The 247,853-nt window shown below is 36.4% G+C and overlaps 1 protein-coding gene across 8 annotated transcripts; it reads left to right on the forward strand.

Moving 5' to 3' along the window:
• Positions 1-83,267: 83,267 nt before the first annotated feature.
• On the forward strand, positions 83,268-229,745 carry NOX4 (NADPH oxidase 4). 8 transcript variants are annotated; one of them, XM_017649759.3, is made up of 18 exons: positions 83,268-83,329; positions 84,501-84,596; positions 106,744-106,854; positions 108,459-108,543; positions 111,576-111,673; positions 114,968-114,995; positions 119,848-119,920; positions 124,082-124,162; positions 139,697-139,913; positions 141,805-141,969; positions 142,103-142,165; positions 158,930-158,990; positions 185,715-185,796; positions 202,582-202,701; positions 204,699-204,807; positions 209,852-209,920; positions 211,323-211,423; positions 222,846-229,745. In XM_017649759.3, exons 2-18 carry the CDS (start codon positions 84,588-84,590, stop codon positions 222,964-222,966), a joined length of 1,593 nt encoding a protein of 530 aa, XP_017505248.3. In that variant the 5' UTR covers positions 83,268-83,329; positions 84,501-84,587; the 3' UTR covers positions 222,967-229,745. The 8 variants fall into 8 exon arrangements, with proteins under 8 accessions (XP_017505248.3, XP_073072007.1, XP_017505242.3 ...); XM_017649752.3 differs by lacking the exon at positions 83,268-83,329 and adding an exon at positions 83,366-83,855; XM_017649758.3 differs by lacking the exon at positions 83,268-83,329 and adding an exon at positions 83,837-83,855 and having other exon boundaries at positions 106,748-106,854.
• Positions 229,746-247,853: the final 18,108 nt, after the last annotated feature.

Genomic DNA, 247,853 nt, shown 5'->3' on the forward strand with positions numbered 1-247,853 from the left:
ATTCTCCCATACTGTAGGGTTCCTTTTTGTTCTATTGATGGTGTCTTTTCAGCTTAATATAGTCCCACTTGTTCATTTTTGCTGTTGTTTTCCTTGCCCAGGGAGATATGTTCAAGAAGAGGTCACTCATGTTTATGTCTGAAAGGTTTTTGCCTATGTTTTTTTCTAAGAGTTTTATGTTTTCATGACTTACATTTAGGTCTTTGATCCATTTTGAATTTACTTTTGTGTATGGGGTTAGACAATGGTCCAGTTTCATTCTCCTACATGTAGCTGTCCAGTTTTGCCAGCACCATCTGTTGAAGAGACTGTCATTTTGCCATTGTATGTCCATGGCTCCTTTATCAAATATTAATTGACCATATATGTTTGGGTTAATGTCTGGAGTCTCTAATCTGTTCCACTGGTCTGTGGCTCTGTTCTTGTGCCAGTACCAAATTATCTTGATTACTATGGCTTTGTAGTAGAGCTTGAAGTTGGGGAGTGAGATCCCCCCTACTCTATTCTTCTTTCTCAGGATTGCTTTGGCTATTCGGGGTCTTTGGTGTTTCCATATGAATTTTTGAATTATTTGTTCCAGTTCATTGAAGAATGTTGCTGGTAATTTGAGAGGGATTGCATCAAATCTGTATATTGCTTTGGGCAGGATGGCCAATTTGATGATATTAATTCTTCCTAGCCATGAGCATGGGATGAGTTTCCATTTGTTAGTGTCCCCTATAATTTCTCTTAAGAGTGACTTGTAGTTTTCAGGGTATAGGTCTTTCACTTCTTTGGTTAGGTTTATTCCTAGGTATTTTATTCTTTTTGATTCAATTGTGAATGGAATTATTTTCCTGATTTCTCTTTCTATTGGTTCATTGTTAGTGTATAGGAAAGCTACAGATTTCTGTGTGTTAATTTTGTATCCTGCAACTTTGCTGTATTCCGATATCAGTTCTAGTAGTTTTGGAGTGGAGTCCTTAGGGACTTTTATGTACAATATCATGTCATCTGCAAATAGTGACAGTTTAACTTCTTCTTTACCAATCTGGACTCCTTGTATTTCTTTGTTTTGTCTGATTGCCGTGGCTAGGACCTCCAGTACTATGTTAAATAACAGTGGGGAGAGTGGGCATCCCTGTCTAGTTCCCGATCTCAGAGGAAAAGCTCTCAGCTTCTTGCTGTTCAGTATAATCTTGGCTGTGGGTTTATGATATATAGCCTTTATTATGTTGAGGAACTTGCCCTCTATTCTCATTTTGCTGAGAGTTTTTATCATGAATGGATGTTGAATTTTGTCAAAAGCTTTTTCAGCATCTATGGAGATGATCATGTGGTTTTTGTCTTTCTTTTTGTTGATGTGGTGGATGATGTTGATGGATTTTTGAATGTTGTACCATCCTTGCATCCCTACTTGGTCATGGTGCATGATCCTTTTAATATACTTTTGAATTAGGTTTGCTAATATTTTATTGAGTATTTTTGCATCTACATTCATCAGGGATATTGGTCTGTAATTTTCTTTTTTGGTGGAGTCTTTGGCTGGTTTTGGTATTAGGGTGATGTTGGCTTCATAGAATGAGTTTGGGAGTATTCCCTCCTCTTCTATTTTTTGGAACACCTTAAGGAGAATGGGTATTATGTCTTCTCTGTGTGTCTGATAAAATTCCGAGGTAAATCCATCCGGCCCGGGGGTTTTGTTCTTGGGTAGTTTTTTGATTACCATTTCAATTTCTTTGCTCGTAATTGGTTTGTTTAACTTTTGTGTTTCTTCCTTGGTCAGTCTTGGAAGGTTGTATTTTTCTAGGAAGTTGTCCATTTCTTCTAGGTTTTCCAGCTTGTTGGCATATAGGTTTTCATAGTAGTCTTTAATAATTCTTTGTATTTCTGTGGAGTCTGTCGTGATTTTTCCATTCTCATTTCTGATTCTGTTGATTTGTGTTGATTCTCTTTTTCTCTTAATAAGTTTGGCTAGAGGCTTATCTATTTTGTTTATTTTCTCAAAGAACCAGCTCTTGGTTTCGTTGATTTTTGCTATTGTTTTATTCTTCTCAGTTTTGTTTATTTCTTCTCTGATCTTTATTAGGTCCCTCCTTCTGCTGACTTTAGGCCTCATTTGTTCTTCTTTTTCCAGTTTTGATAATTGTGACATTAGACTATTCATTTGGGATTGTTCTTCCTTCTTCAAGTGTGCCTGGATCGCTATATACTTTCCTCTTAAGACTGCTTTCGCTGCATCCCACAGAAGTTGGGGCTTTGTGTTGTTGTTGTCATTTGTTTCTATATATTCCTTGATCTCTATTTTGATTTGTTCATTGATCCATTGATTATTTAGTAGCATGTTGTTAAGCCTCCATGTGTTTGTGAGCCTTTTTGTTTTCTTTGTAGAATTTATTTCTACTTTTATACCTTTGTGGTCTGAAAAATTGGTTGGTAGAATTTCAATATTTTGGAGTTTACTGAGGCTCTTTTTGTGAGCTAGTATGTGGTCTATTCTGGAGAATGTTCCATGTGCACTTGAGAAGAATGTATATCCTGTTGCTTTTGGATGTAGAGTTCTATAGATGTCTATTAGATCCATCTGTTCTAGGGTGTTGTTCAGTGCCTCTGTGTCCTTACTTATTTTCTGCCCGGTGGATCTATCCTTTGGGGTGAGTGGTGTGTTGAAGTCTCCTAAAATGAATGCACTGCAGTCTATTTCCCTCTTTAGTTCTGTTAGTATTTGCTTCACATATGCTGGTGTTCCTGTATTGGGTGCATATATATTTAGAATAGTTATATTCTCTTGTTGGACTGAGCCCTTTATCATTATGTAGTGTCCTTCTTTATCTCTTGTTACTTTCTTTGTTTTGAAGTCTATTTTGTCTGATATTAGTACTGCAACCCCTGCTTTCTTCTCACTGTTGTTTGCCTGAAATATGTTTTTCCTTCCCTTGACTTTTAGTCTATGCTTATCTTTGGGTTTAAGGTGAGTTTCTTGTAAGCAGCATATAGATGGGTCTTGCTTTTTTATCCATTCTATTACTCTGTGTCTTTTGATTGGTGCATTAAGTCCATTTACATTTAGGGTGACTATTGAGAGATATGTACTTGTGGCCATTGCAGGCTTTAGATTCGTGGTTACCAAAGGTTCAAGGTTAGCCTCTTTAGTTCTTACTGCCTAACTTAGCTCGCTTATTGAGCTGTTATATACACTGTCTGGAGATTCTTTTCTGCTCTCCCTTCTTCTTCCTCCTCCATTCTTCATATATTGTGTGTTTTGTTCTGTGCTCTTTTTAGGAGTACTCCCATCTAGAGCAGTCCCTGAAAGATGCCCTGTAGAGGTGGTTTGTGGGAGGCAAATTCCCTCAGTTTTTGCTTGTCTGGGAATTGTTTAATCCCACCATCATATTTAAATGATAGTCATGCTGGATACAGTATCCTTGGTTCAAGGCCCTTCTGTTTCATTTCATTGAATGTATCATGCCATTCTCTTCTGGCCTGTAGGGTTTCTGTCGAGAAGTCTGATGATAGCCTGATGGGTTTTCCTTTATAGGTGATCTTTTTCTTTCTAGCTTCCTTTAAAACTCTTTCCTTGTCCTTGATCTTTGCCATTTCAATTATTATGTGTCTTGGTGTTGTCCTCCTTGGATCCTTTCTATTGGGGGTTCTTTGTATTTCCGTGGTCTGTTCGGTTATTTCCTCCCCCAGTTTGGGGAAGTTTTCAGCAATTATTTGTTCAAAGACACTTTCTATCCCTTTTCCTCTCTCTTCTTCTGGTACCCCTATAATATGGATATTGTTCCTTTTGGATTGGTCACACAGTTCTCTTAATATTGTTTCATTCCTGGAGATCCTTTTATCTCTCTGTATGTCAGCTTCTATGCATTCCTGTTCTCTGGTTTCTATTCCTTCAATGGCCTCTTGCATCTTATCCATTCTGCTTATAAATCCTTCCAGAGTTTGTTTCACTTCTGTAATCTTCTTCCTGGCATCTGTGATCTCTCTCCGGACTTCATCCCGTTGCTCTTGCATTTTTCTCTCCATCTCCATCAGCATGTTTATGATTTTTATTTTGAATTCTTTTTCAGGAAGACTGGTTAGGTCTGTCTCCTTCTCTGGTGTCTCTCTGATCTTGGTTTGCCTGTAATTTTGTCTTTTCATGGTGATAGGAATACTTTGTAGAGCTGGGACTAGTGACGGCTGGAAGAACTTCCCTTGTTGGTTTGTGGCCTTCCTCTCCTGGGAGAACAGCGACCTCTAGTGGCTTTTGCTGGGCACCTGCACACAGACAGGGCTTCTGCTTCCTCCCCGGCTGCTATGGAGTTTATCTCCGCTGTTTTGGTGGTTGTGGCCTGGCTAGGGTGCTGCTCCAAAATGGTGGATCCCCTTTGGATGGGGAGTGGCCAGGAGGCTACTTATCTTGGTAAGGGGCCTCCGTGTTCCCTGTTGCCCAAAGGGTTAGAGTGCCCAGAGATCCCCAGGTTCCCTACCTCTGGACTAAGTGTCCTGCCCTGCCCCTTTAATATTTCCAAAAAGCACTTGCAAAAAAAAAAAAATTTAAATAAATAATTAAAAAAAACAAAAACTGCTTGCTTTTCTTTGTCCTCAGGCGCCGGCCTCAGGCATCCGCTTACCGGTCTTGCCGCCCTGTTTCCCTAGTATTGGGGTCCCTGTCCCTTTAAGACTTCCAAAAAGCACTCGCGAAAAAAAAAACAAAAAACGGCCATTCGCTTTTGTTTGTTCTCCGGCGCCGGCCTCCGGTACCCGCTCACCATTCTTGCTGCCCTGTTTCCCTAGTATCCAGGGCCCCGTGCATGCACTGTGTCTGTGCTCTGGTGCAGATGGCTGGGGCTGGGTGTTCAGCAGTCCTGGGCTCCCTCTCCCTCCCATTCAGACCTCTCTCCTCCCGCTGGGAGCTGGGGGGAGGAGCACTCAGGTCCTGCGGTTCTGGGGCTTGTATCTTACCCCCTCTGCGAGGGCTTGGTTCTCGCAGGTATGGATGTGGTCTGGATGTTGTCCCATGTCCTCTGGTCTCTCTTCTAGGAAGAGTTGTGTTTGTTATATTTTCATAGATATATGTGGTTTTGGGAGATTTCCGCTGCTCCACTCATGCTGCCATCTTCGCTCCCTAAGGGATGATTTATGAACAACTATGCCAACACGTTTCAGAATTTAGATGAAATGGACAAATTCTTTTAAAAGATACAGAATTCCAACTTACACAAGAGAATAAAATGGGAAAATCCTCATGGTTCTATATTTATTAAAGCTATCAGATCCATAATTAACCTTCCCACATCTCAGTGCACGGAAAAACTGAAAATGGAACAGAAGAAAGAGTTCAGAAATATAATGTTACCTGATTTCTGAAATAAGTAACATTGCATTGCAATGGGGAAAGATGGTCTTTAACATAAATGGTGCTGAATCAATTGGATAGCCGTTTGGATAAAATATATTTATCTTGGTCCTATCTCATACCACATGCAAAAATTATTACCAGGTAGATCGAAGATCTAAATGTGAAAGTAAACCATGTATTTTCTTAAGGAAAACATAGGAGAACACCTTATTGACTTTGTTTTTAAAGATATTTGTTTTTTTATTAAAGTGTTAGTCATAAAAGGAAAAATAATAAAGTAGACTCTATTAAAACAGAACTACTGTTAGCAAAAATATACATCAGGATACTGAAAAAGCAGCCCATAGAGTGGGAGACTAATTACTTAAATAAAGAATACATTAGGAATTCCTAAGATCAACTAGAGAAAGACAGCCGAACAGAAAACAGGCAGAAGACTAACACAAACATTTTACAAAAGAGGAGATTGTTACAGTCGGAATGTTTGTGTCCCTCCAGAATTCATGTTGAAATGCTTTGTGTGATGATATTATGAGATGGGGCATTTGGGAGGCAACTGGGTCATAAGACTGGATCCCTCATGAATGAATGGGATCAGTGCCTTTATAAAACAGATCCCTCAGAGTCTCTTTACATGGCCCTTCTGCCATGTAAAGAAACAAACCTAGAATAGAGACCTTGCCTGATCTTTTTGGCACCCTGATCTTGGACTTCCCATGTCCAGAATTGTGAGAAATAAATTTCTGTTGTTTGTAAGCTGTGCAGTCTTTGGTATTTTGTTATAGCTGCCTGAGCAAACTAAGATCCAAATGACAATTAAAAATATGAAGAGACGCATAATCTCCTTAGTTACCATGGAAATGCAAATTCAAACCACCATAAGAATGGCAATGTACAGCTACATATAAAAATATGGATTCATCTCCTGAACATAACAAGCAAAGATGCCAGGCATTAAAGTATAAAATCTATGAGATAATTGTACAGGATATAAAAAATCTAATCTATGGTGTTACAGTTCAGGATAGAGATGAACTCTCCATCCTCTCTAGTAAGAGATACTGACTAGAGGAAGCTTTGAGCTATAAATATTGAGCTGAACTTTTTGTACTTGTATACTTTTTTCAGACTTTATATTTTTTAAGAATAGTTTTAGGTTCACAGCAAAATTAAGAGGAAGGTACAGGGACTTCCCATATACCTTCTGCCCTCACATACACATTGCCTCTCTCACTATCAACATCTCCCACCAGAGTGGTAGACCTGCTACAACTGATGAACCTACATTGACATCCTGTAATCATTCAGAGTTCACAGTTTACATTATGGCTCACTCTTGGGGGTGTACTTTCTATGGGTTTGGACAAATGCATAATGACATAACCATCATTGTAGTATTATATGGAGTATTTTACTGCCCTCAAAGTCCTCTGTACTTCACCTATTGGTCCCTCATTTGCTTTCTTCGCCAAATCCTGGCAACCATTGATTTTATTACTGTCTCCATAGCTTCGCCTTTTCAAGAATGTTATATAGTTGCAATCATGCAGTATGTAACCTTTTCAGATTGACTTTTTTACACTTAGTAATATGCACTTAAGTTTTTTCTTAAATGTCTTTTCTTGGCTTGATAATTTCTTTTTAGTACCAACATTCCATGGCCTCTACTACAGTTTACTTATACATTCACCTACTGAAGGAAATCTTGGTTCCTTCCAAGTTTTGGCAGATATGAATATAGTGGCTATAAGCATCCATGCACAGGTTTTTGTGTACACATAAAATTTCATTTCTTTTTGTTGAATAACAAGGAACATGAGTGCTGGATCTTATGGGTAAGAGCATGTTTAATTTTATAAGAAACCTCCGAAGTGTTTTCCGGAGTGACTGTACCATTTTGCATTCCTACTGGCAATGAATGAGAGTTCCTGTTGCTTTACATCAGCATTTGGTATTATCAGTTCCAGATTTTGGCCATTCTGAAAAGTGTGTAGTGGTCATTTTAATTTATATTTCCTTGATGACATATGGTTTGGAGCATCTGTTCATATAATTATTGGGCATCTGCATATCTTTTTTGTGAGTTATCTGTTAAAGTTTTGGCCCATGTCTTATTCAGGTTATTTGTTTCTTATTGTTGAGTGTTAAGAGTTCCTTATATATTTTGGATAGCAGTCCTTTATCAAATGTGTCTTTTGCAAATATTTTCTCCCTGTCTGTGGCTCGTCCTCTCATTATTTTTTTGACATCTTTTTCAGGGCAAAAGCTTTTCATTTTAATGCAGTCGAGCTTATCAATTCTTTCTTTCATGGATCTTGCGTTTGCATTGTATCTTAAAAGTCATCACCATATCTAAGGTCATATAGATATTCTCCTATGGTATTTTCTAGGAGTTTCATTTATTGCTGTTTTTTTTTAATTTATTGCTCTTACTCTTTTTCTTATTTTTGTCTTCACTCTTTTCTGCTTCTGTGGCTTTTATTCAACATTTCAAGTGATTTCATTTTCTGTTTTTCTTAGTTTATCGGTTATACTTTAAAAAAAATTGTTCTAGAGTTTGCAATATACATTTATAATGAACCTAACTTCACTTTCAAATAACACTATACTACTTCACAGATAGTTTGAATACCTTATAATAACAAAATAATCCCAACTCTTCCCTCCTGTCCTTCGCATAATTGCTGTCCTGTAGTTTACTTACACACTAGTGTTAGCATATGTATAATAAACATCAGCATACATAACTGAACATGTTGCTATTATTATTTTGAACAAACTGTTAGAAAATTAAGAATAAGAAAAAGATTTTCTTTTACTTTCACTTAATTCTCTCTCTCTTTTTATTTTTATTTTTGGTGCTTTTCTTTTCTTTATGTGGATCTGAGTTTCTGACCTGTATAATATTTTCCTTTTCTTGAAAGAACGTCTTTCAGTATTTCTTGCAGGCACGTTTACTGGCGAAAAGTTCCCTCAATTTTTGCCTGAGAAAGTTTTTATTTCTCCTCCACTTTTGAAGGATAATTATACAGAGTACAAAATTTTATCTTGGTGGCTCTTTTTTCTTAACAGTTTAAGTTTTCCACTCCATTCTTTTCTTGCTTGTATGGGCTCTGAGGCAAGTCAGATGTACTTCTTATCTTTGTTCCTCTGTAAGTAAGGTGTTTTATCCCTCTGGCTTCTTTCAGGGCTTTTTATTTTTCTTTGATTTTTTTTAGTTTGAAAGTGATATGCCTGCGTGTAGATTTGGGGCATTTATCCTGCTTGTTCTTCTCTGAGCTCCTGGAACTCTGCTTTGGTCTCACATCGATTGTGAGAAGTTCTCAGTCATTGTTTCAACTATTTCTTCTCTCCTCCCTTTCTTCTCCTTGTATATCCTATGCCTTTTGAGACAGTTGTCCCACTGTCCTCAGATATTCTGAGTTTTTTTTCTCAGTTTTTGTTCTCTCTGTTTTTTTCTTTGCAGGTTTCTCCTGAGATATCCTTAAGCTCAGAGATTCTTTCTCAGCCACGTCCAGTTTACTAGTAAGCCCATCAATAGCATTCTTCATTTCTGTTGCATGTTTTACATTTCTAGCTTTTCATTTTGGTTCTTTCTTCAGAATCCCATCTCTTCACTTACATTGGCCATTTGCTCTTGCATGTTGTCTACTTAATCCACTGGAGCCCTTAGCATATTAATAACAGTCATTTAAAATTATTGATCTGATAATTCCACCATCCTTGCCATGTCTGGTCTGATGTTTGCTTTGTCTCTTCAAATTGTGGTTTTCATCTTTTAATATGCCTTGTAATTTTTCCTTGATAGTTGGAAATGATCTAGTGAGTAAAAGGAACTGCTGCGAGTAGGGGTGTTTAGTAATATGGCAGTGTGGTGTGTGTTGCGGGGGAAGCTATGTCTCAGTCTTCTAGGGAGTCTATGCTGTACACTTCATAGGTGTTTCTCATTTTTTTCTCCCCTCTTTGATGGAACAAGATGACTAAAGTGGAGTGGAATGGATCTTTCCCTTCCTCAGATTAGTTAGGCTCTGATAATACCCCCAGCAGGTTAAGATCTGGTTAATTAGTTTTTCCTGAGAGCAGGACTTGTTAAGATCAGAGTGCTCTGGTATACTTCAAAATAGTTCCTTTTGTCCTCCTCCTGTTAGAAACACAAATGGACTTTATCCCCCAATATTTACTGTGGGATTCTGGCAGAACTGCTGCACAGAAATCTCACAGTATTGTATCCCTGCCTCCGTGAGTGGTCCCCTAGGGTTTTTAACTCTCAGAGTTGTCCTCACTAAGCCCCAAGCAATTCATTAGATACAGTTCAGATTTTCCTCTTCCAGCATTGGTTCCTGCATGGTTTCTGCTGCTGAGTCTCCTCCATTAAGCCATTACTCCCTGTATTGGCCTGTGTCTCTGCAATCCTAAACATGCCTGAATCCTAACCTCCCTAACAGATCTATGAAACTGAATAAAGGAAACCTCAGTTGAGAGGCCAGAAGAGGGAGCTCTCATGCCATACCATTCATGGCAGCCCTTTGCAGACCCAGCAGGGAGGGACATACCTTGAATTCCTAACAGGAAGAAGCTTACTTTACTACCCTGGCAGGAAGAAGAAAGATTTTCTCTTTGCCCAGCAACAACCCATCCAATGAGAGACTGTTATAACTCAGCCAATGAAAAGCCGTTATACTTCAAACTCCTTTTGTAAAAGAGCACTCCTCTCCCTTGTCCTCCAGACTTGCCAAAATTGCGAGTTTGTCCTAAATTGCAATTCTTCCATTCCTGAGTAAGCCCATTTTGCTAGTAAATCATATATGGAGAAAATGATTGATAAAGTTCAATAATCATTTATGAGAAAGTACTCTTAGCTAAGTAGGAATAGATGGAAACTTTCTTATTCTACTAAGAGCTTTTTAGCAAAAAGCTTATATCAAATGTTATGAAATGTTGAAATATTTTCCACTGAGATATAAGGAACACACAACAAATGCCCATTATTATTCATTTTTCTTCCAAATTGTACTATACATCCCAGTCAAAACTGTAAGGCAAGAAAAAATGTTGTAAGGATTGGAAAGGAATAACTAAAGCCCTCATTATTGTGGATGATATGATTGCATGTGTAGAATATCCAGTAACTATATAGGTTGTAATTATCAGCATTATTAAGTTAGCAAGGATGATAGTACAAGGTAATATACCAAAATTGGCTTTATTTCTACAAGTCTGAAATTCACAACTAAAACTAAAAGTTTAAAAGATAATATCCTTCCGCAGATGGAAAATTTGCATATAAGTGGAGAGATGGAAACATAGCAATTGGAAGAACCTAACAAGATTGGACTGCAATCCTGAGTGGACTGCCTGGGAGACATTTTCATAGTATATGATGATAGACTGGAGAGTTATTAATGGCTGAATGGAATTCCAATAATATGCCACTATCTTTAGTTCTTTATGATTATTTTGGCAAAAGAGATTGTGTCAAAAGACCAAGGGGTAGACTGTGATACTGTGATATATGATAAGAAATATATATATTTGGTATTCATCCACATTTTTGACACAGAGCTCTAAAAACCCTTGGAATTTTCCAAGTAATAAGAGTGACAAAGGTATCCTTTGTTATGTGAATGAGGTGACTTTGGGACCAAACCTATGGATGGGAGCTGGTTGCCAACTGTATGATTAGAGGGTTGATTGAAACTTTCATTCCCACGCTTCCCCACCCCACCATTCCAGACTTCCAGCGTCTGGAGGTTGTGTCAATCAGCAACGGCCAATGATTTAATCAATTGTGCCTATCTAATAAGACCTCCATAAGCACCCAAAAGGACAGGATTTGGAGAGCTTCTAGGTTGATGAACATGTGGAGATGTAGGGAGTGTGACACATCTCAGGGGGGGCTTGGAAGCTCCAGACCCTTTCCACATACCTTCCATCTCTTTCTTTGGCTGTTCCTGAGTTATGTATATATCCTTTTATAATAAACTGTCTTATTATAAAATCTACTGTATCCATAAATATATTACAAGTAAAGATTGATAAAATCAGGCAATTGTCAAGAGGTCATTTATTACCAAATCTTTGGTATCAGAGCAGGGAATGAACAACCAATTCAATGCAACATTTTTGCAACCAGTAAGATCACTATCACAGTTCTTTTCAGAAGATTAAATGTCCTGCATGCTACCACTCCAGATTGCTCATTTCTATATGTGATGAATTCCTAGGACAGTATAGACAGTGGTGGAATCAGGGAGAGGTTGGAGAGAGAGAAATTATTAGTGAGGCTATTTTAATGATCTAGATATGATGTCAGTAACATCATAACCTCCTGAATGTGGCTACTGATAATGAAAAAGGAGAAGAGGAGGGGATGGGAGAGAAGAGGAAAAAATGGTAGTTACAAGTTTCATTAGAGTTTCATGATTTCATTTGTATGTGGAATCTAAAAATATAAAACAAACAAAAGAAATAGGCTCAAAAACACAGAGAATAGACTGGTAGTTGCTATAGGGGAGGGGGGCATGGGGATCAGTGAAATAGAAAAATTTCAAAGAATTTTTCATTAGGATGTATTGATGGATTTTGGTGAGTGTTTGAGTGGGTAGAGAAGGAGAAGCCTGGGGAAGAGGAGCAGACTGCCTACAACAGCCTTTCATTACTCCAAGGTCTTGTTTGGACTACTGGAGACAACTTTCTGAGTTCTCTGTCTTGGCCTAGGGAGTTTTACTTTCTACGTCCTACGTGAAAGCTGTGGAATTCAGGCATGAGAAGGTTTTCCCTAGGGTTCTCATTCTTTCCTTTGACTTTCTCCCTTCTGCCAAACCATCATTCTGTTTTCTCATTTTTCAGTTATTTGTCCCACATGCACTTATTTCTGATTGCTACTGTTCTCATCAGACTTTTCAAAGAGGGATATTTACCATTAATCTAACCTTAAGAGTATTTAGCATGCACCAAGTAAACACAGGTGCCTATTAATTAATGCCTTGGGTGAGGGTGTGCTAATGCCCAGAGGAACTCAGTTCAGACACATTCACCCGATTGCCATTTCTCTAACAGAACAGGCACTGCCTCAGTTCAGAGCATTTGTACTTGTTCCCTCTGCCTGGAATGTTCTTCCCACAAACATGTACGTGGCTCATTCCTTGATGCTCTCCAAAATCACCTTCTTCTAACCACTGTGTAAAATAGCAACGGCCACTGCTCACAGTCCTACCACTCCCAGTCCTGCTCTGTCTCCACTTATTACCATCTGACATTGTGTATACTTGTTTATCTGTTTATAATCAGTCTCTCCCATTCGAAGGTAAGTTCCACAAGGACAGGGACTTCAGTTTGTTCAAAGCTAGCTAGCTAATGGGTGGAGGAGTAGTTTTCTGGCAAAATATGACTTACCGTATTTCGACAGAATCCATGCTTCCCGGCTGTTTACCTGCTGGTTTGCACTCTGCCTGCCTTGTCCATTTGCTTTCTTCTACCTTCTGCTCATGTACTGAAGAAGTGGAAGACAGCATTGTATCTTTGCTTATTGATTAAATGTGTTTTAATCATTTATGAAACGGTCCTAAATGTATTGAGAGTAGGCTAGTACAGACTTTGAGAGAGAGAGAAAGTGTTTTCATTTCCTAGGGTTACTGTAAGAGTACCACAAACTGTGTGGCTTAAAACAAAAGACATTTATTGCCTCACAGTTCTGGAGGATAGAAATCAAATGTCTAAAATCAAGGTATTGGGAGGACAGTGCCCTCTCTGAAACTGCAGGAGAGAAAATCCTTACTTATCTCTTTCTAGCTTCTGGTGGTGGCTTTCAATCCTTAGCATTCCTTAGCTTGCGACTCTACCACCCCAGTCTTTGTCTCTGTCATCATATAGCATTCTCCCTGTGTGCCTTTGTCTTCATGTGGCTGTCTTCTCTGTCTGTGACTGTCAATTTCCCTTATCTTGAAGGGATACCACTCATATTGAATTAGGACCCAATCTAATGACATTTTCTTAATTTGATTACATGCAAAGACCCTACTTCAAATAAGGTCATATTCACAGATACCATTGCTTGAGACTTCATCATACCTTTTGAAGGGACACATTTCAACCTATACTGGGGTGGGGGGACCATCTGCATGGTAGGATTGCTAATAACAGGTTTAATGTGTCAAGCTCTTTCTCAATTCAGGGATTTCCCGTATGTTGTCTCCTTTGTTTGCATTACTTTCATGCCCACGGTTTGCTCATGTTCCAGTAGTATCTTCACACCAGCTGATGAGAGCCAATTGTTAAATTTTCAAGGGGCGTTTCCTAGAAATAGTAATTATTAAAAATTATATAGACTTACAATTAAATTTAAAACAGGTAACACATTCTCAAAACGGATAATTTCCTTGTTATTTTGCTGCATTTGACAAGTATTTATCTGTGTCCTTTAGCTTATTTACTTCTGTTATATCTGCAGAGTGGAAATACAAAATAATGGTGTTTAGGTCTCTTCCTAAGTCTTTGTTCAGTAACATCAACTTGATAGTTGAAATCAGCCCGAGTGGGAGTATTTATACCACAGAAAGCCATTAACACTACAAATCAGGGTTTTTCTTCCATGGATACCCAACTGTTAAACACTTACCAGACATCACTGGTTAAGTCCTGTGCTTCCCTTGGGCCTCATCTTCATTTCCTCAGACTGGATTCCCGTAGTACTCATTGAAGTTGGACTCCTTCCTTCCATTATTCCCTCTTTCTCCTGATTCCTTCTTCTATTTCTCATAGGACTGATGCTTTGTGATTGTGTATGTGATAAATACCTAGTGAGAAGTTCCGAGAATGCAGTAAATTCATTCTAATCATAGAATCTGGAAATTGAAGAAAGGACTGCAAATTAGTCTATGGCATCACAATCTACTCTCTATGTGGCCTAGAAAATCCTTGTGACCTCAATCTGAAGAACTACATGGCTGAAGATGTGCTAACCAAAGGCATTAGAACAATAAGTGCCTCTTTAACATACCTGAGGTGCTCTAGGCTAATATTAAACCTAGTGATAACGTAGGGACAGAAGAGGAAGTAGAATTATTGCAGGTTCTAGGCTACAGCTAAGCACCTAAGTGTAGGCAGTATCACCTTTAGTTAGGAAGCAATTCATCCTAACCCACGACAGTTACCAAACGGCCAGACTCAAGATGCATGGTAGAAGGGGAGGAGCAGGGGTCTTGAAAGTAGAATCATTATGGTATTAAAATCAACTCTGCATTTGCTAAGTGACCTTCAACATTTACTTAATCTCTTCCGTTTGTTTTCCTTATCTCTTAAATTGGGGTAACAGGACAAACTTCATGGAGTGGCAGAGCCACTGCTAACCTTTAAGGAAGTTTTGTGTGAGTTAGTAAAGGGCACCTACCCTAAGCTGATATAATTCCTCTAGTTAATGGCTTGGCAACAAAGTGGCCCTTTTGTGTAAAGAAAAAGAGACCTCTTCCTTCTGGTGGTCATAGGGTGCAAGAATACCACCCCCAAGTACACGAGCAAACTACACAACCATTCATTTTAGTCCTGCAGGTTGAGGTAAGATTAAACAAGATCATACATTAAAACCGAGCTCTGAAACAGAAAGTTGTCACAAATGGCAATTCCCATCCCTAGAAATTCCTCCTCCCTTTTGTCCCTCCCATGCCATTAGCAAGTAGGATTTCCTTGCCCATAGGACAGAAAAGTTGGCTCTTTTCTACCATGAGAGTCTTCTCACTTCGGAGCCAGAATTGGATATTGACAGTCGTGTACCCTGCTCTCACATAGGACCTCCCATGTGATTGCTCCTAAAGTGTCCCTTCCTTTCAGGGGTATCCTGGATAGATGCCCACAGAAGGTGGGTCAAGGAGCATGAAATATAGCTTCCTTTCTACATGTGCCAATATCCCTGGTCAGTTTCAGATGAAACAAACAAACCACGTAAAACCTGTTTTTTCTTATTCCTTAAATTATGTCAGTACTTGGCAGTTGTTTATGTTTAAAGAGTCAACAGAAGGCAAGCTAGGGACCAGGCAACATGATAAGTGTTTAAAGAACGTGATTTACTACTCAGCGATGTGCCAGTGAGATGCAGCATGAATTAAAAACAAGAAGTCTTCCCAGAGAAAAGATTTCTTTAGAGATATAATTAACTGACTGAGCTTGAGTCTCTCCTTTCCCAGAGAAGCAGTTGTCAGTAAAGTGCTTCCAACGTTACCCTGGCTGTAATTATTATTCAAGTTCATGCTGCCAAGTCATCTTCGCCTAAGAATTCTAGCTTTCACCTCCAAAAAATTCATAGGCTAGGGCTAGGCTGTTGTATTGCCACACACCTTGAGATTTGTCCTAAGAATTAGGAAGCAAATGTAGCCAGAAATTATTTTAAACATTTGTCTGCAGAAATGAATTTTTCCTGCATCTGTCATATTGGCTCAGGGTTCTTTTTCCAATATAATCTTTGTTAGCAGCATGAAAACTGTTAAATGTTCAGGCATAAGCCAGTCATTACTCCATATCTGAACTCTGGAGAGCTACTGGTTGTCATGGTAATGCAACTGTACATGTGAAGTTAGCATTGGCAACCTCCTATTTTCATTAAAATATCATGCACATTTACATGAACTCCTGCCCAGAGCATTGTGACTGGGCTTGATTCTCCTTTCCACTCCCACTGTCTCCTCAAAGTGCCAAAGGATTTCATATTTGAGAGCCTAGCTTATTAGAGTTCACTGCATTTGTTGATCTGTCTCAGATGGAAATTGAGCTGTATTCAAAGCTCAACATATATGAATAGAGAGCTGACTATATATATATCTGTCATTCTTCCTCTGAACCCATTTTTTTTTTCTGGTAAATGATTTTAATTAGTTACTTTGTCTTGCCTCCCCCCTTCCTAGGTTATCCTTCAAAAACTTCACCCTGGGCTTGTAATGTTGCTAAGATGTAGGTTTCTTTTCTTTCTCCCACGGCCTCCTCCCCTTGCTCCACCAATCAATGCCTTCTTTCCAGGACCTCCACTGTATTGTTTTGGATGAGAGTTATGTCACACATTTAATTATTTTGTTTACTCAGTTGATAAATGTTTTTTGCATGTTTACTGTATAGTAGGCTACGTACTGTGTCCCAGGTACTCAAGGGCAATAATTATTTGATAAGAGATTAAAGCTTTTGATGATTATCCTGCCCTTGATTAAGTAGTCTGTGTATGTGAGGGATGGCAGCTACTTTCACAAAGGTTTGTAGCACATGAACTGTTTGTTGAGTCCCACATTATTAAATAATGAGTTGACTTTTTGTCTCCATGTCATTATTTAGACCTATTTTGGATGAGCTAACGGCTTGAAAAAATGAACCAACCACTAGGAAGTGTTAGAGCAGTAGTAACGTGATAATATGCAGAACATAATGGCTATGAAATATACGTATTAACTCCTTCCCTCTAGTTATACACACACACACACACACACACACACACACACACACACACTCACACACACGTTGAAGCTAAGAAACAAGAGTCGTGATCAGAAATGAGGAGTCGCATTCTGGAGAATCTTACAGAAGTCCCATGAGATGTACTTTTACTTACACCTGTGTTCATCTGGCTCCTTAACTTGGTGTGTCTTTCCCACCTCAAATTCTCACCGAATGTCTAGAGAACACCTTGTTTTTTAAAATTCTTCTCTTCTTTGAAGTGTTTATAACAATAACAGAAAATAAAATACTCAGAAGTAATACTGAAAACACTTCTTTTTGAACTCTGGAGGTAACATCCAGCACATACACATGCACACACATGTGTGCAGGAGATGCACTGGGGTGGAAAGTGTATTTACTGTCTGTTAAAAACCAGTTTGAAATGTAGCATTATGTAATACATGTAGGCATTTCACATGACACTAACACATAGGAAGGGAAAATTTACTATAAGATTTGCCACAAAACTCAGGACAGGAGAGTTTATTTTTTTAATTGATGTATAGTTGATATACAATATTATATTGGTTTCAAGTATACGGCATAGTGATTCAACAGTTATCTACATTATTAAATGCTCACACTAACTAGTGTAGTTATTATCTGTCAACATAGAAAGATGTTACAGAATTATTGATGTTCTCTATGCTGTACCGTCATTCCCTTGGCTAATTTATATTATGAATGAGATTTTGTGCCTATCACTCACCCACTTCAGCCCCTCCCCCTGGGTAATCACCAGTCAATTCTCAGAAGACAAGAGCTTCAAGGGCAGGCTGATTAATGGTTGTGAAATGTAACAGAGAACAAAAGATGAAATCTGAGAGAAGTTTATTGTTTTGGAAATAATTAACTTGTAGAAAATCAAAGGTGATTTACAAAACATGACTTAGTTCAAAAATACTTATTGCTAATAATGTATACAGTAACAGTGCTTTATAAAATGCTTAAATGAGAGTAAAGGATATAAAGAAAACTATACATGGAAAGAAACAGACAAGACGGTGTAATTTCTGCATAGAAATTACGCTATATAGTGAATACCATAGCAGCTCCATTCTTTTAAGTTTGTTCTTTAAAGGGAGGTAAAATAGTCACTATACAGATAGATAGATAGAGACATAGATGACATAGAATTTTCTTGTTCTTGAAAATTTTCAGTAAAAAAAAAACAGATTTGGTGCTTGGGACACATGACAACTTCATGAGACGCTTTTTTTCTGTCTGATAAGGGAAGATACTTTTGTTGAATTCTTAGTGGGGTGGTGGAGTCTAGAGATAAGCTTTATGGTTTGTCCAGCTTGTGTCCACAGACTGCAAACACAACAGTGACTTCCAGTTGGTGGTGTGAAAAGAAAGAAATACTCTTCTCTAGTGCAGATACCCTTCCACCCAACTTTTCATAAAAATACCGTATTTTGGTTTTGGTTCTTAAAGTGTTCAAGTAATTATCCCCAAGTGGCTAGAAAGGGTGACATGGAAGGAGAAACAGAATAATTGGGACCGGTGGACAGAGAGGAAGTTGATGAGTTCATTCCTTTTGACACCATCAGAGAGAAGACCTCACTGTGAGGATCCCGGAGAGCCTTCCTCATATTTTAAGTTTTCTGATCCTCCTCTATACCCTCTAGACCTTGACTGTTTTTTCTTTATCAAATTCCATCTCTTTCCATATTCTCTAGAATCTGTCATCCTTTCCTACAAAAATCATCTCTATCTGTCTCTTCTACTGTCCTGAAAAATTACCAGATTCAGAGGTTAAATTTCCAAGACTTTTTTCTGTTTAGTTACTTTTGTTCTGGAGAAGAGTGGCTTTGTCTCTTAGTCCCTAGCTCCCCCACTTCTGTCCTAAGAGAGTAGAGGGTGCTGAGAAAGGCCATATATTCTTGGCCCCTTACATGAAGGGGTGCAGAGAAATACCGAAATCTTTTGCTACATACTATAGTTTGTACTTCCCATCTGTGAGTCTCAACCACAGCTGTATTAATAATTACCTAGGAAGCTTTAAATAGTACAAACTATTTAAAGATGCCTAAGCCTATCTCCAACCAATTAATTAGAGTCCCTGAACATGGGTCCCAAATATCATTTGTTTGATCATTTTGTTTTTAAGCTGCTCAAGTGATTCTAATGTGTGGCCAAGTTTGGCAATCATTCTCCTAGACAGTACTTCTCACCTTTACTGTGCACGTGAGCCACCTGCAGACATGTGAAAATACAGATCTTAAACCTATGTCTGGAGTGGGATCTGAGATTGTGCTTTTCTAACAAGTGTCCAAGAGATGTCATTGCTGTTGGTTCAGAGACCACAGTCTGAACAGCAAGGCACTAGGATAAAATTAATCACATCTCAGCACTTGTCTTCTAAAACATGTCCTTCCCTACTCAAGCTCCATGCAAGAGTTCTTATTCTATGAGCATGCTCGGATTTTATATACTGAAAAAATGAATGCTGGAAAATGAAGAGCATCTCACCATGTCAGAAAATTCACCTCAGCTCACCACTCCTGCTTTTTAGAGCTCCTCCAGATAACTAAGCTCAGTAAACTAAATTAACAGTGTTTATTGCACCCCTGTGGCTCTATGATATTATGCAGAGCATTAGGCACTCCTTGTGTGCGTTCTACAGATGCAGAAACAGATCTTGTGGAGTCTTGGATTAGGACTGGGGAAACTGAATTCTAGCCTCAGCTCTGCTGAGTGACCCTAATGGGGTATTTGGTCTTTCTAAGCTTCCAATATTTTCCTAATTTCCCATTATGTTTTCCCTAAGAGCACAGAGGGGTACCAAACCCACCCTAATGGATCCAAGGAAAGCCTTAAAGAAGATGATTCTTTAGAGGAGATGAACCATAAAGTTGAGTAAGAGGTAACCAGATGAGGAGTCAGCCAGGGAAGCAAGAGGACAGAATAAAAAAATAAGTAAAGGTAAAGAGACAAGAGAAAAGATACCACAAGTCCTGTGAGTAGTTTGGTTCAGCCAGACTGTAGGGGACATTTAGGGAAGGGATGGGACACGAGGCTGGAGAGAGGAAGGCCAGCCCATTAAGTGATGACACTGTTCATCATCAGTTACACACGTGTCAGACACTTTGCTATATGCTTGATAAATGTTATTTCATTTAATCCTCAAATTCCACAGAGGCAGTTTCTGAAAAAAAAAATTTATGAAATAGCTTAGAAACCATAAGGAAATGAAAAAATTATGAACTTGACTCAGGTCTGATTGCCAATATAATGGTAGAGCCTCTGCAGGCTCAAATCCATGCTCCTAACTTGAATGGAGAGTTAAAGACAAATTTTAAACACAGAAAAAAGAATATATATGTTTTTTCATTTCAGAATGACTGTCCCGGCATTGCAAAGGGATTGGACAAGCAAAAATGAAGGCTTGGAGACCAGTTAGGATTCCTCCTTCATTAGCTGCTGTAATCTCATGGGTTTGTCAATATCATTTGAGAACTGAGAATGTGTCCCATTTTCCTCTTGATTCTCAGCCCTTAACACAGTGCCTAAAATATAGTAGATATTGAGAGAATAAGTGATTATTTTTATAACTATGTAAAAGAGAAATTCTGAATGCCTAAACTAAAGCAATGTCAGTGGAACAGCTTCAAGAACTAGTTGAATAAATTTCTACCAGGCAAATAAATTAATGTTACTTCTAGCAGCCAAAATATTTGAAATTCAGAGGGCCTTTCTAATATTTTTAATTCAAGGAACAAACACTAATGATGGATATATCACATACCACTGAAAGGGGAATAGTGGGGTACATGTGCCTGTAGGTGCTGTTTAAAACATTCTATGTAGACAGCCTCTTCCTCCTGGTCAGAAAGGTGGGGTTTAGATTAAGAAATGTGATGTAAAGCTCTGATTCTCAAGTCAGAAGACTGGTTTCAAGTCTCTTTTTTTGCAGAAGTAGGTATATGACATTGGTTAAATTGGAGCCTCTGGTATCTCATCCTAATGTTAAAGTAATGTTGCAGGTAAATAATGAAATAATACTGAGAACAGTCCTTTTAAAACAGCATTTTTGCTATTCAAATTTGAGTATTAATTAGGTTGTTTCTAGTGCAAGGGCTGCAATCCCTCAACCATATTGATAATTGTCTTAACATTTAAGTCTGATTTATTGTCATCTGAAAATTTCCCTAGTGTGATAATATTAATACTGATATTGGGGGCTATTAAAGCTGAATATAGTTCTATTATAAAAGCCACTGGAAAATTATTGATACACTTTGTGTATTTGAAATTTTCTATAATGAGTTTTTATTTTTTTTTACAACATAGAGCTGGAATTGTTATTTTCAAAGCTTCCACAATTTTATTTGCCAATGATTTTTATTTAGGAGTCATGTTAGAGAAGAGGTTCATAAATTTAGAAAAAGAAAAGACATTTTTAGTGTTTTAATAAATAGACTGCCAAATTTAGATTCTGAACACTGTTTTTCAAAGGCTTCCACTGGACAGAGCAGCCTCGTTTCCATCATGGTAGTTCCAGCAGGAAGATATACACAGAATTAAATACAGAGCACCTGATGTGAAAACTTTTGGCTGAAAAATCATTTGGAACAGTATTTGTTGTGCAATAACTGTCATGTTATGTAGGGACAGAAACAGGATGAAAATGAAAGTTATTTTGATTTCTTTCTATTTAGATTGTAGACCACAGCAGCAAGAGCACAAATCACCGGCTAATCTAAATATAAAAGTTCAAGAGACTTTGCTAAATAAATATCCTGTTGCTCAGAACACACCATGCACCTGGACTGAGTGGGGCTGTACCAAATCTTACTGAGTAGTTCAGTAAATTCAGTAATTAGTGGGTCATGGGGTATATGTTTTCTTTTTTGGCAAATTTCAGAGCATCATAAAATGATGCGTTAAAAGAGTGTAAGGGCAGCATGCTTTGAATAAGGTCGATATGAATTCAAATTCAGTTTTCTAAATTTGTAGCTGAATGACCTAAGGCAAATTGCTGACCCAGTTTCAGTTCCACGTTGTCTACTGAAGGGTAGTTATACATTCCTTGCGGCATTGTTGTAAGGATTAAGAAAGCATGTGAAAGTAAAGAATCCCTTTCTCTAAATACACATTTAGGTGTTCAGTACACATTTCCTCAATGCAGGAATCCCAGACAGATGGCCATCAAGACTCAATTTGAATATTGTGAATACACTAAGATGCAAGGCTACCTACTCCCATTTTTAAGCACTTCCTTTACTTTATGCTTTGCTATAGTTTTGTTAAAGTGCTCTGACCCTTTGACCCACCTGCTATTTTTCAGTTCTTCACTTACCTGATTTTGCATGTAAGAAATTATTTTCATTCTATTCTGGAAGAAAAAAAGCTGAAAATGTTATTCCCTCCTTTCACAGAGTGTACAGTGTAGGTGAGAAGGCCAGGCAGTAAATTAATACACAAAATGGGAACAGATCAGGAAGATGTGATGTAAGCTAGAGGGCCAGTAATAACCTTCTGAAGAAAAGAAAATTTAATCAGAGACCTAAAAGAAGAATGGTTTAACAAATATTTGTTGAAATGCGCTGAGGCAAGTTCAACCAAATCACTGTCTATACCTGGGCCTGAAATTTTAGAGACAGAATCCTTAATATTATGAAAGCATAAGCAGTACTGAGAAAATGGCCTCTATGATTTCTTTTTTATTTTCAAAGTAATGTCTGTATATTTTGAAAATGAGAGCATAGAATTACATAAAATGAAAAAGAATAGGTCCCCTTTCCCCTTTCCTTTCCAGCCTCACTCACTGGAGGCAATTATTTTTAAGCATTTCAATTTTATTTCTCCTAGTGGTCATCTCCATTATTTTTAACAAGTATTTACAATTCAATTGCTTTATCTATTAACTTGAGCTAATATCTATTTTACTTTGCACAATGAAAAGTGAAGCATTAACTGACTTACCATTTACCATCCTACCATTGCCAATTTTTTATAATTCTTACTATATATCATCATTCCTTAAATATTTATATAAATTTATAAAATGCACTGAATTCTGTCTTTTCTTCAGTTCTTTTTCCAGGTTTATTGAGGTTAAAATTGACAAGTAAAAATTGAACATATTTAAGTTGTGCAGCTTGAGTTTTGATAAACATATATGTATTGTGTATCATCACAAACAAGCTAACACATCAATCACCTCACATACATAGGTATCACTTTCTTGTCTTTCCTTTTGTGGTGAAAACACTTAAGATCTACCCTCTAGCAAATTTCAAATTACAGTATTGTGTACTGTATAAGTATACTCACATTGCTCTACATTAGATCTCCAAAACTTACTCAGCTCACAAAACTGATACTTGAACCTTTTGACCAACAGCTCCCCATTTTCCCCTCCCCCAGTTCCTGTTAAGCTACCATTCTATCTCTACTTCTATGAGTTTGACTATTTTAGATTTTATTTATATGAGAGATCATACAGTATTGTCTTCAAGTGTCTAGTTTATTTCATTTAGCATAATGTCCTGCAATTTCACCCATGTTGTCACAAATGGCAGGCTTTCCTTCCTTTATAAGGCTGATAATATTGCATTATGTGATATCTGTGTGTGTGTGTTAATATAAACCATATATATATATATATATATATATATATATATATATATATATATATATATTACATATGTAGTACAGTTTCTTTATCCATTTATCCATCAATGGATATTTAGGTAGTTTTCTTATTTTGATTATTGTGAATAAGTGTTGCAATGAACATGAGAGTGTATATATCTCTTTGAGATATTGTTTTCATTTACTTTATATATATACCCAGAAGTGGGATTTCTGGATCATAAGGTACTTCTATTTTTAATTTTTTGTGGAACTACCATACTCTTTTCCAAAATGGCTATACCAGCTTATACTCCCACTGACAGTGTACAAGGACTCCCTTTTCCACATTCTTACCAATATTTGTTATCTCTTGTCTTTGATAACAGCCATTCTGATTGATGTGAGGTGATATCTCATTGTGGTTTTGATTTGCAGGTGCTTGATGATTACTGTTGGTGAGCACCTTTACATATACCTGGTGGTCCTTTGGATTTCTTTGGGAAAATGTCTATTTGGGTCTTGTGCCCTTTTTTTTTTTATCAGGTTAATGGTGTTTTGTCTATTGCATTTTATGAACTCCTCATGTATTTTAGACATTAATCCCTTATATATATGGTTTGCAAATATTTTTCTTATTCTGTAGTCTGCTCTTTCACCCTGCTTATTGTTTACTGTGCAGAAGTGTTACAGTTTGATGAAATCCCGCTTGTCTGATTTGTTTTTGGTGTCATATCCAGAAAGTCACCACCCAGACCAGTTTCAAGAACTTTTTTCCCTTTGTTTTCTCCTAAGAGTTGTACAGGCCTTATGTTTATAAGTCTTTAATCCATTTTGAGTTGATACTAACTTATTAATAGTTAATAATAATAATGATACTTTCATTATTCTGCATATGAATAACCACTTTACTATTTATTGAAGAGACTATCCTTTCCCCATTGTGGGTTCTTGATTCCATTGTCAAAGATCAGTTGACCATAGATTAGTGAATTTATTTACAGTTCTCCATTTATAGGTTACTTTATTTATTCTTATTCTTATTTATAGGCTCTCTATTCCAGTGGTCTATGAAGCTGTTTTCTTGCCAGTCCGATACTGTTTTAATTACTGTAGCTTTGTAGTACATTTTGAAAACAGGGGAAGCATGATGACTCTAGCCTTGAATTTTGGTTCCATATGAATTTTAGGATTAGTTTTTCTACTTCTGTAAAGAACACCATTGGGATTTTGATAGAGATTGCATTGAATCTATAGGTCGCTTTGGGTAGTATGAACATTTTAATATTAGTTCTTCCAGTTCATGAATACAGAATATCTTTCCATTAATCTGCCCCTTCTTTGATTTCCTTAGTCATTGTTTTAAAATTTTCAGTATACAAGTCTTTCACATCTGGTTTATTCCTTTGTATTGTATTCTTTTTTGTTGCTATTGTGAATGAGATTATTAATTTCTTGTTTGGATAGTTTGTTGTTTGTGTATAGAAACATGACATATTTTTGTATGCTGATTTTGGTTTTTCCATCTTCACTGAATTTATTTATTATTTCTAATTTTTTGTAAGTCTTCAGGTTTTTCTCCATACATGATCATGTCATCTACAAATAGAGACAATTTAAATAGTTTCATTTCATCTTGGTTTGGGTGCCATTTCTTTTTCTTGTCTAATTGCTTTGGCTAGGACTTCCAATATTATGTTGGACATAAGTGGCAAGAGTAGATAGTTTTGTCTTGTACCAGATTTTAGAGGGAAAGTTTTCAGTTTTTCACTGTTGAGTATGATGTTAGCTGTAAGTTTTCCTATATGACCTTTGTTGTGTTAAGGTAATTTCCTTCTATACCCATTCTGTTGAGAGCTTTTGTCATGAAAAAAACATTCAGTTTTGTCAAATATTTTTTCTGCATTTACAGACAAAATTTTTTTCTCTTCTCTTCTGTTAATATGATGTATCACATTGATTTACACGTTGAACCATTCTTATATCCCAGGGATAAATTCCACTTGGTCATTATTAAAGTTAATATATCAACTTAATGGGTTAAGGGAGGCCCAGGTAGCTGGTAATACAATATTTCTGGGTGTGTCTGCGAGAGTATTTCTGGAAGAGATTAGCATTTGAAAGCTCTCCCTCACTGATGTGTGTGGGTATTATCCAATCCCTTGATGACCTTAGTAGAAAAAAAACATAGAAGGGTGAATTTGTTCTCTTTGCTTAAACTAGGACATCTATCTTCTCTAGCACTTGGAAACTGGCCCTCCTAGTTTTGGGACCTTTGGACTGGGACCAGGACTTACAGCATTGGTTCCCATTTTTCAGGCTTATGGACTTGGACTGGATTACATAAAGCTTTCAAATGGCAGATTGTGAGACTTCTTGACCTCCACAGTTGCATGTGCCAATTCCCATAATAAATCTCCTCTCACGTGGCTATATATCCTATTGGCTCTGTTGCTGTGGAGAACGCTGATTAATGTAGTCGTGGTATATGATCCTTACAATGGGTTGTTGAATTTGGTTTGCTAATAGTTTATTAAGACCTATCTTCTATGAATTGTAGGCAGTATTTCTCAACTTCCTGTTATTTAAGATAAAAATATTAGCATGTCTCTAATTCTGTCGTTTTTTTCTTCCTCCTTTCTTTCTCAAAATTTCTGTCAGAAATATATATTGTTTCACCATTTTGAGGGGTGAAGGGGTTGAAATATTTATAAAAGTAATTGGTTCAGGAAAGTTACCATGGAAAGAAGATTAAATAGGGATTGGGGTCAGAGCTAGGGATGAAAAAACATACATGCCACTGGCCTTCTCTATGTGATATGTGCTTGGATATAGATTCAGCTTCCAGGATTAAGAATTTACCTAAGAATAGAAGAGTCAGGATAGAAGAAATGAAAGTGTGATAGAATTTTTTTTCCGATTTTGATAGTATAGGTAAATCTCTAAGTAACATTATTGGATCTAAAAGTAGGCAGATTGATCTTAAAGGGAGGGGGTGTCTGTACTTTTCTGTAAACTTACAGTTCATAATTACAGTTACTTATGATAAACTGGAGGAGAAAAAAGGAAATATGCATGTTTTTAGCATAATTCTTTATAAGCATTGTATAATAACAATTCAAGGATACCTTTTCCCTGAAAATCCATATATGCTTTTAAAATTAAAGCATCATATTACATGTTTTAATGCCCAATATGAAAAAGTGAAGTAATATATTCAGTAGGTCATAATGGTTGCATAACATCATTTTAGAGCATTATAAAAATAAAGCAATTCCCAGTTTTGATTAAGGACGTTGGCTGACATTTTACTTTCAACATGTTACATTTTGTCTTTATATTTTTAAACAATGGCAAAAATTCAGAATATGAAGAGCCAAGCTGTTCTTGTTGGCTCTGGAGGTGCCATGCATTTTTGGTTTTCAGTCAAATATTTGACACCAGTTCAGCTTACTTTTAGATTGATAATTTCGGAAGCGGGCATACTCTCATTTCTGTAGTTCAGATGTACATATCTGTGTTCTCCAGGAACTAAGTCATTGTTTCCAGAACGGAGATTCACACAACTCCCCCTTCTCCTTAAAAGTGATCAAGGTATGGAAGAGGAGGCAGGCTTTTAAGTCAGACAGTCTGGATTTGAGTTCTGGCTTCGTAAATTTTAAATATTAGGCAATTGATTACACTCTCCCAGTCTTATTTCCTCGAGTGGAAAATGGAGATGGTAATACCCATCCTATGCTAATACAGGATCTAACCATAATCATAGTCATAATCACAATAATAATGGAGAGGTAAAAAGTAGTAGGTGTTGTAGGAATAGTGGCAGTCGTAGAACTAGTGCTAGTACAACTAGAAATAATGTTATTAGTATTTACAGTAACAGGTATTGAATTGTGTTTGATGTACCAGGTACTATTTGAAGTATCAGAACATCTGAATCAATTGAATCCTTGCAGCGATCCTACAACCCCCTACCTTCAGGTGTCTGAAGTGGGAGTGGGAAAAGGAGGCAGGGGAGGGAGATCACATATTACTATGAAACTTCAGAGGATGAGAAGGTCCAGATCAAGAAAGATTGCTGAGAACATCGGACTTCAGTGAGTGAGTGACTGGATTCCTTCACATGTGATTAAGTTGGAAAGGAACATGATTAGAAAGATAACCCTAGGAGCAGCTTGAAGGTGGCAGGGTTTAGTAAAGTTTTCCAGATAAAAGAAATACAGGTATGAAGTAAGAGATGTGAAGTGTGGCTTCTCACTTAGTACTTCTGTCTTTGGAAATTTGTCTTCCTGCATAACTGGAATAAATATGCTCTTCTTTTAATATAGATTTTTCAGTGGTGTTCTTAGAAAAAAATTCACCTGTAATGTATATAGTATGATATAGTTTGGTTATAATAATTTTATGTTGCTGTTTTCTACTTTCTCAATGTTGTTAAAAATCACTAATTTAGATTTTATTTAAATACTGTACAATTTAGTTAAAAGCTTGTTTTAATTCTACCTTAAACATCTCTGTATCTTCAGGTATTGTTAGCACAGTGCCTACTTGTAGAGGGTGAGAGAGAGATAGTAAAAGAGATAGTAAAAAGATCACCTCTTACTTCTTCAGCGGATGAGCTAATGATGCTTATTGGACAATTATTTGGTCTTATGTGCCACTGACAAAATTAGTCAGAACCCCCCTGGGAGAAGTCACTTATGTATCTCTTGACTCAAACATTTAAGTGAAAGGCAGTTGAAAAGCAAATGGTCAAATATCTAAAACCCCAAATGGGGTAGGATAACTGCTTACAATAAAATTTAAGAAGACTACTATGAACATAATTGTTTGTAAAATCCATATTCATAAAAAATGGCTGGGAGGCAGTAGAAAAATACTAACATTTCTTCTATTAGAATGCTGAGCTTGAATAATTCTCTTTTTGCTCTTTTTTTCCTGCATTGTGTGTATATTACTATAATAGAAATGTAGCAGTTGTAAAAATTTTTAAATTCTAGAACTGCAAAGATAGATCAAGCTCTTGTAAAGAGGCTCTACTTTAAGTCGCTTTTCAGTTTTATGAAATTAGACTCCAAATTCACAATATTTGAGTTGGGAAGGAATTAAAATCCAAGATTTTAGAGGCTTCCCTCTCATAATTGATAATGATCATCTACTTCTACGCATAAGCAGTCATAATGTAAACAGCCCTTTGTTCGTAATATACTGGTCTGAACAGTAGAGCCAAAAAGGATAGAAACATATTGCAAAGAAAATCCATTAAGGGCAAACTTGCCACAGCACAATGCCCCAAATGCCCATTAGCTCAGGTGTGTTTCCAGACAAAATTCCTGGGCCCCCAATCTAATGGGTAAAAATATTCAAGAAAGCAGAATCTGACAAACCTTTGAGACCATTCTCAGCCATGTTCCTTTTCTAACACACAGGACTCTAAATCAGAGAACTGGATCTAGCCCCAGGGAGAAAGCTCTGGAAAGGGCTGTAGAGAGAAACCTGAGACAAGTCCTCTGGGATGGGATATAGAACAAAGCAAGATCCTATGGGAAATTTGGCTATTGTGAGGATGACCCACAGCAACTATAGTGTGTGTGTGTGTGTGTGTGTGTGTTTGTTGAAGGGGAGGGACTGTGGAAAGGGAAGACTGGCAGAGCAGAGAGAAGGATCAAGGTTGTGCCAGTACAGCTAAAGAGGAATTAGGAGACACTATATCAGAAAAACAAGGTCTATGCTTATGGCCAGAACAAAAGTCATTTTTCGGAATGTCTCAGAAAGAGTCTTCCTGTGTAATCTAATCACATACCAGTGTCATGAGAGTAGGCCTGACTGATGTGTCCTTGGAGAATTAGGAAAAGGATAAAAACAGAAGGTGAGGCTTGGATTATGTGGAAAAGTGGAATTAAAGCTGCCTTTTCTGTAATGACATCACTCTATTTGTCCTCCCAGCATAGCTGAACAGCTACAGATAAGGTAGACGCTGTGAGATGAGCTTGGTGACACAATCAGACATTGTGATGGGGGCTTGTGTTGGGGGAAGAAGGGTGTGGATAGTAGTGAGAAAAAGCAACCTGGGGTGGATCAAAAGGAAGGAGTTAGGATAAACTGGGTAGAACCAACCATCTTTACAGCGAACAATAGTCAGGACTCTGTGCAGGGGAGTAGCTGCTGAATCTGGTTCTTGGAAACTAAGTTAGTCAATGTAATTAACATTAGTTGTCACAAAAGAACTCCCAGATCTTACCTACTTGACAGAAAAGGATTTTTTCTCACTCATAATGGGTTGGAAGCAGATCCAATAGCTTCTTCAGCAGCCTTTCTCCAAACAGTGACTCAGAGAACGTGTCAGGGTAGTGTCTTCTGAACCTCTAGTCTGAGTTAGATCTCCCTCTGTTGTGTCACTTGCACATAGAGGCTTCCCTCTCTTATTATACCCAGCCTGTGCTGTTGTATAGCTGTGAGGTTGCTCGCATTAGACTGTGGACCCTTAAAGGCAGCAGCTCTATTTTTGTTTGTGTCCCAAGTAGTGAAAAATGTCTGAGGCATGAAGGGAAGGAAAGGAGGGAGGGAAGGAGGGAAGAATGTTTTAATGAAAGATTTTACAGAAAGCAAATTTAAGGAATTCAAGTACATGGCATATCTCTCATTGGCAATAGAATAATAAGGTCAGAATCATGGCAAGTAAATTTTAAAAATACCATTTAAGTGCCTACTGTATGTCAGACACCACGTTAACCACTTTACATAGTGTGTTTCTAATTCATACAACCGTAATTTGAGATACATAGTATTATCTCCATGTTTAAGAATCTAGGATTTAGTGAAAATAAATATTTTCCCAAGATCACTCTCATAGCAAGCATCTGGGATTTAGATCCAAGTCTGTTTAATCCTGTGTTTGTATGGGTCTTAATGGTGATTCATTCACATTACCGGTCTAGATGTTTTAAAATCCCTGTAGCCTAGAAAGAGGTTTAGTCCTCAGCGTGTGAGTGAAGCCAAATGTGTGGTCTCAGGGTCTCAGAGAGAGAGATGCAGAGTTAGAGATCTACCCAGATCTTTGTAAAAAGAGACACAAGTCCCTAGGGTCAATTTCATCTTTGAGGCCAGTGAAAATGTTGCCTGTTTATCCCCTTGATGAAAATCAACTGTAGCTTATTTGGTGTTAAAATTCTTGGACTGCAAGTAAAGAAAGCCAGCTGCAGCTAACTTAAGCAAAACAGGACAACAAATTCTAATGGAACAAGGGAATGCCATGGAACCCGATGGGAAGAATGCAGCTGGGCCACTGGAAGACAGGAATTGGGTCATGGGAACAGGAACTATTGAGAGCCTGGGCAGAAACATCTCAATCTCACCTCTGTTTTTCTTTGTATAGATGTTTCTTCTCTTTTTCTACAGTTTGGTGTCCTCAGTTCCCCAGTCTACAAAGCCATACAGTTGCTCTTAATTTTGCTTATTTGTCATTAATTTCAAAAAGCCAGAGAAGGGACTCCAATTAACGCAGCTTGTATCAGGTACCTAGTCCTGGACTAGTAAACTCTGGCCAGGAAGGGAAGCAGTGGAGTACATGAAGCAGTGAAGTAAGTCAGTCTAAGAAAAGTATTTCTAGAAGATCCATCACAGACAGACATACTAAACATACCAAAGAACGTATGTGTTGTGGAGGGAGTAAGGGGAAGGCAATTAAGGGGTCTTTGTGAAGTAGATAAGACACTCTGAAAGGAGTCCGCTGCATTGGCCATATCTAGAGCTGTTAGCTGAAAAGAATATGGGATTTGGAGTCAAGCTGATCAGGATTTCAATATTATCTCATTGACCCATGTAAACTTGCAGAGATCATTTTACCTCTATTTAAAATAAATGTGAGTTTAATTTTTATAATATTGGGGTTATAATTCTTACTCTTCATAATTACTGTGATGCTTGACAATATGTAAAATAACTAGCATACAGTGGGTGCTAAAAACTACTTGCCATTATTAGTTCTCATGAATTTTCATTTCTTTTGTGTGTTCCATCTATGCGAAAGTGAGCTCCTTCCTCCAGAAAAATGTATAGCTTTTATAATAACTTCAAAATCCAGTGAAATGGGAGCCATTGTGCTATGAATATTATCTATGAAGTTTCCTTCATCGTGTCCCATCTTTGTACGTTGTGTCTAATTTTATAAACAACTCTGATTTACTTTCCAGTCTTGGATACAGTTACCAGTGAAAGCTTTCCCGTGCGTCACTGAAAAAAATGAAAACATTAAACTGTCTGGAGACAGGATTTTAGAGTTTGTATATTCCCTCCGGTCATAGTTTATCTTCTTTCAAGTGATCTGTGGTTGATATTTTGTTGTCTGTTCTTTTGATAGTTTCTTCAAGAATCTTGAGTTTCTACACATCTCAAGAAACACCCTGGAATTAAAATGAAATAAAGTATCCTAACATCATATTTGTGGCTTTTTAACAAATAACTCTTGGTTTCAGGACTGTCTAGGATCTGTTCCCAGGTATTTCACCTGCTTAAATGTTTTCTAATATAATTGTTTATTAGGTATATTGAAGGTCTGTATAGTCAGATGTCCTTTCCCTGATTTCCCCAGTGTGTTCTTTTCTTTGCCTATTCTTGCACCAACACTCTGGTTTTAGTTAACTCCATTATGGTTGTAAATTGAATATATTTGTTTTCCTGTTCCTGCCTTAAAGCCAGCCTCATCACAGAGTCATGTTAAAAGTAAACACAAACCTACCTCCAAAAACCCTTGAAGAGGAATGTAAATCTTCACTGAGGGTCTCCTTAGGACACCAAGAAGGGGATTAGATGGTACACCAAGCACAAAACTTTCTGAATCCTATTTGCTCATTGTCATTACCCTTCAAAAGCCAGCCTCATTACAGATGCACACATGTCTTCCTCTTTTTTTTTACTTTCTCACTGAATCTCTCTATACTTACTGGGGTTTAGCTTCTTCAATCTGTATCGTCATCTTCTTCCTGCTCACAAAACATAAGTTATCTTTGCCAGAAGCCATGTTTTATAGAAAGGGAGGGAGAAGGGGACCATGCTAATTATAGTTTAATATCTTTGTGCTATCACATAGTAATAGCCAGAATAGTTCAAAGCATATATATTTTTTCAATAGCATTGAGATAAAAATATCAATCTCTCAAGCTTATATACATACATAGGGAGAGGAGACCAAAGTTCATGGGAACATGCTCAGTGTTACATAAATAGGAAGTAGCAAGATAGGATTCCAACTCAAGTCTCTGTGATCAAAACTCCATGTTCTTAGTTGCTACATATAGTTTATCACTTTGTAAGCTTTGGTGTAATGTTTTCTCATACTCTCATTCCAATATGAAAAGGCATAGAAAATATTTATTGTCTTTCAACTTCACTCAAGCAATCCCTGTAAGGAAGAAATTTTCTTTCCCAAAACTCCTTGATAAATTTTCGGGGCATCAGGAGAGCCGAAGTGCTCAGTTGGCTGCAACTGAGGCTTCCAAGAGGAAGAAATATATTGTGTGCCAAATACTTCTATTTGGAAAGATTTTCACACACCAGTTTCTGGCTCCATGCATTTCAAACCTTTTCTCCACTATGCACATTCCTACCAAAGTTAGAGTAAAATCACACCATAAGATACTCTTTTCGCTGTACCTTCAGATCACAAAGTTGGCTATATTGGCACAGTGAGCAGAGGGTTATTCCTACAACAGGATTGCTTACAATAAAGTAACTGTAAGTGAAAGAGAACTACAAAAGCATTTACCATTAAACTCAAATCAAATAAAACCTCAGCTCAGTGTTGCCTTAATCATTCCTGAAATCATCGGACATCACATCTCTATGACAAAGGAGAATATAAGTTGTATCACATGAGTGTTAATACAACTTAATATTGCATATTTTTAGAAGTATGTGAATCCTTAATAAAATTTATCAATTGACTCAAACAATGTATAAAAAAATCTATGATATCATGAACCAGTGTGATTTATATCAGAAATGCAAGATTGGCTTAGCATCCAAAACCAATGTAATTCACAATGTTATAACAATATAACGAAGAAAAATAATGTGATCATCTCAATAGATGCAGAGAAAATATCTGACAAAACTCAATATCCCTTCATTATAAAAAACTATTTAGAAAATTATGACTAAAGAATAACTTTTTGCCTGGGTAAAATATATCTTTAAAAACTCTAGCACTATTATCCCACTCAGTGGTAAAACAGAATGCTTTCTTCCCAAGGCAAGAGATAAGGTAGGATGTCCTCTTTCACAAGTTCTATTGAACATTTTACTGGAGGTCTTAACCAGTGTAATAAAGCAAGAAAAATAAATAACAGGTATACCAAATGGAAAAACAAAACTGTTTTACATACAAGTGATACAATCATCTATGTAGAAAATCCTAAAACATCTAAAAACAACAACAAAATTAATAAGTGAGTTTATTAAAGCCAAGATATAAGGTCAATATATAAAAATCAATAAAATTTCTATAAAATAACAATTGGAAAGCAAAAGAAAAAATACAATTTGTTTTAAATATCATCAAAAATGTGAACTACTTAGGGTTAAATTAACATAATATGTGAAAGACCTATACAATGAAAACTACACAACATTGCAAAAAAATGTAATAAGAAGTAAGAAAAAGAGATATAGAACATTTGCTCATTGGAAGACTGGAGCCTTCCTAAATGTTGATTTTGTCCAGACTGATCTAATGGTTCAACTAGATCCCAATGAAATTTGTAGCAAATTTTAGAGAAGTTGACAAGCTAAATGTTGATTCTGTCCAGACTGATCTAATGGTTCAACTAGATCCCAATGAAATTTGTAGCAAATTTTAGAGAAGTTGACAAGCAGATTCTAAAATTTATATAGAAATTCAAATGATGCATATTAGCAAAAGCAATTTAAAGAGTAAAAACAAAGTTGAAGGACATATAAACTTGATTTTAAGGCTTACAAAGCTATATTAATCGAGACAATGTGATATTGGCATTAAGATCAGTGGAAAAGAATGGAAGTATCCAAAATAGACCAACATATATATATGGTAAATTTTAGACAAAGATGCCAATGTAATTGCATGGGAAAAGAATCTTTTAAACAAGTGGTGCTAGAATCACTATTATTTTTGTGGGGCAAAAATAAGCATCAATCTTAACCATATACCATATGAAAAGATTAAATTGGAATGGATTATAGACATGGACATAAAATCTGAAATACAACATATATAGAAGAAAATGTAAAAGAAATCCTTGAGCACTTATAGTAGGTAAATATTATCTAGCACACAAAAGTTTGAACTCCTCAAAACTGATAAATTGAATTTTAATAAAATGAAAACTTTTGCTCTTCAAAAGACACCATTAAGAAAATGAAAAGTATAAATTATGAGAAAATATTTACAAAACATATCTGACAAAGGACTTATATCCATAATACCTGAAGAAGTCTTACACCACATTAAGAATTCAAATACCCCAATGCAAAAATGAACAAAATATTTGAAGAGATGCTTTACAAAAGAATATAAACAAACAGCTAATAAGCATATGAAAAGTACTCAATTTCAGGGAAATGCAAATTAGAATGAAAATGAGATACCTTACACATCAATTAGGATGGCTAAAAATATCTTAATCCCACTTTCAAATATTTGCAGGATATAGAGCAACTAAAGCTCTTAATGCAGTGCTAGTGAAAATGTAAAATCGTGCAACCACTTTGGAAAATGGTATGACAGTTTTATTTCAAGTACTGTTAATAAGAAAACATTAAGAACTTGGACCTACTTGATGTGCATAGGAACTAGGTATTAAACAATGATCTCCTTTGTGGTAAGGTAAACAAATTTTCAGCAACACTTGTTTTTTTACTGACCTTATTGAGGTAGAATTTAAAAGAATAAACAGCATCTATTTAAAGTATTACAATAAATTTTTGGCAGATGTATACACTGTAATCCACCACAGGCATGAAATACAGAGATTCTGCATAAGTTCCGTTGGCCCTTTTATAGTCGATTTTCCCACTACCTCTGGTCCCAGATGACTACTGGTCTATTTTTTCTATTTTTATTTTTTAATAAGGTATGATTGATATACATTCTTAGGAAGGTTTCACATGAAAAAACAATGTGGTTACTACATTTACCCATATTATCAAGTCCCTACCCATACCCCAATGACATCAGAGCAGCAAGATGAGAGATCCACTATGTGCCTTTTCTATGCTACACTGTTATCCCCATGATCCCCCACACCATGTGTACTAAACAGAATGCCCCTCAGTACGCTTCTCCCCCACTCCCCATCCACCTTCCCACACCCCTCCCCTTTGGTAACCACTAGTTCGTTCTTGGAGTCTCTGAGTCTGCTGCTATTTTGTTCCTTCACTTTTGCTTCATTGTTATACTCCACAAATGAGGGAGATCATTTGGCATTTGTCTTTCTCTGCCTGTCTAATTTCACTGAGCATAATGTTCTCCAGCTCCATCTATGTTGTTGCAAATGATAGGATTTGTTTCTTTCTTATGGCTGAATAGTATTCTATTGTGTATATGTACAACCTCTTCTTTATCCATTCATCTACTGATGGACACTTAGGTTGCTTCCATATCTTGGCTATTGTAAAAAGTGCTGGGATAAACATAGGGGTGCATATGTCTTTTTGAATCTGAGAAGTTGTATTCTTTGAGTAAATTCCAAGGAGTGGAATTCCTGGGTCAAATGGTACTTCTATTTTTAGTTTTTTGAGGAACCTCCATATCGCTTTCCACAATGGTTGAACTAGATTACACTCCCACCAGCAGTGCAGGAAGGTTCACGTTTCTCAGCATCCTTGCCAGCTTTTGTTGTTCTGAGTCTTTTCAATGCTGGCCATCCTTACTGGTGTGACGTGTTATCTCATTGTGGTTTTAATTTGCATGTCCCTGATGATTAGTGATGTGGAGCATCTTTTCATGTGTCAGTTGGCCATCTGAATTTCAGAATCTTTGGAGAACTGTCTCTTCATATCCTCTGCCCATTTGTTAATTGGGTTATTTGCTTTTTGGGTGTTGAGGCATGTAACTTCTTTATATATTTTGGATGTTACCCCTTGTCGGATATGTCATTTACAAATATATTCTCCTGTACTGTAGTATGCCTTTTTGTTCTGTTAATGGTGATCTTTGCCATACAAAAACTTTTTACTTTGATGTAATCGCATGAGTTCATTTTTGCTTTTCTTTCCCTTGCTTTAGGAGATGCGTTCAGGAAGAAGTTGCTCATGCTTATATTCAGGAGATGTTTGCCCGTGTTGTCTTCTAAGAGTTTTATGGTTTCATGACTTATATTCAAGTGTTTAATCCATTTTGAGTTTCCTTTTGTGTATGGGGTTAAACAATAACCCAGTTTCATTTTCTTGCATGTAACTGTGCAGTTTTCCCAACACCAGCTGTTGAAGAGGCCGTCATTTCCCCATTGTATATCCATGGTTCCTTTATTTTATATTAATTGACCATATATGGTTGGGTTTATATCAGGGCTCTCTAGTCTTTTCCGTTGGTCTATGGGTCTGTTCTTGTGCCAGTACCAAATTGTCTTGATTACTGTGGCTTTGTAGTAGAGCTTGAAGTTGGGGAGTGTAATGCCCCCAGCTTTATTCTTCCTTCTCAGAATTGCTTTGGCTATTCAAAGTCTTTTGTGGTTCCATATGAATTTTAGAATGATTTTCTCTAGTTGATTGAAGAATGCTCTTGGTATTTTGATAGGAATTACATTGAATCTATAGATTGCTTTAGGCAGGATGGCCATTTTGACAATATTAATTCTTCCTATCCATGAACATGGGATGAGTTTCCATTTATTGGTGTCTTCTTTAATTTCTCTTAAGAGTGTCTTCTTGTTTTCAGGGTGTAGGTCTTTCACTTCCTTGTTTAGGTTTATTCCTAGGTATTTTATTCTTTTTGAAGCAACTGTGAATGGAATTGTTTTCCTGATTTCTCTCTCTGCTAGTTCATTGTTAGTGTATAGGAATGCCACAGATTTCTGTGTATTAATTTTGTATCCTGCAACTTTGCTAAATTCAGATGTTAGATCTAGTAGTTTTGGAATGGATTCTTTAGGGTTTTTCATGTACAATATCATGACATCTTCAAACAGAGACACTTTAACTTCTTCCTTGCCAATATGTTTGCCCTTTATTTCTTTGTGTTGTCTGATTGCTGTGGCTAGGACCTCCAGTACTATGATGAGTAGAAGTGGGGAAAGTGGGCATCCTTGTCTTGTTCCCGATCTTAAAGGAGAAGCTTTCAGCTTCTAGCTGTTAAGTATGATGTTGGCTGTGGGTTTGTCATATATGGCCTTTATTATGTTGAGGTACTTGCCCTCTATACCCATTTTGTTGAGAGTTTTTATCATGAATGGATGTTGAATTTTGTCAAATGTTTTTTCAGCATCTATGGAGATGATCATGTAGTTTTTGTCCTTCTTTTTGTTAATGTGGATAATATTGATGGATTTTTTAATGTTGTACCCTCCTTGCATCCCTAGAATAAATCTGACTTGATCATGATGAATGATCTTTTTGATGCATTTTTGAATTTGGTTTGCTAATATTTTGTTGAGTATTTTTGCATCTATGTTCATCAGGGATATTGTTCTGTCATTTTCTTTTTTTGTGGTATCTTTGCCTGGTTTTGGTATTAGAGTGATGCTGGCCTCATATAATGAATTTGGAAGTATTCCCTCTTCTTCTACTCTTTGGAAAACTTTGAGGAGGATGGGTATTAGGTCTTCACTAATGTTTGATAAAATTCAGTGGTGAAGCCATCTGGTCCAGGAGTTTTGTTCTTAGGTAGGTTTTTGATTACCAATTTTATTTCATTGCTGGTAATTGGTTTGTTCAGATTTTCTGTTTTTTCCTTGGTCCGTCCTGGAAGGTTGTATTTTTCTAGAAAGTTGTCCATTTCTTCTAGGTTATCCAGTTTGTTGGCATATTATTTTTCATAGTATTCTCTAATAATTCTTTGTATTTCTGTGGTGTCCATAGTGATTTTTCCTTTCTCATTTCTGATTCTGTTTATGTGTGTAGAGCCTCTTTTTTTCTTGATAAGTCTGACTAGGGGGTTATCTATTTTGTTTATTTTTTCAAAGAACCAGCTCTTGCTTTTATTGACTCTTTCTATTGTTTTATTCTTCTCAGTTTTATATATTTCTTCTCAAATCTTTATGTCCCTCCTTCTATTGACTTGGGCCTCATTTGTTCTTCTTTTTCTAGTTTCATTAATTGTGAGTTTAGACTGCTTATGTGGGATTGTTCTTCTTTCCTGAGATAGGCTGATATTGCAATATACTTTCCTCTTAGCACAGCCTTGGCTGCATCCCACAGATTTTATGGTGTTGAATTATTGTTGTCATTTTTTTCCCTATATTGCTTGATTTCTGTTTTTATTTGGTAATTGATCCATTGGTTATTTAGGAGCATGTTGTGAAGCCTCCATATATTTGTGGGATTTTTCATTTTCTTTTTGTAATTTATTTCTAGTTTTATATCTTTGTTGTCTGAGAGTCTGGTTGGTACAATTTCAATCTTTTTGAATTTACTGAGGCTCTTTTTGTGGCCTAATATATAATCTATTCTTGAAGATGTTCCATGTGCACTTGAGAAGAATGTGTATTCTGCTTCTTTTGGGTGTAAAGTTCTGTGGATGTCTGTTAGGTCCATCTGTTCTAATGTGTTTTTACATGCCTCTGTGTCCTTTTCTGTCTGGTTGGTCTGTCCTTCAGAGTGGGTGGAGTGTTAAAGTCTCCTAGAATGAATGCATTGCATTTTATTTCCCCCTTTAATTCAGTTAGTATTTGTTTCACATATGTAGGTGTTCCTATGTTGGGAGCATAGACATTTATAATTATATATTCTTGTTGGATTAACCACTTTATTATTATGTAATATCCTTTTTTGTCTTTTGTGATTTTCTTTGTTTTGAAGTCTATTTTGTCTGATACTAGTGCAGCTCTAGCTTTTTTCTCTCTATTAATTGCATGCAATATCTTTTTCCATCCCTTCACTTTTAGTCTGTGTATGTCTTTGGATTTAAAGTGAGTCTTTTGTAGGCAGCATACAGATGGGTCTTGTTTTTTTATCCATTCAGTGACTCTATGTCTTTTGATTGGTGCATTCAGTCCATTTACATTTAGGGTGACTATTGAAAGATATGTACTTATTGACATTGCAGACTTTAGATTCGTGGTTTCCAAAGGTTCAAGGTTAACTTCCTTACTATCTAAGAGTCTAACGTAACTCACTTAATATGCTATTACAAACACAATCTAAGGGTTATTTAGTTTTTCTCCTCCTTTTTCTTCCTCCTCCATTCTTTATATATTAGGTATCATATTCTCTACTCTTTGTCTATCCCTTAATTGACTTTGGGGTTAGTTATTACCTCCTCAAAGACACTTTCTATCCCTTTCTCTCTCTCTTCTTCTTCTGGTACCCCTATAATGTGACTGTTGTTCTGTTAGGATTGGTTACACAGTTCTCTCAATATTCTCTCATTCTTAGAGATCCTTTTTTCTCTCTGTGCCTCACCTTGTTTGTATTCCTCTTCTCTAGTTTCTATTTCATTTATCTTCTCCTCCACTGTATCTAATCTGCTTTTAATACCCTCCTTTGTGCTCTTCAATGATTGGATCTCCAACCAGAGTTCATTCCTGAGTTCTTGAATATCTTTCCATACCTCCATTGGCATGTTAATGATTTTTATTTCAAACTGCCTTTCAGGAAGAGTCATGGGGTCCATGTCATCTTTCTCAGAGGTTATATTAATTTTACTCTCTACCAGTTTCCTTCGGCATTTCATATTTGTGTATGGCGCCCTCTAGTGTCCAGAGGCTCTACTCTCTGGAGCAGCTTAGCCTCTGAAGCAATGTTGGGGGTCTCAGGGGAGTAGTATTGGTGCCTGGGGGAAGGAAAGAGCTGTTTCCTGCTTTCTGGCTGCTATGCCTGTCTCCACTGCCTGAACCAGTGGGCTGAGCACTCAGGTATAAGCTTTTGTCCCAGAGCAGCTGGATATGGATCCCTGCTTTCCACAAGTGGCTGGAATCTCAGTCTCTCCAGGAATTCTGCCTGTCTTAGCTTTCCAACCCCATAATCACAAGAGTATCATGAAAGCACCATGAAATGTAGGTTTGTGCTCCCAGAGCAGATCTCCAGAGTTAGGTATTCAGCAGTCCCAGGCCTCGACTCCCTCCCCGCTCCATTTCTCTTCCTCCTGCCCAGTGAGCTGGGGTGGGGGAAGGGCTTTGGTCCCACCTGGCCACAGCTTTGGTATGTTACCCTGTTCCATGAGGTCTGCTCTTTTCTCCAGGTGTATGCAGTCTGGTGCTGGCCTCTTTCCTGTTGCTCTCTCAGGATTAGGTGTATTAATTATATTTTCCTGTTATATGAGGTTTTAGAAGGAAGCCTCTGTCTCACCTCTCACACTGCCATCTTTACTGGTCTATTTTTTATCACTGTGGATTAGCTAGCATTTTCTAAATTTTTATGAAAATGAAATCACACTGTATATATTCATTTGTGTCTACTTTCTTCTGTTAGTACAGTGATTTTAAGATTCATCCATGTTGGGTTATATTGATATGTTCTTCATTTATTATTGATGAGTAGGTTTCTCTTGTATTGGTATATCATACTTTGTTTATCCCTTCATTCATTGATGGACACTTAGGTTGTTTCTAATTTGGGGCTATTGTGAGTAAAGCTGCTAAAACATCCATGTGCAAGTGTTTATTGTAGACATATGTTTTCATTTCTCTTAGTTAAATACCTACAAGTGGAATATCTGATGAGAGGCTCTCTTGATTTTAACCTCTGTAGAGGGAAAATGATAAATGAGGGTGCTCAAAGACTGAACATTTAAATCACAGAGCCTGGTTTGGTATTCTCTGTGAAAACAAAATATTGTCATTGAGAGTGCCTGTTTTAATCCATCTGTTTGAGTGCTATCCTTTTACTCTTGGACTACTTTGCTTTTCTATATCCTCATTTATGTCTCTTCCTCATTGTTTTCTTGTTGTTTTTAACCCACCGCTGTAGTTATCAATATGCCTGCTGAGAGTTCTTTAGTTTCTCACCTATTGGGTCTGATCTGTTATTCTGGGCAATCCAGACAGCTAATTTTGTTTAGCTTGTTATAAGTGATGTTAATATAGAGACATAAAAATATGAGTGAGGCCCTCCTGTTACCCAAGGGCATGAATTCTAGAGAAATCTAGCTTAACATTTTGAAGGACTTTGATTCCTTCCTATTTTCTGGATAGCCATGGTTCTGAGAAATACCATGATACACTGTGAATAAACTATGAATAGGTTTGCTTTCTTTAGACATTTTTGCTATATTCAAGAAAATTATGAGTTTACTTTTACTTTGTGGAAAACCATTCAAAAATCCTTGAATCAATTTCTTAAGTATTTTTTTAATGTAAATTGTTTATTTATTTATTTTTTTTGAGAGGGCATCTCTCATATTTATTGATCAAATGGTTGTTAACAACAATAAAATTCTGTATAGGGGACTCGATGCTCAATGTATAATCATTAATCCACCCCAAGCCTAATTCTCATCAGTCTCCAATCTTCTGAAGCATAACAAACAAGTTCCTATATGGTGAACAAGTTCTTACATGGTGAACAGTACAAGGGCAGTAATCACAGAAACTTTCAGTTTTGATCACATACTATGAACTATAAACAATCAGGTCAAATATGAATATTCGTTTGATTTTTATACTTGATTTATATGTGAATCCCACATTTCTCCCTTATTATTATTATTATTATTTTTAATAAAATGCTAAAGTGGTAGGTAGATGCAAGATAAAGGTAGAAAACATAGTTTAGTGTTGTCAGAGAGCAAATGTGGATGATCAGGTGTGTCCCTGTAGACTAAATGTTAATCCAAGCTAGACAAGGGCAATAAAACATCCACAGATGCAGAAGATTTCTCTCAAATCAGGGGGGGTGAGGTTCTAAGCCTCACCTCTGTTGATCCCCAATTTCTCACCTGATGGCCCCCCTGCGACTGTGCCTGTCTTAGGTTGTTCCTCCCTTGAGGAATCTTACCCATCTCTGGCTAACCAGTCATCTTCCGGGGCCATACAGGGAAATGTAAAGTTGGTAAGTGAGAGAGAAGCCATATTGTTTGAAAAGGTTAGCTTTTTACTTCTTTGCAGATTTATGTCCTGTGGCTTTTATGCCCAGTATTTGTCTTGAGGTATCTTTACCACTTGGAAGAATTATGATATTTGGTAAATTCGATATGAGGCACAAATTCTATTTAAGGGTTGTAAATAGGAAGGAAGAAGAAAAGCTATAGGAGTAGCAGACAGAAGATAACATGGGAAGATTGATTATTTCTTTGACATATCTTCTTGTAGAGTAACTTATGCATGTATAGGTTTTAAACTACTAATTAAATTGCATACACACATTAACATAATAGGAATACAGTTACATAAACAAAGCAGACCTATAATTACCAGCCATCTCCCGTGAAACCAAGAAAACCAGTTAGGCACTCTAGGCACTTGTGAAAACTTATCTATGATATGGTGGATATTGTCCAACTGAACTTGAACAGTCTGAGAGAAATCAGACAAATTAAAACAACCCATTCCTGGGAACTGTTCACATCCCATATGTTCTATTAACAGTAGATAGTCTGTAGTCAGAAGATTTTGGAGCGCTATAACTTGCACTTCTCCTAATTCTTGGTTGTGTTCCAACAGTATAGATCCAGTCAAATTTGTTTGTTTTACTGTATGCACAGGCCAGCTTAGATATCTCCTTCTTCATTCCAATGGCAATTCCAGGAACCAGTGGGATGAATGCAGCTACAACTGCAGCGTCACCTGGATCTTTGTTGAGGTTTTTTGATGATCATCTTCTGGTATGACTCTTTCAGAGAGTGCTGATGTTGGAAGTTCTTCTTCATATCGTATCTTAGTTCATTTTCTGGGTAGCCAAATTAGGCTTTGATCCTCTGTATAAACACAAACAGACCCTTTGCCCACACTTTGATATGCCCTTTATAACATTGTGTAGAACTCATTGGAGGTCACCACATAGGAACTGCTTTTTTTTTTTTAAGAGAAAGAAATTTTATCAGAAAAATGTACCTCCATAGTCGATCATCTGACACCCTTTAAGTGATCAAAATTAAGGTTATTTAAAGCATGCATTAATTGTTGATTTACAGTTATTTTAATCCTATCAAGGAATAATCCCCCTTTTCTTTCTTTCTTTTTTTTTGTTATCATTAATCTACACTTACATGAAGAATATTATGTTTACTAGGCTCTCCCCTATACCAGTCCCCCCTATAAACCACTTTACAGTCACTGTCCATCAGCATAGCAAAATGTTGTAGAATCACTACTTGTCTTCTCTGTGTTGTACAGCCCTCCCCTTTCTCTTTCCCCCCATGCATGCTAATCTTAATACCACCCTTCTTCTTCCCCCCCCATCCCTCCCTTCCCACCCATCCTCCCCAGTCCCTTTCCCTTTGGTACCTGTTAGTCCATTCTTGGGTTCTGTGATTCTGCTGCTGTTTTGCTTCTTCAGTTTTTCCTTTGTTCTTATACTCCACAGATGAGTGAAATCATTTGGTATTTCTCTTTCTCTGCTTGGCTTACTTCACTGAGCATAATACCCTCCAGCTCCATCCATGTTGCTGCAAATGGTAGGATTTGCCCTCTTCTTATGGCTGAGTAGTATTCCATTGTGTATATGTACCACATCTTCTTTATCCATTCATCTACCGATGGACATTTAGGTTGCTTCCAATTCTTGGCTATTGTAAATAGTGCTGCAGTAAATATAGGGGTGCATCTGTCTTTCTCAAACTTGATTGCTGCATTCTTAGGGTAAATTCCTAGGAGTGGAATTCCTGGGTCAAATGGTAAGTCTGTTTTGAGCATTTTGATGAACCTCCATGCTACTTTCCACAATGGTTGAACTAATTTACATTCCCACCAGCAGTGTAGGAGGGTTCCCCTTTTTTCACAGCCTCACCAACATTTGTTGTTGTTTGTCTTTTGGATGGCAGCCATCCTTACTGGTGTGAGGTGATATCTCATTGTAGCTTTAATTTGCATTTCTCTGATAATTAGCGATGTGGAGCATCTTTTCATGTGTCTCTTGGCCATCTGTATTTCTTTTTTGGAGAACTGTCTGTTCAGTTCCTCTGCCCATTTTTTAATTGGGTTATTTGTTTTTTGTTTGTTGAGGCATGTGAGCTCTTTATATATTTTGGACGTCAAGCCTTTATCGGATCTGTCATTTACAAATATATTCTCCCATACCGTAGGGTTCCTTTTTGTTCTATTGATGGTGTCTTTTGCTGTACAGAAGCTTTTCAGCTTAATATAGTCCCACTTGTTCATTTTTGCTGTTGTTTTCCTTGACCAGGGAGATATGTTCAAGAAGAGGTCACTCATGTTTATGTCTAAAAGGTTTTTGCCTATGTTTTTTTCTAAGAGTTTTATGGTTTCATGACTTACATTCAGGTCTTTGATCCATTTTGAATTTACTTTTGTGTATGGGGTTAGACAATGGTCCAGTTTCATTCTCCTACATGTAGCTGTCCAGTTTTGCCAGTACCATCTGTTGAAGAGACTGTCATTTCCCCATTGTATGTCCATGGCTCCTTTATCAAATATTAATTGACCATATATGTTTGGGTTAATTTCTGGAGTCTCTAATCTGTTCCACTGGTCTGTGGCTCTGTTCTTGTGCCAGTACCAAATTGTCTTGATTACTGTGGCTTTGTAGTAGAGCTTGAAGTTGGGAGTGAGATCCCCCCTACTTTATTCTTCTTTCTCAGGATTGCTTTGGCTATTCGGGGTCTTTGGTGTTTCCATATGAATTTTTGAATTATTTGTTCCAGTTCATTGAAGAATGTTGCTGGTAATTTGATAGGTATTGCATCAAATCTGTATATTGCTTTTGGCAGGATGGCCATTTTGATGATATTAATTCTTCCTAGCCATGAGCATGGGATGAGTTTCCATTTGTTAGTGTCCCCTTTAATTTGTCTTAAGAGTGACTTGTAGTTTTCACGGTATAGGTCTTTCAGTTCTTTGGTTAGGTTTATTCCTAGGTATTTTATTCTTTTTGATTCAATTGTGAATGGAATTGTTTTCCTGATTTCTCTTTCTATTGGTTCATTGTTAGTGTATAGGAAAGCTACAGATTTCTGTGTGTTAATTTTGTATCTTCTTAAGTATTTTTAATGATCCTCATTCAAAGGTCTAAAAATGGGAATCATTTTTCAGTGTTTTTCAACATCTTCATTTCACATTTTATTTACAAAATTTGAACGATTTTTTTTTTTTACTTCCGGAATGTGTGTTTGTATTTGCTGATGGGGTGAGGGAATGTGTGTTTTGAAATATTATTCCTAAATATTTTGTTTTGGTGGGGTCATGTAATGAAATGTTACTAAGTGATGGAAGTTTGGAGGAATTGTTAGTATGTTTCTTTTAAAATAAGTAAATATTTATCAAGCACTGACATGACAGTAGAAGTTTCACATGTAGCAACGGGGAAAATAAGTTTTTTTTACCAATTTTTTCTCATTTCCTCAGGGCACTAAGTGTAGTGTATGTCTTTTTGTCTGCTCAGTAAACTCTATTAGAGAGCTACCCTTCTCTCATTCCTTCCCAGTTCTAAAGAGGTCATCTGTCAGGTGTAAGGTCTGCTCTCTGGCTGCAAAGTATACTCAGGCCCCGCCAAGCATCATAACCCACTTTACACTTCATGGTGTTTGGTCTGAGTAATGAATAAAGAAATGGTACAGTCCTCATATCTGATATACGAATTAACATTCAGATAAAGACGGAGATGATTTCTTTTCTGCACTGTGAAGCTTTAAAGATGCTGGCATAGGGATGTCTGTAGCATAAAAGAATTAGGTTACGACTCATACAGGAAGTGAGATAATAAAACCAAGAGAGAGAGTGAGAGAGCCTTGATAATATCATTTCTCTCTTAATATAAATGCATCTGATACTTGAAAGACACACTCTTGAACTACTCACATATGTAAGGCATCCTAGTCCTGTGCTCTGCTTCAGGATTAGGTAAATGATATTGTTGACTGCTCTCTAGCTATAGAAACTTTGGCTTAATAAATCTCTTCTTTCTGGAATGTGTTCCCTTGTCCTTTGAATGCCAAGTGATATGACAGTTACCTTGAAGATGTCCTTGATTTCTTAGTTCGAAGAAATTTCCACATTTATATATACAGGCCACTCTTTTATGTCACTTTTTCCTTTTTATGCAATATTTCATTTTCCTACATTATATCTTCTGTTTAAAACCATAATCACTTTGAAATCAGGGATTGTTTGGTTGTATCTGCAAATCTCCCTATAATACATAGTACAGTTTCTTGTAGGTAGGTATCTGCCTTGAAAAGCTTTTCTCTAACTTCCTGAAAACTAGGTGAAGTGATTTTCTTCTTTGCCTTCGCATGTGTTCAAATCACATCATTCCTCATGTCATTCAGAATTTTTCTTTGGCCTCTTTCCTTTATTTCTTTATAATTTAATTGAAGAAGATTTGAAATGTGGTGATTACCATTTTGTACCCACAACCTAACACAGCACCTAGGAACATAACAGAAGACATTTAGTAAATATTTATAGAATTAATGATTAAATGTAATGCAATGTAATCCTATGTAAGACTTTTTAAGATGTAAGGTACTCTTTACCATCTGATAATTTTAAAATTTATTCCAATACTCATCTTTTCAGTAAAGTTTTATATCATGATCAGAGGTGGATCTGTAAGTGAAAAATTATTTGAATGACAGATCAGAAAATTATAAAAAGTAGATTATATCTTAGGTGTCACTTTCTTGAGTCTCCTTAGTTAGTCAGTGAAAACACTGAAGCCCTGCAGTTTAGTGAAATAGTCCATGGCACACTGTTGAGTAAGGACAGGACTAATTTCCTTTTCCATTGCTTGCTCTGTTGTAACACGTAGCTTTTCATTTAGTATTGGATTATCCAATTTGGCCAAAGTAGGGCGAAGTAATTCCAGATTTTTTTTTCCCAGTGGGAGGGGTGCTGCTATGCACTCATGTCTCAGTTACCAAAATGTCAAAAGGATCGGTTTATCCCAGACCAAGATGCCTTTGATACACTCTTGCAGGAAACACTATGATGACTTCTGCAGATACATATTTTTCATATATATGTATATATATGGATTATTGAGATTAAATCTCAAAATAATAATGTTGTTTTAGTTTGAGGAGCTACTAGTTCTGATTATATTGTCCTCTGATTTTACTGTTTTCATCATAAGCAAATAGCGTTTTTGCATCCCACTCATCTTCCACCAACTTTCTGTAGTCTTAAGAACTTTGATAATTGAATTCTTGCGATCATTTTTATAGTTGTCCAGAAAACATTTCCAGATTTTACTGGTATGAATTATAGCCTGTTCCTGGTAAGGCACAATGAGTTTGTTCTTGCTAACTGCTTCTCTCTTCCAGAAAAGGTTTGCTTTGTTTTTTTCTTCTTATTTCCATTCTTTGCTAATTCCTAACTGCAAATTCCTAAGTCACAACTTCTGTGTCCATTTTTCTTTTTCAAAGTCTAAAAAAAAAAATCCTGCCTCTATTTAGCCAGTTCATATAATCTTTATTGCTCTAGGAATTATCTTTTACAATTTGTTTTAAAAAATTGGATTTGTATTTCCAATGAGATTTAAAGTCAAAAGTTTCTATGACATTGATGTTTCTTGGAATTGCTTTATTGAAGCTAGAGATACTTTTTTTTTTGAGAGGGCATCTCTCATATTTATTGATCAAATGGTTATTAACAACAATAAAATTTTAACTTTGAGCTTTACATGTAGTCTGTCAGGGATTTTATTTTATTTACTCAGACAACATATATTAAACACCTAGTATGTTCCGTACACTGTGCTGGGTACTGGTCATACAGTAGTGCACAAAACAAACATTGAACTAATTATAACGGAGATAGCACTAACAAAGAGTACAGATGCTTTTGAAGCACATAAAAGGGGTACTGGAAGGAATATTTGGTCATGTAATGTTTAGCCAGACATCAGCACATTGAAAAGTAGTCAACGGATGACAAAAACTTGAGAAACACCTGGAGTTACACTTAGCAAATATATAAAGTTTACAAATTGGACCAAATAATATAAATAATTACTTAAATTCCTAGAAGACATTACAAAGACAGAAGCCAGTGGAGTTTATTATAGAAAAACTGCAGCTGAAAAGGTTAAGAGATGTTAAGTTTTCTGGCAGCTAGCACTCCCCAACACCCACTATGGGTCAGGTTAGGGCAGCAGAAACTGGCTGCCTAACTGGCTCAAGGTACCAAAAAATAGTGCTCATTACTGGAATAAAGCTGGAGAAAAGCTGACAGAATATCAGCAGTGAAATCCCAAACTCTGACTGTAAACTGCCCAAATACCAGGTTGATAGCTAGGCTTCACATATAAGGGAGACCCCAGGGGTACAGGCAAAAATACAGTCGGAGATCAGACAGGGATCTATATATAAAAGGCAAAGCTAAGATCAGGTGAGATCTGTGTTTGCTACCTTTGAAGCTGAGTGCATTCTCAATTGTGTGTAGTTAAAAAAGCTGAAGTTTTATTTTCTTGATGTATTAGAGGAAGAACCGGAGGTTGACAAAGCAGCTAAAAACTAGAGAGGAATCTAGAAACAGGGAAACCACAGTTTGACTATGGTATACCCAGGAGTACCACGTGTGTTCATTGTGTTTAGGCTTGTTAAGTGTCTTAGATTTGTAATTCTCATTGATCTATATTCAATTTTACTGATTTTTTCTTCTCTTAATTTCTTTAAAAGACATTTAGTTATTTAAAGCTAAAATCACAACATTGTATTTGGCGGTTTATAATGTACATAGATGTAATACATATAGCACACAGATACCATGTAGCAACTCAGGTCTAAAGAAATTAATAAAGAGCATTAGAGATGGTAAATATGAAAGATATAGTAAACAGAAGGGAACTATCATTAGAGAAATGAAAACAAAACAAACATAAAGCCAACGTAAATTCTTGAGAGGAAACTAAGTTTACTAGATGAACTCAGCAGTGGAGTGGATAGCAGATGATAGAATCAGTGTAGAAATGTTTTTCAAGAGATTTGGGATATTTTCAACCAATTTTTCTGTAGTAGTCTATGAAATGCCCCCATGTATATGTGGTCCCAATTGATTTTCAACAAATAATAACTTCTAAGCAAAAGATGCTTGAATAACACAATTCTACATATAAGAAAATGAACACCTGTCATTACCTGCCACATACAAAAATTCATTTGCCATAAATAACAGACCTAAGAGCAAATGTGAAATTATAAACCTTCTAGAACAAAACACAGAAGAAAAACCTTGAAGGCCTGGAATAGGCAGATTTCTTAAATAGAACATTAAAAATAAAAAAACTTTAAATATATTAATAATCTTTATAAAAATTCAGCATGTTTTATAAAGACACCTTTAGGAAAATGAAACAGCAAGCCATAGAATGGGAGAAAAATATTAAACTCATGTAAAAAAGAGCTTGATCCCAAATATATAAAGTACTCTTACACCACAGTAATATTAAGGAAAAAAATAAAGAAAATAACTTGAATGGACACTTTAAGAAAGAAGATACGTGAATGATATGGGCGGGCAATAAGCATGTGAGAAAACATTCAGCATTATATCCATGATTAGAACTGCTACAAAAAAAGACTGACAATAAAAAGTGTTAGCATAGTTGTAGAGCCACTGGAACTTTCATACACTAATGGTGAATATTTAAAATGGTATGATGATTTTGGAATAAAATTTATCATTTTTTTGTTGAAGTAAACCTCCATATACTATATGACCCCACTTATTATATTTCTGGGTATTTATCTAAGATAATCGAAGATAAATGTTCACACAAAGATTCTCCTAGCAGTTGTATTCATTCTAGCCAAAACTTAGAAGCAAACCAGATATCCATTAACAGGTAATGGATGAAAAATATGTTATACTATACCATGGAATATTACTCATCAATGAAAACAAATGAATTATTGATACATGAAAGAGCACTGATGAATCTCAAAAATTTTATGCTGGTCTAAAGAATAAGAGCAATAGAAAACGTGTTGGATGATTAAATGTTTATAACACCCCACAACAGGCAAAACTAACATACAGATTTATCCAAGAAATGCAAGTTTGTTTTATCATACAAAGTCAGTCTGTATAATACATCACACTGATAGAATAAACAAAACACGCCACATGGCACATCATATTAGACACAGAAAGAGCATTTGACAAAGCCCAATACCCCACGATGAGAAAATAAACACAAAGCAAAGCAAAAAAAATAATCTATCAACAGTTTAGGAATTAAGGGAACTGCCTTAGGTTGACTAAGGGCACCTAAAAACAAACCCACCTATGAAGCTAACGTCATATGAAACACTGAATGTTCTCTGCCTAACATCAGGACGATGACAGGTTGTCTGATCGAGCCACTTTTAATAAACATTCTATTACAGTATCTAGTCATGGAAATAAGGAAATGAAATGAAAGGCACACAAATTGTAAAGGGAGAAGGAAAACTATCCCTGTTTTGCAGATGACATGATCATATATAGAAAATCTTAGGGATATCCTAAGGAATCCACCTTAAAAACTATTAGTGCTAATAAAGAGTTCAAGAATTGTGCAGGATAAAATATCATTATACAGATATCAATTAAAATTCCATATAGTAAAAATGAACGATCTGAAAATAAAATGAGTAAAACTCCACTTACTAGTTTCATAAAGATAAAATACTTAGAAATAAATTTTACAAAGGAAGTGCAACACTTGTGCACTGGATATAATTAAACATTGTTGAAATGAAAGAAAACCTAAATAAATGAAAAGACATTCCATGCTCATGCATCAAAAGAATATATTGTTAAGATTTCAATACTCTCCATATTGGTTTTCAAGTTTAATGTTCTCTCCATCAAAATTCCAATTAGCTTTTTTTAAAGAAACTGACAAGCTAATAGTAAAATTCATATAACAATGGAAGGGACCTAGAATAGTCAAGACAGTTTTGGAAAAGAGCCAAACTGGGGGACTCACATATCCTGAATTCAAATCAAGATATGTGGTACTGCCATATGGATAGACATATAGATAAATGGACTGGAACTGATAGTCCAGAAATAAACTTATGGGAAATTGATTTCAACAAGTGTGCCAAGGAAAATTAATAGGGACAGAATGTTCTTTTCAACAAATGGTGTGAAGATGCTGGATATCCACAGGCAAAAGAATAAAGTTGATCCTTTTGTTTACACCATACACAAAATTTAACTCAAATGTATCATAGAACTAAATCTAAGAGTTGATATTATAAAATTCTTAGAAAAAGCAAGTGTAAATCTCCATGACCTTAACTTCAACAATGTATCATTGATACAAATATCAAAAGCACAAGTGGCAAAAATACATACATACATAAACATACATATATACATGTATTAAAATTTTTTAAATTTTAAATGTGCTATTAAAATTTTTAAATGTGCTAAAACCAGTCCCTTTATTAGCACTAAGAAAGTGAAAAGACAGCACACAGAAAATATTAGAAAATCATACATCTGATAAGGGACTGATACCCAGAAAATATAAAGAACTTTTATAACTCAATAATAAAAAGACAACAAATTCAATTAAAATTGGGCAAAAGTTTTGAATAGACATTTTTCCAAAGATGATATACAAATGATAAAGAATCACAGGAAAAGGTACTAAACATTAGGCAAATGCAAATGAGATATCACTTCCCATTCAGTAGTATGCCTGTAATAAAGAAGACATAACAATGTGCTGTCAAGGATGCTGAAAAATTGGAATCTTCTCACCTTGCTGGTGGGTATGCAAAGTGGTGTAGTGACTTTGGAAAATAGTTGAATGGATAATGTTAAATGTAGAGTTACTATATGACCCAGCAATTCCACTTTTGACTTATCGTTAATTTGGGGAATTTCACAATCGTTAATACTTCAAATTGTTCTATTCTTTTCTCTCTTTTTCTCCTTCCTGTGTTCACATTACATATATGTTACACACTTGTAATTGTTCTTCAGGTCTTGGATAACTAGTTCTCTTTTTCACTTTTTTTTGTATTTGGTAGTCTCTATTGACATTTCTTTAAGCTCACTGATTCACTCTTTGATCATGTCCAGTTTATTGATAAACTCATCAAAGGCATTCTTCAGTTTTATTACAGTGTGTTTGATTACTAGCATTTCCTTTTGATACTTTCTTAGAGTTTCTGTCCTTCTGCTTACTTTGCTCATCTGTTGTTGATGTTGTCTACTTTATCCACTAGAGCCCTTTGTATTTAATCATAGTTGTTTTAATTTCCTAATCTGATAATTCCAATATCCTTGCTTTATCTGAGTCTTGTTCTGATGCTTGCTCTGTCTCTTTAAATTGTGTTTTTTGTCTGTTATTATGCTTTGTAATATTTTTTTTGAAAGCCAAATATAATGTATTGGGTAAAAGGAACTGAGTCAAGTAACCTTTAACATGCTTATCTAGCTAAAGGATTAGATGATGTTTACTGTTTGCTGTAGCTGTAGGTGTCTATATCAGAGGCTAAAATTTTCACAGGTGTCCTTGTTATTATCTCTGGGTTTCCCTAGAGACTTAGTAAATAAAAGCTGAGACATGCAGTTCTTCCACTTGCATTCCCTGACATGATACAGGAGCTCTGTTGTGGTAAATTGTTGGGGGTGGGTAAGCATTCCCTAGCCTGTGATTGGCTCTCAGTCTTCCAGGGAGCCTGTGCCCCTGGGCTTTTCAGACAAGTGCTCCTCAGTCCTCCTCACACTTAGTTGAGACAGAAAGGACTAGAGTTGGGTATTTGCCTTCCCCATGTGGAAGGGCATTGCCGGAGACTCATTCATTCCCTTCCCTTCAGGTCTGTCAGTCTCTGGTAAAATCCCAGTTGGTGGGGCTCTGGCAAACGTTTTTTTTTTTTTTTTGAGGGCAGATCTTGTTAAGAACAGAATTCTCTGGGAGTAGTTCAGAAGTGTACTTTTCCCCTTCCCTTGCTGGGAACATGAGGGGATTTTCCATGGTCTTCATTGTAAGACTTTGGCAGGGCTTCTGGAGGTAAAATTGACAGAAGTGTGGGTGCCACCTTTAAGACTAGGCTATCTTCAATTTCAAACTTGTCCATGCCAGCCTCTGGCAATTCACTGATTACAGTTCAGGCTTACCTACCCTGATGCTTAGAGATTTCAGCTCATGGTATTCTGCTCCACTAAATTGTGGTTCTCTGTGTCTATTTGTCTGTATCTCCAGTTTTGGAGGCTTGGTTTGTCATGTGACCTCAGTTCTCCATGAATCCAAAAAAGTTGTTGATTTTCAGTTTGTTCGGCTCTTTTCTTGTTGTGTGGATGGAAATGATGACTTTCAAACTTTACATGCTGGACTGGAAACCACAAGTCCCACTCTTGTGTGGGAAACACACTAAGGGTGTATACCCTTAGAGAAACAAAACATGCCTACACAAAAATTTACACATTAATTTTTTTATTAAGGTATCATTGATATACACTCTTATGAAGGTTTCACAAGAAAAACAATGTGGTTATTACATTCACCCTTATTATCAAGTACTCCCCATACCCCATTGCAGTCACTGTCCATCAGTGTAGTAAGATGCAACAGAGTCCCTATTTGTCTTCTCTGAGCTGCACTGTCTTCCCCTTGACCCCACAAACACCATGTGCACCAGTCATGATACCCTACAATCCCCTTCATCCTCCCTCCCCACCTGCCTTCCCCCACCCCTCTCCCACTCCTCCCCTTTGGTAACCACTAGTCCCTTCTTGGAGTCTATAGCTATTTTGAGTCTGCTGCTATTTTGTTCCTTCAGTTTTGCTTTGTTGTTATACTCCATAAATGAGGGAAATCATTTGGTATTTGTCTTCCTATGCCTGGCTTATTTCACTGAGCATAATACCCTCTAGGTCCATCCATGTTGTTGCAAATGGTAGAGTTTGTTTCTTTCTTATGGCTGAATAGTATTCCATTGTGTATATGTACCACATCTTCTTTATCCATTCATCTACTGATGGACACTTAGGTTGCTTCCATATCTTGGCTATTGTAAAAAGTGCTGCAATAAATATGGGGGTACATACGTGTTTTTGAATCTGAGAACTTGTATTCTTCGGGTAAATTCCTGGGAGTGGAATTCCCATGTCAAACGGTATTTCTATTTTTAGTTTTTTGAGGAACCTCCATATTGCTTTCTGCAATGGTTGAACTAGTTTACATTCCTACCAGCAGTATAGGAGGGTTCCCCTTTCTCTGCATCCTCAGCAGCATTTGTTGTTTCTGGTCTTTTCGATGTTGGCCATCCTAACTTTTATGAGGTGATGTCTCATTGTGGTTTTTATTTGCATTTCCCTGATGATTAGTGATATGGAGCATCTTTTCATGTGCCTGTTGGCCATCTGAATTTCTTGTTAGGAGAAGTGTCTGTTACATTAATGTTTATAACAGCATTATTCATAATAGTCAAAAAGTGAAAACAATTTAAATGTCCAATAACTATTGAATGAATAAATAAAATGTGGTATATGTATACAGCAGATATTTGGCAATACAAAGGAACTGATATGTGCTACAGCATAGATGAATTTTCATTCATGTTAAGTTAAAGGAGCCTATCCCAAAAGACCATATATTATATGATTCCATTTAGATGAAATGTGCAGAGTAGGCAAAAAGCAATCTAGTGTTTGTCTAGGATTACGACTAGGGAGGCTACAGGGAAAGTGCAAATGGGGAGTAATAGCTTAAGGGTAAGAGGTATGTTTTTGGAGTAATTAAAATGTCCTAAAATTAGAAAATGGAGAGTGTGGCACAACTCTTTGAGCAAACTAATAGACACTGAATTGTATATATTAAATAGCTGGATTTTATGGTGTGTGAATTATATCCAGTAAAGATGTAAAACTTGAAAAGTAAAAACAAAAAACACACAAAAAACCTTAATGATTCCTGCAGCCAGTAGTAAAGGGAGGATTGACTGCAAAGAGAGGTGAGAAGACTTATGAGGGTACTATAAATATCCTAGAACTATTATCATGGAAATATCTTAACTGTGGTGGTTTTGGCTCCATGGGTATATATATTATCAAAACTTACCTAACTGTAGTATTAAAATAGATCCAGTTTATGAAACGTAAATTATATGCCAATAAATTTAATTTTTAAAAAGTCATGCATAGCAGGAAAGAAAAATTGAATATGTTGACAGACATGGATTTTATATCATGGCATATTTATTCAGTGATCTTATGCAGATTACTTATCCATCCTGGGCTTGTTTTCTCCTCTGTAAAATGGGAATAGTATATACATCACAGATTTATTCTGATGAGTCATTAAAATAGAACTTTAAAAGTGCCTTTTTTATTTTATGCCAGGGACTTATTAATTGCATTTTTTCCCCAAAAGGTCAATTTTTATTTCAGGACAATTGATTTTTAACCAGTGTCCAAGTAATGCATAAGTTAAGATCTTTAATCAGAGGTTCTATATATGCTGATGAATGTTCAGTAGACTTATTGTGGTGGTCATTTTGCAATATATACAAATATTGAATCATATTGTACACCTGAAACTAATATAATATGTCAGTATATTTCAATTAAAGGAAATCAGGGGTTCTAACTTAAAATGAAGTGCTTTACTGAGCAAAAACACATAGGATTTCCTAGCCTACCTTCATAAATCTCATATTCTTCATAAAATATGTAATTGAGTTGTTGAAGCCTTAAACGTGACTTTAGTATCAAGACATTTTTCTATTTCCCATATGACTAATGAATTTCTTAGTGAAAGCAATGATACTGAAACTTAACAGCCACGTTTGAATAGCACTAATATAAGTTGTTATATTGAAGGATTCATAAATGCTCTAGCTCCTTAGATAGTGAAAGGAGAGAAATGCCCTGCTGGTATCTTTACAGGTGATAAATATGGGATACCGTGTATATCTTGTATATCACCAAGACAGCAGCCTGTACTTTGGGATCAGTTATTTGCATATACCGTAGAGACTACTGCAAGGTTCTAGGGTTTCTTGAACTAACTCTCTGAAAATTAGTTTCTGAGATCCAAATGACCTGCAAATAATCAATATCACCTAAGGGCAGGTAATGTTACCTGTCGCTCTCCTTAGACTTTACTGAAGGAGTTCCTAACTTTTTTGAGTTAGAAACTGACATAAGGAAACTACGGGCTCTTTCCCTGGTAAAAAGTTATTTAGACACACTTGAAATTTTTGCTTTACAATTTCAAGAAGTTAATAGACTTTATGAAGCTAATCCATGCCCCACCAGATTAAGAAATGCTGTCATAAAGACAGTTGAGCATCATTTTCTCCAAAGATAGCCTTTATTTGAAGAAAATTTCTGCTCTGCATTCTTAAATCTATCAGCAGATAAATACATAATAATCCAGAGACAAATAGGGATTTTTAATGTCTGAGACAATTTCCTTAGTAGGCTACTTTTTTTTTTGATTCAGCTGACTGCATTGCAAAAATTGTGTTGCTTGTGTTTGAAAAAATTGTAAAGAGATATCTTAATTTCTGTGGCATGTCATTTTTAAATCCCACTGGTTAGAGAGTTTTTCATTATTTTCAATTTTTGTTTTGTGTTTGTTTCCCAATGAGATTTAAAGTCAAGTTTTCTAGGGGACCCAGTGAGTTAAGACAAAACTGTGTTGGAATTCCTGCCATGAGTGTGAAAATATTATAACAATATATTTATAAAAATTAAAAAATATTTCACAAGTATTCCTCCAAAGATTTCAATTAAATAATTCACTTAGTCAAGGTATTTTCAGTCCTGAATGTTCTGACCTCTGTGCTCAATACTGGCCATGCAGTGGTGCACAAGTCAGGATAGAAGCGTACTGTGAGGGTACTTAAATACCTGTGGTGCTTCTATATAAGTGGGATGAATGGGAAAGAATCACAGGATGATTTAGAAGCTCATGACAGACTAGAGAAGGATTCATTGGTTAAGGGGTGTTTAACCTGAGATTAAGATGAACATATAGGTTCAAACAAGAGGAAACAATGCAATATGTAAGGCAATCTTAAAACATATCAGAAAACATTTTTTAGAAGGGCTCTGTTGAGCTCAGGGTCAAGTTCAGCAGTAGACACACCTACTAATTACATCTGTCATTGTCAAATAGAGAAGATTGGTGGCCTGGTCAAAAGGTGTTCTTTTAATATGTTCTGAGTTCAGTAACCTATGAAGATATTAAGAGAAATAGGGTCTGTTTGAAAACAAGTCAGAGGTATGTATGGATCCCATGGGAAATCTGGAAAGTGATTCTTCTGTTTAGAAACTTTTACTTTGCCCAGGTAAATGCAAGCCTTGGAAATAGTTTAAGTAGTTCCAAATCTTTAACTGTGCTCCAAAGAAGCAACTTTAGGAAGGTTCTATGCCAGTTTCAGAAGTTGGCCAAATTCAGGATTGAGAGAGGATTTGAACTGTCTTCTGATACACAGGATTCTATCATTGTCATCAGAATATCTGTTTGCAATTAGACAACCCAAAAAGGACTAGCCTTAAACAATAACCCTGATGAAATTTATATGAGAAAACCCTTTCCCAATACTCTGCACTAAGAAGCTAAGAGAACTCCAAAAAGGCAGTGGTTACATTGCTGTGTACTAACATAATGCAAATCATTATTTCTAGAAAAAAATGGTGCCATGTCAAATAATCCAAAAATGTTTATCTGGGACCATGGAAGCCATAGCAGGATTGTGGTAAAATTAGAAGAGACTTCACTTGCCTTTAGATACTGAACTGTGTGGACTACAAAAGCAAAGAGAGGCAATTATTAGTAGATTTGTTTTAGGAATGAACAAAGTTTAAATCCTGCAGTAGAATTTTTACAAATGAAGCATTTCCTAGGTCCATCCCAGTGTTTCTCAAGTAATATGCATATGGAGCATGTCAGCTGTGTGCATTTTACTGCTAAAATGGAAAAATGATCCTTTTCCAGAAAAATTGATCAAATTTTAAATTTATACAAAGTTCTTTTTTTTTCCATTTTCTATGAATTTTTCTTAAACCATTAGTGTCTGCCATTATATATCAACACTGTACTCAAGTATAAAATGATATCTGATTCAGTACAAAATTACATGATTAACTAGTAATTAAAAAATATAATCTTTTATGTTCTTTTTCAAGACATACTATGACCTGGGGGCAGTCTCCCATCTGCACATGATCTCAGGGATATGGAGGAAGATTTTGTAGCCTTTGACATTTTTGCCTAGAGTTAATTCCTATGTTCAGCTTAGGAAAATAGAAGCTACATTCTGGGATATTTTATGTCCCTAAACAACAAATACAGCTTTTTTTGTTCTGCAAGGTTTATAAGGAATTTTCTTGCTTTCTTCCTAATAAATAGCTCACACTGTCCCTTTGTATAAAATCTGAAGGAGGAGGGTGCCTCCTAGGTAGGCCTGAAGGTGTGATCACTTAGGCAAGCCTGGCCATCTCAGTGCATTGAATAGTATAGCCTTGTCATGCCTTCTGATTAAAATTTCTGAACTGTGTGGACTACAAAAGGAAAGGGAGGCAATTATTAGTAGATTTGTTTCAGGAATGAACGAAGTTTAAATCCTGCAGTAGATTTGTAAGTAAATCCAAGATCAAATTTCTTCAAGAGCCCAGCAGCTTCCTAGGGAGAAAGCCGGAAGCTGTCTGTTTACCCACTCTGTGGGTTCTAGTCATCTCCATAGCAGGAGGTTGTATATATTTCTACAACCACCCCTGACTCCCAGGTTATCTCATTGACTCGTGAGGCCTCCAAGGCATAAAAGAGGGTAGAGAAGTGTGAGTTGACCTTGTACATCTTCACACAGAGTGACATCAGAGAAGCTGTTGGTCAAAATTGGGAACCACGGATGCACCCATGGTTCAGATCTCTCTCCAGCTCCTGAATGACAGTGTGCCCTTGGGCAGGTCGCTAGTTTCACCAAGTTAAAATGGCCCACTCTCTGTCCCCCTTCTCCATGGTTCTTTTTTCTGGTGTTTTCAAGACTGGCTGTGACTCATACATTGTTTTTTCAGAGAAGTTGTAGAATTCAGTTTAAATTCAGCAACAAAGTTCTGGAGGTCGTGATGGCTGCATCAGATCAGTTTGCATATTCTTTACTGAATCATTATGTGTTATTGTACCATTGTTATTCATTTCCCTAGTGTGTAACTTCTCCCTAGACTCCTACCTTTATTTCCACCTAATGCAATTTGGGTGTCCTAGGTAGGCAGGGCCAGCACTAGTAGAAAAGATTTGTCTGCTATGTAATTCTAGACAATTTTTGCCCCTACAAGTATAAATGGCAGTTGAGGCTGGGCAAGGTAGGCAGCCCAAACTGGCCCCTAACCGTATATGACATTGCCCTGTTGTTCCTATGAAGTAAATTTTTATTTCAGATTGAGACTGTTTCCAATTAACTGTGCTAGTTAGTGTGTAAGAGACAGTATCTGTTATATTAGTAATCAAGATATACTGTCTTTGTACTTCCACTATCTTTTGGCCACGTAATTCAGTTGGAAGAAAGAAATTAGGTTTGCTCAGAATGATTTATTCTTCACAAATATGTTCTGCTTGTTGTTTCTCATTCTGTTTCATTTTCTGAGGGACAAAATCATGACACTTATTTTTTTAAAAAGCAGTATGAGAGACATATTTTCATAAAGTCCTCAGTGACATCATGATCTGAATTTAGATTGGAACTGTGCTTCCTGAATAATAGGAAAATACTACTACTTTTTTCCTCTGTGCTGGATTTTTCTGTCTGGGAGTCTGTGTAGTAGAGTGGAGACCCTATGGAGTTATACAATCCTGGGTTTAAATAATAACTGTTACTTTGTTGCTTTGTGAATTTGGCAGGTGGCTTAATATGGCACAGGCTCAGTTTGTCAGTCTGTAAAATGGAGTTATTAATAGCTGCCTTACAGAATGCTGTGAGCATTAGATAAAACAGCATCTATAACAGGCCAGGCATGGTGCCTGGTAGATTGTTGATATTCGTTTCCTGTCCTCTGTGACTTCACCCTTGTAAACCTTCCCAAAGAAATGTCCCTATTTGGGCAATCTCTAGTCAAGTCTGAGAGTATGGGAATCTATGTCATGTCATTTGTCACATGATTATGTCTTTTTTCAGTGGTCACAATCTAGCACAGTCCTGAACTTATTACAAATATCATAAATTTTTTTTTATGTAACTGCCTCTATTTTCTCAACATGAGTAATCTTAGAGAGGCTAAAGAGAAAAAAATAGTTTGGTGGTGCTGGTGATTAAAGTTACCATTGAGTGTATTGGCAAGAGCTGTGAACAAAGAATACACTGGTGCCTGAGCTGTCTGCCCAGAGTCTAGCCAGAGAGCAGCACCTTACAGAGAGCTGGCACCCATATGCAGGACTCCTCACATCCACAGCACAGGCATACCAACCGTGGGACCTTGGACAAGTCACTTTTGAGCCTAGCTTGTTCTACACAATGAAGGTTTGGGTTTGGTGGCCCATGGAAGATTCTTACATCTAACTGTATCCTGGGGCTTGGGGAAGGTTAATTTGTATACCTTGCATTATACCATTTTTAAAAGCATGCTTATTTGATCTTCCTGGGTTTACATATTCAAAATGAATGGGTGCTTAGTATAAAAATAAATCTCCTTCTGTATAAACATTGAAGGCTGATACAGGTTTGAATTCATTTAAATGAGAGAGAATCCTTAACTATTTGGATTTTGTTTCCAAATTATTTAGATTCTTTGACCTTTGAATTAAACTGTAAGTTCCCTAAGAAATCATTTTGTTTTTAAAGTCCCATCACTACTATCCTGATAGGGAAAAATAATTCCCTCTAGAAGTTTACTGCTACTGAACCCTGTATGAATTATCTAATATTTACTGTGTGCAGAGTACTCAGCTGAGCACTGCAGAAAGTAAGAACAAACATAACTGCCTTAAAGTAGAATATTACACAAGAAACATTCTAAAGTGAGGGAATGTCATCCATTGAGGGTACTGAATTACAGCTTCGGATAGATTTGAAGAGGCCTTTTAACAGAAGGTCACTTGTATACCTATACATATACATACATCTTTAATCTTCCTGTAATACATATATAGTATATACATATTCTTTCATTATTTAGTATATGTATTATATATGTATTATTATATGTTATATGAATCTGAAGTACCACATATATATTATATATATACTACATATATATATATATACACAAACATATACATACAATTTTGAGTTGATATAACAATATAAGCTGTGCAAACTGCAGTTATTCAAAAGGTACAATTTGATAAATTTTAACATAATGTTTACATCCATGAAACCATCACCGCAATCAGGATAATAAATACATCCATCACTGCCAAAGGATCCCTTGATATCCTTTGTAATCCCTCCTTCGCACCTCTCCCTATTCCATCCCATCCTATTCAACTAAGGCTTGAAGTTAGATAGCATTTGTTCTCCAACTTTGTTCTTCTCCATCAATATTGTGTTGGCTATTTTGGGTCTTTTGCTCCACAAAGACTTTAAAAGCAGTTTGTAGATATCCACAAAATAACTTGCTGGGATTTTGATTGGGATTGCCTTGAATGGATTAAATTGGGAAGGACTGACTTCTTGACAATACTGAGACTTCCTGTCCATGAACTTGCAATATCTCTCCATTTATTTAGTTCTGTGATTTCTTTCATCGGTTTTGTAGTTTTCCTCATGTGTTTTGTAGTTTTCAATGAATACATCTGACACTCTCTTCATAGATTTACCACCAAGTACTATATATTTTTTGTTATTTTATTGATGCTATTATAAGTGATTGTATCCTAATTTCAATTTCTGATTGTTTGTTGTTAGCTCATAATGATACAGTTTATTTTTTCCTTGCTCTTTTCTCCTGCAACTTTGCCCAACTTCCTTATTAATTTTAGCAGTTTTTTGTTTCATAGATTCCACTGGGTTTTCAACTTAGATACCCATGTCATCTGTGAATTGAAATCATTTATCTCTTCCTTCCAACTGGTTGCAATTTTTTGTCCTTATTGTATTGATTAGACTCTTAAACCATTGCAATGTTGAACCGAAGTAGTAAGACAGAAGGTTCTACTAATGCCAGTGTCTTGTTCCTGATCTTACGATGAAAACAACTTTTCACCATTAAATGTGATGTTTGTTATAGGCTTGGTATAGATGTTTTTTTATCCAGTTGAGGGAGTTACCTTCAATTCCTAGTTTCCTCAGAGTGTTTATCAGATATGTATGTATGATGTTGTTAAATCCTTTTTCTGTATTTGATATTGAGATTATCATAATTTTTTCTGTTCTAGTTTTTTATGACGATGAATATACTTACTGAGTTTTAAGTGTTAAACAAACCTCAGGTACAGGTTATTTAATAATGTAAAGAGGTTAATTCATCAAGAAGACATACACATCCTGAACATCTTAATCCTAATAATGGAGCTCGAAATATGTGAAGAAAAACTGATTCAATTATAAAAACAAACAGGCACATCCACTGTTATAGTTAGAGGTTTCAATACCCCTCTCTCAATAACTAATAGAATATGTAGACAGAAAATTAAATCTGACAATGTGGAATATTTAACCAACATTATTAACCAATTTGACCCAATTGGTATCTACTGAAGACCCCATCCAACAATCGAATATATATTTCATTTACATGCACATGGGGATCTAATAAAATAGATCATATTTATGGCCAGAAAACAATTAACAATAAATTTGAAAGGATTCAAGTCATACAAAAACCTTTAATCTAACCACAAAGGAGTTGAGATTTAAAAGACCAGAAAGTTCTTTAGGAACTCCCCAAATATTAGAAACTAAACAATATACTTCAAAATAACCCTGGCAATATGCTTTGCTATGAAATCTGCTTAGTCTGATATTAAATAGCCACTCCAGCTTTCTATTTTTCAATGTCATAATTGTTTATCTTTATATATGTTTTTAAAAATATTTTACTTTCAACATATTCATGTCTGTACTTAAAATGTGTTCCTTTTAAGTGGTTTACATACCTGTTTTTTTGCTTTGTTTTGTGGGTGGGGGTGAAGATTGCTTTATCCAGACAATCTCAGGCTTTTAATTGGTATAGTGAGATCATCTTAATTTACTGTGATTAATTTTGTTTTGTATTTATTCCATCTTTTCTTTGTCCAATTTTTTTGTCCTTTTATGTATTATTTTGGATTCACTGAATGTTTTTAATAATTTATGTTAATTTGTTAGCCTAAATCCTTATTATGTTATTTTAGTGGTTATTTAGAACTTATGGTTTACATCATTCCCTTTCCACAATCTACTTTTGATTTTACACCACTAAACATATTATGTGGGAATCCTACAAAGGGTATTTCCTTTTCTCCCCATGTCCAGCCTTCAGCTGCTATTGTATCAGACATTTTAGTTTTTACATATGTTACAAGTGCCACACTGCATTGTTAATATTTTTGTTCAAATTGTCAATTTATCCTTTAAAGAGTTTTAAATAATATGAAAAGATCTTATATACTTAGCCACAGTGAATGATCTACAGTGATTGCTATTCTTTTGTATAAGTTTATATTTCCATTTGGTATCATTTTCCTTCTGCCTGAAGGACTCTGTTAACATTTATTATACTGTGGGTCTGCTGGGGATAAATTATTTCAGCTGTTGTGTCTCTGAGAAGTATTTATCTCACTCCCTTATGAAAGCTTCATTTACTATGTATAGACTTGCATACCTGGATATTTTATATTAGATACTAGACATTCTAAGTTACCTTATTTGATGTTCGGTAGTTTTGTATTCCTGTAAATATTTTTGAGGGTTTTCTTCTGGGGCACAGTTAAGTTACATGGAAAATATGTTCCTTTTGTATATTGGTTTTAAGTTTTGTTTTGTGTACCCAAACAGCATTTAATCTAAGGCTAATTTTTCTCCACAACTGACATATGACCCTCCTGAACACTCCTCTGAATATCCTGTCAATTATATATTTTCCTAACTGAATGGTGGGAAGAAGCACTATTTTGGCACTGCTTGACCACTCACTGGGTTTTGTTCCCTCTTACCTTTTTTGGGTAATCCTTTCTCCATTTTCAGGTAGTTTTTTTCACATGCATACACTGATAAATACTCAAGGGGGTCTCAGAAAAATCTCTGTAATTCTCTCTGCATCTCCTTTTCTGTGGGAAAACCCTTGGGCTCCCAGACTCCCAGCTGATCCTGTCAATTGAGGAAATCCATGGGGCTCCAACTTGTCCCCACTCCCCACACCTCAATCTGGTAGTTCTCTGAAGGGAGTAGCTGGAGGAATTATAGGACTCATCTTACATTATTTCCCGCTTTTAGGGTTCAGTGTCCTTCCTTACCTCTTGTCCAACATCTTGAAAGCCATGGTATCATACAGTTTGTTTTTTAGTTGACTCAGGAGGAATACTAAATCTCTATTTCACCATTTTGGTTAGAAGAAAAAGTCCAAATAGTTGTATTTCAACATTTTTATGTTAATTACAAATAGAATCCCTATTTTGTAGAACTGCTATCAGTCAAGTTTTTATTGCACTAGTACAGTTTCAGGATGTTTGTGTTACCCTCACATTACACTTCGACCAAATAACACACCGTGCTGACTTCCTTTCGCCTCTCTCCGGTTGTGTCCTTACCAGTTGCACTCTAGCCACATGAGCAGCTAAATCTCAGAAACCACTCCCAGGCTGCGCTCTTTTCCTGGAATATCCTGAACCCAAATTTTCATCTAACTAAATTCTGCTCCTCTGAATATCAGGTTCTCAGAAAGGCCTTTTCTGGTCCCTAATTTCCCATTCATTATTCCCATGTTTTCCTCTGTCAAGTGTTTTACTTTTTATTATGATTTATGCCATTTCTAATTTTACATTTACTTGTTTGTTCACTCATTTAATGACTATGTCTCATTTGAGTTGAATCTCTATATAACCAGTGATTTTGTGTGTCTTTCCGCCACATAGGCCTAATTATCTCAATGTATTTTGTGTCTAGCAGAGAAAACAGACACTAACAATGACTGCCTCTAAAAGTGCTGTGAAGGAAAAAAATTAAAATGATATGAGTTTATAATGAAGGGACCTAATCCCTTGTTAAATTTTTCTAAGACTAACGTAGTAGTGAATTTGAGATCTAGCAGATAATTAACAGTGAGCAAAGAGGGATTAAGGAAAGGAAAAAGGATTCCTATACTTGGCCTGGGGAAAAGATGTTTGGTACTGAGGCTAGTTAAGGACAGAAGGAATAGTAATAAGTCTTGTAGCTACCTTGACATGTTTGAACCGTTGCTGGGTCAAAGAGGAATTAGTCAAAATCTCCATTGCTTTGGAGTTCAGAGGTAAAACAAAGGATTTCAAATGATAATCAAAGTCAGGGAATTTTGACAGAATATCAGGAAGATCTTTCTAACATCTGGAACTGTCTGAAAACCAAGGCTCTTTAAAATGCAACAAATTCTCCGAAATTGGAGGGGCTCAAAGATTGAATGAACATTGCCTGAAGAAATAAATGAGGATCTTTCTCATTAGCTCAAAATGTAATATTTTGTTCACAAGTACCCTGACATATAATCAATGCTGAGACTTAGTCTGGCAATTGAATTTTTCATTCATTTATTCAGCAATTATGTGATGAATACTTACTGTACACCAAATTATTCTACACACTAAGTGAAGAGAGGAGCTTAAAATAGTCCTGGTTGCTATCCTTAAGCTTGAAATCTAGGAAGTATCAGTCCAGATACAGCAGCTAGCTTCCATATTCAATATTCCTCATTTGAGAACTGAGAACTCTTCTGAAACATCTTTGTGTTCCTCTGTGTGGCTAGTACAGAGAATGCATTTCATTCATTTTCAAATGAAAGAAATGAATTTCATTCATTCTTGAATGAAAGAAACAGTTTAGGTACGGATGCTGGATTTCAATATCTCCAACATGTTGTCCCTCCGTCTGGCACTTTTCCTTACGCCTCCTCCTTGTACCTTGCTAAATGGAACTTATCTTGTAAGACTCAGCGCAGGGATCTCCTGCATTAGAAAGTTTTCTCTGAAGAACTGTTACTACTCCTAGAAGACAGCTTAGGGTCTCCACTTCACTGGTCGTGCTGGCCCAAGACTAATGGGCATCCTGGGCAGGATGATTTGGCATCATTTCAAACTAAATTCGTTAAATTTTTGTTAAACTTTTACTTAAGGATAGGAAAGACTGAGGCAAGGGTAGAGAAAGAAGACCCTTCTTATGTCCAGCAACATTTTTCTCCCTTTCATTGCCACTAACCCCAATGATGGCCACAAATCGTGTATTTACACTACTCAGAATTGCTCCAATTAGAAAAGCTCTGATTTTGTAATCCCTGACCACAACCTCCATTGTTTTGGAGACCAGCTTTTGAATTATTGATATTAAACCTTTTCTGTCATCCAGAATTCTATAGCATCTATGAATCATTAAAACTATTTTCTCTTTACCCGTCATCTTCCTCTTCTTTACTTCTTACATGTCTAGCATACATCCTGTAGTCTGCTGTTTTGAGCACTTTTTGTCATCTCTCTGTTTCCTTGCCCCTTTGTTCAGTAAAGCATGGCACTTGAGGAAATACAACATTCTCCCCGGGTTTCTGGCTCCACACTCTTGAAATTCACTTAAAATACACAGTGAAGCAGAGAGGCTGTTCTGTGATTCATGACTACTCATTTTAACTGTCTCAGTAGGGCCCGGCAAGTATTCCTGTTTCTCTAGTTAGATGTCTTTTCTACTGTCTAAAACTGCTATTTTAAACCTCCACTCTCTTCAATTTTCTGATCTCTTGCCTCAGTTCCAGCAATTTCAGCAGGTGAAACTTTTTCTATTTTGCAGAAAAAAACAGAAACCCTCATAGGGAGACCACTTCAACTTCCTGTTTCCAAACTTACCAATCCTGTACCCTCGCCATCTTTTCTCCTTTCCTTCTGTTAAAGGATATGTCCTTCCTCTGGTTAAACTAGATATGTTGTGGATTTCATCCTGTTCTATCTTTTTAGGCAAACTTTCTTTCAACTATCCCTTTATATGTTCTGTTTTTTAAAAATATTATTTACCTTTCCATTGGGTCCTTTCATCAACCCTTAAACATATTCTCTCATCATTAAATAAAAAGAATTCCTGTATTTTCTCACCTCTTTCAGGTACTGTCTAATCTGTCTTCATCCCTCTTATCACCAAACACCTGAAAGAGTACCAATCGTCATTTCTTATCTCTATTGATTTCATAGTAAACTCACATTTGATTTCTACACTCAGTCAAAACTACTAATGTTAAATTCTCCCATGACTCTTGTCTCAGTCATACCGGCAGATACTTTCTGTCCTCATTTTTACTCTTCAGTACTTTGCATAGCGGATCATATTCTGTTTCCCCAAGTACCATCTTGGCTTCTCAAGGCTAAGTGCTTCTATCCCAACTCCACCTCCACCAGATTCTTCTTTCTTTGATCAACTCTCAGTTTCCTTGGTTTTTCTTCCTCTTTTCTGTGAGTGTTGTATGCCACATATCCTCAGTGTTGTGTCCTGGGCCTTTCCCCATTCTTCCCCGCACCCCCCTTCTCTCCTCTTGTCTCTCTTTCCTTTTTATTCTTTCTACCTTGACAACTTAATCCACTTTCATCACTTGAAATATCATGCATATTAACAACTTCTAACTTATATATATATGACATATATTATGTATCGCAAATATCTCTCTTAAAATTTAGGTCCCTGTGTCCAAATGCTATTCAACATTCTCTTTGGGTGTTGCAAAGGCAGGGCAAACTCATTATTCCAAATCGAAATCATCATTCTCCCCTTCTCCGAAGTGATCATTCCTCTGGTGTAAACCAGCTTAGAATATGTTACCCACATCTGCTAGCTGTGGAAGCCTGAGAATGTGGAACGACCTTTGAAATCCTTCACTTCTTCAACACCAATATCCACATTAATCACAATGTCGGTGGATTCTAGTGTCTAAATGCATAAAAAATCTATCCACTTATTTCCATGTTAACTGTAAGAACCCTGTTCAAATCATCATCATCTTTCATCTAGCTGCTACAATATCCTCTGATCTGGTTTCCTCCTACCCACAATTGCCACCTACAATGGTCTTCATGTATAGAGTGATGTTTTAAAAGCAAAACTGATCACATTGCATCCCTACTTAAAACTCTTCTATCCCTTCCCATATATCTTTGTGAAGAATTCAAAATTCATAATATGGTTATCTTTAAGGCTCCAAATGCGCTGATCTTGCTTACCTCTCCAACTTCATGTTTTCAGGACTTTTCTCCCTCATTCTGTGCTCAGGCAACACCAGCTTCCTTTCAACAGCTAAAATGGGCCAGGAACTCTTCCACCAAGGGGAATTTGCTCATGCTATTTCCTCCGCCTGGACTTCCTTTCTGCTCCCTCCTTTCATTGCTTGGCTCTTGTCCTTCAGGTCTCATCTTAAACGTGTCTTAGAGAAGGTTCCATAGCATTCTAGACTAGAATAGGTTTGTTTTTATCACACAGTATTGTCTACCTTTCCGGGTAGCACATCCCACAAATGCAATTATTTAGTATTATAATTATTAATATAGTCCCCGACTTTCCACTTGACTGTAAGTTCCAGAACCACAGGGGTCATGTCTATCATGATCATTTATCTTCAGCTTTAATTTCAAGTGGTGCCTTCCTCAATTAATGTATGTTGGATTAATTTTTAATGTTACGGATGGATTGGAAAATTTATAGAATCACAGAACTCCAGAACTGGGAAATACCTTAGTATTCATCTAACCCATTCTGCTACTCTTATAAGTTAAGAATTTGAAGCTAAAAAAGGTTAAATTACTTGTCCAAAGTAAAAAAATAAAATTGACTGGTGATCCAGGATTCGGTGGAAACCAGCTCTTCTAACTCCAAATTCTTTGCTCTGTCCAATGTATCAGTTTGCCTACCTAACAGAGCATTTTCAGTTTCACAATCTGACTTTTTACTTACTGAGAAAAACAATATGTATCCAGTACTAATGAGCTTGAAGGAGGAAATGATCAACTGGAAAATGAATATCATTTTTTCCTTCCATTGTGTTATATTCTGCGGCCCAGTTATATTACTCCAGTGTTCTCCACACATATTCCTAATTTATAGTCTGTTGGAGACCAAATTAATGAGTATTATTGCCACTCAGATAATTATCTCAAATAGAATTGGATGGTTTTCTTGTTTAAATTAAGTTTGTGTGGAAGAGGTTATTTGAGGACTTATTTTTGTGTGATCTCATAATATTTTGGAATACTGCACTGTAGTATGGAACTTGCCACTGAACACTTGGCTGTGGGGCCATATAAACATACAAAGGAAGTTTTAAATTTTCTGCTAACAAGTACTTCTCCACACACAACAAACACTTTATCTACTGCTGTTTTAAATGTTTAGTTAAAATAAATGATTAGAATTTTCTAGGACAAATAAAAAAGGTCAAGAGCATTTTTCATTTAGGTAGGACAGATATGATGAGTAGTAATTCAGTTAAAATCTCGATAAAAAGGTCCAAGGCTACACACTAGGGAAACAACTACAATAAACAGATAAAGGAGGCAGAATTCACGTTCATTTAAAACGCTGCTTGAATCATTTATTCAAACTTTGCTATTGTCATTATGTTCATTATTTAACTAATTAATGAAAAGAAATATGCATCAATTAACATGTTAGGAAAAGGATAAGTATGAAGATTAAGATACAATCCCTTATCAGGAATTTAAAATGTAATGAAAACATTTAAAATGTTAATATGACTGTGTTTCTCAGTATCAAAAATTTTCCTCCATTATCTATCAATATTTTTATCACTCAGTTGTAATATGGAGGATATAGACTAAGCTACTGTAACAGAAGAACTCCAAAAATACAGTGAATTCATCAAGATGGTAGGTTTTTCTCTCTCTTTCTTATAGGAGTCCAGCCAGTCCTGACTAGCAAAGATTTTACTCCAGGAGATCATTCAGAGAACCAGCTTCTCCTATTTTATTGCTTAACTATACCTTAGAGTGGAGTGTGATCCTCATTCTTCTGGTAAAAGAGTTCAGCAGCCCATCTTTGTTCTGGTGCCATGAAAGAGGAAAGGGAGAGGAAATGAAATGTAAGCAATTTTAATGAATATGATTAGAAGGTTTAACACATTCTTTCTACTTAGTAATCATCTAATAAAAAGGACTTGTCCATAGCTTAGTCAGCACTCTCTTACCTTAATGGTACATTAGGAAATATAGTTCTATGCTGATGAAACTCTGGGGATTCTGTTATAAAGTGGACTAGGGGAGAATGAATATACATGGACAACTGGCATTCTCTGTCACCGTTTTCCCTTTTAGCCACCCAGGAATCTCATCTAATCTTTTTAGCCACACCCTCATCTTTCCTCACAAATACACTCAAACCTTCTTCAAGGGAGCCCACCTAAAATCCTGTCCAGTAATCCGATCCTAGCAACTGAAAATCCAGGACCAGAGTAGAATACGGTCTTTTCTATCAGGTCTGGAAGTGGTTCCTTATGATCTGATAACCCATCAACTGAACAAAAGTTGTATGTCTTCCCTTAACTCCAATATGCAAAGGTAGGGCAGGAAAGGTGCATCGCCCACAATGTGATATCCTGAGAAGGACACGATATTACCTATGGAAGATTCCAGTTAAGAATATATGTAACAGAATAATATTCAGCCATAAAAAGGAATGAAATTGTGATGTTACACTACAACATGGGTGAATGTTGAAGACATGTCAAGTGAAATAAGCCTCATATGAGGTGCCTAGAATAGTCAAGTTCATAGAGAAAATGTAAATGGTGGTTGCTGGGGGCGAGGAAGAGGGGGGAAAGGGTGACTTATTATTTAACAGGCACAGAATTTCAGTTTGAGAAGATGAAAAATCTCTGTAGATGGATGGTTGTGATGGTTGCGCAATAATGTGAGTGTATTTAATGCACTGAACTGCATTACCATTACCATTACTACTTAAAAATAGTTAAAATGGTAAATTTTATGTTGTATGTATTTTGCCACAATAAAACTTTAAAAAATTAAAAATTAAAAAAATAAAGAAAAACACCCTTTTACATACCCTTTCCGATGATAAAGAATGGAAAGTTCACAGTACTTTTTTGATCCATAGCCAATGTTAAATTCTCCTGGGTAAGCATTGTGAAAGCTTCCTGCTGGTAAAGTAAGGTTCATCCTTACTACTCTAGGGGGCTGAGTATTGTGTTAGAATTTTAACAGTCATAGGCTCTTGTATACCAGATTTGTGATTTCTTTGGTAATTAGATTTCCTCAAAACCTTAGTAGGCTTTTTGTCTGTTTGCTTCTAATCTCTTCCATGTGGAGTAGCCACACTCAAAGACCTCTTTTGGACAAATTTCTGTAGAACTAATAGATGCTCATCTTTAATTGATGGTTTTCTCTGCTCATTTCTCTTTCTTTTAATGATTGTTAGCTACCTTGATGACATCTGAAATGAAAGTCTTGGGGAGTTGGTTGGGAAGTCAAGAATCTTCAACTGTTCTTTGCCCCTGGGCTAGTTCTGATGGCAACATAATATAATGCTTTTTGGGGGAAGAGATGCTTCTTGACTTTTCCAAGGTCGCAAAAAATTGCATTTTAGTCCATTAGATTGCATTTCACTCTTTCATTAATAGAGCTATATTCCCTTGCATTTCTATTTACAAAGGGCTGTTTCTTGTGTAACTTTATCTCATGTCTCTTGTAGAATTTTCCTAAAAATTCTAAGTAGCAGCCAACATACACCAAAAATATGACTTTTTTAGTATATTACCCTAGAACTACAACTTGGTAGTAATGTGGTCTGTTCCCAGGTTAGTGTATATTTTAGAGCAGTGTAACAAGGGGCATCTTTTTTTCTAGCCTGAACATGGTTCCTTCTACCTGCTATACAAGTTGCTAACCTAATGCCATATATCTTGATTTTTATGATGATTCCATCCCATTTTCAGGAGCTAATTTCTGTACTAGTAGAGTACAAGCTAAGCAGATGTAACTGAAAATATGGTGCTTCAAATAGAGCAGAATTTTTATTTCTTTCTCTCACAACAGTCAAGAAGTGAACCATATTGGTGGGGCGGGGGGTAGTTATGACTCACCCACAAATTTATCCAGATTGTTAATATCTTATTTCTTCACTATCATGCAAAGTTTTGTCCTTACCTTCATTTTCAAAGCATATTTCCAGCTTGCAGGGAAAGGGGAAAACAGAAAGTGGAGTGCAAGCAATTTCCTTTGTAGTGGGGATATACACATTCCTTCTGCTCACATTGCTTTTGTAGAAACATAGACAATGCCTACTGCAAACTGCAAGAGAGGCTAAGATGTGGAATCACTAGCTGGGCAGCTATGACTCAGCTGAAATTCAGGGTGATTTATTGCTACAATGAAGAAGAGGAGAATAGAGGAAGATTGGTAGACTCTGCCATTCTAGTAAAATCCACTGACATGGAAACATTTGGATAGCCAATAATCACACCACAGTGTCATAACTGAGCATATGTGAATTTGAACTAGGGACTGTGAAAGATCAGGAAAAGCATAGTGCTGCTTCTGACAGGAGTGTGATTCAAAAGAAGGTCCAGATAAAGAACCGATGGAACTTGGAGAAAAGGGAAAGAGGAATTAAGGATGCAAAACTTCCCTTTTAATCTTAAATTTCAACTGTAGAACATTAATCTGGAGCTCTAAGATATAAGATCATTCTGCTTTTTAACACTTGGTTCCACACAATACTTTTCTAAGATATTGATGACTTGTTATCAGCTAGGCTATACATACCTGCAAATGTGCATACAGACATTGAACTTGCTCTGTCGATATAAGTAAGGGTGAGTCAATATGTGACGATAAGAATAAAAACAAAAAATACTTTGAAATTTCCAGTCTCAAATTCTTTGAGAGTAGGTAAGAAACTTGTCTGAAGGTTAAATTCTGGGGAAAATTGTTCTTAGGACAAGGGAGATAAAAACAAAAGTCAATTTTTTTTATGTTCCCATATTTGCTTTCCATAAATTTTAACCTAAAACCTTTGCTACACTCTGGGTAAGTAGAATAAGACTTGGTGAGTGCTGATTTTCCATTTAAAAAATAACCTCAACTGTTATTGCATGCTAGACTGGCATTCATTCATTCACTTATTCATTCATTCAGCATATTTTGAAAATATATATATATAAGTATACACTTACTATGTGCCAAGCTTTAGGTAACAAAGAAAAATTTCTTGTCTTCAAAGTTGAGAAACAACCTAGAAAACACATCAACAGATGGAGCCTGATAAGGTCTCTGAAAGAGGGCTGCACTCCGTAGACACACTCACATAGAAGAGGTTCCTGATCCAGCCGGGAGGAATCCCCTCTAAGGGGAAAGAATACTTGTCTTGAATTTGGAGACTTAGTGAGTGTCACTAGGTGGGGTGTGCCAGGAAGCGAGAATAGCATGCAATCATGGATAAAGGTATGAGAAAATAGGAAATCCTTGGTAAAGAGAAATTATTAATGAAGTACAGAATATCATGGAAGCATAGAAAAAGAAATATCAGTATGTAAATATTACTGGAAGAGAATTTGGTAATCTATTCTTTTCCTGGCTCTCATTTCTTTAAATCAAAATAATTACTGAGGACCTACGTTCCAAACCCTATATTTGGCTCTGGGAAATAAGAATGAGTGAAAACAGACATGTACTTGGCTTCAAAGAGTTCATATTTTATGACAGACATAGACCATCAAATAAGCTCGTGAATGAATACCTAATACAAGCTATCAGGCTGTGCAAAGACCACGTGATATGAGGATGGTTGGTGAATTAAAAGAGCTGAGAAAAGGGCTTCAGCTTCCTCTCTAATAAATTAAATGGAAGGTATGATGCTCTCCACTGCTTTTTCCTTTTCTGACATTTTTATTACTTAAGACTCAAATAATTTAACATGGATTCCAACAGTTACGGCTTAGGGTTTTTATGACATGTCCAGAAACTGAAGTGAAACTAGGGAAGAAGTCCAATTTTATTTCCTCCATATTCCAAAGCTGTTTGAGGATGCGACCAGAAACATGGAAGCAGGTGTTAAGAATATTTTTCGGCCCCCTGGGATGCTTCTATTTAAAACCTTAATAAACTGACACAAACATCCAGGAATTATTCTGTTAATAGCTGAATTCAGGAAATGCCATACAATAAAAAGGACAAATAGTATCATAAACAATAGACATGACAATCTTTTGAGAAATGTACAGTACAGAGGCCCACTGGTAAATCCCTACACACCTCAGATGATTGGGGAGAATTGCCAACCTCACCTCCATTTGGAGTCTGAAGTGTTACAGCTCAGAACATGTGGAAGTCCTAGTTCGGAAATACGGCATGGAGGAAGGCGTAGGGTATTGGCTCTGGGAACCTACTGCTTAACGCCTTGGTGACCATCATATTGTGATTTATAATGACAAATCAAAAACTCTAGAAATCAAGAGATCTCTGAAATAAAAAGGTTCACTGAGCCATTACAAATGTTAGCCAGGAAAATGACAGAGTCCTAAGACAGAAAGTTTCTGCTTCACTAGCAGCAAATCCAGTTAACAGAAACAACTTGTCTGCCAGGCTCGAGAAACAGGGTCTGTTTATAAGGGGTCCCCAGGACAGAAAGTTGTTTCAATTCATGTTGGCTATAGAAAAGGAAGGTGGGCTAATGTGAAGTGGGGAAAGCCCAGGGGCAGGTGGTTAGCCCATAGGGAAGGCTCGTGGATTGGTTGTTGGTGATGGTCAGGGGCTGTTCATGTACAAGAGGGATGCTGTGGTTTGGGGGACCTTCTAGATAATTGTTGAAAAGAGTTCATCCACGAACATGGAGTTTCTGGTTAGCTAGAGCCCAAGGCTATAGACTTAAGACCTTTCCTTTTCTCTCTTCTCCTTTCTCTGGCCCTTATGTCACTTGACTTTAAGACATCTCAGAATGTTTCCTTATCAATAGTAAGAAATACATATTTGGTGTTTATCCCTGTCTGTGGCACAGAGCTCCTAAAACCCTTGCATTTCCTAAGTGAAGAGAGAGATGAAAGTGTTTTTTGCTTTGTGAACCAGTTTTGTTACCCACCTATGGATCGGGGCTGGTGGTGACAAGTGGAGTCAACCATGTGATTAGAGGGTTGGGACTTTCAACAGACATCTGCCCCAACCCCGCCTCTGGGGAGAGGAGGAGAAAGGAGCTGGAGGTTAATTAATCACCAAAGGCTAATGAGCTAATCAATCATGCCTTTGTAACCAAGTCTCCATAAACACTCAAAAGGATGGGTTTGTAGAGTTTCCCCATTGGTGAAGATATAGAAGTCCTGGGAGAATGGGTCCTCAGAGAGTGCACGGAAGCTCTGTGCCCTGTCCCCATACCTTGTCTTCTGTATCTCTTCCATCTGACTATTCTTGAGCTATATTTTTTTAATGATAAACTGGTGATCTAGTAAGTAAAATGTTTCTCTGAGTTCTCTGAACTGTTCTAGCAAATTAATTGAACCCAAGGAGGGGTACTTGGGAACCTCTGATCTATAGCCAGCAGTTTAGAAGTACAGGTAACAGCCTGAGCTTCTCACTGGCATCTGAAGTGGGGGGAAGGGGAACAGTCTTGTAGGACTGAACCTTAACCTGTCAAATCTAATACTATCTCCAGATAGATAGTGTCAGAATTGAGCTGAATTATAGGATGCCTGACGGTCTTCCTGAGAATGGCTTTTGGTGTGGGGAAACCCCGCACTTCCTGACCTCCCCATACACTTTGGAATTGGGTTCAGGAACCTAAGAAAGTGAACTTGGGCAAGTAAGTTGTTCGAGTGTTCAAGTGCCTCAGTTTTCTCATGTATAAAACTAGGAGATTAGAAAGGCTCTGTACATTTTATAGGAGAGAGATGAGAAACAAATAATGCAAAATAATCAGAAGAGAAGGAGAAAGAGGGAGGAGAGTGAAAATGTAATGAATTTCTGTGGAAGCTGACAGTGTTCAGTATTTCTTATCTTTTTTTGTAAAAATGAATTTTCAACGAATATGACAGTATATGGTATTTTTGTTAATTTTTCATTTTAAAAATTGTCTTTCCTCACAGTGAAATTTGAATAGTCTGTTGTTTTCCATTTGTTTTTTTTTCTTTTTGAAGTTTTATGGTCTATGACATCCAAAAGTTTAGAAAGGTGTTCTGTGTAGGACAATGTCAAACAGAAGTTCATTTTTGTTTTTTCACTCAACAAACTTTTATTGAGCATCTTCAGACCTGCATTCTTAAATTGCCTTCACATTTGGAAGCCTAGTTTTCCATCAAAGATTTTGCTTCTTGAGGGTTTAAGAACTTCTCCAGCTTCTTCAGTAATTTTCAAGGGGCTGACCTAGCTGTTTGAGTGCCTGGTAGACATTCCAAAATGACTGAATCAGATGATGGTCTACACTTGTTTTTGTATAAAATTGACAGTGAGTCATTGTCTGGAACTTGTCCCCAGCCTTGTGAATCTTAAGGCTTTGGGCCATTTCTCACTGGTTTCCTGGGGGACTCTTTCTTGCCAAGGGTCTCAGGCACATGGCACAGTTTCCTTTCTCTTTAATGTCGCTGTCAGTTCCTCAAACAGGCTTCTCTGCCCACTCTTCTGGTTACACTGCACCATGGGACAGATTTTCTACTTTCCTCTTTTCTGTTCATAAGAAAAACATGAAGGCTCTTTTCATTTTGAGTTTAATGCTAATCATTCCTGATAATAAAATATGGGATAACAAATATAGTAAGCTCAATCAAATCACAAAGGTTAAGAAATCATTTCTTGGCTTCTATGCTTACCAGGAGTCATAACCTGTTTATTTCTTTTTCTTTTTTCTAAATTAAAGTATCATTGATGTACAATCTTATGATGGTTTCACATAAACAACACAGTGGTTTCAACATTCACTCGTATTGTCAAGTCCTCACCCCATCTATTGTGGTCACTGCCTATCAGTGTATTAAGATGTTAGAGAGTCATTAATTGTCTTCTCCGTGCTGTACTGCCTTCCCTGTGACCTACCTGTATTGTAATTGTGAATTATAGTGCCCCTTAATCCCCTTCTCCCACCCCACCGAACCTCCCACACCCCCTTTGGTAACCACCAGACCCTTCTTGGTGTCTGTGAGTCTATTGCTATCTTGTACCTTCAGTTCTTCTCCACCTTCACACTCCACAAATGAGTGAAATCATTTGGTATTTGTCTTTCTCCACCTCACTTATTTCACTGAGCATAATACCCTCTAGCTCCATCCATGTTGTTGCAAATGGTAGGATTTCTTTTTATGGTAGAATATTATTCCATTGTATATATGTACCACCTCTTCTGTATCCATTCATCTGTTGATGGATACTTAGGTTGCTTCCATATCTTGGCTATTGTAAACAGTACAGTGATAAACATAGGGATAGGGGTGCATATGTCTTTTTGAATCAGGGATTTTGTTTTCTTAAGATAAATACCAAGAGTAGAATTACTGGGTCAAATGGTATTTCTATTTTTAGTTTTTTGAAGAACCACCATACTGCTTCCCACAGTGGCTGCACTAATTTGCAGTCCCACCAACAGTGTAGGAGGGTTCCTATTTCTCCACACCCTCACCAGCATTTGTTATTTCTTGTCTTTTGGATAGTGGCCATTCTGACTGGTGTGAGGTGATATCTCATTGTGGCTTTAATTTGCATTTCCCTGATGATTAGTGATGTGGAGCATCTTTTCATGTGCCTCTTGGCCATTTGTCTTTCTTCTTTGGAGAAGTGTCTGCTCAGATCCTCTGTCCATTTTGTGATCGGGTTATTTGTTTTTTGGGTGTTAAGGCATATGTGTTCTTTATATATTTGGGATGTCAACCCCTTATTTGATGAGTTATTTATGAATATATTCTCCTATACTATAGGATGCCTTTTTGTTCTGCTCATGGTGTCCTTTGCTATAAAGGACATTTTTTATTTTGTTTCCATTGCCTGAGGGGATGTGTTCAGGAAAAAGTTGTTCATATTTATATTCAAGAGGTTTTTGGCTGTTTTTCCTCTAAGAGTTAGTTTTATGGTTCGATGACTTACATTCAGATCTTTGATCCATTTTGAGTTTACTTTTGTGTGTGTAGTTAGACAATAATCCAGCTTCATTCTCTTACATGTAGTTGTCCAGGGTGATTTGACATATGCACAGACAGAAGAGAAGGCAATATGACCACAGAGGCAGAGACTGGGGTGATGCTACCACCAGCCAAGGTATGGCAACACATACCAGGACTGGGCTGAGGCAAAGAGCAGGTTCTCCCTTAGTTCTTGGGAAGGAGTGTGGTCCTGTCAACACTTTGATTTTGATGCAGTGGTCTGATAGCAGACTTCTGCCTCTAGAACTATGAGAGAATAAATTTCTGTGTTTTTAAGCCACTCTATGATTGTTTCTGCAGCTCCAGGAAGCTAATGTAAGTGCCCACTTGTTTCAACTGCATAGTCTGTATCTGTGGGTTAGGTGACACCCATATCGAAGGGTCTTTGTCCTATTTGTCCCTTTCTGGCAGTTAATTACCAAGCAGAACAGAACTTTTCTTACATTAGTAGAAACTTTACTTGAGACACTGGAATTTTAGAGAGGTACAGAAAGAAAAATAATACACTTAACTACTGTTGATTCATTTAGTAAACATTCTGTAAGTGCCTGCTATGTATCAATCTTTGTCCTAAGTCCTGGACTAAAACTGAATAAGACAGGATAAGACAGAATTCTTGTGCTCAAGGAGGTCAGTTGATGAGGGGAATATGACACACAAACATACAATTAAACTAATATGTGGAAAATACACTACTGGTTGTGTGCGAGGGGAATTAGGAACACACTGATGAATGCACAGACCACAAGATGAGCCTGGGAGCGTGGAGACAGGCAGGCTAGGAAAAGCTTCATGGCAGAGGTGTGCCTCTGAGCTGACACATAAAGGTATTTTGAAGTCCAGAGTAATACAGCAGGCCAAAAGGGTAATCTTTAATCAGTTTTTCTCCCATGGATTTCATAGTTTGAAGGACACTGTCTACCAAAAAAGAAAGCTTCTGTGTTTGTTAAGTCATAACTAATAGATCAAAAACATCTGTAACTGCCAAACAGAATGTATAACCAGCATAGGATGATTACTACAATCTTGCCAGTATTTCAGTCAAAAGCAAAGGTGTTTTGTCATTTTTTTTTTCCTGTGAAGTCTTCCTGGCCAAAGTGTGATTTTTTTTTTCTCATTATGATTTTGGGAATACTGACATAGCTGCAGAACTCTCTCCTTATTACTTTCAAGGACAGCCTTTCCTATCTTGGGAATAACAGTAACTACTTGTACTAAACAATCTGGCTTAGAGAGAATTGAAAAGAACGTCATTCATGAGAGTTCTCCTGTAACAGGGCAATGTCTGTGCCCCTGGGGATAGCTGGCAGTACTGTTTCCTTGTAAGGCAACATCAACAGTCGTATCCTGGGCCCCTTTCAGAGAGCTCCTGCAGAATAATAGTGATAAATATAATACTCAGTTTGTATAGCAATCTATCATTTTACAAAAGGATTTCACAGAAGTATCTGATTGTGGGTTATTTGAACCATGAGCAAATCCTGTCTTGCCATCTCAGGCAAGTTTCTCTTATTTTTAAATTTTTTTCATCTTCATGGCAATGCTCTTACTCTTCCAGTTAACATAATTCTTTTCCAGCCCTATTGAGATGTAATAATTGACATATAACATTGTGAAAGTGTAAAGTGTACAACACGTTGATTTGATACTTGCAGACTGAAAAATGATTGCTATCCTAGTTTTAGCTAACACCTCCATCACCTCACATAGTTACCATTTCCTTTTAGTGGCAAGGAAATTTAAGATCTACTCTTTTACCAACTTTCAATTATGAGGTCAGCATTCACCATGTTGTATGTTAGCTCTCTGGAACTTATTTATCTTCTAACTGGATGTCTCTACCTTTCAATCAATAGCTGCCCATTTTCCTTACCCCCTGAGGCAAATTTCTTAATCTCTTTTAGCTTCAGTTTCCGAGTCTATAAAGATAGGGTGCTGAGATCCATGTGAGAGCTATTCTAGAAATTAAGTGAGATTTTTGTATATGAAGTGCCAAGGACAATAGCTGACTCTTAGTAGGTACAAAGTAAGAGGTGGAGCCATTAATTTTGTCTTATTTTATTCTCTGAAAGTAGATGAACTTTAAAAAATTGTCTCTAGCCATCGAAATACTGAAAAGACAACCTATAGAATGAGAAAAATGTTTGCAAACCATGTATCTGATAAGGAGTTAACATTCACTATATATAAAGAACTCATATAAGTCAATAGCAAAAAAAACCAAAGAGCCCAATTAAACAATGGGCAAAGGATCTAAATACACATGCAAAACGCCAACAGGTACATGAGAAGATGGTCAGTATCACTCGTCATCAGGGAAATAGGAATTAAAACCACCCTGAGATATCACCTCATGCCTGTCAGAATGGCCATCACCAAAAAAGAAAGGAGTATAACAAATGCTAGCAAGGATGTGGAGAAGAGGGAGCCCTTATGCAGTGTTGGTAGGGTTGTAAATTGGTGCAGCCCCTATGGAAAGCAGCATGGAGGATCTTCAAAAAATTAAAAATAGAAGTACTATATGATCCAGCAATTTCATTTCTGGGACTATATCCAAAGAAAATGAAAACACTAACTTGAAAAGTTATTTGCACTCCATGTGCATAGCAACACGTTTATTACAGCAAAGACTTGAAAAAATGTGTCTGTTAGTGGAAGAATGGATAAAGGAAATGTCGCATGTATGTGCAATGGAACATTATTCAGCCATTAAAAAAAAGGAAATCCTACCATTTGGGACAACATGGATGGACCTCAAAGGCATTACACCAAGTGAAGTAAGTCAGACGGAGAAAGACAAATAATGTATGATGTCACTTACATGTGGACTCTAAAACTAACAAACAAAAACTCAAGAGGAAGAGACAATTTTGTGGTTATCAGACGTAGGGTGTGGGGCAGGGAGGGAACTGGAGGAAGGTGGTCAAAACGTAGAAACTTCCATTAAAAAACAGAAGAAAGTAGTAGCAGTATCATGTAACATGATGACTATAGCTAACACTGCTGTAGGACACATAGGAAAATTGTTAAGAGAATAAATCCTAAAAGTTTTCATCATAAGAACACTTTTTACCTTTGTCTTTTTTGCTTTTTATTGTATTTCTATAAGATTTCATCATAAGAACACTTTTTACCTTTGTCTTTTTTGCTTTTTATTGTATTTCTATAAGAAGCTGGATGTTGGCTGAACCTATTGTGTTAATCATTTGACAATATATATAAATCAAACCATTATGTTGCACATCTCAAACTTATGCAGTGATGTATGTCAATTATTTCTCAAAAAAACTGGAAAAAGAGAAGAACTGAGTTGATTAAGCAAAAAAAAAAAATTGTCTCTTATTCTACTGTTCTTTAGTTGCTTCACTCCTCTCAACTCATGACAAGAACCAATCCATTTTGCCAGACCATCCCCACTTCCCATCTATGAAATTATGGCCCTAGGAAAGTTACTTGGTCTAATTTGAGGAGTACCAATGTGTCCCAGCATTTAACTTTCCTTCAGTGATGTCACTCCATGTGCTCTTTTTTCTGGTCGTTTAGCATGGTCAGTAAGAACAGGATGTTATTGGTAAATAGTATGTTTCCTGACTCCTGAAAGATTTGAGGCAGTTTTCAGGATTTGATCATGCATGTACCAGGAAAGTTGTGTATCAAAAAGAGATGGCAGACTATTAGAGAACTTTGTGAAATGCAACTGGGACTTGATATAGATTAATTCAAATTCTGCAGTCTTTTATCAGTTGGTGAAATTAATTGAGAAAAGTACTTTACATATAGTAAGGGAAGTATTTTATGAAATTTTTGTTTTGATTACATATGGCATGCATTGTTATTTCATTAAAAAAATGTTTTCTGTTAAAAAGGGGTTGAAACTCATGCAATTAGGCCACTAGTAGTTGACTTTTTCTGTCACTTGTGAAAATTGGCAAGATTTCTGATTTAACAAAACTTTGTACTTATTTTGCATGAGACAATCTTTTTTGTGAATGACTTTTTTTTCCTCTTCCCTAATACCAATACACTGCAGTGGAGGACAGGTAGTTGTGTGTCAGTCAATCCCATAGTCCTCTTCACCCTTCACCAGCCCCTGGCACAAGCTTGAGAGGATTCCTATTACTAAACAGATTCAGATACTAGGTAATAAAATGCACATTTCTAAAGTGAATCGGAGCTTCCTTAAAGCCCCTGAGAATTACGTCAGCTTTAACCATTAAACCCCCTGGGTTCTATTCACTTAGAATTTTCTTCAAAGCTTTGCATCCCTGTGGGCTGAGGGAGGGATGAGACCAGAGAAGGGGGAGGTCGAGGGAGGTGCCCTTAGGTAAGAGCTGTTGTTTGGGGGTGGGATGAGTTGCTGAGCACGGGCGGGAGAAGGGGGACGGGAGTCCAGGAAAGGCTATTTCCGGCTCAGATTTCGTTACCAAGGCTCTTTGAGTTGAACTTCTTGGGGAAACCCACCAGTCCCGAAGACCTCGGGGTGTGTGTGTGTACGAGGGGCGGGAGAGTGCCCACTTGGGCGGGAGGGTGCCCACTTGGGTCTGAGTGTCGCTCTCCGCATCCCTGCGGGTCTCGCAGAGCGGGGCAGGCCGGGCAGAGGCGGCGAGGACGCCTCCCGGGTACCCCCCCACCGGGACCCCCTGCACCGCGGGCACCGCAGCCGCAGGCTCGCCCGAGACAAAGGGCGGGCGCGGCGGGCGGACTCTTGAGCCCGGCGGCGGGGCGGGGAGCGCGGGGCCGGGGCCGGGGCCGCGGCGCGCTGCAGCCCGGCTCCGGGGCGCAGACCCGCCCGCGCTGGCTGGGCGCCGGCCCCCGGGCTGCCACTCAGCCTCTGACCGTCGGCCCACCCCCGGCCCCCCCGCAGGCGGCGCGACGGTGACCGCAGCCCGGCCGCCGGCGCTCCTCGTCGGGCCGGCGGGCGCAGAGCGCACGGCGGCGGGGCGGGCGGCATGGCCGTGTCCTGGAGGAGCTGGCTGGCCAACGAAGGGGTTAAGCACCTCTGCCTGGTAGGACGGCGGGCGAGGCTCTCCCGGCGGTTTGTCTGTCGTGCCGCGATTTTGATTCATTCTCTGAGCGTGCGCGGGTGGGAAGTTGGGAGTGGAAGTTTTGCCTCTCAATTCAGACATTCTCAACTAACAAAACTTTGCGCTGTTAATACGTGGGGACAATAACGACCCTCTTCCCCAAATGCATGGGAACCCTCCTACCCACCGACGGCAGAGCGGATGTGGAGGAAGGGAGAGATCAGTTTCAGGGAGCACAGCTTTTCCTTAACCCTTTACACATCTTATCCCTTCTGCTCTTTTCCCACATTGCTTGTGTTTGATGTATTTTAACATACAACTCTTGGACTTGGTGAGGCCACTAATTTCTCAGTCTCATTTTGTACTTAAGGGGTACATCTGCAGATCGTTTAAGAGACCTGTTTGCAACCCAAATGTCTAATGTCAGGTGCAGGAACTGAGTGAGGCCAGATTTGTTTTCCTCTGTCTGGTTGGTGTTCAGCTTTCTGGTTAATTGCAAATGCTTTCTGCAATTACTATTTGGAGCTCCATTGAAAGTATTGTATCCACCAATGTACCTGAGGTTTCCATTCACCAGGTAATGTTTATTTTTAATTTTTGTTGTCTCTCTCCCTTTGTATGAATTAGTTTATCTGGCTCTCACTGAATGTCCTGCTTTTCTGGAAAACCTTCCTGCTGTATAACCAAGGGCCAGAGTATCACTACCTCCACCAGATGCTGGGGGTAAGTGGGACTCGGGTGACCTGGTGGAATGGGTTTAATGTGGGCAGACATTGCTACAGGGTTTGGTCAGTTTCAACAGTCATTAAAGAAACATCGGTTGTTCACTTCAAAAGCATTTCTTGTTCTCTGAGGCGCTCAGATTTCCCTGACTTAGCAGTTACACTTGTCCAGGTGAAAGTGATTGACTCTCTTAAAAACCAGATAGTTTCCTAACCACGAAAGGAATGAAAGTGCCAGACTAGGCTAGCAGCGGCTGAAAAATGTTGCAACATCTTGCCAGCCGCAAAGTGCTCTGAAGGATCTGCTCCCCCAGGACCAACCAATACCAGGCTTTTAGTTTTCACTAATCAAGACTTCAGCCTGCCTGTAAGCTTATCCAGACTGCACTATTTCCTTTTACTGCTGGTTCTCAGAGTATGTGTTTAATGCAGTAATTCACGTCTGGGTATTTCTGATTGCTTGCCCTGAGGGTACTGGCTTATTAGGGTTCCTGTATTCTCGTCTAATATTAGAAAGATATTGTGCAAAATTTTGGTCTGATTCGTTTCATGTTGATATTGTTTTTTTCTCTATTCTTTAATGTGTCTGATCTCATTCTTCCTCTCTATCCCCTTCCTACTTGACTCCCTAACAAAAGACCGGCACTGAGGACATCTTACTTTGTATAAGGAGATAGCATTTTCTAAGCAACAAACAAAAAGTTTAGAACATAATGAAAAAAATCTCAGGGCACCTGAAAAAGCAGATTTTGTCATTCCTTTTCACTGAGGGAGAAAATACATTCTAAATAGGAGATGCATTGTTTTCTTTTTCCTGGTTTAATGGCTATGTGAAATAATGGTTAGATCAAAGGAATTCAGTGGAACCAGCCTCCCATTTCCTGCTTTTACATTTACAGATCTTCACATATCTTTAAACTTGGTACACATTAAAACTGCAATAAATTGAGCCTAAATTAATTAATTGGTATTTTATTGTATTCAATAAAGTCCTATTTTTTCATTATCGGTTACACAATTGGTATTTTTAAAGCTTAACACCTATTCTTTAAAGAACTTATTTTTTTAGGCTGTTGAAGGTTCACAATAAAACTGAGGATAAGGTACAGATATTTCTCATATGCCCTCCTACCCCCACATATGAACAGCCTTCCTCATTATCAACATCCTCCAGAGTGACATTTATTACAATTGATGAACCTACTCTGACACATCATAATCACCCAACAGCTTTATTTTTAACTAATGGGCAGAGAAAAATAGTCTCAAAGAGTAAACTCATTTTACTGGTAACTCTTAAATCTGAACATTTCTTTCTTTCTTTCACCCAACCAACCTGACATCTAACCATTCAGCAAACGTCTTGAAACCTATGCTTTTCAAAGGGGCACACAGAGAGCAAGACCTTGCTTGCCCCTGTACTCAGATTGCTTACAATCTAATGGAAAATCCAACAGGTAAATGCTATAACACTTCAGTAAACAAGTTAAGAAAAATTCTCTCTAGTAAAAACACATGAAAGTCTGCTGGTCTCTCATTTTCATTTTGTTTCCTAGAAATTCTCCCTTAGGGGTGAATTAGTGAACATAAAGTTTTTCAGTGGGAGATACAGCTGTCCTATCGTAAAGCTTGATGAACAGATTGGAGAAAACTCTTGAGAGTTACAGTGGTAAATTTTGCCATCAAAAATGGTAAATTCTGTTCAGGAGGCATGTGCATTAATATAAAATCTAAGAATAGACAACTTGGAAATCCACAACTGAACTTTGGATTTCAGCTGTATAACATAGTATGGGCTCAAATAATACCTAATTTTGATAGAAACCACGTTAATTTTTAGGAGTCTGTATGCTGTGTAGCAACTTAAGATTTATTTTAGTGACAAGTCAGATATGATGAAGAGTATATATATACACACATATTCACACACGTGAAACCCAACTAATTTAAGAATTAAATATGTTCTGCCTCTCTCGACCATCATCCCATGTTAGTGCTTTTGTTTGAATAATATGACTGGCTAGTGAGGTTCAAAGGTGAGGCCTACAGAACAGCTGGCAAAAAGTAGGGACTCAATAAATATTGATCAAATGAATAAAGAAAAAAATAATGAAAGAACTAAATGGAAGACTAAGAGTAAACAAAATGCAAAGAAGTAGATTGAAGAAGAGAAAGGTTGTAGAGTTGCCATGGAAATGTAAGAATGATTATAGGGAGTGGACCCATAATTTACTCCAGTCAAGAGTCAACATTTTATGAAGAGTCACCTTGGAGAGAAAGGTTCTTCTTCCTGGTTTCATGCTGAAAGATGAAAGATGGCTTCCACACTTTTCACTTTTCAGTAATCACCTATATGAAATTTCTAGTCATTAATTTATATCATTCTGCAATAGATATTTCAGACTATATTTTTGGTGCCAAAGGACCTCTACCTATAGTTCTACTACTTGCTTTATGAAGAAGTATTTCTTTTTATTTGTCTTTGGGATAGCTTTTCTAATCTTTTGGTGATTGGAATTTTGTTTCATAGTATAAGAATTTGTAGACATTCTACAAACTGCAAAGAAATATAGTATGACAATGGTATGTAATTCATTTTAAAATTAATTTTGTTCCCATATTTTACATGTTTAATAACTATATATTACTAACTTAATGCCTTTGAGCTATGCATCTTAGAGCCTACCAAACACACAAACATGGTTCTATCATGATACAAAAGCCTGGAAAGGACACATTTTTGATAATTTGATATTATAAGTCTCTTTAAGGTGAATTTTGGGTTCATACAAATCATGATGGTATTTCTCGGAATGAATTTGGTCACTACCACTTTAAAACGCAAATGAAGAGAATGACAATTTGATAATAGCATTGAGTAGAAAGGTTGATAATAGCATTGAGTAGAAAGGTTGCTTTACTCATCTTTAGAAGTAGCGTAATAACAAAGTTGCACTAATACTATGGAAAGGAAGGGTTCCCAGAATACAGCCCATCTGCAGGAGGACACAGACATTGAGAAGCAGTTAATTCTTAACAGTTGGATATCTCTGCTTTCTATTGAAAAACAACTATTTATTCAACTCTTATACTTTTAATATACCAGGAACTTCATAAATTTATTTTGTTTAAGCCAGGAAACTATTGTTCCCATTTTACACATGGGGCAATATAGGCTGGCGAAGCTGAGTGACATGCTCGAGTCCCTTTGGGTGGTTGGTGTCAGAGGTAGGATGTGGATGCAGTTCTGGCTGTACTTTTTGCTTTTTCTCCATACTGCCAAATTTTCTAAACCACTTCCCTTCACTAACTCATCTCAGATACTTATGCCACTGGTTAGTATTACTATTGATCAGTGCTGCCCACTAGAAATATAATGCGAGTCATCTGTAATTTAAATTTTCCCAGTAGTACATTAACATTTTTAAAAATTACCTTTAATAATATGTTTTATTTAAGATAGTATATCCAAAGTATTATAATGGGTTGAAGTATTCAACGTATGATCAATATTTTTAAAATCATTCATGAGAAATTGTATATTATTTTTTGCCAGTATTACATATCACAATTCACTGAGTAAATTTTCATCAGAAATACCTGACCTATGTTTAGATGTCATAAAATTTTGCAGGTGAACAAGTGGATCACAAACCCAAGTTGTCTAAGACATATTTAAAGATTTTCCAATAACATAAATGTCAGCTTTTAAATTTAAATTTGAATTCATGAAATTAATAAACCTAAAAATTCAGTTCCTTGGTGACCCTCGACACATTTCACTAGTTCGATATTGAATGGGCAGTTGTGGGTTCTAATTATTGGCGTGTAACTATAAAAATATCTCTGACTTCTCCCAAATCAATGATGAGAATTTAATTTTTTTCATTGTTTCATGATTATTATTGAGATCTGAGCCTTCTGGTGGCTCTTCCTTTGAGGAAGAGGTAAAAGTCAAAGTATTTGTTCTAGGAACTAGAACATCTGTTTTTATTTCTAGTAGGCTAGGTGACTGTTATCAGACCAAAATGAATGATTTAAAAAATTGCATAAGAACTGACAGGGAAAAGAAGATCTTAATAGATCTTGATAGAAGATAAAATAATGTTGAGATTATTTTGTCTTAGTAGGAGTTTTCATCCTGATCGTTCTTTCCCAGCCTGGTCTTATCCAGACCTGGAGGCAACCCGGTCACGGCTGGTTTATGCCTGAGTTAATGTGCTGATCAGACTCTGCACTTTCTAGGAGATGTTTAATTATGACAGGCTGTGCGTTTGGGAGTCTTAAAATTAGCTAAGAGGAAAAAAAAATCTTTGGAGGGAAGCCAAAGCAAGCACACAAACAAACAATCAAGCCAGATAATACCATCCTCCACCTTCCCATAGGAACCTTTTAAATAAAGAACTCCGCTGATTTCTGAAGATGAAATCCATTTTCGATTTATTTTCAGATGTAGCTTGTACTTTATAATAGAAAGTATTAATGTGTTATGACTGACCCTGCTAAAGATTTTTTGAAATGTTGGGGCAATTTAACTTATAATATTGTCTTTAGAATCCCTCATATGCAAGTTCACCTATATCTCAGTTGTATTTCTGTTGTTTTAATAATTACGTGGCATAATTTAATTGAGGAGAAAATTTTAATTTGAGAAGAAATGTGTTTTATGGCACCAGATTCAATGTGAATTGGTTTTATATCCCCTCTCCCTAAGTAACATTTGCATATATATGGGTTACTTAGTTTCAACCTAGCTACTGTTGTGGTGTGGTGATGAGAATTTAATTTTTTTTCATTGTTTCATGATTATTATTGAGATCTGTTTCCTGGTCATAACAGGTCTTCTTTTTGTCTTCTTTAAACCTCTTACTGAGATACCTATGTTTACTGCAAGAAAGCTGTGAGAATAGAGCTTTTTCTATCCTCACAGTAATGATCTTTCTTTGGTCAATCATTATCTGTTAAGTGATTTAGAAACATTAACTGATTTACCCTTTCAAGAGTCCTGGGAGTTATGTTGTAATTAACATTTTTCAGAGACAGAAATCTGATGTCATATGAATTTCTGAAGGTTCGAGATTGGAGTCTGTGGATAAGTAGACCTAGGATTTTAAGTCAGTACTGGTTTCACTTCTTGGGTAGGCAGCTTTAATTCTGCTGAGAAGGAATATGTGCCGCCTGTTGATTTAAAAAAAAAAAAAGAGATTGGTCATTAATTCTTTCCTTTTATTGCACAGATTATAGAAGTTATATAGATTTGCCCAGGTGAGCATTGTGGTTTCAATTCAGGGCATACTTTTAACTGAGGTTTTTTTTGTTTGTTCGTTTTTATTCTTATCATTCTGAACACATGAGTTACAGAACTTTTTTATTCTTATCATTTTTTGAAACCAAAGCAAACACACAAACAGAACTTTTTTATTCTTATCATTTTTGAAACCAAAGCAAACACACAAACAGAACTTTTTTATTCTTATCATTTTGAAAACATGAGTTACAGAACTTTGATGTGATCATTATATCCTTAAACTATGTATGATAGAGACTCAGAGAATTTTAGACTTGGAAGCCAGCTTTAGTATCTTAGAGTTCTTCCTCATTTTCCCAAATAGAAAAATGAAGTTGAAGTGATTTTCTCACTAACACCCACTAAATTAGTGGCTTGAGTCACAATCCTGGTCGGTTGGTCCTCTTTCAGTTAAGTATTCAGCCTGTCAGAATGAAAAATTGTGCACATATGCAGGAACATAAACATAAACTGCACAGTGTACAGACCGCTAGCTTTTCATCTTTATGAAATGATATGTAAAGATGTTTAGCAATTTAAGAGTTAAAGAAAATTATTGACTTATCCACAAGATAACATATTTTAGCATTACAGTTGTTTTAGATTTGTCATAGACAAGTTGTTAAGGAATTATGAGACTTTTATTTAAATTATTTCAGATTCCACAATATTTATCGAACTTCTGACACTCAAATGTTTAACCTCTTTGTCATGTACAGCTAAATGCCCATTGTGTAATTCTCTTTTATCAATACCATCCAAAACAGCATAGAATTGGAAGGTGGTATTAATTTCAGAGATTTGTAAATGTACTTCCTTCATTCTGTTACTAATTATAATAATAATAATATCAATAACAGATTACATTCTTCATTGAGGACTGATGAGGTGCCAGGTTTCAGTCTAAGAGTTTTTCATGGTTTAATTTCATCTTTTCATCCCTCCTGTGGGATAGATATCTTTAATTTTTTAGCTAAAAGATGAGTTAGAGAACTTTGGTAATTTGCTAGTGCATAACAGAGGCAGCCCCAGGTGTCCTGGTTTTAGAATGTGTATTCTTAACCATTGTGCTCTTCTGCCTCTATGAATTGCCATTTTTGTAGACCAAAAATAATAAAATATCTGCCATTTCATATGGTTCAATCTAATAACAACTGTTACCATTTATCAATCACATAGTGTGTACTGTACCAGACAAAGTTCTTTCCTCTTTCCTTTTTAAAATTTCATTTAATCTTTACACTTAATTAAATCCTTGTAACAACCCTGGAAGATAGAAGTGTCACCTTTTTTTTACAGGATTGGGATACTGAGATTCTGAGTGGTTAGGTAGCTTTCCCAAGTCACCCAGCTAACAACTGGAGAAGCCCATTTTGAGCCCATATCTGTCAGATACTGAAGACCATGCTCTTGATCACTCCTGGGAGGTTCTGAAATAGACTGAGTTAGAATCTGGAATTTCTTACTTTTATCTGGGGCTCATATGCATCCTACCACAGTGGTTCTGGGGTAAGACTGTATGTTTGTATGTTTTGCTATCAATAAATACTTCATTGGAAATAAAGGTAAGAATATGGTTTATGGGTTATTCTTAAACCTGAGGTGGACTGGTACACCTCATCCCGATACCTACTGCTGCAGGCTTCCATGACAAAGTGCCGCAGACTGGATGGCTTCAACAACAGGAATTTATTTCCTCATATTTCTGGATGTTGTATGCTGTACGCCCTCCCCTGGGAATCACCCAGCCTGAGGGAGAGGTGCCTATAAAACTGCAGAATATTATAGGGACCTTAGAGATGTTTCTAGTTCATTTATCTCATCTGATAGGTGAACTTACTAGGTAGTTAAATATCTTTTTTATTGACGCAGTGTCAGGCTGAATGGTGGGTGGTAGGTCTTCTGTGTCTAGTTAGTGTTTCTAGTTCATTATGCCAACCACTGTGTTGATCATAAAATTGGTTTTAAAAGTGCCCACATAATTCTGGGCAGAACATGAAAGAACCTTAATTCCTTATTGAAAAGATGGGCTTTGGAGCTATATGGATATGATTTTGAATCGTAGCTCAGGCATTTATCTCCCTTTATGATTTTGGCAGATAACTCTCCAAGTCTAAATTGAACTCATCTATAAAGTAAGGCTTTAACCTTCCTCTTAGGTTAGTTGTGAATATTAAATGAGAAAATGCAGGTGAAATGTTTAGTATGTGGTGTATATACACTCAGCAAATGATAGCTATTACTGTAATCATTAGTGGCATTATTTAGTATTAATAGTATTAATGCTATTAATACTAAATAGTAATATTAAAAGTATTTGTTTATAAATAAAAATATTAAGAGGAATTCAGAAATATATAAAGATGAAAGGACCTTGCTGAGCATACAGCAGAGGCCCATCCTTTCCCGTCATTGGCCTCTGGCTGCCTCCCTAATCGCTCTGGACATAGGAAGGCTATCTGCTGCTTTTTGTAATTGGCACAAAATTTGAGGCATCTTGGCTATGATTGTTGTGTAGAATTTCAGCTTGGAGTAGACAACATTTCATTCAAAAAAGCATTTATTAAATCACTGAATCTTGCGTCTTCAACAGATAAACAAGGGCAATAATGCCTATGTCAGAAAATTATTGTGTATTGTGAACCTTAAAGAAAATTAAAAGAAAAAAATGCTAGGGTCAACATTCATTGAAATGTTCTCATGTGTGGACATTGTATAAAGTTCTTTATATGTCCCATGTCAGGGTCTTCACTTCTCTGTAAGGTAGACACATTGCATAAGAGGAAGCTAAAGCATAGACATTATAAATAACTTGCTTATGGAATTAAGTATGTACTTAAAACCTATTATATACTAAGTAGTCAAATTGCCAGTTTCTTGCTTTCCTTCCCTTTTCTCTCGTTTGTCATGGCCACATAACAGTAATTCCCCTAACTGTTCTAATAAAATGCGATGAACCTAACCTACTTCTCTCAGAGTGTTGTGCTTGGGATCAGATGTCTTAGTAGACAGGGAGGTACTTCAAAAAATTGAAAGCATCAGCAGTGTGGAAAATGGTTAACATACTGTTTCTGTCTCTTGTCATTCCTCCCAGCTTTTAAGGTTCCTGCCATGGTACCTTGACAGAGTTTCTCTAGGAGTTGTAAGGGACAGTTTGGAGAAAGGAATGAAAGAAGGTTTTGTCTTCATGAGAGAAAAGCGGCAGATGGCCTTTAATATCCAGTATGTTTACAAGTGTTGACTGTTGAAGTAGGGTCTTCAAAGTCTGTGACATGTAGTTAAGGATTAGTTCACTCAGCATAACCTAAGGATGAGACCTTAGTAAAAGAACACACTATCTACATGGGAAGTGAGCCTACCTCACTTCTTAGTATCCACAACTTAATATAACCTTGTGATATGATAATATCAAACAATGTGATAAAAATCTTTTGAAAAGTAGTTTCTTTTAAGTTCTGGCAAAGGGACTAAAAGAAAAAATAGGTTAAGGAGAAGATGGACTTTGCATGATCAATAGAATTTGTTTACATTTTTTAGGAATTAGAAAATTGAATTTGACAATGATTCCTGTCTATGGAGGAATGAACCAAATACAAGTTCTATAGGGAAAAAATGACATACTTCAATGTTTTTTGTGGATTTAGAAATTGTTAAAGGTCTTTAGACATATACCAGGAGGTCAGGTCATATGTAGTTTAAGACAAGAAGAGATGAGTGATGTACACAAAGTGAAAGCATTTTATACAACAGAGATTTAAACAAACAAAAAATGGCACTTCAACATGAAGATCAATTTAAGAAATGATCTATGGTGAATGACTTTCTGATCATATTCCTTTTTCCTGTGATAGGATTACCAAATACTGATCTCAAATTGCAAGTTTGTTTGATGTAATCTTAGGAAGCTCAGGTCGGTTGGAAGGATCTCTACTGCGAGTGATCTAAACAAGTGTCTTTTACCCCCATGCTGTACTTTTAATTCTCTTTGTTGACTTCCTTTTCTCCCAATATAGTCTCTCTTTTGTGGCTTCCAGTTAACATCTTCTGAGTAACTCCCTGTCACCCCACCTTATAGGGGAACATGGATTTCCAGGCTAGTGAGAGTGCTCTAACCAGAGAGAGTTGTGGAACAAAAACATAAGAATTGCCTCTTGAGAATACTGATGAAACAGGGTGATGGGAATGTTCATACCTCTCACTAATTTTCCTTGGCCAAGTTACTCCTAGAAGTTACTTTGGGTCTTTGAGTTTTGTTGAGCCTCTTGGTTTGAAATCATGGGCTCAAAAGCACGCTTGTAAAGTACTTTGAGGTATGTGAGTAAAGGTAAAGAATATGTTTTCCTTTTCTTTCTTTTTTCCCATAGCTCAGAATATCTACAGAGGAAACTAAGCAAATGTCATCAGTGGTCTATACGGATGGATTCCAATTGGGGGAAAAAAAATGACTCACGTTAAACAACAAGAATGTAGAGCTTCAATATGAATGTTCTCCCACTTGAGAAGTGGCATTTGCTGTTGCACATTGTCTGTAATACACGTGTCACCTCCCATGGAATTTTTCTGTGGGGTTGGGGTTGGCCTGGACTATGTAGAACCCATCATCGAACTATTCAGCTATTTTGATCTTTTCTATTTTTTAAAACATAAGAAAAGTGAAAGAATGAGTCAAATGAAGATCTTGGAAGCATTCTAGATTCGTAATAGATCTGAAAGGTTTACTTAATATTGGTCTACCTGTAGAAAGCCAGTCTTAGACTTGTGCTGGTTTTAAAGCTTGAGCATATCATTCTTAAAGAAGGAAATATATTTTGTTCAACCCATACAGTTTAGATATATGAAATTTAATTTGTTAAAGTCTTGTATGAAATTCACTCTAATTCTTGTTAAAACCAAGTAGCTGCTATTGCCTTTTCCTAAGCATGGAGCAACTATGAGTATAACTTTCAAATACAATAATACCTGTGAAAATTTATAATGTAATGAAATGTGATAAAAATAGAACATAGATTCTGTGGACAAATGACCTACATTGAATTCTTGACTTTACCTCTTACCAAATGAATCTTTAAATAGTTTACTGAAATCTTCAAAGCCTTTGTTACCTCAATTCTAAATGGAGAATTATTTTATTAAATGGAACTACATGAAAATTCCAGTATTGAAACATTTTGACTTACAAAATTTTGCAGGGTTTAACCTAATACCTCTGTTACAGGATTTTTTCTTTTGAGGAAAGGATTAAGTGAGATGAGGAAGAAATGTATATGAAGCCCTCAAAAAGTGTGACTTCCCTTTCTAATGGCAGGTTGTTGTAGGCAAATTCATGAGGATACTAGAGTTGTTTCAGCAAACATTTTGAAGTTGAGAATGTTTGATGTTGAAATCTATTTGTAAGGTGTTGCTAATGACCGTAAAAATTTCCAGGAACTAAGAGATGTTAACTCCCAATTTTGTGCATTGCAAAATTTCTGAGGCATTTTAAGGGATTTTTTGTAAATAACAGTATACCTTTTTTTCTTCATTATAGTTTTGAAAAATTTTAAGCTCATGAATGCTTTTGAGTTAGCAGTGGTTTTCAAATTTTAGCTCCAAATTTCTTGGCTGTTTTTAAACTTCCTGTCAAACCAGAAATTGAGGGACATATGAAGAGAACTATTTTAGGACATAAACAGTGAATCCTCTCTAAAAAAACAAACGATTTAAAGAACTATGTTTTTATAATGTCAGGTAGAGAGTATTTAAACACATACCTGACATGTTTTTATAATGTCAGGTACAGAGTATTGAAACAGTGTACTATCTTCATGGGTCTGTGCAAGGCCGCTTTTTGCTTTCTTCGCCATTCATTCATTTATTAATTCATTCTTTAATCATTACCCATTCTCCAGTCTCTCTTCCCTCCCTACAGTAGCAAACTTCCTAATGTGCTGATGTGTGTCCTTCTGTTGGTGTTCTATGTGAATGTTTCTTTTAATTTACAAAAAAGGTATTGTGTATAGGACTGATTTTGTTTCTTGTTTTCATCTGGTATTATCTTTTCCAAGTTATCCATGCGATTCTGTTTTTTTTTTTTTTTTGGGTCCTTTGCTTCTCACAACTGCATAGTTGAATCTGCCACATTTTACTTACCCATCTCCCAGAAATGGACACTTAGATCCTGCTGCTTCAAAGGGCATCGTAATGAAAACAAAGCATATTGTGATAGCATAAATATTATATAGTCACTTGCTGACTTTATTATTTAGGGACTTTCTCTACTAAATGAAAGAGAACTAATTAATTCATATTGTAACAAAGTATAGGATTTTTGTATTTACTTGTTATCATGGTTTTTTAGATTAACATTGAAGGTGATGATGTCACACATGAAACAATTATTTAAAAAATCAAGACATTTGATGATAATAACTAGTTTTCAGTGAGTAATCTAAAAGTTCTTGGGTGACCAAAGGGATTAATGCAGAAAGAACTGTATTATTTAATTTCTCTGTTTACCTGGCTTCTTTCTTATGCATTGCCCTTAATATAACCATTTAAATGAAAAATAACCACACAGTTATAGTAAAAGCAACATCAATAATAAATATAACATCACATTTGGAAATAAAAGAACTGGAATAAATATGGGACAGAACATTAGAAGGATAGGTGGATAGAGTGAAATGGATTTTTAAAAAGGCAGATAAACCAAGTGTCGCAGCAACCATCGCCCTAACTTCTGAGCTGTGAAGGGTGATAGATGGCTTGTACCAACCCAAAGACCAATCAGGGTTAGGGAGGTGTGAGATGCAAGGTGAAAGGAGGCTTGTTTTTTGCTTTTTAAGATTACAAACCCTAGAAACTCTTTGCTAAGTGTCTTAACAGCACATAAGCTAACCAAGGTGTAAGATGGTATGGTAGTGATCACAAAGGAACCACGGGTTGGATGCTTTTTCATGTTTGGGCTGCACTGAAGTCATCGTAGTGTTAAGCAATCCGAAACTTTGTCTCTTACACCCTCCCTTACCTCCTATTACCTCAGTAGTTCTTCATTATGTTCCCTGGAACCCCTTTGTTCCTTGACAGCTGCCATGTCACTCACCACAAGTTCCCCTCTCCCCTGCTTCTTTGCTTTCCTATCCTGTCCTGTTGATTTTGTGCCTTTAGTGAGTATCTTCCCATTTCTCAAAGGCTAGAAGAGAAGATGCAAGCAGCTTCATGTCCTGAAAGCTTCCATATTAAGCCATGGGAATAATTCGCAAGATAATTTTGAAAGTTTACCCTGTATTTTCCATCATGAAAATAATATATACAATTAGGGAAACAAATTGAAAATGCAGAAAGTAGAAGTGAAACGAAGTTTGCCACTCATTTTCATTAGAGATAATATTACTCCTTGGATTGTACTTTTAAGACTTTATTTTCTTTAGAAAGTATTTTTCTTATGACTTTCATGTTTATTAAATATTTTTCACATTTACTATGGAAAATGGAGGAAGGTACCAAAAAAAAAAGTCATTTATATCTCAGTGCCTATCCATAATCATTGTTAACATTTTGGTTTATTTCATAAATAAAAGTTTTGTTTTTAATAATGTGAACATTCAGAAAGCAGCTTTGTGTTCTCCTTTTAGCATGATACATTAAGTATTAATTAGGTTTATTCCTATTATCACAAATTGTTAAATGTACATTATTAGACATACATTATTTATTTTTATTATTTCACTGAATAAATGAAAACACAACTAACTTAAACATTCCCATATTTTTGGACTTCAGTGGCTTCTGTTAGTTCACTTGCCTAGAAAATGCTGTGAAAAACATCATTGGGAAGAATATACCCTCTGTTATTACAATTATGTCCTTTGGATATGTTATTAGAATTTCAAAGTATATTACCCATTTAATTCCATTTATTGTGATTTTTTAATGTTATTTACCCATTTAGTGCTTGGTACTTAATTGTTAAAATATATTAACATTTCAAAAGAAACACATGCTTCTGTATAATGAATACTGATGAAACAACAGAAAAAATTAGAAACTCCCCTTCTACGAGGTAACCACCTGTATCTGTACAATCTGTTCAATGTCTATATGTATAGGTACACATATATGTACATGCATATTATTAATTCAGTACTAGGTCATGGATATTCTTACTTCATTTCCACACTTCATTTCTGTAGTGCGTTTTCCATTTCTCTACTGTTGGCCATTTTAGTTGTATCCTTTTTTGTTTTGGTATCACAGATCATTCTGCAGTGAGTATCCTTGGAGAAATTTACATGTGCTCTTGGATATGTATTTCTGTATGCTACTTTATTTTCTCAAGACAGTCCAAAATGTGGTATTTTGGTCTTTTTCAGTATAAGTTTTTTAGAAAAGAAAGATTAAATTGGATTTACATTTTCTCTCTTATACCCATATGTCATCTTTTTACATTAGATTTATTCTACTAGCAGATGAGCTAGTTGGGCCACTGTGTGTTGTTAAATTCTGTGAACTAAGTTTGCTGGAGGGTCTAATGCTTAAGTGTGTGTGTATCAGGACGTTTAGGTAAATAGTCTGTGCCAAACAACCCATTCATCCCATCCATCCTCTGAGTATGTACTCTGTTAGGTATATTGCCCACTTTAATGCCTCCAGAGTATTTTCTCTTAAAATGGATAGCTTCTTGGAGACAGCATCTCTTTTTTTTTTTCCAAAGGTAGACTGGAAGAAAGTCAATTTGACTCAAAGTTGAAAGGTATCATTAAAAGACATGCTGAGTTAGCTAAGATTGCTAGTATTTTGAGGACAAAGACAGAACTTAAGGGCAATTTTACAGATTGAGTTAAGAAGGATTATTAATGAACAGGACTGAGTTCAGGAAGAGTAGATATGCTTAAAGAAGATATGTTTAAGTAAGATATGCTTGACAGACAGAGGAATCTTAATATTGAATATCGTATGTTCAATATAAAAGTTTTAATAAATGTCATTACAGATAGTCTGATTAAAATTCTAAGTGAGGGGACCATGCTATGAGTATTGCTACTTTTCAAAAATTATTAAAAATTACTCCAAGTGCTCAGGCCACTGGTCTATTTATTTTGGCCTCTAAATTTTAGGAGGAATGTTGATATATTAAAGATGGCTTAAAGATAAGAAAGAATGATGCGAGGTTTTGGAATGATCATTATATGAAGAGTACCTGAGAGATGACTAAGTACTCAGTAATTGTGATCAGATGTGCTGGGCCTGTGATGTAGGGGAAACAAGGCCTGTCTTAGCTTTCTAGCCAACCATGCTTTGCAAAATACATTCCTCAGTGCCTTTCCCTGTGTGTGGATCATTTCTGTAGGAGGGGAAGAATATCACAATGATGTAAAGTCAATTGCTCTGGGACTCTTGGGCCCCTTGCTGTTTTGCTTTAGAAAGGGGTAGCGGGTAAGGGATGGGCATGAATATCTGCAGGAATGTGATAGGTAAATTTTTAAAAATCCACGTTAATAATGTTTGTCAACTCAAGAGGTCAAACTATTTTCACTTAATGTACTTTCATATTTTAGAACAGCTCTCTGAGGAAAAGTGGAGGAAATTTTTATTTAACAATTCTTCAGTTCTAGACTTTGGAGATAGGTGACTTTGGGAGAGGTCACAGGTATTAGCAGTGATAGAAATGTCATACCTTTTAATCTGGCACCCTGTTCGCTAGATAGCATTGCCTGTAGAAACCAACAAATGTGTTCATATGCAATTCTGAATCCCATTTAAGTTGAATTTTAACTTGTCCAGACAGACACACTGTCTAGAAGTGAATCTTTTCTGCTCTCTGAGCTTTTGGCACAGGAAAGACAAGGTGGACAAAGTTAAGACATACCCGGCATGTTACAATCTTCCTTTCTTCTTTCTCTCTGTAATAGCTACGCTTCTTTCTACTCCTAATAGACTTGTAAGGAAAGACTACATACTGAAAATGGAAGAAAGTTCATTTGTGGAAGGACAGAATGAAAGGTATTGACATATAAAAGAAAAGGTTTGAGTTCAGCCCAAGGTAATGTGGATATAAAGTCAGGATGGACTTTCTACTTTTGGTGGCCTTTAGTTATATGGCAAAAAATTTTTCTCCCAGCATCTTTAGAACCAATAGCTTCTTTCAGTGACAGGGTTTAAAAAAAAAAGTTTATAGGTGGGAAGAGAAGTCAACTTGAGTCAAAAATTACATCATAGTTAAAAGTCTCCTGGTCAGTTAGTTGACAGAAACCAACTAGGATCATTTGGAATGGATTACTTTATTACGGCATGAAGGAACATTCATGAGCTTTTGGATATACCCTGAGATTACTGAACTGGTAGTTTATTTTGGGATTTTTAAGAAAGAAATAATTACTCCAATTATTATTAACTGCTTTCTGGTTGCTTATGACATTATTGTTTCCATATGAAACCTTATCAAAATAGTTAGGTAATTCACTGTTGAATGAATCCTTCATTGAAATATCATAGTTTAATTCTTAAGTGCAGTCTTGTTCCCATGGAATGTCCATTGTATTCTAAATTCATATCCCTATTATAATATATGAATAGTACAAACTAAACATTTCAATTATGGCTGCAGACTTGACTTAAAGGTATAGGAGAAATGAATCTTTCTGATTTCCTGCCATGGCCCTTTTTGTTTACTATAAAGACCATAAAAAATGCCTACCATTGAATTGGGAAATCATATAGTCTGTGGGGTTGTCTCTTTTTGTTCATGTATCTGTCTCATGATTCCTTTTCTGTGGCTTTCATTGCTAAGAGCATTATTTTTCCCAAGGAATATTTTTCAAAATAATTTTCTTTATTAACAACCATGTATTTTTGAGGTCCCCAAGGGTAAAAGGCAGTTTATGCTTTTCCACTGGCAGTGCCACTTGTTAGCTTTTTGGGGGAGGCAACGAGGTAAACAGGTGAACCATTACAACACAGTGTGCTAAGTGATCTAAAAGAAGTATGTTGAAAGACAAAAAAGAGGCATTGAGCACAACGCTCCAGATTTTTCAGACTACTTGCAAAAGGGGAAAATCTGCAGGTGTAAGTGAGGGAATGGGAAGAGATGTCTGGGACCTTGTAAGGCCTACGGAGAAAATGATCCCTGGGCTGACACTGAAGAATGGTAAGAGAGTTCATCTGGGAGTTAACATGGAGGTTGGAAGTGGGGGAATGCCATCACAAATCGAAAGAATGGCAACAGAATGAACTATTAACTATAGTTACAGGGAATGGAGATATTGCGGTAAAACTTAGAATAGCTAATGCATCCGGGAACTGAACTGAGCCAAATAATATAAAAGCATAGCCAAGTGGCCTTATAGTATTATCAATTTGTCATATTTACAGACTTCTAATATAAGTTGGGACAAAATGTAGACTGGACTGGATGGCCTGTACAGTCTTGTCAAAGAGCTACAGTGATTCTAAGGTTTTCTTTGAACTGGGTGTTGCTCAGTTCCATAGGGTAAATTCCTGTCTCTAGTTTGGTGGGGAATGGGGAAGTGGACCTGAGTTGATATCCTTGGGCAACAAGGTATGATGGAAAGAACATGCTCTGTGTTTTGATCCTGGGTATGAACAAGATTTCTTGGGTAATCATTTTTGGTTTTGATTATTTTTTTGATGCCTAAAATGAGGACATTGAAGGATCATCTCTGAGGTGCATTCATTCATTCATCCACTATGTGTTGAACACCTACCAGTTACCTAGAACTTTCTTTGAAGTCTTTAGTACAGTTGAGTGGGGTAAAGCTCAACTCCCATAACTACACAGAATATCACCCTCTAGAGCTGTGAGTGGGAAGGCAGACTAAGGAAGAGTGATTTCTAAGAAGCTGGGCTGTATGAGCATTTAAATTCTGAAACTAGATCAGGTTTATGGATAGCCAGGGAGCAGGAAAAGGATAATAGCTTCTCTTGACTTTTTACTAAATGTGAGGCACTGCCTTAAATATTATATATGCTCATTTAATACTCAGAAAAACTCTATGCAGTAGATGTATTATTTTCATTTTATAGATGAAGACAAATGAAAAAGAGAAGGTAAGAAAATTACCTAAGGTCATCCACCTAAGTAAAGGAGATTCAGACTTAGAATTGTCTGATTTCCAACTGTATTCTGAAACAGTGATTACCGACTGTTTGCGCCCCACTCCAGGCCTAAGGCATCAGAATCTCAGGAAGTGCAACAGAGATGTGTTTACTTTTTAAATAATCCATCAAGTGAGTTCAGTCTGCAATCACAAGAGGGAAGTCTTGTGTAAAGATTGACACAAAATGGCAGGAAACCTACTGGTTGGATCAAAGGATAAGCAACTGAAAGAGTAAGACAGTATTATGTTTTGCAAAGAGTACTGGACATGGCACCTGAATGCACATCCCTGTCCCGGGGAGTGAAGTGTTGTAGCGGAGGGACAGAGAGCAGGCCGGGAGGCCGGGGTGCTTGTCCCTGCTTCTTCACAAACTGGCCGTGTAAGTAGAGGCAAAAAGAAGGATGGGCTGGCAGCCTTGTAAAGCCCAGTGGAAGAGCTACAGTTCTGTGATTATCTAACATGTAAGAATTAGGTGTTCTTCCCTTCTATATATAAGGTGTTCAAATCCCTTCTATATATAAGACTCAGATATAATTATTGTAAAGTGTAGTCCTTGTTGTAAACAAAATTTTTGTGATGATTAACTACACAAAGTAATTGCCAAAATTACTCCCTTCCAATCTGTTCTGCACACTTCATTCAACATAATCACTACTAAATATGAATGTCTTCATACCACCTCCCTGCTTTACACCACTAACACTGCATTTAGGGTACAGACACAGATTCTCAGCATGACCTACAAAGTCCAGCAGTGTCTACCCATATCTGCTTCTCCAGTTTTATGTTGTATCATCCTGCATTTCCAGTCCAGCCACAGCAGCCTACTATTAATTTCTCATATATGCACCATGCTTCCATTTGCCACCCAGAAGTTCTCAGGCTGTTTTTCCATGTGTAGATGTCCTTCTCATACCTGGATGATTTTTGCCACCTTCCAGATCTTGGTTCATTCTCACTTAATCCAGGAAACCTCCCTGACTTTCTTATTCAGATCTTCTTTCCTGTTATACATGCTCATGCCCTGTATTTCTCATTCATGGCATTGATCATTGTTACCATTTACATTTGATTATGTAGCCGTTTGATTAGTATGTGTTTCCCCTACTGAAATATAAACCTCCTAAGGAAAAAGGCATTTTCTGTTTTTAGTTCACTACTGAACGCCTAGTGCCTTGTGATATGTGCATATCACAATAAATGTATTGATGAATAATGTAAGAGGAAGGGATTACACTTTCTACGGAAGTACAGAAGAGAATATTTACAGAAAGGATGTGATACAGTGACCTTATGGCAATAAGTTAATTTTAAATAGGGCTTGCATTTTTTAGACCTGTTTTACTTTTTCACAAAAGTCCTATGAGCTAGGATTATTACATTGTACCATATCGTATTAACTTTACAGATAAGAAAATTTTATTTCTCTCAGCTTTACAGAGAAGGACTGATAACTAGATCAAAATGAAGAGCTGTTAAGTAGCAGATTTAAGATAAGAGACCACGTATTTGCGATTTTAGGAAAATAGCCATGTAGTTGTTCTACCCAGATGTTACATTCTTTTATAACTTGCTTCAAATGGCATATTGTCTACAGAGCTGTCTTAATTTTTGTATAGGACTGAACTTATAGTTCAGGCTGCTATTAACGAAGTCCCATAGACTATGTGGCTTAAACAACAAACATCTCTCAGTTCTGGAGGCTCAGAAATCCAAGATTAAAGTGCCAGCAGATTTTCTTGTTTGCGTATGGCCACCACCTTGCTGGTCCCTTACAGGGGCACAGATACCATAGTGGGGGCTCTATGCCCGAGCTCTTACCTAAACTTACTTACCTCCCAAAGGCTCCACCTTCAAATATATTAGGTTTCAACATATGAATTTTGGGGGAGGCACAAGCATTGAGTCCATAGCAAGGACTAAGCTAAGCTATGTTGTATTTATAGATACTCACCTAATATATACTGATAGTGAAAAGTCTCTTGTGGAAGTCTCAGTTGTATTTTAGAGACCTTGATAGGTAGAATTTGAAATGTGAAAGTAACACTGCCATCTAGTGACAACGAACCTGAATGAAACTTGAAATCTAAGGTTAAGCCCCTGGGAATGGGAAAAGAAGTTATTCAGAGAGTGGGCCAGGTACCTAACTTGGGGCAGCCATTTCTTCTTGTGAATATTTGGGGTAGCTGATTCTTATGAAGGTGATGAATTAATGATGACTAAGCTACATGCTCTTAGCTGTAGAATACTACCCATGTAGTCAGTAGATCAAGTGGTCTCCTATGATTGTGCCTCTTGTCTGGTATCTATCTCCATTTTCCTTAGGACTGAGGAGTTTAATACTCTGATAACCTAATAAAAAGGAATTTTCACCTTAGTTTAAAGAACTAAGTATATTCAGGAATAAACATATATGAGGAAATAAATCCTTGGTAAAATTTCAAATTAAAATTTGCAGCATTGTAAGAAGTGGAATGCCAAAATCAACCCCATCTACCCCAAGGGGACACTTACAGCCACTTTGAATTAAATGACCCTGTGATTAAAGAAAACTGAGAAGTGAAACACTTCTAGACTTATAACAAAGGGTTGGAAAATGAAAAGTATAAGAATTTCTTTTAAAGCATTGAACCACAGGGAAATTTGGAAAATGTATCTGTATTTCTTAATTTGTATCCCTGAATTTATATGATAGATTTTAGCTGGTATATTTTAGTGAATTATTATCCTGGTACATTAAAATTGTAAACTGAGCTAAAATTTTCTTATCATGTGCTGATGCCAGATCAAAAGAGGTGACAACTACTCTGCCTCTCTGGAGGTCTGAACAACAAAAACACTGTCACTACGAAATGATAATAATATTGCTGATTGAGGTGAAAAAATTGTTTTTAACATTTTTTTTTAGATAGTCCTGAGAGGACTATTTCCATTTTATGACGGATTGTTTGTCCACTTACTGGTATATTCATTGAACTATATCCCTAAGGTGTTCTAACTCATTGTGTAGAAATAGCCGAACTGGAAAAATTAATTGCTTTTTATACAAGGCATGAAAATTATTGCCTTTATGACATAACTTATTATCCTGTCTCCTCTTAAGGAACAATATTTCATGTGCTGACAATAAACACTGTGTAACAGAGTTGCTATTTTGCCAAGAGTTAAATTGGAAATCTCAAGGGCATGAATGATTTTATAAGAAAAACATGTAACTTACACATAATTCTTTTTTTTTAAATTTTTTATTAAGGTACGATTGATATACACCCTTATGAAGGTTTCACATGAATAAACAATATGGTTACTACATTTACCCATATTATCAAGTCCCCACCCATACCCCAATGCAGTCACTGTTCATCAGTGCAGCAAGATGCCGCAGATTCCCTATGTGCCTTCTCTGTGCTACTCTGTTCTCCCCGTGATCCCCCACACCATGTGTACTAAACATAATACCCCTCAGTCCCCTTCTCCCTCCCTCCCCACCCACCCTCCCACACCCCTCCCCTTTGGTAACTACTGTTCATTCTTGGAGTCTCTGAGTCTGCTGCCATTTTGTTCCTTCAGTTTTGCTTCATTTGGCACTTACGTTCTCCACCTGGCTTATTTCACTGAGCATAATGTCCTCCAGCTCCATCCATGTTGTTGCAAATGGTAGGATTTGTTTCTTTCTTATGGCTGAATAGTATTCCATGTGTATATGTACCACCTCTTCTTTATCCATTCATCTACTGATGGACACTTAGGTTGCTTCCATATCTTGGCTATTGTAAAAAGTGCTGCAATAAACATAGGGGTGCATATGTCTTTTCAAATCTGAGAAGTTGTATTCTTTGGGTAAATTCCAAAGATTGAGATTCCTTTGTCAAATGGTATTTCTATTTTTAGTTTTTTGAGGAACCTCCATATTGCTTTCTACAATGGTTGAACTAGCTTACATTCCCACTAGCAGACTTACACATAATTCTTAATCAATATCCTGAAAATATAGTTTTATGTTTATTTCAGGACAAGAGTAGAGATCTGACCTCACCTCTTGTTTTCATGTGATATACTGTTCTTATGAAGAGTATGGATAGCTCCAGACAATATCCAATGACAGACTAGCAAGAGTTTGATTTAAAGTTAGTTGCCAAAAAGTATTGCATCAATACTGAAGAGGACTGATTCTTTGGAAAATATGATTAGCTTTATAGGATGACAGCTGATCTGAGATCTCTCCTACCTTTGAGTCCGGGAAGAACTCCAGAAGAGCAATGCATATGATAAAACCCAAAAGATAGAGTTAGTATGGAGGAGAGCTTGAAAGCAGATGGTGGCATAGAAGGGAGTGTGCGGAGGCTCTGAATATTCTAGAGAGAACACATATGAAAAGGCTTTGTTTGGTGTTCTTTGTACCTAATCTGTGAACAAAGGATTCAGCACAGCAGTGTCCAGGAGCAGAAGAGACTGAGGCTCCCTAGGGTTCTTAACACCCAGAGTAGGAGAATGGGTGCAGAACCAGAAACTGACCCGGAAGAATGTGCTCAGGTGATCAGAACACAGGTAGAAACAGAGGAGCCAAGTTTTATGGCAGTGCAGAGCGGAAAGAGACCTGTTTCTCTTCGGGGCTTTCAGGGAGAGGAAAGTGGAGGGCTGATCAGGACTCTTGAAGGACTTGGCCTTTGCCATAACCATTCACAGTGGAGCAGGGTGAGGTCTTCAGCATGTTTCAGTTTACTTGTGTCCTTGACTGCGTTTTGACGCTTGCCTTATTTGTTCAGCTAGGATTGTGTCTAAGCAGAGCCTCCGCATCTGTTCTTAACCTCAACTGCAGTCTCATCCTTTTACCCATGTGCCGGACACTCCTGGCTTACCTTCGAGGATCCCAGAAGGTAAGAAAAAAAAAATCCTGATGTAAAAACCAAATGTACCCGTGGCATGTTAGTCCTACTTAGGTTCGATGGTCTTTCCTTGAGAGTGAGTTCTTCAAAGGTGATAGTAAAGACCACTTCACCTGTCAGGATGACCAGTGAGCAGCTCTGCCACACGAGATAAGGGCAGCGGATAATAGAAATAGTTACTAATAGTGGCATCAGGCACTGTGCGTAGCTTTTCGCATATGTAATTGTGCATCCTCAGAATGATGCCACAGCTGTTGCCGAGGAACAACCGGAGGCACGGAGAGTAGAAGTAATTTGACCAAAATCATGAGACTCGTGAGTGGCAGAGCTAAGATCAGCCCCAGTTCTGAGCTCTTTCCACTATGCCGTGCCTCAGAGAGATCTTGTATATTCATTTCGTTAAGGCCAGGTGAGAACACTAGAGCCCTGTAGAGTCTGAGCAAGATGGGGGATGACTACTGGTGTTGGCGGCAGTTTATGGCCTCTTAAAACACACACCTGTTTAGAGCTGTGTAATAGGCTTGGAAAACATATCTTGATTAAGATGCAATGCCATGTGTGATATTTTGTGTTGTGAAAGGAGGATGTAAGAAAACAGGAAAGCACTTTGAAAGGAAAAACTCAAGTGGGTTCTTTTGTCTCTGATTATCTTGTCTGTGTGTGTGTGTGTGTGTGTGTGTGTGTGTGTGTGTGTGTGTGTGTATGTTCATTCACTTTGTTCCCCATTCCTTTGCTGGATCAGTACTGATATTTTAAAAGGAGTGGTTAACATGTGCCCACTTTGGTGTGAAGTTCCTGAGCGTGAATTTACTGCGGCAAAACTCAACTTTTACACATGATTATATTTGGGAACTTTTTACTTTGATGCAGTAATTTGTGGAAATAACACTTTCTCTAGATTGCCCACTGTTGCAAAATGCTGGGGTTTGATCCCTGTGGCTGGCCATTGGCTTGGCATGAAGAAAATGAAGAAAATGGCAGGAAATGAAAAGTGTCCACTTAAGTCTCTCAGTATTTAATAGGTCTTAAAGAATTGTCCCCTAGTGTGAAACAGGTATTCAAAAGTGCTTGCCATTTTATTTTTCTGTAAGATCCAGCAGGCGTTTAAAACCATAGATGAAAATTGCTTCACTTAAAAATAATCTTAACTTTCAACTATAAAGAAGTCATTTATATTTTAAAATTTAAACATTCCAGAAATATGGAAAGTAATCAGTGAAGGTTTTCCCTAATATTACTCTGCCAGAACAATCATTCATTACAGTTAGGGTGAATGCCAGCAAATAAGTTAACATACAATCACATTAATTTATAAAAAATAAGATCATAGTGTAGTTTATGTGTTATGACTTCTTTACTGAACAGTAGTTCTCGCTCATCTTTCCATTTTAATAATAAGACTTCTCACATTCTCTTTGAAGGTTTGAATGTTCCATTGCCTAGATATATTATAATTCATCTTACCAATTTTTAATTCATAGGCCACTGCCACATTTCCAGAACTTTGATACTATAAACAATGCTATAGTGAAAAACTTGGCACATATATTTTATTTGCTGTGTCGTTTTCACTGTATGAAATGATTTTTATTTAGGTTCCAAGCAGGAGAACGAGAAGATTGTTGGATAAAAGCAGGACATTCCATATAACCTGCGGTGTTACGATTTGTATTTTCTCAGGTGAGGAAACTAAAAGATGTTAAAATTATGTTAGAATAACACATTTTATGAGTGGTGTTTTTTATTGTTCTAAAATTATTTACTGTCACCAACTGGTGATTTTTCTTAATTTTCTTTTCTATGTTTAAAGAGAGCTATCTAGTGGTGCTACAGAAAATGGATGTGTATATATATTTTACATTATAATATGCAGAGGTTGGCCCTCCAGCTGGGAATGATTGCTTCCTAAAAGTAAATAATTTCATTCAGAAAGATTGGAAGAAGGAGACTAAAAGTTTTTAATCTCTAAAAACAGTGATATGGTAGGAGTTTAAATGCATGAAAATTAGAATGTGAAATGTACACTCATGGAATGTGAGTTCATCCAAAATGAAATTTGATAAATAAGCATGCATTCCAGAGGGTTTGCATTAACACTTGGGTAGAAGAGCAAATGTTAAATATTTGTAGAAATTTATCCTGCTCTATTTCAAAGTCAAAACATCAAGTGTGAATCTTTGGAGTTGTTTTGAGTCATTTTAGAATAAATTTTTATCCTAAGCATTTATATGATCCTTTTCAAATTTTTGGAGCAGAAAGTAGTAAACCCTGATAGGTACATAAACCTGGGGACTTAACTCTGCAGGATCTGTACCCAGTCGCCTTTCTGCCTTACTGTGTGGTGTAACTTCTGATCTACCATTTGTTGTTTTAACTGTGAAATGGATTGACATATCTCACAGTTTTAAGACTAAAATGAGAACATGCATATGAAGTTCTTAGGATAAAATTATTGTAATTTATAATCTCAGGGTTTAATGATATCAGATGCATAGCACCAGACTTTTCCTCTGGTCATTATTGGAAAAGGCAGAGCCGTTTCAATATAGGGACATTGGGTTTGGACCCTTGTGTATGGCCGTTTTGAATTTGGAGTGTTTTGACACAGCTTTTACCAAGAAATCACTAAACTTTCCTCTTTTTTAAAGACTGCCAAGTAGTATTGAAATAGGTGTCTTCACTGTTTGATCCCTAAACATCTTCCCTCTGATAGGTCCCAGGTTGGAGGTGAGAGGTAGGGGTGAGGCTCAGGGGTGGGATTAGGATTCCAGGACAGCTCAGGGTGAGAGAAGGAGTGAGAATCTGGGATGAGATGAGGACAAGGGTGTGGTAAGGATTAGGGTTGCTTTAGAGCCAGAGAGAGGGCAAGGTCAGAAATGGAGGAGGATCAGGACCCGGCACATTCATAACCCAATTTGTTCTAAACTGAAGTTGTGTCCAAATATTCTGGCTTAACTGGGGAAAGACCAAGAGGCTGAAATACTATAGAGGAATGCCATGAATGAGTGTGTGTTCCAGGTTTACATCCTGGCATTCCCTAGTGCTCTGACTTTAACTTTCCTAACCTTAGTTTATTTTCTGTAAAATAGGGATGATTCTTCCTACTTCATTGTTTTGTTGTTAGAATTAAAGAAGAAAATCCTTGCCAAGTACCATGGTATAGTTTTCTCCCTTTGACCTAAAATTGTAAGCCCTGAGGTCTTTTTGACCTAAAAGGCCTTTTAAAGAAGGTGAATGTATCCCTGAAAGATGTGTCTCAGACAGCTGTTACCTGGGACTTTTTATCCGAATTCAGAAAGAATGCTGATTCCTCTAAGGATGCCTTGCACTTTTGAGCCATAAAGCATGTGGTTAACATATAAACCTTTAATTTACAATGAAGAGTGTTTTTATTATAGATTTCAGAAGTGATGGTGCTATAGGATGCAGGGAGTCTTGCTTAAATAATGTTTTACACTTGTACAGTAGTTGCTTCCCACCTAGACACCCTTTGGTTTCTTTGGAAACCTGTTCTTGCTTGCTAGTTAACCTGCTTCCAGCAACATGTCCACTTTTAATGAGACCCTTTCCCCTCTTCTAATTTGATCCCTGGCAGGACCTTATAAATCCTTTAAATAACTTTTAGATTAGGTAGCATTCTGCTCCTTCTCTCTCACTTTCATTTGTCTTTGTGAGTAATTCAGAAACTCTCAGCTACCTACATCTCATATCCTAGATGGGAGCAGGTGGTAGAGTTTTCTAGTTTCCAGGCCATGTCTTCTCTTGAAGCACTACACTCCGTGTTTTGGTGTAAACTGTAATGGTTTATGAAGCAATTCCAGGTCACTTGTCTATGTGTTATTTCTGCCATCACGATAGTAGAGAAAAGTAAACTGAGGCATTGGTAGGCAAGCAATGTGGCTAAGAAAACACATTTTCCAATTAATTGTCTATTCTTTTCAGTACATTATAATGTGCTGTTAATTCAAACCTTACTTCCCCTACAAGAATGGGTTGGGAAGGGAAGAGGGCATTGTAGTCCAGTGCAGAAGGTCATTTGCTCCCTCTTTGTCCAACCTGCAAGAGATAATTTTCTTTTGCCCAGCCATGCCAAAATGAACGCCATCTTCAACTTTCTAGTAATTTCCTAACACTGAGCTCTGACTCAGTTGAACACTCTGTTTACTGTGCCACTGTACATAGATTATTAAATGTAATTATTATTCCCCTTAGTTTTTTGTCCCATGATGTGGTAAATTTTACCATTGGGTTTAGGACATTATGGTTTGAATTTATGGATTGTGAAAAAATTTCAGTGGTGAAAACCTATTTTAGATTGAGAGGCAGTGAAATATCCAAGATACACAACAGGTTGGGAGCTATGGGAGAGGTGAAAGATGTGGTATCTAAAATACCCAGGAGCGGCTTAAATAGACAAGTGCCCATATTCCTATACACTTGTGTGTGCAAGCATGTGGGGTTTTAACCCCAACTTACTAGGGTTATTTTATTCCAGTCTTTGAAAATTTAGTTTCTTTACAGGATTTCTAATATTAAAACTGTCTATAATGAAGTTTTTTTTTTAGTGTTTTTAAAACTTTCCCTTTCAATGTCTTATTGCTTGTATAGCTGTCAAAGTGTGACCCTGTATTTACTTAGGGAGAGGAAATGACTCCTCTCCATAGAGCATGTCTGAAAAATCCCGCTGATCTGCTCCTGGGGTGATTCTGTAGGTGTGCACGTGGCCGCCCATCTGGTGAATGCCCTCAACTTCTCAGTGAACTACAATGAGGATTTCGTTGAACTGAATGCAGCCAGATACCGAGATGAGGTGGGTGGTCTCTGTCTTCTCATTTTCCTGTCACTTGTCCTGAGATGACTAATGAAGGGCTGTGATTTTCACAGAAAATTTGTACCTTGCTGCTCCTTTTGAGTGCTTTTAAAATACAGTTGTCAAGTTGAATTTTATTCCTTTTCAATAGAAAATATAGGTAATTATTATTTCACAGTCTCTCCTGCTGAAAATAGGAGTTCAGAGAATATCTGATTTTCATATCCTGCAATGTTCAGATAGTTGCCACTCAGGCCTGCCTTCTGCCTCCCAATGGCTTTTGTTGAATTTCTGCCATGCAGTGGCGACTGGGGACAGTGCCATTATGGTAAAAATCGTCTAAAAAGTTAGATGCTGTGCTTGGCGGGAAAGGGCAGAAAAGCAGGTTGATTATTTGAGGATCCTGGATAATCAGTTTATTTGACTTATAAAACATTACTGAATTTTAATGGTTCATTCTTTTTTGTTTTGTTGTAGTTTAATCCTTGAAATAGGTGAGCTTGAACTGAATTCTGTAGTAGGCAATACCTGGTTTAGGGGTGCTTTTCTTCACAAAAGCTGCCTGTGAAATGAAACAGGTGTGGGGTTCTGGGCCAGAGCCTGAAGAACAGAAACTGTACAATGCGGGGCAGATCTCTGTGGCTCGGTCCTTTCCTCCTGTCCTCAGGCAGCCTTTGCTTCACACCAAGACCGCATCAGAACTGAACCGCTCAGCATCTCGTTTGATCAGACCCCACCCTGTTCTACTAAATGCGGTAGTGACTTGCTAAGATTGTTCCGCATTTTCCCCAACTCCATTTTCTCTTCCACCTATCACGAGAATTATCTACATTAATTCTGGGTTCACATGTTTGACCTCCCTCTCAAAACAAAACAAAGGAAAAGGTAACAGCAAAAATAGAAACAAATTACAAAATTAAAATAGCAAACAGCCTTTGATGAGTATTTTGACTATACTAATATTAAAAAAAATTTCTTAAATCCACCAGTGTGATTTAATCAGTCTGGGTTGGGTGGGGAGGTGAGACACTGGTATTTTTAAAAAGCTTTCCAGGTAATTATAGCATGTACCCAGCATTAAGAACCACTGAAAAGTCCACCTTCTTGGCATACCAATGGAAACTCCTCATATGGAATTGTTTCAGACTTCTCTATTTTCCCACACTTTCCCCATTCCTCTGTAGGAAAAAATGGAATTATTTGTTTCCTATTCCTGCCATGCAGAGTCCGTTTTCATTTTTTTCTTCTTTGCTTCTCTCCTTTGTTTTATAGTTCATATGCCTTTAATACTTTTGCTTAATATTCCTATATTTTTAGTCATTTTAGGGTACTTGATTATTTCATTTCCTTCTGTGAGGGATATGCTGAAAGTTTGTAAAATATATGCAAATATTTAAAAACTCTCAAGTAGATGAAGATTAAAAGTAAAGCTTCTCCAAAATTAGCCACAGTTAACAATCTTATGTTTTCTGATAAGATATTTGAGTGGTGTTTTATGATACATATTCCTTAGCAGTTTACATGTTTCCATAAATATATGTATTGGGGCTGGCTGTATCAGAAAGTATAGGTCTGTCTATCCTCTTCATATTAACGTGCTATAATTCACTTTCAGTCTTTCCCTTATTCACAGTTGTTTAGGTTGATTCCAAGGTTTCTTATGAGACACACTCCAATAAATTAATGTTTTTGTACACTTGTACTAATCACAGAAGTAGAATTTTGGTTTTGAAGAAATGCACATTATTAGTTTTGATGGACATTGACAAATAGTCTTCCAAAAAAGCCTTCACCAGTTGACACACTAAACTTCTCAGAATGCTTATTCATACTTCCTTTTTTTTTTTTCCAATCTGATGGATGAAAAACGGGTAACTCGTTTTTTAGTTTATATTTCCCATTTCTTTCATTCCTTACTTTTCCCCTCAACCTTTTCTTTCTTTTAATAAATATTTTTGAGCACTACCAAGTACCAGGCACTGTGCTAGGTAAAAATGAAAACCCATGTGGACACACACACATATTGCATACATAAACAAATATATTATCCTGTGAATTCTCTTTGAAGAAGATGGGTTTGTTTCGAGCCCCTAATTGTGCTTGCTTTATGCTTGCACTCCACTTTCTCCGGATGACCAATGACCCATGGTCAGCTTGTGATGGCTGCATGTTCTTGATGGCCTAGGTGAATCTGCCTCATCTGTCATCTGTGAAACTCTCTCTTACTTTCATATTCCATCTTCATTTCCTGGCAATAGTAATTATTCCAACTTCTGAGTTTCCATAGCTCTTTATTCCTATTTCCGGTATGACCACTTTGTTCAGCCCATCTTCTATTTTTACTAGTTGTTTATGTATAAGGTTGTGCTAGGTTACTACTTAGCCACGTTTCTAATAGCAAGGATAGAAGTCATTTGACCTGAGTTGGGTAGGAAACTGTTCCTGGGCAAGTGGTCCTTATTCAAGGCTCCCTAAATGATATCCCACTTTATATATAGCTTGGCCTGACCCGAGATTCAATGGAGTCACGAGGAAAAGAAATAAAAAGTTGTGCAATACTGAGCACCATTAGGATGAAAAATAAACCCACAAATCTATTGGGGAATGATCTAAGTTTTCCAGAAGGAAGGGAGTTGACTAAGGCTCATTACACCATGAGAGATGAAAATAGAGGAAATAATACACTAACAGCATTAATGTTTTATATTTCTGAGTAAAAGGGACCTATCTTCCTTTGAGTATTGAAGGATGTTACTTCACAGTATTTGACTCACTACTTTCACAGTATTTAAAACACTGTAAGCTCTCAATTCATATTCTTTGCACTGAATTTACAGTGTACAAACCCTCCTCCATATTTTATCATTGTTTTTTTTCACTGTCTTGACATCTTCTTGGTGCAGTTTGGCATTTGTAGTAGACAAAGTATATATTGATATTTCTATGTTATAGCCAAAGGTACTGAGTCTCAAAATGGTCAAAGGGTGGGTTTCAGGCCACTGCCACTAGCTTGTAATTAGCCACTTGGATGAGAGAGTATGCTTATGACTCCTTACTCTGTTCTCCTTCTTTCTCAGATGGATAGACTTCTCTAAGGTGGATTTTGCTTGTTATAATTCCCTTTAGTGTCATGAAAACCTTATGAAACTTAAGTGAGTTTCTCTTATTTCCCCTGGGAGAACAGTATCTTCAATGCCTAATACATGGATATCCTACCCAGCAGACTCCTTGTAGAATTTTATATTCTCCATGTTTCCCTCTTCAGTCAAAAAGATTTTTTTTCTTTTTTCTCAGGATCCTAGAAAACTTCTCTTCACCACTGGTAAGTTGTTATTCATTGTGCTTTCTAAGGATGCAAGAATATCTGATGAAAATAAGCATCATCAAATGACACATTGATTAGATATATGTTAAGATAACACATGTGGAAAATTTGCATATCAGAATAAATATTAGGAGTTTAAACACAAGGTGCAATGAAAATAGAGTTGGACAAGGCAAACAGTTGGGGCTGGAATGAAGAGTAAACGTAGGTAAGTGTGTTTGCACTTTGTGTGCTCTTCCGATGAAAACAGTATAATGCTGGCAGCTTATGAGGATCTGCTTTGTGCCACTGCTGTGTCAAGTACTACTGGAGATAACACCCATGGAGTAGATTCCTGCCTCAAAGTTTTAAAGAAACACCATGTACTCTGAGTATGTACTTCTAATTCTAATGTCATTTGGTAGGATATTATTGGCATAAAACCAATACATAAAAATGGAGAAACGGTCATGAAAATCAGTCACTTTTCTTGAAATGTATCTTTTTTCATTTGTAATTTACTTTCCCTTCTCAAGCCTATTGTCCGTGGAATCTCAGGGCAGACTATTAATTTGTCAAAGCACCTTTGAACATCTTGAAATTTTGCCCTAATGTTAGTATAATTCTTACTAAAATTCTTCTCTTTCTCAACCTTACATTTATAATGATGAAGGCATAAAACTGTATTTGGGGAATTTTTAGCACATATTTCAGGGGTAAGGATGACTGGGTAGTTGAGATGATCTATCTTAAAGGTTTGGCTGTAACACCTGATAAGGATCAGAATTAAATGTGGGACTGAGGCATAGCCTTATCAAATGTATTTTTTCTTTTCGATCAATTTTATGATGAAAAACAACAATGATTCTGGTGGTTTCCCCTTCCTTGTCACAATTCTGTATTTAGATTTATAAAAAAAAATTTTCTGCATGTAGTTGTATGATATTTATGATATTTATTACTTGCAGTATTTCACAGCTTTCTTTTCAGAACATATTTTAGTTTTGTGTACAGCTTTGCTCATTGGAAACATGTTGTTATTTAAGCCTTAAGAATTGGATGAGAAATAGAAGGGAGAAAAAGCAGAAAAACAAAATCTTATGTATGAATCAATCTATTTTTTGATTCATGTGAATTAATTTAAAAGACATAATCAAGAGCATTGTTTTCATAGTATTTTCTATTTTATGAATATTTATATTTGAAGCCTTGGAATAGCTGAAGCCTTGGAATATTTGAAATCATTTAAAAAGTTTAGCTTACAAAGATATAAAAAGATTTCTTATATGACAGAGATATTACAGTTGACCCTTGAACAGTGCAGAAGTTAGGGACACAACCCTAGGAAGTTGAAAATCCATGTATAACTTTTGACTCCCACAAAACTTAACTACTAAGAGCCTACTGTTGGCCAGAAGCCTTACTAATAACATAAACAGTTGATTAACACATAATTTATGTATTGTGCTCTTACAATAAAGTAAGCTAGAGCAAAGAAAATGCATCTTTTAAATTGTCACAAATCTCCAAAAAATTTTCCAGTATATTTATTGGAATAAATCTGTGTATAAGTGGACCCATCAGTTCAAATCCATTTTCCAAGGGTCAACTTGTACTTTCAGAAATTTTGTATAATTAATAGTTTTATATAAGCAAGTAATCTGTCGACCTAGCATGAAACTTCATCCCCCTATGTTCTTTCTCAGAGGTTTCCAAGAGTGGTGTTGGACCAAGTAAAGACCCCCAAATTTCCTGTCTTTATCCTAGAAAGTTCCTGGGGTGAGAGACCTGACAATGTGTTTTATTAACCTTCCCATGTACCTCAGGAGCTTCTGTTTTATCCTTACCAAGCATCTCATTACACTTTTGTAATTCACTTCACCTATCTTTTGCCTACTCTCAGAGCCTACGCTTATTTCCACCTGGTCAACTCCTGTTCATCCTCTGAGTCTCAGCTGACATGCCCCATTATTTACAAATTCCTCCCTAATTCCAGAAGCAGAGCTGGTCACTTCTTGGCTTGGGTTCCTAAAGATACATCATTCTGTCAATACAGACAACTTCCGTTTCCTCAAATCAGCATGTCAGTATCATTTGGGTGGCCCAGTCTACATTGTTTCATGAAATGAATTCTGTGCTGACCAGCAGGGACTACCCGATTTCCAGGTTTTCACCTGGACATGGTATCCCTTAAATATGAGTCTAGAGCTCCTAGGGCATCTGACTTCCCCCACTGAGTAGTAGCAGATGAGAAAACCCAACAGAATCTAAGGAGGGTAAAGGGATGAGTGACACTTTTTTACAAATAGACTGAACCTAGGTTTGTATTACTTATACATCTCTGACTGAAGATATTTCATACCTGTCTTTGAATGTCACCAGGCAGAGTGCCTAGGAAAAGTTAAGCTCCTGATGAAGGAATGTGTGCATGTTTTTAGGTGTTCTAATCATAAAGAATATTTTTTATTCATTGTTTATTTCTTGTATTTTAGTTTGTTTAGTGTTATGTAGGGTTTTCCCTTTCTCTGTCTAAGTTTTCCATGTAACCTAAGACTGAGAAATGAAGATTATCTTACAGAAAATGAAGCCAGTTGCCATACAAGTGATGTAAAATATGGCAGTTAGACTCACTAAATACGAAATATTAAAAACATTCCAGTTAATAATTTACAGAACAAAATAAGTTTAAGAGATGGAATTATTCATTTATTTAAAAATGTTTACTACATATTTCCAAATTTGGTAGTGCCTTCTACGATGAGAATAAAATGCACAATCTGTGATTTCATCTAGAAAAACATTCATAAACAAATACAGTTATGTTTCCAGTTATGTTGGAAACAACAGGATAATGAATCCAAGATGGTGTATTTCTGACCACATCTGGGTATGAAAACAGTCTCTCAGTTTCATCTAGAAATGGCAGTATAGTGCAGTCACTCATTTTAAAGGCTATGTTTGTGAATCTAATATGCACAGATAAAAAGCAGTAAGAATAAACATGTAAGCATGTCTTTTCCTAAGGAAACATGCATAGGTTTTGTTTGATACCGTGTAAGACTCCAAAACTTCACAGTGCCGTGTATATCACTTTGCCTCATGAATTTAGACTAGCCCAATAATTGCCAACCTGTCCTTCCTGACTCTTGGAATATGTGTGCTTATAGAGGCTAACACAGTAGGACTTAGCTTAGCTGTCCGTTAAGGCTAGGTTAGCATGCCCTTTGATGTACCTTGAAAACATTCAATGCTTAGCTGTCTTTTAGCTCTTAATGCCCTGTATTTCAATTGCCTGCTTATCCTGTCTGTCTCCCACATTGGCCTGCTATTTCTTTTAGAGCAGGACTCATTTTTTTATTGCACTCAGCAGTACACCAAAGATGCCCAGAAAATATTTTCTGAAGAAATAAAATCCATTTGTTTAACTCTATTACTTGATGCAGAGTTCTTCTCTACAACATCCAGAGAATTGGTTAGCCAGGCCCTTTGCTTAATTCCAGTGACAGAAAAATCATAGCTTCTTAAGGTATCCCCCAACCCTTTTTTTTTGGAACACTCTAATAATTTTTTTCCTTTTCTTGCTAATTATCAGTAAGTTTTCCTTTTCACTGATCTGACATCTATTACTTTGTAAATAAAACTCTGATGTTTTTATATTTCTGGGAGGTAGAAAGGAAATTAGTTATTTGAATAAAAAAGATAACGTTATAAATCTGAAAACACATTTAAAAGCATTGAATTAATTCTCCTTAATTTAGAGATGAAGTTGAGTGACACTGGGCTTTGGCCTACGGGACATCAATTTATTAATGTAATTCTAGAATATACAGACCACTGGTCAGGTTGTCTAGGATTTCTGCCTCGTCCTCAAATGACTGGCATCAACTCTTTGCTCTCCCTGCCCCCACAGTCTTTCCAATATGTTTTCATGTTCTGCTCCAAAAGAAGTTCTGTAACTTAATGTTTAAAAAAAGTATATGTTCAAATTTAAACTTGTTTCTTGACTTTAGTACTTCTCTGAAACTTTAATACACTAATGTGTCCTGTGCTTTTCCAAGGAAAGATTATAGCATTTTGTGGTGATATATATGGTGATTGAAATTAATATCTCAAGGAATTCATGTTTTTTTTTTTTTGGAAATGTGCCTCTATTCTACATATACTAAATTAATGTTCACATTTTGGAAATTATGCCTCTATTCTAAATACACTCAGTTTTCTCAGGCGTCCTTCTCATGAAGTGATTTGCAAGCATTCCATAACTAATTTTGGCATGTTTAGAAGCACATAGGAAACCTCGTATATAGACAGAGACACACTAGACATTAATGAAACCCCAGTAAAATTATTGGAAAGGGCTCACCAACCACAAATTTCACTTTATGGAGCCATTTATTATTCTAGACAGTGAAGCCCAAGATAAATTATTTAAAATTGAAATCGAAGGAGCTACTAGTTCTATAAAAGGGGGGAGGAAAGAGTGAGGGAGCTGTAGGATTATGGGGAAGAAAACCAAAATAGTAAGGGTGCCGAATATCAACCCTGTCCCATTATATTCATTATGAACATTCGGCGTAGTATGTGCCTGTACAAGCATGTACATAGTCACCCTTCTGAGTGGATTATTTGAAAAGACAAAAATGAACCCTTCTGTTAAGAGTAGAAAAGATTCTGCTTTGTCTTAAGTACTTTGAAACTGTGGGCTGATTAAAAAAAGCCTTTTCTGAGAAGGAAAATGTACAAGGAGCTGTGCGCTTTGACTCGGGCTCCCCACAGAGCCGCACAGCGCTTTGAATTGTAAGGTCATGATTTTTTGTACTCTTCTCTCAGTGTGACCTAAGTTGAAATGTACTTGCGCACATTTTTATAGTTCCTGGCGTGACGGGGGTCGGCATGGTGCTGGTGTTGTTCCTGATGGCTACAGCCTCTACATACGCCATCCGGTGAGTGTCGAAGTCATTATTTCCACGTTCACTGGTCACATTATTTAGACATCTTCAGATTATCTTCATTGTCGTATGTAGGAAACAGTCTTGACCAACCAGGATGCTTAACCAAGGCACTATTCTGGGTAACTGAGAATGAAGCAGAGACGTATCTGTATATTATTTTCTGTTCTTGAAAAGATCTTTGTTGTAGTCAAATAATATTCTGGATTGATAGGAATCTGTATGAAGACTCGATGACTAAGGAAATTCGAATTCTTCAGGGTCACCCTGCTGAAGAATAGTGTATCTCTATGGGACATGGGATCACATCCAATGTGGATGCCCAGGAATATACCATCTAAAATTATTTTATAACTCATTTCCTGGTGTGAGGTTGTTTTGCTGTCATTAATGTAGTATTCCAAACAAAGGTTTGGAAACGTGGTTAATTGACACCTGCTAAAGTAATCAGAAATATCTGTACTCACACTTAGTCTCCTGGTTAAGAGATTTTGAGCAGCGGCAGATATCCAATTTCACGCCCATTCTCACGTGTTCTTTCTAGTGGATAGGTTCTGTTTTTCACAGTGTTTTACAGTGTCTTTTGTTTCTGGTCAGACTTTTTGGTTAAGAAAGCAAGAAGAAGAAACAATATATCATCTTCAAAAATCCTGATTCTGCCTGTTGAGATGTGAAATTTAATGGAGATATATGCATGCACACACACACTTTGAAAATAATTGTGCGAATACATATTCAAATGAGTCTATCCTTACACCTCTGAACACATCTGTACATACATGCACACTCCCCAAAACCTCACAACTAAGCCCATTGCTCAGAGACCAACACTGAAACTTTCTGGTGCTTACAGATGTGACCCTTCTTGCCCTTTGCTTACTCGTTCCCTATTCTCTGTGTCCACCAGAATCACTCTATTTATCTCCCTTTCCCACTCCTGCCCTCTCTCTCTCTCCCTCTCTCTCTCTCTTCATGTATATATGTATTTTACAAACAGAGTCATATTATACATACTATTCTAAATCTGTTTTTTACTTAAATCTGCCCTATGAACATTTTTCCACATTAATAAATATTTCTTTATCATTCTCTTTGCTGATGGCACAGCGTATCACAAAATAAATATGTTACTTTCTCAGGGCCCTACTGTGGGATGTCTTAGGTTGATTTCATTTTATCAGTATTTTAATTTGAAAACAAACACTCCCATCCATATGTCTTTGCACACTTTTTCCCTTATGTCCTAAGGAAAAATATCTAGATGTAGAATGGCTGGAACCAATGGTAACCACACTGTCCATAAGAATTGAAAATCACCTTACTGAAAGGCAAATCTTTGACCTTAGTGTATGAATGTGCCAATTTTGTGGGGATAAATTTTATTTGAGTTAGGTAATGCATTCATAAAAAAACTTAATTTGTTCAATTTGAAGAGTTCTTGAAGGAAAATTAGGGCATCTGAAATATTTATTTACAAGATTGAAGATTATAAATGTTCTACATTAAAAAAAATCTTTGAGAAATAGTTTTATAACATGGAACATAAAGATCAGCTTTTGTTCTCAACTGAGCCATTGTACAATTTAGTGAACATCTCTCAAGCTTCAGTTTTTCTCAATTGTTTAAAGGAAGTTATAAAAACCAAATTTGCTTTCCTCCAAGTTTCATTGTGAGAATCATGGAATTCTTAAATGGATCATGGAGATAATTTTTTTCTACCCTTTCTCTTTGGCAGTGAGGAAATAAAGTATTAGAGAAATTAAGTGAGTAAACATGATGCCAATGTTTGACTTGTGGTAGTTGACTATATAGACTAGTAATTTACCAGTGGTTCAGTATGGGTCAGTCTATTAACAAATGACAGGAATACAAACCTATTTTCATCTGAATAGGTTTTAAAATGGCAGCTATTGAATCTGAACTCTAATGCTGCATTAAAAGAATCAAAGTAGGAATTAATTTCTTTCATAGAATTAAAAAATGTAAATCCAGAACTGAAATCATACTTACAATTGAAACATGAGATACATTCCTAAGAAAGTTATAAGAAACCAAAGTGATATATTTAATTCTACCATTGTTTACACATGGTCAGAAATGAAAAAGAATGGGACAACATTTATCATTATTTCCAGAATGATATAATTGTCTAGCTAGGAAATCCAAGGGAATTATAGAAAACATTAGTGTTATACCAAATAAAAGAGTTAAAATAGGTAAATGAGTACAAAACAGATATTAAAAAATAGCTCTCTAATATAATCACTATTATCAGTTAGAAAGTTGAATAAAATAAAAAGATACCACTCACCATTGCAGGAAACTCATAAAATATTTAGGAATAAACAAGAAACTAGGTGAAAGCTATAGTGAAAAAAACAGATCTTCAGTGAAGAAAGTAAGTAGAAACTGGAATAAAGGCTGTCTACTGCAAAGATGGAGTTCTTCCTCATCATTTTATAGGTTTATTGCAATTCCAGTCAACATCCCAAGATAGCTTATTTTGTTTGTGTTTTGAATTTAGCAAAGTGATTCTCAATTTCATCTGAGGGAACGTCCAGGTTCCAAAAGTGGAGTAAACGGGAGAACATGGCTCACTGAACATTAAAATGATTGAGCTTCAGTAACTTAAAACAGGATAGGACTGACTTGCAGAAATGACCAAGACATTGAACCCAATGACAGAGTTGATAGAAAGCCCTGTAAGAGACGTTATTGTATGTAAGACCCTGTTAAGTAATGAAGGTGTCATTACAAACTTATAAGGACACTAAGGCTTCAGTGGATGAAATTCTAGATAAATTAAAAAGTTAACTTTAAAAAAATTTCTACCAATAAATATTTAGAAGAAACTCTAAGAGGATATTTATCAGATCTCATAATGGACAAGAGAAAATACAGGAAATATTTGACAGTCTAAAAATATGAAACACGAAACTTATGCATGTCAGTATACATTATAAAAATTGAAAAGTAACTATGTTATTGGGAAAATTATTATAATTGTATGGAACTAGTACATTCTTAAATTTTGATTACAGACAAGAGAACTATGTCATAGAAATGGGTAATTATTATGAACAGATAAGTCACAAAAGAATTAAAAATAAAAAATTAAAAGAATTAAACAATGAAATAATACCCAATCCCACATATACAAATATAATGAAAACTTATGAAGAGGAGTCTGGGTTTGTGAAACAGGCATTCCTGCTCTGTGGTTGGGTTTGTAATTGATAAACATGTTTTCAGAGAGCAATGGGTAGTGTGTATCAAAAGCATTACAAACGTATGCCCTTTGATATAATAATTCCACATACAGGAATTTACATTTAAAAAGAATAAGATATGTGCAAAACCTCGTGTGTTACAAGGATCTTCAATGATCTTGTTTATAACAACAAAAACTGAATGGAGTACATGTGAATTCACTGGCTGTTACTTACCAAGGATTCTGAAAGTTCTATGGGTCCTATCAGAATCTTCTAAGAAGGTTTTACAAATACCTGCCCTCCACTTCCAAGATTCTCTTGTATTAATATCCATCCAGATAGGTGAAATAAAGTAACTGTTAGTCTTTTTTACTTTTCACAAACATTCTGTAGGGTGTGCTTATCATAACCCTTCCTATTCAGACTCTTTGTCCTCCCCCAGGACAATAACACTAAGATGTTCTTTTAAGTTATATACTGTCTAGGTCAGAATTTAGAACTTTAATGAGCATTTACTTAACTTTTCTCAGTTGTAGTTTCCTTTGAACTACTCTCAAAATATATTGGTATAGGGCTGTTAGTTGTTTTAGAAATCATTTGAAAATTGAGAATGTTGATAAAAAGCACAGCAAATGTAGATATTCTCAGACTATTGCCTGCTCCTTAGCCTTCCATCATAATAGTTTTAAAATAAACACCTTTGAGGTATTTAATTCTTTCCATGTATCTTTATTTAAAATGAAGGAACCTTTAAAATGATAAAGTGTTACTTATGATTTGGGTCAGTTCTCTCTGCATGGTATGCTCATACTTTTATATTAACAGATAAATCTCACATGAACTCATACTTTAACTTCTGTGACATATACTTGAAATGATGCATGATCTTTTTAGTGAGATGGAATGTAGACTGGCATTGAAACCAAGTTATTTGTTTTTTCAGAGTTTCTAACTATGACATCTTCTGGTATACTCATAATCTCTTCTTTGTCTTCTACATGCTGCTGATGTTGCATGTTTCAGGGTAAGTTTTAAAAACACATTTTTAAAACCATGTGTGACTGAAAATGGGGCAAGGAGAGATAAATCAATAGGCATTTTCGTAGGAAGTGATACATTTATTTGGTTCCTTGTAGTTGACAGTAGTATCAAGAATGGAAGAAATGGTTCTGTCTTTAGCATAGCATGTTTTAGGAAGCTAATATAAAAATATATTAAAATTGAAAGACAGAGTTACTTCTCCCCCAGTGTTTTAGCTTTTAAAGCCCCCTATAGATATATCCTGATAATCTCTGAAAAAAGTAAGAAGTGAAGAACTTCAGGAAGATTTTTTAGTGTTTGTATTCCTTATGTCTTGCTGCAGCAGAATTAGTAACAATGGAATAAACAGTTTTTAATTTTAAAATGGCCTCAAAGTAATAATAACTGCAGAGAAAGCCAAATTTATAATGACCATAGATAAGGATCTGTCAAAAACATCAGAAAATCACAAGAGGAAAAAAAGAAAGCATCCAAGCTTATTGCAAAGAATATACCCAAAATATTCTGGAAGGATGTAAGCCCAAGCAGTGTACTCAAAAGTATGGTGGCTAAAATAATCCACTAGGTTAGAGGAAGGAAATAATATGTTTTTGCATATGCATACATTTGCATAATCCCTGGAGTGGACTGATGGTTTTGTCTTGACACTCACAGTAAGGTGATACAAGAGGCCATTGTCTGGCATCAGGATTCAGCAGAAGGGTGCAGGACAGGGAACATAAAATGTCAATAGGATAATGTCAGGTGCTTTGTCACTGTGAGTCCCTCTAGTTGTTCAGGAACCATTTCCATCCCCTCTCCCTTCCCTTCCTTCTAGTAACTCAGTTTTAAAATGAGGAAACTGTATGGTGGGCATGGATCTCCTTGCCTTGGGTGAGGCTCATGTTCCACAGGAAGCACTAACTTGGTAACAGCCCAGGTCTCCTCAAGGGATGTCCTCAGCACAAGGGAAGCTGAAGTCTGTGAGTCTTAAAATGATGTTATAGTTTACTCATAGTCCTCCCGGTTCAGATGCCTTCCACCAATAATAAACATTGTTGCCTGGTAACACAGCTGGCATTCCCAAAATGTTTCCAGGGAAACAGGAATTGGAAAAAGGTTCAGACCTGCTGTGAGTACTTTCCTCAGAATGTTTTATAATGTACTTTTTCAGTACGGTAGGTCATATACATAAATTACATATTTATTTCAGGGTACATGTTCTAAATGTTGGGTTTTTTTTCCCCTTGATTTTGGAGACCTCTGGTCTAGACAGCAGAATTATATGGTTCTCTGTCTCATATGTCCTTGTTCAATTTGTTATGTACCATCGTTCTAGAACATATGGTTATAGAGCATCAGAAACATGGCCACACACTATAATCCCAACTTCCAGCTGCCATTCCTGCCACACGGGAAAGAGGGCCAGGGTCAGTGAAAACTGTGAGTTCTGTTTCTTTTCCTTCTGTGGGGGTAACACATTCTGTGGAGCATTAGGACACCAAGAAAGCCCTTTGTAGAGAAAATCTGTTTTACTTCTATTCCTTAAATGACTGTTTTGCCTGTCCAGGGCTGTTATAAAATGGATTATGAGTAAGCAGATGCTACTTATGATAATAACAGTAATTTAAAACAATTACTTAATGCTTACTATGTGCCAAGTATAAATTCAAAATGATTTAGATGTTTTATGTCATTAAAGGATCACAATTTTATAAAGATAATAAGCTAAATTCCCTTTACAGATGGGAAAACTGAGGTTTAGAGAAAGTAAGTAACTTGCTAAAGTTTACTTAACTGATGGATCCTGGATTCAAATCCAGGAATTTTGATTCAAAAGCTTCCATTTTTTAGCACAAGCCTCTATTACTTTGGAGAGCTCTCTACTTCTGTTCATTTGGTCTTAAGATTTCTTTAGAAGATTAATGTCTTTATTTGTGTGTGATTCTGATCTCTCTGTCTTTCTTCCTCTCATCCATCTATCTATAACAAATAAGAGAAAAAGACAATCATTTGTTAGTATAATTAATTATGCATTCTTTTGCCTTTATCTTCTTTTAAATTAAAACTGAAAGAATGTTTCTTTTTAATTCAAAATAGTCATTTTTTTTAAAGGTTCAGAAGTTCAAACAGACTTCTTAAGCTTAAAGAGGATTATATGAGTTTTCTCTATCATTTTCTTTCTGAAATTAAAAGGCATATTAAAATTTTTATTTTTCTTCTGTAGAACAAAAGTCTTGTAAAGAGGAAGTGACTTTAATTTATACAAAGAAATAACAAAAGGCATCTACGGGATGAATTATATATAATCGATCTATTAAACCAAATGAATTAGTAGTTCTTTATGTATTTTCAGTAGAAGTGAGGAAAACAATTACTCTAATACTGAAATAAATGTCATGCAACAAATACACAACACTATAAGCATTCTATAATATACTTTATCTATGAAGTTTAACTTTTAAATTGAAATACAACTGACAAATAAAGATACGTATATTTAAAGCATACAATATGATGATATATGTATACGTTGTGAAGTGATTACCACAATCATGTGAATTGACACAACCCTCACTTCACATAGTTACCTTTTTTTTTTCCTGGTGAGAATGTTTAAGATCTACTCTCAGCAAAATTTGGATATGAAATACGGTGTTATTAACTGTATTACTCTGCTGTTCATTAGTTCTTCAGAATTTATTCATCTTAGAACTAAGAGTTTATAACCCTGTGAACTCTGTATAATCCTTGGTTAGAAACCCTGTAAGTTTATAACCCTTTAATTTTGGATGAAGCTACATAGATTGTGCTTCTAGTGCAGGAAAATTACTACTTATACATTTTACAGCTTTCTCAAAATGTTCTTTTTTATTGCTAAAGGATCTGTCTAGAAGCAAATGTGTTGAAATTATTATCATTTGTGCCAACATTGAGAACTTCGAAATATCTTTACTTGTGAAATACCTTGTTAATTTCATTCTCTACTTTTTGGTTATACAAGTACAGTGCAGTTATTCAAAACATGTTTCTTGGGTTGGTAATGACAGTTCTGTTAAACAGTGTGCTTGAAGTTTGAACCGAATATCACTATTTGCCAGATATTTATTCTCTCTCCATCAATGTGCTAAGTACTGTAGTAATGTATAGAAGAACAATATACTACATGATCTTTACTCTTCCAGCATTAATAATTAGTTTGGAAAATAAAATAAAAAATCAGTTGAAAGCACTAGAGATAATTTTAGATTGCATATTTTTGAAGCATAAACATCTTTCATTTTTAAGAATTCTAGTAGTTCAGAGGTTGGAAAGATCAATGGGGCTAGAAATTTTAGAAAACTTTAGGCTTCAAGGATGAAGCCATTAGACATTGTTGACTGGTTTCTCTAACTAAGCTGTAAGAGGAGCAATTACGTCATATGATTTTCTAAGGTCATTTTATTTTCTTAGAATCTCAAATTTTAAAGACAGCTCAAAAGATATATTGACCAAGACTCTTTGAGTCCCCCCCCACCCACAATCTAATTTTTCTTCTATCCAGCGATCTAAAAGCGTATGACTCTGGAGACTATGGAAATTAAGTTCTTCTCCTTCTCTAAATTTTGTTCATCTGTTCCTTGCATGGTGATATTTCAAGATTCATCATCAGTCCAAACTTTCTCCTTTGAATAGTGATGGTTAATATTCATTGAGTACTTATCTTACTACCTTACTAATGTTTGAGCTCATTAAACCCTCCCAACAACTCTGGTGAGTTTGTGGTTGTTATTATTCCTGTTGTGCAGGGGAGAGAATAGGGGCAGTGAGAGGTGAAGTAATTTGCTTAAAAGTAGAAGAATTTGGGTTTGAAACCATGTACCACATTCCTAACCCCTAAATTATATTGGCTGCAGTCTGGCATGGCTCCCATGTATCCCTTCTAAAGCCAGAGACCAAACTAAATGCAGACCTCGTGGCATATGTGATCCAACCTTGGCAAAGTGGAAGTCTTACCTTCTTTACTCCAAATATTGCAATCAGTATTATGTAGGATCTCATTATCTTATTCCATAATTATCTATGCCCTTAGCTTAATCTAATTTTCATTCCTATTACCTATGTCTTTGATAGTTTTTCATTATTTATTGGCTAATCTATTGCATGACACTCTGAAAAACATGTTTCATATATCCTAAACTCAGATGTTTCTCTTCAGTGTTCAAATGGACCTCTAAAATACATTATTTTTTCTTTCCAAGAGGTCAGTACAGCATGGAAATTAAGAGCTACACACTTAATTGCTGTATAACCTTGCCAGATAATCTGTCCTTTTCCCCCTTATCTGTTAGATGGGATTAATGACATTACCTACATCATAGGGTTGTCCCAGGTGTAAATAAATGAATGCAGCAAGGTAGGCAGAATATAGACATATGTAACAAATGTTTGTAGGAAAAAATATAAACTTGTATCAACACTAATAGCTGTGTAAGGAAGAAATGATGCCTCTAACTGAAGAATCAGGTTTTTTTTTAACAAAGATGTAGCACTTTTGAAAAGCCCAGATTTTCCTATCCATAAAAGAATTTGATGAACATAGAAAGAAAACTGCTTAGCAGATTAAAAGAATATTCCTTGAAAGGGCAACAATTTTTATAGCATTGTTAGGTCTCAAAAATTGAGTGGATTTTAACAATTAAGATTTATCTTGGAACTTGCAAGACAAGCTTCTCCAGAGGAATTTTTTCTTCTAATTTTTAATACATCTTTCTAGGCAGCTGCTATTTGTGTGCTATACTAAAGATATTTCAATTCAGAAGACATTTGGGGAAAAAAAGCCCAAAGTGTTTCATCTTTCCAGACATGAATATAACTGGGCATTTCTTTCTTCATTTTCATTTGAATAACTCATCGGGAGGAGATACACACTGCCATTTTCACTTACTGATAAAAGGGATATCGGAGGGAAAGCAATGATGAATGTCACAGAGCCTCTGCCAACAGCCTCGCCCTATTCCTTTGAAAGGCATGTGAAGGGAATGCCTGTAAATGAGATTTGGCACCCCAGCCTCTCAATCTTACCATATTCAACACTTCACTGGCTTTAGCTCAGGAGCGTTTGTGGGCAATAATTGTATTTTTTTTAATTTAGATGAGACAGGCATTATCATGTGACCATTGTGAAAAAAGAGAAGGGAAAGGTCCTCCTCAAATGTATGTACGGCAATGAGAACCAATTAATAGTGTAAACAATTTCTTGTGCCAGCTCTGCTGAACTTAGACCTTATTTTATGATATAAATGATACCTGGATTATTCTTTTAAACAGAGCTCTTTGCCATTTGGGTCTACATACTCACAAGAGCTCATTGTAGAACATGATTTATATTCAGCTTGAATCATTTTTTTCTAGGGGAGGTAAAAGGAATGGTTTTCTATGTGATGTTTCTAAGAACATTTATTCCTTCAACCAGAGGAACACAGTGAGCAGCCTTTGGCAACAATGGTATTAACGAACCCGAGGCACTATCAGCTTCACAGGAGTTTAGGCTCAAGAAGTGAACCAGGGTTAGACAACTATTTATGAAGTTAGGTTTACTGTAGTGGCTTATCATCCCTTTATTATGTCCTTAGGAGGAGGAAATTAAGGAGCTACTATGGGGGGTTGGAGGTATTTATGCAGTAAGCTTAAATGTTAAAAGGTGCTGATTTCCAAGTATCTTCTCCTTTAGAAGCCACTTGCCCTCTGGGTCTCTTCATCCACATTGCCGTGGCAGGAGGAGACGCTCCTGTGGTCCCACTGGGAAGAGACACCTGCTCTTCTTAGAACATCAAATGGGAACTTGGTGAAGTCCAGGGAAAGGAAAGCCCAGGGGTTGTATGTTAAACCAATTCTGTTCTAGCCCTGAAAGAGAAAACTTTATTTCCCTCTACTTGGTTTCCCTTGCCTTGCCTCTAAATTTGAAGTGGTTATGTAATTTGTTGTCCAACCGTAACTTCTGAAAGTGAAATGGGATGCTATTAATAATTAAGCAATGGCTATGGATAAACCAGGATATATGGTTACTGTACCTATTCCCAGGCGTAGGGGAAAGTTCTATGGATGCCACTGGACTGCTTTTCAGGTAGGTTTTGAGTCAGAATCACAAAAGGAGACCTTACTTTAAATAGGGCTCCATGGGCATTTGTGAGTTCAGAACGTTAAAATAATAGACATGGTAGATTCGCCTGGCTTTGTCCCAATTTTGAAGTTATAATAGGAATTTTTCTACCAAAAATTACTTTCTACCAAAAAATTTTCTACCAAAGTGATCATGGCTAAATCTTTCCATATTACCCATCACTCTTACAAATGACCTGTTCTGAATACTTTGTAGATGCTTAATTTCTGATGGGTCTGACATAATTATTGTAAATTTGATGCTAGTTATTTTTACCACAAATCCTACTTCCCCTTCAATAGAGTTGTCAACTTGGATTCATAATCTCTAGGAATCATTGAATGGGAGCAGGGGATCCATGAATTCCTGAAGGCAAACATAGACACACGTAACATACATATATATATATATATATATATGTATATATATATATATATATATAAAATGCATAATATACACACGTGCATTTATGGCTTTAGGCAATGTCTATATATTTTTTTCTCTAGATTGCAAGAGTGTATATGGCCCAAAAGAATTTAAAAATACTGAACTGAATGAAGCCTCTGAAAGCTACATTTTTACTAGAGAGCTATAATATTACATTTACATGTTTTATATCTATTGCTTAAGTTTTATCCAGTTAAAAATAATGGATTAAGGGAGGCGAATAAGAACCAGTGGGGCATTTTATGTCTCACCTGAAAGGAGAACTTACCTAGCACATATAGTTATGGGCCTGTCCATTTCATTATCATTTGAGAGGATAATAATGATACTATTCATAATAATTTCCAAGGTTTAGATAATAGTGATGTGACAAGTCTGTTTTTAGCACTATGCATACACACAGATAAAGAGACTTTTAAAAAAATATAGGACCCTCTGAGGTAAGTACTATTATTGTTCTCATTTTACAGATGCAAAAATGAGACACAAAAGGATACATTAAGTGACTGTCCAAAGCCACCTAGCTTTCCTGAAAGGACTGGGGATTGAATCAACAGTCTGAACCCTGAATCTATGCATTTAATTCCTACCCTCTTCTTGAATCATTGAATTATTTATTCATGGTTTGGAAGATACCCTTGCTTACAAATGAAATAGATTCACATCATGTGAAGATCTTGGATATCTTTCCAGTTTCTCTATTTAAGTTGGTGAGTGTGTTTGTGTATATGCTTGTGTGTTTTGAGTAAGGAATTCAATTTTCTTATAAGGTCCATGGATTCCAAAGTTTTTAAGATGAAATTTAGTCCCCCCAGAAAACAGAGTACAAAGAAAATACCTTCTTTTTGGTACTGCTTTATAAATATCTCTTAAAAATATACCACCTTTTTATGGCACTTAAAACTTTATAATAAATCTAATAATAAAATAATATGTGTGTGTACTTTAACCTCTGAAATTTTTCCATGCAACTTGAAAAATAAGAATGAAAAAAGCTAGACTCTAGACTAGAGCCAATAAAAATACACTGGAAGAGATAGTCTTATCAAGAGTCTTATTGCCACACGGTGTCCTTGTACCACTTCCTGTAGCCAACATTGTGTTTACATCAGTAAAAAGGAGAAAGTCAGTTTATAGCTGAAGTTGTAGGTGACTTATAGAAAATTCCCGTGTTCTCTCCTGCCTCCCCCCATTATGGACCTGCAAGTTCCTGTATGAGAAAGAAAATACAACCGAGAGACAAATCCTGGGTAAACTGCAGTATCTTTAAGGGTAGGAATGTCTCTTATCCATCTGGAGCAATGGGATTCCTTTCCCAAGTCATCACTCACTATTTGCTGGATTAAGTTCAATTGTATTCATTGGCTTTTCACTAGGAATGTGTTGTCCTTCAGGCCCTTCCAGTTTTCTTTAATTATCAAAGCATTGACGCCAACGATAAACAAATGATCTGTGCATTTGTTTAAATATACCTGGGATTCCCATCTTGGGACTGCCAATTACGGTTAATGTTCCCTAGGTCCTAAGTTGTTATGGTAGCTAGAACATCAATTCCAGGGTCAGATGAGTTAGCTTTTAAGTCTTGACTATTTGGGCTGCATTGTAGACTGGCACATTTTTGTGGGGGATTTTTTTGGCTGGAAATTCTTTGGATCACAGGAAGAAAAATTTTCATCTTTCTGTTTGTTTTCTTTCACTCCTTTTATTTTTTTAATTTCTTATTTCAATAGATAGGGTGGATGAAATTCCTGAGGAGTTAAGTTTTTCTTAGGTGGAAACCAAATCCCCTTCATACCGTGTTTACATATTTTCATATGTTAATAAATACAATGTTCTATACAACTGTGACTTTTAAGACATGTATTTTTTGCCACTTCTCAATTCCCATTCACGGGTTGGTTTTCCTTTTTATGTAAAAAATGATTTCTTCATATAATAATTCTGGACAAAGTTCTTAATGATTTATTTACCTTTGCTGTTCTTTTATCCTGAAAGCCAGGATAAAAGTGGGGATGGGAATCGAGGTAGTATTTTCTCTCATGTATTATTTTCTCCTGTAAGGATACCACGTGTAGAGATAGATAGATGGATACCAAGCATTTTCATGTACATCAATTCCTTTATGTTATAAGCTACATTTATTAATGAATTTTTAATCTACCAAACTGTGAGCTGACCTCTTTCCCACTTTGTGGATATAAATAGTGAGTTTCAGACCAAATACTTTTTCACATAATTTTAACCTCAGTTTTTCTCCTGGGGCCTAAATTATAATAACAAGTGGTTCTGGCTAGAGGTACAGGGTGAGAAAGTTCAGGCAGAAGGAAAAGAAACAAGAGTACATTTATTTTAAGACTGTTTCAGTAGATCAGTGTTTTTCTGAAATGTAAAGTAATTCTTTTATCCCCCACTGCCCTTCTAGTAAAGCCTGAAAACAGAGGAAATACTAAGAGACAGTATGAAATACTAAGAAATATGGATGCTTATGTATTTTTATCTTCTTGAGAGGTACAAGTCCTTTCCCTTATATACCTGTGAAGTAGAGCAAGACAGGTATTATCTCACTTTTTCAGCCGAGTAAACAGTAAAATGGTGTCTTTTAACTTCACACACTTAGGGAAGGTTTGCGTCTTGATCCAATGTCTTTAGAGTCCAGTATTTAGTTTTGCCACCTGCATGGTGTCTGTGGCAGGATACTTAATTTGCGGGGCCCACTGTAGAATGAAAATGCGGGGGTCCCTTGATCAAACATTATTAAGCATTTCAAGGTGGTGACCACAGAGCATTGAAGCAATCACAGTGCCTTTCTAAGCGCATGGTCCTGTGGGGCTGCACATGTCACCCACCCATGATGCTGGTCCTGTTGTGTTGCCCAGTTTTGTACCTTGGGCAGTACCACCAGCAAGAGGTAGATGCAGTGCGTGCTTCAGCCAAGCTGCAGGATGCCAGTACCCTCAGGTATCGGTATTAAGAGCCGAGGGAAGAAAGGGGCAGAGGTAAAATCCTGGCCAGACCAGACAACGTGGGGATGAGAGTATAGCTTTGGTTGGATGGGTACCCAGATACTTAGGGTTTCCCTGAGGCACCCTGGATCTGTAGCTTGAGAAAGCACTAAAGATGTGGCTAACAGGTAGGCTTGACCCTCTTGATAACATCCCTGTTTAAGTTAGAACTGTCTCAGAGTCAGGGCAGCGCTGAGATCTCAAGTTGGACTTCGCAGTACTCATGGGGAAAGAGGGATTATGAAAGTTGCAGACTGACTTAATGGTATTTCCTGCACAAGGAAATGGACACACATGGTTTATTTTGCTAAATGCCATCTGCTAAAATTTAAGCATCTTTTTTGAAGTTGGAATATGAATTTGAACTTCTGTGTCTGTGAAAACCAGATAACTCCTCAATCATGTGTTTCAACAACAACCATAACAAAAAGTTGCTTGTACACTTCCAGTCCTTCACTCACTCATTCAATAAATATTTATTGAACACTGGCTATACATTGCAGGCACTGTTCTAAGCACCCAAAAAAACAGGAGAGGCAGTAGACAAACCCTGGACCTTAAGTGTGTATATTCTAGTGGATTTTACCGAGGCTAGTGAATGCCGGTGGGTTTTAAAACATTGGATTTGGGTGTATTTTCTTAAGCTCTCTGTCTTTGTACTTGAAGCAAACTAAAAAGAACTGCCAGAAACAAATTGTTATATTTCTTCTGAAAAGAAATGAAACATTCTGTGTGTCATAGAATAATAGGAAAAAAAGTAGTTTTCTCATGGGACAAGGATTTCTTTCTCTCCATTTTGAATAGGATTAATATCACCACAAACATAAAGATCACATAAATAATGTTGCATTTGTTAGAAATTTTTAGCATGCATTTGCAGCAGGGGTGATTCTTTGATTCTCTTTTTTGGCAGGCATGGTATTTTGTAATATTTAACTTCTGCCATAAATTTTTTGTGCGTGCTTGTGCTTTCTGTGTTATAACCTAGTAAGATGTATTCTGTGTGTGTTATTTTCCATGACTTTGCCATAGCCAGGCAGTTAAAAAATGATGTGACTATAATGCCTCTAGGAGATAAAAAGGAAAATGAGGAACACACCTATTTTTTGAAATATGGTTGAGTGTGTGTTGAACACACATCTTGAAATCCTTACGAGTGCAAAAGCAGTAGTATCCACAACCATGTATTTTGATCCACCACAAAATCCTTGATTTCTCATAGAAGAAAAACAGTAGATACTCCAAAGAGACCTCAAATCTCTTCTTTGGAACATAATACAATACAACTATAAAACATTGGTAATAAGCATTCCAATTCCCAGACAGTCTGTGTGCCTTCTTCTGCTGCCCCCTACTATATTCTGGTCTTAAATTGACAAAACTCTCTGTTTACCATTACTAACCTCTTTTTCCCTTCCTGGTTTTTGCTTTCAAATTATTTATCATTTAATTATGAGAGATACAGCCATGCATCCAAGAATGTTCTGTTTATTTTAGCTTTCAGATGCACTTGCTGTTTTCAAACAAATTATGTGGCTGTTACTTGCCTTTAAAATCAATCCACTACAAGTGCATTGAAGAAGCTATGCAAGAAACTTGCTGAGGGTCTGACAGGGTTTGGCAGTGAGAATGGACATGTGGGGGATGTACAAATGCATAAGACATAAATTCTTCCACTGATTTGGGGGAAAAAATCACGAGCCTTTGTTTGTCCTGCTCCCTCATACTAGAATGCCATTCTCCTAGTCTTTATTGGAATCTCCACGTTGCTTCCTCCATGAAGCCCTTCCCAGAATTTCATAAAGCTCACCATCTCTATATACTCTCAAGAGGTCATTGTACATCCATGTACTTCCTCTTTCTGCTTTCATGTGCGATAATAGCCATTATAGTTGTGCTGTGGCTATTCAATTTGAATGAATTAAAAATATATAATATGAAAAATTGCACTAGCCACATTTCACTTGCGGAATAGCCACACGTAGGTCGTGGTTTTTATGTTGGATCACACAGGTTTAGACCCTTTCTACCATCGCAGAAAATTCTGTTGGAGAGCAGTGTACTAAATTGTAAGCTTTTTGAAGGCAGTGGCCTTATTTAAATTAATACAGTTCAGAACTTAATAGAATAATAAATGCGAAATAGGCATATCTTGGGGGTGATACGATGCAAGAAGGAAGATCAGGATTGGTCGGTGCACAGAACTACATGTTACTTAAAGCTCTGACGTACTTGGAAAGATTGCATTTGTCAATCTTCTCAAAACCATGTATATCATGTCTGCTGAAATAAATATAGGTAGCAGAGATTCAAGTAATTGTAAACACATGAAAACCATAAATAATATACAGCTAAATTTTAACTAATGTGGTCACAGTGAAGTACATGGGTTAAAGAGATGATATCTGGTGTTTATCTATCAATTCAAGGAGCCAAAATATCTAGTCTACCTTCCTATTCAAAATTCTTCAAAATGAAATTATTTTAATGGTCTTGAAACATAATTTTTTAAAAACTTTATATTCTGGGAATGCATATTCTAAGAATTCTGAGAAATTCTATGCTAGTAAAGAAATTAACACTTGTATTTTTTACTGGTGAAATAAAAAAGTAAGTTACTTTTACAATGAAAAAGAAAGTTACTGCATTTAATTGAACTGGAAAAATAACAAAATCATTGGTTTGGTAGAAATATACTATCTCCTTTTCCAGTTCTATAACCAAATAGACTCATACATTTTTGTTCAATGCCTACATTGGTCTTTAATGTCAAGATAATGTCCCTACGCAGAAGGGGGATTCTGCAGGGTGAGTGGACCTGGTACAGGGGAGAGGAGTATGGCCTTTGGCCTCTGACTTAGCCACTGACTGACAGGGAGGTCTTGGGTAGATTACTTAACAGCTCTGACTGTTTTCAGTCATTTTATGATGGGACCACTGATTGTTACCACAAATTTGTCAGGAAGTTTCTGGAAATTGGCATAGAAACATCAAGCACTTGTCTGGCATGCCTAATACCTGTCTTTCCAATACTGAATTCAAAATCTGCCTTTGTCCTTCCGTGGGAACCCACTAGTATCTACACCACCAAATTCAGCTCAATAACCTGAGATTCTGTACTTGATTTTTTTTTTTTGATGAGTGATACTTTTTCTTGTTCTTGTCTGTCCATACATCTTATATCCTTTCTTTCTTATCCATGTTTCTTTAATGGCAACAATTACAAACTGAGACAAAGAAAAGAACATTTTAATGGGATTTTAAAGACAGAGGTAGCCTATGCCATTTAGCTTGAGAGTAGTTTAAAATAACATAAAGCTGTCAAAATTAAAAGGCACTTTAGAATATTATGTGCCACTTTATATACCAAGAATGGCAACACTGTTCATTTGACTGAGCTGGCTGGAAGATTTGTCCTGCGTAAGTAACAACTTACCATTCAAAGGAACATTAGCACATGGGGTGGGGTCCACCTACACACTGTTACGACTTTGGAGAAGGAATAAATCACAATCCTTTGTCTGAAAAGCCCCCCTGCCAACAGAACACACACGCACACATTTTGAACCTCTTTCTTTGATGCCTTCTCCTTTAACCAGCTGATTTGCTTTGCATGATACAGGTTTTTGGTGTGAGGGAGATGTGGTTTCTGAATCAAATGCCTTGACTACTACTTAGTTAATCTCTTTCCTAAACAAAGCTTTAAGTTTCTCATCTTTGTAAAGGAGATAAACACCCTTATCTTGTGTGATTATTTTGTTTTCATGTTTGAGAAATAGATGTTTAAACAATTCCTGACATGCTTTCTCAATAAATATCTCCTTTCTTACCTTTTTCTTAGGTATTTTGTGAGGACCCAGTGAATTAACCTGCTATATAGTGAGAGATAAGAATATAGAATTTGAGTCAGAACTGGTTTCAAATCTTGGCTGTGCCACTTATCGGCTGTGTGATACTGAGTGTTATGTAATGAATTAAAATGATTTCTTAATTTGTAAAATGGGAATAGTAATTCCTATTTCATGCAGTTGTGGTGAGGATAATGTAATATGTGTATCACTTGCTCTGTATTAGACCTGGTGTCTACCAGGCATTATTAAAACGCTGTTCCAATTAACAGGGGTCTGGCTTATGTTCAGCTTCTACGAAGATTTCTTCTAAACTAGATTTTAAGTTTCTGGAGAGTGAAGGGCCACATTTTACTCCTTTTCTGAACTCTGTCAAACCTCCTAAAGTAGTGCCAAGTGCGTTAAGTCAACATTTGTTAGGATTATAGCCAGTAGAATAAATACCTGAGATTCTTTGGACTACCTACCTGTCAGCCACCACTCTGAGATGATCAACAGGAGCAACTTGTAATGGAAGCTGAATCAAATTAATGGGGTTTCCAAGTATAATGCTACAACAGTTGTATTATATGAGTAGAGCTTTATGAAGGATTATGTAGTTGGCTCACATTTCTATAATATACACTAATTTATTCTGTACCTAGGCTGTAATCTATACTGCATTACTTTAAAAAATGTGTGTGGCCTACCATGGGTGTTATGCAATACAGCCCACTGTTCAGATGCTCTTGACAGGTGCTATATGCTTTCTAATGACTTCATGATGATTAATTATAAAGAAAAAATCAAAATAAAAAAAAGAGAGAAGGAATTGAATGTAGAAGGGGAAAAAGGAAAACCATCATGTTGAATAGATGGCAAATTCCACCACATACTGCCTTGGCCAGGCTTTTCCAGACTTACACATATTATATTTATTTAGTATCATTATTCATGTTACATTTTGTCATTTTAAAATAGTATCTTTATAAAATCATTATAGAATCATACAGCTGGGATGTACTTAAATATATACCTCTTTAATGTACTAAAATTAAGTATTTGGGAGCATACAGGGTAATTTAAAAACACACTCTTAGACAACCAGGAAAAATAATTTTAGAAACCAAAATTTTATTATTTTTAAAGTTAAAACACACTGAAAATTTTTTCAAATGCTTTTCCAAATCTTACTTTTTTCTTCAAGATTTGCTTATTTAGCCGTGATTGTTGTGATATTCTTTACAATCTTATCATTTGGTGCATTATCCCCATGAGGTAGATCTTACTTAACTTGTCATTGATAAATAATACACGACACAGAAATTTTGATGGTTTATTTTAGAATGTCATGAAATATGAAAGAATTAGAATGGGCTATTAGGGTTTTAGGCACTCCGTCCAGAGTAATTATTTTGAGTTCTTTATTTATTTATTTGAGTAATTTGAGTAAATATTTGAGTAATTTTTGAGTAAATATTGAGTAAATATTTGAGTAAATATTGAGTAAATATTGAATATTTGAGTAAATATTTATTTGAGTAATTATTTATGTGGTCTTGTTAATGGAGAAATTGGAAAGTAAATAGGTGTAAGCTCTAATTGCCTGTATATTAATTATTTTTATACCATGGGAGGTGCAAGCTTCTAGTTCCTATTGTTATGTTTGTATATTTCTCTGTAAATCAGAAAGGCCAATTTTATCCATTCTTAGACAAATCAAATGTGATCCCTATTCTTTTTAGTTTGTGTTTGAAGATAGAGCAAAACTAATCATCATTATAGTGTTTATTGAAGTGAAAACTTGCATATGTTTGTGTGAATGGCTAATAGACTCTAAAGGCTATAAAATTCAAGAATATTTGGAAAGATGGTTATGTGTCTCCTCTACAGTGTATTTGTGACATTTGTTTGGGAGGTTAAAAATTCTGATTTGGTCTCATAGTAAAGAATTTATTAAAAATTTTAAGATTTCTCAATTGCTCCTAAGTAAGATATATGAGGGACACTCTTCAGATAAATGCTGTGTAACGTTAACAAGAAAAAAAGGTTATCTTCTTATATTGGGCCCCTGAATTTCAATCTCTTTTTCATCTTTTTTTTTCTTAATTTAATTTTAGGGGGCTGCTGAAGTATCAGACTAATTTAGATACCCATCCTCCTGGCTGCATCCATCTTAATGGAACCAACCGCAAGAATATTTACTTACCAGGGTATCTCCCAGAACATTTTCATGCATCTTTTCCCGGAGGACTTTCAAGACCAGAGGAGCTTACCCAGAACACATTTGTGCAGATCTGTATGGAAGAGCCAAGGTTTCAAGCTAATTTTCCACAGGTCAGATTAAATCTTTGTCCTTGATGGTCTCTGCAAAGTCCATGTTCCCATAACTACTGATCAGCATTGCATTTAAACATGTTTTTGCAGGTATAGAAAACAATTATTCTTGTAGAATAGAACATTTCAGGATGTTTGAACAGCAAGTTAGTGCTTTTTACTCCAGTATAGCCTACTGATAGTTCAAGGAGAAAGACCTATGATATTACAGAAATAGAAAATTGCTGCTTAACTGGCTGTATAGTATTTGCATATCCATGGAAAAAAATAGGTTGAATAATAAAAACAAAGGTGAAAGACCTAATCCTAATCCTAATTTTGATTATAGTATATATAATATTATCATACAATATTATATATACTATAAATAATACATTATGAAATCAATTTATTTAATGCTTAATATGGATGCTAGGCACTGTGCTAAAATGCCCTGTAAGTATAATTCTTTCCGTACTCACAATAGGTCTTTGAAGCAGTTACTGTCATCCTGAGTTTCTGATGAGGAAAATGTGGCTTAAATACATAAAATACCTTAAGCAAACTCTACAGACTAACGTGTGGCAGAAGTAGTGTAAAACCAGGTCTTAGACCAAAATGCTTACTCTTGGAAAACATCTTTCTTAAAAAACTCAGTGAGTAGTTTGATAAGGGCCCTAAAGGTTCCACCTGGCTCTGGCAGCAGCCCTCAGGGGAATCACACCCTTTGCCTACATCGAGCGAAAGTAGGGGAAAATGATATCAAATGTCTTTTTTAAAAAAAGAAGGGTCAAAAGGTAGAATCTGTCGATGACTTCGGATTGAGTGTGCCAGTCTTGTGGTCATTATTCCTAATAATAATGCTCTGGAGTTCTGTTAGACTTGACAGTTTTCAGAACATTCCTGGGCTCCCTACAAATGCTGTGTGTTAGGCAGAGCAGGTATTGTGATTTTTACTGATGTGCAACCTGATGCTCGAACAGTCAGAGACTGTCTCAAAGTTGCAAGCCTCTGCACTGCGCAGCTTGTTCTGTGATGACTTTGCACAGTATGGGGCTTACTCCATACAGCAACAGGCATGATCTGTCTGTATGGAAGGAGAAAGGTCTGGAATAACTGTGTAAATAAAGCTTTAAAAAGTGACCATTAAAATAAGTCTGGGTTGGCAGCCTCCAAGTGATGAAAAAGAAATAGCATGCTATTGCAGGAGGGTTGGCCACAAAGGCTTCTGCCCTTCTGAGAGTATGCTGTTGTCCTTAGGCGCACATGCAAAACTGCCATGCTTTTCATTTTCTAAATACTATCTTCTGTACACATTATATTTATTATGTAAACATAAGCAAAAGTAAAAGTGGTATGCTATAAACATGCTTACTATAACCCATATTTCAAAAATACACATGTATATATTTTATATCATGTATACATTATGTATATGTACACTCTCTGTATATATTATATGTATTAAAATGTGTAGGATTTTCTCTTTCTAACAAATATTGGACTTGCACATTTTCTTTTAAAACCATCTTCTGATTTATTAGAACTTTTAACTTCCCTTTCTTTTATCTTTGTATGAAGATATTGTGTAAATGCACTACCTATTATGTGCACAGAAAAATACATGAAACAATGTAATGCTTACCTGTTAATGGTGGCTGTATCTAGAGCAATGGTTTGAGGCTAGGGTCTTGACATTACTTTCACTTTTAATTTTACACTTTAGTCGTGTCTGAATAACTTGCAGTGAGCATGTCACTTTTGATTCATTTTGTTTTATGTTTTATATTTTAAAATGAAGATTAAATATTACTACTGTAATGTACCACAGTAAAATCAGCAATTGGGCAGGATATAAAGATTCCTACAATTCAAGTATTTCTTAAAGTGTGTTTCAAAAATTCTCTATTAGACTTGGCTTTGGATATCTGGACCTTTGTGCCTGTATTGTGCCGAAAGACTTTACAGGTGTATCCGGAGCAACAAGCCAGTCACCATCATCTCGGTCATAAGTCATCCCTCAGATGTCATGGAAATCCAAATGGTCAAAGACAATTTTAAAGCAAGACCTGGCCAGGTGAGTCAGTATTTAGTAACTTTTAAAATACTCTTTATCCTTATATAATTTTTGAAAATTAGCAGAAGTACCATCATTGGAATACTTGAACTTCTTTCTTGGTCACTTAAAAATTATGTTTGTTGCTTTTTAGTATATTATTCTACATTGTCCCAGTGTGTCTGCATTAGAAAATCATCCGTTTACCCTCACAATGGTAAGAAATTTAATTTTTGATTAAAAAAACTGTTATAATGAAAAACATCTTTTTCTTTTTTATATGTGTACTCCACCTCATTCTAAAAATCTTTTAAGGCTGTCACAATACCCTAAATGTTTAAGTAAGGCCTTTTTTCCTACAAGAAATATCATTATCTGTTCAGAAACTTTGTAACTGTTACGTATTATTTTCTGACTCTTTATAATTCAGGAAGTAATATGTTTAAAACGTAGTAAAGCTTGTTGATTCAAAATGCAGAAAATTTCCTAGGTGTTTGCAAATTTACTTTTTTCAAGTGGGTACCAAAATATAATATGTGCATTGATTTCTTTAGAGAGATAGGATTTTAGGGAAAAGAGGGTACTATGAGTTGAGGTGGAAGCATAAAAGAAAAAATCCAGGCAGCATTTAGAAAAGAAAAAGTCCAGTGTAATTGGTGTCCAGGATGTATATGAGGAACAGAAAGGAAAACAAAATTGGAAAATTAAAATAGAATAAAAAATGGTGGTGTGGCAGGGGAGGGTGGAGATCTGACTTAATTAATGGCATCACCAAATATTTTTAGTCTACAGCACATTATTTAACATTATTTAACTTTTTTTTCTTTATGGAAATAGCATGAGCCTATTATAAAAAAGTAAATAGTTCGAAGTATAGAAGGTAAGATAGGAACTTTTCTTTATTTCCCCTACTTCCTAATCTTTTTCTTCAGAGTTTGACATCTATTTGTCCAGAAATTTTCCTACATATTTGGCATATATAGGGCTATTTGACATTTGTTTGCTCGATCATTTGTTTTATAAGTTGCTCTTTTCACTCAACAGTATGTCTTGGACTATGTTCCATGTTACTGTATGTGTATATATGTCTCATTCCTTTTAATGACTGCATAATATTCACAGTAGGAAAGTACTGTAATTTCCTTAATATCCTCCATTGACGATGGAGATTAAGATTTTATTGAGTTTCTAAGAGAGGTAACTGAGAAGAAGAACCACATATCTAAATAGATGCCTAAGATATGCAAATGAAATTGAACAAAATATGGTAGGGAATGACGAAAAATAAGTGGTGTCAAAGTGCTGAAATGTAGGGACGGAGTTGTCCTGGGAATGGGAACCACTTTCCAGGTTTGATGTATTCATAAAGTTGATAATTTGGAAACCTTGGTCAAGTCACTTCCTTTTTTTTGTGCCTTTGTTTTCCCAAGGTAATATTGTGATAAAAACAATGCCTATTCATAGATGTGTTATGAGTTTAAATGAACTACTACAAGTAAAGCATGTAGAACAAAGGTTGGAATGTGAAAAGTGTCAGGTACATGTAAATATATGTCAGCAATGGTTACAATTTTTGTTATCTTTGTGAGCTTGCCACTTGAAATATGCATTTTTTAAATGTGATGGCAGAAAAAAATCTATATTTAAGGGATAAAAGGCAGAAACCAGCTTCAGTTGCTCCAAACTTTGCATTCTGTTTTTGTTTGTGAATGATTAAGGAAAGGTATTTTGGCATTTAGTGAAGTGACTAACAGCACTTCATCTCATCAAGAAAGATGGCAAGTGGGCTACCTTAGGGAGGAAAGTACGTTATACTTGTTTCTCCAGTAGAAGGATGAGTGTTGTCCAGACACCCTGTCACCTGGCACTGGGTAGGTGATGATCAGAGTGAAAGGGGAGCTGTGTTCTCATGAGGAATAGTGAAAACTTGATGGTCTTCATGGGATATAAACCCGGGATCTCAGTCTTTGGACCCAGCTGTCATCGGGAGCTAAGTACCCATGTCATGCCCTTTGTTCCTCTAGGATATGCACACCCTACAAGGTGTTTTAATAAGACTGCCCTTGTTCTGTGAGAACAGCAGGATGCTTGGCAGGTATATCTGATTAACAGACCTTTGTGTGCAACATTTCTGCTGAATCACGAAGCCATGATTGAAGCCACTACAGTCAGAAGCACTGAGCTTAGTTCTCCGAGTTGTCAGACATGTTTCCATTTCTCTGAACCCATACATTCCACAAACATAAAGTTGGTAACGTGAAGAGAAGGGGAAGAATGGAAAAGGGAGAAAATACACAAGTACAATGTTCTTCATTTAAATGGTTTAAGAAGTTTGCCTGATCTTGAGGTCGTACAGAATTTACTTCAGAAATTAACCTTCCTTTGTGTTTCATACTTTATTTTTTTTCCAGCTTTACAGAGGTATAATTGAAAAATAAAGCTGTATGTATTTAAGGTGTATAACATGAGACTTTATTTCAAAAATCATTTTATCACCACAGCATGAAACAGAGAATATACATTAAGAAAGGAACGTAGTTGCTGAATGTCAAATACAAAGAAGACACAGGTTTGTTTGTTTTTTACATAAGTGTTTTCCAACATACACAAAAGTAGGGAAAATAGTATAGTTGACCCTTGAACAATGCCGGGCTTAGGGTCACTGGTGCTTCTACACAGCTAAAAGTCCAAGTACAACTTTGGCTCTCTGGAAATTTACCAATAGATAACTGTTGACAGGAAGCCTTAGTAATAACAGAAACAGTTGATCAACAAGTATTTTGTGTCATATATATTATATACTGTATTCTTACACCAAAGTAAGCTAGAGTAAATGTTTTTTAAAATTGTCACAAATCACAATAACTTCTCTGGTATATTTATTGATTTTGGGTGGGACCATGCAATTCAAATGCGTATTGTTCAAGGGTCAACTGGATAATGAAGCCCTATATACTCATCACACAGAGAGAAAATCCAAGAACTGTTCACTTATAGTACATACAGAGTAGAGACTTCTAGATCTAATCTTTTTCAGTTGTCCCAGGACCCTTTCCCAGGGAAAAAGGAGAAATGCAGACAAGAGTGGTGTGTAGGACCTAATGGCTTTAAGGCCTCATGTCGCCTGACCTACTTTCCAGAAGATGTCTGGCTGTAGCTGTGGTAGCCTTGGAGATAGCTTGAGGCACAGATGGGAGGAAGGGAAAGGGGAGCAGGGAGTGCAGGGAACAGACAGAAGAAAAGGAACTGGGAGTAGGAGAGAAAGAGTTGAGAAAAGGGAAACAGATTATAGTCATGTAAATGAGAGTGAGTATTCGCACAAAAGGCAAGCAAGTTAGAAGTCAGTCCCAGCTCTGTCACTTGCTAGTTCTGTGCTGGGGTCTATCTTTGGGCCTCTCTGTAAACCCGAGTTCCATCATCTGCAGAATAGCCCTAGCAGTGCCATCTGGAAGGGATATTGTCAATGTCAGCTTAGTGAAATAATGTGTGTCAAACCTCTGGCACGTGATTGGTGGCCAGTGTTCAGTAACTATACTTTTATTACTCTTGAAAACAACTTCAAGATATTTGCCTTTAATTTGGATTATTGTCTTCCCTTCTGCAGTTAGGTTTTTTGAGAAGCAGGTACGGGACATTGAACATGTGGTTTTTCAACCTGAAAATGAGAAGCTGTGGGGATCTCACAGTAGTCTCAGTCATTTGAAAATCTGTCATGTAGATGGAAGATTAGATATTTTTCCTTTGGGATCCGATGGTGCAGAAGTAAGATTAATAGGTAAAAAGTTCTAGAAAAACAAGTTTTGATTCAATATAATACCAATATTTCTAACAATGAGACCAGTACAGAAACTTAGGAAACTATCACACAGGAATGTCTGGGTATTTGTACTAGTTCAGGACTTTCCAACCTTGGCATCATTCACATATTGGGTCAAATAATCCCGTGGTGTGGCATGCTGTCCTGTGCATTACAGGGTGTTTAGCAGCACTGCTAACCTCTGCCCACTAGATCCAATAGACCCCTGACTTATGACAAGAACAGCGTCTCCAGGCATTGCCAGGAGGGGCAGAATCACTAACAGTTGAGAACCACTGTGCTAGATCTGTAGTTGCCCAACATAGGCTAAAGTGCTCAAAGGCCCCAGAATGTTCTCCTAGGAGCCACTAAAAAAAGGGAGGATTAAGGAAGTAGTAGAGAAAATGAGAGGTCAGAGCTCCTAGCTTGTGTTCTGGGAACTCTAGTTTCACTTCAGTGAGAACAGCTCAAGAAAAACTGGTCTGCAGATGAGTACTCTGCATAAGTACTCAGACGAGCATTTTTCACCTAAAAATATTTTTTGTTTACTTAACTAGTATCCTTTCTGGAATTGCATAAGGATGATTGTGGCTACTATGAGTTTTTGAATGCTGTCATGCATTGTAGACCTTTCAAAGAGACTTTGATTAATTTCCAAACTCATGGTTTTCCACATTTGCTGCCGTGAACTCCTGAATAAGTGTTTGGAATCAAAAGTAAAGATAGGAGAGCAGTGTAAAGGGAAAAACAAGTTAATCAAGAGTTAAAATGATATAAGAATATTCTCAGGTACTTGACATTTTGTCATGTGAAGGAAAGATTGTTACTTTTTTTTCCTATGGAGTCCTAAGGGGTGAGAACAGAAACCATAGCACATTATCCTTAGAGGGCAAATGTTGGTTCAGGGATGACTTTGGGAAGCAGGCTGTGTTTGGCTGGGTGGGGGAGGCACTGCAGAGCATGTCGTCACCTCAGTGAAGCTCTGTTAGGTGCACAGCGCTCCTGACTCCCCTTAGGAGCAGCCTGCTGCAGCGAGGCCCCCCACCCGGAGCCCTGACCCCAGAGGGGCCCCAAGAGTCCTCAGCACAAAGGCTCTGTGTCCAGTACTGTCATTTCAGAAGATTCGACTTCAGGGGTGTGTCAGATGGAGGCAAAGAGATTGCATGACTGAAGTTTTATAGTCATCATAGTTTTTCTTCTTTGTTACTTTTCTCAATTAAGAAAAATTTTGCCCTATTTCTCCTGCTTCTCCATGCTACTACTGCTCCAGTTCTCTTAAAGGGATATGGTCCTCTGAAAATTCTCTGAGAATAAAAAATAGGAAAGAAAAGACATTTTTTGTGTGACCTAAAATAGCTTGGAAAATCCTGCTTGATATACATCACTTTTAGAAAGTCACAGTTCCTGTTGACATATTAATAATTTTGAGAAGTTCTTTAATAAACAATTCCATTAAATTGTATTCACCCATTTGCTTAACATTTTCTTTTTTCCTGACTTTTGGGTCATTGCATAAACTAGTCCCTTCACCCTGGGAACCAGTCTCTGCCTCTTCCACTTACTCCTACTCCAAGCATTTTCTCTGCTTGGGCAACTCTGCACATCTTTGACTTATCATCTTAATGTCACTTCCTCTGAGACTCCCTCACTAACTTTCCATAGTAGGTTAAATTTCTTGACCTTTTTTTCTTATTAGCACCTGTGTACTCTCTTCAGCACCAGCATCATTAGATTATTTGTTTAATGTCTGTCCTCTTCCTAGAATCAAAGCCCCAGGAGCTCGTTCAGAGATGCAATGCATTCCCAGCACAGTGTCCGGTGCACAGAGTGACCCAATATGTATCTGTTGAAACAATGAAAAACTCCTTATATAAAATTAGCGTTTGGATCCCAGCCTGGGAAATACTTTATAGATTCTCCTTTCCCCCCTTCTTTCTCTAGCACACTCTCACTTGGAAGGTGAAGCTGGGAGAAAGAAACTGTTAGAGGCACCAAGGAGAAAAGGGAAATGCAGATGGCTGAAGCGGCTCTCAGTCAAAGAGTAGGCTTGCCAGTTGGGTGCTGAGTCTAATCTTAAAGGTTATGGTGGCGATTTCTCTTTCATTGAGATGAGGAAGGGGAACTGTACGTATGGCAGAGGTGGTTGGGGAAGAACCACCAAAGACCAGGGGAAAGAATTTATGGATAACAGCTAGTCAGACACAGCAGGTCATTCTCCACCTCCTATTATCCCGCATTCTCAGGGCTAACAACATAAGATGACTTGTTCCTAGTTTCTGTCTGCTTATCTGACAAATGCTATCACTATTTCTTAGGTTTGCCTAGTAACCTATAAATTGAAAAGAGGTTTGATTTTGCAAGCTTAGGTTTTGTATTCAAATTCATCCATATTTTAAACATCATTTTTTGCATTTACATGTCATAGATATTTTAAATTGTAACAATAGTTGGCATCCAAAAGAAGTTTTAGGACAAAGGAAATTCTTTCCGTCAGGCCATCTGTGTACCCTGTACTATGTGTAGGCTCAGGAAATGGTTTGTAGCCTTCTCACATTTGGGGAAGATGGCTGGCTGGCTCACTCCTACTCCCCCAAGGGCAGTTTCTATTTTCATAAGAGGGAAAAGAGACAAATCTTTCTGCTACCTAGGAATGAATTTGACAAGAGAAAATATTTCTACGCTAAATTTTGCATTATGCTATTATGCTAATTCATTGTCTTTTCCTGCCATTTCTTTCTTTGTGTCCAATTACTTCTGTCTGGCACTTACATGTAAAATGCATGCTTCTCAAACATTTTCACTGCTTATTTCCCATAAAGTTCCCTTTGAAATAAAGCAAAACAGCAATTTCCCATATGCTGATTCCCACTAAAAAGTAACACATGTTTTTACACACCCCATCTTTATCAAGGATAATCATCCCTACGAAATGCCCAAGAAGTTCTTCCTTAAACTTTGAAAATTTCATTATTTAATAATTACTATATTTCTGTGAGACATGCATAGTTTACTCTATATGACGCCGAAATAATGTGGCTCAGAGAGATTAAGTAACCTGTCCAAAGTCACTCAGCTAGTTAGTGGTACAGATGAGATGCAGACATGTCTGACTGAAGGATATGTTTTGAGCTATTCTGCACTTTCTCCTGCCTCATCATCCCATAGATGATCAGGGCACCCCCATTTCTGAAACTCCTGTTGCATTTGGATATCCTTCTTGTTGGAGTCAAACAACAAAAAAATAATTACCACTTAGGAGAGATGTTTACTGATACTATAAAATGTATTTTCAAGGGAAATAATGCAGTTGAAATTCTGGATGTCCATACGACTCTGCTCTTCTAATACTGTTGAGAGTTGAAAGTCATATTCCCCTGCTAGGTATAATCTCATACTTATTTTCACGTACTGTGCCAATGCAAGGGGAAAAAATCAAATCAATAAAATATATAACAATTACAATTTCAGTAGTTTGAATTTCATCTCATTTTTAAAAACAGAGATTAAGCATTTAAAACTGACAATTCAAAAAATGAGTACAGAACATAAGGCAGAGAATCACCATAGTATTTTTCACAATTTCAGTCAATGTAAAGCTAAGTTTTGAGGGATGGCTTAAATAAGAATCCAAAGGTTGGAATTCTAATCACTTAAAGTGTTTCAATATTTCTTATACTTGACATTGACTCTCCTACATAAGGAAGACATGCTAATCTGGTGGGCTTTCTCAGGGAGTTGTGATTATTTTCTGTGAGTGCTGCTTAGGGCAGAACCATCAGGCACATGTTTGCTGACAGGACTGATGGAGATCAGAGGGCTTTATGCAGTGGTACACCAGGGATTTTGGAATCCTACAGCCTGGAGTGGAAGTCTCGATCCTCCACTTGGTACTATGTGACCTTGGGCGAGACAAGTGACACACTTACCTTGGGTTTACTTCTTTATTAAATGTGGATGATAATAGTAACTTCTCTATATTACTCTAAATACTAATTAGAAAAGTATAATCAAGTGCTAACCATGATGCTTGGCATATAGTAAGTTCTAAGTAAATTGGAAGTTGTTACGGTTGTTTCAAAGAATGACTGGAGAACCAAGACAGGGTTAAACTGATTTTTTTCTTTTCCTCATCATGAGCATAACTAGGCTCTGGCCACAGACTGGTTTAAAAACACTCACCTGGGGGGACCACTGATTTGCTTCTTCTGGTTTACTGGCCTCAGGAGAAATGTTTTAGGTTGGGTTTCCTGGGAAACAGTCTTGGAGGCAGGGAGATTTGCAAGCAGCCTGTGCAGAGCAACACCTGGTAAGGAGTAAGGCACTAAAACGCAAGTCAGACGTTGAACTGTGATCAGAGCTCACAGAGGCCCCAGAAGTTCTGACGGGAGCTCTAAAGGTAAAATGAAAATTCAGAATTGTCCTATACTAAGGCTGTCTTGCCAATGGGTTTCAGCCCCGGGCAAGTTTGCTATGGATTCAGTGTGACCAAAGAAATTGACAGCAAAACGTTTTTTGGGGTGAAAGGGTTGATTACCCGGCTTGTTCTCCCGGCAGTACGTCCAGCACTAGCGTCTCTGCCTCCACCCAGAGCAATGGGCCGAGCTCTCTATATAGCGCAATAATAGCTTATCGCCTACAGGTGTGGAAGCGGCAGCCGAGCAACAGGCCAGTCACATCATCAGGTGGTTTAAGTTCAGTGAGGATCCTGGCCATAGGGACTCTCATTTTATCCACAAAGGCCAAACCTTGTTTTCTCCCATTGACCAGTCAGTGGAATTGGTCTGTCTCCAGGGAGAGGCCCTTAGACATCGGTGGGAAAGCTTTCTTCAGTGGATCCTCTAATTCCTGGGGGAAGGGTACCCTCTCAGCAGTGAGTTCCAAGCAGGAAACACTAAACAACAGCTCTGAGATTTAGGAATTAGTATTTGATCCTGAAAGTTGGGAGGAGAGGGGGAAGGAACATGACAAGTGACATTTAAATAAATGTAGGTAAGTTTTATATCTGTACACTAAAAAATATATAAAATAGCATATTAATATATACCTTTAATGAGAAAATTCTGGTTTTTAAAACTTGAAATTAAATATGAGGCACATATAGATAAACTATAAGCTATCAAAAGTCGTTGAACTTGAAAAATTTGTAGTCCGAACACAAACTGTATTTCCCTTTGGTTGTTGTTTGGGGAGGGGAGGAGATATCTAAAGCATGGATTCTTTAGGTGACCATATTTTAAGTAACATATTTGATGACAAAGTTGGGTCCAAAATGAAATTTTCTAATTCTGTTCCCTCTTTGGACCTTTGTTGGCTTAAAATGTAGGCAGACTTTTACATTTTGTTCTTCAACATATAGTGGGATCTCTAATGCTCTGGAATTACCAAAGTTTGGATTTTCTACCAAAACAAATATTCCGTTAAGGTATGTTGTCACCTAATTTAAATATGTAAATCAGATTTTAAAAAAACTTAGGAGAGCTTGAAAACTGCTTACCATGAAATGTTGCATCTCTTAGAATATAACTGAGGTAGACATTAATCATGTTCATTAATATATTTCATGAATTCTCAACTACAGAACTAGCACATAATCTGCTTTTTTATGGAAATAATTGACTGAAGCTTGCATGACTACCTCTATTTCCTTCCATTATTATTTTTATCCAGAAACACATATGTGCTTTCCTAACATCTGTGTTCTAAGTTGTGTGATTCACTATTTTTAAGCTTGGATAACCTGATTTCACATATTTTTCCATGAGTCAGAGGCAAGTCTAGCTGTTAGTTCATTATTGTCTGTGCTTTCACATAGCAGGCCTGCACTGGCCATCATTTTCCTGCTTTGTGTTTTTAATCTCTAAACTAGTCACTTTAATAGTCTTTCCAGTTTTCAGTGAAAACCAGACAAGAAAGGCCATGCATCTCTTAAATATTGGTGACATTTTTTTGGTAATTATTATTTTTTTAATTCCATGGGTTTAAATACAACCAGGAAGTCTGCATCAGCTGTTTTGATCTTGGGTCTTGATCTCATCTATGTAATTCTTAAAAATTGCCTTTCTCTAGGGTTTCACTAATCTTTTTCTTGGACAGCTTAGATACTCAGCTGGGATAGATGATAGATTAACAAGGCAACACTGTGTTTTAACCATAGATCAGACACAGTGGGAGAAATTGCCCCAGAAGTTCACTCATATTCGTGAAACAAACAGGATATCAGAATTCTCTGAAAATTAAATATCTAACTGCTCTAGTTTGGCTTTTTTCCAAGAGAAAAGAAAATATTCCTTTAGTGCCTAATGAGAGTCTGCATGATAAATATGAACTTAAATAGGTCAGTGTATTCAGAGAAAACCAACTGTTTAATATTAAACTTGATTTATTCAAGCAGTATTTTTGGATACCTCTTTTTAGCCAAGTACCAATGAGAAAATGATGAATAAAAGCTCCTTTCTCGACTCACATCTCCTTCTAGCTAGTACCCCATTTCTCAGTTCTTCAATTTCTTTCCTCTCATTCTTTCTTAAGCCCACTGGTTTTGTGCCCATAGCACCCTACTAAAATATTTCCATGGTCAGCTATGACCACGTTATTGCTGAATCCAATGGTCACTTCCCAGCCTTCAACAGAATTGACCTGTCATCAGAATTTGACCATTTACTTTATTGAAACACTTTTTTCATTTTGCTTCCAGGACATCCATTTACCTTGTTTTTCTCCTAATTTTTACTGTCTTTTTTTTTGCCATTCCTTGTCATGCCCATGGCCTCCAAATATCAGAACATTCCAGTGTCCATTCTTTAAGCCCCCTTTCCTCTCTAGCTAAACTCATTTTTTCTGGAGATCTCATCTAACCTTATTGATGCATCTATATATTATCATCTCCCAAATTTATATTTCCTGCCCAGCCTCCAACTCTAAAATTCAGGCTCATATATCTAATTGTCTACCAGAAACTTGTATGTGGGTATCTAAAGGACATCTTAAATGAACATGTCTAAAACTGAACTCATCTTCAACCTTCCAAAGCTATTCCACCCACAGCTTCCCCACTTCAGTTTATGCCAAGTCCATCTTCCAAGCTTCTCAGGCTAAAAACCTGGACATCATTCTTGATTTGTGTCATTTACAAGAAAAATGTAGTCAGTAAAATGTCCACAGATTTTCTTGGCTCTACATTCAAAATATGTCCCTTGTTTCCACAGCCGCCACCCTGGTCCAATCCACTACCATCTGGACAGCTTCCTGACTGGCCTCTCTCTGTCTGCCCTTGTTCACCTACTGTTGAATCATAACAAGCAGCCCGAGTGACTATTTTAAAATGAAAATTAGATCATGTCCTTTTCTCTGTTCACAAACCAGGCAGTTTTCATCCTAAGTCATACTTGATGTATTGATCTACATCTGTGTAAGGTGTGTATGTGTGAGTGTGTGTGTATGTGTGTGCACGTGTGCATGGAAGAGAGGAGGGCAGTGTGGCTCTAGGGAAAAGGAAGGGTGGCAGGAGATAGTGTCAGAGAAGTTATGAGGACTCAGATTATGTGGGTTTTATAGGGCACTGCAAGGGTTTTACTTTGAGTGAGGAGGGAACCACTGGAGGGTTCTGAGTAGAGGGATGACATATTCTGGTGTACTTTTTAACAGGATCACCCTGACCGTGGTGTTCAGATGAGAGGAAGGCAAGTGAGAGAAGCAACAGCAGTACAGTTAGGAGGCCGCTGCGGTCACCCAGCCAACATACGGTGACGGCTCCGAGTGGGGCGGTGACAGTGCAGCTGCTGAGAAGCTGTCAGAATCTCAGTATACTTGAAGTTAGAGTTAGCAGGCTTTCTTGATAGATTGGGTATGGAAGGTGAAGGAAATAGTCAAGGTTGTCTTCCAGGTTTTTGGTCTGAGCAACTAGGGCTGGGCTACCCGAGACAGGGAAGGCTGTGGTGAGCACAGTTTCTGATGAAAATTTGCAGAGCTCAGTTTTGGAAGGTTAGTGTGAGCTGGCACTCAGTACGCTTTCATTAAATAACCCGCTGAAAGCATGAATGGCATCTCAGCCCTGCTTTCCACTGTAGCGGTTATTCCTCCATCTGGAGCCCTTTCTGTCCCGCCGCTGCTTGTCTTTGGGTTTGAAGGGGAGAGTTATCTTAACCATAAGCCCAACCCCCATTTCCTCCTGTTGCCTCTGAGACCTGAGCTTCCCCAGCTCTGTGAGGGAAAGAAGGACTGGCTCCTCAAGGTGATCCCGTGGGATATCAGCTTCCTATATATACTTTTCTGTGAGTTCCCAAACCACTGTGTCATCTGCATTTTATCTTTCCAAAATTTGTTGGCACCCCTCCATTGTTGTTATTGCTCCCCATGCTATTGTTGGTGTTTTGCTTTGTATTTATATATCACTAAACGATCATTTTAGTATCTTGTGTTTTTGAGGGAGTTAAGATAAATGCACACATGCCACAGTTGGTAAAAATCCCATTTACATACTCTTCCAGACTCTTTCTGTTTAAGACTGAGTCTGTTCTTTTCATGCTAATCTACAAGTAAGCACTTATTTTTTTTCCCTTCAAATAAACAAGAAAACGTTAAAATGTTGTATTTGTCAAGATTTGTCAAAACAGTGTTGTATTAATCATGGTGGATTCTGTTCCCCTGTCTCATTATCTCCTCCTACTTTGAGAACAATTCTCACTTGTAAAATTATATGACCGCTTAGTTAAAGTCTCTGCAACACTGTGGATACTCAAGAAATATTTGTTGAATGTATGAATACACTGTAGAAAAGTTGCATATTGTTGAAGTCCTTACTCATTCTCAGGTTAATTCTCCAGTATTTTATTAAACTGATATTTGAATGTATGTCTCCTATGGATAAGATGCTATGGAATATACAGTAATGCTTTAGAAATAGTTCCTTATCTCAAGACACTTACAGTATATTAATACAGAAAAAAATACATAAAAAGAGAAAGACTGCTCAAGTAACTTGGGTGTTCAGAGAAGTGAGGAATTTTCATGGCAAGGAAAATCAGGATTTCTTTATGAAAATGGTGGTGTTTGAGATAGGCCTTAATGAGCTGCTAGGGTTTAGTATGAGAAATGGAAATGAAGTCATTCTAAATGAGTTGACTAGTAAGTGAGGAAATGAATGGACAGGAAAATGTGTTAGTTGATCTATGTTGGTTTAGCTGGAGCGAAATCAAAGAGGGGAAGAGGTGAATCAAAGAGGAACATGGAAGATAAACTTGGGATGAATTTGTGACAGATGTGGTTGACCATGGACTGTAGGGAAGAATGTGGGTGTTTTTCCTTAGGAGGACACAAAAAGTTAATAACAGATTGAAGTAATCAGGCATTTTCTTTAGTTACATTATTTTAAAGGACTTGAAAATTGATTGAATGCTTATAGGAAGAGATACACCTGATATTACTCTAAGATTTGTGCCTCTGTTTTGTAAGGACATAGGTTCCATGTCCAGACATAGAAGGAGAAGATAATTTGGAAGTAAGATAACAGCAATTTTAGATATATTACACTTAGAGTGAATTTTAGGTGGAAATGTACAGCAAGCATAGAAACTGTGAAACTAGAGCTTCAGAAAAATGGGTTAAAATGAAAGACCTGACCAACATGATTAAAGAAAATCATATTCTGTGATCATTTTATCTGGTTTAACAAATCTGTTGCATTGAACATTTAGTATTTAATATGGTAACATCCATTTTAGAATCACTTTTATTTATTATTGCAAGGCTCTTGATTTAAAAACAAATGCACTGCAGCTTTTTAATTTCTTTTCCATGTTGAATAAATCATTGTACAATGACATCATTTTTACATTTAGTTCTCAAATGAAAGATGATTGTGTAATATCTATTTATATTTTTGTGGGACTGTTATAAAATCCTAAGTCATTTGAGCACATTAAGAACTCAATGCTATATTGAACAAAAATTTGAAAGAAAAAGTTTTCTTTCTTCAGGGTATAAAAATACACATTCCTCCAGATCTGTTGTTACAAATTCTATCACTTTATTTTCTTATCCTTAAACTAGGTGATGTGTATTCTGGTACATATATTATGGCCAACATGAGACAAGCACTATTCTCTTCACCTAGGAAAGTTAAGTGAGACTAAAATAAGCTCAGAAATTAAATTAAACTCTAAGAACATTTAAAATGATAAACATTACAAAGGCTAACAATAAGTTAAAAAAAACAGATGTGTATGAAGTGAGTTCTCATTTTCTCTATGATTTTACTTCCCAGAAGTTAATATTCCTAATAATTATATTATGTGTTCTCAACTTATTTCTATGTGTAGAAAAAATATTTATATCAGGTTTTATTTTAATAATGTGCACTTAACTGCATTTATTATCCTGCACCTTTTTAACTGAAAGATTGTCATAAACATATTTACTTGTTAATGTTCTAGGAGAAACAAAATAACCAGAGATATCAATACTCTCTTATTTCTTCCCTTTGGGAAATTTTCTAAAAACTGTTAAAAAGATAGTGAGAAAACATTAAAGGATTGCTATGCTGTATTTTAAGCCATATTAGTGAATCTGAACATCATTTGTGCAAAGCTACTAATATGTGGTTCTAAGCTCTTTATTATCATTTCAAACCATTCGGGCATTCTTTGTCATTCTAGGCAGTATGATTGAGCAAAGACTATGCTAAATTCTGTCTTCTTAATTCCTGCCAGTTGGAGGAAGTATCAGTAATTTATAAAGGCATCATGCCCAAGATTTCAAGAGAAACAATGTTGTGTTTTATCTATCGAAAACTAGATCAGCCTGGATAGCTACCCTGACACTTCTGGCCAACTCTTACAAGAGGCAGGTTTATAGGCCTCTACTAGGCCTGAGGGGATGTTAAAAATTGTATGTGATGATCTTTTACAATGTCTTCATTGAAACAATAGAATAGAGATATGAATATTTTGCAAAATACATGCTTTCCTTTAGAATATATAGTGAGATTAAATAAAGCCAGATGCCAGATGCCAGATGCACACGCAGACATGCCAAGACTAACCTTTTTATTCCCTTTTCTCTTACCTTCTTGGCTTAGATTTTTTTTTTTATATATATAACCTAAGATTTAATTCACAATGAGAGAAACATCAAGCGACATGTGGACAATCAGATCGGCAGGTTGGAACTCTTGCGATTCTTCCTTTCTGCAGGCTACAATTTTTACTGCATAGAGGCTCTGGACAGCGTTAAGAAGTATGAAGTAAAAATAGTGGGTGGTTTTTGAAGATCCCATCATCTATTTGGAGATTTGCTAATGGCACACCTGATTGTTCTCAGAGTTTTTAAAATCCAGAGTGTAAATGAAACAAATAGTAGAGTCACAATTATGAATAATATTTTAATTGCCTAAGTGATACTTAAATATCATTTTAATAAGATTTTGATTTATTTTGCTATTTTATACTACTCTTAGCAGTAATAATTGTACTAGAAACACTGATTGCAGAATAGTTTGGAAATTCTGTGTCACATTTTTTTCCCAGTCCTGAACATATCTTAGATCATGTGCTTTGTAGTTTATTTATGATTTTTCATGAACAAATGATTAGCATCTACCTTTTTATTTAGTGGGTTTCACTGATTTCTACCTTTTTTCTTGACTGATGAATAGTTTACATATCTTCATGGCATTTCGTCTTCCTTTACTTTCAGCCATTATAGCATCCCCATGTGAACTACATTAATGGGTCAACACAGTGAGCTCAAGGATCTTAGATTTGCTTTAATGGAGTCCATTGTCCATCACAGGACCCTCAAAATCACTACCATTTTCTTTTACCTGTGCTTTAACTTTAAGCCCATATTTCCATTTCCCCTTAATTCATATTGTTCTACATTGTTTCTAAGAGTCCTCAACAAATACTGTTTTCTCTCCTACTCCATTTGATTTTGCATGCAACCCTTACCCATTTTACATGTCTTTGCTTTAGTGGAGACAGTGACTTGCCATAGTCAGGAACTGGGAAGTCAAATAGACCTGGATCCAAACTCTGTCTTGTCTTTTTACTCATATGATCTTTGGCAAGTTAATAGTCTTAAGTCTCAGTTGCTCAGTTTCCTTAATAGAAAAGACAGCTCTCCAAGGTTTTTGTGAGATGTTCGAAATGAAGCCTTTGGTGCTGCTGTTGGGACAAGGTACTCAAAGAAAGCTTGGTAGTCACAGGCAGATGATCCTTTTTCCATACTCTTCAGCTAGAGGTATTTTCAGAATTCAGAATTTCATGGGTTTTAAAAGGTTTGTATATCCCATATATTATGTAAGGTCTCTAGCAGGGTATGAGGGAACTTTCTTAAACAAATTGGTATTTCTGAAGGAAAATACATTTTTATACAGAAGTATTAGCCTCCCATCCTTACTCTTCCATCAATTCAGGTCAGACAGTACCACCAAATGAGTTATGAGAAAACTTATTTTTCAGTATGTGTGTATTTTGGAATTATGGGTAAGAGGTTGGATTTCTGGAAAATAAAAGATTTTATATGTTTTTATTGTGACCTAAAAATTATCCCCTCAATTTTACTATGTGGCTGTTTTCTGCATTTCCTAAGGTGGGACCATAGATACTTTTTTGTCCCCAAGTACCACAACTCACTCCCTGCCCCAGACACCCTTGCCATTTCATCCTGCATTTCTCTGAGACCAGGAGACGGAGTGAATGAGAGCTCTTTCAGGAGATGTTTCTTTGTTGGATGTGGAAAACTCTGGTCACATTGAGAATTACTTTTTTTTTCTCCCCATAATTTGTTAGGATGTGAAGTGCGTAATATCTGGAAGGAAAAACACACTGAAAGAATTAGGCTCCATTTCTTCCTCTGTTAAAAGTTGTGTCCTCTTAAATATTTTAACTCAAAAGATATGCAAGCAAGGCTTATTAGGTGTATGTAGTATACTAGCAGTTTTAGACTGTGTAATACATTGTTTTATATAAATGCTTATGGGTTTTTAGAGAATGTCTATTATCTTATTGATTGGTTGACACTGCTTTTTCTTCCACTTAAGACCTATTCAGTTTTTTAGTTTTTTCCTTCTTATTTTCCATTGATTTGGAGGGATTTGCTATGAGAATGAAAACTAATTGAATGGTTGTCTGGTAATATGTAATTATTATTCAGAATTGATTCCAGTATTTATTTATTGTTTTTTAGTGTCCTACTGAAACCAAAGCAACATTTGGGGTCCATCTTAAAATAGTAGGCGATTGGACAGGTATGTAGAACATGGAGTTTTAAATACATAGAGTGAAAATAATGGGTCATAAAATAATTTGAATATGTTTAATAGTAGAACTACTCACATGTATAGAAATGTGTATATATTCTCGAGTTATTATTTTGTTTTATTTCTTTGTACAGTTTGACATCAATGTTTTCTTCTTTTAAGATGCATTTTTGATATATTTACAAAGACCAGATGGTTCTCTATATTATGCTATGTAACCTGCTTTTTATATTTCATAGTATATTATCAAAGAATTTCCATGCCAATAGTATATATTTATTGTATTATTTTAAATATTTACATGTAACCCCATTATGTAGATTCCTAGCCATTGGTTAACTAATATATATTCTACTGTATTTAACCATTAAAAAAAAAGATGCATTTTTAGAATTCAAATACCTTGGATATCAAGAATTGTTTACAATGTGCTTGCAAGTTGTAGGTTTCTGTCTACTTGTTAGATGTACTGGCATAGTGGGAAAACCAAAATACGCTTTTTAGAATACATGATTTTTAAATTAGTGGTTGGTTTTACTGTCAAAGTAATTGACACCTGGAATTGAGATCTTACAAAATCTTTGAGTTCTTGCATGACCTATCATGCAGTTATTACCTGTATACATAGCAAATCTACAACATCTTTTGAATGGTGGTCCATTTTAATAACAGGTCTATTGCTAATATTTCACTTATTTATTCAATAAATATTTTTTAATTATTTGAGCGATGCATTAAGAGCTCTGAGTAAATAAAAGAAACATTACTCAGTTTTATATTCCCTTGACATAACAAATATTATTAAGCTTTTTGGCCAGTTGTTTAGGTTCATTACTCAAAGGAAAGGATTCAGGTATAAATATGAATGCAAATGTAAATAAAAATATATTTTAACTTAGTACCAAAGTAACAGTTGGTTTGTGAAAACTATAGGGAACCAGAAAAAAGGAGATTCAATGTAATCTAGGGCTATAAGGGAGGCTTCATAGAGAAGAAAGAATTTGGGATGAATCTTGAAAATCAGGCAGATGATTAAATGAAATTCATATCACTGTCAAAAACTATGGAAGGTAACAATTATACCACATTTTAGAAAGGGGTATCAGTCAACCTAGCAAAAGCAGAGATTTTGTTCTGGGGAGTAGTATGGAAAGGCCATTTAGTTTCATCTTGATGGAGATCTTGAATGCCTTGACAAGGTATTGGAGTAACTTAGAGATATTAAGGAACATTCTAAAGATTTAGAACATCATAATGAAAACAGTGCTGATAACTTGCTAGTTGGATGGTTAGAGTCAAGGAAAGAGTTGTTAGTACAGGAATGCAGAGGAGTCAGTAGAGGACTGGAGATGGAAACTGAGCACTAGAAGGACTGGATCTGCAAGGACAGGTCGAGAAGGTGGCATTGGAAAAGGGGAATGAATTTCTGTAAAAACCAGGAAAGGACAAGATATTGTGTAATAAGAAAGGAATATTTTAGGAACAAGGAGAGTTGAAAGAGCTTGTATCAAACAGTTCAAAAATTTTTTATCTATAGAAAGGGCGGTCAGCTTAGAATTGAGATTCAAAGAAAATGGAGAAAATATTCAACATAGGATTTAATGGGCCAACAATGAAATTAATCAAAAGATCTGTGAGCAGTAATGACCTATTTGGAATCATGAAGTTCAGGCTTAAATAGGTATTGTTCATCTGATAGCATTCAAAAGAGATGGTCATAGTCCATTGTTAGAAAAACACTGGTGTAGTATGAAAATAGTAATTTTCACAATAAGCCCACAACTAGTTGATATAATCACAATCATTGTGGACTGTCTGGCAAATAAAGAATGGATGAAGTTCTTCTCTGGGTAAGAATCCCCATATAGTAAGAATTAACTTTAGTAATGAATGGTAGTTGATAGAATTCTGTATCAGAAGGAAAACAAGCACAACGAAGATATAATTTAATTCATCAGGGTAAGCAGAAACTTTGTGATGGACTATTACTAGCTATTGTAGCTGAGTTTCTTCATAAAGTTGTTTTCTATTGTCAGGAGCTCATTAAAATAAATAATTATCTCATTGTTTATTTCAGTCTTCTCTATTAGGAACACTTAATAGTTTTACTTTTATCCTACTTTTTATCTACTATGCCACTGAGGGAGAAACAAGATCCATTCTATTCAAAGACTTCAATTCTAGTTAGATGCTTTTCAATTAATAGACCTTCCTGGTTGTTGACTTTAAATATTTGTGAATTTGGAAAAAGCATTCATGAATAAAACCCCTAAATAATTCTTTTACTGTAGTTCCAAAAAAGATTTAGCTGTCTTAAAACAATGAAATTACAATTATAGAAGGAAAACAGGAATATTACTCCTGAGATCTAGGATCATTGGTTTTTGTCTGAGAGAACTGATTAGAACTCAGTATTTAAGAGCAGTAAGTGTAGGAAATATGTAAGAGGTGCTTAAAAAGTTGAATATTGGAGGCTTACTTTTTTTTGTAAACTGACTTAGAGATATTTTACAGTTACTTTTTCTTCCCTGATCTATGCTCTGTCTGGGCAAGTCTAAAGAACAGGTTTAAGACTGCCCCATAGATGATCTTCCCAAGGCTACACCCAGTTAGAGATTACCCAAGAAGCAATTGAAGCAGCTATAAAGGACAGGTTAAGGAGGCATCAAAGTTTCATATTTGTTGTCCAGTTTTTTATTTTAACCAGGCCTCTAGTTACATCTCATAAGTGTGTGAAGGACTCTTTAAATTCAGAAGATTCTTCAGACCTCTTAAACACAATTCAAGTTTTTTTTCTTAAAATGATAATGGTGAAGGGGGTAGATTCAATTACCAAATAGATTTCTCTTTGAATTGAGTTAATATTTTGTTGCTCTTCTAGAATCAGTTATGCTTCTAGAATTTCAAATATATGGTCTCCTATTGCCTATTGGCTTGATTTTCATTCTAACTGTTCAAAAAGTTTTGTTATTATCTGTATTAGATATCGTTACTATTGAGTATTGTCTGAGATAATGTTACATCATTGGTTATTGTAGTGGTCTCAGTAGCAGCTTACATAATATCCTCATGTAATTAATCTAAAAATGTTAGCATTTTTCCATTCAATAATCAATGATTGAAAATTGGATAAACATGCAACAAAAGCTCATTGTATATATCACATAATAGCTTTTCCTTGAATCTTGGGTATCAATTTCCATGTTGTGTAGTGGAAAATCTTGCTACAATCAGAAGATATGGTTCACTTAAAGGATTAAAAATAGGAAGACAAGGCTATATAATACCATGGATTTGTCTTGGTCATGTAATACATTGATACTCACAATGCAAGATCTTAGAGCTTTTGCTGAAGACTAGGCCAAAAAAGAGCCAATACCTCTGTGTGTGTGTCTCTATATCACTGGATTAGCCGGGTGTGTTTTATACTTCATACAGCTGATTTTTTTTAGAAGATCAAAACAGAATGTGTGTAATGTATTTCAAGTTGTTTGGTTTTGGTTTCGTTCTTTTTTCATTTTGGGGAGCTCCTTGTAAGTCTGATTATGACTACACTAAATTATAATGTTATTATTTTATAATTATACCATGTTTTGGAACAATTCTGGCATCCACCTTACATTATTTGTATCATGAATGGCTTCTAGTTGCTGCAAAACAAACAAACAAAAGTATTCCTACTGAATACTGAGCCCGTTTTGAAGGACATGGCAAAAGAGGAAATTCAAAATAAGCTTGAGCATACTGATTTCTTTGAACACCACAAATCATATTTGGATATATGAAATATCATGGGGGTTTTGTATAACTCATGTTCACACAGAGTAAGCTTTCATCTAAGCCCATAATAAAGATGAATCATTAATTACTATGTCTACAAAGGAGTTACTAGAAATACTTTCTGTTGTTGTTACTGCTATGACTAGCAAATTGCAATGGTGGTCATTTGTGGAAGATAATGTTTAAACTATTTGTTCATTTGGCTAATAATTAAATATTTATTCAACACTGTGTGCCAGTCACTGCACTAGTCTCTGGAGATGCAGTATTGACCAAAACAGACAAGGTCCCTGCTCTCCTAAAACAGATTGTGTTCTAGACAGTAGAGACCTCCAATACACAACAAAGCAGAGCAGCGTGTAATGTGGTAGGTAGTGATGAGCAATCAAGAACAGCAGGGAGTGAGGGTGGTAGCACTATTCTAGAAAGTGTGTTTAGGTATGAGTTTTCTGAGCAGGTAATGCTTAGGTGAGGGAGTAAGCCAAGTGGATTCAGGAAGAAATGTCATTGAGGAAACAAAGTGCAAAGTCCCTGAGGTGGGACTAAGTCTGGATATTCAAGGAGCAGGAAGGAGGCCAGTGGGCTGAAGTAGTGACTGTGAGAGGGAGAGTGGTAGGACCCGAGACGGGAGAGATGAGCGGGGACGGGACATGCTAGGCTGCGAGAGGACTTGGGTTCTAATCTGACCGAGATAAAAAGGCACGGCTCTGAAGTCCATATTTGAATGATTATCCATTTTGTACTAATAGCTACACTCCTGTGTTTGGGAGGTTATTGTTTTTTTTTAAAGACTGAGTTTAAGGAGAAAGGGGTAAGAGTTCTGAGCATTGTAGAAAACAAGTGATGAAGCTTTTTTCACTGGAGGGGGATCTCTCATCACTTTAGAGATGCTTCAGCAGTGGTTCTATTCCCTGCCACACGGCCTTGATTTATAGGTTCTGCTGGCCTCACCTGCACCCTCTGTCCCGCCAGCCTAGGGATGTATGACTTTCCTGCTCCTTTCTGGATTTTCTCGCTATCTTCTAACTGGCTTCTCAGTTCTTTCCTTACATGAGTCACTAGTTCCCTGCATTAAATTCCTTCCATTTAAATGATGTACAATCCTTTCCTGGTTTTGGCTGACTTGGACTATTATAGGAGGTCGACAAAGTCTCTCGGAACAGAGCATGGAATCCAAAGGAGTGGTCTGTGGGGGAGATGACAGGAACTGTGTGAACCCTGGAACAATCACATGCTTGTATTCAAGGACCGGCAAGAAGTAGAGTTGCTGGAGCTGAATGAATAGGTGGGAATGTGGTAGGGAATGACATCCGAGAGTACCCACAGACCGGGTGTGGTAATCACTTGCAGGCTTCAGTTTTATTATAAATGTTATCGAAAACCATTGGAGGATTTTGATTAGGGTCTGACTCACACTTTAAAATGGTGATCCTGGCTGCTGTGTGGAGAATATGAGGGGATAGGCCAGAGTGGAAATTAAGAGATCAGTTAAGGAGAAGCTCTTGCTGATATCTAGACAAGAGAAAATGCTAGTTACACATAAGGTGGCAGTGATGGGGTCATAAAAAGCTGATGGATTTTGAAGGTATATCTGGCATGTTTTATTGACTCACTGGAGGTGGGATGTAAAAAAGGTTAGGAACTAAAGATAACTCCAAGGTTTTTAGCCTCCATAAGTAAGTGGGACTGTACTGTACTGATGGTTATAGAGATAAGGAACACTGTGGCATATTGAGGGGGGACAAGAGTGGATATTCAAAGTTCAGTCTTGGACATTTTAAATTTGAGATGCCTTTTAGACTTCCAAGAAGTGAGGCTGAACAGGCATTTGCATGTGTGTGTCTGAAGGGCAGGGTGAAGTCTGGAGAGAGCTAAACTTGGGAATCATTAGTATAGTCATGGATTTAAAGCCTTGAAACTGGATAGATTGATCACCTAGCGCAGTAATTCTCAGTCATGTGAGATCTAATACCTTTTCTTGTAACATTTTATATGCCCACTTTACTTTCTTAAAAATGCAACTTACAGATATTCACAAATAATGTATTAAAAATCAATGTGATGTCCTAAGTGTAGCATAAAGGCACTATTACAATAATTTATAATGTGACTTCATTCCATAGTTAAATTTTCAAGCATGACTCTGCTAGAAGTCATAATGAAATAGATGACTTGTACCCACATGAATGAAATAGTTCTAAACACAGGATCCCACTACAGTTGAAATACTACCATAGCTGTTTTCTTTATGATGCAATTTCCAAAATGGTAAGCATCTTTTGTTAAGTTCTAGACACAGCAGAGTACACAAGAGTAATATTACTTTGATTTATTGAGTGGCTGCAATCCTGGGAATTACAGTGCATATTAAAATCCTGCAAAAGAAAAAGATAAACTATGTACTTTTTTACAATTACAAATATGTTTTTCATTTACATGAATATCTAGCAACTCATTTGAAAAGCATGCAGGAAGTGAGAGAATTCTGTGTTGCACAGCATTCTCCACAGCCTCTCAGGATATTTAGTGTCTCTGATCCCTATTCTCTAAACTTCGGTACATTCTATTCATCATTATGAGAACTGAATTGCCTCCACAAATTCTCAAAACTTCCCAAAGGGTGGCCCTGTCCCATCAAAATTATTAATTTAAGAAATGTGTATAGAAAGAAAGAGGACTGAGCCCCAAGACGTTTCAACACACTGAGTCCTGAAAAGGTGGCTAAAAAAAGGAATAAGAGAGGTAAGAGAGGAGCCAGCAGAGTCTGAATCCTGGCCCCCACAGGACAGGGTTTCAAAAAAGAATTGGTCAATTGAAACAAATACTGCTGAGAAGTAGAATAAAGTGAGGGCTGAACTAATCATCTTGGGAGCTGTGTTTTAGATGGAGTGTTGGAAACAAAAGCCTGACTGCAGTAGGATGGTAAAGAAGTCAAGATGGTAAATATGGGCCAATCTGTTGATATGTTGGGCTTAACTCCTGTGAGCTCACTGGATCATTATGTGCTTCTCTTCCAGCTCTAGTTCAGTGCAGTCAAGTTTGATGGCTTTAAGTCATCCACAATGTATTTATGCCACAGAAACTGACAAACACTGTGCAGTAAGGATTTTAAAAAAAATTTCAAACCTGGCTATTAAATATTTGCCTAAACACCACTGGGTAAATTCTAAGGAATTTGGATGTAAAGTGAAATATAGAAGTAGGCCAGTAGCTGAAGGAAGGAGGATAAAGGGATAAGGCAGATATAAGAGCACATGTGCCATAAATAGTATATATACAATTGGCCCTTGAACAATGTGGGGGTTAGAGTCACTGACTCCTCTGTGTACCCCAAAATCTGCATATAACTTTTGACTCCCCCAGAACTTAACTACTAGTAGCCTACTATTGACCAGAAGCCTTACCGATAACATACACAGTAACATAGTGATAATATATACATATAAAACACATATTTCATATGTCTTACCACAAAATAAGCTAGAGAAAAAAAATTTTTTTTGTATTGTCACAAATCTCCGAAAATGTTACCAGTTTATTTATTGAAAAATATCCATGTGTAAGTGGACTTGTCCCATTCAAACCCATTCTGTTCAAGGGTCAACTGTATATGTATTTATGTGTGCATATATATTTAATATGAGTTATTATGTTTACCTACTTCTGGGAACAAGATTAATAATGAGAATGAAATAGAAAGGGAAACATTATTATTGCTGGAGAGATAGAGGGTATAATTATAGGAGCAAAGTCCATGAGTGCCTCCTAAGAATTCCAGAAGGACTGAATTCCAATATACAAGTAGAGGAGTTGACCTTATATATGGCAGCTGGGAAGTTCATGCTTTATAAAAGAAGGGGAGACAGAGCAGGCGGTTAAAGATCGTGGCTACAGGCTAGTTGGTGGTCTTGGAGTGAGAAGAGTGAGATTTTTCTTCCAGGTCCTCCTGTTTGCTTAGTTAAATAAATAGTAGGGTTATCATCGAGATGTAGGATGGGGGAGGTATGTTGAATTTGAGGAAAAGTAAGAGGGCATGATGTATCATTTGCAATAGTAAAGTGATGAATGAAGCATGGTGTCCCTGTGAGAGCTGCCAAAAGGCCTGCTGAGGTACGTGATCTAACATTTAAAATGAGACAAGTTAGAATAATTCTGAGTTTTTTTCCAGGCATGGTCCACTTCTTCAGATTAGCTATTGTGCAAGCAGGGAGTTAGATTTGGCCTGCATTGGTCCACTTCTGATTAAATTCTCTATAGCTGTCACTTTTAATCCATTCTCAGCAGTGTAGTCATAGAAACTTCAAAGCATGAATCAAATTAAATCTCTCCGTTGCCTCAAACACTTTGATATCTTCCCATTGCTCCTAGGATATAAACAAACAAAAATCCTTAGGATGGCCTCTAAGATCTTCTCTGCTCTGACTCCAGCCTACCTCTTATCTTGATTCTTGATTCGGTCTGTTTCTTCTGGGCACACCAGCAATATTGCCTTTATGGTTCCTTTTGCTTTGCTTGCTGCTTCCCACCCTGTATATATTCCGGTCCGTATGTCCTCAGGCCTCTCCACCTCTACCCACACATGTACCTGGTATCTTAAAATCACAGCTCAGAGGTCACCTCCTCCTCTGAGAAGCCTCAATTTTAGATGCTATTTCTTACTGCCATCAGTGGTTTTTTGTTTTGTTTTGTTCTTTTCCTGTAAGAGCATTTATCTCCATTGGTAACTATATATGCAAAGTGTGCTCATTGGTGCGTGAGTTTCCTCCAACAGACTATATATAGCCTTACGGTGGTAGGGACCTGTATCTCTTTTTACTCACAATGGTTCTCAGGGGCCTATTAAAATGGTTGTTCTTAGTAAATGTAGCTATTTGTTAAGTGAAGGAAGAAAGGAGAGCAAGCAGGCGTATCCTCTCTTTGCGAACACTCACAAGTTAGTGGGGCAGGGAGCAGGTATATAAATAAATGTACCCCTGTGCCACCAAAATGGAGGATGCAGAAGCTTCTAGAAGGTTGTGTAGGCCAAACTGAGTGTTAGAGATAAATAAGACTCATCTAGAGTAGGAGATTATTCCCGAGAGAGAAACATCTTGAATTAAGGCTCAGCAGGGTGACCTCCCGCGGGAAGTGAGGAAACGGTCGTGCTGCTGGGAGACCAGGTTGAGGCGGTGACCAGAGGTCTCATCTCGGAGGAGCTTGGTCTTTTTTTTTTTTAAAGATGTTGGTGAAAAATGGAAGGGTTTTAAACAGGAACTGAAATCAAATTTGGATTTTATGTGGATTACCCTGCTGGTGTTACACAGATGGGAAACATTAGGTTAAAAGCAAAGGCACCAAGTGAGAGTTTTGTCATAGTGTCATGCTGGGGAGATTAGAAGTTCTGTGGAGGCAATGATCTGTGACGTCCAGGGAAACAGGACCACATGATACCTATTGGAGGGGATTACTGCTAACCTTATAAAAATCATCTTATTGGGAACGTTCAGGGGGATAAACTTGGGGGTGGTGTACATTGCTGTGAATTACTGAGTAAATTGGAGACCTGAAATAGACAGAGGTACTATGCAAAAAGAAGCAGATTGCAAATGGGCCTAATTCTAAATTCCTCCTCTTTGTAAATTCCCCCAGAACTCTGAGTGATTTTTATACTGGCCTATGATTAGCAGTGGTGGATGAGTAGGAAACTCACATGTAATTATCTCTGTATCCATCAAGGTAGATCTGAATCAGGAAGAAGATTAACATATTATATCTTAATGTATATATTATTTGTATAATAGAACACTGTAATTCTAGCCCCATGTAAGTCTGTGTTGAAATCACTAAGGATGACTAGTTTGATGGAATTTGAAGTAACTCATTTGCTGTCAAAATTAATAAATCATACAATAAATATGTGCTGGGGTTGCAGTCCATATTTCATTAGCCTCAGAAATTAAGGAAATTTTTCTATCAGGAAAATGAGAGATTTTTATTACAGTTTAAATGCCCATCTGTTCTCAACAGAGAGGATGAATTGTTTTCCCCTTAGTTTCTCAGGTTATGAAATCTATGGTCTCATTTTTTTAGTAGATGACAGCTCACTTATAATGCCACAGAAAATGTAGAGACTGCCTATAAATGATTGGAATTCACTACTTACAAAGTTTTATTCTAGCTCAGTGATTTTTTTTTTGAGAGAGCATCTCTCATATTTATTGATCAAATGGTTGTTAACAACAATAAACTTCTGTATAGGGGACTCAATGCACAATCATTTGTCAACCCCAAGCCTAATTCTCAACAGTCTCCAATCTTCTGAAGCATAACGAACAAGTTTTTACATGGTGAACAAGTTCTCACATAGTGAATAAGTTCTTACATGGTGAACAGTGCAAGGGCAGTCATCACAGAAACTTTCGGTTTTGATCACGCATCATTAACTATAAACAATCAGGTCAAATATGATTATTCGTTTGATTTTTATACTTGATTTATATGTGAATCCCACATTTCTCCCTTATTATTATCATTATTATTATTTTTAAATAAAATGCTGAAGTGGTAGGTAGATGCAAGATGAAGGTAGAAAACATAGTTTAGTGCTGTAAGAGGGCAAATGTAGATGATCAGGTGTGTGCCTATAGGCTAAGTATTAATCCAAGCTAGACAAGGGCAACAAAACATCCACGGATGCAGAAGATTTCTCTCAAAGCAGGGGGGGTGAGGTTCTGAGCCTCACTTCTGTTGATCCCCAATTTCTCACCTGATGGCCCCCCTGCGACTGTGCCTGTCTTAGGATGTTCCTCCCTTGAGGAATCTTACCCGTCTCTGGCTAACCAGCCATCTTCCGGGGCCATACAGGGAAATGTAAAGTTGGTAAGTGAGAGAGAAGCAATATTGTTTGAAAAGGTTAGCTTTTTACTTCTTTGCAGATTTATGCCCTGTGGGTTTTATGCCCAGCATTTGTCTTGAGGTATCTTTACCACTTGGAAGAATTATGATACTCGGTAATTTCGATATGAGGCATGAATTCTACTTAAGGGTTGTAATTAGGAAGGAAGAAGAAAAGCTATAGAAGTAGCAGACAGAAGAAAACATGGGAAGATTGATTATTTCTTTGACATATCTTCTTGTAGAGTAACATAAGCATGTATAGGTTTTAAACTACTAATTAAATTGCATACACACATTAACATAATAGGAATACAGCTACATAACCTAAGCAGACCTACAATTACCAGCCATATCCAGTGAAACCAAGAAAACCAGTTAGGCACCCTAGGCATTTGTGAAAACTTATCAATGATATGATGGATATTGTCTAACTGAATTTGAATAGTTTGAGAAAAATCAGACAAATTAAAACAACACATTCCTGGAAACTGTTCACATCCCATATCTTCTTTTAATAGTAGATAGTCTATAGTCACAAGATTTTGGAGCGCTGCAACTTGCACTTCTCCTAATTCTTGGTTGAGTTCCGACAGTATAGATCCAGTCAAATTTGTTGTTTTACTGTATGCACAGGCCAGCTTAGATAGCTCCTTCTTCATTACAATGGCAAGTCCAGGAACCGGTGGGATGAATGCAGCTACAACTGCAACAGCGTCAGGATCTTTGTTGAAGTTTTTTGATGATCATCTTCTGGAATGACTCTTCCAGAGAATGTTGACGTTGGAAGTTCTTCTTCATATCGTATCTTAATTCGTTTTCTGGGTAGCCAAATTAGGCTTTGATCCTCTGTATAAACACAAACAAACCCTTTGCCCACACTTTGATATGCCCTTTATACCATTGTGAAGAACTTATTGGAGATCACCACACAGGAACTGCTTTTTTTTTTTTTAAGAGAAAGGAGTATTATCAGGAAAATGTACTTCCATAGCTGATCATCTGACACCCTTTAAATGATCAAAATTAAGGATATTTAAAGCATGCATTAATTGGTGACTTGCAGTTAGTTTTATCCTATCAGGGAGTAATCCCCCTTTTCTTTTTTTTTTTGTTATCATTAATCTACAATTACACGAAGAATATTATGTTTACTAGGCTCTCCCCTATACCAGGTCCCCCCCACAAATCCCCTTACAGTCACTGTCCCTCAGCATAGCAAAATGTTATAGAATCACTACTTGTCTTCTCTGTGTTGTACAGCCCTCCCCTTTCTCCCACCCCCCCATTATGCATGCTAATCATAATACCCCCTTTCTTCTTCCCCCCCTTATCCCTCCCTACCCACCCATCCTCCCCAATCCCTTTCCCTTTGGTACCTGTTAGTCCATTCTTGGGTTCTGTGATTCTGTTGCTGTTTTGTTCCTCCAGTTTTTCCTTTGTTCTTATACTCCACAGATGAGTGAAATCATTTGGTATTTCTCTTTCTCCGCTTGGCTTATTTCACTGATCTTGCTCAGTGATTTTACAACCTCAAAAGTAAGAGAAAGTAGACAGTTTTTGTTGTCTATCTAATAAAAAAGTTACTTTTTATTTCTGGAAATAAGCAAATCATACAATTTCTGGACCTGGAAGTAGACTTATCATAGCAAAGTGATTTGTTTACATGGGTTGTTATGTTTTTATTATGGATTATTTTGTTCTTAAGTTTGGATTCTATGTTTTTGCTTGATTTTACTTTAAAATATGAAGGAAAATCAGAATAGTGAGGAGTTTGCTTGGTAACATAATTTCTTAAGCAATGTCGAAAATACGACAGTAATGTACTGAGTGGCCAAGCAGATATGAGTCATTTTGCTAAGTTAGTCCAGTGTTAATGGACTAAATAATTTCAAAGACGCCAAAAAGGGTTTTGTGCCATTATCATTATCATGAGGAATGTTTTAAAGTACTCATTTGTTTGATGTACTTGCTAAGCACTTTTTAAAGGAAGCTAAATGAATATAGTTCTTGTTCTCTAAACAAGTGGTAATTTTTAAGGCAAAATTGTAATGAAGCAGATAGGGTTCTTTAATGTCATCCAAATGAACACATCTATAACATTAAATATGTTACTACCAAAGGAAAGTACATTTATGTGGATTCAAAGGTGATTGAATAAGGGAAGCTTGGGAATAGCATCTGGTGAAAATAATACTGCTCTTACTAGGATTTTTGAATGTTAACAAAGGAGGAATATGGGATTTCTTAAACAGATACAAGTAGAATGGGAAAACTAAACTTCCATTGAAACAAGATTTTGAAAAAATTATTTAGAGATGGCAGTTAAATAATGGACATGGAATGATAGGGAACCCAAGAAATGTACATAGGCTGAGTAGTAGAATAGATAGTAGAGTAAGTGAAGATTTCAAATGCCTGAATCAAAAGTATGAAGAGCTTAACAATAGAAGGTGATCTTATTTTTTGTCAGCACTGTATTGAGAAACTAGTAATTGTCTCAGGATGTAGCTATCAATAAAGAAGGAAGGTAAAGGAGAGAAGATCCATACAGAGAACTTTGCATATCCCAGTGCTTTCAGTGACAGTACCTAGCAAGAGGCTATGCCTCTAACTGGAGCAGATAAGAAAATGTATTTTAAGAAGTCAAGTGATGTGTCCTCCTTCCTTCCCAAGCTCCTTCTCATTTGTGACAAAATCCTCTGACTTTCCACGTTGACAATAGCAGTGAAAATCTTTTGTTGATGCTAGAATGTCAGGCTGTTCAGTGGTGCCTTGCAATATTGTGGTTGAGATAAAGTACTCAACTATACAGATTTGCAAAGTTTTCAGTGAGCACAGTAGAAAAGACAGCAAAGGTCAGATGTAAACCAGATAGAAATGGGATTTCATCTTTTTTTAGGGTCTGGGAATGAATTTACATGAATATGTATTTCTATTCTTGCTTTTCTTACTAATCAGGAACAGAAGGTAACATTTTCCAAGTCACCTTTGAAAAATAAGTTCTTAATTGTCTTCATTTCATATTATATTTGCTTATTTGTTTGCCTTCACAATATAAACCTCTAGAAAAGAAGCCTATCAAAGACATTCTTTTGGTGTTTGTTATTTTGTCCCTATTAAAAAGAAGTCACAGAGAAAAAACTGATATAACTTCAGTGAGAATTGAGAATCAAGAAATATGATGAAAATAAATTTATTTAAAAAGAATAGACTAGTGTAGAGGGACAGGCTGTGTTTCTAGATATAAATTCTGAATATTTACATTGCTAACTTAAATATTCTTCCCAAAATAAATTATAAGTTTAATATAATTCCAATCTAAATCAAGACTCAAAATATAAAATAATATTAATACTTTTTGAAAAAACAAGAAAATAATTTAAAATGAATAATATGAAAATCTAGCAGATGTTGAGTAACAAGATAGGACTGGTCCTATTAAAACATGTTATAAAGAAAAATTTTACGAACAAGCTAAGCATTTAAAAGACTAAATAATGTGCCTAGGAACAAGAAGCTATTAAGTGGATGAGTTGAGATTTTAATTTAGGCTCATCTTACATTAAACATGTGCTAATTTACTACACAGCCTCTTATAAAATTCAAATAGTCTAAGTGCTGTGGTATTAGAGCAAAAAATGACAAGAAATATATTAACAAAGAAAATCAGTCTACAAACAGACCATTTAATACATGAAAATATGTATCATATAATAAAGGAAGCTTCATAAATCAATATGAAGTACTAGTTTATAAATAGTTAAAATACTTGGCATTTAAGTATATTTTTAAAAAGCCTTTAACATAAAATAGTTCATCTGTAAAGGAATCAGAAGAAAATGAAAATTGATGGTCACCAGTCTCTGATTGTGAAAAGCCATTCTTGGAAGAATTAGAGAAAAGTAGATTTAACTGCATACAAATTAAAAATCATTTCAAAGAATAAAAGAGAATTGAACAGAGAAGCATTTATGGCAATTCCCCACTAATATCTTCACTATATAAAGAGCTCCTTCAACTCAATAAAAAATAAGCTGAGAAATGGATAAATTACATAAGTAAATCATAATAGTATTCAGATAAATTTTAATTAAGGTAACTGATTATGATTTTCTTAATGAAAATATCTATTGCTGGTGAGGATGCAAACTATTGCCAAGTTACTCTCAAAGATACATCATTAGGGATCTTTAAGAGGATGAAACTTATTCTGCTGTAGGAAATCAGAAAATTCAATAGGTGTGTAAGGTGCATTTGATCTGGAACACAGAGCTTAAAAATAGGAGCTTTCTAACGAGAAAAGGGCACTGTAGAAAGAAAGAATGTTGCAATAAAAGGCATGATGTCATTAGGAAACTAAGATTACTACTTGGTAGCATAGTCTGTGAAGGCCTCTTTAAAGAATGGGAGTCTGAGCTAGCCCTTAAATCTTAGAGAGGGTTTGGTTAAAAGGACAAGCAATCCTGGCCCTGGAAATGAATATGCAAAGAAAACAAGAGGAAACCCAAACTTGTCCAATTGAACAACATATCGAAGGAAGTGAAAGCATATATTTGCTTTCTGCTCTTCCTTTATCCACTATTTCATGGGCTTTTTCTTTGGCCAGGAGGTCCGGTATTAAAGACTCTCACTGCATGGTTTTGATAGGCTTCAAAGGACCATATAGTGCATACCATTAATTTTGTTTGCCCAGGGATTTAGGTTAGAACTTCATCAAAACACAAAAGAAAACCTCCAGTTTCTTTGGATCTTGGATAGAATTGCCTGTTCCTTCTTGAATATGTACCCAGGGGATATTCAGAGTTTGTGCAGAAAGCAGGAACTGAATTAGTATCAAGCTGAGCCTTGATCACTTTGAGATGTTTTCTTTGTTGAATGCCAACATTGTTAAATAAGTGCATTTGCTGTTACAAATGAAAATATAACATTTTCCTTAAAAGGTGCATTGTGGAAAGCTTAGGAGCATTAATGTGTTTATCCAAAAAATGCCTCTGTTATTTGCTTTCACTTTCCTTGAACTCTGTTCTTTGTTCCCTCCTGTTAATTTTTGTTGTAGTTTAGCCTCAGTGGTAATAGAAGGGAATTTATATTTTATAAAGAAAGCCAGTTACAGACATCGATTCACTGATGCGTTTAGAGGCCAAGAAGTCTGTTAGCAGTTCTTTCAAAAGCTGCTTTTGATTTTTGTAAAAATAATATGTTTAACAAGCAGGAACCAGAATAATGAGTATTAAAGGAATAGACTTTTATCATTGTGCTTCTTCTGAAAATAAAAGGACTATTAAATAACGGTCCTTTGTATAATACTGCATTGCCTGCCTTGGGACCTTACAATGTTAAAAAAGTACCAGGTGTTGAGGCATACAGATTGAATATGACCCTGCTGCGCTTTTCTCTCACTGTGTAGTCCTTAGGCAAGAAGGGAGCAAGGGACGGAGGGAGAGGAAAGGGAGTACACACAGTATTTTCCCTCCCAAGAATGACGCAGTACGTGCAGTGGGAAGAGCACGCGACTGGGTTTTGGGGTGGCTGTTTTTGTTTCTGTTTCTGTTTTTTTAATCTCTTTGTCTCTTGTTAGCCCCATGACCTTGTGCTGCTCAACAATCTGGTGTGAGTTTCCTCACCTACGATCTGTTGCACTGAGGAAGTGTTTTCTCATTTCTCAGCTTATTGCTGATGTAAAGCTGTATGATTCTTCTTAGAGTAACACATTCTACTAAATGGATCGTTTATTTCACATTAAGTAGGAATGATAATAAATTCATTCAGTTGAGAAAAATCTCACAAGAATATTATGAAGGATGTGGGCCAAGTACAGGGTTTTTATGTATCTTTTCTATCTCCTATAAGGTTCTCATTTACTTAGTAGCTATGGTTGTATACATTGTGCTCTATGTTCTCATCCTCTGACTTGCAAGTGTGGGCTTTTTTTTTTTCTTGTAGAAGACAAATATGAGACTCTGGTTTTTATGTTCCTTTGTCATGGCCTGAATATTTGTGAAGAAGATGGTTTTATATAACCAGAGTATGCAACTGATTGGTTTTTTCTTCTAGAATTTCAATCTATCTCCATTTGAATTTTATCAACAGAAGACTTGTCTATATCTTCAATTGGAAAATGTTCTTGCTCTGCAACTAGATTACCTTATTTATGTGCCTGAAATAGTATTAATTTGAATGCCTGTAATATTGCTTTGAAAGCAGTATTTTAATAGCAACTATTGTTATTCAATGCTGTGTTACCATGGTAATAAAGAATATTCACTTGATTTAAACTTTTCAGAAAAGGAAAATTTATACTCTATGTCTTTCTAGTTGATTTGGATATACTGCTCGAAGTCTGCCCTTTAATTCTCATTTTTTGAAGTAATTTGTTTTTCTAAGATTAATGTGCGTATTTCTTTTCCTAAAGAAAATACAACATCAAATTTTGACAACCCATTAACTCCTTTGAATCCCTAGGAGAACAGCTTTTCTGTCCCTCTTTAAGTAATTTTGTAATTACATTCTAAATCATTTTTCAAGTAGCTGCGATGGCATTGCAATTCCTCTGTTGTCCTGGCATTTTCTTGTGATACACAGGGCTGCCCTTGAGAGTAAAAATTTGTTTTATCCATGGTGGGTGACAAATAATAGGTACTTAATAAAAAATTGTTGAGTGAGTGAATAAAGTATGATTTAACTGAAAGTTCCTTCTGCTCAAAATATTAGTCTGACTCCCAATTTTAATTTCTCTGCTGTTAGAGATGATTGATATATAGAAGAGCAAAATTATTCACTGCATCTAGCACCCTGGATCAGAAGGACTTCTCTTTTAGTTTCTTTGTTTCACTTTTTAAATAAAACCCTCCTGATTCTTTTGCTTTTTATTACCAATATATCCAGGCAGAGTTGGTTGTTCTGTCCTTCAAGACTATTGCAAGATGCATTTAGCACTTATTTATTTGTAGAACATATCTTTTGATAATACATGTGTTCTTTCCTAGACCTTAAGCTATTGAGGACCTAACATGGTGCCTGATTGTCAGTATATGATCAATAAATGGTTGCTGAAAAAGTGATTTTTAGATGTGCATATTTTGTTTATATATTTAAATGGTACTTCCTAAATCTTACAGGAAAATTTAATTTGTACCTTCTCTTCAAAGCAATGTGTGCGTGTGTGTGTGTGTGTGTGTGTGTGTGTGTGTGTGTGCATGCTGTGTTTCTGCATTGATGTCGTATCCTCCTTAGGAGGCGGAGGAGCAGACAAAAGCTATATGGCAAGTATCCTTGAAGACATGTTCGCGTCTGTCTAATAGTATACATATCTATATTTTTTAATTAGTTTCAGATAAGTACTATTAAAAATATAAACAAGACATAGGTTAAATAAAAAGTTAACCTTTTTTCCTTCGTCTCACATCTTCAGATATATTCATTCTGGATGTTTTGGTCTATATACTTATAGACTTCCTAGACACACTGTAGTCAAAGTTATCCCATACCTAGAGAGTTTGAAATTTTGGAGAGAATTTATTATGTTTGACAGCTTATCAGCCCCTTAACTAAATTACCATGAAGTATTCTTTCACTGTGACTTTTGAGAAATACATTGGTGATAGGCACTGGAGAGCCCTCTGAGGATCTGTGGTAACTATTGCAGGCCAAGATTGACAAGTGAGAGAGGCCATCACTCAGGTGGGCTCCTTGAACTGAGTGGAAATGATGAATCTTCTGAGGGGCAAGGCTGGGAGGGGTTTGGTTGTATAATGATCAACATGCTTAGAACACCGATCAGAAAGGACTGACCCATAGAGATCCTTAGTATTGAGTAGCTGAACCACAGTGTCCTTGGGTCTCAAACAGATAGATGACCTAGTAAATTCTTACTTGATGTGTACAAATAAAAAGAAAGCTCTAAGACTGACAAACATGGGCATGACCTGAATCATCTCAAAAGAGAGTTGCAGACCTTCATCCAGTTCTCAGACTTGAGTTAGTTCAAAGATTCTTAACCCCTTTAATAAAGGGATGGTCAGGTCCCTATAAGAAAAGATCCTCTACATGTCAAAAATTAAACTGTAAATGATCCTCTTATCCTGCAGCTATTTGGCAGGGTAGCTGTGTATGGGTGAAAGAGAAATATTCAATTTTGGGAAACTCTACATTGCCTCTAAAGTCGTACTATTTCCTGAGGAACTGAAGCATTATTATAATAGACCAATAACAGTAAGGGCTATGTGAAGTTAATGGAGCTTGGGCTTCATTATGTGTCACCAAAGACCTAGTATGTCCCAAAATCTACCCCAATTCCAGAATGCATGATTGGAATAAACATACTCAGCTATTGTCAGAATCCCCTCCTCCATGTAATCTCCTTTTTCTCCCTCTCTCATAGCATATTTTTAATTTAATTTAGTTTTTGATTATTTGTATTTTTAGATAGAAAGGAATATTTGCCACATTTTGTCATTAGTCTTAAATTTACCTCTCCATCCATCCCATTGTTTCTTCTTTAACTCTTTTAGACTCCATTTTTTTGTGTTTGTATGAAAATTGTTAGGCTATGCATTCGAAGACCTCACCCCAGCCCATGCCTCACCAACCAGAGCATGGTCTTTACCAGTTTACGTTCTTCCTTGGCAATTCCTGTTTCTAAAGAGAGGGTGTTTTTTTGGAACTATTACTGGTTTTTATGAATAGTCAAGGGGATGGGTAGAAAATGACCAAGTAGAGAAGTGAGAAAGAGTAATTTTCATTGGAAGGGACTGAATTTCATTAACAAAAGAAGAAGAAGAAATAACAAGGAATTGACTATAGAAAGGAAAAATGTGGAAGAAAACAAGGAATTCTCTGACTTGAGAATACAAGCTAGAGACCCTTGGGGATAAAAGCTGCCTTGCACTAAAGAATGTTGAGACAGTCAGTCAGTGGAAGGAGTATAGGACAGAGTTTCAGGTGTTTGTGGACACTTAAAATGTACCCTCTTCTGACTCCTACCCACCTTCCCATGTATTAATGATGTGTTTTTGCCCAACACTGTAACATTTGAATTGCTTTAGTATCTTTTGATGAATGGCCAGTCTTTAACTTGACATTATGCAGAGACCAGGCGTCCTGGGTCCCAGTCGTCAAGTCACTTTTTTTTTCAGTGACACTAATCACCTATTGTGCCTTCTACATATTTATGTGTTGAATTATCATCATTGGACAGAGTTTTCATAAAATAATAACCTTTGAAGTAGATGCTGATTCTTCATCAACAGGTTTGCGTGTCATCATGTGTTCAGTAAAGTTAGTATGGCCTCCAGGGTGGATGGCAGATATTGATAAGCATTTTGTTCAAGTTACATTTTTATCACCTTAAAAAAATAAAATAAATTTAATATTTAGTTTTTTAACTAATCGTTGTCTTTTTTGCCTTATTATTGAAATGCTTTATTACAGTTCATAATAAAGGACAAAATAAGCGTGTTCAGGCTCCTCTGTACACTTTAGGATAGAGTATTTAACCTTTGTTTCCCATATATTTTTCATATCAACATAAATTGTAATTTTCTGCATTTCCCTGCATACTGTCATTTGAAGGTTTGACGGCTGTGTACATCTCATGGACCGCACCACAGGGCGTTGGTCGATTGGTTAGTATACCACACAGCCTGCAGGGACACTTGTTTATTTCTCCCACCATCACCTCAGACTGGATGGTGTTACTTGTACCAAGGTATGTGTGTCTGAGAGCACTTCATTTTAACAAGATCTGTACTTAAAATGAAGGTGTTATGTTAACTCTGGATATACCTAGAAAATATGATTCATTCTGGCTTAACTACACACGTGTCTCACCCAACACTAGCCAAGAACATGGTAGAAGCTCTACGTACACAGTGGAGGTCTATCAAGTCCATTTGTTGCAGGTTGGGTTTGCCGGAAAGTGACTGCAAGAAGTAATTTCTTAATATAAAATGTTTGCTAGGAATCCACACCTGTGGAGGGAAGCGGAAGCAAGTGGGATTGGGAGAAGGAAGAAGCCGAATTGCAATGCAGGCTCTACAAAGCCTCAGCCAAACTGGAGGGAAACGCTGGGGCAAATATTGCCCATCAGCATTGCCTGTGTGCAGCGAATACATCCTGCCTTGTTCAGTCACTGGGTATGAACTGTACTGAGAAAGGCATTTCCCTTGCATCTGAGACAGACCCTGATGTAACAGAAGGCTGTCTGCAGACTACACGCTCCACAGCTGGGCAACAAGCACTTCACTGAAGCAGAATTTGGGGGGAGTGCTTCTCCGTTTCAACCACAGCACCGCTGGCATATTTTATGAGCAACACTTGATTTAAAAATAGAATTCTGAGTTGAATACTAAATGGAGCAGGATGCTAACAAGCATAAACCAGAACTGTCTCAGGCAAACCAAGACATAACAGCCACCCTCCCAACCAGTGGCTTTGGCAAGATTCCCTTCCTGTCCCCATACATATGTTCTTTGAGGGATTCCAGGTTGAAAGGTGGCTCAATGATCACCCTACTTATCTGAGTTATCAGTTGAGTAAAGGAATTGAGAACAAAGACAGAAGCAAGTAACAGACTCTCGCTTTCTGACAGCCTATTTGGTGTCTTTTCTATTATAGCCGGTTACTTTGAAGTACTATAAAATGTAGGAGTAAAGAAAAATTTGTTCTTTGGTCTACCCTTTATTATGAATACTCACTTTTAACACTGCCTGTATTATTAGATAATCTTCAGTCTTTCTCATACAATAATATAAATGTTGTAGTGTAATCATTTACTGATCTTATTTTAAAACTAAGAGTATGGGGCAAGTGTCTATTTTTTTTTGCAACATTTATTCTGTGAGATCCAATGATACATTATACTAGCTTTTTTTTTAAAACTAAGGTTAAGTCTTTAGTGGGTCTGTTTAATGTCTCTGGAGGATTTTGTTGATTGCTTTTGGAAAAAAAATTAAAACTGGCAAATTGGGTATAATATCAGTGTTAAGAGAAAGAGGAGAACATTTGTATCTATTAATAAAAATGTCCAGAACTTCTTTCCAGGCTTTTAGAGCAATATTGTCACCCTTTTAAGATGTTTTATTTGATTTTCTTTCATTGCCCATGATAATCTAATCCTTAAAGTAGTTAAAATATTCACTCCATAGTGAAGACTTTGACAAAGTCGAGATTACCTGGAAAGAAACAATGATTTGGACTTCGTAAAACCTTGACAGAGTTCCTTTGGCAAATAACAAGTATTTCTTAGGTTCTTGCTGAAGACGTTAGGTGGCTGTGATCACATCTACAGATGAAAAGGACTTTTTAGATTATAAAATAATAGCATAATCAGCATCACTGCTTTATTTTTTTTCTGACTTTAATTTTATTCTTTCTTCCTTTTTTCATAATGGTAGGGAGCAGGTTTTATTTTCTTCTCCTCCTGGGAATATACTTGCATGCTGGTTTTTGTTGTTACGCAAATCATTATTTGTTACATTCTGCATGTTGGGCGAAGATTACAGATTGACCGTTTTCCTAAAAGGGGCAGATAAAAGAACTTGAGTCATAGTAAATGTACAAAAATGTTTGAACTAGAATTGGAAATATTATCTTTCTCATCTTTGTTTTTAAAAATTAAGTATATTGTCTCACAGTTGATTGTCCGGAGAGCCCAGATTAATGTAATTGTATGCCGTCTATCATCCAAATCTATTAGCCTCAGAGTCTTTTTGGTGGTTGAATGGGAGAAAGGAAGGGTGAGTGAAATTGTATGAAAGCTTGTATTAATTAAGATACATAACCTACTGGTAGAAATTCATGTTCAGACATTACAAGGTAATTAGTCAGCTCATCAAAATATCACTGCAGAAAATCTTCTGGTTCTTTGCAGTAGTTCTAATAAAGTTGTTCTGAGAAGCCCTGTGAAAGGATTGAATTCTAGAGTTTGAATAACTGCAATTTTCTTAACAAGTAGATTTAGGGCCTACTGAGAAAGCAGATCATCTGCTGTGACATTTTGCTGTGAGAGAAGTATTATTTAAAAATGTTTGCTACTAAGAAGTAAAAAGCTAACCTTTTCAAACAATAAGGCTTCTTTCTCACTTACCAACTTAACATTTCCCTGTATGGCCCCGGAAGATGACTGGTTAGCCAGAGACGGGTAAGGTTCCTCAAGGAAGGAACAACCTAAGACAGGCACAGTCGCAGGGGGGCCATCAGGTGAGAAATTGGGGATCAACAGAGGTGAGGCTTAGAACCTCCCCGCCCCCCCCCCGTTCTGAGAGAAATCTTCTGCATCCGTGGATGTTTTATTGCCCTTGTCTAGCTTGGATTAACACATAGTCTACAGGCACACACCAGATCATCTACATCTGCTCTCTTACAACACTAAACTATGTTTTCTACCTTTACCTTGTATCTACCTACCACTTCAGCATTTTATTAAAAATAATAATAATAAAGAGAGAAATGTGGTATCCACATATAAATCAAGTATAAAAATCAAATGAATATTCATATTTGAACTGACTGTTTATAGTTCATAATGCATGATCAAAACCAAAAGCCTCTGTGGTGACTGCCCTTGTTATGTTCACCATGTAACTTATTCACTATGTAAGAATTTGTTCTCCATGTAAGAACTTGTTTGTTATGCTTCAGAAGATTGGAGACTGACGAAAATTAGGCTTGGGGTGGATTAATGATTGTGCATTGAGCATTGACCCCCCTATACAGAATTTTATTGTTATTAACAACCATTTGATCAATAAATATGAGAGGTGCCCTCACAAAAAAAAAAAAGTACACACTTCCAATTGTAAAATAAATAAGTAACTGGGATGTAATGTATAGCATAAGGAATATAGTCAAAATATTGTAACAACTTGGTATGGTGCTAGCTGGTACCTAGAATTATCATGTATATAAATGTTGAATCACTGTGTTGTACACCTGAAACTAATGTAATACTGTGTGTCACCTACCCTTCAATAAAAAATACATATCTAAAAAAAAAAATGTTTGCTACTTAACAAAGGAAGCATCAATTTATTTTGGTCTTTTTCCCAGCTTTGGATGAAGATTAAGATTCTAATTAGTTGATAGACAGAAACCTGGGAGATTAAAGGACTAACGTAAGAACTGCAAACAATTTTTCATTTAGTTGAGCATTTCTAAGGAAAATTTGTATCGTTTATTTTTATTCTCATAAAGAAACAATAAACGATCATTATACCTCTCTGAGATAAAGTTAGTTGTTCACATTTAGGAATTTATGAATATAATGATAAAAATTGAAATTTTAAAAAGGATGTAATTTAAGGTACTAAGTATGTTTTCTGTTTGTGTATATGTGAACTTCCTTTTTTGACAGTCATGATAACTACTCAAGGTTCTTGACATTCTCTTGCTATTCCTTGAATTATGATATTTCCATTAATAGATGCTTCAAATATAGATACATTAATCATAGATTTCATAGTTTGGGTAGCTTTATAAGTGATCTCTTATGTGCTAATTTTGCATTCTGTGTGTGTTTGGGGTGAGGGGTTCAGTCCTATCAATATAATGTCATCTCCAGAGATTTCTTCCATATTTGCAACCAGATGTCCTTTGTGATTACATAAACAGGGAAAAACCTATAGTTGTATTATATTATATTTGTTTGCATAGAGAATTCTGAATTTCCTTTGTATTTAAATAAGTTTGGGAATAATTCAGTAAAACTTTATATTTGTAGCACCTAAGAATATATCATATTCAACACAGCTGTTTGATGGAACAGTTAATTCTTTATTTGATGTGTGAAGTTCATTTTTACTGTTAGATTTTGGCTTTGTATTTCAAGATTTGTTTTAGGGAAGGGATAAATGGAGGGGGGGGGGAGGAGAAGGAGAAATACTGCAAATCATTCATTTAATGGGGTGCCACAAAAATTGGGAAGTAGACTGAAAAGCAGTGGTCATAACAGAAAAATGTACCAGTCATTTCATTGAAGTAAACATTAACTCTGTTGCTTACAAATAGCAGTACATCAGCCAATAATATAATTTCATTTTTAAAAATACAAACTCAAAGAGTAGGTGCACTTACAGGAGAAAAATAAATCGTGCTTTCTTGGATTTGGACCCTAGAATACAACCACTTCTGTTTGGATCTTCTTAATTCCTCCTCAGTGTATTATAAGAACTGTCAGAGCAACGGGGAAAAAAAAAAGCAGAGTAGAGGTCAAATATCTGACTCAATATATTTTATAAATATGAAGATAAAATCTATATCCTGCTTCTCAACCATACTTCAAAACCACCCTGCTCACAAATGTTTAACTATTCTACCTATCTAGCTATTAGGTAACAGGAAATGGTGATTGTCATCAAGTGTAGATTTTCGGTGTTTTATGGAAATTGCTCACCCTCAGTGAGTGATAGATGCACTTTTAGTGTGTAGTTTCAGTTTTGCGAGGTCTTAGACTGATGGTGTGACTTCATCAAGGCCGAGTGCAGGTCTGCTTGCTTTCCGTGGCTGATAGATGACCAGTTGGGCTCTTCTAAAAGGCATTATGTTGATCTTAGCAAACAGTTTTCTGTATCCAGCAAAAATGGAAATATACTTGCAGTTAATATTTATCTAGTACATCCACATGTATCAGATGATGTTTCATATCCTGGTGGTGCAATACTCATCTACTAGAAAGAGAGGGAGGGGTGGATAAATGATGATGTATAATAATAAAATGTAGTGTGATAAGTTCTGGAACAGTGTAAGCAGACTATCCTGGGAGTACACAGTGGAGATGACCCTAGAGGGAATGAATATCTAGTCCCAGAAATATGGCATCAATATTAGAGTAATAGATGACTCTACAATGCAGATAGCTATGCAGTGAACTGTTTCTAAGTTCAAGTCAGTGATTCTTTCTTCCTCCACATGCTTCTTTTTCCTTCTCTTATTTTTCCATTTCCTTTTTCCTTCCCTACTTCCTTCTCTTCCTCCTTCCCTGTGGAGGGAAGTTGTAAGCATCCTATATATATATATATAGTGTATATATATATATGTGTGTGTGTGTGTATATATATATTCAGTTAACATATATGAATTAGTAACAATTACACCTACCTTTTTGCTTTTCTCCTATGTAATCCTCTTTCCCCTCCCAAAAGGTAACCGTTATCCTGAGCTGTGTTTCACTGGTTTGCTTTATTTCATGTATAGTGTACCTAAACAATACATTGCTTAGTTATTTCTTAACTCAACAAAAAATTGTATTTTTCTATATCTAATCTGCTATTATTTTTCCACTCAACCTCATATTATGATTCACCATGTTTTTATTGTAACTGAATTCATTCGGTTCCATTTCATTTAATATTCCATTGTGTGCCTATACCACAAATTGTTCATTCTCCTGTTGATGGACAACTGAATTGTTTCCATTTATGTTTTAATGAACAGTGCTGCTGTGAACATTCTTTTACTTGCTGCCTGGGACATAGGTAAAAGTTTCTGCAGAGTATATACCTAGTAATGTAAATACTGGCTCACAGGGTATGCAAAGGTTAAATTTAAAAGATAAAGCCAAATTATTTTCCAAAGCTATGATACCAACTTGCATTCCCACCAGAAATATATAAGGGCTTATGTTGATCCACATCCTCTCTAACACTTGGTCTTCTGGAATTAATTTCTATCAGTTGAATGCCATGTAATGTGAATGCTATCTAATGGTGTGTGCTTTTGATTTGCATTTCCCAGGTTCCTAATGAGATTGTGCATCTTTTGTTATTTTTATTGGTCATATGTATTTCTTCTAACCTTTCAATTATAGGATTTTATTAGTCTACACTAATGAATACTTGCTATTTTTATATTTGAGGTTGCTGTGATCTGTTAATCATAAAAAAGATATGTAGTCATTGAAGTGAAATCTTTTAACAGTATGTAAAATTGTGGGTAAATTTCTAATAAAGGATATGCAGTCAAAATAGATAACAAATTAAAAGAATAGAAAATAATTTTATTTTCAAATTATTTTTGTGGCTTATTTTTCCACAGTTTGATTTTTTTTCTTTTTTTTGACAGAACGCTTTCGAGATTTGCTACTTCCTCCACCTAGTCAAGACTCTGAGATTCTGCCCTTCATTCAATCTAGAAATTATCCCAAGTAAGCAATAGAAGTTCAGTGGGTATGGAGAAGGGAGTGGGTATAGTGATGGGAGAGGTTTGGGAGGGTGAAAGTGAAATGTTTCCCTGCTTAGTATTTCAGCTAGAATAACCTAACTTAATTAACTAAAGCATCTCCTGCAATATGACATCTCAGGCTCTGCACAGCTGGTCAGAGAAAAAAGATTAGCTTGCAAGTGCCACCCAGCTGTGACCGGGATCTGTTGTAGAATGCAAACCAGAAGCTATCTGCATCAGCGTGTGGTGGCGCTTTTTGCTTTTTGCTTGATGCTGTATCAATGGGGATAGGTATTGTGTGGGGGATCCTTCACCTGGTTTCCTATTCTCTACCTTTAAATGCAAGGATTCATTCATATCATAACTAGTGGCTTATCTTTGTTTGGCTCTCATAAAGATCAAGTTCTCTGAAATGCTAAATATCAGACTGTTTCTAGAAAAGAATATTATTTATGACAAAATTCCGAGCTATTCCTCTTTGGCTTGGTTTGCCACCAAAGGACAGTTTTGATTATTTGGAAAATAAAAGCAATATCTCAACCCATTATCATTTCCAATGAACTGCTTGCAAATGGCTTCAAATGGCGATACCAGGTAACGTGCTTGAACTGCAAAGCCTCAGATGACCTTTCATCTGCTCTCCGGCGTATCTTCCTTTCTACATCCCAGAGAAAGTTTTTACTTCCTCTTCTTTCAGAGAGCCCCCTCCCTTGTTAGTAACTTTTGTTCATGCTGCGTATGCGTAATATATTTGTCACCTGAGCTAAGTTATTCCCATAATAAAACAACAATACAACACTTTCTGCATGCCAGAATTTTTGTTATGTGTTTTATATGCATTATTTCATTTAATCTTTACCATACCCGTATGAATTAGGCAGTAGTATTTCCCCAATTTTACAGATTTTTATAGATTTGGGGACTGAGATTTAAAGAAGTTAAGAGACTTACCCAAAGTCCCATGTCAGAGCTGGGTCTCAAGCCCAGGTCTATTTGGACCCCAAATTATACTCAATTATGCTATACTGCCTCTCATTCATTCATCCGTTCATGTTTCCACTCACCCATTCTTCAAATAATTACTGAACAATTGCTGTGCACCAGGGGAAGTCATAATTACTGATAATGCAAAAACAATTAGGACATAGTATATGGCTTTGAGTGACATAGAGTCCAGTGAGGAAAAAGCAGAATCAGAGTTTAATGGAGAAATTAATTATAGTGATGTGATAAGACCTATAGTTACAGAGAAAAGCACTAAATTCAATGAAGGAAATGCCTTCCTGTCTATGTAGTTTATATAAAGTTTAATTCTCCCTTTGAATAAAATCTTGTCGGAGCCAAATCAAGAGGCTTTTTAGGTGGAAAAAAGAGCATAACAGCATATGGAGCCAGGGAAGTGGGTGGTTCACTGAGAGATCGTCTCCAGGTATTATGGCCAAAAAAAACCATGTGCTCACACGTGTGTGTGTGTGTGTGTGTGTGCAGGCATATGGGCATGTGTGCATATGTGCATATGCAGGTATGCCTACACATGCTGAAGGGGTGGGGGTATAAGGAGAAATGAGGGCAGAGACCATCCATACAGGATCCGGATTGCCATGTAAAGGAGCTCAGATATTCTTGTCAAGACAAGTGGCAGGTGTTTTTTTTCCCCTTCTATTTCAAATGGAGGTAATAATAGTACCATAAGAAAAACTCCCTGTTTCTCCTTTGCTCCCACATATAGTAAGTCTGATACCAGATGTGAGTGGGGTGTGGGTGGGGTTTTCACACCAACCAATTCTTTGAGACCAGCTGGTGTCTTGCAATTCAGTTTAATTCTGACACTAATCAGAGTTAGTACAGACTCCAGGGGTTCAGGGCTTAGTCCAAAAGACTGCCCACCCACATTTCAGATGCCAATCACAAGTAGAAGGTCCCCAGGTTACCAACAATTTCTGTCCAAATTGGCTGCACATCAAAAGTTCCCACAAGCCCCTCCTTGAACTCAGGGAAGCACTTACAGGTTTTTTTTTTATATGTAATAAAGGATAAGGTAAAAGGTACAGATAAACAGCCAGATGAAGAGATACATGGAAGGGTCCTGAGTGCAGGAGATTCTGTCCCCATGGAGCTGGAGTATGTCACCCCCACCTCTACCCCAGCATGTAAGTGTGGTCACCAGCCTGAATGCTCTGTGACCCCATACTATTGGGGTTTTTATGGAGGCTTCATCATGGAGGCATGATTGATTATTAAATTCATTTCCAGCTCTTCTCCCCTTTCCAGTGGTAGAGCCGAGAGCTCCATGCCTCTAATCATGGCCTGGTCTCACTGGTGACTAGCCCCCAACCAGGAGCCCCTCAACAGTTGCCTCATTAGGACAGAACATGTCCTCATCACCCGAGAAATTCCGAGATTTATGAACTCTGTCAGATGCTCCTCTCACTCAGGAAATTGCAAAGGTCTTAGGAGCTCTGAGTCAGCAATCAGGGTCAAAGACTGAACAATAGAACAAAAGATTCTCCTAGCACCTCTGTGTACAGAGGTTTCAGGAGCTCTGTGTTAGGAGCCAGGAGCAGAGGCCAATATACATATTTCTTATTTCACAAGTGCCTTCCCTTTAATGTTACTCTGACAAATGCACAGTGTCTGGCATAATTCTATCTTGTAAGGCTTCAGGATCATTAAATAAAACGGTGTAAATGTGGCCTTTTGCAAACGTGGATTGTCATTGCCATCCTCATTCTCAGCTCTGCTCCACCCTTTCTCAGAGCTCTGTCTTACCTCAGGGCAGGGCCGAGGTTCAAGGCATCTTCCCTGAGTCTAGATCCCGCCTGAAAGGACCCATTCTGCCTGACAAAGGTGACTCTGGGTAATGGGATCTGTTTGGAGAGCGACAGATCGGGAAGGAGCCCTTTCTGTCGTGTGCCCGCTTATGAGTGGGACAGCTGTTTCCGCAGTTGCACCTATTCATAACATTCTTCACAATATGTTTTGGTACTGTGCTTCATTAAAGGATTGCTGTCTCATCTTCTCATCCCTTACGTGTTCTTTTATATAGTAGGTGATATTCTAATACCCGATTAGCAAGAGATCTAAAAACGTTGATATTCTGACTAGAATGTGGAATGCAGTAAGGAGGATTCCCAGTTATTTTGATAGTTGCAAACCTAGAGAAGCCAGATGTTAGGCGTCAGTCAGTCTGTTTGTAAGTAGGGCATCCCAGTCCCGGCCTGGGATTCACAAGTAAAAATTCTGCCGTCAGCACTACAAAAGCAAGGCAGACCACCAAAAAAAAAAAAAAATCTTAAGAACTGATGCACTGAAATTGTGACAAGTCCCGGCTCAGACATGGGATGAGTCAAGAAACTGCAAGGCGAATGGGCCATCAATAAGGATGGCTCAGGGCAGGGTGAGAGAATAACTCATTCTGGCTCAGAGAAGAGCTGGTTCAAGGAGAGAGCCAAGATGAGCCTACGGCCAGGAGGGCAGGAAGATAACATCTCAGAACAAGCTGAGGCAGGAAGAACTTTCCAGGAGACAGGCAGGCATGATTCTCCATCCTGAACCTTAGAGAGAAATTCAGCTTCCTTGTTCTGCCCCATCCTGTGTTCTTAGCTCTCATGCAGCTTCTCAGATACCAGTTGCTTTTGTTTTTTAGTTTGCTTGTTTTGACTCATAGATTATTTATCAGCTGAGAGAGAAAGTGGCCCAAAGTTATTCCTTTGATGAAAAATCTTAAAATCCCATTATAACATCCTTAGTTTGAAACTGCATACTTTTTGTATGATCTAGCTCCTCAGCTCTAGAAGAGTGAGTTGTTATCAGAGTTAAACCATGATCTCAGAAACAGCTGATGAACTCTGTAATTTAAGTGAATATTAAAACAGCCGTTAGAAGCCAGTTTTATACTAAATTGTTCAATTCATAATGGTTATGGTAGTATGATTTTGGTAACATGCCTTTTTTATGGGAATTCCTTGCCGAAGAGTTCCTGTCTTTGCAGACCCTAAATTAATTAATGGCTTCTGTTTGTGAGACCTTGATTGAATGATTCAGAACTCCAAGACACTACTAATCAATAAGTGGTTTTTCAAACTATGCTGATTTTATTTATGCATGAGATTGCATTAGGTAACAATCACACATTAATTACAGAGATTTCTTAGCCCTCTGCTGGGGGAGTTCCTTTCAATGAGTTGTTGCTAAAGTCCAAATAATGTGGGCTAGTACCCACCACCTCCCAACAAGTCTTCACGCAAGTGTTAAGTGCCTACCCTGCTCACCTTATTTAGAGTCACGCCCAGCACCAGTTCACTCCCTGTCCTCTTAACCTGCTCTACCAGCAACACCAGTATCTCATGGGATATTGTTAGAAATACAAATTCTCCCTCTCACTTGTTTTTACTAATATGATTATCTCCTGGGAATGGCATAGTCTAAAACTCAATATCATCTTCTCCCTGGAAAACAGTTAATCACATTCATCTTTGTCCCAGAAAAAGAAAGAATTGTACATGAAAGATGGCCACAAATCCTTCCAGCCTTCCAACAGGATTTTCCAGGAGTTTCTGGGCACAATGTGCCCTTTTCAGATTTCTTTTTTCCTCTATGTATTATCCCTAACCAAAGTAATTTATAATTGACTGTAGTGATTGATAGGTGATCATTAAGGAAATGAGCTTTGGAGTCAGACCCACAAGGAATTTAATAGCAGTCTTTCCCCTTAATGGAAGTGTGGCCTTGAGAAAACTGCCTAACATTTTTGAGTTTTGGTTCCCACTCCAGTGTAGAGGAGATTATACCTTCATGTGAGAGGTATTGTGTGAATGTGAAGTGAAGATGTATATAGAACATTGAATGTAAGCTCTGAATAAATTAAATGTTCAGTGAGAGTATCTATTATTACATACCTAATTTGGGTTCTGGAGGTAGGGGGTCCCAGATTTTAGTCTTTTTTTTTTTTAAGCAAGAACTTTTTAATGTGAAAGCTGGTCAGTTACAGATAAGAAGACAAATATTCCAAAAATGTACATTTACATCAGCATTAAATGGATGCAAATTGCAACCTTTATTATTAATAATGATATCTAGCATTTATCAAATATTTATTCTGTCCAGGTACTCTGTTAAAAACTTAACAAGTGTAGTAGCATTCAGCTACATAAAACAGCAGTGTAGCTAAAAATGACAGGGGCTTATTTTTCTCATGTGACAAAAAGCACCACGATGAGCAGTGGCTGGTGTCCACGTTACATCGGAAGTGCCTGCGCCCTCCTTCCCCTTGCCCTCTCACGACTACAAGGTGATTCCTCCAGCTTCAGCCATTATATCCTCCTTCCAGGAAGAAGGAAGAAGAGCAAAGGCTGTAAAAGTTACCTGCAAGCTGGGCTGGCCTTCATGTCAAGGCACTTCTCAGAATTTCAGCCCAGAACTTCTTACTTCTAATTAATCTAAACTAGGTCTTATGGGCACCACCATCTGTAAGAAGACAGGCAATGTAGCCCCTTTTTTTTCTTAAGTGGACATATTACTATAGCACCACCCCTGAATTGGGAACGAAGAAAGAAAAATAGACCAAAGGGTCAACAACCAGTGGTCTTTGCCTTGCCTGAACTGTCTAATTTAATCCTTATAATAACCAGTGAGATATATATTACTTACCTCACTTTCTATTTTCAAAGGCTACAATTGATGTACAGAGTAATGGGCAACTTCCTAGTAGAGCTCATACATCTACTAGCTGGTGAAGCCATGACTTAACTGGAGTTGAGAGCTTACAATCTGATTTAATATATTACTATAGACTAAAAACATAGTTTTACCCATCTTCCTTACATTTTCTTTAGTAACTCTTTTAGGTTATCTTTTTCCTGCTACTTGGAATTTAAAAAGGCTAATTTTTACCGTTAACATTTCTGCAGTGAAAGTAATTGCTGTGAAAGTTTTGAGAACAGAACATTTTACCCTCCCCTGAGCATTCTTACCCTGATGATTTCACCCCGTCTGAAAAACGCTGCAGTTGGTAAATTTTGTCATAACTGAAATCCAACATTTTGGGGTTCTGTTATTCCAGAATTACCTAGGGAAGAGAAAAATGATGGCAAGGGAAGGTAAAGCAGAACATTAAGATCTATATACTCACAAAACATAGTGAATGAGGTCTCAACAAGAGTAAATCTTTAAAAAGTTAAAGCATTTTGAGCAGATTTTATTCTTTCGGTAATACTTTCACCAAATATTTGTTAAGTGCCTTTTACGTGTCAAAAACTGGAGACAACAACGAGGCTAAACTATTTTAACACAGAATCCTACTTTTCCTGGTTTGAGTTAGTGGTAAAACCCAAAGGGGAAATCTGGTGATTCCTAGACAGTCGGGCTAGCAGTGCTTGTAAATGTATGTTTTATTCTGACAGTGTTTTAATCTTATATTGTTTTCAAAGCACTTTCATGTGTAGTATTTGTTACATCCATTTCTCCTGTGAGTTTTACTTACTAATTATACAACTTTCCTCTTGTTTGTTAAGAGCCGCTAATCAATTGGTTAGTAAGCCCAGACCCTAGAATGACAGAAACTTACAGCTGATAGAGTGATGATTTCACCCTGTCTGAAAAACGCTGCAGTTGGTAAATTTTGTTGCAACGGAAATCCAACATTGTGGGGTTCTGTTATTCCAGAATTACCTAGGGAAGAGAAATGATGGCAAGGGAAGGTAAGGCAGAACATTAAAATCTATGTACTCACAAAATATAGTAATGTCACATTTAATTCCCAAAGGCTGTATAACCGTATAGGTTGAGATGTTGATGGTATTACTGAATTCCTACTTTCTTGGACTACCTTTTCATATATAGTTCTGTGTCATTGTTTTGGCTTTGTTTTGTCTTCAGATATTACAGTTCCATGTATTTTGAACATTACTTGCCTGTCTTTCATTTCAACCACTTTTTTTCTGTTGGTGATTATTTTTCTATAACAGGTATTCTCTGTCTCCTAGTAATGCTGAGGGCCTGGATTATGTATGCTTTCATTTGTGTTCCTTCTTGAGCATACAATTTGGAGGGAATCTTGGTACTCAGATAGCTGACATTATCCTCCAGATCTTGAAATCACTGAGTCACCACTTTCTATAAAGTTTCAAAGAAGATAATATTCACAGAATACAAGAGAAAAATAGAGGGAAAATCCCACTTTATTATTAACAGTCGTGGAGTTCTCTCAAAAGATGCACTGAAACAGTGCTTCTCAGACTTGGATGTACTTAGGAATCACCCAGAGATTTTACACAGATTCTGATTCATTAAGTCTGAAGATGGGCTTAAAATTCTGTCTTCTTAAGTTCTCAGGTAAAATGATGATATTAGTTCAAAAACCACACTTTGAGTAGGAATGTACCTCATCATACTAATTGAAGCCTAATGAAGGGCTTTTCATTCCCTTCAAGGTCAAATGTGACTACATCTGTCACCAGGGAAGAGAGAGGTGCTCAGCAAAAATCTGCAAACACACCCAGCTAAAGTATCAATAATTATTCACCGTATGTCTGTAGTGATGGTTTTTTTTCTTACAGTGTTTTTTCTGAAATCCATGTAACTACAATTATCCTGCTTTTGTTAGAATTTCCCTCCTATGTCTTTATCTTTTTAACTTTCAGCTGTTTTGTATCCTTATGTTTTACATGAATCTTTTGAAAAGAACTATTACTCATTTTACTTCTTATTCTAGTCTGACAGTCTTCCTTTGAATTGAAGTTGTTAGTTCATTTACACTGAGTTATATTCTACGCGTTATCTTGTACTGTTTATGTGTCCCACTTTTTCCAATTTTCCCTCTACCCCCCCTTTTTTTTTGTACACGTGTGTATGTGTTTTCTTTATTGTGAAGACAACAAGATGTATAATAATGATAGAAGCCATGGTCTATTTTGTAACTGAATTGAACTGTCTAGACTAATGGAAAAGAAATGGCAAAAACAAATTATACTGCAAAGATATTGATGTTTAAAAGTTCATATAAGCTTAGATTTGCCAGTAGTTCAAGACCTGCTGTATATGTTGCTTTCAGCAGGAAGTATCTATATAGAAAACAAAGGAGGGATATGAAAAGGATGGAATGTCTCAATAAAAAAAAAATTGTAAAATATTTGGGCCTAAGGGCATATAATAAGTCAAGAAAATAAAAGGATTTATTACCATCTACATAAACAATAGTTAAAATAAAATATAATTTACAGCACACTTTTTGTTGAGAAGGCTGATGGTAGGGTGAAAGTCTAAAGATCTGGACTCGGTCTTGAAGACTGTTTATTTCAACTGACTGTATCCCCTCTAAAGCTTTCAGAGGTCATTTTATTTTAGCAAGGGTTACAGCTGTGTTTAAATATATGTTGGAGTAGGGTGTGAAATTTGGCAGGATGTTACACTTGAAAATTCACTAGGGATTGGTGAGTTTATAATACATGTTTCCAGTTAACTAATTACCTAATGCTTAAACAGTTTGGGCAGTTGTGTAGGTTTTCTTTTATATCATTTGTGCCTTTTTTTGCATATTAATAAAAGTTTCAAATCACATATTAGCAGATCTAACCTATATTAGCCAATACACACACAAAAATAAAAAAGCCAAGAAGAAAATTTTCTTTAATTTTCTATGGGAACTAAGTCCAGTGGTGGAGATCCACCTACATGGTGTGTGCGTGTGTGTGTGTGCGTGTGTGTGTGTGTGTGTGTGTGTGTGTGTGTGTGTGTGTTTAAGAGTGAAAAAGAAATATAATGTAGCATACTAGATAATGTAGCATACTAGATAGTAATAATCTTGCTGGTACAGAAAATCTAAAAATGTTGCCTTAGACACACACACATATTAATAATCTTTCATGCATGTTTGAGATGACAGGACATGAAGGAAATTCTTTGGGGGTCATAAACCATAAGAAATTTCCTATCTAGATGAGTAAGCAAAGTGCTCAAGCTCACATCTGCTCTTAACAATTTATCTATTTATCCCCGAGAGTTTAGGGCTGGTTTAATGGGCCATGTGTGGGGTGGACAAGAGATAAGGCCTGGACTCTGAGGTTGGGGAGCAGATCAGAGGCCCCTGGACTCCTCAAATGCAACATCCTCAGGGGGTAAAGTAGAGATGCCTGCTCTGCAGGAGATAGTAGGGATAATTGGCTTATTTTGTCATTGGCCCTGAGGGGAACTTTAAAAAATTTCCTCAGCTATTTTGTAACCACAAGCTCCATCTCACTTGGGTTGGAACAGTGAATTCATAATGTGTATGCAGCCCAGTAAACCCAGAGACCACAATTTAAAGTTATTCCAGACTCGAGGAATTTTCCTTTTGCAATGGAAGAAGAAAATGAAAATCCTCTTTTGAGGGACACATTTTAATCCTCAAAGGATTCCTATATCTAAGGCCCATATTTCAATGAGGAATTTGAGCTCATATTTTTAATAAATGAGGAAACAAAACACTGTGAGCACATGTTAGTAGAAATCATATACTCAAAAAGTATTAAACAAATGCTTCATATGTTTAAAGAAATAAAAGCAATAAAATAATGATTAAGAGACAAGGGACAATCAGATTTCTCAGGGCATTTTTGGAAAAGGACCAATAGAGCTTCTAGAAATGAAAGGTACCCTATCATAAACATAGGAGATAAACGCAGCCATGGAGAGAATGAATGAATGGTCAACCAGAGCTGAAATCATCATCTAGAATGCAGCACTGAGACACAAAGATACGGAAAATATGAAAGAAAGTTGAAGAGATATAGTTGTTGGAAGGAGAAGGCTCCGCATTCTTTTACATAAGCATTTCAAAAGGAAGAAAAAAAAGAGTGTGTCAGAGATGTAATAGTTGAAGAAATAATAGCTTAAATTCAAGAATACCAATCAATCCCAAGCAACTTCATAAAAATAAATTCACCATGGGAGAAGTCCTAATTTACTTACAGAAAAACTAAAGACAAGAGGCCAACACTTTATTATAAAGGTGGTCAAGAAAAGAAATGACAGGGGAAGAAACAGGGAAAAGTGGAACCAACAGCATGAGATAATGTTGGGGTAAGTAATTCAACACAATTGAACTCAATTCTCCAATTCAAAGGAAAGGGCTCTCAAGCCAGGACTAAGGATAAAAGAGAACAATAAGCTGTTTTCAAGAGATTCACTTGAAACATAAAGATTTAGAAAGGCTGAAAATTAAAGAAGATGAGGAATATGGCAGAAGAATTCTAACCAAAGTAATAGAGTGTCAGGTAAAATAAATGTTAAGGTAGAAATATTTCTAGGCATAAAGAGTTAATAATAATTTATAAAACATTTAATAGATTAGTTCTCAGTTTGAAAGGATTAAAATAAACATCTGCTTTAGGAAGACAGTTTTGGTTTGTTTGATTTATGAACAGAAGCAGAGTTCATTTTGATGGTAGTCATATGCCCCTTAGTAATGTGTGACCTTGAACAAATATTTAAATTTTCAGAACCTCAGCTTCCTAATCAATAAAGTGGAATGCCATCTAACTCTCATATAATTGTTATAAAAAATTCATCCAAAGCATGTAACACTGTGCCAATCACCAGTTCTATTGTTATCAGGATAGGTAAGGAAAAGGTTGGTGGTCTTACATTGTGCTATCTTTCCATAATCAAAAAGATGAGGCCCATACATTTATTTTGATCATAAAAATAATCCTTGGATTCCCTAGTTTAGTTCAAAAATAACTCTTCTCTATACAGACCTCACTACCCAGAGGCTAGTTATATTCAGAAACTTCTTTAAAAGTAAAATTTCATTTGGTATTAACCCAGATAGAATATGTGAAGGGTGTTCATTTTTGTCATATTTTGATGACATGGGATTGGTCTGAGATCAAATCAGAAATTTATATGGATGTGTTTTGTAATCTTTTGAATACCATAAAATTACTCCTTGTTATTTTCCACCTAATGGCCATTAAGAAACTTATTTATTGCTACCTTTATATTGCTGTCCTCTCACCTAGTCTTCCACTGCTTATAGCTAGTAATCCCAATATCTTTCTTTCCTAAGGTAGCGCATATTCTTTGTTTATTCTTCTATTGAGTCAATTCCATTCTTTCATAATGTGAAATTTTAGTTCCTAAGAAATTTGCATTTATCAGAATGTATCATTAAACAGGAGTTTATGGTCACAGACAAATTGGGAATAGAGAATTTCAGAATTGTAACAATACTGCTACCCCCACCTTCTACCCCACCCTTGCTGGAATCCCCATAATAAAGTGTTTTTTTTTTTAATTGTAAGTGCATGGTTGTAAAACCTAAACACCACTGAACCATTCCAACACATGACCTCACCTAGCTTTTGCTGAGAATAATGGTCTCCTTTTCCTATCATTGCAAGGACCATCATGAGCAATGTGTCTGAATACATTCTCTCCACTTTTATCACATGCATGGTGGAGCACACGGATGCACAGAGAAAGCAGCTTTGTAACAATGGGGCTCTTTCTCTTCTGCTTGTGTGCAAATAGGGTGAATTCCAGATAATTACTATGTATAACCAATGGCTATCACAAAAGCACATCTTACTTACCAAAAATTGTGTATTGATCTGTGGCTGAGATGCACAACCTAGCAGGTTCTCATGGAGGACTGGACCCTGGTCTATCTCTCCTCCCCTTTTACCCTTCCTTATACTCTCAGCTCCACTACACCCCAATATTCCGTCAAGAAGTGTGCAACCTCAGACTGGTCATGGCACCTCTTGTGGTCCGTCTCAGGCTCCTCATTTGTTAAATGGGGATGATAATACTGTTCCTACCCTCATAAAGTGTTAAGATCATGATAGATAATATGTGAAAGGTGCATGTATATGTAGTGTGGATATATAACACACAGGTCATGTCTCCAGTTGTGCATTATTTAATACTTGCATGTGTTTTTGTCCTAGCCACTTCTGTCTTTATACTCCTTTGAGCTGAGACATTGCAATTACTCTCTCAGTTTTTTCTTTTTCATCTTTTTTTTTTTTTTTTTTGCTGCAGCAGGTAGTGGTGGGCTCATAGTAAGCCTTCCATTATTATATGTTGAATAAAATAAAAGCAAGTTAATCCCCCCCAACCACCATTTTTCACTCTTGACAGTAATTTTTGCAGTGTCTAGTGTAGCCAGTTATTCTTTGGGAAGCCTCAAAGTGGAAGTAGTCTGTTAAAGAGGAATGCTGCTTCTTGATTTTAGGGCTCCATTTTCTAGCTTGTTCTCTATTATTTAAAATCTTTGCAGATATTTTTGTGGAGAAAGATAATTTACATTGAAATATGCTTACAAAGTATTGTACTCCTGCTTGGAAATTAATAAGGCACTAATAGCATGTTAAAGACCTAAAGATGTTTTGAATTAAAAATACTTAAACAAAGACACAAAACCTTTTATTAGCACATTTCCCAAATTTACTTGATCACAAAATATTTTCTCCCCTATGTTACTGTCCTTTGAAGTCCGTTTTAAGAAATACTGGTATAATTAATATCTATTTTTTAAGTAGTAAACATACTTTTCTTAAAATAATTTCACAAATTCTGACTATTATCAGAAGTCTTTATTGTCTAAATAAGTTCTATTTTAATTTATTAGGGTATCTATGTGTTTTGGGAGAAGTGATAGCAAGTATTGGGAAACAAGATTTCAAGAAGTGTTGGTTGTGTTTCTATTTTTTACTATAGTTGGATTAATTTGTAGCTGAATGGTTTCTCCACTGACATAAGAAGATCTGATGTAACTGGTCTACCAGCTGGTCAATGATATTACTCATTAAAACAATAAAATCAATTTTGAACATGTTAATGGATTCTACCTTCAAGGGAAAAACTTACTGAGATTTCAAAAAATGTTTGCATGTTTTTGAATGGGTCAGGGAAGAGGATCCCTCCTTTTCTTAGAATTCTCACATATCCACAGTCCTTTAAAAAGGAACTTCACATTAGTCATCAACTGAAGTTTAAAAATACATCAGGTTGATCTCATCTTCCTGTGTTGTAAGACTTTGAAGAGTTGCCTTTAGTTTCTGTAATCTTGTCACATATATTAATGATACTAGTAATACAGCATTCTTTTAATGACCAAGAAATAGGGACCTTGGGAGAAAAATCACTGCTCATAAATTTAAGGCATAGATTTTGCCCATTAATCAGGCTAAATATATAAAAAATGACTTAGTAGTTCCTCTTTCCTTCTCACCCAAAACCCACGTGTTGTCATGTAATAAACTACCGGTAATTTCACTTTTCATTCTTCCTCCCAAAAAAGCAAAATTTTGTTTCACCTTGTGCAAAAAACATTTCAAATGAAAAAGCAGCTGGTTCCCTAAGGCCCTTCAAACCACATTTCCATCTGCGTTTCTCATCCCATGCTGGCTGTCTGACAGCCCAACAGTGCGCTCATTGGTGCCATCAACCAAAAGCATTTCTGATAGTTGTGGCTCTCTGCAATTCTTAGCAGGCTTTTTCTGTGTCATCACATCTGATTTGTTCTAGAAATGATAGATACTAGAATTAGAAAGGACAGGCAACTTGTCAGTAATCCCAACCCTAGTAAATGGCCAGAACCCTGAATTCTTGTTCTGCCCACAGTTATTCGGGAACACCAAAGAACAGCGGTGTAGGGCATCAGGAAGGTGTGGGGGGGGCATACGCATTGGAAAGCTGACAAGTAGGAAGGAGGTGTTTTTCATGACTATTTTCTTTGCTTTGCTGCTCAAATAAATTGTCCTTGTGTCTGTTTCTCCTTTAAGAAGCAGGCATGAGTAAACAAGGGGGCAGCATCAGAACTGCTGCTCACAGGAGACATACTTTCCTATGTCCAGGACTTTGCCCTTAGAAGATACTCAACAAGTGTATGATAATGAAGGATGTGTTAGATAATCACCCCATAGAGAAGCCCTCTACAGGGGCAAGGAGTTTTGCCTCTCGTTCATTGCCGTGATCTCCAGCACCCCAAAAGTGCCTTTTATAGGATAGATGCTAATATTTTTGTTCATGGACAGGAAACAGCCTGGAGTAGTCCAGAGAGTGGGTAGTCCTGACAAAGAAAAATTAAAAAAACACAATTATCAGGAGATTGAATGGGGAAACTGAGTTGGAAGTTCATGAGGAGGGTTTAACTAGTGTGAATATATACTTGCACCAAAAATGCTCTGCTTATTTATACTTTCTGTTATTCCTGCTGGAAAGATTCTTCTCCCAGATGTTTGTATATCCTTCACTTCATTGGGGTGCCTGTTCAAATGGCACTTGCACAGAGAGACCTTCTCCAACTATTCTTTTAAACTAACTCTGCAAAATTTCAAGCATATACAAAAATGGATCAGTATAATGAACTTTTATGTAATAATCACCTAGCTTCAATGACTGTTAAGTTTTATCTATTTTTTAAAAGCAAAAATTACTGTATGGCATTATAGGTCTTTTTGTATGTTAATTTATGGGCTAGTCACTCTCCCACTAGACATGAGGCCAGGGAGTTTTTCTAACTTGTTCACTTCTGTATCACTGACATTTTGAACAGGGTCCAGCACATTGCAGGTACATAAAAGCATTTGTTGAATGCATGAATAAGAGAAGATTGCACTAGGCCTTGTGGCTTCTAAAATAGTTGTAGAGATTTGTAATAGTCCTGTTTTTGCAGTTAGAAGGACTTTTTTTTAATCCCAATTTTCTTAATGTTTGTGTTCCAGATTTGCTTACATGGTGAGAAGTGGTAGAATCAATTCATATAAATTATTTCTGAGCACTGATATTTTGAGATTTCTATTAAGAATCCAATATATTATCATTAAATTTCAAATATAAAATCATTAAATTTTAAAGTTGTTCCTTTTCTGTTCAGTGCACATATCTTTATAAAAGCAGCATGCTTGAAAAACTGAACTCCTTTAGACAAGCACAATGAATCCTATCCTAAATTCTACTCTTAAAATAAATGTTAAAATTATCTGCCAATTTCATCACTTATGTTTTAGGAAGGTCTTGTCTTTAAAATGATCAATGCATTGTAGTAATTCTTTCATCCTCCAATCCATTTAATGTGGTTTCCATATGAAAATGCAAAAACTCTGGTAGGCTAGTGATGGTGTCATCTTCTAATCTTTCTACCCAGATTAGTATCACAGAAATAGTACATGGAGCATATTGGTTTAGGGAATAAGCAATTAATTGTGAATGAAATGGATGTAATGAGAATTAAGCATATTGTGAGGATATGATCTATCAGTATTTTCTAAATTTCTGCTATGTTTAGAACACTACCTTCAGCATTTAAACATTGGTTATTCTTCCTTGAGGTGTCATAAGTAGTTTTTCATTATAGTATTTGTAATGTAATACTAATTAATATTTTAAAAAATACCAATGTCTTTTAGTTCCCATGAAAAAGAACCTTTTTCCCTGCATCATTCCAGAAGTAACAAATTGTTTCCACTCACAGCCCAGTGGTCAGAACTAGACGTATGACTCAGTATAACCACAAAAAGCCCAGGAAGTATGTTCTGCTGAGTACCCAGCAGGAAAGGAAACCAGATTTTGGCAATGACTAGTAGTATCTAACCCAGACTGCATGCCACAGAGCTCAGAGGTTAAAAGACTATTCACTCATGAATTCAACATTTATCAAACATATACCTGGTTAAGTCTACAGATGCCTCATTTTAGGTGGTCTATTATTGTGATCTAATCATAAAAGACATGTACATCATAAGTTGACACCATGAATGCACTTTTGGGGCCAGTTACTATTTTTTTAGGGAAGTTATTTCTTTGTAATAGAAAAAGCATTAAAACAAGACTGCCTTATTTGTATAAGTGTCTATTTTACATAAAGATATCTGTAACTGGGTGTGTCATAAAGGGTATGATAGTTTTACAGTCATCAAAGATAAGCATTTAGACCATGAAGTCAATATTTAGGCACCAGAAATGAGGAAAGAAAGGGGGAAGGATAAAGAGACCATTGTCAACTGAGACAGCTTCCTTCAAGGGCCTTCCAGTTTTCCCAATCGCACTTCCATTTATACCATGTCAACCAGAACATAGTCACATATAGCCAGAATGTATGCAAGGGATTTGGGGAAGTGCGGTGTTTGAACTGGGCTTTGTTACTGAGTTTTGCTATTAAGAAAGCATGGGAGGACAAAGATTGAGTGAACAATTAGAGAATTTTGTTGTAGTTAACAAGGATTTCACAAAGGCACACACACATCTGAATGTATAATCACAAGTAGAGTGATGAGAGATTCCTTTGAGATTATTCTCTAGCTGTTCCTGTGCTAATAAACCTAACTAGGGCGAGGGGAGGAATGTGTTAGCTTCTATTCTTTGCTCCTGTTACTTTTCTTTTCATATAGTAAATGCTTTGTAAATATTTCTGCTACTGACTTTGCCATTGAAGAAACCATTATTAACTTTTGACATGGTAAAGCAATTTGTAATTTCATTCAGTCAAATACAGTAATATAATCAGAGCTTTAACTTGTCCCTAGTTGTCTGTCATGGCCCTATATACATTTCTCTATACTTTTAAATTAATATTTCCCTCAAAAAAGAGCATGCTTAGATGTACCTGTTCAGATGATAGTTCATATACAACCTTTCTTTTTCCTTTAGGCTTATCGCTATGAGAAACAATGAAATAAGGCCTGAGACATCACAAAGCCTAGAATTGAGATTCAGCTTGTTTACTACATATTATAGAATATTAACTTATTTTCATTTTCCTCACCTCCATCTGCCTTCTCCACAGCCTGTACATCGATGGTCCGTTCGGAAGCCCATTTGAGGAATCACTGAACTATGAAATCAGCCTCTGTGTGGCTGGAGGCATCGGAGTTACTCCATTTGCATCTATACTCAACACTCTGCTGTATGTCGTTTTGATCAGTTTTATTTGTCCAAATAGAGAACTGTCAATATTTCAGGTCTCTCTCCTTTAATATGAAGTAATTCCTTAAAGAATTCCTCAATAGGAGCCCCCCTTATGTGCAGGGTTTATGTTCCAGGACCCCCTAGTGGATGCCTGAAACTGTAGATAGTATCAAACACTGTATATGCTGTTCTTCCTACACATACATACATATGATAAAGTGTCATTTGTAAATGAAACAGAGTAAGAGAATAATCACAATTATAACAAAAAGGTACAAGTATAACAATATACTCTAAGAAAACTTATGTGAATGTAGTCTCTCAAAAAAACTTAATTGTACTGTATTCACCCTTCTTCTTGTGGTGATGTGAGATGATAAAAAGCCTATGTGATGAGCTGAAGTGAGGTGAATGATGTAGGTTTTGTGCCTTAGCATGAAGCTACATATTAACTTTCTGACAATAAGGACCCTGGTTGACCTCAGGTAAACCGCGGAGAGCTAAACCTTTGTCTTGTAGACTGAGGGGGCAACCACTGTACTTGCTCTGCAGGGAACTCCATTTACTGGTAGATGAGGGGAAAGAATAAATCAGTGATTCTCAATATGTGGAGTGTGGCTTTCAGCATGCTGTCTTATAAAAATAAACCAGCATCAGAATTATGCGTCCTTCTGTCCTTTTTTTTTTTTAAATTAAAGCCATTCCACCAGCCTTCATTTCTCTACTTCCTCTTCCATGCTAAGTGGCACTTCTCATCCATTCAGTCAACAAATATTTTTGAGCATCCATGTGCCAATCCATCTTATACATGCTGGTAATAGAGCAACAAATACACCAGAGTCCCTGCTCTTGAAACTTTACATCCAGATGGGGTAGGAGAAAAATAAACAAGTGAGATATCATGAATAGCATTATTTCAGAAGGTATTAGGAGAGATTAATGGGATATAGAAGTAAAGGGCCAGGTTTATTGTAGAAGTATGATCAAGAAAAGCTTCTCTGAGATGATAAATGAGCACATCATTCCTTGGTCTATTACTCAGCGAATTTATGACAGACTGAAGAATAGAAATTTCAGAAGTAAGGTTGTTTAACCAGATACTTTTTTCAGTTATTTAGATTCTAGGATTATAAGCAAAAGTTAGTTGGTATTGTCATGAAAATACAAGTCAAATGACAACAGGAAATCATTTTCAAACGTGTTACATTCACTTCCCAAGAAGACAATTTGCTTTAAAATCTGTTTATTATAGAGTACTAAAAGGGAGACAATAAGTTGAAGCGATGTGCTTGAATGCTATTTCATTTCAGTTTTAAGTACTTGCTATAAATATGGAATTTTTTGAAGGTTCTTAGAAAAATAACCATAGTCTAAGCCAGATATCACTTGTTTCTGAAAACATACTGCAAATTATTTGGACGCCTTAAGTTAAGAAAAGGGAAGAATATTTTCTTATCCTCAAACCTATTTCATAGTTGTAAATAGGAATCCAGACTTGGAATCACAAGTTACTGGAATGCATCAGATTGTAAGTGGTTGTTAAATCTCTTTCTTTAAAAGTTATTAAGAAGGGGATAAACAACCAACTTTATGAAATAGTTTTGGCTCATTTTGTCTGGAAGCCAGAGCAAGACCAAGGACCAGTGGAGCCCTGCTGAGTGACAGAATTCACTGAAAATAGAGAACTTTCTTCTGAGATGCAGGGCTGATACCATTTTGATCCAGGAGCTTAGTGTATTGCCTTTAGCTGGAAATAGGTGATATGCATATAATATTGGCAAGCATAAACACTTAAATTCATGGAATATAGCATGTCATTGAGTCAGTATATTTCATTTTAAATTCGTTTGGGAGTTACATAAGTGCTATGTCAGATGCAAGAAAGTAAATGACTGGTTTTTCTGTTGGTTACTAAAGAAAAGCAAATTTTCAAAGATACAGGGATTTTTAATTATTCGCCATCCTAATCATCATTGTGTTATTTTAATTTTAAAGGGATGACTGGAAACCATATAAGCTTAGAAGACTGTATTTTATTTGGGTGTGCAGAGACATCCAGTCCTTCCGTTGGTTTGCAGACTTACTCTGTGTGTTGCATAACAAGGTAAAATTAGGTTTCTTTTAATTTCTGAAATTTTTTTAAAATTTAAAAAGTAGTTATTTTCTTTCACTTTACAAAAATAACTAATACTTACTATAAACTGAAAAAATATGCAAATAGGTAGTAAGGAGGAAAAAAATCCTTTAAATTTAAAAGAACAGAGATAACATCTGTTAATAATTTGGTGTGCATCTTTTTACATATTAATATCTATGAATATGCATAATATGTTATATAATTTAACATAGAAATGCTAATTTCTATGTTTTGACAATATTTTAGCATAAAGATGTATGCATATGGCTGGTGATGTATGCATATGAGTGCAAGTGTGTGCATGTGATATATGCAAATGTATGCATACGGAATGGTGAGGGAAGAGAGGGAAACAGCAACAGACAATTGCTACACTTTCCATCCTATATTCTAAGGGCTCTTATCTCTCTCTCTTATCTCTTATCTCCATCATCTTAATATTCCAAAAGTATCATCACCAGACTTTTAGCACATTATGCAGAATTCCAAAATTCCCAAATACTAAATTTTATTTCTTACAGGGATGAAAGCAGGTACTCTTCATCTATCCTACATGTAATCTTTTATTTGTCTATTATTATATCTGTCTGTGTATTTTCAAGATATACAAGTAATACACAAATATATCTTCGCTGCAGATTTTTCAGATAATTCATAAAGAAGGATCTCCCTTACTACTTTCACCATCCAATCTAAGTAGCCAAAGGTAACTCATGAGTGTTCTATACATTCTACCATATATTTGTACTGTTTTGTAAATTACCCTTAAACTCACTACTATTTCAGGAACATTTTTAGTATTAGTAGATACCAAAATATAAAGGGAGTTACCTCATTCTTTTTATAGCCATAGATTATTTTGTAGTATGGTTATATCTATTTCATTTCACTACTCCCTAATGATGGATATTTACTTTTTTATTATAAAGAGTACTGTGGCAAGTATCATACATGCCTTTTTGTGCAGATATTCAGTCAGTCAGTCAATGATCCTACCACTCATCAAATATTTACTAACTGTCCACTGTGAATCAGAAACTGTTCTAGGACCTGGAGCTACATCAGAGAACAAAATAGGAACAAGTTTCTGATCTCATCTGATTTACATCCTAAGTGGGTAGACATACAACAAACCAGTAAATAAACAGGATGTCTGATTTTGAGTAGGAGAAAGAAGAAAAGGACAGTGGAGTAAAGCAACAGAGAGTAAATAATAGAGGGTATATTAATTTATATTGTATATTTGAGAATGCTTACCAAACAAAACGGTGTTTGAGCAGAAACTTGAGTGAAGTAAATGAACGGACTAGGCAGATATCTAGAGGGAAAATTAAGGCAGTGAGACCCAACTTCACAGGCAAGGGCTCTGATGTTTGTATGCTTTGTGGGTTAGAGGAAGGTGAAAGAGATCTGTGTGGGCAAAGCTGAGTAAATAAGGGGAAAATGATAGGAGAGGGAGAGAGATAGGACATATGCTTGTTGGGGAAACAGGTGGATTACACAAGGCCTTTGGATTTTATACAGAAAGCTATGGATTCTGAGGATATACCAAAAATAATTGAAAGGAGGGACTTGAACAGATATTTGTACACCAGTATTCACAGCAGCATTATTAATAGCCAAAAGATGGAAACAACCCAAATGTCTGTCAATGGATGGATAAAGAAATTGTGGTATATACATATAATGGAATATTATTCAGCCTTAAAAAGAATAAAGTTCCAAGATGTGCTACAACATGGATGAACATTGAATTAAATATGCTAAGTGAATTAAACAAGACACAAAGGACAGATATTCTATGATTCTACTTATATATGAGAGATCTAGAATAGTCTAATTCATGGAGACAGAAATGAACGGTGGTTGCCAGGGGCTGGGGAGAGGGCAAACAGGGAGTTAGTCTTTAATGGATACAGAGTTTCAATTTGAGAAGATGAAAAATTTTGGAGATGGATGGTGGTGACAGTTGTACAACAAGGTAAATGTATTTAATGTCATTGAACTATATATGTAAAAATTATTAAAATGGTAAATTTTATGTTATGTATATTTTACCACAATTTAAAATAAAGTACAGTTTCCTGGCACCCACCAGGGATCTGCTGAATCAGTAAAGGAAAAAAGGAAGACATGATAAGCCACTGAAAGAATCTAAGGAAGACTGAATGACTTCTGATCACCTTGGGAGTACGTGTACAAAGCTCTTTGTACTGCAATTTCTAGAGGAGCAGAGGATGATTCTGATTTTGTTTTGATTTTTTTATTTTTCACAGCAACAGGATGAACACTGGTCATTCAGTTGTGTTTCTGAGGATATTAAAAAGAAAAAGCTTCTATTATTTTCTGTGTATGCAGCTGTCTCCAAGTTCTGAGTGTGTGCGTTTGTGTATGTGTGTGTGTTAGACAGAGTCCAGTAGCAGTAAAACATAGTGACTTTACATATAGTCTCTGCAATGGTAGGTGAAAGTATTTTTGAAAACCAAATGAAAATACACAGTCTTTCAGTCTCATTCCTAGAACATAGCTGCCCAGCTGACCTAACCACTTTGTTTTGGTGTCAGACTATATGAAATTATTACAAAAGTAGTACGTTAGGTGGATGATGGTTGGCCAGATTGTCCAACCTGGTGATTAAGAAAAGAGTACAAGGCCAGGTGTCGGGTGATCTGATGCCAGCTCTGCCAGTAACAAACCACATGACTTGCTTCAAGTCACTTCATCTCTGTAGGTCACATTGGGAGAATCAAAATGAGGGACCAGGGCTCCGTCAGTCATTTAGAGCCTGTCACTTATAAAGGAACAGGAGCTCTACCTCGTACAAGATGTGTGACCATGGGTAAATCACTTAATCTCTATAAACCTTGCTTAAGCTTTCAATCTGTAGAGGATAACAATCCTTAAGGCCTGATGTGAGATTTAGTTTTAACATATCTGAAGTATCTATCATAGTGAAGGTATTTTATAAATGATTACTATTATTCCTACTAGTGATCTGTAAAATTCCTTCCAGAACTCATATCCTATTATTTCTTTGTGAAAAAAATAAGGAAAAGTGAAAGGAAGGAGAAATAAACATGAAAAACATATTCTTTGTGCATGATACTACAGTTGTACTCTATTTACAAGATTGTGTTGGTCCGAATATTTGTTTTTTTTACTGTTCCCTTGACTTGGAGAAAATTGTTCCTTTAGTAGATATTATTGCTTGTCTCTAGTGAGGGATGAGTTAAAACAGCAACATTGAAATCATTAAAAATGGTATTTAAGTATGTGTAGTTCTCTGTGGGGGCTGTGAGTACCCCACACCAGCTATTGATGCAGGAGTCACTGGGCTGATCTCTAAGCAGCATCCTGGTGGACATGTAAGACAAGAACTAATGTGAGCCATGTGTTTTGTGAGGTGCCATCCATTACTGGCACCTGGAAACCCCTCAGTTTCTTCACAGTTAAAATTTATAAACCCTAATTCAATTCAGAAAATGCATTAAAATGAATTTAGCATTTGGATATATCTTGAGGCAGTTACTGGACAAGATATAATTAATGGTTATATTTTAACAATATTAGGGATGCTGAGAATCATCACATCATTTTTAAAGTAAAGTATGTTTTTGTTGGATTTTATAATTCAGAGTTGCCTCCTCTCAGAAAATGCATACCTTTAGGTCTGGAAGAGACCTATGAGATAATGTCGTTCAACCCTTCCTGGTGAAGAAACTGAAGCCTGGATAAGTGGAGTAGCTCCCTAGACATCTGGGCCAGATAATGATGGTGATGGAAACAAGTCTGTCTGTTACCTGCCAGGTGTCCTTACCATTGTCAGGGGTGCCAGGGGGGTGATGAATCCCTCCGTAATCACTCCCTGTTTGTAGAATGACTTCTTTTGCATTCCTAGAACTACCTTGGGTCACAAAAAAAGAAATGCTTACTCTCCCACTATATAGAAATAAGATTTTAGATCAGTTGAACTTTTTGCTGCAGTAAAGTCCAGCAAAGCCTTACCATCTCAAGCAAATCCACCCAGGTCTCTACACGCAAGAAGTAGTTTGGCTATTGAGGACGTACTGGCCCCTTCGAGGCCTTTCGTTAGGACCCCCACTACAGACCCGCATCCCTGTTCTCCACAGAGCACTCCATGGCTGCCGTGTTCCTTCCCCTTCTTCTTCCACTTCTGGTGCCTTTTCTTTGTCGTTTCCTTATCAGCTTCTCCTGTTTCAGGGCAGTGAAAGAAGGGCCTAAGAAGAATATTTTTTAAAACATAGATTTCAGATGTCAGGATTGTGTCAGAGCAAGGCCAATTGTTAGCAGATTCATTTTTGTCTTCTGGAAAAAGGGAGCATAGGAGGACAACAAAAGCCTTTTTACCCCCTGGGTTGCATTTATTTTTCTTCATGATATTTTTCTTAGGTTATTTTTCAAGATTTATAAATGTCCGAGTTTTCTCCTAGACTATTTTATTTTGGCCTGTATATGTTCTTCCTCATACATTTTTTATACAAGGGAAACTAGTGCTGAACAGGAGGAAGGTAGGGACAGAAACAGTGCCATTTCTTTGTGCTTGTTTTGTTTTGTGATTCCTAGCATACATATTTTATATCACTATTGACTTTTTGTTTGTTTATTTTAGAAAATCATCTTCTTTATAAGTGAACTGGGGTAAAATTTAGGGACTCATAGAGAATAAAATAAGAAATATGTGGAGAAGGACTTAGGGTGATATTAGTGTAGTATTTAGCATGCTAGATTTTGTATCTTTAGAGATAATAGAATTATTCCCTTCCACTACCACCATCATACATAATTATACCCCTAGGCAGCAGGTTATTGTTAGAATCGGGCATGTAAATGGCACATAGGTGCCATGTATGTATATATACACATTAGCTTGTAGGCATTGACTGTAATTAGACAAGATATATCTAACAAATTCTAGCATCACATATGTTCAAATAAGAGAAAGTCTGAATATGCAGGAGGAATTTTAATGTCTACTTCTATGTCCTCTCAGTTTTGGCAAGAGAACAGACCCGACTATGTCAATATCCAGCTGTACCTCAGTCAAACAGATGGGATACAGGTATGTGGTTGGATATTATTGTAAATTAAACAAGCCTCTCGATAATAGATTTACTGTAGGGATGGTGCTGGAAGAAAATTTCTGCAGGTGGTTTGAAGAGAAGTTTCCCAGAGGAAGGCCGCTTTTGGAATGTGTTCAGAAAATTCATGGCTTGTGCTTGAAGTCAACCATGTTATGCCTTCTATTTGTCCTCCTCACAAATAGAGCTGGAGCAGAACTTTCGAGTTCATCTCTGTCCACTTCACTGTCCTCTCAGATTCTTTATCTCCAGCGATCAGACCCTGAATGAACAGTCCCATGAGTGTGTTCAGCGAGGGGAAGATAAGGTCACACACAAGCCAGCTTATTTCCCTTTAAGGGAAACTAGAAAAATAGTAATAGCCATCATTCATTATTGATATCCTATGCTTGACATTGTGCTAAAAATTTCATACACATTATCTCATGCAATTCCACCAGATTCAAGAGTTACATAACATTGCCATTCCCATATTATGGATAAAGAGACGGATGTTTATAGAAAACACTGAAGAGCTGCATAGGTGTACAAATATGGCCATGAATGCTTTTACAAGTTTTATTTTAGTGTTTTCCATCACACATTTTATATCATACTTTGAATACAAAATATGAATGCTTCTCAGTTACTTCAAAACTAATCTAACCCTATTTTTTACAGTCAGATGTCTACCCTAGTAGGTATGTAAAAAATTCCATTTTACTAGGCTCATAAAGCAAGTCTGTATCATTATCCCTCATAATATTCAGGTATTGGGCATAAATGATGTTCGGCTCTCAGTCTGTCTGCCTGGGACTCAGACACTTTCTCTGCTTCTGTCACTTCCTTCTGATTCTTCACTACCAACCCAGATCCAATATTCTCTTAATTGCAAACACTAGCCCATTAGAAGCTATTTGTTGATAGAGCCAAGATTTGGGGCTCTTCTCTCTTAGGCCACCTTGTCTAGGATAATTTCTCCAAATTTAAAATGATAGTTTGTATTAATATACTCTTATAATGAACCAAATATGGGACACAGGTATCACAGGACAACTGTATTTGTGATATGAAAACACCTCAATAAAATTTATGTGCTTTGCCCTTTTTTGAGAGTAAGCAATTAGAATACATCCTTTAATGCTGCAGTTGTTTAAAAATGAAGCAACTAACTGAAGTCTACAAAAATCAGTCATTTGTAATAATGGCATTCAAGAAGATAATGGCTTTTAAAGAAAATGATGTTTCTAAATGACTGTACTTAGTAATAGGTTGCCATTGGATACAATCTTCATATCACAGCAATTTGGTAGGAAGCCACAGTGCTAGCAAAAATGATGTTAGAGAAATGGGTTACTTGTCTGGCTCTGTCTCATATAAAATATAGTGCTTTCTCTTTGGCAGAAGATAATTGGAGAAAAATATCAAGCACTGAATTCAAGACTTTTTATTGGACGTCCTCGGTGGAAACTTCTGTTTGATGAAATAGCAAAATGTAATAGAGGGTAAGTACTATTCCTCAGAAAATTTGACATGTGGTTAATGACCAAATTCAAATATTCCCAAGTCATTACATGAAGTTTTTAAAGATGAATTAGCAATGGGTTTGCAAATCACAAAGTCACTTAAACACCCAATTATCACTATCAAAGGAGAAGGCAAGGCAGGGACCACCTCATGCATCTGTAATGCCAAATAATTAAAATATGGCTCAGAAATAGTCTGCGAAGTATTTATCAACTAGACTCTCCTACCTACTTTTAAATTTGCATAGACCCATATTAAAATGGGTATTGATTCCCACAGCACGTATCAGGCTATCGCTGGAAAAGTTTTTCAAAGTCATGTCGGCAAATAAGGGAGCTTTACAAATAGTTCTAACAATGAATGCACTTAAAGATCAGATTTTTTTTTACCTTCTTACCAGAATGAATACATTTTTTAAAACTCTTAAGTGTAATATGCACCTAAACCAGGAATGTAATTCAAACATACTTTTTTTTTCTTGGAGGCTACAATTCTATGAAGAATCTTAGCATTATGGACAATGTGTCTGAAGAGATTACTATTGAAGGAAAACATTCATTTTGGGGCACAGACTACCCAGCCTATTTGTCTTCTGTAAACTTATCACAGTGCTGGGCAATGGTCTATAAGAATTCTGAGAGGACTTTGAAAGCCATATGCCCATTCATACATTTTAAACTTGGCATCAGAAGAGTTTCATCATAAGTTTAAATAGTTACAAAAGCTGTAATCTCTTATATATCACACACGTTAACATTTTATAATTAATGTAAATTTTAAATGTAAGAGAATATAAATATCATAGTTTCTTGATACCAGCCTCATATATTATAAAGATATGCAAGCTTTTGTTTGTAGTTGGAAATTTTGCATCTTTTTTTTGTATTTCAGCTTGTATTTCCATCCTGTTTAACATGCAGAATTTTATCAAAACTCAATTGAACTAATCATGCTCCTGTTGCTAAATTAAACATACTTCTGTAATAAGAATGTGTTACTTGAAGATTTAATCTTTAAAATTCCCTGTGAATGTAAGGCACCACTGTTAAATTTTTTTCTTCTAGATTGAGTTATCAGTACAATGATTAGTATATAGTTAATTCATATTTAAAATATATTTCAATAAATTTAAAAGAGGATATTTGACTGTAAATGAATGAGGCAACTTTTTAGATGGAGAATTTTTTAAAAGTTCCAATTCATGATTTCATGTGTGAATATGATTTATTAAAAGAATCACTGATTCATCATGGCCATTGACTCCATCTTTAGAGATTTTGTTTTAGGAATTATGTAGAGCCCCTGGAGCAGAATTTTAAAAGGAATATAGCTACCCATGTAATTCAGATTACAACCATGTTTAAAACCACTTCCATATTTCCCTTCCCTTTATGAAGTAGTTTTGAGTTGAAGAAGGAAGCAATATTTAGAAAGCAGAGGTCCTTTGTGCTCAGGGCCCTGAGTATTACAGGTGAACTGTAGGATAAAATATACTGCAACCCAGCTTTCCACTATTTTTCCAATATCATCCACCTTTGACATGATAATCTTGTCATATTTACCTACATCTTGCTCTGCACCACAGACTCATTCCTCTTCAGTGACATTTAACTCATCTCTGTCAATCTGACAAGCATTCTTTTCTTAGTTTTCATAGAACTGTACTGAAAACTTTGATAGTTTTCTTTCTTTTGCTCAATTCTGAATCCAAACTCCAAAACAGTAAAGGATCATTTGCAGGAAATTAGATGGGTATTATTAGTTTCTTTAGTTAGTTCTTAAGAACTCTGATTTGCTGTACTTTAAAAATTCAGAGGGATTTTGTATTTTTATTTGGTTAAACCGCAAAGCTGGTTTAAGAAGAGCAAATGTGCACCATCTACTGTTGACATTTTGTACAACACATTCACTTTGTGTATTTGCTCTAGGCAGGCATTAAATGCATTATATTTTAAAGGATTTTTTATGTGGCATTGTTAGGAAACATCTTAAGAGTTCACTATCTGGAAAAACGTCATTATTTAAATAGAACATTTCATTTTAATGAAAAATTTTGGTTAATCTCAGGCACATAAATTACTAAAATAATATAGGTAAAAGTAGAAAAAAGAGGCATATAAATTAAACCATATTTTAATATTATATGTAGGGCTACAATTTAACTTTCAGATAGTAGTTACTTATGAAACCAGTAGGCATTAATTGGATTAACTATGTATAATACAAATTTAAATTGGATTACTCCTTGGCGTACACACGCATGTACATACAAACACATAGAGTTATAAAAATATATATTCATATCTATGTACATGTATATGTATGTATATATTTAAAATATCTAAACCTAAATTTAAGAGAAATTGAATAAGTCTATAATATGTAATTCTTCAACTTTTTTTTTCATATACACTCATATGTTGTTCATGGATAATATCCGTGTAATTCTACTTCACAGTATTCAAGAATATAGATAGCATGACCATTACGACATTATTTGTAGATATTTAGGTTACCTTCAGTCATTAACTGTTACAAGCAGTGACTTAGTGATTATCTTTGCACATAGTTTCTCATGCTCTTGTGAGGGTATGGCAACAGATTAGAATCAAAGGGTATGTGCATTTAGATACTGTCCTACCAAAATCAAGAGGGTGAACCTATTTATCCGCAGTTTACTATACACACTGTATATGAGAATGGTTCCTTCCTTGCATGGCCGTTTTAAGTTCTGAAAATGAATTATGTGATGGTATTACATGATCAAGGAAAGGGAAGAGCTTTTCAACTCATCCTGCTTCCACCATTATTTTATAAATGATGTAGCCAGGACCCAAAAAGGTAATGATTTGTCTAAAGCTATGGTTAATGAGTCAGAATACAGACACAAACCTTTATCTTCAGAATAATGTTAAATGCACTTTATAGGAGAGCATTGTCCCAACACAGAGAGAGTAGCGATCATATATAACCATGTCCCTCTTGGGAACTGTGAAGTATTACAAGAAACCATCGTGTTCACTGTATATGTTGCTACAGAATGTTAACTGTAATATACTAAAAGTGTTAACTGGTTTTTCAAAAACATAGAGAAGATATTCTAAATATTACTTCATAAATATTCAGTATTTAATAGACTTTCAGAAAATTATTTATGACACCTAACTGAAATCTGGTTTCCTATTATTTATAAAAAAATGTATATCATATAAGTTAGTTGAATTTATGCATTGTGCAAAGGGAGAAATAAAGGATTAACTTCATGTGGCCTTTGGAGAACATTACTCCTCTGGGACTGGGGGAAGTGTCTGAGTCCATATCTATATTTTGCTGTTTCATGGTATTTTAAAAACAATGCAGATTAAGAATACCTAAGTTTAGTCTCATACATTTGCTTCTGTGCCCCTGGGTCTACTCACTCATGTCTTCTGGGTCTGTAATACAAGGAGTGAAGAATCTCTTAAGGAGTGAATGAATTCTCATTATATGAGATCCCACACTTAGAAATTTGCATGGAAAAAAGATTATTGGTATAATAGGAAAATACACTCAAATTGATATAATAGAAATATTTATGGAACTGTACAACAGAAACATTATGGGACTGCTCCCAAACAATATTTTCTGCATAGCATCTAAATCTAGCTCTACTCATCTCAACAAAGTTTTTATAGATAAGTATCTAGATGATTGTTGGATTGCAGTAACCTAATGCAAATTTAGTACAAATGGATTGCCAGGATTAATTGTAGATCTTGAAAAAGTTGTAGGACTTCATTAAGTTAGTGAAAGTAGCATTGGAGAACAGCTCAAATTACACAAAGATTTCTCAGAATTAAACTAGTTAACAATGAAAAACAAAATGTAAAAAAAATAATGATAGAGGGGTGCTTTAAAAATAATGATTATACAAAACCACAGTGAGATACCTTCTCACAAACTATTTTGTCTTCACTATTCAAAAGGCAAAGATAACAAGTGTTGGTGAGGATGTGGAGAAAAGGGAATTCTCCACTGTCAGTGGGAATGTAACTTAGTGCAGCCACTATAAAAAGCAAAAAAAAAAAAAATAGAAAAATAGAAATACCATATGACCCAGTAATTCCACTTTTGGGTATATACCCAAAGAAATCAAAATCACTGATTAGAGAAGATATATGCACTCCTATGTTTATTTCTGCATTATTTACAGTAGCTACGATATGGAAACAACCAAAGTGCCCATCAATAGAAGAATGGGTGAAGAAGATGTAGTATATTTATACAAAGACATATTATTCAGTCATAAAAAAAGAAAGAAATCCTGCCATTTGTGACAATATGGATGGGACTACAGGGTATGATTCCAAGTGAAATAAGCCAGATGGAGGAAAACAAATTCCATATGATTTCACTTATATGTGGAATTAAAACAAAACAAAACAAAAGAAAGAAACAGAAACAGACCCACGGACACTGAGAAGGGACTGGTGGTTATGAAGGGGGAGGAGTGGGTGTGGGTGGGTGAAATAGATAAAGGGGATAAAGAGGCACAGAATCTCAGTCATAATATAAATTAGTCATGGGGATGAAAGTACAGCATAGAGAATATAGTCAGTAATTCTCTAACATCATTCTATTTGGAGTGAGCATTTAATAATGTAGATAACTGTCAAATCACTATGCTGTACACTTGAAACCAATATAGTATTGCATATCAACTATACTTCAATAAAATATAATAGTAATAAAAATTATGATTTTATTGTGAAGTATGTAAAATAAGTCTTAGGAAATCTGCAAAATTTGAAAAACCAACCTCTGTAATTGCTCTATGAAAACAAAGAATGTAGTGGTATATTATTGTCATAATGCACTGTTGGCAGAGACTATGTATAGAAAAAAATTACTTGTTACCTTTTCATTTTAATGAAAACCACACTGTTTTTTCTTTCTTTTTTTTTGGTGATATAAATTCATTAATTCAATTTCATTCAATTGAGGTAATCCATAGTGTCTAATAGTGGTTTTCATAGTAATCTAAATTTTATTAAGTTTCAGATAATTTATTTCATACTTTTATTATTTCCTTCTGCTTAGTTTTGGTTTCATTAGCACTTCTTTTAGTAGTTTCTTGAGGCACAACCTTAAATCATTGATTTTAGACCTTTTTTCTTGTTTAATAAAAGTATTAAATACTATGCATTTCCCTTTAAATATCACTTTAACTACATCTCACAAATTTTGATATGTTTTGTTTTCAATTTTATACAGTTAACAGTTTAAAAATTTCCATATGGTTTCTTCTTTGACCCATCAACTTTTTCAAAGTATATTGTTTAATGTCTAACTGTGTGGGGGTTGTATTGATATCTTTTGTTTTTGATTTCTAGTTCAGTTGGGTTTTGTTAAGAAACATACTCCTTGTGATTTCAATCCTTTATCATTTTTTGAGACCGTTTTTATTGCCCAGAATATGGTCTGTCTTGATGAATGTTCTATGTGAACTCAGAAGGAATTCGTATTCCATCTTTTTTGGGTAAAGCACACTATAAATACCAATTAGTTCCTATTGGTTGATAGTGGTAGTCACGTCTTCAATACACGTAGTCATTTTCTGTCTACATGTTCTATTAATTACTGAAACAAGAGTGTTGAAATCATCAGCTATAATCCTGGATTTATCTGTTTTCAGTTCGAGTTTTTGTTTCACATAAATCAGAGTTTTTAATTGTAGTTTTATTGGTAGTGTTTAAACTCTTTATATTACATTTTATTATTATACTTTATTCAATACATTTACTAAATTTATTATGACATGGAATAAAAATACTGAATTTTCCCCACCTTTATTGAGACATACTTGACATATAATATTATATAAGTTTAATGTACACAATTAATGATTTGCTGTATGTATATATTGCAAAATAATTACCACAGTAAGGTAAGTGGACACATCCATTGCCTCACATAATTACAATATTTTTGTGTGTGGTGATAATTTTTAAGATCTGAACAACTTTCCTATATAAACACAGTATTGTTAACTATAGTCACCATGTCATGCATTACATCCCCAGAACTTACAAGTGGAAGCTTGTAACAAGCTTCACCCATTCCCTACCTCCCCAACTTGGCACTGGCACCCACCAACCTGCTATTTCTATGAGTTTGATTTTTCTTATATTCTACATATAAGTGAGGTTTTATGGTATTTGTCTTTCTCTGTCTAGTTTGTTTCACTTACCATAATGCCTTCAAGGCTCATTCATGTTATTGTCAATGGCAGGATTTCTTTCTTTTTATTATGGTTGAATAATAGTCCTCTCTGAGATTGTGTGTGTGTGTGTGTGTGTAATATAAATATATGTCTCACATCACATTTTCTTTATCCATTCATCCATTGATGGGTACTAAGGCTGTTTCCATGTCTTAGCTATTGTAAATAATGCTGTAATGAACATGGGGATGCAGCTATCCCTCTGAGATACTGATTTCCTTTGGAGATATACCCAGAAGAGAAATTGTAGGACCCTGTGTTACTTCTATTTTTAATTTTTTTAGGGACTTCTCTACAGTTTTCCATAGTGACTGTATCAATTTACATTCTCACCAGTATGGCACAAGTGTTCCCCTTTCTCCACATCCTTCCCAAGACTTAACTCTTTTCTTTTTGATGATAGCCATTTTAACAGGTGTGAGGTGATAATCTCATTGTGGTTTTGATTTGCATTTCCCTGGGTGATTAGTGATGTTGAGTACCTTGTCATGTATTTGTTGGCTATTTGAATATCTTTTTTGGAAAAATATCTATTCAGGTCCTTTAACCATTTTTTAATTGAATTCTTCTTTTCTTTTCTTTTTTGCTATTGAGTTGTATATGTTCCTTATATATGTTGGATATTAACCCCTTATCAAATGCATAGTTTGCAATTATTTTCTCCATTCCATAGGTCTTTCATTTTGTTAATTGCCTCTTTTGCTCTGAAACTTTAATTTGATATAGTCACACTTGTTTATTTTTGCTTTTATTGCTTGTACTTTTGGTATCTCATCTATGAAATCATTGCCAAGACCAATGTCAAGGAGCTCTTTTTCTATGTTCTCTTCTAAAAGTTTGATGATTTTGGGTCTTACATTTAAGTCTTTAATTTGTTCCAAATTAATTTTTGTAAGTGGTGTGAGATTGGATTCTGGTTTCATTGTTTTCCATATGAATATCCAGTTTTCCTAACACCACTTATTGAAGAGACTATTTGTTTCCTCACTGAGTATTCTTGGCTCCTTCTGATTGGGTTTAAGTCTAGCAGTTTACTGTTTTTTTTTCCTCCTATTAGTCATACTTCACTGTTTTTATTGATTTGTTTAAGGCATCAGTTCCCAAACTGCAATCCTTAGATGAGCATCACCTGAAAACTTGTTAGAAAAGCAGATTCTTAAGCCCTTTCCAACACCTGCTGAATCAGTGGCTCTCAGATACCAGCTATCTGCCTTGTGTGAAGTGATTCTGATAAGGCTGAAATAGAAGAAACGTTGTTTTAGGCTTACAGTGTACCTCATTAGCTTGTCACAGTATACTTCACAGAATATTATACCACTTTATGTACTTCCATGTGTGGGGAAAATTGAAGTTCCTATGGCCAGGATCCTCATCTGAACCTAAACTACTTGATGATGTAACTAGCCTAGTCCTAGGCTACTGCTTCCACACCCTTAGACAATAAGTCACTATATAATGAGCTCTGCCCATGCTCGGGCGGAGGCAGAGATGAAGAATTACAGACCTGCAGACCATTGGATGCAGACATAATTCTAGTGTTTGACCTATCTCTGGGAGAACAAGCCAGGTAAAAAACCTCTTTACTCCAAGAACGTTCCTTGTCATTCCTTGGTCTCACTGAATCCATAGTGAACTTGCCCGGAGCTGCAACCCATCCGCAGGACACCATGCCTCTGCCATCTCTGAGGTTGTCATTCTACTCTAATTCATCTTCTACATATGCTATAAACTCCATAATGCATTATTACATTATATTTCAAAGAGATTAAATGTTAGACAAATAATACATTATATATTCACAGATTTACCGTTTTGGTGCTCTTCATTCCTTTAGGTAGATTCTATTTCCATCTGATTTCATTCTCCCTCTTGAAGAATTTCCTTTAACATAGCTTACATAGGGCTGGTTTTCTGGCAATAAATTCTCTCATATTTGTTTGAAAAGCTTATAGTCCAGCTTCATTTTTGAAAGTCATTTTTGTTTGGTATGGAATTTGCTTGGTTGACTCATAAATACTGAGAAGTGATTGGTGGTTACCATGGGGTTGGGTTGGGGTACGTAAGTGGGAAGGCTAAGTAGGATAAAAGGGCCCAAAATTCTCAATCAATATAAATTGGCTACGCAGATAGTAGTACAGCATGGGGAATATGGCCAGTGATTCTGAAACATCTTCCTATGCTGACAGATAGTAACTGCACTAGTTGGTGTGAGGATTTAATAGTACGGGTAACTGATGAACCACTGTGTTGTATACTTGAAACCAAGATTAGATTGTCTATCAACAATACTGCAATTAAAAAAAAAAGAATTTGCTCGGCATAGAATAGTTGACATTTTCTTTTGTCTTTAAGCACTTTGAAGATGTCACTTCATTGCCATCTGATTTGCAGTTTGTGACAAGAAGTCCATCTTTCATCTTCTGTTTACAATTTGTAATCTGTCTTTTTTTATCCCCGTCTGGCTGTTTCTATGTTTTTCTCTTTGTCACTGGTTTTCAGTTTTATTATAGGTTCCCTTTGTGTATTTTCTTTGGGGTTCTTTAGATCCTTGCTTCCGTGTTTTTTTTTTTTTTCACTAACTTTGGGGAAAACATTTGCAATTATTTCTTTAATGTTTTTCTCTTTGTCTTTTCTCATGTGGGGACTACAGTTACATGTGTGTTAGACTAGACGATACTGCCCCGCAGGTCACCGAGTCTTTGTTCATTTTTCCAGTTTTTGTTGTATGTGCTTCCATTTGGATTGATTCTAGTGTTATATCTTCAAGTTTATTTATCTTTTCTTTTGCAGTGCCTATGGACTGTTAACCCATCAGTATATTTATCACTTTAAATATTGCATTTAATCACAAGAATTTCATTTAGGCCTTTAAAAATATCCCTTCTCACGATGTTGATGCTTCTCTTTGAATATATGAAGCATGTTTCTCATCAGTGTTTCAATGATCATATCTGATAACTCCATCATTTCTATCATTCTGGCCTGTTTTTATTAACTGATCTTTCTCCTTGTATTACTTTGTTAGGGCTTCCATAATAAAATCCCACAGATGGGTGAATTAAGCAACAGACACATAAGTTTCTCAGAGCTCTGGCAGCTGAAATTTTAAGATTGAGAAGCCATCAGGGTTGAACCCCTGGGAGACCCTCCACCCCAGCTTGCAGATTGCTGCCCCCTTAGTGCCTCTTCACAATCTTCTGTGTGTGTGTGTGTGTGTGTGTGTGTGTGTGCATCTCTCATGTCTCTTTGTATGTCCAGATTTCTTCTTTTAGAAAGACACTAATCAGATTTGTACGATTTAACAGCTTCATTTTAATGTAATCACATCTTTAAAGGCCCAATCTCCAAATACAGCTATATTCTGAGGCACTGGAAGTTAAAGTTTCAACATAGGAATTTTGGGGGGGACACAGCTATAACACTCATAGTCATAGTTCATAATTTCTTGCTTTATACATTCCTGGTAATTTTTTTTATTGAATTCTGTATATTTTGAAGTTTAAATGTTAAATGCCAAATTTTGAGTTTTTTCTTCTCTATATCTTTAGACTTGTTTCTGGCATGCATAGTTGTTATGTGAGTTGAGTCTGATCTTTTCAAGGTTTGCTTTTAAGCTTGTTCCAGAGCACCTCAGTCTAAGGCTAATTTTACCAACATCCATGCTACTTCTTGCAAATAAGGTAACTGTAGAATACTAACCATTCTCCACATACTACATATGGATCTTTCCATCCTGGCTTGTGGAAATAGGAATCATTCACAACCTCATGTAATCTCAGAATTGTTTGGTTTACTGCTTCCTGGTAGTTCTTTACCTAGATTCCTGGGGTTTCCTCTCACCCATGAGAAAATCAGTACTCGGTGTAAGACTTGACAATACCCCTCTACCTATCTCCAGAGCTTCCTTCTGTGCAAGTCTCTTCCTTTCCATATTCTGCTCCACAAATTCTAGCTGCTTTGGCCTTCATCAGCTCCATTCTTCGTCTCTTCAACACAGTGAGACTGCCAGTCTCTGCATGAGTTTCCCCCTTTTATGCAGCAGCCTGTAGATTAGCTCCAGGCAATAAGCTAAAACAGTTGCTGGATTTACCTTGTTTTTTCTTTATTTCTCCGAGATCACTGTTCTGTTCTGCCTATTATCCAGTATCTAAAAAACTTGTTTCATATACTTATTTTTTTTCCCCTAATTTTTTTAATGCAAGTAGGTAAATCTCGTCCCCATTACTCCATCATGGCTGCAAGTCAGTTTTATCTTTGCAGGACTTTGTTTCATTTTTCAAGGTGAAAAGTTTTCAAAACAGTGTATTTTCAGTATTATAAAAATTTGGTGCCCATTTAATTGGATTAACTGTCTTTGTTTCAACACCAATTATTCTCAGATAATAAGGACATACAGTATTTGTCCATGGTATGATATAAATTGTTAATCATTTTGATATCCTAGGAAGAATTCAATGCAAATCAACAAACTTTGGAGGAAGATCAATGTGAAAAACTAGTCATTTCCTGAGATTTATTGAGTCTATTTGTTAGGGATATGTTTATATACTAAAATTTTATGTTAGTGAATAATAAAACCTACTTGGTATTTATTACAATTATTGCAGTGCATAAATAACATAGAAAATGTATCCATCTTAATATGCTTTGGGTTTCAATGTAGATATAAATTAGTCACTTAACAATTATCCTTTCAAATTGATTTCTTCTCTTATTCATCACTGTCCATGCAACACCATGGGATTTTTAGGAAAAAATTATATCTAAAACATCCTGTATGAAAGGACTGACATAATCTAGAGTGGTTCAACCTCTAGTAGTTTCTGCTCTTGATTTAGTTTCTGCCCTTACCAGTGGCATGTATTGAAAAAGGCTAAGGCAGACTGTTCATTCTCTGTCTGATAATAAGCAAATACGTGCTCAGTTACATTTGAATTGTTCTGAATTCTAGTATAAAAGCATGAGATAAGTAGAAGATCTTCCTGGTAATCATTTACATTTGGGAATAATTGAACAATTAACGTAAGTACACAAAGCAGCAAGAAATTAGCTTCATTAATACCTTAGACATGTTCATAGAGCATATTTCTTGTCATTTTCTGGCTAATTTTCTACCTGAATTTCCATTTTCTCCTCAGAAAAACAGTTGGTGTTTTTTGCTGTGGACCCAATTCCATTTCTAAGACTCTTCATAAACTGAGTAACCAAAACAACTCATATGGGACAAGATTTGAATACAACAAAGAATCTTTCAGCTGAAAACCTGTGAGATGAACCAGGACCCTAAAGAAGGAATGAGTGCAATTTCTAAGACTTTGAAACTCAGCTGAATCAAACAGCTCTATCATGCCAAAGAATAGCAAGGTTTTCTTATTTATAATTATTTAAAACAGAAATGCAGAAAATGTGGCAAGATGACAGATCACATTACATGTTTAATCTGGAAACCAAAGAGGACTTGAAGAATATTTGATGTGGATGATTCACTTTTCAATGCTCAAATTAAAAGTAAGCTATTAGATGCACACTGTTGATTTTTATGGCAGATTCAAGAACTCCCTAGTGAGGAGATACACTTGCTCAGTGTGGGGCTGATAGCCTCCGTCCTCTTTAAATTGTTTCTGGTTGAACAAATGCAAGAGTGAGTGAAATTAAGAATTCATTGAAACTCGGATTACATTTTCTATGTGAGTATATACAGAGTTACTTTGATTTAGAAAAGCTCCAGGCAAATATATTAGACATTTGAAGATTTAGCATAAGACTGTATTGATACGGGTACTTTGTATCTGAACTTCCTCACTACTGATGCCAGTACCTCTATTTGATGTCTGTAGACTTTGTGCTGAATGAACCTTTTGTAGATGTCTATGTAGTATCTATTTTTATATTTTTCTTCCTTTTTTCCTCTAAGGAAATCTGCCCTCCCTTGGCATGCCTTAGACACAATGATTCAACAGTCCTTTTCATCCCCAGTCTATTACTGTTGCATAGTAATAAGGAAAATATCATTACTGTAAATTATGAAGGGATATATAGACTAATAACTTTTTCAGCATTTTGACATTTATTATTTCTATTTACTTGTATCCCCAGCATAGTTTGTCTTGGTTTTTAGCCTCTTAAGGTACTTGGTTTAATTTGCACTTTGAGACCAGAGAGCATTGTGTCTGTCAGTGGTCACTGAGGTATAAGATCTCTCTCTTTTATCACACATTAGTTTATGCTGGTGACATTGAAACTATAGTCACATTACTGAACAGAAAACCTGTACTCTACTTTCTATGTAAGAGGAAATATATCATTAGTTATTTAAATTAAAGTTCAGAATCAAGAATATTATTGTTTCACTGTCTGGTATTCTGGGTCTTCATAGGGCATTTTTTAGTATAAAGTCCCTTTTGGGACTACACTGTGTGATCCTATATGCTTGTTCTCCAATATATTCTTGGCTCAAAAGGAAAAACTTCACTACCTTAAAAATTAAGGCATTTTTACAGTTTAGTGATTTTGTTTTATAGATATCTATCAATTGCTATCAAATATAGCACTTTTCTGAAGTAAACAGAATGACTCATCTTGCCTTTGTTAAAATTTTGCATGATATAACATACATGATAGATGCTCCTGTCACTTTTTGCTGTGATTCACAATAGCAGTCAAGTATGTTAAACTATCTAGTGTTGAATGCACATAAACATGTAGCATTTAGATATTTCTTCTTCCTCTTGGAATTCTTTCTTCTCCCTTCTGTGGAAGAAGGTGAGTCAGGAAAATATTGGGGGAATGTACAATGTTCCTGAAGATTTAGCTCTGAAGATACATTTAATAAACAGTATGTTTTGGTTAACACTTTCTAAATTAAAAAGAATTTTCATAAAAACCTAACGGAAAGAACTTGTGAAAAGAAGCTTGAATAGTACAGGCTTGATGTGCAATACTCTTTACTGAAAATTATTTAAGTGATTATATTAATAAATCTAATTTCAGTAAAATAAGTGGAAGATTTTTTAGAAGAAGAATGATTGCTTTTTAGGTAATTTTTGCTTCTTTATGTAGGAATGAAATTAGGGCTTCACCATGCATGTAGTAGAGCTTTGCTTTGTTTTGAGGGATTCTTTCTCTGGGCTATTTCTTGTCACACAGGTCTTAAATCAATCATTTTAGTGGCAATAAATATTAAAATTGAAATGGTATCCTTGAAATCTCTATAAGCTCACTTTACCTTGTAACAAATAAAGCAGGCAGAGTTTCTTCACAAGATGTTGCAAGTTTAAGAAACATAATCTATTAGGGTGCATGCTAGCACGTGCAGCCTTATGAATTTGAGTCCTGGGACTACCAATGTCCTCTTTAAATTGTTTTTGGTTGTCACATGGCTAATGGTATGACTATGGCAAATTGCTTCTCAATCTAGAATTGAGATTTCTCATTTGGACTAGATAGTTATTAATCTTTTTTGGGAACCTGATTACAAATGAATATTATGCCATACATACAGAATATTACATATACTTTTGGGGGCCCACAAATAATTTTCAAAAGTAAGGACCCCAGCTTAGAACTTCTGAACAAAATAATCATGACTGTAGGTCTTTCTGCTGATACCTTTCTTGCACATATTTTGGAAAAAACTCAAACCTTTGTAGGATTATATTGAGAAATTAACCCTATGGATAAAGGAAAATAAGTTCTCTCTATATGCCCTCAAACAATCCAATAGAATTTTCCATCAGTTAATCTTGGGTCTCCTGCTTTATGTAAGGGAAGGCTGTGATTTTATATATCAATAATAATAAAAGACTCAGATTCAAACACATACACATGTGTTTATACACCATACACACATTTGGAGCTTCATTTGCTTTTTTCTTTCTAATGCATGTTTAAAATGAAACAATTGGTTTTTTTTTTCTTCGGTTAGGGACTTAAAATGCCAGGTGGGTGCTTGTGATAGCACAGGCACTTAAAACAAAGGAATAAAAGCAATATCGATAAAGCATGGGTGAATTGATATAATTATATCCTTGTTATTTATACCCCTCCCCCAATCAGTGTTTAGTTGAAGCATTCGTAGTATAAGGCATTGTTAAAGAGGCTTGTTAGAGGCAAATGGGCCATTGTCATCAATAGATAACGGTGTTGCTGAAGAACGTTTATTATATTAAAGAGAAAAAATTAAAACAAAAATTTTTCCCTTAAGGTTAACTCAGTTGAGCAGTGATTTTTCTAAACAAACTAATGAGATAGATACATTTTTAAGTGCTACTTATGATACACAGTTCCCTTTTCTTGTGCTATTCAGGACACTTTCATATCCAGTTACAGTATAGAAACATGAAGTGCTCAAGTTAGTGAAGTACTCTTATTTTGCAGTTAAGGACACTGAGGCCCAAAGGGACATGTTAACTTGCTTCAAGTCACCCACTGAATGTGCTGCAGAGCTGAAGCAAGTTCAGCTTTTTCCTAAGCTCTGCCACCGAAGGCGCTCCCCCTCCCTGTGACGTGCACAGCTAACAGATGCATCTTGGCCTGTTAGTTTCGGTCTCCTATACACTCCATTTTGTGTTTTGTGGGAAATAAAATACTGAGTGTTAATTCCAGATTCAGATGCCAAAACTTACTCTATTCTTCCTATATATCTGGGGGCTCTAAATTTGTGAGTTTTATGTGTTTTGCCTATTAAAACCTATTTCCAGAAACAGTTGTATGTTCTCCAGAACTTTGTACTGGTGACATACATAATAGTATAGTTTCTAGGAAATGCTAGTATTTAATTTTTAAAATTTAGATTCATAGGGAAAAGTCATGACTTTACAGCTTTCTAACCACCCAGGGAAATGTTGATATTAAAACAAATGATTATTGTTCTCTACCCACATGACCGTAACCTTATTCTTGTTCAGGAGAAAAGAATCAGCTTTTTGTAAACTAGTGAGACAAGAACTAAATGAATTCAAGCATGATGAGCATTTACTTCAATCACCATGAAACAATGAAACTGCTTCCTTCTGTCTAAATCTCCACTCCATTACCCCAATGTCTTTATTCCATTCTGTGGTATTCTCAAAGGACAGAGCTGCAAAAGCTAGCTAGACAAAGTTTCCCAAAGAAAAGAAGCAGGAGACTTCCAATGCTTAGCAAAGAAAGGTCCATTAAGAAGGAAAAGAAAGGCCATGTGAATCATTTAAAATTAGCAGAGAGTTAAGCAATGTCACTTTAGAACAGGGACCAGTAATTTTTTTAAGTGAATATGCAGAACTTTTATTTTTTCCTGTGCAAGAATTTTTATATTCTTGTTCATAGAGTCTAAAACCAGATGTCTTTTGTTTTACATTGTAGCAGAATCACCAGTCATCATCATGCAGTGTTAAACTACAATTTAAGAATTGTTAAGGGCAAAACATGCCTCAAAGGAGTAAAACTAGAAAGAAAAAGAAAGCAGTCACAGAAAGAAAAATGACTTAACACATCAGGGCATGATAACTCTTTTTCATAACTCAATAGATGCTCACGTGTGTGGCAAAACTGGCTATTACTGTGGTTTGGGAAAATGTCAATTTGGTTTATTTTTGGGGGTCCTTTCACATTTTCATTGCCACTAGAATTTTAGTAGGAGCTTTACTTTGATCCGAATTGTATCTGGCTTTTGCAAGAATTAGAGCTTTGATGAGCTCCTGGGTGACCTAGAGAGAACCCCGACATTTAGATGAGAACCAGCAATACGTAAATGCCCTAATATATGTAGCTATAAAGGAGAGGCTGCCATGAATTTCTTCAACTGCATACACAGCACATTCAAATTCCGTTGCTGCAAGGTCACAACTCTTATCCTTCCACCCAGAGAATGAAACCCTCTTTAAAATATGCAGACACTGAGAAACATTCCCTCTTGTATCATAATAGTGTATCTGTTCACCTATATCAGCTCATTCATTTGAAACTAGTTATCAATTTAAAATGACGATGTAATTCATTTTAGTGGTGAGAAATCTCCACAGTATATAAAATAAGGGCCTTACTTGTCTGCTGAAAAATGTAGGGCTGCCAATACATTGGCTAGGGCGAATGCTAGGTTTTCCTCTCCAGCTGAGCTTTAAAGGAATGTCAGATACCTTACCACACAGGTCGGAAGTGGGACGTGCTCTGGGTTGCACCCCGTGCTCTGTGATCAGACATCCTGCACAGTTGATCCTCCAGACTCCCAGGAACTATTCAGTTGAGAACATAGCAGCTCTTGAGCCAGCTTGGCATCTTTAACCACATAATTGGGTACCCACCAGGTGCAGTTATATGCTTATTTAAAGATGATGATGGCTTATCAGATGCCATTAGCAGTATACTTTATTTTCTTCTCTCTCCATTAATATTTGATTCCAATTCAGAGTTGGGAAAAGCAGAAATCACTTTAGAAAGTGGGATTGGTTGGCTGAAGTTCTGTTCCACCCAGAGAGTTTAAGGGTGTCATTTTATCCAGCCACCTCCAGTGCGCAGAGTGAACAGGATCCTGGATTGGTAATCAGAAGACTTGCGGCTTTTATCCCTGGAAAGTATTGGGCCACATACATAAAAATGGGTATAATATCTACCTCTGCCTGCGTCCCTGTTACACGGATGTACTGGCGCAAAAATGTAGGGGTGAGGAGAAAAAGAATGGTGAAGAAAGAAATTTCCTGGACACATCTTCCTTACTTGGGTTGTTGATAACAGAGTAAAAATAAAACACTGTTCTGAGGAAGTAAAAACATAGGCTTTTATGAGTCACAGTCCATTGTAACTGAAAGAGTTAGTATTTAATTGTGTCCTCTGGGCAAGTAGAGAACTACCCAGGAGCAAAGCACACCACTGTGTGTCTTTGTTCTTCTGAGATTGCCATAAACGAAGTCCCCTGTCATGTCCAGTGTAACTGCCTTCTGAATTCCTCTGAACTAGTTTTGGTCAGGCCCAGTGCCTCTAGAGATAGCTGTACAGATCTGTGACAATCAAGCTAGGAATTGCTCCAGCGTAATATAATTTATCCTGCTTATTTAAGGTCTGATGGAGGAAAAATCAGGTGTTCATAAGACACCATACTATTAAAACTAAGGCCTGTATCTTAGAACTAGAAATAATTCTTTAAAATTCTACAAAAGAGAACACTGCATTGTAGCTCTATTTTTCCTAGATGGAAAAAATGAATTTATTTCTTGACTCTTACCAAAACTACTTCACATTATGTCTTTTCATCAAAGGTCACATTATTTTGTAGCTGTTTGTATTTAAATTATGTGTGTGTGTGAGAGAGAAAAACAGCCTTTTTTATGGTGAATTGGAAGGAATGTCTGAATAAAATGCCTGAATAAAAACAACATTCTGCAGACATATGTAATGATGCTTTCCAACTTTCATAATAAGCATTCAGAGGTGGTAGCTTTGTGTCTGGGGGAAATATTGTAGTGCTGGAGAGGAAGGACTAACTCAAATTCAGTACTTGTGAAGAATTGGAAAAATTTATTTTTATATGTAATTTTATTGTAAAGTCATAGCATGTTTGTAGAAACCATTGTTTTTGAACATGATGTAGTGTTTAAAAGCTAGACAACTAAACGTTGGACAAATATACTTAAAATTCCTCACATTGTAAACCAGTTGTGCACCTTTGGCAGTAATAATCAAGAAGTCATTCCAGGATTTTGAGAACTGGCCAGGGTTGTTTTCAGTCCTAAGAAAAGACCAAATGATCAGATTAGTCTCACTTGTGAAGATATTAACAGGTAACATTTAAGAAATGTCCCTTTGAAAAGCTTTCCAAGTGGTCTAATTTTAAGCTTCTTGGAACTTTCATGTCAACAGGATGTATAATTGGGAAACTGAGAATTCTAATTTCTAAATTTAATATGCTGGGTTTGGAATTTGGGGTTTATTTTTGGTTTGTTTGGTGTTTTGTATTATTCTCAAATTTCATAATTGTGCCCATAAAAGATTGTAATATTTACTTAATTTTAAAGTGTCAAAATTTAATACTTTACTGCACAGAAAATAAAGTATAATGTTCATTATGAAGTCCAAATGGTTTTATACTCCATCACCGAGGATTTTAATTGTACCTAAACACCAACTATTCTGTAAATAGTCGCACCCAAATAGTCCTGCTCAAAGAGTTTGTTTAGGGTTGTCCCTCCGAATTTGCCCTTTTACTTTCGGAGGTTTCAGTTTTACCTCACGGCGGCTGAGGTCCGGAAGCAGATGATTCTGCTGACGCTGCGTCAGAAGGTCTATACGTAAAAGCGTCAGGCTACGTCAGGACACCTACATCATTCACCACACTTCCTCTTACACGTAGGCGTGTTATCTCACATCGTCACAAGAAGGGTGAGTACAGTACAGTAAGATACTTTGAGAGACTCCATTCACATGTTTTATTACAGCATATTGTTATTGCTGTTAAATTAGGTGTGTACGTGTAAGAAAAAATGTGTATGTAGTGTTTGGTACTACACGAGGTTTCAGGTATCCACTGGGCGTCACATACCCCAAGCTGGAAGGGGGGCCGCGTCTGCTACTGTATTTTTCCCCGTATACCACCATCTCCCTTTTTTGAAACCCGTGAATTATACAAAATAAACAGTAATAATAGAAAAATTCACAGGTTTGTATGACATTTACACAGGTGGGATATGAACAGTTTGCAACAAGCTCTTTAGAGACCTGTGTTCCAGCACCATCTGAAAACGAGCTGTGTGATTTCCCCTTCAGAAAAACGTATGCCAGAATTTTCTGTGAACATTCATCCCATTGTGTTTCTGTGTGGGCTGTGAACCTGTAGCTTGGTAGTGGATTGGATGAGTAAAATGCTTCAGTATACATGATCATGGTCACTTTAGTTCCTATGTCTAGAAATGTAAACAAATTGGAAAGCCTTCCGGCATTAGCAGATGAAAGGGATTTATTTCAGAGTGAAAAACATTATGCTACCTATGTTTCTACATGCAAGTTCTTTACATTAAATTGTTATTCATTGTCTTTTCTAATCCAAAAGTCATTCATGACTCAAATCCGAAGCCACAGTGCTTTAATTTATAGAGCCTTAAGAGGTGGTGACTTGTTCGTCTGGTTTAAGCAGCTAACTTCAATATGTCGTATCTTATTGTTAGCAATCAATTCCTATCACGTTACAGTCCTTCAAGTGATTTATTTCCAAAGAATATGCTTTCCTGAGATGGCATCTTGCCTTCTGTATTTTGCCAAGCTGTCATGCATTCTGTAATGGTCATTTCCATAGGTCAAGTTCAAATGCATTTAAAAGGCAAGATTAGCAGTTAAGGGCTTGCATTCTCTATGTGCATTACTTGCTTTGTGTCACAATGGGGTCATGAGCACATGCTTTAATAGCATTAATGTTGTAAAATTACTCATCAGCAGCAGACAGTGAGCAAAGAACGCAAAAGATACTTGGGAAAAAATGTTTTGGTAGGAGTGGGGGCTGAGGGAGGGGGGGTGCTCAAATCAAGGAGACTTTGATGCAAATCTCAGTTCTGCAGATTAAAAGTTCCTCTACAATGCCTTTCCTTTTTTTATTCATATTGATTACCCTGCTGCTAAGAATGTGATTGCCTGATCTCAAAAATATGAAAATGTGTGGTAGTAAGGGTTTCTTATCAGACTTTTTATTAGGTAATGATATCTTTTTAAGTGGCTTGTGTTGCAGAGGGCCTGTTTGCAGCGTGCTGATAAATGTGTCATCAACTACGAGATATAAACAAACATCTAAAGCTTGGTTTTGCATTTCAAATACAGATCCAAGGTATTGTGTAAAAAATACTTTTTTGACTTAGAGTGACTGTTCCTTGTAACAGATTTCAAAGTTACCTTACATGTATTTTGACAAGGTGGTTGCTAATTGAAATTCAATTTCGGATTTGATCTGACAAAAAGCTTTGGTGGGAGGTTTGTATTAGTAAACAAATTCAGACTTCAAGTTTTTTAAATAGCTGTCCATTTGCCTTGGGTTTCTTTTATGATGGTGGTGATAAGTGGTTAATTGTTTATTTCGAATCTCATGGGATACTTGGGGGAAAAAAAACAAAAAAAACCCCAAAAACCAAAAAACAATTTTGTTTTGGTCTTCCAAAGCAGATGGAAACAATATGCCTAGTAATGTGTTATAACTGTGTAGGCTTTATTAAGCTTTGCCTTTTGGAGCTTTTGCCCCTAACCTTTAACCCCTATCTGTCAATAATGGGAAGGGTGCTCCAAATCAGATCCGCTGGCAGAGCCCAGGGAGCCACAGCCATACTCTGCAGTTGTGCTCTGACTACAACTTCCCATTTTAATTGTCTAAGGTACACTGCATTCCTCACCTGTTTCCTTGAACCTACTTTTAACTGGAACCTTTATCAGGACCTTCAGGCATGAGTTTTTGTTGTTTCCTAACTCGCCTATAGACTTTAGCGCCCCCAGGTCCTATGCTACACTTAGCATAGCCTGTTTGTGTGGGTCTTTGGATTAACCCAGAGTATGATTCTGTTTCCCAGTCAGGCCCTGAATTAAGGATAGTAATCCTTGGTTCTGAGTTTTCCTTTGTCTCAGGGCTTGGGGGAGTTCTCCAGGCACAGCCCAGTCATGACCCCTCTGACTGAGCTGCCCATCATACTATAAAACCAGGTATCTTGATGGTAGATTTATAGATAGAGAGTTGTTGGGATTTTTCACGTAAGAAGTGACATTCTAGATACAGTTGAATCTTGTTTTTTTTTCTGGTAGTTTTGTTCTGTAAAGATGCCCCAGACATACTGAATTAGTGAATACTGAATCATTGTTTTCAGCTGTGTTTTTGTGATCCTCTTAATCACAATACTTTTTTTATCAGCTGATCAATATACAGCCTTGTTTATGTGTGTTTCTGTTGAAAAACACCCTATTTAATATATATATATATATATATATATATATATATATATATATATATATATATATATACATAGTTGGTTTATTCACATTGAACTCACGGTCAGTAGCCCTATAGCTCATGTTTGAATGAAGCTTGGTGAACATACATATGTTCTCCGTAAGGCACATCATGGCCATACTGCACTTGAGGACATTAGACAGGGCTTCATTACGCTGAGAGGCCTTCTTAATAGTGAAATCGCCTTTTAAAAAGCTAAATGATTTAAAGCACAAATATGCAAAAAATGTGACACTAAATAGACCATGAAACAGACATGTGATTACAGTATTAAAGCTGAAACAAGGCAGAGTGGCACCTTATTTGACATCAGCTGGGAACATGGACCTCAAATGACTCAAATTTTTCATTGATCCACACATCTGCAAATGACTGTGGACGTGCAATGAATATGGATTCTGAGTTATAAAAATAGTATAGCAAGTAGGTGATTTGCAAATAAGAAAACCCATGAATAACAAGGCTTGACTGTATCTACTTTTCCTGGGTATGGTGACTAGGATGAAGATTCTGTGCTTCTATGTGGATTTAGTCTCTATTCTTCACTTGTTACTGGTTTTGAACTAAGTTGGAGTAACTTTTCTACAGCAGAGAGAGATGCTTCGCCATCTTGCTTTGCTTCACTTCTTATCTTTTTCTTTCTTACACCTCAAGAATAGAGAGTATTAATTTGATTGAAGAGAGTATCAAATTGTTATTGGCCCACCTTTATTAGTAGGTATGGTTATTGTATTGTAAAGATTGTTTTGAATAAGAAATTCAGTTTGATGATGCAGGCAAGTCAGAAAGACAGATAAGGAAATAATTCATTAAAGTGAGAATAGCAGGGAATGGCCTCGGCCTTGCAGGCAGCAGAGAGCAAGGAAAACCAGAGGGAGCAAAGGGAAGCTTATTGAACTCCTGCCCATCAAGGGCAAATCACTTGCCAACTCCTAAAGCCAGGGTCACCTGACATCTAGTGTCTGCTTGGATCTGCCCAGCATGGCAACTAAGTCCCTACCACTTCAGGATTTCAGGGAGCCTCAGAGCACTAGATGGAGTGAGATTATGTTCTGAGAACTTCCTAAAGACAAAGAGAAGAGATTCAGACAGGCTGCTAAAGAGCTCGAATGTATTGCTGCAGTATAGTTTCTGTCCAGATCACCCACACAGGAACTTGCAAGTCTAAGTCAGATCTCTCATTAGCTCCTCCCTGCTTATCTGGAGTAGAACAGAGAGTGACACACGTGAAGAAAAGGGAGTGTGGGCAACCTCAGGGAGGAGGCGTGCTTAAGGGTTTAGGGCTTGGGGTTTATAGGGCTTTGTGGGTAAGGGTCCCCACAAAGTGTGATTTATACAGGTGATTTAGAATTCCTTTGAAGTTTTGTCTTAAGAATAGGGTTGTTTAGGTGACCATGTTGGTCTGGATCTCAGCATTCTTTATGCACATAAATTTATTTACACTTTGGAGGTCTATCTCCTGTTTGGGTTATAAAGCTACTTGATGAAGGGGCTGGAAGAAGAGGAAGAACAGCATATAGATTAAGTTGAATAAGGAAATAATTAATTAAAGTGAGAATAGCAGGGCCTTTTTTACAGGCTAAGTAGATTTTACAATGGCATGATTTAATTGGTACAATGAAGATGTGGGCTGTGCGCTGATACTTTTCTTTATCTGGGCAATATCCGGATGCTCCAAGTCACTCCTGGCCTTTGAAACTTCTATTAATTAACTCTGTGAGTCATTTCTGGCTCTCTGGTTTTATCTGGTTAACTCTTTGAGTCCCTTTTAAGGGGCTTCACTAGCCTTATTCTCCCTGCACCTGCTCACTTCTGTCTTTCTGCCTAACAAGTGTGCATATACATGTGTTCAGAAAAATAGTTCACATACCAGGCCTGAGACTGCCATCCTTAGAAAGGCCTTCTTGCAAGGTTGTGCATTAGCTGGCACCTGGGACCTTAGATTTCAGGAGGGTTCCCATCACCCTGATAAAAGTGGTTCAATATAACTGAACTTTTGTGCAAATAGAAAGGCTTATACTGAGCACCTGCTTTTCTTCTGGGAATCTAGAGTTTGGGTCAATGCTAGGCAGAGGGTGCTTATCTGATCAATCTCCAATTAAAGCCTTGGACACTGATTCTTTAATGAGCTTCCCTTGTAGACAACATCTCACAAAGATTGTTGCTGGAGGAATTACACATATCTTATATGATTTGGCTGGGAGGACATTCTTGGAAGCTCGTGCCTGGTTTCCTCCGGACTTCACCTTCTCCCTTGGCTGATTTTGCTTTGTATCCTTTTGCTGTAATAAACCTTAGCTGTGTTTATGCTGAGTGCTGTGGGTTCTCCTAGAGATCGAACCAGTGTCATATTGTGCACCCCTGAGACAATCCACATGTCTCCTAGTACATTGTTCCCTTGCTCTGCTATGTGCCTCAGAGGCAAGTGGAGCCTGTACCCTTGGCTTTTTCTTCCATGCATATGGCTGAACCCATAAAGCAGGTTCCTGTCTTCTTTGTTGTATCTCTTTTCCCTCTTTGCTTTCCCTTCTCCAGTTGACAGACTAAGGGCACTAAGTGCCCTAGATTTGGAGTTATAAAGCTCCATTTGAGACTATTGCTTATATTTTATGCTTCAGCACAGCTTTACCCAAAGAAACCCAAACTGGGGTTAGATGCTGCCCAGTCACTAATTCTGCTTTCTCTCTTCTTTGCATATTGTTTACTGTATTTGCCTCTAAATAATACTTGACACACACAAAATAAGGAGTACTTGACACAAAACAAAGGTAACTGGCAAGGCAGGATTCAAACATTTTTTTATCCCTTTTGGTAAATAACAGAAAAATGCCATCCCAATCCTAATACTCCTCATTTCTTTCTTTCTTTTTTCTACTCATCTTCTTCTCCAACCTTTCTGTTCCCACCTTTCCTTCAGAGGGTGTGGCGAATGTGGTCTGTGTGTAGGATTAGCTGTTCTAAGATACTCCTTTTTCCCTTTGTTATCTTTCCTGTATTTTCCAGCCCATCTGTTTTCATCAAATCTCATAATTCCAACTGTAACCTACAGAACAGTTTAGGTGCCCAGGAAAACCAAACTTTACTGCACCACTGGTGCTTTATTACACTTCTGAAAATCACCAGCAGCCAGTTTTCCCACCGAAATTTGGTTTATTTCAATACAGAAGAATCACTATACCTGAGACAGCAATTTTAGAGTCAATCCATGACACAGTGATGCTGATTCGATTACCGGGTATCACATTTTTAGTATTATACCTTATGAAGGAGCCTTTAGGTTTCTGTCAAATGAAGGCCATGATGTGTTTCAACTGACTTCATAGATATGCATCTGTCTAGACCTGCAGAATTCCAGGATTGACTATATAATGAGATGGTAATAATTCGTTTTGAGACAAACTCCCTGAATTTTAGAGTCATGGCTTAAGTTAAATTCTGCCTCACCGATGTGAGCTCTGTTATCTTGGGTAGTTTTTTTTTTTTTAACTTTTCTCAGCTTTAGTTTTCTTATCTATAGAATGAGGTTTACATGAATTAATAGACATGAAGTATTTAGGGGCACAAAGGAAATACACAGTACTATTAAAAACAGTGATAATTTTAGTAGAGAAAGATGAGTATGAAAGTCTGGAAGCAGTATACTATAGCGGCAGGGATGAATTAAAAGTCCTGGTCCAATATCTTTACTTGTTTTGTGACTTTCTGTAGTCTCTGTTCTTCAAGTTTCTTCCTTGTTAAAATTAAGATTTTACTTGTTTTGTGACTTTCTGTAGTCTCTGTTCAAGTTTCTTCCTTGTTAAAATTAAGATTTTACTTGTTTTGTGACTTTCTGTAGTCTCTGTTCTTCAAGTTTCTTCCTTGCTAAAATTAAAATGTATCAACTTTCATGGTTTATATAACAACCAGGAATTATATAATAATAGTACTTAGAATTAAGTCTAACATAGATAAAAAGGTAACTGTTATAACTACTATGGAAGAAATTAGGCCAACCTGAAGAAATCATATAGTAGGCTATGGATAATTCCTTTTTCTGTATTATAATCTTATTTATGAAAGTGTGTTTTAAAATATTGCCCTAAGGGGATTATATTTCCATTACAATTTTACAACTATTTATCTGCTTGCCTGTCACCTCCGCTGATTGTTCTTCTCTTCAATGAAGCGCACAGTCTTAGGGTCTTAATCATCTTTACGTTCTGATTTCTAGCAAAATATCTGATTCCCGATAGGTTTTCAGTAACTGTGCTAAGTTAAATCTAATTCTCATTGTGCTGTTATAACTAAGGAGAATCACAATTAGGAAATACTGGGTATTGTTAGAGGTATTGAAAGAGCAAAGAAAGAAAGAATCTTAAAATATCTTCAAGAAAGAAAAAAATATCATAAAGAAAAACTAGAAGGAATCAGCTAATAATTTATATAACCAACAGATTATTGTTTGGCTCTTATGAATTAATTATTGGACTAGTTAGGGAAAAGTAGTATCAGACTTCGAAACTTGAATATTAATTCTGATTTCTCTCTTTCTTACTTATGCCACCAAGTCTCCTTAAATTTTCCTTTTTTGAAGTTTCTTGAATCTGTCCTTTTCTCTTCTGTGGCTGCCATCCTCATTGTAGATACAGTCTTCAGATCAATTTGTTAATTAATTAATTAATGGATCAGTAAAATATAGAGTATTATTAAATTTAAAATTCTGGAACAGTTTTTGAGCTTTTCCTGATGCTACCACCACATGCACACAGACACACGCACACACACAGTGCAGTTAGTCATATACATGTGGCAACAAGCTCTATCAACATGATATATATTAGAAAACCTGTGAACTTTGGAATCAGATGTAGGGTTGAATATCAACTCCACACTGGCAATATGACCTTGGGCATGCTACTTAGCCTCTTGGCATTCTAGCTTTCTTATTTTTCAAGTAAGGATAAATCCACAGAATTTTAGTGACAATAGAATGAGATCAAATGCATAAAACATCCAGATCCTGATATAACATGATAAAATCCTCCCTAAACATTAAGTCCACCAAATCTCTCAACTTCTATAATTCTGTCATATTTTTATAAGCCAAATATGCCATATTTTTATAGTCTGTACATGTAAGTATTTCTTATATTTCTTCTGAGACTCTAAGCATCTTAAGGGCAGAGCTTCTGTCTGTTCACTTCTGTGTCCCCACAGATCCAAGCCTGGGTATGCCTAATTCCAGCTCCTAGTTTCATCCATTGCTTTCTATAAAGAATTGTTCTAAACAAAACTATTTTTAAAAATGATTCCACTGTTGTCTATCATTAATGGCCTCTTCTTCATAATTTATCATGCTAGGGATGCTCTCATGGGGACATTCACTAGCTGCATCTAAGAACTTCTAGAGCCACTAGTAGATTTATCATGTCATTGTGCTTTCAGTTCTGCTGAGAATTTTTCTGTGAGCACTTCTCTCTTCTCAGGGTCACTAATCCCACCAGTTTTAGCTCTCTGTTTTCTTTTAGTGGAAGTGTTACCTAGGTTAATGCAAGCTTGACATTTTCTAGAACTGTCAGCAGCCCCAACTTCTTGTAAGTTCTTGATAGCTAAGGTGGGGGGCTGATCTTATTATTTTTTAAGTGTAAAGTGTGTTTATTCTGTTTTTATATTTTTCTCTGTTTGCTGAGATCTAACTTTCACGGAGTTTCATTTTTAATCTTCCATTTAATATTCATCAGGTGCTTAATGGGGCCACACATTGGAAATAAAACATCTGAAGATCATGCAGGCCTGGCCTTCATTGAGATGATTGTTTAGTGGAAGAAAATGCATTAAACTATAGGTACACAGATAGGTATGTAATGAAAAGCTGTGGTAAATGCTATGAAAGAAAGATCAAATATGTGGTGAGAACTTATGAGAAGAATCGGAGTTAGGTTACGAAAGCTGTTTTGAGAAAGTGGCATTTAAAAAGAGATCTAAAATATGAGTAGGAATTTGGGGCAAAAATGAAGTGAAGACAGACAGGGGTTCTAACAAGCCAGGAAGAATCACACTTTTAATGAGCTAATTGAAAAAAAGAGTCAATGTGACTAGAAGTCTGCAAGTAAGGTGCAGGATGGCATGAGATAGGACTGGAAAGACAGGCAGGGTCCAAAACAGGGAGACCTTTGTTGAGGATTTAGATTTTAACCGGAGAGGAATGTTAACGTTCTGAAGTGTTTTAAGCATGGTTTAAAACGGCCGCTTCACCTGCTCTGTGGATTAGAAAAGGCAAGTGAAGAGGATCAAGAGTCCAGCCAAGAGGCTGTTGCAGCAGTTTCTGCAACAGAGGGTGATGGCTGAGACAAGACCTGAAACACAGAGACTCCAGTGCTGCCAGGGGCAGGTTGTGTGAAGGGGAGACATCCACACCTGCTGTATATTGCAAGTAGAACCAAGAGAACACTCGGTGATGGAGGGTGAGGGAGGAGGAGGCATTAGAAGGGACTTCAAGTTTCTCACATGAGAAATGGCTTAAGTATGGGTGCCATTTACTAATTAGTAGAAGTTTGGAGGAGGAATTGATTTTTTTTTAAGTATATTAAGGGTTCATTTTTAAATGTAAATTTGAATTTCTGTGGGATATTTAAGTAAATTAAAAATTAAGCAGTTAGATGTATCAGGCAGGAGCTCTAGAGCTACAAACTTGAAACTCATCAATTGAGGAAATTTAGGAAAAAAAGACTCAAAAAGAAAGCATAGTAGGAAGGTGAGTGTCCATGTGCAGTGGGTGCTGTGTGGCGCTGAACATGCTGCTCCTCTGGTACGGTGGTGTTGATTCCCCAGCCGCTGTCGGTGCTGGCTGCTGCTGGGCTGGCTCCCGGGTGACTCCTCCGCTGGGAACTGTGCTCAGAGGCAGGAACCTCCTGCCCAAGCTGACACCTCCTCCCCTGGGGCAGCTCACATACAATAACTAGACAGTGTGGAGAATAAACTGAAGCTCTTTGCCTTGATGTGGCAAAATTCTTCAGTTCTAAAGGATTGTCTCAGCTTCAGATAGCCACAGGATCAGCTAAGACCTCTCGGGAAACCACATGAAGACATCTGGAGTCAAAAGTGGTCTTGCGTGGGTAAAAATTGCAGTATTTCCAGAATATCTCACCTGGCCTTAGTGCATCTCTATGTCAATAGGTGTTTCCAAGGGGTGGAGAGAAGTTGTCTATCTCCTATCAATAGGTGATTACAAAAGAGACAAAGAGAAAACGTGCACCTGGCCAGAGAGGTATTTTGGGGGTCCTTTTGCAACCGGGTCATGAGAGACATGGGCAGCTGAAGTAGATTACTGCTTATAAGCAATAAGTGGGTTTCTCCCACTTTAGTTCTCCCTTTGACTGATTTCACCTTCAAAGGTTATTTGCCCTGGGCTGGGAACATATTCCCTCCCGGAGTTACATCTAGGGAAGCAGCCTCTGAAGTAGGGTCTTGCTGCTGGATAACCTACCAGTTAATTGACAATGAAGATTTCATCACCAGTCAAGGTTTGAGAGTGGGTGACTCCTAGCATACCGTAGTGAGCACCTGTTACAAACTTCACCTGGAACATGCTAATAGTAGAATGGAACATTCTAAAGCATAATTTAGGACTTTGAGAAGCTCAAGGCCAGTGGCACTTAAGTGCTATTGATTCATTGAAAAAAGACAATTAAAAGCTGAGGCTAATTATTTTAAGGTGAATTGTGAAAACTAGCAAACCTACAGTTGAACTAAAATGTGAAAGCTAGAGAGTCTCCATAATGGAATCTCTAGAAAATCTCATCTCCCGCAACCAGAGGACAGAACCACCCGCTGGTCAGTTCAGGACTTCCCCTTAACCCTCTGGGCTACAGAAGTGACCTACTCATCTTTCTGAAAGGCTTGTCCTTTCCTCTTTCTTAAAGATGATGCCAAATTTGCTTTTCAAGACAACCTATCTCTTTGAGTATCTACCTCCACTCTCTTTCTGAACATCAGACCAATAATTAGGATCAACTGATAAAGTAAACTGCTTGGGGAAGTAGCAGGTCAGTTAAAAGAGGAAAAAGTATGTATACCATGAGCTACAGAATTTGGCTAATATATACTCAGGGAGATATGGAAGAATATATGTGAGTCTGGATCCTGGGGAAAGTGGTCAAGATGGGAAAAATTTAGCAAAATGGGAGCATCTCCAATGATACAGAATTTTACATCCTTCAAAGAATCCCAGAAGAGTGCTAACATGCTAATGAGCTCACTCTTGGATATTTGAGAATATGATGGCCCACTCTAAATTAAAGAGAACTGTCATAGCTCCATGGTTGATGGTAAAGAAGGATCAAAGGGCAGGCCAGAGTGGATATGTAGATAAGATTGGGAAACACCTGCTGACTATCTCATGATAAGACTTCCAGAAACCTTTATTTGCCAAGGTGGTAAGGAATTTCTGAGAAGGGCACCAGTATTTTTGAGGAGCTCAGTGGTGTCTGTGCTCTGTAAGTCAGGGCTAATGGTAGGAGATACAGTTCTCTGATTCAGTGGGGGCACTGATTTCAGTGGGGATCATAGGATACGAAAATTGTATAGCAAAGAAGATGTGGCAGTGGGCACATGATAATGGGATCCAATGGTTCTACCACATATCACACCACCCAAAAGGTGACAGCTTGTCCATTTGATGCTGTGGCCTGAGAGTGGTTCAGAGTAAGGAGGGTCTGTTCTCCTCACCATGTGTGATGGTTTTTGCTGTGTCAACTTAGCTATGCAGTCCCCAGGATTTCCTTTCTAGTATGTTTCTAGAATGGACTACAAGGAGAATTCTCTCACAAGACTTGGAGGAAGCATTTTGTAGCATACACACATCTTCAGTTATTCGGTCAAGCACTAATGTAAGTGCTTGCTGCTGTGAAGGCATTTTGCAGATATATTTAAAATCTCCAACCAGTAGATTTTAAGTTAATCAAAAGGGATAGTATTCTGGGGGGGCCTGACTTGGTTAGAAAGCCTTTTGAACAGGGTTTTGGCCTTTCCCAAGCGAAGAGACTCCTGCCCGTGCAAAGTTTCATCGCATGCTCTGGGGATTCCAGTTTGCATATTAACTTCCCTCCCTGATTGCTTGCCCTAAGGACTTCAGATTTATTTCATAATAACCCATAACTGTGTAAGGCAATTCTTATAACAAATTATATGTATATATATGTGTGTGTGTGTGTGTGTGTGTATATATATATATATATATGACATTATATAATTATATATTATTTATATATAATATTCTTATCCATTAGAAATACAGAGCTCCCTGTAGGGCTGATAAGGCTTCTATTATATTACATTTTCTCTTACTTCCATTAGCCTCTTAGAGGTATTAGTCCTGCAAGCACTCCTTAACAAATCTTCTGAATGTGAACTTATGCCTTTGCTTCTCAAAGAATGCCAACAAGAAACCTCTAATACTCAGAGGTAGAAGAATTAAACTTATAAGACGTCTGAGAAGAAAAAGCCAGAGAGGAAGAAGGTTATTTCCCAGAAACACATGAAAAGTTTCAAAAAAGAGAGCAAGGATCAAGTAAAATGAGTACCAAAATGCTATCTGATTTGGCAACATGGAGACCATTGGTGATTTGGGTAAGAAAAGCTTCAGTGGAGAAGTGGAAGCAGAAGACAGACTGGAAGAGGGTGGAGCAGTGAGTAGGACACAAGGACACAAAGACCCCACATTGAAAACAGTTCTGTTGAGAATCTTAACTGTAAACAAGAAATAGGGCACAGGCTGAGTGGAAATGTGATATTAATGAGCACGATTTTCTTTTTAAGATAATTGTGTCTAAATGCTGAAGTGTTAAAGATGCTATGAAAGTGACAAGAATGGAAGATGGGAAGAAATAAGGAAAACTAATGAAGTAAAGGCCCCAGGGAGTTCAGAAGGGTTAGGATCCCAACTAACATTGAGCACTTATTGTTTACTATTATAAATGCTTTGCATTTATGCTTCAGAATATCATGAGGAATACTGTTATTATCTGCAATTTAAAGATGAGTAAGCTGGAGAACATAGAGGTAAAAATAATTCATGCAGGTTCATATAGCTAATAAGAGATTGAGCCAGGAATCAAAATCATAAAGTCTGACTTCAGGTATCACATATGTTAAGGATTTTTGAATATCTTTAACATACTTAATATCACAGCCTGTGCCATGTTAACCTCACATGAGAGTAAATATCGCCTGGCCAGGTCTCCCTGTTAGTTTGTACATCAGTACTGTTGGCAGAATAATGTCTCCCCCTCAAAAAGTCTCTGTTCTAAACCCCAGAATCTGTGAATAAGTTTCCTTAGAAGGTAAAAGAGCTTTTCAGATAATGATTTAAGTTAAGGCCTGTGAGAAGGAGTCTCCAGGAGTACCAGGCAGGCCCAAACTAAGCACATGAGTGTTTGAAAGCAGATCCTCTTCCTGTCTGTGCTCAGCCAGAGATGTGATTCAAAAGAATGATCAAAGTGATATGATGATCTGGCTTTGAAGATGGATGGAGGCCAGAAGACGAGGAATGTAGATGGCCTTTCCAAGATGGGAAAGATAAGGAAATGAATTCTTCCCTAGAACCTCCACAAAGAACACATCCTGACTCCTACCTTGAATATTAGCCCAGTGAGACACCTATGGGACTTCTGGTCTACTCAATTACAGGAAAAAAATTTGTATTATTTATACTATTGTGTTTATTGTACTTTACTGCAGTAGCAATAAGAAAACCTAACTCCATCAGCGACAAAAGTTCTTTGATATTGGAGAGAGGTGAAAAAAGTTCAGTCTTTCTGTGTTACCTTTCTCTTTCTTTCCATCCCCTCAAACAAGCACATCTATTCTTTACAATTACTATGGCAAGATTGTTCAAAGTGACATGGTCTGGTAAGGTAGACTGACCAAATCCTAAGCAGAGTGTAGTGCTTGCTCAAAAAGCAGAAAACACCAAAGGGTTCAAATTTGTCTTGGGGCTTGGTTTGCAGGGCCTTTCCAGCCGTCCCTGCCCTGTTCCATGTTCTCTTGTGTATCCAAAAGCTGACTCTAACTCTGCTTTGATTCAGGATATTTTGATGCCTTCTACTTATTCTTCCAAAGGGGGATTTCTGGTTTTGTTGTTTTCATTCCTGCATGATTCTGATAGCTTGAGGTGCACTCACCTTTCTACTTAGCCAAGATGAACACGTATCTGAAAATATCTTGTTTTGGGACCAATTTACATGCATGTATATATTCCCTATCTTTCTAAGATGGCTTCAGCCTTAATTTTCTTCTAATTTCAGTGAGAGAAAATACCCATTAAATATATGTTTATGATTTGAAAAAGATTTATGAAATGAAGCAATACTTCAAGTGGCAACTAGGGTCTTCAGTTCTCAGAGAGAATTACAGCTCTTCTTCTAAGTTCTTCACTTTTTCATTTTCTTCTTCAATCCTTTTGCTCTCTTATTTTTAGACTCCATCTCTTGGCATTTTTAAGTCCATGCAACCCTATTCAAAATCACTTTTCATTAGAGAAATCAAAGAAGTTATTCATATGCTTTGACCCAGAGATCATACTCCTGGGAAATAAGAGAAGTCAGATGCCAAATGCACTGAGATATTTCTTACAGCACTAAGAATGATTTAAAAACTGGATAAAACCTGAATGTCCCATCGCAAGGAACTGCTAAGTTATGAAATATTAACAAAATGAATAACAAACAGTAAATGTATAATTATGAAGGAGGAACTGGATTCAAATCCCAACTAAATTATTTAACTACTGAACAGACATGTAAGTCTGTGCAAGACATCTTCTATTTAAGCCAGTTCCTCATTTGAAAACACAAATAGCACTGATTTCCATATTGATGACATGAAGATTAAATGAGTTCACGTATATGAAGTGCTTAGAATAATTCTTGGAACATTGTAACTGCTCAGTAAATTGTGACATCTTCTTTATTTTTAAATTGAAAATTAGAAATCACCATTATGATTGTAACACATACAAGAATTGGTAGATTCACATGAAGTTATAAGAATAATTTCTTACATTGATATTTTTAAAATAACCCATAAAACAATGAAGCTTTTATTTAAAAAAATGCTTACAGTATTCCTATATAGTTTTAAACAGTTGAATGACTTGAAAGCCTTATGGCTTCCAGTGGTTGCTATAGGCAATTTTATGTTCATTTTATTGTACAGACTAGCAAATGCTTATGAAAGTGAGCAATACAAAGTTAAAAAAAAAATGAACCAACTCTTTTTACTTGCATTTCAGCAGCTTTCAGGAAGGCCTAATCATAAGGGGAGTGAAACTTTATTCTACTGACATGCCCTCCAAAATAGCACAGGCTCACAATAGGTAGCCCCAATGAGGCCCTTTTTATGATGACAAAGAAAACCATTCCTACAAATCAAAGCCCATATAAACAAGGAAAAGGCTATTTAAAAATATTCACAATCAATGCCAGTTGTCAGCCTGCTGGAAACACTGGTTGAAATAACTGTACCCATCACATATTTATTTCCACAGATGGAGAATTATATATTTGACTTGTTGAAAAGGTTGGTTACTAAAAATACTGTTTTTAAAAAAAAACACAGAAAGAACAAAAAGAGTAGCAGCTGCTTATTTCCCTGTAACAAAATGAGACTTTGTAATACAGCAAGGGATGAAGAGCAAAGCTGAAAATGAAGCGGTTTATAAAAGCCTCACTATAAAGCAATGCCACAGAATATAATGTTGATTAGAATTTAATGAAACTGCCAGGCATCTTGAAATATCAGTCATGTAGTTTTGATACCTTATTGAGAAAACTATGGAATCAATGTGGTGGTGGTTTTATCACCAATGCTGCTGCCAGACAGGTGGATGGATACCTTGAGCCTCTAGAGAAAACAGTATTCTGTGTTGAAGTGCAGTGACAGAGGAGGGAATTTCATTGTGGTAAAGAAAAGAATGACTTTATGTCCTGTCTGTAACAATGAACTTTCCTTGGGTAGACTTTTATTCAAGATGCTCTGTAAAAATGATTAAAAATACCCCCCAGGGTAAAATTATGCCTTCATATCAAAACTAGCTAATTAATGGTTTTGTTAGGAAAAAGATAGACATGAGCGGCTGGGCAAGGGGAAGATAAGGTTCCAGAAAAAAAATGCCCAAACTCTGCCCAGGTAGGAGGTCTCCCGTGGGACAACAAAGGCTTTGCAGGCAGATAAATTCTTTGCATATGGGGTCCAGGCCAAACTGATGCCAATGAGGGCACAAATGAACAAAGCTAAGAACCGCCCAAAGCACGCCTCATCATGGGAAAGGGCATGCGTACCGAGAGGGATGGCTACGTGGATGGACCCGTCAATCAAAGAGGCGCATCCTAGCCAGAATGCAATACATAGGCCTCCCACCTAATGGATTGAGGCCTTTGTCTACCTTGACTCTGGCCTGTTCCTCCCTTAGAGTATTCAAGTAAAACTTCTGCTTTGCTTTGCTGTTGTCTCTCTGCCTTTCAATTCTTTGTTTCAGAGGTTCCAAGAACCACGGAGAACAAACTCAACCTGTAACAGTTTTGCACAGTGAGCTCAAACGAAAGACAACCACAATCACTATACTGCTTCTCCAAAGTCATCTGCAGATGACTATCCAATTTCTTTTCTCACTCCTTGTGCTGGGTTTTACTAGTTCCAATTCACAACTAAATTGAATCCAGACCTAAGATGCTATTGCTAATTTATTTTAAATCTTTTTTTCCAGTTATGCACCAAACTGAGAATTAAACCCCTAGGATTTGCCCTTGAATCCCACAGCCTCCCATGGTATGTCTAAGTCTGCTGTTCCTTAGCCCTTGCCTGTGTTTTCTCCACTAAGCATCAGAAATTAGATAAGCTAAGAAATGAGAAGTCTCACAACTAATGGGGGTTAGAAGATGAATATTATTTTATAACTGAGTTTATTAACTATTAGTAATTTCTGAGAGTCAATGCTATTACTTCAGCAATAATTGTACATTTCTATTTGTTCTAGATGAAAATTAGCCAAAATCATCTGACCAGTATGTATAATGGGATGATTGTTGCTTTTCTTTGAAATCTAAACTGGGACTAAGTGAAATGTAACCATTTAAAATTATGTGATCTTGACATTAAGTCAATGTTTTCTCAATAAAGGCATTTACAAGAGCTCAAATTTATCAGTCAACTCATTTTTAAATGCATTCATAAACAATTTGGACAGTATGCTTCAGACCTTAAGGAATTGTAGAATATTTTAGTTTTAAGGTACCTACAGGTCAGTGGGTCTCCTCTTAAGTACACTTCTAGAGATATAGAGGTTCAAGTACCAGACCCAGGTAGGTTTCTGAGAGCCTGGACTAAACAAGTCTGCTTCAGAGCAAGGCATCATGGAGAGAGTGAAAGACAGTGTTCAGAGATGAGGCTGGAAACCTAAGTCAACTAGTCAAACCGAAGTACGTATTTGAAAATGCTGAGCTGATAAATACAAACTAAGCATAAGGGAACTGAAGAGCCTAAGGTTACCAGGACAAAGCAAATAAATGAATTTATATAAAAGGGTAAGAGTTGAAATCTGGTGAAACACCCTGAAATACTGTGTCAGAATCACAGCGACTTTTTATAGAGCATTTTTAGCCTTGCTTCTGAATGGAGAATTGTTGAGTCCTGAACCAGTTAAGTATTGCTGTAAACTCGTTGCTTAAATTTTCCTTATAGAATTCAAGTTAAATTAGCCATTGAACCTATGTGTGAAGAATTACAGTGGCAACCACTTATTTTTTTCCAAGGATGTCTGGTTTGGTTTTGGAAAGCTCTGAGTTTGGACAGTTTTTACTTTTACTGAACTAAAATGAGTCCGCTGTAACTTCCACCCACTGATCCTTGTCTTTTGTGCTACATGTAGCTATAATAAAATGTAATATCAGGTGGACTCTTTTTAGAAATTCAGCTACATCCAAAAAATTCAAGTGGACTATCTGCATATCCTAAATTAAGGTTTTTATAGTAAAAAAATAGAAAGAGGCTATGAACTGCAGATAGCCTAATACTGACAAAATTTTTCTCAACCTTCGAATGTTTTGTGGCATTTTAAACATTCTGTAATAAAATAAAAATCTTAAAAGATAAAAAAGCTTATAATAGGATTATTATTCTTATTGTCAACATATTTAGTGAGTCACATTGTACATTTCTATTCTAG

Source organism: Manis javanica, chromosome 11, assembly GCF_040802235.1.
Source record: "Manis javanica isolate MJ-LG chromosome 11, MJ_LKY, whole genome shotgun sequence".
In the NCBI taxonomy this organism is placed as follows: domain Eukaryota; kingdom Metazoa; phylum Chordata; class Mammalia; order Pholidota; family Manidae; genus Manis; species Manis javanica.

Excerpts from the sequence above, each read along its gene's own strand:
- NOX4 (XM_017649752.3), top strand. The coding sequence starts at position 83,799 with ATGGCCGTGTCCTGGAGGAGCTGGCTGGCCAACGAAGGGGTTAAGCAC. Across the intron at positions 124,163-139,696 it reads CTGATGTTGCATGTTTCAGG|GGGGCTGCTGAAGTATCAGA; the intron begins GTAAGTTTTAAA and ends ATTTAATTTTAG. Across the intron at positions 211,424-222,845 it reads ATAGCAAAATGTAATAGAGG|AAAAACAGTTGGTGTTTTTT; the intron begins GTAAGTACTATT and ends TTTTCTCCTCAG.